At 36.7% G+C, this 288,358-nt stretch overlaps 14 protein-coding genes, 1 long non-coding RNA gene and 2 pseudogenes across 27 annotated transcripts; 11 read left to right on the plus strand and 6 right to left on the minus strand.

Moving 5' to 3' along the window:
- Positions 1–13,352: 13,352 nt before the first annotated feature.
- Positions 13,353–18,363, minus strand: LOC114285705 (uncharacterized). Its single transcript, XM_082870896.1, has 5 exons — positions 18,191–18,363; positions 17,315–17,581; positions 16,900–17,036; positions 15,124–16,294; positions 13,353–13,590 (listed from the first exon to the last, which is right to left on the minus strand). The coding sequence occupies exons 1-3, from the start codon at positions 18,218–18,220 to the stop codon at positions 16,926–16,928; spliced, it is 408 nt and encodes a 135-aa protein (XP_082727022.1). The 5' UTR covers positions 18,221–18,363; the 3' UTR covers positions 13,353–13,590; positions 15,124–16,294; positions 16,900–16,925.
- A 2,980-nt stretch (positions 18,364–21,343) lies between these two features.
- Positions 21,344–34,934, plus strand: LOC114285704 (rust resistance kinase Lr10-like). Its single transcript, XM_082872425.1, has 4 exons — positions 21,344–21,359; positions 21,517–22,321; positions 32,811–32,845; positions 33,423–34,934. Exons 1-4 carry the CDS (start codon positions 21,344–21,346, stop codon positions 34,601–34,603), a joined length of 2,037 nt encoding a protein of 678 aa, XP_082728551.1. The 3' UTR covers positions 34,604–34,934.
- A 19,477-nt stretch (positions 34,935–54,411) lies between these two features.
- LOC145788990 (chaperone protein dnaJ 15-like) lies at positions 54,412–68,748 on the plus strand. Of its 6 annotated transcripts, none has more exons than XR_014330731.1 (14): positions 54,420–54,597; positions 54,856–55,148; positions 55,772–55,895; positions 58,923–59,005; positions 59,089–59,200; positions 59,281–59,385; positions 59,502–59,552; positions 61,915–62,004; positions 62,090–62,198; positions 62,317–62,465; positions 62,556–62,609; positions 63,161–63,439; positions 66,545–66,784; positions 68,361–68,748. XR_014330731.1 is itself a non-coding variant. In XM_082870899.1 (12 exons), exons 2-12 carry the CDS (start codon positions 55,021–55,023, stop codon positions 63,401–63,403), a joined length of 1,248 nt encoding a protein of 415 aa, XP_082727025.1. In that variant the 5' UTR covers positions 54,412–54,642; positions 54,856–55,020; the 3' UTR covers positions 63,404–63,673. The 6 variants fall into 6 exon arrangements, 3 of the variants coding, with proteins under 3 accessions (XP_082727025.1, XP_082727023.1, XP_082727024.1); XR_014330730.1 differs by lacking the exon at positions 68,361–68,748 and adding an exon at positions 67,584–67,914; XR_014330732.1 differs by lacking the exon at positions 68,361–68,748 and adding an exon at positions 67,606–67,914.
- Positions 65,634–78,705, plus strand: LOC114304385 (chaperone protein dnaJ 15-like; annotated as a pseudogene). Its single transcript, XR_014331217.1, has 16 exons — positions 65,634–65,661; positions 66,545–66,784; positions 71,733–71,854; positions 71,937–71,989; positions 72,097–72,163; positions 73,048–73,130; positions 73,214–73,325; positions 73,406–73,510; positions 73,627–73,677; positions 76,032–76,121; positions 76,207–76,315; positions 76,434–76,582; positions 76,673–76,726; positions 77,278–77,557; positions 78,490–78,579; positions 78,665–78,705. The product of XR_014331217.1 is annotated as a chaperone protein dnaJ 15-like (transcript).
- LOC114284903 (chaperone protein dnaJ 15) lies at positions 78,042–79,978 on the plus strand. Its single transcript, XM_082872426.1, has 6 exons — positions 78,042–78,068; positions 78,490–78,579; positions 78,665–78,773; positions 78,892–79,040; positions 79,131–79,184; positions 79,736–79,978. Exons 1-6 carry the CDS (start codon positions 78,042–78,044, stop codon positions 79,976–79,978), a joined length of 672 nt encoding a protein of 223 aa, XP_082728552.1.
- Positions 79,979–88,172: 8,194 nt separating this feature from the next.
- On the plus strand, positions 88,173–95,286 carry LOC114285702 (chaperone protein dnaJ 15-like; annotated as a pseudogene). The gene is made up of 15 exons (XR_014331218.1): positions 88,173–88,238; positions 88,346–88,432; positions 88,515–88,567; positions 88,675–88,741; positions 89,626–89,708; positions 89,792–89,903; positions 89,984–90,088; positions 90,205–90,255; positions 92,612–92,701; positions 92,787–92,895; positions 93,014–93,162; positions 93,253–93,306; positions 93,859–94,138; positions 95,071–95,160; positions 95,246–95,286. The product of XR_014331218.1 is annotated as a chaperone protein dnaJ 15-like (transcript).
- Positions 94,623–96,559, plus strand: LOC114285701 (chaperone protein dnaJ 15). Its single transcript, XM_082872428.1, has 6 exons — positions 94,623–94,649; positions 95,071–95,160; positions 95,246–95,354; positions 95,473–95,621; positions 95,712–95,765; positions 96,317–96,559. Exons 1-6 carry the CDS (start codon positions 94,623–94,625, stop codon positions 96,557–96,559), a joined length of 672 nt encoding a protein of 223 aa, XP_082728554.1.
- Positions 96,560–103,339: 6,780 nt separating this feature from the next.
- LOC145791081 (uncharacterized) lies at positions 103,340–104,673 on the plus strand. The gene is made up of 2 exons (XR_014330733.1): positions 103,340–103,558; positions 104,380–104,673. It is a non-coding gene; the product is annotated as an uncharacterized LOC145791081 (long non-coding RNA).
- A 795-nt stretch (positions 104,674–105,468) lies between these two features.
- Positions 105,469–116,983, plus strand: LOC145791966 (chaperone protein dnaJ 15-like). Its single transcript, XM_082872429.1, has 14 exons — positions 105,469–105,495; positions 106,617–106,815; positions 108,460–108,581; positions 108,664–108,716; positions 108,824–108,890; positions 109,775–109,857; positions 109,941–110,052; positions 110,133–110,237; positions 110,354–110,404; positions 112,763–112,852; positions 112,938–113,046; positions 115,624–115,772; positions 115,863–115,916; positions 116,467–116,983. The coding sequence occupies exons 1-14, from the start codon at positions 105,469–105,471 to the stop codon at positions 116,707–116,709; spliced, it is 1,464 nt and encodes a 487-aa protein (XP_082728555.1). The 3' UTR covers positions 116,710–116,983.
- Positions 116,984–121,735: 4,752 nt separating this feature from the next.
- Positions 121,736–127,043, minus strand: LOC145791082 (uncharacterized). Of its 5 annotated transcripts, XR_014330734.1 has the most exons (9): positions 126,922–127,043; positions 126,716–126,828; positions 126,521–126,629; positions 126,346–126,410; positions 124,855–124,946; positions 124,543–124,614; positions 123,900–124,029; positions 122,670–122,807; positions 121,736–122,217 (listed from the first exon to the last, which is right to left on the minus strand). XR_014330734.1 is itself a non-coding variant. In XM_082870902.1 (8 exons), exons 1-8 carry the CDS (start codon positions 126,986–126,988, stop codon positions 122,784–122,786), a joined length of 672 nt encoding a protein of 223 aa, XP_082727028.1. In that variant the 5' UTR covers positions 126,989–127,043; the 3' UTR covers positions 122,224–122,783. The 5 variants fall into 5 exon arrangements, 3 of the variants coding, with proteins under 3 accessions (XP_082727028.1, XP_082727029.1, XP_082727027.1); XR_014330735.1 differs by lacking the exon at positions 123,900–124,029; XM_082870902.1 differs by lacking the exon at positions 121,736–122,217 and having other exon boundaries at positions 122,224–122,807.
- A 14,703-nt stretch (positions 127,044–141,746) lies between these two features.
- LOC114285692 (zinc finger protein GIS3) lies at positions 141,747–142,785 on the plus strand. Its single transcript, XM_028228771.2, has one exon. The coding sequence runs from the start codon at positions 141,934–141,936 to the stop codon at positions 142,597–142,599; it is 666 nt and encodes a 221-aa protein (XP_028084572.1). The 5' UTR covers positions 141,747–141,933; the 3' UTR covers positions 142,600–142,785.
- A 55,777-nt stretch (positions 142,786–198,562) lies between these two features.
- Positions 198,563–199,390, minus strand: LOC114285682 (cotton fiber protein). Its single transcript, XM_028228761.2, has one exon. The coding sequence runs from the start codon at positions 199,263–199,265 to the stop codon at positions 198,762–198,764; it is 504 nt and encodes a 167-aa protein (XP_028084562.2). The 5' UTR covers positions 199,266–199,390; the 3' UTR covers positions 198,563–198,761.
- An 11,055-nt stretch (positions 199,391–210,445) lies between these two features.
- LOC114313389 (uncharacterized) lies at positions 210,446–212,183 on the plus strand. 2 transcript variants are annotated; one of them, XM_082870904.1, is made up of 4 exons: positions 210,551–211,299; positions 211,333–211,578; positions 211,697–211,774; positions 211,863–212,183. In XM_082870904.1, exons 1-4 carry the CDS (start codon positions 210,739–210,741, stop codon positions 211,866–211,868), a joined length of 891 nt encoding a protein of 296 aa, XP_082727030.1. In that variant the 5' UTR covers positions 210,551–210,738; the 3' UTR covers positions 211,869–212,183. The 2 variants fall into 2 exon arrangements, with proteins under 2 accessions (XP_028115575.2, XP_082727030.1); XM_028259774.2 differs by having other exon boundaries at positions 210,446–211,578.
- A 29,118-nt stretch (positions 212,184–241,301) lies between these two features.
- Positions 241,302–242,078, minus strand: LOC114285699 (uncharacterized). The gene has a single exon (XM_028228778.2). It carries the CDS (start codon positions 242,076–242,078, stop codon positions 241,302–241,304), a length of 777 nt encoding a protein of 258 aa, XP_028084579.2.
- Positions 242,079–250,419: 8,341 nt separating this feature from the next.
- On the plus strand, positions 250,420–252,058 carry LOC145791083 (uncharacterized). Its single transcript, XM_082870906.1, has 5 exons — positions 250,420–250,551; positions 250,824–250,925; positions 251,025–251,243; positions 251,419–251,546; positions 251,632–252,058. Exons 2-5 carry the CDS (start codon positions 250,845–250,847, stop codon positions 251,792–251,794), a joined length of 591 nt encoding a protein of 196 aa, XP_082727032.1. The 5' UTR covers positions 250,420–250,551; positions 250,824–250,844; the 3' UTR covers positions 251,795–252,058.
- An 865-nt stretch (positions 252,059–252,923) lies between these two features.
- On the minus strand, positions 252,924–253,907 carry LOC114285698 (uncharacterized). The gene is made up of 2 exons (XM_028228777.2): positions 253,708–253,907; positions 252,924–253,587 (listed from the first exon to the last, which is right to left on the minus strand). The coding sequence occupies exons 1-2, from the start codon at positions 253,905–253,907 to the stop codon at positions 252,924–252,926; spliced, it is 864 nt and encodes a 287-aa protein (XP_028084578.2).
- A 5,438-nt stretch (positions 253,908–259,345) lies between these two features.
- Positions 259,346–260,023, minus strand: LOC145791967 (zinc finger BED domain-containing protein RICESLEEPER 2-like). Its single transcript, XM_082872431.1, has 3 exons — positions 259,833–260,023; positions 259,558–259,736; positions 259,346–259,509 (listed from the first exon to the last, which is right to left on the minus strand). Exons 1-3 carry the CDS (start codon positions 260,021–260,023, stop codon positions 259,346–259,348), a joined length of 534 nt encoding a protein of 177 aa, XP_082728557.1.
- Positions 260,024–288,358: the final 28,335 nt, after the last annotated feature.

Here is a 288,358-nt window from a genome sequence, read left to right on the forward strand (position 1 = left end):
CTCTAGGCTAGTTAATTTAAAACAATTAAATAATTAACTATCTAAGCTAATTAAATATTACAAATCAAGCTAATTTGCTAAATACTTAACTAATTAATTACAAAGTAACTAAGCTAATTAATTACACTATGAATTAATTAACTACTTTACTTAAATATTTACAACATTAATTAATTAGCTACAACTAATTAACTAATCAAAAGGTACCGGGAGGCGAGGGATGCTCAATGCATGCTCAGTTTCCACCCAAAGAACGCCCGTTGTTTTGCTTCCAATTGCCTCTGTTACACACCATGTGCACTGGTTTTCCTTCTCCAGATCAACTTTGCTCTGCTTGACAAGCTTTCTGCCAAATTTTCATTGGTGGCCAGCAGGCCAAAAGTGGTGGCTGGCCGTCCAACAGTGGTGGTCTACCGGCCAGTGGCAATGGCCGGCTGGCCACTGATGATGCTCATTTTCTTGTTGCAACAAAGAGAAAATAGGGCAAAGAAGAGGCAATCTCACAGGTTGTTTGTACCATGTATCAACCCTTATCATCAACACAAGCTCAAAGGAGTGACACATTTGGCCCTCAAACCATCAATCAAGCAATTTCCATGCATGATGGCTAAGGGACCAATTTGTACAAGTTTAATGAGTGCAAAACAAGACTGAAGTGCCATCACCCTATCATGTATGATCAAGGGCAATGGAGACCAAGGAAAGTAACACATTTCATCACTATTGAGTATGAAATGTCCCATTTTCCTTGTGTTCAAATTAACGTCTGATTTGAACACATGCAATGCAACACAAAGAATGCTTATCTTGTCACTTTTACTTGCCAATTTTGTTTACACATTTTAATTACCAAATCATTCTGTAATCAATTTGTCCTTTGGTGAGTGTCCTTTAAGATGAAAGATGGCTCAAACCACAAGTTGCTTTAGACATGAAAGAAGTATCACACTATTGGTAATGAACACCCTAAGGGATTAAACCATTAGGTGTAGCACCTCCATTTCACACTTAGGCAAACAAGTGGCTTGAAACCACTTTCAAAACAAAACAAAAGAGTGAAGAAATGAGGGGGATTGCAGAGATTATAAGTGCTGAAATGAAGTGAGAAAAGCACTTAAATGTGCAATCAACTCAAACAAATGGTGCCTAAAGGCCTAAAACACCAACTTGTGATGACTATTACACTACAACCATGCAAAACAAGACTTAACCGACCCAAACAACCCAAAATAGAGCTAAAGCATGCTATTTCAGAGGCAAAAACATGTTGGACTTGAGCCAAGTTAAGCTAGAAAAACATGCTAACATGTGAAGCTAACTAGGCATGCAAGCAAGATACAAAGAGGGAGGCTAACCCCTCCAAATTTGAACTTCAAAATGAGTTTTTTGCCACTGGAAAATCTCTGAAATTCAATGGTTAAAAGGCCTAAAAAAGTTGGTTTGAAAGTGATGAACAAAGGCACAAAAACTTTACAAGCAAAGAACCAAGAAGGATGAAACACCCCCTAACTAAAAATTGCCCCATACCACCACCTTTAAGCCACAAAAATAGAGTCTTTTACAGTTCAAAATCAGGCCAAAAATAGTTGAAAAAGATGGCAAAGCAAGCATGCAAAATAAGTGTAAAAGGAAAGTGCTATACCTCTTGAAGCAAGCAACAATAGGCACAAAGTCAAGTCAAAAACACCTTCTAAAGCTCCAAGAAGGCTTCTAAGGACCTCAACTCAAAGGTGGTCAAGTTTGATTAAGGATTGATAGGCAAACTTGAAGTGTATCTATACTTGTATGCACAAAAGTTCAAGAGAGAGAGAATTTTATTCCAAAATTTCTAATCCTCTTAAATGGGGGAGAAGGTCCAATATTTATAGAAAAATAAGCTTTTGGTTGAGTTATATCGGTCCATACATGTGTATGGTGATCAAGCTGATTGTACCAACAACTGGAACAGCTATCAAGAAAATATCTACAAAAAAAGTCATCAATGGCCGGCAGGCCACTAATGTGGCCAGCCGTCCACCAGTGATGGTCGGCAGGCCACTTGGGTGGCCGGCAGCCTCAACTGGTTGCCGACAGCCACCAAGGGTCGCAGTGGTCCAAAACAGGGCACAGAATGGATAGGGGTGTGAAGACTCAAAGGCAGGGTATTCCGCCGAGGACTTCGGGCACCAAAATGAGCACAAACAATCACAATCATCGTATGCACCAATGATGGCATCCAAGTCTTGAACACAGTCAAAAATGGGATGTCTACAAGGGGTATCAACACAGGATTGCCAGAGCATTCAACAAAAAGGTTAGATCCAAGAATTTGAGGGAAAGGGACTTAGTGTTGAAAGACAACCGAGCTCCTATTCACGACCCTAGGGGCAAGTTTAGACCCAATTGGACGGGTCCGTACATCATTAAATCGATCTGGTTAGGAGGAGCAATCATTCTCATGGATTTGGATGGTTTGGAGTTCTCATAACCAATCAACATGGATAAGTTGAAGAAGTACCATCCTTGAGAGGCTCGCTGGGCCGAAAACCCGAAAGGACGACCCAGGCAAAAGTTAGAGCAGAAAAACAAAAAAAAATATAGAAAATAAAAAAATAATTAAAAAAATGAAAAGCTCACAAGGTTGAAAACCCGAAGGGACGGCTTTGGCAAAAGTTAGAACACAAAATGAGAGTGTCAATACCCGAGTGAACCTTAACCAGAACTACGTATGGCCTAATTCTTATCTTTGGGATACGTAGGCAGCTTCATCTTGAAGTTCGACCTTAATCATTTTTCAACTCACTCATCTCGTCCATGTTTGATTGGTGTTGGCTATCCATATTTGATTGGCTCGTCCCTATTTGATTCAGTTGTCCTATTTCTCCTTCATGACGGTTTCAGTCGCAAGCAGAATTCAATTGTACATCTCAAGGGTTAATTTCATGTTGATCGAGTAATGGTCATTTGCGAAAATAGATTTTAAGGACTTTTAATGAAGGTGACTGATTTTCTCAAAAATTATTCCATTTTTCCAAAACTCAGATCATTCTTTGGACCAAAAAGAGAAAATTTTCAGTGCTCATAATTTGGCTGATATGATTTCAAGATAGAAAATGGAACAAGTGTGCTAATTTACCTCTCATGTTGATCAAAATCGCTTTAGCAGAAAGGAAAAACAAAAAAGGGCAAAGTGATGAACTAGGGGCACAGTTGAGTCAGGTTTTCTGTCTTTTACCCACACTATTGAGTTCTCGTCACCTTAATCAAGCAATCATCGAAAAATGTGCAGTAGTTGTCGCCGGCGATGCTTTTCCGTCAGGCGATTGACTGGTGTTGCTCTGTTTTGCATTCATTTTGCTCCGACAAGCACAAAAGGGTGTGTTTTGGGATGGTTTTTGCTTCATTTTAATTTCATTAAGTTGTGTTTTGTGTTTTGGTCAGTGATAAGCTCAATATTCAGTTCAGAATTCACTAAAATGCAGCCATTTTCAAGTTCAAAATTCAAAACAAAATGATTTTTACGTTCAGTGTTGTGCCATTCATGCCATCCAGATTTGCAGAACGAACTCGTTTTATTAAATGCCAAGGACCCCGGTCAAAGTTGTACAAAAAGGAGTTGAAGCTATAGGTGCCCACTCCAAAAAAAAAAAAAACAAACAAATAAACAAACAAACAAAAAGAAAATAAACAAAAAAACAAAAAATAAAATAAGAGAGAGAGTAGCATTTTCTCAGTTTTCTGGTAGCAGCTCGGCAGCGAAGATTACAACTGGCTTCATTTGCACACAGCTTCATTGCCTGACTTTACCATCAGCTGCCTCGCTGCATCTTTACTCTTTCGAAGCTCTTGAAGACTCTACATTGGCCTTGGCTGAGCTTCCAAAGGAGATTGTTCCTCGCTGGCCATCAAATTGGTTATGCAAAGGAACTCTGAATCGGGCTGCGGAGGTGGCCTGTCATTCTAGTTCTTTGTTTTTCTTTTTCAGTGTACTAATTTCTACTCGAGTCCTTGTACATACGTTGGAACAAAGAGAGTTGTGTAGTTAACTGATGTAGATCAAACGTCCTGTTCTGCAGTCGGTGGGACAAGTTAGAGACCGCAATCACGGTCTCCACACATGACCTCAGCATATACGAGTTTGTTTCAATGTCAGACTGTGGCACCATTATTTGCTCAACTAACATTGTTGGAAAGCTGAAAATGGGGGGAGGAGGAGGAGCCCGCAGTTAAGGTTCAGGGGAGTCGAAATCGGTCATCTCTATCGTGGACTCGTTCAGGTTTGGAAAAAGAGTGAAAGAACTATTTGAAAAGGCCATGGTAGAAGAGAGTAATGCAAAAGAAAGAGATTGCAGAGTGGTGGCAGAGAAAGTTTGCAAGATTTTGCTCTGCCTCTCTCGCAGGCCTCAACTTAAGAAGAAGAAAAAAACAAAGAAGAGAAACATTATATAAGGCTTTGAAGAATCGGGGCAGCCTGTCGGTCAGGCATCGCGATTGTTGAAATCGCGAGCCAGACACAACGCTCAAAGAAAATAAAGGAAGAGAGAGAGAGAGAGACAAAAGCAAGAGAGAAGAGAGAGATATGTATATGTATATGTATATGTATATGTATATGTACGTGTGTATACGTGTATTATATTATGTACGTATATGTTTATGTACATGTAAATATGTATATATTTTCTCCGTATATGTATATGTGTGTATCCGTATACGTATATAATTTTCCTGTGTATATATATATATACATATGTAATACGTATTTTGTATATCGTTCACGTGTATATGTAACCTTCCCCCTTTCCATATGAGATACGATTAGGTACGTTTATTAGTTACACCACTCTTGTTCCTTTCACGTAAAACGCGTTAGGATTTGATGTTTACCTAGTTAAAACCTTCCCCCTTTTTGTATGAGATATGATTAGGTACGTCTGTTGGTTACACCACCTTTGTTCCTTTCACGTGAAACGTATTAGGATTTGATATTTACCTAGTTAAAACCTTCTCCCTTTCCGCATAAGATACGGTTAGGTACATCTATTGGTTACACCACCTTTGCACTTTTTACGTAAAACAAGTTAGGATTTGATGTTCACCTGGTTAAAACCTTCTCTCTTTCCGTATGAGATACGGTTAGGTACATCTGTTGGTTACACCACCTTTGTTCCTTTCACATGAAATGTGTTAGGATTTGATATTTACCTGGTTAAAACCGTCCCCCTTTCTGTATGAGATACGGTTAGGTACGCCTATTGATTATACCACCTTTGTTCCTTTCACGTAAAACGTGTTAGGATTTGATGTTAACCTGATCAAAACCTTTCCCCTCTCCGTATGAGATACGGTTAGGTACGCTGTTGGTTTCACCACCTTTGTTCCTTTCACGTGAAACGTGTTAGGATTTTATGTTTACCTTCCTCCTCTTCGTATGAAATACGGCTAGGAACATCTGTTAGTTACACCACTATACCTTCTCCCGCATGAAATGCGTTTGGATTTCGAGTTCATTATTTTCTCTTCTTGCGTAAGACACGTTTGGATTTCGAGTTCACCTATCATTTGTGTTGTGGCACATTTGTATGTGATCTTGTGGCACATTTAATGTGATGCAGTATGAAATATGGCTAGGAACATCTATTGGTTACACCACTATACCTCCTCCCGCATGAAATGCGTTTGGATTTCGAGTTCATTATTTTCTTTTCTAGCGTAAGACACGTTTGGATTTCGAGCTCACCTATCATTTGTGTTGTGACACATTTGTATGTGATCTTGTGGCACATTTAATGCAATGCACCCCCTGTTATGTTTCATATCATTTGCACGAAGCTTGCCTCTCATGTTGCCATCTTTATGTCTTTATCATCACTCCATGACATTGCATTACATTGCATAAATCATGAATTTTCAAGCAATTGGCTTCGTGAAGCGTATAAGTCCAACTTTCAAACTACATTTTGAGCATGTCATTTGCATTCTGCCCCTGAACTATGCTGGTTTGATTCCTTGCAAAGGGATACGCAGGCAACCTTCAAGTTCAACCAATTACATTTGCATCTTGTTTGTTTGCACAAGTCTTATAGTCTTGTCAAAAGGGTCGTCTTCGGGCTTTGACATTCACTCACGTCAAGAAATGACTTTGAGCTCTGTCAAAGAGAGGCAACTATAAACACCCCATTTTGACCGGCCCTGAGACTTGGGGGCTTTTTTTTTATTACCTTATGATGACAAAACAAGAAGGTGTTTCTCACAGAATCCTCAATAAGAAAATTTAGAATTTGAGCCCTGTTTCCAACCCTAAACAACCACAAATTACCTTTCCAAGGGCATATTCTGACCTCACAGTTGCATCCAGATGGTTCTTTTAGCTAGGATCAACCTTCTCTGCGCTTCCGGGGCCCTTCCTAAAAAATTGTCCCGAAATCTAGGTTACAACATAATTATTTGAAACTTCTGGGCCAAATTGTAAACTCAGGGAATATTCTGTTATGTGAGGGAATATTCTGTTAAATTAGGGAATCTTTCGTCCATATACAGAATATTCTGTCAATACTGACTGGGACGCTAACGTGGCGATCTTGCTGACATGGCATGACTGGATTGGTCCTTGCTGATGATGTGGCGCTGACTTATCTTTACCCAAACAAAATGAATTTAAGAAATGCTGGTGAAGGGGTTTGAACCCCCAACCTAAGACTCCACACCCAACACCTTAACCACTCTGTTAAAGTTTTGCCTTATATTATATTTCCCCTCAAATAATATTTGACCATTTCAAACCAGCAAGCAAATGAGTATTTTTTTGCATTTTTTTCTTGTGTGTGGGACACTTCCCTACCCCATTGGCCGACCCATATATTACCAAATACATACCTAACCATCCCCTATTGTCAAAAAGATGTTTTGTTTGCTTCCATAAAGGAGTATCCCATGCAACCACCTTGAAAATTTGCGCTCCTATCACATTCTTGTCTCCCACCTTCTTTTTAACCGTCACTCTCCCTCATTGCCTATATAGAATGATCATATTGTAAGAGAGAGGGAGGACCACAAAATTGAAGAGAAAAGAGTGAGAAAATTGTGAAAAAATAGAGAAAAATTGAATTTTTGAGCCAAAAATACTTCTATCTTCCATATGTATCTCATACTTTCCATACAAACTGAAATTCCATCTTTCCCACACCCAACTCCTCCAAAAATTATGAAATAACTAAATTTCAGTAGTGATTAATCAAAGGAAAGAGTGAATGTTGTTGAAAGTGAGAAAAAATAAGAGAATTAGTCACTTTTCCACCATACATACTCAAAGTTCCATTCTAGTTTTAAATTGAGGATTGCGAACACATTTTCTAAACTTGAGGGTGATCAAGAGAAAGTTTGGAAATCAAGAAGTTCAATCTTTCTTTAGAAGGTGAATTTCTAATCTTTCATTTTCTTATATTTTCTATCTCATATTGATTTTTTTGCTTCTTATTTCATAGTATTTTGTTACAATCCAAGTGGTTTGTTTATCTCATATTTATTTTCATACTTTATATTTCATAGTGTGTTGTTATAATCTAAGTGGTTTGTTTAGCTCATATTTATTTATTTATTTATTTTTATTCACTTGTTTTAATTTCATATTAGTTTTGTTGTAATCTTGCATGTTCTACCTCATATTTTCTTTTCTTTTTTTATTTTAGGTTCATGTTAGTTTTGTTTTAATCTTGCATGTTCTATCTTATATTTGTTTTCTTGTTTTAGTTTCATAGTAATTATGTTGTAATCTTACATTTTCTAGCTTATATTTTTCTTGTATTAGTCTTATATTAATTTTGTTGTAATCTTGCATGTTCTACCTCATATTTGCCTTTTTTGTTTTAGGTTCATGTTAGTTTTGTTGTAATCTTGCATGTTCTATCTTATATTTGTTTTCTTGTTTTAGTTTCATAGTAATTATGTTATAATCTTGCATTTCTTAACTTATATTTTTCTTGTATTAGTCTCATATTAATTTTATTGTAATCTTGCATGTTCTACCTTATATTTGTTTTCTTGTTTTAGGTTCATGTTAGTTTTGTTGTAAGTTTGCACTTTTTTTATTTTATATTTGTTTTCTTGTTTTTAATCTAACCGGTAGTGGTTAGTTGAGTCACCTACATATTTCTTGTTTGTTCCTTTTCTTGGTTTCACAATAAGACAGGTTTTGCTAGGCCTTGTTGGCCGGCCAGTTAGCTTCTTTTGGACAAAACGGCATTGTCTTCCGATGTTAACTAACTTCTGATGGTTTCCAAGGCACATGAAACTTTTTTTTCTTTTGTTTATTTTATTTTGAGCGTATTATGAGGTTTTTATTTTGTTGTAATATTGTCCTCACCCCCCTCCTCTAATTTGGTTTGTAATAATTTATTCAAAGTGTTGTAATAATTTTCCGCTCTACTTCTTTCTATCCCGTTCTTTTACTTGCTTTCTTTATTTGTAAATATGCATCATGTTTATTTATATATTTATTTTTTGTTATATCCATACTTTGCATCTATGTTTCATGCATCTTGATTCGGCTAAGTTTGCATTTGTGGATTTAATCAATTCCTATGTGATTATGTGTGCTACTTTATGTTCTTGAGATGATTCACATGTCATATCTTAGAAGTCGAATCTTTAATTGCATCTCATGAGTGAATTGCATCTCATGAGTGAATTGCATTAAGATTTTGTATATAAGATCATGCATGTTTTACTAACTTTGTTTTGTAACTGTTCGAGGAACGTCGGTAAATATGTAAGTTTTTATGCTTTAGCATCCCGTTTGTGTGTATTTTTCTTATTCTGTTTAAGCATCCTACCATGTGGCTACTTACTTACTTGATATAACCGTATAAATGCCAGTAGATGAAGGTTGTGTTGCTTAATTTGGAATAGTGTTGATTTTTATGTTTATAAACTCAATTTATTTGGGTTGTACATATTCAAAACTCTTTCAAAACTACATGAATCAAATATTCCAAAATAAATGACATAGTCTACACCTGTGTGCTTCACATAGTAGTTTTTGGGATTTATTAAATAATCGAAATATGAACATATAAAATAAATAAAATTCATATCATGGTTTAGTAAAGGCCAATCTTTTGATCGGGTGAGTGAGGGTGCTCAATTAATGACCTTCTCCTCTCATACCTAAGGCTCCAAATCGAGACAACTTTGGTTATGACGAACAGTGGCCTTGGCATGAGTCATGGGTTTTCTAATTTCCCAAAAATATTAGGTGGCGACTCTGAGATCTGATGACACAGTCTATTTCTAGCAAAATGTTTTGCAATAAAAAGGATTTTCTAAAAGTTGTCAAATCTAAACTCTCATCTATATTTCACATTGCACTAGTGAGACTAAATCAAAAAGACTGAGAGTGTCCAAACTGTTTAACGCGCACGGGTATCCCCCGGGCATATTACAGCCATAATTTTTAATTTATTATTTTTCATTAAATTTAATTTATAATTTATAATTTATATTTTTTATTTAATATATAATTTTAAATTAACAACACTAAAAAATAATTTTATTTAATATATAAATTTAATTTTTTAACAACACTAAAAAAATTATAAAGCCATAATTTTTAATTTATTATTTTTAATTAAATTAAATTTATAATTTATAATTTATATTTTTTATTTAATATATAATTTTAAATTAAAAATACTAAAAAAATAATTTATAAATGTTCAAAAGACTATTTTACCATTTTCTAATTGTTTATTAAGTAATAATATGTGGGTAAAATGGACATTTCACACATTAGTCCCATGGGATACCAATCCCATGGAAATAATCCCACCCCTCCCCCTAGGATACAATAATCTCTCATATGATAGACTAATAATCCGGAGGGACTATTACTCCAGGGTAAAAAAATTGAACCAAACAATTGACTATTTGTCTGGATGGACTAATAGTTCAATTCCATGAAATAATCCCTCAAAACAAACACACTCTTAGGCCATGTTTGTTTTGAAGGATTAGGATGTGGGATTGGACTATTAGTCCCACCGGACTAATAGTCCATTGTTTATTTCAAAAGTTTTGCTTCGGACTAATAGTCCCCCTGGACTATTAGTCCCATATTTGTGGGACTATCCTATCCCATGGGGTGGTGGGATAGAAACCATGGGATAACTCATCCCATGGGATTAGACAATGAAATTACATTTTTGCCCTCTAGTAGTTAATTATGCATTATATTTAGTAAAATTCAAAAAAAAATTTAAATGTCTCAATTTAAAAATAAAATAATTTTATTTAATTTTTATTTTTATTTTTGTTTTATTTATTTATTTTTTAAAAATATTTTTTTTATAGATATTTTATTGATTTTTATTTTAAATTTTGTTTATATTTTATTTGATTTCATTATTTAAATTTTAATAGATGTTTTATTTTATTTCATTATTTAAAATAAATTTATTTTAAATTTTAATTAAAAAAATAACGTATATTTTTATTTATATTTAATTTATTTAATTTTTTTTAAATAAATTTATTTAATTGTGCAAAAAAATTTATTTAATCTAGCTAAAAATAATTAAAATATTAAAGCTATGTTTAATATTGCTATTAGTAATAAATAATTGAAAATGATAAAATAGTCATTTGAGCATTTATCATTTTTCATAATATCCCAAACAAACATTGGATTCACTAAAAATAGTCCAATCCAGACATTTAATCTATGACTAAACAAACATAGGATATAAATCTAATCCAACCAAATAGTCCGGGACAATGTATCCCAGGACTAATAGTCCAATGGATTACAATCTCTCCTTATCCAGTCCGTCCAAACAAACACACCCGTAGGGGTAAAAGTGTAATCAATCCCTCACTACAAAAAAATATATATATATATAAATAAATAAAATAAGGTTTTAGAAACCAAAATTTGAGGATAAAATTATTTTTTAGGGACCAAATATTTTTGTTACGAAAAGTGTCATTATATTTTTAACAACGAAAATTAGACATTAGTGATGAATTATTATTCTTTTGGACCAAATTTTTTATCTCAAAAAAGAAATCATTTTGAGACCAAATTATTGTCCCTAAAAGTCTATTTATTAGTGACATTTTCAAAATTTTGTCGTTAAAAGTTTTGTTTTTGACTTTTCGGGACGACATTTTAGCGACTATCCTCGTGAAGAAAGAAATTGGTCCTTAAATGCCTTTTACAACAAAATGTTCACTTTTAAAAATGAAAACATTTGGTCTCTAAAATTCTTATATGTTGTAGTGCATTTATTTTATTTTATTTTCTTTACGGGAGGTGGGAGATAAAATACATTCATGATCCCTCAAATATGTTTTTTATGGGGAAAAAATGCTCTGAACCCATTTTTATGGATCCTGAATTTATACTAAATGTGTTTGTGTGGTGAATATTGAATTGATGAAATGTGAAATCTACATATGAAATAAATTTGAACCATTGATTCTTTTTTTATATATAAATTCTGGGATGATAAGGGTGGATTTGTAATGTTGTTGTTTTTGTGGCTTTTCTAAGTTGTAATTTTGTCAATTTTATCAGTTGTTGTTTGGCAACAAAAATTTTTTTTTTGTCTACATAAGCACAAAAATACAAAATAAGCTAAATAAGTTAATAAGATAAAATGTCACATCCAAACCATAATCATTCATTTTTTCTCTCACAATTATCACATCCAAACCAAAAAAGGCAAAAAAAAATTTCACAAACGGAATTAATTTAGCCAAGCTAAATTAGTCAAAAAAATTAAAAAACTAGGCTAAATTAACTCTTTCCAAACAAAGTTCCAATAAATTTACTAATTTTGTATTTTGGTTCAATTTTGAACGATTATCTAGGTTATTAACGGAATTATAAAAAAATAATCATGATCCTAAAGTTTGTATGTTGTGTCAATTCGATCCCACGTCTTTACTGAAAGACTATATTTGAATGACCGAAATCTAGATAGAACTGAAAATCTCATCACCATAAATAATAAGTTTGTTATGCAATAATCTGGTTTTAATCACATAATAAATAATAACGAAAAGAATAATCAAACACAAACATAAGATATAAGTGGTTCGACAAGATGCCTACATTCATGGGGAAGAAACAATCAAAATCCACTATATGTAATAAGTTTTACAAATCACTCCATGACTTTCTCTATTTCGTTCTAACCCTAAAACGTATAAACTGATATAATTTATAAGGTAAAGACTAATTGGTTAAAACTAACATTACAGACTCATAAATACTCTTAGGCCAAGTTTGGGAAGACTAAATAAGTGTACTTTTTGATTTTTTATGAGTTGGGTTTGGATTGGGTTTGAAGTGATGTGTTAGAGAGGTGATGTGACTTAAATAAGATGATGTGATTTAAATAGGTTAGTGACTTTTTGACTTTTGAATTTTTTAAGAATTGCCAAACTTGGCCTAATTTTGGCACAATCCTGACTCGTCAGGATTGCAATGCACCTTCGGTGCATCGCGAGAGGTCCACCTCTACTTCCGACTAAGGATATCATGAATACAAGATATGAATAAGTTATTAACATTTGAATGAGATTATGCTAGACATTATTTATATATATATATATATATATACATACATATATATGCTGTAGTCATTGGACTCATTCAAATGTTTGATAAAAGAGTAATGATTGAGACCCTCACCCCTACAAGATCTTCACAAATTTGAACTACTTATGATGTGGACTTCACACACATTGCAACAAATTATACTTTTGGTGACTAAATTTTTAGTCTCCAAAGGCCATTTGTTAAGTCGCCAAAGATTTTTGCCGACTAAAATTCTTGGTCGCCAGTTTGGTCATTGACTAATTGTCAGCAAAAGAATTGGCGACTAATTTTTTTTAATCTCCGAAAATCGCCTATTGGCGACCAAAAAATTAGTCGCCCAAAAGAAAATATTTAGTCACCAAAAACAAATATTTTCCATCTTCAATTTTTTAGCTACTAATTTTTTAGTCGCTAAAAACGTAACACTTCTTTTTGACTACCAATTTTTTAGTCGCTAAAAACGTGACACTCTTGTTTGGCTACCAACCTTTTAATCGCTAAAATAATAGTGCTCCTTTTTAGCTACTAATTTTTTAATCGCCAAAAATTTTTATTTATTTTTTTGCTACTAACTGTTTAGTCGCCAATAAGTTCTCTTTTTATTTTTTGGCTACTAAATGTTTAGTCGCCAAAAGCTCTATTTATTAATTTTTTTTTAAATGCACAAATTGAATATTTTTCATTAATTTTTAAATTATATGCATTCCATTATCAATGCAACATATAACCTATACATATACAGCATAATACATCTATCAATTATAATTTAAATCCATTATCAATAATACTCATTTCATTATCAACTATCCAAAAACATTAACTTGTAACATCTTATTCTAAATATCATATAAATCCATACCAACCAAATATTAATCATCTAAATTAAATATTAGATACAAAAATACTAGATTTTCAAAACAGAGGATTGTACAAAAATAAATGTCTACTATATACAGAACAAATGCTCTTCATACACAAAAATAAATATCTACGACAACCCACGCAAAAGCAATCTGTGAAAAAAAAATTAAAAAAAATAATCATTAACACTTGTTCAATAAAAATGACATTTCAAATTATAACAATCAATGTTAAAATAGCTACGTGCTTCAATGCAATAATCATGCAGCATGTAAGAATATAATCAAGCAGCCTAATTAATACTGTTGCTTCCATTATATCAACTGGGGGTTTGATATATGTACACACAAACACATATAATAAAGCTTGACTTCCAAATGGGAGGTGCAGAGATGACTCATATTCACCTTATTTCTTAAATATTGGGAAGAAACTTCGATTGAAATACTTAAAATAAGTTGCTTCAGCTATACTTTCCACTTGCTCAATTAAAACATCAAAAAAACAAAACAAATAAACAAACAAATGCTTCACATCAGCTTTATAGCTGAAATTTGGGTGACAAGTGAAAGCATGAGAAAACACCAAGTACAGAGAGAGAGAAAATAAACCACCAAGGCAAGAGAGTAAAAGCAAGTGAATTATGAGGTGAAATTTTGCCAATTTTGAATGCATAAATTCTCCAATATGCTTAAAAACCAAATTCAAGATATAATTTGCCAACCAATATAAAATTGAAGGCACCAGTAAGAAGAATTCACCTCACATGCAAATTTCCAAAGATAGCCAATAAATTTCAACTCTTTTGAACATATGGCAAACCAATATTGTAAAGGTATCAACAAAAATAAAATATAAAATAAAAAAAGAGCACCCCAAATTCCTTTTGATGTGGACTTAACATGAACAATATCCAAAGCTTCCTGAAGAGTGAAAAAAGACACAATGACGTTCATATATAAATCAACTTCTCTGTGTTACAAAGTAACAAATTGTAAAGAATAAATTGCATCATTCCCTTTCTTTAAGCTAATTATATTCTTAAACCAATCTCCAGAACCCATTACTGATTAAATTGCAGAATTGAACATAATAAACCCCTGCAGAAAATTCTATAAGAGTTCTATAAGAGTAGCAGTAAGGTACAATTCTTTCTTCTAATTGAATTATTTGTCAAACTAGAGTTCAATTTCTTCTTTTTTTTGTCATTCAAAGGAAGAACCAACTTCATAAGTATGGATTAACCACATCAGTCATCAAAAGCATAATATTCTAGAATGATACATGTATGATGTAACATTTCAAACATATGTTGGCAGGCAATCCACCTTGCAGATTGCCATATGCCAACCTCTCTCAAGTCCAATGTTAGTCAATAACCAAAGCAAGCCTCTCAACATCGGCTCAAGCTCATCATGATAAATCAACACCTTGAGGCTCTAGTTTGTATGGTTTATCAGATCCTATTGAACAAGGAAAAGCTTTTGTACCATAATTAGTTAGTTATTGGGCATCCTTACAATATATTTTGAGTGTTGAAATGTGACTATTTAGTAGAACATCTGGGCTCAATACAACATTTGTAACAATTAGTTTAAAGTTAATTGTTCAAAAGTAAGAGAAAGCAACATGAAAAATAAAAGGAAATACATGGATTCTAATGCAGTAAGTGAAGTTACAATTACCTTGGCATTTGTTGAACCACCAAATATTCCAAGCCATCCAATTAGCCAAAGCCAAATCCAAAACAGACATTAGGAAACAGTTTAAAGGCACAAAAGACGGTTAAAGAATTCAACTTTATTGATACATGTCAAGTAGAATTGACCCAGTTCATTCTATTAGTTGAGGAGTCTTCAACTAGTGTAGAATTGGATCTAAAAGTACATCAATCAAACAATCACCAAAACCAATGATCCAAATTCAGAGTTTATCATCACTACCCATTTCAGAGTTTGTCCACACAATCCACATATCAAACACATTCAATACACAACAAAAACACACAAAGAGAGGAGTCATAACAATTTACAAAGTGAGATTTGCAATACACCCCAACAAAAGGGCACCCAAAGAAGGGGTTGTGGTGCGGTGCACATGGGAAGGGTGTGATTTGTTGGGTCAAGTAGTTATGTCTTCTAATAGATTAGGAAGTGTAATAAGACAATAACATTGGGCTCCTTTCCTTGCGGAAAGGAAGAATAAGTAAATGAATTTCTTATACTATAAACACAGGTTGGACTTCTAGCACTATAAATACAAATTGGATGAGGTGGGACATGTCATAGACCGGGTTTCAAAATTTGTCATACAAAGAAGATGGACAACTATCAGACATAAATCTATTACTAGCAAACATGATTGCTAATCAATACAAGTTGTCTCTTCCAATATGACTCATAACCAATACGACTCAGACCAATACGACTAAAAGAATAGATTTATGTCCAAAAATTGTCAAACCCGCAGAGTGCCTCTCAAACTGTCAAGCCCACTAAACTCCACACATATAAATATATAGCTAAAACCACCGCTCTAAACCATCTAACAACAACATAGGTCTAAAGTAAGCCCTACATCATACGCCAACATTTGCCAGATGATGCCAAAATAATTTGAGGCTCTGATAATTTAGAGCATCACAATGACAAGCTTCCAACTAACACATTGAGTGTTTGTGGCTGGTATTCATATAATAAATATAAGTTAACTAACCATTTTGATAGTGTGCTATAAATATAAGTAAGTTATCGACATATGTACTACTACTAAATCAAAAACTGACCATTGCCATGAGCAGACACCATGGTAGTAGTACCAGCAAACCCAGCATAAACCTTCTACATATCTCAAAACCTGCAATTATAACTTAGGATCATTAATTGCACCCCGTGATGTGACAATCATATAAAACAGGGTTTGGGGAGGGCAAGACCTCCACCCATAAAGTGAGAAAATAATTAAATTTGGAAGAGAGCATCCTTAGCCATACAATAAAATATTCGCGAAAAACATTTTAGGGGAAAAAATTGAGTAAAAAACACAAATGTAAGGGAAGAAACAATTGGCTACTTCTTCAAGATGATTTGATTCTTGAAAATACTCATAACAGCTGATTTGATTCTTTCCAAGATGCAGAGAATATGAATGAAACAGTTGAAACCGCCCTAGGTCTAGCAATGTGCAACACTGACTGGTACTATGACACCATCAACAATTTAATGAAGAACTTCCATTTACAAATATGAAACATACCATATTCAATGTCTTAAATTTCAATACATCTACCTGGTACCTGTTTATTCAATTGGCAGCTAACCATGATAGCTAAAATTCAACAAACTCGTCACTAATTGCTACTATAACAACCATAAATTCAATTTTGGTGTCCCAATTTCAACTCTACATAAATAAGAACAGAGTGTTGCAACCAAAAAAAATCAAAGCAGGAGAGGACTTACTGAAGAGAAGCTTGTCCAAGCTCTCATTAGCTACATACTGAAGCCACCTTCTCTTCTTCATCTTCAGCCCATGGAGCAGCCTCTAAATACTCCAAATATGACAAAACCCCAGCATCAAACCCAATTGCAGCTGAAACCTAAATTACAATAACATGAAACACAATTCAAATTCCTAACAACCCAGAACAAAATGCCAATTAATTTATCATATCATAAACACATGCATATCAAACCCAATTGCAGGTAAAACCTAAATTACAAGAATATCAAACAGAATTCAAATTCCTAAAACCCTACCAGAACAATATGCCAATGAACCCATCATTTCATATACACATACAAATAGGTACAAACATATAAATCTACAAATTCAACAAAAGTTCATAGTTTACAATGTGCAAATGATTATTAGTACCTTCAAGATTCCAAGTGCTCTGGTGACATCGCTCGTTCGAATTGGGGTCATTGAACTGACTTCCCGAACTCCGAGAACCCAAAATCTCCGACAATCGCTGTTGGGATCTGGGATCTGGGAATGGAATCGGGCTCTCTCGCCATCATTTCGAAAAGGGTCGGGCTCGATTGGGCCTTGTCGGAGGGAGGTGGTGGTGGAGACATGGGATTCAATACTCCAGCAGTGAGAGCCGAATTGAACTTGCTGAAAGACGAGGGGAAAGAATCCGTAGACGGTAGGGGTGCAACTCGGGCGGGCTCAACCCGAGCAATTCGAGCCCAGCCCGAGTTTTTTTAGGGCTTGGGCAACTATATCTTGTAATCTGGACGGGCTTGGGCAGATTTTTGATGCCCGAATTGCAATTCGGGCCGAGCTTGGGCAGAACCAATGGCCAACCCGAGCAACCCGAACCCGAATTCAATTTAATATATTATATAATATATAATATATATATATAATTTAATAAATTATGTAATATATATAAATTAAGTAAAAGAGTTAGTCTTAATTTTTATTTTTATTTTTATTTTTGGTTAGTCTTCTATTAAGTAAAAGAGTTAGTCTTAATTTTTATTTTTTATTTTTTTTTGGTTAGTTTTCTACCATTAGATTAGTATCTTTTATGTATACCCTTAGATCTACTTACAGGTTTCTGAACTCGGGCAATTCGGGCAATTCGGGCAACCCGAGTTCAAAATACAAAGCTTGGGCCGGGCTTGGGCAACAATGTTCGGGTTCATGGTCGGGCTTGGACGGGCTTGGGCAGTGCCAAATACAATTCGGGTCGGGCTTGGGCAGACCCCCAACCCGACCGAACCCGCCCGAGTTGCACTCCTAGTAGACGGTGGTGGTGGTTGAGTCGTCCATAACTTGAGAAGCAGTAGTGGGCGAGTAACGAATCCTGAGATTTGACGGAAAGTCAACAAGCGAAGGCGATAGTGAAATGGAAATGGGGCCAGGGTTTGAGTAGCATTGGGAGGAGGAGGGAGGTAGAGGAGAGGGCGGAGAGAGAGGGAAGGGAGAGGAGCAGCGGAGAGGGAGAGGCACAGAGAGAGAGAGACACACACACACAGGTGCTGAAGAGACACAAGCGCTGGTTTTGTGATTTGGAAACCAAGTATATATATATTACACCATTAGCGACTAAATTTTTTACTCGCCAATTCATTTATAAATCCCTCAAAATTTTGAAAAATTCCTTCAAATATTTTAATTTTTTGGCGATTAAAATTTATTTTTGTCGCTGAAAATAAATTTTTGGCGACCAAAAATAGATAAAAAATATTTTTTTTTTATTTGGTGACTAAATGATTTTAGTAGCCAAAACTCAATATATGGCGACTAAAATTTTTTTTTGTCACTGAAAATAAGTTTTTGACGATCAAAAATTTGGTCGCCAAAGACAAAAAAATATTTTTTTATTTTCCATTCGGCAACTAAATGATTTTAGTAGCCAAAACTCGATATACGGCGACTAAAATATTTTTTTGTCGATGAAAAAATATTTTTTGCAATGAAACTTTTAGTCACCAAAGATAAAAAATAATTATTTATATTCTATTCGGCGACTAAATGGTTTAGTAGCCAAAACTCAACATACAGCGATTAAAATAATTTTTTTGTGGCCAATTCTAGTATTTTTAGCTACTAAATTTTTTTTAATTTCTAATAATCAATGTATTCCGACAAAAAAAAATTAGTAGCTAAATATTATACTTTTGTCGACTAAAAAAAAATTTAGTTACCAATTCCACAACTTTTGGAGACTAAATTTTTTTAGTCGCCAATTTTAATTGCCAAATGTGTATTTTCTTATAGTAATACACAAGTAGACCATACACATAGGATTGCAATCACTTTAGGCTGCGTTTGGGAAGTTGAGTTTGGGCTAAATTAGCCACTAAATGACAAAAGTGGCTAATTTAGCCACAAACGGACAAAAGAAAGTTGGGAGCATGGCTGCAACAATTTGACAAGTTAATTTACCATACTACCCCACATGAAAGAGGGGCGGCATCAGCCCACAGAAAGTATAAAAAAAAAAAAATCAAATTAGGCTTTTTACTAGGAAAGACAAAGAAAGTTGAAAAAAAAAATAAAAACATTTTTTTTTGTTTTTTGTTAAAATATTTTATGAAAATAAATTTAAACTATATTTGATAAAAATATTTTTAAATAATTTTTTTTTTTTTGTTATGTATTTGGTTATGATTTGAGTGTAGAGCTGTGAAAGTAGTATGAAATTTCGAGTTATGTGTTTGTTTATGAGTTACCTCAATAATTTATTAATTGAGTTTCATTTTATGTGTTTGGTTACGACTTGAGTGTAGAGTTGTTTTTAAATTTAAAATATTAACATTTTAAATTATTTACATTTTTTGAATATTTAATTTATTTAAATTTTGTTGTTAAAATATTTTTTTTATTATTTAAATTGATTAAATTTTTACGATTTACATACTTTTTGAATATTTAATTTAAATTTTTGCGCATTAAATTTTTTTGATTATTTACATTATTTAAATATTAAAAATAAAATTAAAATTAAATTTATAAAAAAATTCAAACTCTATTTTATAAAAATATTTTTAAATATTTTAATTTTTTTGTTATGTATTTGGTTATGATTTGAGTATAGAGTTATGAAAGTAATATAGAGTTTCGAATTATGTGTTTAGTTATGAGTTTTCAAAATAATTTCTTAATTATTATTTAAAATTTTTTAATTTTTTTGTTAAAATAATTTTTTGAATATTTATTTTAAATTTTTTACTTATTCAATTTTTTAGATTATTTACATTATTTAAAAATTAAAATTAAAAGTAAAATTAAAAATTAAAAATTAAAATTAAAATTAAAATATGAATAAAAATAAAAATTATATTAAATATTTAAAAATAAATTAAAATTAAATAAAAATAAAATACGCAGGACAATATAATAAATATTTTATGTGTTTGGTTACGATTTCAGTGTAGAGTTGTTTTCAAATTGAAAATATTAATATTTTAAATTATTTAAATTGAACATTATTTAAATTATCCAATATTAACATTGTTTAATATTAACATTATTTAAATTATTTAAAATTTTTTAAAAAAAATTATCCAAATTTGGTTCTCCAGGGAGGCTGACATGGAGGACCACTTTCATTGCCACAAGTACAAGTTGAACATAAGGGGCAGTTTGGTAATTGAATAGTAAGACACATCACCAAAAAGTCAAAAAGTCAAAAAAACTAAAAAGTTCCTTCCAAACTAAATTTTTTAGTCCAAATTAAAATAGTCAAAAAAATCAAAAAACAAAAAAATCAACCCATTTCCCAAACGAAGGCTTAGTGGTGTGGAGATCATCCCCGTATAGGGTCCCAAACATTTTCCTTCATAAAATCATGGTTGATAAAGTCATTTTTATACATGTCTTTCCCTTCAGACCATCTCCAACGCTTCAGCAAACCTGATATCAAAATCAAAATTTGATGAAAAAGCCACTTTTTTGAGCTCCAACGGTTTCACCAAATCGATATCAAATCCAGAATTCAGCAAATCTTGTACCAAAATGAGAACAGGCGAAGCATTTTACCAAATCACTGTTCCTAACCGTTGGGAGAGACCAACCGGTCAACCAGCCGGTTGCCCGGCCGGTTGACCAACCGGTTGACCGCCTAAAGGTTCAAACGGTTCGAAGAAAAAGGTTCAAACAGTAAAAAAAAAAAAAAAAAAAAAAAAATTTGCCTAACCGGTCGACCAGCCGGTCGACCACTAAAAGGTTCAAAAAGTTCAAAAAAAAAAAAAAAAGAAAAATTTTTTCGCTTAACCGGTCGACCAACCGGTTGCCCCTGGTACAAATTTGATGAAAGTACACCGTTGGAGCGAGTGGTATCAAATTGGTAAAATGAGTCATTTTTTACTCAAATTTGGTGAAAAATCTGAGTAACCGTTGGAGATGCTCTCATAGAATAAACTTTTTTCCCAAACGGTCAACTAAGGGATGTGGAGGAAGACGAGTGTTTGACAGGAAACCCATCCACATCCACACCACCACAATACAAAATTGATGCCTTACTAGCACAGAGAGAGAGAGATTGATTTATAAAGTCATTCCCCAAATCAATCGATGGCGACCTAATCTCGATCTTCCCTAATCTTCCTGAATCCTGCCAGCTATTCTACTGTTCATAATCACATCCACCACCACTACTCAATCCCAAACCCAACAACAGAAGTCATATTTCGACCTCTGCGCACCCTTCAACTGCGGCGATATCACCTTCAGCTTCTCTTTCTCCCCCTCCTCTACCTTTGGCACAGCCCAATTCGACTGCGGCCTCCCTCGCTTCCAAATCCCCTGCGACCCTTCCTCCTCAATCCCCAGCATCGAGCTCTCCGGCCGCCTATACCAAGTCAAACAACTCTTCTCATCGGACCGTCTCGTCACCATCGTCGACAACCAACTCATCAACGAGATTAGATTGGGTTCGTGTACTTCTCTCCAAAACCTCACAATTTCAATTACGGATGGCACTGTGGGAAACGCGGTCCTCGGGCTTCCAGTGGGAGGTGTGAATCTCACAATCTTCAAGTGTCCAAATGGGAATTCTCTCCCCAGTGGATTTCTCGATCAGGTTGTGGGTAATTACAACTGTAGTGAGGGGAATCGGGTTTACATTTGGGATGGGACTCGGACCCAAGTCAGGCCCGGCCTGGGTCCGGTGGTGGAGACGCCGGTTGGGTGCGAGAACGTGAGTTTGCCCTTATCTGGTGCGAGCTTGCAGAGGCTAAGGTCGAACAGGAGTGGTGCTGATGCTGATGGCGCTCGGACGCTGCTTGCGGATGTGTTGAGTTATGGGTTTCAGCTGGAATGGCCTAATATTACGGACTGTCAGACTTGTGAGCTGACAGGTGGACGATGTGGATACGACGTGAGCAGCAAAAGCATAGTTTGCTTCTGTCAGGGCGGCTGTAGTAAGTAAGTGTTTTTTCTTTTTCTTTTTCTTTTTTTTTTAACAGATATTGGAAAATTCTTAGATACTGTATTAGATATTTATTTATATTTTACAATTATTAATTTTTTCAAAATTACTTCTTAATAATATTTTTTTTAAGAATATTAATTATTATAATTGTATTTGTGTTATTAATGAATTTAAAAAAAGACAAAATAATAAATTCATATTATTTTTTTTTAATTTTTTTAAAAAAAATTAATATTTTAAGATAATAAAAAATTGTAATAAGAGACTGATATTTTGTCCCACCAGAGAGTGCACGTTTTTTGTTTTTTTTTTTTTTTGAACAGTAGATAATTAGAAACTTGTCATAGGCATTTTCAATTGGGATTTTTATTGATAAGTCCAATTTAGAAGTGTTTTAAGCCAAGAAGTCCATGAAGGAATTTTTTAACCCATTTAGTCCCATGTATGTATAGTTTTATTCCATAAAGTCCATTTTCTTGATTTACACTATTTTCTTGTACACTTATGCCCTTATATTTAATTTTGATACCCTTATAAATATTTTTTCAACGATTAGCCATTTAATGATGTGAACACTCATATTTTAAAATTCACATTTGTAGGAATGTAAATTGGCCCGTGGGCGGCCCAAAACCCCCCCGCGAGCCAAGGCGGGCCCGGCCCGTTGACAATGTGAATATTCACATTGACATGTTAAAATTCACATTAATAGGAGTGTAAAATTGGCCCCCGTCCCGTGGCGGCGCGAAACCCACCCACGGCTCGTGGACAGGCCCGGCCCGGCCTGTTGACAATGTGAATGTTCACATTAACATGTTAACATTCACATTGATAAGAGTATAAAACTAGACAGCAGCCCAGGGCGGGCCCGACTCGACCCGGCCCGGCCCGGCCCGGCCCGACCCGTTGACAATGTGAATATTCACATTGACATGTTAATATTCACATTAATAGGAGTGTAAAATTGGCCCCCGTCCCGTGGCGGTGCGAAACCCGCCCGCGGCCCATGGGCGGCCCGGGGCGGGCCCGGTCCGGCCCGTTGACAATGTGAATATTCACATTGATATGTTAACATTCACATTGATAAGAGTATAAAATTGGCCCGCGGCCCATGGACGGCCAAAAGCCCGCCCGCTGCCCGGGGCGGGCCCGGGCCGGCCCGTTGACAATGTCAATATTTACATTGACATGTTAACATTCACATTGATAAGAGTGTAAAATTAGCCCGCAGCCCGTGGGCGGCCCGAAGCCCGACCGCAGCCCGAGGCGGGCTTGGCCCGACCCGTGACAATGTGAATATTCACATTGACATGTTAACATGCACATTGATAGGAGTATAAAATTAGCCCGCGCCCCGTGGCCGCCCAAAACTCGTCCACGACCCGTGGGCGGCCCGGTGCGGGCCCAACCCGTGGGCGGCCCGGTGCGGGCCCGACCCGGCTTGTTGACAATGTGAACATTCACATTGATAAGAGTGTACAATTGGCCCGTGACCCGTGGGCAGTCCGAAGCCCGACCTCGGGCCAGGGCGGGCCCGGCTCGTTGGCAATGTGAATATTCACATTGACATGTTAACATTCACATTGATAGGAGTGTAAAATTGGCCCGCAGCCCGTGGGCGGCCCGAAGCCCAATCGCAGCCCAAGGCGAGCTTGGCCCGACCCGTGACAATGTGAATATTCACATTGATATGTTAACATTAACATTGATAGGAGTGTAAAACTTGTCCGCTGCCCGAAGCTCGCCCGCGGCCCGGGGTAGGCTCGGATCCAAACCCGGGCCACCCAAGGCCGCCCATGGGACGCGAGTCAATTTTACACTCTTATCAATGTGAATGTTAACATGTCAATGTGAATATTCACATTGTCAACAGACCGGGCCAGGCCCGCCTCGGGCCGGCCACGGGCTGTGGGCGTGTTTCGGGCAGCCACGGGGCACGGGCTAATGTTACACTCTTATTAATGTGAATGTTAACATGTCAATGTGAATATTCACGTTATCAACGGGCCGGGCCCGCGTCGGCCCGGGGCCGGGCTTCGGGCTGCCCACGGGTCACGGGCTAATTTTACACTCTTATCAATGTTAATGTTAATATGTCAATGTGAATATTCACATTGTCAACGAGCCGGACCGGGCCCGCCCTGGGTAGCGGGCGGGCTTCGAGCCATCCACGAGTCACGAGTCAATTTTACACTCCTATCAATGTGAATGTTAATATGTCAATGTAAATATTCACATTGTCAACGGGCCGGACCGGGGTCGCTCTGGGCCGCCCATGGGACGCGAGTCAATTTTACACTCTTATCAATGTGAATGTTAATATGTCAATGTGAATATTCACATTGTCAACAGGCCGAGTCGGGCCCGGCCCTGGCCGCCCACGGGCCGTGGGCTAGTTTCGGGCAGCCACGGGGCGCGGGCTAATTTTATACTCTTATCAATGTGAATGCTAACATGTCAATGTGAATATTTGCATTATCAACGGGTCCGGCCGGGCCCGCTCAGGGCAGCCCACAAGCTGCAGGCGGGTTTCGGGCCGGCCACAGACCGCGGGCTAATTTTACACTCCTATCAATGTGAATGTTAACATGTTAATGTGAATATTCACATTGTCAGCGGGCCGGCCCGGGCCGGGCCCGCCCCGACCCGGGCCCGGGCCCGGGCTTTGGGCTGCCCACGGGTCATGGGCCAATTTTACACTCTTGTCAATGTTAATGCTAATGTTAATGTTAATATGTCAATGTGAATATTCATACTGTGAACGGGCCGGCCCGGGCCCGCCCCGGGCGACGGGCTGGTTTCGGGCCGCCCACGGGCCGCAGACCAATTTTACGCTCCTATCAATGTGAATGTTAACTTGTCAATGTGAATATTCATATTATCAACGGGCCGGGTCGGACCTATTTTTTTGGCTTGTAGGCTGGCCCGGCCTGACTCGAATTTTTCCGGGCACCCACGAAGATCGACATGAGCCGGGCCCCTACACATTGACGGTATAAACATTTATATTGACGGTGTGAACATTCACATTAAGGGTATTTTGGTAATTATGTCACAATAAGACTTATTGAAATATAAGAAAGTAATGTGAACTAAATGAAACATAAGTAGATGAAAAGGGTATTTTGGTCTTCTTATCTCAAATTGGACCTAATGGAATAGTCAAAAAGAATATAGGTTGAATGGAATAAAGCTGAAAATGAATTTATCAAAAAAGCTCCCTTTTCAATTAGAAACTTGTTTGTGCTCTTACTCTCCCACCCCGCGTCATGTAAATTAAGCTAATAATAGACCCAGTTTTCTTCTTAGTCCCCCACCCATCCCCCAACCCAGCTCTTCTTAGAACCCCCAACAAGCCCCCAAAATTCCCCAACCACCACCAAGAGTTGAACTACATTGTGGTCGGATAAGGCCATGACACCACCAACATCTGTATAATCCTCCCACATCCAACGAAAATCATATCATTAGCACCCTCCCCACAAATTTTACAATCTCTACGAGGCATAACTCTTTTTATAGTGGAATGTACTATGTGTTCTACCAAATGATTTTATTAGGATAAATTACACTAACATGATCCTTATAGTTTGGAACCCGTATTATTTTGATTCCTAATTTTTAATTGTAACACATTTAATTTGAATTTTGAATTTTGTTTCAAATAAGAACAATTGAAGATACTATTATTTAAGTTCAAGGACAAAATTGTCAATTTGATAAAATATAAACTAATTTGACAAAAATAAATGTCAAACAAATATTTTTATATTTTTAAAAATTATTTCTACCCACCAAAGGTAAAATTATGTAAAACTAATAAAATTTTTGACCATTTATTTATTTATTTATTTTATCAAATTAATTTTTAGTATGTGTTTGGATGAAGATCATGTAATGAGTGGTTGTTAGGATTTTAATGTGTAATCGATATATTTAATATATGAAATATTTTTAGTTTTTGATTTTTTAATTTAATGGATTAGTTTAATAATGATATCAAAATTGTCGTCATATTTGACTTTTGAAAAAATAGAAATTAATTTAATGAAAATAAAAGCAATAACCCACTACATGATCATCATCCAAACACATAATAAAAATTAATTTGGTAAAAAAAATAAATATATAAAAGATTTATCAATTTTATATAATTTTATCTTTAGTGGGTAGAAATAATTTTTTTTAAAAAAAATTGACATTTATTTTTATCAAATTAGTTTATAGTTGATCAAATTGACGATTTTGTTTTTAAAATTAAGTAATGACATTTTTAATTATTTTTATTTGAAATAAGATTTAAAATTTCGTATTAAATATGTCATAATTAAAAAATCAAAAATTAAAATGACACATATTCTAAATTATATGGATAGTTAGTTTGATTCGCCCTTTTTATTATTATTATTATTATGAGTATAGACTATAGCTAATAAAATGGTGGGAACTGTTCAGCACCGTCCATTGGGTGGTGGTTGATGTTGATATATAAAATATATTGAAATATGTCAAAAAGTGTATAAAAATTTAAGTGTATGAAAATATCTGCATATTGAAATCTAGTTGTATGAAAAATGTGCATTTTGAAATCTAGTTTTTTTTTTCAGCATTATTTATGAGTAGTCGTTACCAGGTTCATAAAATGATTTACACTCGACTGTTAGGTTTCGTTTGGGAAGCCAAAAGCCAAGCTTTTTTAGTTATTTTAGTTGCAAAAAACAAAATAAGTTTTTTAACGCAATAAGATAAAATATCACATCTAACTCATAATCATTACATTCTTTCTCTAAAAAAAAGTCAAAAAAATCAAAAGTCTTTCCAAATCAAGTTTTTTAGCCCAGGCTAAAATAGCCAAAAAAGTCAAAAAGCCAACTTATTTCCCAAACGAATCCTTAATGTACTCCAATCTAACAAGGAGGTGCCCCTGATATAGAATAGGGGTGCCCGCGGTTTGGATTGAGACGATTTGCGGTTCGGTTTGGACTTGTCCACATCTATGTGATTTGGAAAAAAGTTAACCCACAACCGTCCACAGTGTAATTTGCGGTTTGTGCGGATAGAGTTCACGGATGTATGGGCGATTGCAAGTGGTTTGCGGATTAGACTTTTTTCTTAAAAAATTTATTTTTGAGTCTTTTTTTTTCCCATTTTGTAAATATTTATTTTAAACCATTTTTCTGCCATTTTCTAAAATGCTCTAACATTAATAATTGATGAATTAAAACTTATAAAATAAAAAGCACAACAAAATCAATTCCTAACCCAAACAAATCATTCAAAATCTTAAATAAAATCATAAACTAAAACAAGCACATATTTCAAAATCCTAAATTAGATCAACAATCACATTCACTATCTACTATCCCAACAATACAATTAAAACAAAATCATTCAAAATCCTAAACTTACTTAAAAGTAATTATTCACTAACTTTTACATTGATCCAAAATGCAATAAATAAATAAATAAAGTAATTATTCATTGACTTACATTCATCCAAAATGCAATTTAAAAAAAAAAAAAAAAAATTGTTATCAAACTTGATTCAATTCAAACCTATGAAATAAAATAAAAACACTTGCAAGATCTCAAACTTCATCATGAATCACTTCCAATCCAACTTTCAAAAATTTTAATTCCATGCACTTGGTTGATGAACCCTACGCAAAAACAAACTGACAAATATAAACTTTAATCTTCAATCTTCATAATCCCTTTAACAAAAAAAGTGTAAAAGAATAAAGTAATGAAAAGATAAATAAATGTCTATATATTGTATCTCAATATAGTAAGAAAATGTGTTGAGTATATGAAAAATTACCAATGAGCAAATGGATATTCAAGTTCAATTATAGCATCAACATTATAGGTTGAACTTGAAAATGAGTTTGACTCCAAAGTACCTAATTAGGAGTTAACAAGAGAAGATTAATAAAACTTATATTAAAAAATAAACAATACAAATAAAAATGAAGATAAATAAATTCTCATATTACCTCAGTCATATTGCTCAAATTCCTCCACATCATCCATCGCCTTTTGAAGAGAAATTGGAAGGTTGCTTTGAAGCCAATTTTGAGTACATACAAGAATTTCAACTATACATGGCCGTTTTTAACTTATCCCTTTCATTCTTGAATATATTAAGCACTTCTTTAGATATGGTTTGATGAGAGGGAATTGGTGTGAATTTGGGTTGCATGACATTACAAAACCTTCTAAATCCAACTTCCTTCACAAATCTAAATGACAACTTATCAATGACTACCATCTCCACGAGAGACTTTTTACTAGCATCAAAATTAAAAGTTGTTGCTACAACCTCAACACCCTCTTTATTTTGTTTCGGTTTAAGATTTAATGTTTGTTAATCATCTGTATCCCTATTTAGATATTCTTTACAATTGGGTGTATGACTCCTTAAATTGCTAGTCCCATAAAGTCTAGAGTCAGCCAAATTCTGTTTCTTGCTATATTTGCATACGGTTCTACACTTCCCATCGGTCCCTACAACCTTATTAAAATGATCCCAAACTGTGGATGGTGCTCTCCCCCCTCCACCCTCATTTTTTCTCTTTGGGGGTCTAGGAGGCTTAGGTTCAGGTTTAGGTTTGGCTAAAGGGGGATTCATTTGAGAATTAGAGGATTCCGGAGATAAAAGATTGATTGTGAGAAATCCAACACTATCCTCTATTTAAACTGGATTACAAAATTACAGATTCAATTTCAATAACGCAACAGATTATAGATTCAATTTCAATAACATAATTACAGATTCAACACAATTATAGATTCAATTTTAATTACAGATTCAACACGATTACATATTCAATTTCAATAACATAACAGATTTAATAACAGATTCAATAACATATTTAATTTAATAACAGATTCAATCACCCTTCAAAAAAAAAATTAATAACAGATTCAATTTAAAATTTTAGTAACAGATTTAATTTCCACTTCTGACATAGATTCAATAACAGATTTAATTCCAATAACACAGATTCAATAACACAAATTTAATTCCAATAACACAGATTTAATTTCAACTCTTAGATTTAACACAGATTCAATAACAGATTTAATTCCAATAATAGATTCAATTAATTTCCAATACATTCAATAAACTCAAAGAATTAAAAGATTCAATTTCCACTTTGAATTCAATTTCCAAAATCTTAATCACCATTTGAAACAGAATCTTAGTCACACAAACAAAAATAAACAAATAAACTCATAGATGTGTTGCCACACATCTAATTGCATAACAAAAAAAATTTAGAGACCAAAGAGAGAGAGACAGACAAATCTGATTGCCTAAAAAAAATAAGGATCGGGGAGAGAGAGAGAGTTGCAGAGCAAAGTCGATCTTGCAAAGGTCAATCGGTCGCTTTGCCAGTCGACACAGAAAGAGAGAGATGGAAGAATGAGAGAGTGAGATTAGAAGAGAGGCTGCGCACAGTGAGAGACAAATCTGATTGCCTAAAAAAAAATCAAAGATCGGGGAGAGAGATAGAGAGAGACGCTTACCTAAGAGTTGTCAGAGAGAGAGAGGATCTTGCGAAGGTCGATCGGTCGCTCCATTCGCTGGTTCTGGTCGCCACAGAGAGAGAGAAAGATGAAAGAACGAAAGAGATGGGAAATGAAATGAGTGAGAAGAAGAGAGCTACGCAGATTTCTCAAATTAGGATTAGGGTTTGGTTTGTTTGGTCAAAACAACATATCTAGGATAGATCATAGATGAACGGTCCAGGTTTTTTTTTTAAGAAAAAATAAAAAATAAAATATTTTAAGTTCGGGCAAGTTGTAGCGGGTGCGATTCAAACCCGCAACCCAAAAACTTACTATATTTCAAACCGCACCCTATCCTATTGTATTTGTGAAACCGTCTATACGTGTGCAAGTCAGGTCGGGTAAGGCGGATTGTACGGGTCAGATAACCCTATGCCTAGCCTCTCATACAAGCACATGAATTGTATTAAGTTTAGATTCCAACAAAAAAATATATATATATCTAACTGAAGTGTCAAAAATAACAAAAGGCAACATGAAAAAATCTAAACATCAATAGCACTTTGAAATCTCTTTCAGTGAGACTTGATAGGAGTCGGGAGAAAATCATTTTACTACGAAAATATATGGCTCCCCTCGAGTTAAAATCCTAGTTCCACCCCTTCAAGCCACCAATGGTGACACCAATAATGAGGCAGGGAGAAGAGAGGGGAGATGATGAGTCAAGGACAAACGACTTGGGTGACAACTACCAAACCCCATAACCGCAAGCATTGCCACTGCCATCTTCATCTTTTCTCTTGATCCACAAGATTCGTTTTCATTGATGCCTGTTATGATGATGGGTTACAAGAAAGGCCATAACCACAACAATTTGTGATTATGTTGGCGGAGGCGAGCGGTGGTCATGGCCATTACTGGGTTAGAGTTTGACAGAGTGTTTGTTTTATAAAAAGAGGAGGAATTTGGGGCAAGAGAGAATGGTAAGGGAGAGAGGGAGAGAAGTGGAAAAAATGGTTGATCTGTTTGTTTAACCCATTTAGAAAATTAAGGGTAAATGAGGAAATTCAAAATAAAAATTGATGCTATCATACTATTCTATGCAGCTCTTTGATGTATCCCTAAAGAGTGGGGTGAAGTGTAACATGTCAGGCGAGAGCAGTGTAATTTCTCCAAACTAATGGGATCATTGAGCTATAATTTAAGCAACTATCAGAGGAGATCGGTGTAATTTTCCTTTCGTTTATTTAGTCTACATCACACATATTAATCGATGAAATATGGATACTTCAAAAAATATGGCGTATCTGTACCGGGTAGTTACCGACGTGTAATACCTCGTATGGTACTTCTGCATATGTACCGGGTACAAAAACACGTACCTAAATTTTTTCTTCTTAATTTTTGGCATATCCATACGTATCTACTATATACTTAAGCCGTACCGTACTTCAGTTGAAACAATATTTTATTCTACTATAGACATAAAACTCCTTTCATTAGATTTCTTTTTTTATTTTTAGTTTTTTAGCATGTTTTTAAAATTAAACTATGATTTGTAAAATATATTAACATTTAATTTTGATTTATACCTTTACTTTTGACATTAAATGTTAATTGTATGTTGAATTTTAACAAATTAAACCATTAAATTAATTTTTGCATTGCTGTACCAAACCGTATCCGTACTCTACTTTTCTTGGATTTTATCGTATTGACGTACCCATATTGTACCAGTACCCGTGCTTCCTAGATATTAAACCACTTAACATGAGTTATTCCAATCATATTCTCTTATCTTAAATTTTAAATTTTTATTATTGCATGCTATAGTTACGACGAAGAATCAATTTATAAACTTTCTTCGTATATTAAAAGATGTTTTTGTGGGCATGGATTCAATATATCGGAATCGCCAGTGGTATTCTTATTATTTTCACCCTAGGTGAACCCATTGTAGATAAGGTGCTTCCTTATTATGGAGTCCAAGTCTGACTGTTACAATCGTAACTTCACTTACCCATATTCTCCTTCTACCTATTGTAAAACATAATAATAATATAATAATAAGAGAAAGAAAGAAAGAAAGAGTTTGAGTTTTGCACGCAATATCATATTTCCTAGCGCACGTTATAATTCTGGTGCATAAACAATGTTGAAATTCTTGTATTAATTTGTGGACTTATTTTGTAAAGCTATTAAAGTCGTTTGAAATTGAGCAACACCGATTATCAAATTTGTTAAATTTATCCAGTATGCACCAATTAGGTATATTAACATTAATTATATAATTATGACTTTCTTATCCCTTTGGTTTATTTTTAGCACTTCCATACTTTGTTGTTTTTATCAGCCAACAGATCTGCATCTGACATTTTTCAAAGATAAAATGGCATACTGTAAGATGCGAAAAATTAAAGACTAGTAGTGTAACAATTTCACATGGATGAGAAAGAAGGAACGGGTCAATTCCACAACCTGTTTGCCTCTAAAACATGTGGGGAGAAAAATGGTACTATCAGTTTAATAAGTGTACTTGCATTGCCCACATGAGAATTAAAATTGATGACTTTTATTAAACAATGTTGCAAACGAGCAAAATGCTTAATTGAGTTGAAGAGTGATGGTGATTTCAGGCATTTTTGTGCCAATAATGATAAATAAGTCTATTCTACTCTTTGCTAGACACTTAACCTTAGTCCCAATCACTTGAAGTTGGTTTAGATGGATCCATTTCTTTAGAACTATAAATGCTCAATTTTCTTTACCTGAGGTTTATTTAGATTTTAATTGCATGGTTTGTTGACCTTGAATTCCTAAAACCTTGTCATGCAGCTTTTTTCTCTTATTTTCTTGTCCATGAATAATTTATCACTTTTGTTGAATAAGAACAGAACTTTCAAGCCTCATTTCTACCTACTCTCAAAATATTGTTTACTCATTACATTCCATCCTTCAACCTTGAAGGCAAAAAAAATCAAATAGATGGAAGCTCATCGGAGGTATATCCTCGTTCTTGAAGAAAAACCAATATTTGGCAAATATTGAAATTCAACTTAACCCAAAGCATCTCATAATGCTACAATGTTGTTTCGAGCCTATTTCTCTGGCAACAACGCAGCCAGAATTCATCATCTTGTGTTTAGCAACCAATCATTCATTTCTGCATCAATAGACCAACATTCTAATGGAAGTAGTCATTCATGCCAAACTGACCCCTGTTATAAATGATGTCTTATTATCACTTGGGCAACGGAATTTCATTGAGGCAGCATGAATCAACATTGAACTTGATTTATGAGATTGAGACATATGATGCCATAATGGATTCATAACAAGATTTAATCCTTTCATTGTGTATTTAGGAGTTGTTTGGTGCAGATTATTAGGGTTGCTTACAGTTTTTTGTCATTTTGGGAATTTGTGCCAATGTTTGCTGCCATTTCTGGAAAAAAAGTTTATTATTAAGAAGTTGGGAGAGAAATGCATTTAGCTTATACTTTTCGATTATTGGTGTTTAGTTCATAATAAACTGCACCAAACAGGCCATTAATTCATCATTATTTTAGCTTTCTGTAGGTATTGCAACTGGAAGCATTTGCGCTCTGCTTGCTGTAGTCTTACTGCTCATGTTCAAGTACAAAAGGAGAACAGCTGCAATCTTCAAGCCATCATATTTTGGAAAGAATCAAACAACAGGAGATGAAAGAAACGCAAAGGAGTTCATTAAGAGTTACCAATCAACCTTATTAACAAACTACTCATACAATGATATAAAGAAGATGACTGACAACTTCAAAGAAAAATTAGGGGAAGGTGCCTATGGCAATGTCTTCAAAGGAAAGCTGTCTTCAGATAGTCGGCTCATTGCTGTCAAAATGCTCATGAATTGTAGAGACAATAGCGAAAATTTCCTTAACGAAATCACCACCATTGGTAGGATTCACCATGTTAACGTTGTACGCTTAGTAGGCTTCTGTTGGGATGGCTCGAGACAAGCTCTTATTTATGAGTACATGCCTAACAATTCATTAGGTGATTTATTACATCAAGAAGATGTACGTGTTTCATTAGGATTGGCACGATTACTTGAAATTGCCATAGGAGTTGCACATGGAATAGAGTATTTGCACAACGGTTGTGACTCGCGAATCTTACGTCTTGATATAAAGCCTCAGAATGTGTTGCTGGACCAGAATTTCAATCCTAAAATTTCAGACTTTGGATTGGCAAAAGTATACTCTCGAAATCAAAGTGCAGTCACAATGACAGGAACAAGAGGAACCATTGGTTATATTGCTCCTGAGATCTTCTTAAGAAATCTTGGTAAACCTTCTCACAAATCCGATGTTTACAGCTTTGGAATGCTGTTACTAGAAATGGTTGGTACGAAAAAGCATGTCGAATCAGATGTGAACACTTCAAGTGACGCTTACTTTCCTGGTTGGGTTTATGACAAACTCATACTTGATGAAGAAAGGGAGCTTATGGAGCTTGAAGATTCTGTTGTTGGAGAGGATGTGTACATAGCGAGGAAGATACTCAAGGTCGGCCTATGGTGCATCCAAATAAATCCGAAAGATGGTCCCTCCATGACAAGAGTGGTGGAAATGTTGGCTGGCAATGTGGAAGCCATTGAAATGCCTCCAAAGCCTGTCTTCTTTTCTCCTCCTCGCGAGGCACATGAGCTGGACATTTTTAGCTCCAACGAAAGCGAAAGCAGTGTATTGGCTCTAGCAAGTGGCAGTCATGAAATGTAAAAATAGAACCCAAATGACGAAGAAGATGAGTTGCCCAGAGTCGTCTCATATTTATGTGGTGGTGAAGATGATTGGAAGGTGAGCAAGTCTTCTTTCAAATCATTCAGCAACTCAACTCAGTTGAACAAGCCTTGATGTTTCCCAATTTATCAGAGTAATTTTTTTTATTTCTCTCTTACTAATAAACTAAACATAGTATTAGTCTATGATAAAATATTATAGACTAACAGTACGTATCATGAAAAAAATATTATGAAAATAATCATGAAAGATTCTCCATCATTAGATTACACATATAAGAAAACACCACACACTAATCAAGGGATGAAAAATTTTCATGAAACATTTTATGATATTTTTTTCACGATCTCTAGTATTATTCGATAATTTTTTTCACTCTTTCTCTCACCGAGGAAGCCTGAGTGGTTAAAGTATAAGGGGGAATCACCTGTGGTAGTTTCACAAAATTATTACAAATTTATGAAAAAATTTAAAATTTTAATTATTAACATTTATATAAATTATTACTGATTTGTAATTAATTTTTCTAAATGTCCATTGAGATGTTGTTTTCCAAAAGTGCAATATTGCACTCGTTTGGCATAAAGAGTTGGGTGGTTGTTTGACTATTTTCGTCACAAAAAGATAAAATAGGTTAAAAAGTCAGTAAGATAAAATGTCATATCTAAACCATAATTATTATTTTTTTCCTCACAAAAGTCAAAAAAATCAAAAAGGCAATTCCAAATGAGACTTTTTAGCCTCAGGTTAAAATATTCAGAAAGTCATAAAACAAAAAAGCTAACTCACATCCTAAACGAATCTATTATCATAATTCTTCATTTTTGTAGAAATGATAGATTTAGATCTTACAATTCACTTGTAATGATGTAGTAATAGGATTGAGTAAGTTGTGACAAATAAAATTAACCCTAACATGTCGTATCATTGTGGGTCAAACTAAAAAAACAAAATATAAAAATGCTAGAAATCTCAAGAGAATGACCAAAAATTCTACCAAAAAACATAATGGTTACAAGGATTAAAACATAATAATCCTATAATTAAAAATGTATATATATTTTTTATTTTTTATATATTTATATATATAATTTATTTACAATGATTAGATTATCTCAAATTCACATGATGGACTAAACTGGTTAGTTTGGACATGTGGATGCACCTCAAGCCCTACTCAAATGGTTTATTTATAAGAAATTGGATTGTTGGACTTAATTGGTTCATGGGCTTATTATAGACCTCACTTTGATAATTTTTTTTTTTTTTTTTTTTTAGAAAGTACTTTTATAATAAAATTTATTTATCTTTAGATCTTTGTTGGTAGATTATTGAAGAAAAAAAATATTTGATATGATAAATCTTAACCATATAATTTTAACATATATATATAGATTTAAAGAAATAAAAAAATAATTTTAAATTTATATTTTTTATTTATTTTTCAAAATAAAAATATAATGATATCGTATAATTATTGACTATTGATCAATATAATTTCTTATTTGAATAATCTGTTGGGAAATTTTTTAAATTAAATTCAAAGTTTTATGAATTTTCAAAAATCTTCGTAGTTTGCCAAAAGAAAATTTGAAACAAATTTTAAAAATGGAAATTTTTTTTAAGGTCCTTGGTATTAAAATTTTATAGGATAAAAGATATGCAATATTTTCATAGTGCTTGGGGTCCCTCAACATTTTTTCAGAGAAATTTCGCTAAGTGTGTTTGTGTGTTCATGCTTGAAATTTCTCTATACACATCAAAATCCTCTTAGAATTTCTCTAAGTGTATTAGTATGTTCATGTTTAGAATTTCTCTGGACATTTTCATTGAAATTTCTCTAGACACATCACAATCCCACAGTGTTTAAGAAAATTCACACACTAACCATAGTCAGAGAAAATTCATACAGTGACCACAGCTAGAGAAAATTCACAAAATTACAAACAATGACTACAACGAGAAAAAATTGACACAGTTCTCACATCTAGGGAAAATTCACACAATCCAGAGAAAATTCAATCTAATTTGCTCAAACAACTTTCAATCTGATTTGCTCACATCACAATCCCCTCATCCAAATTTCGTTACAGTCGTAAGTTTATTGTTGTACATGATCACCCATCTTGCAATTTAAAATTTGGGTTACTTAATCAACCATTTTTTTTATAATGAAAACTCAAATAGTTTGTTGTTGTTTCTTCATCGCAAAACCAACTGGGTGCCAAAATTTCAATTTTTTTATTTTATGAATCGAGTTCCAATTGAGCTTTTTCTAATTTTCTCAAGTAACATTTCTTTTTCTTTTTAGCTTTCTAGGTAACCAAACAAGATATCACACAAACAAGAAGAATTTAGAGAGAGAGAGAGAGAATATACTAACCCAAAGAAAAGAAGATCGAGAAGAGGGGAGTCGCAGATAGACTTGGTTTCATCACGAGTCCAATCGTGTCTAGGACCTTCTCTGATTGTTCGCTCTGCTTGAATTTTAACAACAACAACAGCAGAAGAAGAAGAAGAAGAAAAAGAATATGAGGACAAATGCAAGTTCAGGATCATCAACAACAATGGGTGTCAATTTGGACAAATTAATCTAATCAACATTATTTTTCACTACAACAAAATTGGGTTTTTATGACATTACATCAACGACATACAATAAATGCAAATCGTATTTTTTTACTTTTACGACTTTCTTTTTTTGTATGTTGTAAATAATATCCTAACCATGACAAAATCAGTATAGAAAGAGAGAGAGAGAGAGAGAGAGAGAGAGAGAGAGAGAGAGAGAGATGTGAATTGCCCTAGCCACGCCGACTACGTCAAGAACATGATCACCGGTGCCGGCCAAATGTTGGACAATCATGAAGAGAGAAAAGAGAGGTTGAGGGAGAGAGATGAGAGAATATATGACTGAGGGGCTTTAAACTACAAAAAAAATATATTATAAATCGTCCATTACTAAAAATTAGAAAGGAATATTAGATTAACTTTTCCTTGAAAATTTGTCTCCCATTGAAAAAGAAAAAAAGCAGGAGCACTTAAAAGTGTTCCATTGAATTCATTTTGAATATGAAATTGTGAAAATAATATTAGTTGGCCAGTCCCGCTACAGACCCCCACTCAAATATCACCCCAAACCCCCAATGACGTAGAGATGGTTACACACTTTCAAAGAAGTTTTGCAACTACAATGTGTGTATGCACTCACTGGTTAAAAAAAAAGAAAAAAGGAAAAAAAAAAAAAAAAGAAGTAGAAGAACAAAACAAAAGGGTGTCATTATTGCCCAAAAAGAATACAGAGCTCTCCTCCTTCTCCCTCCTCCTCTGTCTTTAGTGACCTTCATCTCCTCTATCTCTGGCGTCTCTCTCTCCTGCATCTCTGGCGCCTTCCTCCATCTCTGGTTTCTCTCTCTCACGAGCACTGCGATCGAGATCGAGATCACCGCTAGGATAGAATTTTGAAGGGGTTTCAAGTGTCTCCGACGAAAGGTTAAATTTTTTTTGGCATTGGCGTCGAAATGATAGGAAAAGGAGCAATGGTAGTCTTTATGAGACTTATTTCCCATAAATTGTTGCAATTTAAACCTCAAATGCATTTTAATCCTCAGTATTTTTATTAGATTATATTGAAATTGCTATACATTGGCAAATGGGTTTGCTATAGTATACTGGTACATATTAATGGGTTTTTGATCTGGCTATTGTTGATTGAATTTGTTGAACTAGTGAAGAAAACAAAAGGAGAAAGAGAAGCATAGAAAAAAAAGAAGAAAAAATCAAAATCAAAATCAAAATCAATTCGCCAGAAGTCATGGCGTTGCCGGCATTTATGTTGACTGTGTTTGTTTGGGGACAGTTGGATCAACTGGGGAGTGTTGAAATTATGGACAAGGCTTCCATGGTGGTGGCCGTGGGTCTTGAGCTAAGTTGTACGTTGTTGTAAGTGTTCTTTTGGGAGTTACTTCTTAGTCATCCTTCGTTGGAGTCAAGGGAGGAAGAGGGAAAGAGAGAGAGAGAGCCGAGCGTCCTTTGTAGGAGTCAAGGGAAGGACGGAGTCGAGTGTCCTTCGTCGGAGTCAGGTAATGGAGGGAGAGAGAGATGAGAGACCTATAATGAAATCAGATTTTGAATGACTTTTGAATGAGGAGAGAGAAAGAGAAGGTGCGTAGGCTGAAGGTGCACGTGAATATCATGTGATTGTCCACATCAACTGGGAGTGGGTGGGGGTCGGCTTACCTGGGGGTCCAAAGCATTTTTCATTAGTAGGCATACATATATAGCACCATCTGCACACGTGGCAGGACTAGTGAAGCATACGAATCAAATGACACCTAAAATATTAATTTTCAGTGATGAAATTAGCATAATTTAGGATTAAAATAAAAAAAATAACAATTATTTAGAAGAGATATTGTTGGCTACATATTTTGTAAAAGCCAGTTACAGTTTGACACGTGGCAGAATAAGGGTAATAAAGGAAGGTTATTCAAGCCTTCAATCCTGATCGTACATGTGGCAATAAATATTGGTTCTCACATGATCTGAGTAACACTTGATCAATAACGGGATGCAAGATGACATAGCTTCAACGGTTACTCATATTCAAATTTAAATACAAGAGGGAAGCTCAACTGCCAGCAATGGCGTAGTGGAGCTACTTGTAAGGAAGCATGATCAGCGATCATGGAGGAGCAGTTCGACGGTTCGAAGTGCAGTTCGAAGGTCATCACTGACGAGTATAAATAGCAGGGCAGCCCCCAGAAAAGAGGGGACTCAGATCATACAAATCAGTCATCTACTTCATATATTTTCTTCTCCAGTCTTTTACATTTCCAGTCTTTAAATACCTGTTCTTTAAATACCTGCACTTTAAATACCCGCACTGCACTTCGATTCATAGGAGTAGTTTCAAGTAGATTCAAGTGGATTGCTGTTGTAAACCTCTCCGAGGCTGAGTTTGGACCATTGTAAGTGTTCATTTTAATGAAATACTTCAATTGTTCTTCATATTACTGTTATTCCTTTTAATTTCTCCTAAGTCAAGCCACCAGTAAAAGTCCTCTTCATTGAGGTTGAAAGAACTAAAACACAATCGTCTGGTAATTGGTTGGCAATCACAATTTCTGTAAGGACTAATTGATCCTTGCTGGCACGCTCACATTTACAAAAATAACCTTCGAAAAGCCAAAAAGCCAACATATATTTTTGGCACGCCCAGTGGGACCTAATTAAAAATGGCTAGAAGAAGACGACAAGGAGAAAATGAACGCTTGGAAGAAGGCGTGGAAGGAGAGGTAGAAATACCAAATCCAGAGGATAATGTGGTAACACATCCTGTGGAAACTCCTATATTGTCAGTACCTATGGTCGAACAGACCAGTACTTCTGGACAAGAACCATATGTTCATATTATTGGACGAAACCAAGGAATTGGACCATCCACTGTGCCATTTACTCAACCAACAAATCCATGGGATGGTTTAGTAGATGCCATGGGACAACAATTAATGAACACAATGGAAAGGTGGGCAACATCCTTTTTGGATCGAATGAATAACCACCAACCAACAAACACAAGACACACGGAGGAAGTTGTAAATGTCCCCCAACAAAGATTGGCTAGAGAAAAACAGCCTATGCAAGTTAATGGACATCCTAATGGTCAAACTAGTACCCAAAACTTTGAAAGACCATCACCTCAGTCTTGGTATGAACCCATTTCAAGGCCTATAGCAGGCCAAAATGCCTCAGTACTTAAGAATGAAGCCACACAAGTTGGTGGATCTGGCCAAGTACAAGAAACTGGCACAAGAATGGTTACAAATCTCATGTTCGAAGCCATACCTGGCACAAGGGGGTACACTAATCCCTTATTCGAATTTACACCCGGGGGGTTGGAGGGTTTTCCTACAAATGGCAGAGACACAACACCTGTTCCAGCACCTTTTGCAGGTCCTTTCGCAGGTCATGCTCAAAGGGGTTACCCATACCCTCAACAGCAACCTGCACTGCAAGGACAACCAGCGCCAAATTTACCACCTTATGGACCAAGAGGACCACAAGCACAACTTTGTCCACCAAATCCTGTGTTTGCCCCTCCAGTAGTGGTTCAGCAGGCACAAAATATGGTCCCTAGAGACCAGATTGCTGATATTGTTAGGGAGATATGTGGACCAATGGCTCGGGGGGTCCAGACTCCTATATACAGAAAACCATACCCAGAATGGGTAGATAGGGTACATGAATACCCAAGAGGATTCAGAATACCAGATTTTACTCTATTTTATGGAACTGGAAATCAGTCAACTGTAGAGCATATTGCTAGATTTGCTGCTCAATGCGGTGAATTCACTAATCATGATTATATGAAACTGAGATTATTTCCAAATTCTCTGACTGGAGGAGCATTCGTATGGTACATCAACCTTACACCTGGGTCCATTCAAAATTGGCAACAGATGGAAGAGGCATTCCATGCCCAATTCTTCCAATCAGAGCCAGAAGTTTCCATGGCAGACTTGGCTAGATTGAGTCAAAGGCCTGAGGAAAAGGCTACTCAGTTTATTGCCAGATTTAAAAGGGCTCGGAATAAATGTAGAGTCATTCTCCCAGAGCCAGAGTTTGTGAGATTGGCCCAAAACGGTTTAGAGTTCAGGCTTCGAAAGAAGTTTGATTCAACTGAGTTCAGGGATTTGGTCGAATTAACCTATAAGGTGTCTAGATATGAAGCACTATTAGAAGAAGAACAAGATCGAAATAATGCCTCGTATAAGACATATTACAGAGATCCCAATTATGAAATCGATGCAGCAGAGATTGTGGGCAAAGAACCTGTAATTTGTGAAGCATTGATTCATAAAGACACCACCATCGACCAGCAATTTAAAAAAAAAGATTTCCATAGAAAGTATTCTTTCGATCTGGCAAAAGCAGATGACATTTTTGACCATCTGCTTGCAGCCAATTTCCTTAAGTTACCAAATGGAGTAAAATTGCCATCTCCAGATGAACTTAAAGGAAAAATATATTGTAAATGGCATAACTCTTGGTCTCACTCGACTAAAAACTGCATTGTTTTTCGAGACAGGATCCAGGAGCAGATTCGGAAAGGAAGTCTGAAATTCCCAACCAAAACAGAAAAGATCATGGGGATTGATAGTAACCCGTTTCCAGAAGTTGGAGAAGGCACAGTTAATGTGGTTGTACCAAACTTCCAGAATCTATCTCTGCAGGAGTTGGAAGAGGTCAACGTGCAAATGCATACTGCCAACCAGACAACTGCTAAGAAGGAGACTAGAAACCCACCAGCTATTGGACAAGGTTTCTCACATCAGAAGGAGCAATCTGACGAAGAAGCACTAGATGACAATTCCTTGGAAGCAGCTGTAATGCAGAGGATGTGTCCCAGGTGCAGACTGAGTCATAAATGGTTGAGGGGGCTTCCAATTGATGGAAAGCAATACTACAGAGATGTTCAAAGACATTCTAAGCCAACCAATGCTTACAACAAAAAGCCGTACCCAGGTAGTGATAGGCAGCGACCATCAATGGTTGAACCTGCAGTGGACAGAATGCATGCTAAAGGCAAGAGGTCCTTGTATGAGTCTAGACCACCTAACTACTACAGAGTAGAAAGCAACCATTCTGAAAGAAGATTGGGGAAGAGTTCAGGTTACGGGATTAAAGCCAGGGATTGGCCTCCTAGACTAACCTCACGCAGAACTGAAAGTGGCCACTTTCATCAAAGGCCAGAAACAGACTCGAGACATGAAGTCAGGAACAAGCATCTACCTTCACAGCCAGTTTCGAAGGCGGTTTCGAAGGTAGAAAGAAACAGTTCCACATCTGGATCAGTAGGATCGTGGGTGCCTGGAGTCCCAGACTGGTTTGTAATGCAAAACAAACCTAGGGAAGTGCTTGCTTATGGAGATGTTGTAAACCAAGGCAGGATGATCAAGCCTCCTATGGTGGCTCCGAATAACTGGGTACTGCTTAAGCATCCAAAGACGAGGGAACCAGACATGGTCCCAGTCATCTCAAGATCACAGAGGAGAAAAATTCAGCGCAGGTACACCCAGTACCAGAAAGATCTGAAGGAAGGTGGAGAAAATTCTTCACTAGTCAAAACGGAAGGAAGGAAGAACCCAAAGTCAGACCATGCTCCAAAGCCGGTTCCATAGAGCAAAGTGGTCTGCAGCCGAGAACAGTTGGCCAAGGTTCATTCTGAACTGAAAACCAGAGAAAAGGCTAGTTTGGCAGGGTTGGAGAAAGCTCTGATGGAGACAGATAGCGAGACCGAAGAAGAGATTGGCATAAGCCAGAAGAAAGAGGTCGTGGAGGAAGAGATGTTTGAAGCCTTCATGGCTGAACAAACGTTTCTGACTGAAGAGCCAGTTGAGAAAGATCATTCGAAGGGATCAGTTAGCAATGAAATACCAGAATGCATCATGCAGGATGTTTCTGAGGAAGTCGACCAAAGTGACCAAGAGGGGAAACAGGTACAGCCAGCCATCCAGTTTGGCTCGTTTCCCCCAGTATCAGTGAACATGGTACACATACTACCACAGGAATTCCAAGCTGGAGATGAGAATCAAGAGGGGCAGGAAGCTGATCCTGTTCAGATCTCTAGTGAAGACTCACAAGCAAGTATGGTGCAAGATAATTTCGAAATGGTTACCCCGATAGAGGATGAATATGAGAGCGAGGAAGTGATAAGCATCAACCTATCGTATCCATTCGAGTATCTCTCGAATTTCATGACACAACATGTTAAGCCTTTGTACATCAAGGCTTTCTTCGATGGGATACAACTGAATCGAGTCCTAATAGACAATGGGGCAGCAGTAAACTTGTTGCCGAAATCTTCTTTGAAGAAACTAGGAAAAAAAAATCCTAGGTTGATACCAACCAGCACAACCATCGCTGGTTTTGCTGGAGATAAGCAAATGGCTCAGGGGATTCCACCCATTAATTTAGGTGTGGGAACCAGGGATTGCATGACAGCATTCTTTGTAATCGATAGTAATACTAAATATAATGCTTTACTTGGAAGGGATTGGATCCACACTAACAAATGTGTGCCTTCTTCTTTGCATCAGAAAATCATGATGGCTTTAGGCAATAGAGAGACAGAGGAAATCGATGCAGATCCTCAACCCTTCATAGCCTGTGCAGACTTTGCGGTGGCTAAATTGTATATTGAGGGAGTGACACCGCTCAGTATACTGATGGAAGATGACGGTTCAGCCGAAGTGACGGCTGATGAGGAAGTGACACACTTGAAGCACTTAGTCCAAGAAAGTGCTGATGAAGAGGTCGTTCTAAAAGATGACAATGATGCCTGGTTATAGGCAAAGAAGTGAAAAGCAAGAAGCCACATCCTTGGCTCTGATTAAGTTCTCAACATTGGATGTAGAAGCTATAGTCCAGAGAGTACAGGAGCAAGAAAGGGAGGCCATGATACTCGGCTGCAAGCAGAAACAGCAACAGGTCAGAATTTTGACCCTTGGGAAATATTGTGCATTGGACATTGAGACAAAAGTCCAAGAGATACAGGAGGAGGATGCCTTATGGACAGATTTTTTCTATGAGGAGGAGGGCAAGGATGTTGGACTAAAGAACCTAGGAGCAGAACAGAGCAAGAAGGCTACTTCGAAGGTTGAAGAAATCAAGGAAGAAGTTTTGGTAAGTCCTCAGGCACAAGACCCTTTAGAAGAAGTAAATCTATGGGAAGGTTCTGTACAACAGCCCACTTATATAAGTGCTTGTTTGAATGCACTGGACAGAAACCAGCTATTGGTTGTTCTGAAGAAATACAAAGATTGCTTCGCATGGTCTTATAATGCACTACCAGGATTGGATAGGTCATTAGTGGAACATAGGCTCCCTATGAAGCCTAATTTCAAGCCTTACAAGCAGAAACCAAGGAGGATGAGTCCAGAAGTAATTCAGAAGGTCAAGGAAGAGATCCTTAGACTCCTCAAGGCAGGTTTTATTAGAACAGCCAGGTATGTCGAGTGGCTGTCTAATATTGTGCCTGTAGTCAAGAAGAATGGCAAAATGAGGGTATGTATCGATTTCAGAAATTTAAATCTGACAACTCCCAAAGATGAGTACCCTATGCCTATAGTGGACTTGCTGGTGGACAGTTCAGCAGGTCACCAAATCTTGTCAATGATGGATGGGCATTCCGGCTATAACCAAATCTGCATTGCAGAGGAAGATATCCACAAGACAGCATTCAGATGTCCTGGGAATATTGGCACCTTTGAATGGGTTAAAATGCCATTTGGTCTAAAGAATGCTGGAGCTACATATCAAAGAGCCATGAACACTATCTTTCATGATCTTATTGGAGGATATTTGGAATGTTATATTGATGACATTGTGGTTAAATCCCAATCCATGAAAGAGCACCTGTTTCACTTAGAAGCAGCCTTTGAAAGAATGAGAAGGTTCAAATTAAAGCTCAACCCTCTTAAATGTGCTTTTGGCGTATCATCTGGAAACTTCTTGGGTTATGTGGTACACAAGAAAGGAATACAGATTGACCAGAACAAAGCCAAAGCCATCATTGCAGCCAGGCCTCCATCAAGTAAGAAAGAATTACAGAAGTTCCTTGGACAAGTTAACTTTCTTCGAAGGTTTATTTCTAACACTGCAGGAAAAACTAAAGTATTTTCTTCCTTGTTAAGGCTGAAAGCTGAAGAAGAATTCGTGTGGTCAGCAGAGCATCAAATTGCTTTCGAAGGTATCAAAGCCTACTTGGCTAACCCTCCAGTGCTGATGCCACCAAAGAGGAACAAGCCCTTGAAGTTGTACATAGCTGCAGCAGAGGATTCATTGGGAGCTTTCTTAGCCTAAGACAACGAAGAAGGCAAGGAGCAAGCTATTTATTACCTTAGTAGGTTTTTAAATTCTTGTGAATGTAAATATTCAGCTGTTGAAAAGCTGTGTCTTGCTTTGTATTTTGCTGCAATAAAATTAAGATATTATCTTTTGCCTACAACTGTTTTGGTAATTGCAACCACAGATTTGGTTAAATATATGTTATCTAGACCAATGTTGAGGGGAAGAATTGGCAAGTGGATACTTGCCTTGTCAGAATTTCATCTAGAATATGTCCCTCAAAGGGCAGTAAAAGGGCAGGTTTTAGCCAATTTTTTGGCAGATCATCCATCTCACACAGAGAGCCAGGAGATAATGGAGCTTGGTATGGCTAATGTTGAGCCATGGCAGATGTGGTTTGATGGGTCGAAAGCCAATGGTTTAATTGGAATTGGTGTTGTAATAAGATCTCCACAAGGGGTAGAAACCACACATGGTTTCAGAGTAGATGAAGCTACCTGTTCCAATAACCAGGCTGAATATGAAGCCTTAATTGCGGGACTAGAGATTCTTATTGGATTACAAGTACATGCAGTTGACATATTCGGAGATTCTCAATTGGTGGTTAACCAAGTGAAAGGAATTTTCAAGTGTCAAAGCACAAGTATCTTGCCATATTATGTTGTTGCATTACATTTGCTTTCTCAGTTTCAAATAGCAAATGTAACCCATGTTCCAAGATTCTTGAACAATAGAGCCAATGATGTGGCTCAGAAAGCTTCGAACTTCAAGAGAAGGGATAATACCCAAAGGGACATAGGCCAAACAACATATCAGAGATTAATACAACCTTTGAATAAAAGGAATGTGATCTTGGAAGTCAATCATAATGACTTACAAGAACAAGATTGGAGGCATCCAATAATGCAGTACTTGGCTGGTCCATCTTCGAAGGCCAGTAGAAAAGTCAAATTGCAATCTATGCAATATATGATATATGGTAATGCTCTCTACAAAAGGGGGGGAGATGGCTTATTGTTAGAATGTCTAGGCCCGAAAGAAGCATTAACAGCCATGGCTGAGGTTCATGAAGGCATCTGTGGTGCTCATCAACCTGGTGTAAAAATGAGGTGGTTGCTTCGAAGGCATTCCTATTATTGGCCAACCATCCTTAAAGACTGCATAGAATATGCAAAGGGGTGTCAGGCATGTCAAAAGCATGGCACAATAAGGCACGTGCCCATAACTGACCTACATGCAGTAGTGAAGCCTTGGCCATTCAGAGGGTGGGCCATGGATATGATGGGAAAAATACACCCACCTTCTTCGAAACATCATTGTTTCATTCTAGTGGCCACTGACTACTTCACTAAATGGGTCGAAGCTAAGCCATACAAGGCTGTAGACCAAACAGAGATTATTGGTTTTATTAAAGATTTGATCCATAGATTTGGCATCCCGCAAACCATAACAGTTGATAATGGAACTGTGTTTGATGGGAAGATGGTGAAGTCTTTTGTGGCAGAATTTGGAATTAGTCTTGTTAATTCCACACCCTACTATGCACAAGCTAATGGTCAAGCTGAGTCATCCAATAAGTCCTTGAAAAAAGGAATACAAAAGGTTATGGATGACAATCCCAGGGATTGGCATAACCTATTATTGGATGTTCTGTGGGCATATAGAACCCCACCGAGGTCAAGCACAGGAGTCACTCCCTATGACTTGGTGTATGGACATGATGCAGTCTTACCAGTGGAGATTAATGTTAAATCTTTGAGAGTAAGATGTCAAGATCAATTGAATCCTGAACAATACCATCAAAGTATGTGCTTAGAATTAGAAGGCATAGATGAAGCCAGAATTTTGGCATTAAATAGCATTCTTTTCCAAAAGAAGAAAGTAGCCAAGAATTATAATAAGAAAATCAAACACATTGGCTTTGATGAAGGTGATTTGGTATGGAAAACAATACTCCCAATTGGGATTAAAAGCCATAAGTTTGGCAAATGGTCACCTAACTGGGAAGGACCATATCAAATTCATAGGGTTCTGCCTTTTGGAGCATACCATTTAAGAAATTTGAATGGTTATGTACATCCCAAAAGGATTAATGGCAGATATTTAAAACCTTATTTTCCAACCATTTAGGAAACACAAGGGATAGAGTGAACACCATATGCAAAAACACAAGCTTGCTCAAATGATATACAAAATATTGTGCTTTCATAAAGAATCAAGTACATTGTGCCACAAATTGGCCCAAAAATCATTACAATGCTTTAATTGTTTTTGTACAATAGCTTTCCTATTGCTAAGGGAAGGAAATAATTGAATAGCTGCAGCCATGTCTTCTTTTCGATCAGTCAGCCCTTGATTGGTGATGTGCAGTTTCTTATCAGTTCGAACCAAGGCTTGGTTTACTGCGGCTAACTCCTCTTCAAGCTGAGTTTTCTTCTCCAGAAGTTGGACTTGAAAGTGGGAGGCAAAAGAGTGTTGTTCTTTCAGAGTTGATACTTCAGTATGCACTTGAGAAACAAAACTCTGGTCCTTAACCAGCTTCTCATCCGCAGTCTTAGCAGCATGGCAAATGTTGAGATAAAAATCAATAGTAGCTGCAGCCTGAGATAGATGACTTGAGACACTCATGGCAGACTGCTCAGCAATGTTACAGCATTGAAGGAACCCATTCCTGATGATAGGCCTTTGTAAAGCCTCGAAGGGGATCCTTGAAAAAGAAGTCAACAGTTGCAAACACGTGTCCAAATCTACTGAAGGTGCAAAAGGCTTGTTGCTGGAAGAATGAGAACTCTTGAAGATTTCCAGTAGGGAGTCAGCCAAGGCTAATGGCTCAGCTTCAGCAGTAGAGGTGGGAGAGATAGAAGGTATGTCAAAGAGACTAGCTAGTCTTCCTTCAAAAATGTCTACCTCGTCCCTTGACATGAAGGGCATAGAGAGTGTTGTGGTGGAAGACACAAAGGGCTGCATAGGGATGGGAGAAACGGATGGAGCATCTTTGGCAGCCTCTATGGTCTTGGCCACCAGCAAATCAAGTGAAGAGGGGCTGGAAGTGGGCATTGGTGATGAGCCATGAATTGAAGAGCTACTAGTGTCCTCTGTGGGAGAATCAACTGCCACTGGGAATGGAGCAGCAGTTGGAGTTTCTGTAAAGGATGGAAAAAGAGCAAGGCTCGAAGGAAAAGTAGACTGAGGTAGGTCACGAGCCAAAAAATGGAGGTATGGCTTTAATCCAAGAAGAAGAGATGCAGGAATACTGGGACTTAAGGAAGGTACGTCAAATATAGGCTTTGGAAGTGGAAGTACGATTCGAACAACCCTGACATTCTGCATTTGATCAACCTCAACCGAAATTGAGGAAGGCCTCATTGGAAAGGTGAGTGCAGTAGTTGTCGCTGCAAAAGGAAGAAATGCAGAACAATGTTAAACTTCAATACCACAAGCTGACAAAGTAAAAAACAGTAGAGGTATGAAAGAAATTACTTGTTCCAGAGGCACTGGTACTGATGGGAGAACTGCGGAGAGAATAGTGTCCAGCAGTCCGTTGTTTTCTGGCTAGTTCCCTTTGCAATGCATCAGCAGCAGCAGCTCTCTCTCTTAAAATTTGTTGCTGCCGTCTTTTCTCAGCCCTTTCAAAGACTACTATGGCTTTGGAATGTTCTCGTTCCACGGCCTTGGTGGCTGCCTCATGAAGGGGATCTTCAATCAAGGCAGTAGTTGAAGCAGTCATTTTCCTTCTCTTTCCTATTGCTTGGGCAATTGTCTCAGAATCAGAATCCTCATCAAAGTTGGAAAGGGAGATATCAAACTCAGAAGAAGAGACAGTAATCTTTCTTCTCTTTTTTCTTTGAATTGGCATTGTCTGCTCCTCAATTGTTTTCTCAGCTCCTTCAGCCTAAGGTTCGGATTCCTTAAAAATAACCTCCTCCTCTACTTCCCTAATGGTTGTCTCTTCTTGGGACAAATCAATCACCCTTTTCCTCCTCATCAAAGGTGACTCATGCTCTTGATCTTTTGCATCTTCTTTTCCTTCTTCTTGCACCTCAATTGTTTTCTTCTCAGGCTCAAGCAGTCTCTACTTCTTTTGTTTCTAATCACCTTCAACTAAATAAACTTTCATATTACTCACCCACCAACTCTGATATCTCTTCAAAAAGGTGCCTTGAGGAATGAAAGGGATGTACTCAAAAGTGGCCAGATCATCCATAAACTTGAAGGTTGCCTCTTCTAGCCTTGACTTTCGAACCTTCAAATCTCTCTTGGTCAGAGTTAGGTTGGTGTTGCTGCAGAGAGGTATTGGAACTCCTTGTGTGAGGCCAAATTGTCTAGCAAATTGAGCAGGACAATAAGGCTCAGCTATGCATTTATAGGCTCTGGGGTTGGTGGTCCCAATAAACAGTTCTCTGGGGATCAGTAGGGAAGCCCACATATCTTTGTGAATAGGCAAGGTACAGAGCCTGTCACTGAGGAAGTGACTCAACCAGGCTGGACCTATGCTAGCTTCGAAGGGACGGAAACGGTGATCAGGAAGAGCAGCTGGTAGTTGATGAAAGAAGGAGAAATAAAAGGCAAAAGTAGCTGGATAAAGTGAAGCATTGGCTAGTTTTATGCCATGAGTAAGAGAGTGTAGCCCAGAAAATTTAAGGCATTTGGATTGTAGTTCAGTAAAATAGGCAAAGAGCCAAAGCTGAAGGATCCAAAATGGTCCCCCTTGATTAGCATCTAAGGGTTTCTCACAAAAGAGGGAACAAACTCTATATACATGACCCAGAATGTATGGGGCTAAGGCTACTCTTTTCTGCAAAACCAAGGCTTTGGCAAGAGGAGCAAATTCAGGCATGATTCTTTGGGAGGAGGTGCAGAAAAGAAATTTGCAAAGCCAATATAATAAAAAGGAAAAGAATTCCCTATCAGTTACTGGACCCACTCTTTTGTTCTCGGCTCTAACAAAATCACTGTAAGATGAATTAAGAGAGGGGAGGGAGAAAGGGACTGCTAAGTCAGGAAAATCTGGTGTGATGGGGGTACCAATGGGGAATACTCCTAATAGATGGCAAATATCAAGAACAGTGGGGGCCATCATCCCACATCTAAATTGAAAGAAATTGAAGACGGGGTTCCAAAAGCACAAAGCAGTAGGAACTAGGAAAGGGTCCTCTGAGATAGTTACCCTAGATAGTCGAAGAGCATCGAGGAGACAGAGCTCTTGGAGGTCCAGTGTCTTAGCAGGAATGATCCGATCATACCATTCTTGCCATTCCGGTCTTATCGTGGGCCAGCATCGATGAGGACGATTGCTTCTCCAGTTCTTCCAGTCAAGGCCATCTTCATAAAGGAGACGTTGGTCCACCAGACGCGGATAAAAGGTTGGGAGCTCAGTAAGGACTTCCTTGAAAATTGGTCCGAGCACGTAGTTCTGCTGCTCATGATGACGAGGGACGAAGATACGCCCATCGATAGCGCTTTTCTCTCCAGCCTTGTACTTCTCACATTCTGCGTCAATAAGCCTCTTCAAAGCTAAAGATGAGCCTACGCGCTCTGGGGCTGGCACTTTTGGTGAAGAAGAAGCCATTGATGATACACTCTTCAGAAGATGAAGACCGAAGCAAAGAGGAACCAGTAGAGAGAAGGGTTTGTAAAAAGCAAGAGATTTCGAAACGAGAGGGTTTTAAAACCTTTGTGTCCGAAATTATACCCCGTAAGTCGTTAAGTACTAAAAGTACGAATGCGAGGAATCTCTTCCAATATTGATAGTTTTGGAGGGAAGAGCTTATTCCGGGATTGGGGCCAGCTTCAAAATGAAATATTTGGCTTCGAAGACAAGATGTTGGCGCCAAAAAATCAAATAACAACGGCTTCGAAATACATAAGCCGGCTTCGAAGCCTATTATATGCTTAAAGGTGCTAAATTGCTTGATTATTGGTCTATTTCGAAGGGTTTAAAGACCTGTTTAGGGATTATGAATCAAAGTAACGACCTTCGGAGCAAACCCTAGTATTCTCTGAGTATGAGAAACACTGTTCGAAGCATCAAAACCAATTGTTGGTTTTTTGTACATATTACTCTTCGAAATAAAAATGGTCAATTTGAAATTGGTTGATTATATTAACCATGACCATATGTTGAGGGGTAATGTTGTTAAAATTTAAAGCATTAATTCCAGACGATATCGACCAGAATTGTCAATTTTACTCCATAAATTGGAATAAGACATGTTGGTTCTTTTAAGTACTTCATTAAAACAATTGACTCGAAGGATGAGATTGTTCAATTCGAAGTTATGAGTTGGCTTTTATAAAAGGAAACAGAGTCAAACAGTGTTAAATACAGAAAGACTTTGTTTTTATTAAAGCCAAGACGATTACATTAAGTAACCCTATCTGGGTACAAATTCAAGTTCATAAAAATAAGGAATAGAATAAATAACAAGGTCATGAAATTTTGTCCAGCAATGGTCAATAAGTTTCTATTCTTTTTTTATTATTTCTTCTATCTCTTCTAAAGTTGGTTGCATAAGCTGATGAGCTCTCACTTCATAATAGAGTTTTTCAGCCTTTGTTTCGAAAGCCTCTTCCCTCGATTTTTGTTCCAATTCATCTATAACCAAATCATCCCAGTACGCAGAATCTTTATTCTTGAAGTCATCGAACTCTTCGATAAAATTCTCTGCTTCATACTGGGCATGAATTCGGAGAGATAAAAGTTGATCCAGAGATTGGACGGTGATCTTAGAATTCCGATGCCAGTGGAGGAGCACTGGAAGTTGGTCCAAAAACAAATGAAGCTCTGCTTGGGCAAGAGGGTTGAGGACATAACCCCTAGTCAGGACATCACAAGCCCATTGAAAGTTCTTAAGAGGAATGTCATCCTCAAGAACATTGAAGGGCAGGTGGGAGAAAGCCGCGAGCAAAAGTTGAGCTTGCTTTCGCTCGGCTGGAGAAGGGGGTGACGGGGGTTGGTAAGGTGGAAAAACTTTGTCCATTGGAAGGGCAAGTCTTAGTTTCTCTGTCCAGGAAAGAATGGAAGAAGGAGAAGGAGAAGATGGTCCTGCTTCGGAAGGTGGGAAGAGAGTAGATGGCTCTGCTTCAGAAGACAAAGGGGAGGGAGCAGATGTTTCCATCTCAGAAGATGCAGAAGAAGGTGTGGATGCCTCTATCATGGGAGATGGCACGGGAGCAGAAGGAACAAAGGCATTAATATAATCAAGCCAATCAGAAGAACAAATCTTCGCCTTCTTGGCTAAGAATGAAGGGCTGTACCCTTGTGCTTCTTCTGGGCGCTGGGCAGGGTGCACTATCTTTGTAGGCATGGAAGAAGTATACCAAGCCACAAGCAGAGTCTCTTCCAAGCTACGTCGAAGGTCAATGGGCACGTAAGGGTAGACCACTGAGCTTCGAGCGTAGTAGGGAAACTCCAAGGGGTCAGTAAACTCAACAAAATGGTGATTGATTCGCTCCCTTAAATCATAAGTCTCAGGAGTTGACTAGCTTGTCCAGCCAGAAGCCCCAGATGGTGAAGAGGTTACAGCTTCATCCCATGCAGAGGTCGGTGAAGAAGAGTTTCCTAAGTCCATATTTGCAACTTGTCGAAGCAAAGGCTTGAGAGTAGTTCGGTCAAAATACAAAGGGAGCTTAGGGGAAGAACTCCTTGTATCTGTAAGTTTGTAAACCAAGGGATTAAAGGCAATGTGTTCGTAGTCCAAAGGTTTATAATCTGCAAAAGCCTCCATTACCTGAATAGAGAAGGGCGGGTAAAGGTGGCTAATGAATGCGTGGAGGTTCTTTCGAGGGGGAACAACATCACTCAAAGGCTCTTCATATGCTTGATCAGTAGAAAGGGAAGTTGATGCAGCCATAGCCTGTTCGAATACTAAGGTATTGGGATGTTCGACGAGTTAATGCAAATGATCACCAAATGGATGACGGTTGTGTTTCCAGAATTTGGACTCCATACACGTTCTAGAGGCGCGGGAAAACTGTAATCCACTAATATCGCCAAGTATTGGGTATATTAGTGCGGGGGGTAATGTTGGCTACATATTTTGTAAAAGCCAGTTACAGTTTGACACGTGGCAGAATAAGGGTAATAAAGGAAGGTTATTCAAGCCTTCAATCCTGATCGTACACGTGGCAATAAATATTGGTTCTCACATGATCTGAGTAACACTAGATCAATAACGGGATGCAAGATGACATAGCTTCAACGGTTACTCATATTCAAATTCAAATACAAGAGGGAAGCTCAACTGCCAGTAATGGCGTAGTGGAGCTACTTGTAAGGAAGCATGATCAGCGATCATGGAGGAGCAGTTCGACGGTTTGAAGTGCAGTTCGAAGGTCATCACTGACGAGTATAAATAGCAGGGCAGCCCCCAGAAAAGAGGGGACTCAGATCATACAAATCAGTCATCTACTTCATATATTTTCTTCTCCAGTCTTTTACATTTTCAGTCTTTAAATACCTGTTCTTTAAATACCTGCACTTTAAATACCCGCACTGCACTTCGATTCATAGGAGTAGTTTCAAGTAGATTCAAGTGGATTGCTGTTGTAAACCTCTCCGAGGCTGAGTTTGGACCATTGTAAGTGTTTATTTTAATGAAATACTTCAATTGTTCTTCATATTACTGTTATTCCTTTTAATTTCTCCTAAGTCAAGCCACCAGTAAAAGTCATCTTCATTGAGGCTGAAAGAACTAAAACACAATCGTCTGGTAATTGGTTGGCAATCACAATTTCTGTAAGGACTGATTGATTCTTGCTGGCACGCTCACATTTACAAAAATAACTTTCGAAAAGTCAAAAAGCCAACAGATATTTAAAATAAACCATGTTTTTTTTAGATGGAGAAAAATAAACCCATGTTAAAAATCATTTTTGAGAAATAACTTGCTAATTAATCTCGGCCACTTTATTAATTAATTGGTTTATTAACAAACAAAATAATAATTTCAAAATAACACAACAACATATCCTAAAACGGCTCACCGATGTCTAGAGAGAGGGGAGTCCATTTTGTACAGAAGTGTACGTCATTTCTGTTTCTGTTTAGCTGCTGCTGCTGCTGAATTTACGTTCTCTCACGAAGGAGGAGAAGAAGAAGACGAAGAACAAAGAAACTTCATGTCGGTCTCTCTCTCTCTCTCTCTCTCTCTCTCTCTTCGCCTCATGTAAATTTCAAAAACCCTAGCTTTCTTAATTCTTTTTCTTTCGATTAGATCTTTGCTTGTTTTATTGTATTTTTGCATTTGTCCCAGATACAAAAAAAGCGATCCAATGCTTTGAATTTCTTGTATACTTGGGTGAACAAATCTTGATCGTTTCTTGGTCTGATTTTCTTGATCTTGATGGGTTTTTTTAATCTCAATTGCCTCTGATTGTAGATTTGCTGATTGGAAGGTTTCAACGAGCTTGCAACTTATTGGGTTGCTGGTGGCAATTGAGAAGTGGTAGTACCCTGTGCAGATTCTAGAGAGAGAATAGATAGATTTAGAGATAGAAAGAGAAGATTGGAAGAGGGCTTTAGAGGAAGAGTGAAGAGAAGGGGGATGAGTGGTTCAAAAATGGAAGGGTCCTCAGCCCCAGAGCTTCGTCGCGACCCATATGAGGTTTTGGGGGTGTCTAGAGATTCAACTGACCAAGAGATTAAAACTGCTTATAGAAAACTTGCTCTTAAGTAAGTTCATTTCATGGTCATTTCTTTTTTTTTTTTTTCTTGGTTTAATCTTGATTAACCCTTGTTTGTTCTTGCAAGTGTGTTTCTTGAAGGTTTCAACCTGGTTTTGTTAAAAATGTGTTGTCTTGATTCTTATTTTTGCTTGCTTAGTTTATTGGGTATAAATAAATGATGAGTTATGGGAGTTGCAAATTGGGTTTTAGATATTCTCTTTATGTGCAAAATACTGGTGGTGTTATGATGCATAGTTTAATGGTCCATGCTCAAGGAAGTTACTTTTATGAAGGTAGCTTCATTGGAGGAATTTGGAATTGGAATAATAACTAAATCAAAAAATGGGCTGTGAATATGTACTCCAACTTTTTGGGGCATGGTGGCTTGTCATTGGTTGTCATTTTATTTTGGTCTCAGAGATTCAATTGTAAAACATTGTTCATGATGCTGCCAACGCTGAGCCAATCACAATTGAGTTTCTCACAAACAACTTGGTCCACGTAGCTCTAGTATGCTGTCCATGGTTTGATTATATATGAGATATCAATGAACTCTTTGAGGTTGCATATAATCAAAGTAATTTCATAGAATTATGTTATTGGTAAACTATTAATCCAAGTAATGTGCAGGTACCATCCTGACAAAAATGCTAGTAATCCTGAAGCTTCAGAACTTTTCAAGGAGGTTGCATATTCTTATAGCATTTTATCTGATCCAGAGAAAAGAAGGCAATATGATACTTCTGGGTTTGAGGTGCTCTTCTACCTTCTCTATTTGCTCTGTATTTGTTGTGTCGAGGTTTCAGATTTGGTGCTATTGTTATATCTTGAACTTTATGTTACTATCTGCCATTTTGTGACAGAAGAATGTTAATTGGTGGTGGAAAGGAATGACAATTGGCATTTCTTTTCTTCTTCTTCTTCTTTTAATTTAGATTCCAGCTTTAGTTATGTAGAACAACAAATTTTGGTTTTAAGAGCCCAAAAAACTGGTCAAATATCATTTGAAAATTTGAGGGTTCCATTTGCTTTTTTTTGAAGTTACCGACAGTAACATCATACAGATTTAACTTAAAATAAATAAATAAATGATTCATTTATAATGATGGCTGGATTTATGTTGCACTGATCTGTATATGAAACTTGATGTCTTTTCATATTTCTTTCATTTTGTGAAGGAAAAAAAAAAAAAGAGTTCTTTTGACAAGATTTTGAGTTTGGGGGTCATCTAGATTTCCTTGAAAGGCTGTTTGGTGCAACAAAATGTCATCTAAGGTGGCATTGTTTGCACAGACATCAGCCTTTGAGAAGATTGTTACCAGACAACTTGGTGCACAAGGGTAAATTGTCACCTAATGGTGTCAGGCGTGCAAGGGAGCAAAAGAGAATGTGGGCCATTTGCATAGACACCCTGTGGCGATGACATATCTGTGACTTATCTTCTTGTTGGTTGGAGTGAATGTGTTATGCCTATATATGTGGGTGAAGTTATTGCTGCTTGTTTGGATTTTGTTAGCCATAGGCTAGAAAGGTGTTGTAAGCGGTTTGCATTTGTGTTTGTAGTGGTGCTGCTGTTGCAAATGGAAGGTTTGAAACTTTTGGTCTGTAGTGGTGCATTTGGAATGAATGATGGATTTTAAATTATTGCAATATAAGAATGGTAACCATCTAACCAAGGAATACATTTGAGTTATAACATGTCCAAGGACATGAAGTAGCAGAGACAACACTCTCATAAACTAAAACATGTGATTGTTGTTGTACATGATTCTAGATATCAATGTTTCTGTTTCTATATGTATCGTGAAGATTACTAGTGGCGGGCTAGTTGGGTGTGTTTTTGGTTTAAAATAATTTACAAAATGCCAATTTTTGCCAGGAATGATCCTAGATAACAGGAAGAATGATAGTAATCTGAAGAAACTTTTAGAGAGAGAGAGAGAGAGAGAGAGAGATTTTGGTTTGTTAGTTTCTGTACACTTGAGTTTGCACATTTTTAGGTTCCAACTTTGAATTGTAGTGTCTGGTTTGGATTAGGGAAGTGAAGGCATATAAAACTTAATTTGGGCCATCCAGTTAGTTGAGTTTAGGAAATAAGTTTAGTCCCCTAGGAGGTGCCCCATTGGCTTAGGTTGCATTCCCCCAATAGACTCAAGTTCTAGTCTCTTACATTGCCTATTAAAAAACGGATAAGTTTATGCCATGTTTGGTAGGAGCAAAAGAGAAGTGAAAATGATAAGAAAAACATATTCTTTTCCCTTGTTTGGTCTAGAAGAAAGTGGAGAGGAAGGAAAGAGAATAACATATTTAAGGATTGTTAAGTATTTTAGCTTGTGATTTACTTATTGTACCTTGACTTCCCTCCTAAATTTTCTCGCCAAAAATTTTCCAAATAAAAATTTCCTCTATATGTCAATTTTTTTTAATCTTCTCTCACATGGAACAACCAACCAAGAGAAAAGGAAAGTCAAAATAAATAAAAAAATTTATTCCCTTCTCTTCTTTTCTCTCTTACTATACAGAACTTTATTTTCCAATTTTTTGTATCATATGGTTTTCCATTGTATTTTACTTAAGATTTTAAAAAATGACAGCAAGTGTTACGTAACGGTTTTGGGGATTACCGCCACCTGTTATGGCCGCTATAGTGGTGTGACAAAAATTTACAACCGTAATGGTTGCCACCTAATTCCTTATGAATATGCAACGATAAAAATCTCTGTGTCATCCCTATGATCATGCAATGGTAAGAAAGAGTGATATGATCACCATATATGAAGATGTTAGGGGGAGGGGCACCTAAGTTGACATATGATATGGTAGTGAAAAATATGTGAATTTATTTAATTTAATTGAGCATATAACCCTTGATAAGTTGAATGGAAAAAAAGGATTCATGTAGCTGGCCCCACTTGATTGGAAAACAAGGCTTAGTTTGGTTTGATTTAATGGTTGCCAACTATGTAAAGGCCGTAATGGCTGATACAGCACTGTTACTTCTCTGATTTCACCAGATTTTTATCATAAAACCATTTTTGTCTCATTCTTTTTTCCGGCTATTAAAATTATAGAAAATGACATAATGCTTATACGAAAATCTTAGATCTATATGCTTTAAGTGTCTAACCTTAAAATTCTACAAGGATTGAATTGCTATGAAGGCTAGATGAGTTTAGTGTGGCCGCCGCCGCCGCCGCTTCCCCCCCCCCCCCCTTTTTTAAATTTAAGTACTATCTTTGTCTTTAGATCGGCAAATTTTCATTAGTTCACTTGTTATTTGATTTTTTTATTTTATTTGATTTTTTATTATTATCCTTCAACGTTGTGAAAGTATTTTTTGTGTGCCTGGGTGTGTAGTTCTGTTTCTCCCTGTTATTCTTACACCCAAGTAATTAGAGCTTCCTTGGGGAAAACATTGAAATGCTCCTGCATATTCATCCAATGTTCTGTCAGATGTTGGGGAATGATCTGTCTTTGCATGCATTTTTTGGGTTGATTTTCTATTTGTTAAGAAAATGCATAATGATTTTCAGGCATTAGCAACTTTTGTTGTGTGTACATGGGGTATAAATCTTCTATAGCTTTGCCAGAGTCCATTGATTTTATGTTCACTTTTCTTTTATACCTTTCATTAATCTGTCACTCATGTTTAGCATTGTTTGTTTCATAGAATGTTTAGTTTTTCCCAGTTTCATATCTTTCAAGTTTTTGAACTAATTAGTTTGAAGTTGTAATCCTTCTAATGCTTTTTTGACATTTAATTGAAAAATTAAATGAACAGGCTCTTGATATTGATGGCATGGATATGGAAATTGACCTCTCTAACCTTGGAACAGTTAATACAATGTTTGCAGCATTATTCAGGTTTTTCGTTTTCCTGAAATTTAGCAATGTTTTATTACTGTGGCTTGTATTAGTTACTTAGTTACTCTTTCATTTGTTTATAGCAAGCTAGGTGTCCCTATCAAGACTACTATTTCTGCTAATGTTCTTGAAGAAGCTTTAAGCGGGACTGTCACGGTCAGACCTCTTCCAATTGGGACATCAGTTAGTGGAAAGGTGCGTACTCGGTTTGTGTGTGGGATAATCCATAGTTGGTAAGTTATACTCTCTTTCACTACTGTTAAGTTTTTCTGCAGGTAGAAAAGCAATGTGCCCACTTCTTTGGTGTAACTATCAGTGACGAGCAAGCTGAGTCAGGAATTGTAGTTAGAGTTACTTCTGCTGCACAAAGCAAATTTAAGGTATATATAGTACCATTTGCACTGACTAACTTGTGTGCATTTTATGTTATGGTAATCTCTCCCAGAGTGTTACCTGCATTATGCAAAAATCATAATTGCCTTTATGGTATTTACAGCTTCTTTATTTCGAACAAGATGTTAATGGTGGATATGGTTTGGCTTTACAGGTATTGTACATGTCTATCTTTCAATTTTTTTCTCTCATTATGTAGCAATTCTCCATTATAAGTTGCAACTAGTTCCATTTGCTGTATTTTTCACTCAATATTCATGTTATATATTGAAAAAATAAATTGAAGAAAAATATAATATTTTTTTAATGTGATATTTTTGCTTTACTAGTATATATTTGAAGTATATGTTCCTCGCAACATGGAAGGGAGGGAAGGAGATACCACTTAAAGCTAAAAGCTGGTGGTGGTTGTTAACTGTTTTTGAGACTGACTTGATGTAAGAAGTTCACTTGCTTTTACGGTTGTTAGAAATGCTATCCAGATATATGATGAAAAGTAAGATTTTACGATCCATAAAAGCCAGATGACCCAAATCAATCCAAATTGCACAAATAATTACACAGCTGTAGTAGCTTTATGCTAGAATGTAAATCATATCAGACTGGAAACACGATCCTAATCCTAACTCTATGGATCTGTATCTTAAGTTCTCATATTTATGTACTAAACTCAGTAAACCTTTGGCCCAATTAGTTGAGGTTGGTACATAGATCCATTTCCTCCAGTTGGCTTGATTAGATGTCATATCCTTGGTTAAGATGATAGATAATGTTAGAGCCAGATTGGTGCGTAGGCCAGGTTTCAGATAGTGTGCTTCACTTTTTTGGTGTGTGCATGTGCTGGTGTACATGCCCATGTGTCATTTACATAATAAAAATAAGATATTGGTAAGATTGTTTACTTACTCTAGATGATATATTAGTACGTATATATATAGATGTGCAGAGACGTCTTTTGCAATGCTTTTCCTTTGAACTTTTGATGTCAATACTAATAATACAGAGAAAATGTTAAATCTTTTCATAATTTGTAAGTATTTATTGTATTCTTATGTAATAATTCCCTTATGAAACTAAGGGGAAAATGTTTATTCTATTATTTAAGAGTAAAATAGCCTTGTCCTGGAATCCTTGACATGAAAATTTTATGGATTTAGCTTTTACATTGAATGCTGAATGCACAGTACATGACACAAGTCATGAATTGGAGCCATGTCCTGGAGTCCTTGACATAAGAATTAGATGAATCCGAAATGTAGACATGTACCTGTACCCAATGCTCATACCTAAGTCCATTTAACACAGCCTATAATGCGTGCATGTGCTTATGCCCATGCCCATGCCTTTGTGTGCGCACTATGGTTGTGATGAACATGCTTAAAACCTTTGAGCCTTCGAATGGATAGCTCTAGCTTGATCCCACTTCCCACACTCCCATCCCACTTCCTCCTGCTTCATGCTTCTATTTATTGGATGATTTGTCCACAGTTACCCATTGTAATAGATGTATTTGGATAGTTTGAACTAGATGGGCAGTAGAAACAATTTTCTCGCCTACATCTAGCCCCTAAGAAGCACAGACATGACATGAATACGCTCAAATGACAATTTAAAAAAAATGTAGGGCACAACATGTGGGGTAGATAAATAAAATATGTAATTTTATATAAATATTATGTCATATATATGAATATATCATTCAAAGATAATATAAAAAAATGCTACATAACAATAATTCTTATAAATCTATGTTGTTTTTCTTTTATCGTGGTATCCTAATTATTTTGTTGAAACTTATAATTAGTTTCACACATTTTCAATGGACACGTGTGTTCCCCAAGTGTTTGAAGTATGTATAGATCTTAAAAAAAAGAAAAGAAAAGAAAAGAAAAGAAAAGAAAAAAAAAAACTCTAATAAGACAAGCATGTTAGGAAGTGTCTGACATGGACACAACCCAGACACGCCACCTTCTTAGAAGTGTTCGTGCTTTGTAGTCTAGCCCTTCCCACTTAAACTTGACTCTAACTCCCCTCAACGTTTGATTTCTCTAAAATGAGAATTCTTGGATGCTGAGACCCAATTTTATGATCTATTTCCTCTGCTTCGCTCAATTTAAATCTCCAATATGCATCCAACATTCTATCTATTTGTATTGAAATTAAGAACCTTTGCCGATTTCTTACATATGCCAGCAGGCTGAGTTACATTTATTAAATAGGATATAACTTCTTTCTTTTTCTGGAAAATAGTATAGATAAATGAGGCATAAGTTGTGAGCGATACAAATGGTGGTGTTCATGTTCTGGATTTTTGTTTTTAACAATTCTGCTTCTTGTTGTATTGGGAACTATTTTGAAAATCTTTACATCCATGAGCTAATGGTGACCCAACTTGTTTCATCGAAAGTATTTTGTTGTTGGTTTTTAACTATATTTTCCTTCAGCATTTAATAATCTTTCAAGCGACCTCTTGTGGCTTAATTTGTTAAGACATTAGATCTCATGTTTTCATACAGGAAGATAGTGAGAAGACTGGCAAAGTGACATCCGCAGGGATGTATTTCTTACATTTTCAAGTGTACAGAATGGATTCAACTGTGAATGCAGTATGTGTGTTCAATCATCACTTTCCATTTTTCTCTGAAAAGGTTTCACACTATCATGGCTTATTATGTCATTGTGGTGGTTTAGTTGGCAATGGCAAAGGACCCAGAAGCTGCTTTCTTCAAAAGGTTGGAAGGCCTTCAACCATGTGAAGTTTCACAATTAAAAGCTGGCACTCACATATTCGCCGTCTATGGTCTGAACAGCTTTAAAGCTGCTTATTTGTCCCTTTCTTTTTCTGGTTCCACTAGTATAATATAAATTGCTTGTGCATAAGAGGAATAGTCTTTATACTTCTACCATGATTTGCACAGGCGATAACTTCTTCAAAACTGCTTCTTATACGATTGAGGCTCTTTGTGCAAAGTCATATGAGGATACAACACATAAGCTTAAGGATATTGAGGCTCAGATTTTGAGGAAGAGAATTGAGCTACGGCAATTTGAGACAGAATACAGAAAGGTAATGGCACCTGATTATCTAGCGATGGTTTTTTTATTGGTTTTTGGCAACACGTGCATGGTTTTATCTTTCACGTGTGATGTCTTGTAGGCATTGGCACGCTTTCAAGAAGTGACCAATAGATACACCCAGGAAAAGCTGTCTGTAAGTTTTGTTCTCTCTTAACCTCATCATTCTTATAGAATTTGTTGCCTTAACAACTTAGCACTGATTTCTTCCCTATTGTCTCAGTCCTTCTGTGAACGAACATTCCCCATGACCACCTTTGTGTGCACCTGAAAGATATTGGATTTCTACGTATTTCATTTTTAATCCGTTGTTTAATGTTGTTCATTCACTTTTTTGGTGGCTCTTTGGTAATCTAAAAAACCTGATGCATTTGGGAGGTTGTTAAAAAAGTTGATTTTTTTTTTGGTGGGAAAGTTGAGTGGGTCCTTACCCTTTTTAGTTGATGACAAACAGGCTTTTGTTAGCCAAAAAAGCTAGTAAGTTGCTTTTTTAGCCAAAAAGTTATGTCCCTTCCTATAATCGTAAATGATGTAGAAAATTCTGTGATAAGTTTTGTTTTGTAAACATTGAATTTGAGTGTTTTTACCCTCACATAATTATATACAACTCTAGTTACTTTGTTTTCATCTTATAGTAGCCATCATCTTGTTTCTGGAACAATATTTTTTTTGTGATTCTGGAAACAGGTGGATGAGTTGCTGAAACAGCGAGACACTATCCAGTCTTCATTCACCGTAACCAGGTCGGTCATCAACTTTAGTGGGGGTGGCACTCATGTTAGTAATGGAAGTAGTAGTAGTAAAGTTCCCGGTGAGGATTTCACGGCTGAGAGCCCCGGAGAAGACGGAAGCTCGGACGGAAAGGATAAATCATCCAAAAAGAAATGGTTCAATCTTAACCTAAAAGGGTCTGATAAGAAGTTGGGTTAAAAGGGTGTGCTTATATAGTCTTGCATTGTTTGAAAGGTTTGACTTGCCTTTTATTTGTTCAATTCATTTCTTCCTTGTGGATCCCCCAAAGGTTGTTCTTTACAGTTTATTATGGTCCATTTCGACAAACATAGCGAATGATTTGTGTGTGTATATCTTTGTTTTTTGATTTTTTTTTTTCAATTGAAATGAATTGCTTGTTAGCCTCCTAGTTGAAGTTGAAGCTAGAACATAGTTTTGATTATGTAATAATAGATTTTATTCCTTGAAGTTTGTTGTAATTGTGAATTCATTTTCCATTGCTCTATATTTGTCTGATTAGCATGTCTTGAATTTCATTTGAGCAGAGAGTTCAAGGGTGTCAATTAATTCAAACACAAAGAAGATTGCAAATGTTGTATTGAATTTTCATCAAGTTAATTCTATGAGTTGTCAGGTCATGAATCTCATTAAGTGTAGTATAGATTACTGTATTTGACATAAGCCCCAGAGGCCTGTTTAGTGGTTGGGCTGCTGAATAGCCATGCCAATTCCAAATTCTCTTTTACGGGTTTGTTATTGTGACATGTGCATGTGATGTTCTTAATCGAAGATGTCTCAGAAAGAGGGCAAATGAGATTGATTTTATCTCTCACTCAACTGACCAAAGTGAATTGCTTTTATCAAGCTTTGAGCATCATGTCAATATGATTGTTTCTCTGTGACAAAGATCCTATTTCTTGTGTCTCAATGTTAGGATAATAGCTCCAGTGAATCTCATCTCGTTAGAGCTCCTCAACGTTGGATTTTGAATTCTAAAATTGTCTTGTTTATTGCATTTTGCAAGTGAGGTTGTTTTTGCTTCTCTCCGGCTTGGTTTGATGCTTGGTGTGTTGGAGTTTTTATGGTCGTTGTACTGTTTTGGCTTTCTTTGAGGGGCTCAGACGGCTTTTTAATTTTATTTATTATTATTTGCACAAGCTAGGCGTTTCTATTTTTTTTTTTTTTTTTTTTTTTTTTTTTTTTTTTTTTTAACTTGAGTTCTTTATGCTGAATTCTATGTATTTCCTTTTCTTTATATTGATGAAGTTTTTAAAAAGTGCCACAAAAAAAATGTTGAGATAATAGTGAAGTTTAAAGACTAAGTTATAATCATCAAAGCCATCTCTAATATTTCAACTCTCAACATAAAATAAAATATATTTTGAGATTTATTTTAAAAAATATAGAAATTCACGGTAGAATAAAAAATTAATTTTTTTTTAATCTAAAAATCATATCAAACTATCAAGAAAAAGAAAGGGAAAGCTTTGACTGAAAAGCTAGTGGAGCACATTTTTGTGGTTACTCATTGCAAATACTAAATGCAAATTGCCCTTTTTTAAATGATTAAACCTTTTTGTTTGAAAACGAACATTTAATTACACATTTTTGTGCCAAGTCACTGCAAATACTAAATGCAAATTGCCCTTTTTTGAATAATTAAACCTTTTTGTTTCAAAATGAACATTTAATTACCCATCTTTGATCATTTTTTTTTTTTTTTCTATACAAGCATTTTTGGGGGACAAAATAGACTTTATTTTTATTCGTGAAAAAATTTCTTAATGTTTGTTTCACGATTACTGCATGGTTTGTGATTGAAGGTTGCGAGTTTTGGCGTGGGCATTGGCCTATTTGGCGCTGGAATGATTGGTCTCTGGCCAGCTTTTGCAAGAGGCTATATAATGTTTTCTTAATAATACAGTGCACTAGTGCATTGTGGAGAGGGTTTTTTTTTCCCTTACAAAAATAAGCAGTTTAAAGTAATTGTGGGACTTTTTTTTTCTTTCTTTTTTTCTTTTCTGTTTTTCCACAAATTAATGGATGCCAAATTGGAGTTTATAACTGTTAAAAAAAGACTCAATGCATGATGATTCTGTTAAAATGGGGTTTTGTAAGTGTCGGGTGTATGCCAGCTTTATGTGTGTTTTTGCAAGGTTGTTTATACTTTTTTCAGATTTTGTAGTTATTATGAGAGCCTTATACACTGGGTTGTCCTCTGGACTCTTTTTGACACAAATTGATGGGTGTAAAATTGGATATTTAGGAGAACTTTTTATGAAGATGCATGGAGATGCCTGAAACTTCGTCACTCATTTTGTGTTTTGGTGTTTTTGTTATTTTATGAAATAATATTGGATGTGAAGAAAAGTTGAAAATTGTACGAAGATAAGAGGTTGCATTGCAAGTGTGAGAAATTTGTGTGAAAATGGGTAGATCACAGGTGGCGAATGCTTGTATGTGTTATTAGAGTGGAAGCGAGGTCACTGCTGTGCCTAAAATGGCACAATTTTATCCTTTTTTTTATTATTTTTTTATTTTTATTTTAGGGTTTAGAGTTTAAGGTTTAGGGTTTAATTCTTAAAATTTACTCCTTTTTTTTTTAATTTTAGGATTTAGGGATAAAATTTATTTTTTTAATTTTATTTTGGGGCTCAAGATTTAATTCTTAAAATTTATTTTTTTTTTTATTTTAAGGTTTAGGGTTTAAGTCTTAAAATCTATTTATTTTTTATTTTAGGGTTTAGGTTTAATTCTTAAAATTTATTATTTTTATTTTAAAATTTAAGGTTTAGGGTTTAATTTTTAAAATTTATTTATATTGTAAAACACGATCAAAGGCTTCTTGATATGCCAGGTATGGAAAGTGCGAAAATTCACCCCTCTAAACGCGTGCGAGCACACATTCTTTTCCGGCTACTAAGTTGTCCATTAAGAAGCACGAACACTTTAGCAGAGGATTTGACACTCGTGTTCGGCACCAACACTTTTTGGACACTCCTAAAATGTGTCTTAATTAAAAAATTAAATTCATAATATCGAACACTATAGCAACACTTCTTGAACCTTTTCTGAACACGTCCTATGTGATGAATCCCTTTATAATAACAAAGTTTTTGCATTCTTTACACCACAATTTGTGTACTCTAAATATGTTTTGAAATATTTATAAGATAAATATATCATATATACTACCATTTTCTATTGTAGTTTTGTATTCTTCAGAGAGTAATTGTCACGTGATTGACATTTTAATGTTTAATTTAAGAAATATTGAGCCTTTCAATGTAATTTGTATTATATTACATATTTTTCATCATCTTTGAATTGGTGGTGCAGTTGCAGAAGATGGAGAAAATTGGAGCATGGGACAAAGGCAGCTTGTGTGTTTTGCTCGGGTGCTACTACAGAGGCGGAAAATATTGGTCTTGGATGAGGCCACGGCATTAGTAGACACAGCAACAGACAATGTGATTCAATGGAGAATCAGAGAAGAAACAAGCTGGTGCACGGTCATAACAGTGGCCCATCGGATACCCACCATCATCGACAATGACCTTGTTCTGGTTCTCGATGAGGGTAAGACTTACAAATTTATGAAAACATATTTTCAACTGTGCAAAGAAAAACCAACTATAATGAAACATGATTGGCATTTCAAGACAAATTTGGTAATACTAAAGCCAAACTAAGACTTGTATCATAATCAGGTAAGATCGGCTACTGGAATCATTTTCACTATCATGCTTTGCCAAGGTTATATACTCTATTAAATACTTAGATGGGGTTTGGCAATTACTTTTCAATTATTTTTTTTCATTTTTTTCTTTTTTTGGGCTTTTGAATACTTTTCCCTATTGTGTTGTGGAGCCCTTTTTAGAGACACGGTGGAATTTCTGAAAGTATTGAAGGTAAAATCATCTTTTCACAAAATTGCTAAAAACAAATTGCTTTTTTATGAAAACCCATCCCAAGCATCTTTTTTTTTTTTTTTTTTTTTGGTAACAGAAAAACCTACTTATTTAGTTCTTCCAAAGCAAAGCCTAAAAAAAGTTGTTGTGTTTGCTTAAAAGTTACTTTTTAAAATCTTTTCAAACTTGTTTTTTAGTGAGAAATTATTATATTACCCTTACAATATTGTGGAGTCCTTGTAGGGACATGGTGAAATTTCTAAAAGTATTGAGGGTAAAAGTTGTCTTTTTACAACTATGCATTTAAAAAATAGTTTTTATTGTTATTATTAATGGAGAAGTCATCCCAAACAAGCTTATTTGCTTTTGGCTTTCTTAGCAAAAAAAAGCTACTTATTTAAGTTCTTCCCAAACAGGCTTTAAACTTGGTAGTACTAACACGGAAAATATCAAATTGCTTATATTAGGATCTTGATTAATGTACGCAAGGTTGTTGAGTATGATTCGCCAACTGAGTTGCTCAAAAACAATTCTTCTGCTTTCTCAACGCTAGTAATGGAATTCAAGAGGAGGTCTTCTAGCGGTAACAACCATTGGGGTCTGCCTTGAGAACCGTGGCAGAGACTACCCATGAAGCTCAATCAAGTTTCACTATGTAAAAGTCAGACACAAAAAAAGGGGTTCCAACCAGTTCAAAGTAAATAATATACCAAGATGATTGTTAATTGTAAAAATATTACCCTATATTATTTTAGTGAAAGATTCTCTATGAATTTTCTATAACAATTTTTTCACTTTTAAAATTCTGCATTCACTTAATATATCAAAAATGAGACAGTAAAAATTGACAACCCAAAATTATTAATAAAACCGAAATTGTAAGGCTAATTTCAAATTTCATGTAAAAAAAATCAATGGATCAAAAACATTTTTTTATTCTTTTGTTATTTTTACTTTGGATCAATATGCTAATCTCGTTGATTTTGTAATACAATTGATTTGGAAAAAGTCATTTTTTAAAGCCAAATTAATGTTCCTATATTTTATTGCTTTAAATAGAGCCTTCAATAGTTTGTTATTAGAGCTGCTTAATATAACAATTTTGGTGCAAAAGTGATTCTTCAATAATTTGCCGTTGGAGCTGTTAAATTTGGCAAATGCCAAATGTGTCAATTCATCCAAAACCAACTGTTTCCTTCCTTTTTTTTTTTTTCTTTCTTCCCTTCCTTTTTCATCCTTCCCAGCAAACCAACCGCGGTTGACAAGCTCTCTGTTTCTGCATAACTCAGCAAAATTTCATCGACCGGTCGACCACCCGGTCTTTCGATTGATCGACCAGCCAAGACAGTTGTCCAACCTCGGCTTCAGTTGGGATTTGTCAAAATGGCTTTGTATCATTGCAGCACTATTGCTATAATTTGACAATTTGCTATTATAGTATGTCTTTGGAGATGCTATAATAACATTTACGATTAGAGATGCTCTTAGATTTAGTATTTATGTAAAATTGTGAAAAATACAAATTTTTGCACCTTTTTTTTTTCTTTTTATTTATTTATTTATTGTACTCAGACTTAGGATGGCCAATTATTTTGAGCTTCAAATTGTATGAAATTGTGTGCATTTGCCAAAGTTCATCTCAAATTTAATACGGACTTTTAAATTTTTCTCCAATTATAAACAAAATTTGAAAATATGTTATTTAAATTTTAAAAACATTCCATTTGTGTTTGAGTTGCTCGGGTTAGATCTGCCTAGATTTAACTCCTACATGCATAGAATGATTTGCTGGTGATTATTGATATTTTTGCTACCAAAACAAGCTTATAGTATGGGCCGGAAGCTCAGGTTCAAAAGGCTGATCTATAATTGGGCCATATTTTTAGCCCAATCTCCTTCCATGTGATTTTGTGAAAAAATGTATTTATAAACTTCTCATTCAATGATCGGTTTTAGAACTCCATTTGTTTATTATTACATGTAATCGGGACGGTTTAATGCGGTTTATCTTAATTGATTATACTTTTTTTTATTCTAAAATTTTTTGACAAATTATTTGATTAAACTTTTGCTTATAATTTATTATGTAAAAATAATTTAAACTAAGAAATGAATACTTTAATTTTTATTTTTGATTATCAATTTTTAATTTATAATAAGTTGCACTGAACAAATTCGTGTTGTTTCATTTTGAGCTCATGTTTGATATATGACATGTCAAAAATATATATATGGTTTAAAAATATAAAGTATATGAATATATATATGGTTTGATATAAATTTTTTTATTTTTTTATCTTTTTATTTTAGGGTTTAGGATTTAGGGTTTAATTTTTAAAATTAATTTTTTTTATTTTAGGGTTTAGGGTTTAGAGTTTAGGTTTAATTCTTAATTTATATATATATATATATATATATATATATTTTAGAGTTTAAAAAAACATAGTCACAACATAAGAGGAAAAAAAAATAAATGGTGAAACTGTGCCGTTTTACGGCACAGCAGGAGCAGCTGGAAGGGGGTGAACTGAACTGACTAAGGAAAAGAATCAAATCGCGACGTTGCTGCCGCCAATCACGGTGAAGTCCGCGGCGTTTGAGGCTTCCTTCCATCGAGGCTTCCCGCCGTCTGGTATAGTTGAGCATATGGAGGGAGTTTTGAATTTTATTTTTATTTATTTTTTTATTTTCTGAGTATCATTTCCATCTCTGCTTGCCGCATATATAGGGGAGGGGAGGGGAGGGGAGGCAGCAATTGAATAACAGAGGGGAGGGGGAGGGAGGTTTGATAACAGAGGGAGGGGGAGGGAGCTTTCATAACGCCACCGCCAATACCTCCTCCAACACCACCACCACCACCACCTCCTCCAATAGCACCACCACTACCTACACCACCACCGATACCCCCGCCAGTACCTATACCACCACCAACGGCCTCCTCCAACACCACCACTACCACCTATGCCCCCACCAATACCACCACCGCCACCACCAATACCTCCTCCAACACCACCACCACCTATACCACCACCAACGCCTCCTCCACCACCACCACCACCACCACCAGCACCAACACCTCTTCCAACACCACCAACAGCTCCCCCTATTCCACCACCAATACCCCTGCCACCACCTATACCACCACCAACACCTCCCCCTATTCCACCACCACCACCACCACCACCACTCAGCGAGGGGAGTGGAGTGAGGGGAGGGGAGTGACGTGAGTGAGGGGAGTGACGGGAGGGGAGGGGAGTGACGGGAGTGACGTGAGGGGAGGGGAGGGGAGGAGAGTGACGGGAGTGACGTGAGGGGAGTGACGGGTGTGACGTGAGGGGAGGGGAGGGGAGGAGAGTGACGGGAGTGACGTGAGGGGAGTGACGCGTGTGAGGGAGTGACGTGAGGGGAGTGACGGGTGTGACGTGTGGGGAGGGGAGGGGAGGAGAGTGACGGGAGTGACGTGAGGGGAGTGACGGGTGTGACGTGAGGAGAGTGACGTGAGGGGAGGGGAGTGACGGGAGTGACGTGAGGGGAGTGACGTGAGTGACGTGAGGAGAGTGAGGGGAGGGGAGGGGAGTGACGGGTGTGACGTGAGGGGAGTGACGGGAGGAGAGTGGAGTGAGGGGAGTGACGTGAGGGACGTGACGCGAGTGACGTGAGGGGAGTAAGGGGAGTGACGTGAGGGGAGGGGAGTGGCGGGAGGAGAGTGGAGTGACGGGAGTGACGTGAGGGGAGTGACGGGAGTGACGTGAGTGGAGTGACGTGAGTGACGTGAGGGGAGTGACGTGAGTGACGAGAGTGACGTGAGGGGAGTGACGTGAGTGGAGTGACGTGAGGGGAGTGACGTGAGTGACGTGAGGGGAGGGGAGGGGAGTGACGGGTGTGACGTGAGGGGAGTGACGGGAGTGACGTGAGTGGAGTGACGTGAGTGACGTGAGGGGAGTGACGTGAGTGACGAGAGTGACGTGAGGGGAGTGACGTGAGTGGAGTGACGTGAGGGGAGTGACGTGAGTGACGTGAGGGGAGTGAGGGGAGGGGAGGGGAGTGACGGGTGTGACGTGAGGGGAGTGACGGGTGTGACGTGAGTGACGGGTGTGACGGGTGTGACGTGAGGGGAGTGACGGGTGTGACGTGAGTGACGGGTGTGACGGGAGTGACGGGTGTGACGGGTGTGACGTGTGTGACGGGTGTGACGTGTGTGACGGGTGTGACGTGTGTGACGGGTGTGACGGGTGTGACGTGTGTGACGGGTGTGACGTGTGTGACGGGAGTGACGGGTGTGACGGGAGTGACGTGAGTGACGGGAGGGGAGGGGAGGGGAGGGGGGTGGGGCGGGGGGGGTTGGGGGGTTGGGTTGGGGGGGGCGGGGCGGGGGGGGGTTGGGGGGGCGGGGCGGGGGGTGGGGGGGTTTGGGTTGGGGGGGGGGGCTGGGGGGTTTGGGAAGATACAATTAGCAAGGGCAATCTAGGGTGATTCAGATGTTTATTTCCTTGATGATCCTTTCAGTGCTGTTGATGCACATACCGCGGCACACTTATTCAAAGGCAAGCAACACCTCTTCATAATAATTGTTTTTAAATTATGTGTGATTTTATATTTTTTGCTTATACATTTAGATCAATTTATTAAGAACTTGAAACTTAATTTGCAGACTTGTCTACTGCATCTCTTGTCTGAGAAGACAGTTCTTTTTATAACACATCAGTTGGAATTCTTAGACGCTGCAGATCTTGTCCTGGTAAGTTACTAAGTTGTCGCAACAATTGTGGCCTGCTTCTCTTTTGTTTTTTCTTTTTCTAATCTCTTTTCTTTGCTGATAGGTAATGAAAGATGGTAGGATTGCTCAGTCAGGAAAATATGCAGACTTTGGGAGGTAAGAATAAAATAAGTTGTTTTTCCTGAAGATTAAGAATTAAGAAGCACACGACGCTTAACTTTCGCTTGATAGCATGCTAGGTTTGTCTTGTGAACCGACAGATGATATCCTGCAACTCAAATCAAGTTAGTTCAAGGTGGCATTCACGATGGTACCTCATTCTATGACACGGTGAGCAGTCAGAGTGCAGTTTTTTTTTTGGATATGCTATGGAGAAATATTATTGAACAGAGTAAGACAAGAAACACAAGAAAATATTTTTTTGGGTTTTTCTTGGAATGATATTTTCATATATATTATATTTGTTTACTTCTCTGATTTCACCAGATTTTGATCATAAAACCATTTTTGTCTCATTCTTTTTTCCGGCTATTAAAATTATAGAAAATGACATAATTCTTATACGAAAATCTTAGATCTATATGCGTTGAGTGTCTAATCTTAAAATTCTACAAGGATTGAACACCCCCCCCCCCCCCCCCCTTCTTTTAAAATTGAAGTACTATAATTGTCTTTAGATCGGCAAATTTTCATTAGTTCACTTGTTATTTAACTTTTTTATTTTTTTATTATCATTATTATTATCTTTCAACGTTGTGAAAGTATTTTTTGTGTGCCTGGGTGTGTTGTTCTGTTTCTCCCTCCTGTTTGTTATTCTTACACCCAAGTAATTAGATCTTCCTTGGGGAAAACATTGAAATGCTCCTGCGTTAATGTTCTGTCAGATGTTGGGGAATGATCTGTCTTTGCATGCATTTTTTGGGTTGATTTTCTATTTGTTAAGAAAATGCATGATGATTTTCAGGCATTAGCAACTTTTGTTGTGTGTACATGGGTTATAAATCTTCTATAGCTTTGCCAGAGTCCATTGATTTTATGTTCACATTTCTTTTATACCTTTCATTAATCTGTCACTCATGTTTAGCATTGTTTGTTTCATAGAATGTTTAGTTTTTCCCAGTTTCATATCTTTCAAGTTTTTGCACTAATTAGTTTGAAGTTGTAATCCTTCCAATGCTTTTTTTTGACATTTAATTGAAAAATTAAATGAACAGGCTCTTGATACTGATGGCATGGATATGGAAATTGACCTCTCTAATCTTGGAACGGTTAATACAATGTTTGCAGCATTATTCGGGTTTTTCTTTTTCCTGAAATTCCGCAATGTGTTATTACTGTCGCTTGTATTAGTTACTTAGTTACTCTTTCATTTGTTTATAGCAAGCTAGGTGTCCCTATCAAGACTACTATTTCTGCTAATGTTCTTGAAGAAGCTTTAAGCGGGACTGTCACGGTCAGACCTCTTCCAATTGGGACATCAGTTAGTGGAAAGGTGCGTACTCGGTTTGTGTGTGGGATAATCCATAGTTGGTAAGTTATACTCTCTGTCACTACTGTTAAGTTTTTCTGCAGGTAGAAAAGCAATGTGCCCACTTCTTTGGTGTAACTATCAGTGACGAGCAAGCTGAGTCAGGAATTGTAGTTAGAGTTACTTCCGCTGCACAAAGCAAATTTAAGGTATATATAGTACCATTTGCACTGACTAACTTGTGTGCATTTTATGTTATGGTAATCTCTCCCAGAGTGTTACCTGCATTATGCAAAAATCATAATTGCCTTTATGGTATTTACAGCTTCTTTATTTCGAACAAGATGTTAATGGTGGATATGGTTTGGCTTTACAGGTATTGTGCATGTCTATCTTTCAATTTTTTTCTTTCATTATGTAGCAATTCTCCATTATAAGTTGCAACTAGTTCCATTTGCTGTATTTTTTACTCAATATTCATGTTATATATTGAAAAAAGAAATTGAAGAAAAATATAATATTTTTTTAATGTGATATTTTGGCTTTACTAGTATATATTTGAAGTATATGTTCCTCGCAACATGGAAGGGAGGGAAGGAGATACCACTTAAAGCTAAAAGCTGGTGGTGGTTGTTAACTGTTTTTGAGTCTGACTTGATGTAAGAAGTTCATTTGCTTTTACGGTTGTTAGAAATGCTATCCGGATATATGATGAAAAGTAAGATTTTACGATCCATAAAAGCCAGATGACCCAAGTCAATCCAAATTGCACAAATAATTACACAGCTGTAGTAGCTTTATGCTAGAATGTAAATCATATCAGACTGGAAACACGATCCTAATCCTAACTCTATGGATCTGTATCTTAAGTTCTCATATTTATGTCCCAAACTCAGTAAGCCTTTGGCCCAATTAGTTGAGGTTGGTACATAGATCCATTTCCTCCAGTTGGCTTGATTAGATGTCATATCCTTGGTTAAGATGATAGATAATGTTAGAGCCAGATTGGTGCGTAGGCCAGGTTTCAGATAGTGTGCTTCACTTTTTTGGTGTGTGCATGTGCTGGTGTACATGCCTATGTGTCATTTACACAATAAAAATAAGGTATTGGTAAGAATGTTTACTTACTCTAGATGATATATTAGTACGTATATATATATATATATATATGTGCAGAGACGTCTTTTGCAATGCTTTTCCTTTGAACTTTTGATGTCAATACTAATAATACAGAAAAAATGTTAAATCTTTTCATAATTTGTAAGTATTTATTGTATTCTTATGTAATAATTCCCTTATGAAACTAGGGGGAAAATGTTTATTCTATTATTTAAGAGTAAAATAGTCTTGTCCTGGAATCCTTGACATGAAAATTTTATGGATTTAGCTTTTACATTGAATGCTGAATGCACAGTACATGACACAAGTCATGAGTTGGAGCCATGTCCTGGAGTCCTTGACATAAGAATTAGATGAATCCGAAATGTAGACATGTACCTGCACCCAATGCTCATACCTAAGTCCATTTAACACAGCCTATAATGTGTGCATGTGCTTATGCCCATGCCCATGCCTTTGTGTGCGCACTATGGTTGTGATGAACATGCTTAAAACCTTTGAGCCTTCGAATGGATAGCTCTAGCTTGATCCCACTTCCCACACTCCCATCCACTTGCTCCTGCTTCATGCTTCTATTTATTGGATGATTTGTCCACAGTTACCCATTGTAATGGATGTATTTGGATAGTTTGAACTAGATGGGCAGTAGAAACAATTTTCTCGCCTACATCTAGCCCCTAAGAAGCACGGACATGACATGAATACCCTCAAACGACAATTTAAAAAAAATGTAGGACACAACATGTGGGGTAGACAAATAAAATATGTAATTTTATATAAATATTATGTCATATATATGAATATATCATTCAAAGATAATATAAAAAAATGCTACATAACAATCATTCTTATAAATCTTGTTGTTTGTCTTTTATCGTGGTATCCTAATTATTTTGTTGAAACTTATAATTAGTTTCACACATTTTCGATGGACACGTGTGTTCCCCAAGTATTTGAAGTATGTATAGATCTTTAAAAAAAAGAAAGGGAAAAAAAAAAAAAACTCTAATAAGACAAGCATGTTAGGAAGTGTCTGACATGGACGCAATCCAGACACACCACCTTCTTAGAAGTGTTCGTGCTTTGTAGTCTAGCCCTTCCCACTTAAACTTGACTCTAACTCCCCTCAACGTTTGATTTCTCTAAAATGAGAATTCTTGGATGCTGAGACCCAATTTTATGATCTATTCCCTCTGCTTCGCTCAATTTAAATCTCCAATATGCATCCAACATTCTATCTATTTGTATTGAAATTAAGAACCTTTGCTGATTTCTTACATATGCCAGCAGGCCGAGTTACATTTATTAAATAGGATATAACTTCTTTCTTTTTCTGGAAAATAGTATCGATATATGAGGCATAAGTTGTGAGCGATACAGATGGTGGTGTTCATGTTCTGGATTTTTGTTTTTAACAGTTCTGCTTGTTGTTGTATTGGGGAACTATTTTGAAAATCTTTACATCCATGAGCTAATGGTGACCCAACTTGTTTCATCATAAGTATTTTGTTGTTGGTTTTTAACTATATTTTCCTTCAGCATTTAATAATCTTTCAATCAACCTCTTGTGGCTTAATTTGTTAAGACATTAGATCTCACGTTTTCATACAGGAGGATAGTGAGAAGACTGGCAAAGTGACATCCGCAGGGATGTATTTCCTACATTTTCAAGTGTACAGAATGGATTCAACTGTGAATGCAGTATGTGTGTTCAATCATCACTTTCCATTTTTCTCTGAAAAGGTTTCACACTATCATGGCTTATTATGTCATTGTGGTGGTTTAGTTGGCAATGGCAAAGGACCCAGAAGCTGCTTTCTTCAAAAGGTTGGAAGGCCTTCAACCATGTGAAGTTTCACAATTAAAAGCTGGCACTCACATATTCGCCGTCTATGGTCTGAACAGCTTTAAAGCTGCTTATTTGTCCCTTTCTTTTTCTGGTGCCACTAGTATAATATAAATTGCTTGTGCATAAGAGGAATAGTCTTTATACTTCTACCATGATTTGCACAGGCGATAACTTCTTCAAAACTGCTTCTTATACGATTGAGGCTCTTTGTGCAAAGTCATATGAGGATACAACAAATAAGCTTAAGGATGTTGAGGCTCAGATTTTGAGGAAGAGAATTGAGCTACGGCAATTTGAGACAGAATACAGAAAGGTAATGGCACCTGACTATCTAGCGATGGTTTTTTTATTGGTTTTTGGCAACACGTGCATGGTTTTATCTTTCACGTGTGATGTCTTGTAGGCATTGGCACGCTTTCAAGAAGTGACCAATAGATACACCCAGGAAAGGCTGTCTGTAAGTTTTGTTCTCTCTTAACCTCATCATTCTTATAGAATTTGTTGCCTTAACAACTTAGCACTGATTTCTTCCCTATTGTCTCAGTCCTTCTGTGAACGAACATTCCCCATGACCACCTTTGTGTGCACCTGAAAGATATTGGATTTCTACGTATTTCATTTTTAATCCGTTGTTTAATGTTGTTCATTCACTTTTTTGGTGGCTCTTTGGTAATCTAAAAAACCTGATGCATTTGGGAGGTTGTTAAAAAAGTTGATTTTTTTTTTAGTGGGAAAGTTGAGTGGGTCCTTACCCTTTTTAGTTGATGACAAACAGGCTTGTGTTAGCCAAAAAAGCTAGTAAGTTACTTTTTTAGCCAAAAAGTTATGTCCCTTCCTATAATCGTAAATGATGTAGAAAATTCTGTGATATGTTTTGTTTTGTAAACATTGAATTTGAGTGTTTTTACCCTCTCATAATTATATAGAACTCTAGTTACTTTGTTTTCATCTTATCGTAGCCATGATCTTGTTTCTGGAACAATATTTTTTTTGTGATTCTGGAAACAGGTTGATGAGTTGCTGAAACAGCAAGACACCTATCCAGTCTTCGTTCACCGTAACCAGGTCGGTCATCAACTTTAGTGGGGGTGGCACTCATGTTAGTAATGGAAGTAGTAGTAGTAAAGTTCCCGGTGAAGATTTCAAGGCTGAGAGCCCCGGAGAAGACGGAAGCTCGGACGGAAAGGATAAATCATCCAAAAAGAAATGGTTCAATCTTAACCTAAAAGGGTCTGATAAGAAGTTGGGTTAAAAGGGTGTGCTTATATAGTCCTGCATTGTTTGCAAGGTTTGACTTGCCTTTTATTTGTTCAATTCATTTCTTCCTTGTGGATCCCCCAAAGGTTGTTCTTTACAGTTTATTATAGTCCATTTCGACAAACATAGCGAATGATTTGTGTGTGCATATATCTTTGTTTTTTGATTTTTTTTTTTTTCAATTGAAATGAATTGCCTGTTAGCCTCCTAGTTGATGTAGAAGCTAGAACATAGTTTTGATTATGTAATAATAGATTTTATTCCTTGAAGTTCGTTGTAATTGTGAATTCATTGCTCTATATTTGTCTGATTAGCATGTCTTGAATCTCATTTGAGCAGAGAGTTGAAGGGTGTCAATTAATTCAAACACAAAGAAGATTGCAAATGTTGTATTGAATTTTCATCAAGTTAAATCTATAAGTTGTCAGGTCATGAATCTCATGAAGTGTAGTATAGATAACTGTATTCGACATTAGCCCTAGAGGTCTGTTTAGTGGTTGGGCTGCTGAATAGCCATGCCAATTCCAAATTCTCTTTTACGGGTTTGTTATTGTGACATGTGCATGTGATGTTCTTAATCGAAGATGTCTCAGAAAGAGGACAAATGAGATTGATTTTATCTCTCACTCAACTGACCAAAGTGAATTGCTTTTATCAAGCTTTGAGCATCATGTCAATATGATTGTTTCTGTGTGACTAAGATATATGAGGCATAAGTTGTGAGAGATACAAATGGTGGTGTTCATGTTCTGGATTTTTGTTTTGAACAGTTCTGCTTCTTGTTGTATTGGGGAACTATTTTGAAAATCTTTACATCCATGAGCTAATGGTGACCCAACTTGTTTCATCAAAAGTATTTTGTTGTTGGTTTTTAACTATATTTTCCTTCAGCATTTAATAATCTTTCAATCGACCTCTTGTGGCTTAATTTGTTAAGACATTAGATCTCACGTTTTCATACAGGAGGATAGTGAGAAGACTGGCAAAGTGACATCTGCAGGGATGTATTTCTTACATTTTCAAGTGTACAGAATGGATTCAACTGTGAATGCAGTATGTGTGTTCAGTCATCACTTTCCATTTTTCTCTGAAAAGGTTTCACACTATCATGGCTTATTATGTCATTGTGGTGGTTTAGTTGGCAATGGCAAAGGACCCAGAAGCTGCTTTCTTCAAAAGGTTGGAAGGCCTTCAACCATGTGAAGTTTCACAATTAAAAGCTGGCACTCACATATTCGCCGTCTATGGTCTGAACAGCTTTAAAGCTGCTTATTTGTCCCTTTCTTTTTCTGGTGCCACTAGTATAATATAAATTGCTTGTGCATAAGAGGAATAGTCTTTATACTTCTACCATGATTTGCACAGGCGATAACTTCTTCAAAACTGCTTCTTATACGATTGAGGCTCTTTGTGCAAAGTCATATGAGGATACAACACATAAGCTTAAGGATATTGAGGCTCAGATTTTGAGGAAGAGAATTGAGCTACGGCAATTTGAGACAGAATACAGAAAGGTAATGGCACCTGATTATCTAGCGATGGTTTTTTTATTGGTTTTTGGCAACACGTGCATGGTTTTATCTTTCACGTGTGATGTCTTGTAGGCATTGGCACGCTTTCAAGAAGTGACCAATAGATACACCCAGGAAAAGCTGTCTGTAAGTTTTGTTCTCTCTTAACCTCATCATTCTTATAGAATTTGTTGCCTTAACAACTTAGCACTGATTTCTTCCCTATTGTCTCAGTCCTTCTGTGAACGAACATTCCCCATGACCACCTTTGTGTGCACCTGAAAGATATTGGATTTCTACGTATTTCATTTTTAATCCGTTGTTTAATGTTGTTCATTCACTTTTTTGGTGGCTCTTTGGTAATCTAAAAAACCTGATGCATTTGGGAGGTTGTTAAAAAAGTTGATTTTTTTTTTGGTGGGAAAGTTGAGTGGGTCCTTACCCTTTTTAGTTGATGACAAACAGGCTTTTGTTAGCCAAAAAAGCTAGTAAGTTGCTTTTTTAGCCAAAAAGTTATGTCCCTTCCTATAATCGTAAATGATGTAGAAAATTCTGTGATAAGTTTTGTTTTGTAAACATTGAATTTGAGTGTTTTTACCCTCACATAATTATATACAACTCTAGTTACTTTGTTTTCATCTTATAGTAGCCATCATCTTGTTTCTGGAACAATATTTTTTTTGTGATTCTGGAAACAGGTGGATGAGTTGCTGAAACAGCGAGACACTATCCAGTCTTCATTCACCGTAACCAGGTCGGTCATCAACTTTAGTGGGGGTGGCACTCATGTTAGTAATGGAAGTAGTAGTAGTAAAGTTCCCGGTGAGGATTTCACGGCTGAGAGCCCCGGAGAAGACGGAAGCTCGGACGGAAAGGATAAATCATCCAAAAAGAAATGGTTCAATCTTAACCTAAAAGGGTCTGATAAGAAGTTGGGTTAAAAGGGTGTGCTTATATAGTCTTGCATTGTTTGAAAGGTTTGACTTGCCTTTTATTTGTTCAATTCATTTCTTCCTTGTGGATCCCCCAAAGGTTGTTCTTTACAGTTTATTATGGTCCATTTCGACAAACATAGCGAATGATTTGTGTGTGTATATCTTTGTTTTTTGATTTTTTTTTTTCAATTGAAATGAATTGCTTGTTAGCCTCCTAGTTGAAGTTGAAGCTAGAACATAGTTTTGATTATGTAATAATAGATTTTATTCCTTGAAGTTTGTTGTAATTGTGAATTCATTTTCCATTGCTCTATATTTGTCTGATTAGCATGTCTTGAATTTCATTTGAGCAGAGAGTTCAAGGGTGTCAATTAATTCAAACACAAAGAAGATTGCAAATGTTGTATTGAATTTTCATCAAGTTAATTCTATGAGTTGTCAGGTCATGAATCTCATTAAGTGTAGTATAGATTACTGTATTTGACATAAGCCCCAGAGGCCTGTTTAGTGGTTGGGCTGCTGAATAGCCATGCCAATTCCAAATTCTCTTTTACGGGTTTGTTATTGTGACATGTGCATGTGATGTTCTTAATCGAAGATGTCTCAGAAAGAGGGCAAATGAGATTGATTTTATCTCTCACTCAACTGACCAAAGTGAATTGCTTTTATCAAGCTTTGAGCATCATGTCAATATGATTGTTTCTCTGTGACAAAGATCCTATTTCTTGTGTCTCAATGTTAGGATAATAGCTCCAGTGAATCTCATCTCGTTAGAGCTCCTCAACGTTGGATTTTGAATTCTAAAATTGTCTTGTTTATTGCATTTTGCAAGTGAGGTTGTTTTTGCTTCTCTCCGGCTTGGTTTGATGCTTGGTGTGTTGGAGTTTTTATGGTCGTTGTACTGTTTTGGCTTTCTTTGAGGGGCTCAGACGGCTTTTTAATTTTATTTATTATTATTTGCACAAGCTAGGCGTTTCTATTTTTTTTTTTTTTTTTTTTTTTTTTTTTTTTTTTTTTAACTTGAGTTCTTTATGCTGAATTCTATGTATTTCCTTTTCTTTATATTGATGAAGTTTTTAAAAAGTGCCACAAAAAAAATGTTGAGATAATAGTGAAGTTTAAAGACTAAGTTATAATCATCAAAGCCATCTCTAATATTTCAACTCTCAACATAAAATAAAATATATTTTGAGATTTATTTTAAAAAATATAGAAATTCACGGTAGAATAAAAAATTAATTTTTTTTTAATCTAAAAATCATATCAAACTATCAAGAAAAAGAAAGGGAAAGCTTTGACTGAAAAGCTAGTGGAGCACATTTTTGTGGTTACTCATTGCAAATACTAAATGCAAATTGCCCTTTTTTAAATGATTAAACCTTTTTGTTTGAAAACGAACATTTAATTACACATTTTTGTGCCAAGTCACTGCAAATACTAAATGCAAATTGCCCTTTTTTGAATAATTAAACCTTTTTGTTTCAAAATGAACATTTAATTACCCATCTTTGATCATTTTTTTTTTTTTTTTCTATACAAGCATTTTTGGGGGACAAAATAGACTTTATTTTTATTCGTGAAAAAATTTCTTAATGTTTGTTTCACGATTACTGCATGGTTTGTGATTGAAGGTTGCGAGTTTTGGCGTGGGCATTGGCCTATTTGGCGCTGGAATGATTGGTCTCTGGCCAGCTTTTGCAAGAGGCTATATAATGTTTTCTTAATAATACAGTGCACTAGTGCATTGTGGAGAGGGTTTTTTTTTCCCTTACAAAAATAAGCAGTTTAAAGTAATTGTGGGACTTTTTTTTTCTTTCTTTTTTTCTTTTCTGTTTTTCCACAAATTAATGGATGCCAAATTGGAGTTTATAACTGTTAAAAAAAGACTCAATGCATGATGATTCTGTTAAAATGGGGTTTTGTAAGTGTCGGGTGTATGCCAGCTTTATGTGTGTTTTTGCAAGGTTGTTTATACTTTTTTCAGATTTTGTAGTTATTATGAGAGCCTTATACACTGGGTTGTCCTCTGGACTCTTTTTGACACAAATTGATGGGTGTAAAATTGGATATTTAGGAGAACTTTTTATGAAGATGCATGGAGATGCCTGAAACTTCGTCACTCATTTTGTGTTTTGGTGTTTTTGTTATTTTATGAAATAATATTGGATGTGAAGAAAAGTTGAAAATTGTACGAAGATAAGAGGTTGCATTGCAAGTGTGAGAAATTTGTGTGAAAATGGGTAGATCACAGGTGGCGAATGCTTGTATGTGTTATTAGAGTGGAAGCGAGGTCACTGCTGTGCCTAAAATGGCACAATTTTATCCTTTTTTTTATTATTTTTTTATTTTTATTTTAGGGTTTAGAGTTTAAGGTTTAGGGTTTAATTCTTAAAATTTACTCCTTTTTTTTTTAATTTTAGGATTTAGGGATAAAATTTATTTTTTTAATTTTATTTTGGGGCTCAAGATTTAATTCTTAAAATTTATTTTTTTTTTTATTTTAAGGTTTAGGGTTTAAGTCTTAAAATCTATTTATTTTTTATTTTAGGGTTTAGGTTTAATTCTTAAAATTTATTATTTTTATTTTAAAATTTAAGGTTTAGGGTTTAATTTTTAAAATTTATTTATATTGTAAAACACGATCAAAGGCTTCTTGATATGCCAGGTATGGAAAGTGCGAAAATTCACCCCTCTAAACGCGTGCGAGCACACATTCTTTTCCGGCTACTAAGTTGTCCATTAAGAAGCACGAACACTTTAGCAGAGGATTTGACACTCGTGTTCGGCACCAACACTTTTTGGACACTCCTAAAATGTGTCTTAATTAAAAAATTAAATTCATAATATCGAACACTATAGCAACACTTCTTGAACCTTTTCTGAACACGTCCTATGTGATGAATCCCTTTATAATAACAAAGTTTTTGCATTCTTTACACCACAATTTGTGTACTCTAAATATGTTTTGAAATATTTATAAGATAAATATATCATATATACTACCATTTTCTATTGTAGTTTTGTATTCTTCAGAGAGTAATTGTCACGTGATTGACATTTTAATGTTTAATTTAAGAAATATTGAGCCTTTCAATGTAATTTGTATTATATTACATATTTTTCATCATCTTTGAATTGGTGGTGCAGTTGCAGAAGATGGAGAAAATTGGAGCATGGGACAAAGGCAGCTTGTGTGTTTTGCTCGGGTGCTACTACAGAGGCGGAAAATATTGGTCTTGGATGAGGCCACGGCATTAGTAGACACAGCAACAGACAATGTGATTCAATGGAGAATCAGAGAAGAAACAAGCTGGTGCACGGTCATAACAGTGGCCCATCGGATACCCACCATCATCGACAATGACCTTGTTCTGGTTCTCGATGAGGGTAAGACTTACAAATTTATGAAAACATATTTTCAACTGTGCAAAGAAAAACCAACTATAATGAAACATGATTGGCATTTCAAGACAAATTTGGTAATACTAAAGCCAAACTAAGACTTGTATCATAATCAGGTAAGATCGGCTACTGGAATCATTTTCACTATCATGCTTTGCCAAGGTTATATACTCTATTAAATACTTAGATGGGGTTTGGCAATTACTTTTCAATTATTTTTTTTCATTTTTTTCTTTTTTTGGGCTTTTGAATACTTTTCCCTATTGTGTTGTGGAGCCCTTTTTAGAGACACGGTGGAATTTCTGAAAGTATTGAAGGTAAAATCATCTTTTCACAAAATTGCTAAAAACAAATTGCTTTTTTATGAAAACCCATCCCAAGCATCTTTTTTTTTTTTTTTTTTTTTGGTAACAGAAAAACCTACTTATTTAGTTCTTCCAAAGCAAAGCCTAAAAAAAGTTGTTGTGTTTGCTTAAAAGTTACTTTTTAAAATCTTTTCAAACTTGTTTTTTAGTGAGAAATTATTATATTACCCTTACAATATTGTGGAGTCCTTGTAGGGACATGGTGAAATTTCTAAAAGTATTGAGGGTAAAAGTTGTCTTTTTACAACTATGCATTTAAAAAATAGTTTTTATTGTTATTATTAATGGAGAAGTCATCCCAAACAAGCTTATTTGCTTTTGGCTTTCTTAGCAAAAAAAAGCTACTTATTTAAGTTCTTCCCAAACAGGCTTTAAACTTGGTAGTACTAACACGGAAAATATCAAATTGCTTACATTAGGATCTTGATTAATGTACGCAAGGTTGTTGAGTATGATTCGCCAACTGAGTTGCTCAAAAACAATTCTTCTGCTTTCTCAACGCTAGTAATGGAATTCAAGAGGAGGTCTTCTAGCGGTAACAACCATTGGGGTCTGCCTTGAGAACCGTGGCAGAGACTACCCATGAAGCTCAATCAAGTTTCACTATGTAAAAGTCAGACACAAAAAAAGGGGTTCCAACCAGTTCAAAGTAAATAATATACCAAGATGATTGTTAATTGTAAAAATATTACCCTATATTATTTTAGTGAAAGATTCTCTATGAATTTTCTATAACAATTTTTTCACTTTTAAAATTCTGCATTCACTTAATATATCAAAAATGAGACAGTAAAAATTGACAACCCAAAATTATTAATAAAACCGAAATTGTAAGGCTAATTTCAAATTTCATGTAAAAAAAATCAATGGATCAAAAACATTTTTTTATTCTTTTGTTATTTTTACTTTGGATCAATATGCTAATCTCGTTGATTTTGTAATACAATTGATTTGGAAAAAGTCATTTTTTAAAGCCAAATTAATGTTCCTATATTTTATTGCTTTAAATAGAGCCTTCAATAGTTTGTTATTAGAGCTGCTTAATATAACAATTTTGGTGCAAAAGTGATTCTTCAATAATTTGCCGTTGGAGCTGTTAAATTTGGCAAATGCCAAATGTGTCAATTCATCCAAAACCAACTGTTTCCTTCCTTTTTTTTTTTTCTTTCTTCCCTTCCTTTTTCATCCTTCCCAGCAAACCAACCGCGGTTGACAAGCTCTCTGTTTCTGCATAACTCAGCAAAATTTCATCGACCGGTCGACCACCCGGTCTTTCGATTGATCGACCAGCCAAGACAGTTGTCCAACCTCGGCTTCAGTTGGGATTTGTCAAAATGGCTTTGTATCATTGCAGCACTATTGCTATAATTTGACAATTTGCTATTATAGTATGTCTTTGGAGATGCTATAATAACATTTACGATTAGAGATGCTCTTAGATTTAGTATTTATGTAAAATTGTGAAAAATACAAATTTTTGCACCTTTTTTTTTTTCTTTTTATTTATTTATTTATTGTACTCAGACTTAGGATGGCCAATTATTTTGAGCTTCAAATTGTATGAAATTGTGTGCATTTGCCAAAGTTCATCTCAAATTTAATACGGACTTTTAAATTTTTCTCCAATTATAAACAAAATTTGAAAATATGTTATTTAAATTTTAAAAACATTCCATTTGTGTTTGAGTTGCTCGGGTTAGATCTGCCTAGATTTAACTCCTACATGCATAGAATGATTTGCTGGTGATTATTGATATTTTTGCTACCAAAACAAGCTTATAGTATGGGCCGGAAGCTCAGGTTCAAAAGGCTGATCTATAATTGGGCCATATTTTTAGCCCAATCTCCTTCCATGTGATTTTGTGAAAAAATGTATTTATAAACTTCTCATTCAATGATCGGTTTTAGAACTCCATTTGTTTATTATTACATGTAATCGGGACGGTTTAATGCGGTTTATCTTAATTGATTATACTTTTTTTTATTCTAAAATTTTTTGACAAATTATTTGATTAAACTTTTGCTTATAATTTATTATGTAAAAATAATTTAAACTAAGAAATGAATACTTTAATTTTTATTTTTGATTATCAATTTTTAATTTATAATAAGTTGCACTGAACAAATTCGTGTTGTTTCATTTTGAGCTCATGTTTGATATATGACATGTCAAAAATATATATATGGTTTAAAAATATAAAGTATATGAATATATATATGGTTTGATATAAATTTTTTTATTTTTTTATCTTTTTATTTTAGGGTTTAGGATTTAGGGTTTAATTTTTAAAATTAATTTTTTTTATTTTAGGGTTTAGGATTTAGAGTTTAGGTTTAATTCTTAATTTATATATATATATATATATATATATATATTTTAGAGTTTAAAAAAACATAGTCACAACATAAGAGGAAAAAAAAATAAATGGTGAAACTGTGCCGTTTTACGGCACAGCAGGAGCAGCTGGAAGGGGGTGAACTGAACTGACTAAGGAAAAGAATCAAATCGCGACGTTGCTGCCGCCAATCACGGTGAAGTCCGCGGCGTTTGAGGCTTCCTTCCATCGAGGCTTCCCGCCGTCTGGTATAGTTGAGCATATGGAGGGAGTTTTGAATTTTATTTTTATTTATTTTTTTATTTTCTGAGTATCATTTCCATCTCTGCTTGCCGCATATATAGGGGAGGGGAGGGGAGGGGAGGCAGCAATTGAATAACAGAGGGGAGGGGGAGGGAGGTTTGATAACAGAGGGAGGGGGAGGGAGCTTTCATAACGCCACCGCCAATACCTCCTCCAACACCACCACCACCACCACCTCCTCCAATAGCACCACCACTACCTACACCACCACCGATACCCCCGCCAGTACCTATACCACCACCAACGGCCTCCTCCAACACCACCACTACCACCTATGCCCCCACCAATACCACCACCGCCACCACCAATACCTCCTCCAACACCACCACCACCTATACCACCACCAACGCCTCCTCCACCACCACCACCACCACCACCAGCACCAACACCTCTTCCAACACCACCAACAGCTCCCCCTATTCCACCACCAATACCCCTGCCACCACCTATACCACCACCAACACCTCCCCCTATTCCACCACCACCACCACCACCACCACTCAGCGAGGGGAGTGGAGTGAGGGGAGGGGAGTGACGTGAGTGAGGGGAGTGACGGGAGGGGAGGGGAGTGACGGGAGTGACGTGAGGGGAGGGGAGGGGAGGAGAGTGACGGGAGTGACGTGAGGGGAGTGACGGGTGTGACGTGAGGGGAGGGGAGGGGAGGAGAGTGACGGGAGTGACGTGAGGGGAGTGACGCGTGTGAGGGAGTGACGTGAGGGGAGTGACGGGTGTGACGTGTGGGGAGGGGAGGGGAGGAGAGTGACGGGAGTGACGTGAGGGGAGTGACGGGTGTGACGTGAGGAGAGTGACGTGAGGGGAGGGGAGTGACGGGAGTGACGTGAGGGGAGTGACGTGAGTGACGTGAGGAGAGTGAGGGGAGGGGAGGGGAGTGACGGGTGTGATGTGAGGGGAGTGACGGGAGGAGAGTGGAGTGAGGGGAGTGACGTGAGGGACGTGACGCGAGTGACGTGAGGGGAGTAAGGGGAGTGACGTGAGGGGAGGGGAGTGGCGGGAGGAGAGTGGAGTGACGGGAGTGACGTGAGGGGAGTGACGGGAGTGACGTGAGTGGAGTGACGTGAGTGACGTGAGGGGAGTGACGTGAGTGACGAGAGTGACGTGAGGGGAGTGACGTGAGTGGAGTGACGTGAGGGGAGTGACGTGAGTGACGTGAGGGGAGGGGAGGGGAGTGACGGGTGTGACGTGAGGGGAGTGACGGGAGTGACGTGAGTGGAGTGACGTGAGTGACGTGAGGGGAGTGACGTGAGTGACGAGAGTGACGTGAGGGGAGTGACGTGAGTGGAGTGACGTGAGGGGAGTGACGTGAGTGACGTGAGGGGAGTGAGGGGAGGGGAGGGGAGTGACGGGTGTGACGTGAGGGGAGTGACGGGTGTGACGTGAGTGACGGGTGTGACGGGTGTGACGTGAGGGGAGTGACGGGTGTGACGTGAGTGACGGGTGTGACGGGAGTGACGGGTGTGACGGGTGTGACGTGTGTGACGGGTGTGACGTGTGTGACGGGTGTGACGTGTGTGACGGGTGTGACGGGTGTGACGTGTGTGACGGGTGTGACGTGTGTGACGGGAGTGACGGGTGTGACGGGAGTGACGTGAGTGACGGGAGGGGAGGGGAGGGGAGGGGGGTGGGGCGGGGGGGGTTGGGGGGTTGGGTTGGGGGGGGCGGGGCGGGGGGGGGGGTTGGGGGGGCGGGGCGGGGGGTGGGGGGGTTTGGGTTGGGGGGGGGGGGCTGGGGGGTTTGGGAAGATACAATTAGCAAGGGCAATCTAGGGTGATTCAGATGTTTATTTCCTTGATGATCCTTTCAGTGCTGTTGATGCACATACCGCGGCACACTTATTCAAAGGCAAGCAACACCTCTTCATAATAATTGTTTTTAAATTATGTGTGATTTTATATTTTTTGCTTATACATTTAGATCAATTTATTAAGAACTTGAAACTTAATTTGCAGACTTGTCTACTGCATCTCTTGTCTGAGAAGACAGTTCTTTTTATAACACATCAGTTGGAATTCTTAGACGCTGCAGATCTTGTCCTGGTAAGTTACTAAGTTGTCGCAACAATTGTGGCCTGCTTCTCTTTTGTTTTTTCTTTTTCTAATCTCTTTTCTTTGCTGATAGGTAATGAAAGATGGTAGGATTGCTCAGTCAGGAAAATATGCAGACTTTGGGAGGTAAGAATAAAATAAGTTGTTTTTCCTGAAGATTAAGAATTAAGAAGCACACGACGCTTAACTTTCGCTTGATAGCATGCTAGGTTTGTCTTGTGAACCGACAGATGATATCCTGCAACTCAAATCAAGTTAGTTCAAGGTGGCATTCACGATGGTACCTCATTCTATGACACGGTGAGCAGTCAGAGTGCAGTTTTTTTTTTTGGATATGCTATGGAGAAATATTATTGAACAGAGTAAGACAAGAAACACAAGAAAATATTTTTTTGGGTTTTTCTTGGAATGATATTTTCATATATATTATATTTGTTTACTTCTCTGATTTCACCAGATTTTGATCATAAAACCATTTTTGTCTCATTCTTTTTTCCGGCTATTAAAATTATAGAAAATGACATAATTCTTATACGAAAATCTTAGATCTATATGCGTTGAGTGTCTAATCTTAAAATTCTACAAGGATTGAACACCCCCCCCCCCCCCCCCTTCTTTTAAAATTGAAGTACTATAATTGTCTTTAGATCGGCAAATTTTCATTAGTTCACTTGTTATTTAACTTTTTTATTTTTTTATTATCATTATTATTATCTTTCAACGTTGTGAAAGTATTTTTTGTGTGCCTGGGTGTGTTGTTCTGTTTCTCCCTCCTGTTTGTTATTCTTACACCCAAGTAATTAGATCTTCCTTGGGGAAAACATTGAAATGCTCCTGCGTTAATGTTCTGTCAGATGTTGGGGAATGATCTGTCTTTGCATGCATTTTTTGGGTTGATTTTCTATTTGTTAAGAAAATGCATGATGATTTTCAGGCATTAGCAACTTTTGTTGTGTGTACATGGGTTATAAATCTTCTATAGCTTTGCCAGAGTCCATTGATTTTATGTTCACATTTCTTTTATACCTTTCATTAATCTGTCACTCATGTTTAGCATTGTTTGTTTCATAGAATGTTTAGTTTTTCCCAGTTTCATATCTTTCAAGTTTTTGCACTAATTAGTTTGAAGTTGTAATCCTTCCAATGCTTTTTTTTGACATTTAATTGAAAAATTAAATGAACAGGCTCTTGATACTGATGGCATGGATATGGAAATTGACCTCTCTAATCTTGGAACGGTTAATACAATGTTTGCAGCATTATTCGGGTTTTTCTTTTTCCTGAAATTCCGCAATGTGTTATTACTGTCGCTTGTATTAGTTACTTAGTTACTCTTTCATTTGTTTATAGCAAGCTAGGTGTCCCTATCAAGACTACTATTTCTGCTAATGTTCTTGAAGAAGCTTTAAGCGGGACTGTCACGGTCAGACCTCTTCCAATTGGGACATCAGTTAGTGGAAAGGTGCGTACTCGGTTTGTGTGTGGGATAATCCATAGTTGGTAAGTTATACTCTCTGTCACTACTGTTAAGTTTTTCTGCAGGTAGAAAAGCAATGTGCCCACTTCTTTGGTGTAACTATCAGTGACGAGCAAGCTGAGTCAGGAATTGTAGTTAGAGTTACTTCCGCTGCACAAAGCAAATTTAAGGTATATATAGTACCATTTGCACTGACTAACTTGTGTGCATTTTATGTTATGGTAATCTCTCCCAGAGTGTTACCTGCATTATGCAAAAATCATAATTGCCTTTATGGTATTTACAGCTTCTTTATTTCGAACAAGATGTTAATGGTGGATATGGTTTGGCTTTACAGGTATTGTGCATGTCTATCTTTCAATTTTTTTCTTTCATTATGTAGCAATTCTCCATTATAAGTTGCAACTAGTTCCATTTGCTGTATTTTTTACTCAATATTCATGTTATATATTGAAAAAAGAAATTGAAGAAAAATATAATATTTTTTTAATGTGATATTTTGGCTTTACTAGTATATATTTGAAGTATATGTTCCTCGCAACATGGAAGGGAGGGAAGGAGATACCACTTAAAGCTAAAAGCTGGTGGTGGTTGTTAACTGTTTTTGAGTCTGACTTGATGTAAGAAGTTCATTTGCTTTTACGGTTGTTAGAAATGCTATCCGGATATATGATGAAAAGTAAGATTTTACGATCCATAAAAGCCAGATGACCCAAGTCAATCCAAATTGCACAAATAATTACACAGCTGTAGTAGCTTTATGCTAGAATGTAAATCATATCAGACTGGAAACACGATCCTAATCCTAACTCTATGGATCTGTATCTTAAGTTCTCATATTTATGTCCCAAACTCAGTAAGCCTTTGGCCCAATTAGTTGAGGTTGGTACATAGATCCATTTCCTCCAGTTGGCTTGATTAGATGTCATATCCTTGGTTAAGATGATAGATAATGTTAGAGCCAGATTGGTGCGTAGGCCAGGTTTCAGATAGTGTGCTTCACTTTTTTGGTGTGTGCATGTGCTGGTGTACATGCCTATGTGTCATTTACACAATAAAAATAAGGTATTGGTAAGAATGTTTACTTACTCTAGATGATATATTAGTACGTATATATATATATATATATATATGTGCAGAGACGTCTTTTGCAATGCTTTTCCTTTGAACTTTTGATGTCAATACTAATAATACAGAAAAAATGTTAAATCTTTTCATAATTTGTAAGTATTTATTGTATTCTTATGTAATAATTCCCTTATGAAACTAGGGGGAAAATGTTTATTCTATTATTTAAGAGTAAAATAGTCTTGTCCTGGAATCCTTGACATGAAAATTTTATGGATTTAGCTTTTACATTGAATGCTGAATGCACAGTACATGACACAAGTCATGAGTTGGAGCCATGTCCTGGAGTCCTTGACATAAGAATTAGATGAATCCGAAATGTAGACATGTACCTGCACCCAATGCTCATACCTAAGTCCATTTAACACAGCCTATAATGTGTGCATGTGCTTATGCCCATGCCCATGCCTTTGTGTGCGCACTATGGTTGTGATGAACATGCTTAAAACCTTTGAGCCTTCGAATGGATAGCTCTAGCTTGATCCCACTTCCCACACTCCCATCCACTTGCTCCTGCTTCATGCTTCTATTTATTGGATGATTTGTCCACAGTTACCCATTGTAATGGATGTATTTGGATAGTTTGAACTAGATGGGCAGTAGAAACAATTTTCTCGCCTACATCTAGCCCCTAAGAAGCACGGACATGACATGAATACCCTCAAACGACAATTTAAAAAAAATGTAGGACACAACATGTGGGGTAGACAAATAAAATATGTAATTTTATATAAATATTATGTCATATATATGAATATATCATTCAAAGATAATATAAAAAAATGCTACATAACAATCATTCTTATAAATCTTGTTGTTTGTCTTTTATCGTGGTATCCTAATTATTTTGTTGAAACTTATAATTAGTTTCACACATTTTCGATGGACACGTGTGTTCCCCAAGTATTTGAAGTATGTATAGATCTTTAAAAAAAAGAAAGGGAAAAAAAAAAAAAACTCTAATAAGACAAGCATGTTAGGAAGTGTCTGACATGGACGCAATCCAGACACACCACCTTCTTAGAAGTGTTCGTGCTTTGTAGTCTAGCCCTTCCCACTTAAACTTGACTCTAACTCCCCTCAACGTTTGATTTCTCTAAAATGAGAATTCTTGGATGCTGAGACCCAATTTTATGATCTATTCCCTCTGCTTCGCTCAATTTAAATCTCCAATATGCATCCAACATTCTATCTATTTGTATTGAAATTAAGAACCTTTGCTGATTTCTTACATATGCCAGCAGGCCGAGTTACATTTATTAAATAGGATATAACTTCTTTCTTTTTCTGGAAAATAGTATCGATATATGAGGCATAAGTTGTGAGCGATACAGATGGTGGTGTTCATGTTCTGGATTTTTGTTTTTAACAGTTCTGCTTGTTGTTGTATTGGGGAACTATTTTGAAAATCTTTACATCCATGAGCTAATGGTGACCCAACTTGTTTCATCATAAGTATTTTGTTGTTGGTTTTTAACTATATTTTCCTTCAGCATTTAATAATCTTTCAATCAACCTCTTGTGGCTTAATTTGTTAAGACATTAGATCTCACGTTTTCATACAGGAGGATAGTGAGAAGACTGGCAAAGTGACATCCGCAGGGATGTATTTCCTACATTTTCAAGTGTACAGAATGGATTCAACTGTGAATGCAGTATGTGTGTTCAATCATCACTTTCCATTTTTCTCTGAAAAGGTTTCACACTATCATGGCTTATTATGTCATTGTGGTGGTTTAGTTGGCAATGGCAAAGGACCCAGAAGCTGCTTTCTTCAAAAGGTTGGAAGGCCTTCAACCATGTGAAGTTTCACAATTAAAAGCTGGCACTCACATATTCGCCGTCTATGGTCTGAACAGCTTTAAAGCTGCTTATTTGTCCCTTTCTTTTTCTGGTGCCACTAGTATAATATAAATTGCTTGTGCATAAGAGGAATAGTCTTTATACTTCTACCATGATTTGCACAGGCGATAACTTCTTCAAAACTGCTTCTTATACGATTGAGGCTCTTTGTGCAAAGTCATATGAGGATACAACAAATAAGCTTAAGGATGTTGAGGCTCAGATTTTGAGGAAGAGAATTGAGCTACGGCAATTTGAGACAGAATACAGAAAGGTAATGGCACCTGACTATCTAGCGATGGTTTTTTTATTGGTTTTTGGCAACACGTGCATGGTTTTATCTTTCACGTGTGATGTCTTGTAGGCATTGGCACGCTTTCAAGAAGTGACCAATAGATACACCCAGGAAAGGCTGTCTGTAAGTTTTGTTCTCTCTTAACCTCATCATTCTTATAGAATTTGTTGCCTTAACAACTTAGCACTGATTTCTTCCCTATTGTCTCAGTCCTTCTGTGAACGAACATTCCCCATGACCACCTTTGTGTGCACCTGAAAGATATTGGATTTCTACGTATTTCATTTTTAATCCGTTGTTTAATGTTGTTCATTCACTTTTTTGGTGGCTCTTTGGTAATCTAAAAAACCTGATGCATTTGGGAGGTTGTTAAAAAAGTTGATTTTTTTTTTTAGTGGGAAAGTTGAGTGGGTCCTTACCCTTTTTAGTTGATGACAAACAGGCTTGTGTTAGCCAAAAAAGCTAGTAAGTTACTTTTTTAGCCAAAAAGTTATGTCCCTTCCTATAATCGTAAATGATGTAGAAAATTCTGTGATATGTTTTGTTTTGTAAACATTGAATTTGAGTGTTTTTACCCTCTCATAATTATATAGAACTCTAGTTACTTTGTTTTCATCTTATCGTAGCCATGATCTTGTTTCTGGAACAATATTTTTTTTGTGATTCTGGAAACAGGTTGATGAGTTGCTGAAACAGCAAGACACCTATCCAGTCTTCGTTCACCGTAACCAGGTCGGTCATCAACTTTAGTGGGGGTGGCACTCATGTTAGTAATGGAAGTAGTAGTAGTAAAGTTCCCGGTGAAGATTTCAAGGCTGAGAGCCCCGGAGAAGACGGAAGCTCGGACGGAAAGGATAAATCATCCAAAAAGAAATGGTTCAATCTTAACCTAAAAGGGTCTGATAAGAAGTTGGGTTAAAAGGGTGTGCTTATATAGTCCTGCATTGTTTGCAAGGTTTGACTTGCCTTTTATTTGTTCAATTCATTTCTTCCTTGTGGATCCCCCAAAGGTTGTTCTTTACAGTTTATTATAGTCCATTTCGACAAACATAGCGAATGATTTGTGTGTGCATATATCTTTGTTTTTTGATTTTTTTTTTTTTCAATTGAAATGAATTGCCTGTTAGCCTCCTAGTTGATGTAGAAGCTAGAACATAGTTTTGATTATGTAATAATAGATTTTATTCCTTGAAGTTCGTTGTAATTGTGAATTCATTGCTCTATATTTGTCTGATTAGCATGTCTTGAATCTCATTTGAGCAGAGAGTTGAAGGGTGTCAATTAATTCAAACACAAAGAAGATTGCAAATGTTGTATTGAATTTTCATCAAGTTAAATCTATAAGTTGTCAGGTCATGAATCTCATGAAGTGTAGTATAGATAACTGTATTCGACATTAGCCCTAGAGGTCTGTTTAGTGGTTGGGCTGCTGAATAGCCATGCCAATTCCAAATTCTCTTTTACGGGTTTGTTATTGTGACATGTGCATGTGATGTTCTTAATCGAAGATGTCTCAGAAAGAGGACAAATGAGATTGATTTTATCTCTCACTCAACTGACCAAAGTGAATTGCTTTTATCAAGCTTTGAGCATCATGTCAATATGATTGTTTCTGTGTGACTAAGATATATGAGGCATAAGTTGTGAGAGATACAAATGGTGGTGTTCATGTTCTGGATTTTTGTTTTGAACAGTTCTGCTTCTTGTTGTATTGGGGAACTATTTTGAAAATCTTTACATCCATGAGCTAATGGTGACCCAACTTGTTTCATCAAAAGTATTTTGTTGTTGGTTTTTAACTATATTTTCCTTCAGCATTTAATAATCTTTCAATCGACCTCTTGTGGCTTAATTTGTTAAGACATTAGATCTCACGTTTTCATACAGGAGGATAGTGAGAAGACTGGCAAAGTGACATCTGCAGGGATGTATTTCTTACATTTTCAAGTGTACAGAATGGATTCAACTGTGAATGCAGTATGTGTGTTCAGTCATCACTTTCCATTTTTCTCTGAAAAGGTTTCACACTATCATGGCTTATTATGTCATTGTGGTGGTTTAGTTGGCAATGGCAAAGGACCCAGAAGCTGCTTTCTTCAAAAGGTTGGAAGGCCTTCAACCATGTGAAGTTTCACAATTAAAAGCTGGCACTCACATATTCGCCGTCTATGGTCTGAACAGCTTTAAAGCTGCTTATTTGTCCCTTTCTTTTTCTGGTGCCACTAGTATAATATAAATTGCTTGTGCATAAGAGGAATAGTCTTTATACTTCTACCATGATTTGCACAGGCGATAACTTCTTCAAAACTGCTTCTTATACGATTGAGGCTCTTTGTGCAAAGTCATATGAGGATACAACACATAAGCTTAAGGATATTGAGGCTCAGATTTTGAGGAAGAGAATTGAGCTACGGCAATTTGAGACAGAATACAGAAAGGTAATGGCACCTGATTATCTAGCGATGGTTTTTTTATTGGTTTTTGGCAACACGTGCGTGGTTTTATCTTTCACGTGTGATGTCTTGTAGGCATTGGCACGCTTTCAAGAAGTGACCAATAGATACACCCAGGAAAAGCTGTCTGTAAGTTTTGTTCTCTCTTAACCTCATCATTCTTATAGAATTTGTTGCCTTAACAACTTAGCACTGATTTCTTCCCTATTGTCTCAGTCCTTCTGTGAACGAACATTCCCCATGACCACCTTTGTGTGCACCTGAAAGATATTGGATTTCTACGTATTTCATTTTTAATCCGTTGTTTAATGTTGTTCATTCACTTTTTTGGTGGCTCTTTGGTAATCTAAAAAACCTGATGCATTTGGGAGGTTGTTAAAAAAGTTGATTTTTTTTTTGGTGGGAAAGTTGAGTGGGTCCTTACCCTTTTTAGTTGATGACAAACAGGCTTTTGTTAGCCAAAAAAGCTAGTAAGTTGCTTTTTTAGCCAAAAAGTTATGTCCCTTCCTATAATCGTAAATGATGTAGAAAATTCTGTGATAAGTTTTGTTTTGTAAACATTGAATTTGAGTGTTTTTACCCTCACATAATTATATACAACTCTAGTTACTTTGTTTTCATCTTATAGTAGCCATCATCTTGTTTCTGGAACAATATTTTTTTTGTGATTCTGGAAACAGGTGGATGAGTTGCTGAAACAGCGAGACACTATCCAGTCTTCATTCACCGTAACCAGGTCGGTCATCAACTTTAGTGGGGGTGGCACTCATGTTAGTAATGGAAGTAGTAGTAGTAAAGTTCCCGGTGAGGATTTCACGGCTGAGAGCCCCGGAGAAGACGGAAGCTCGGACGGAAAGGATAAATCATCCAAAAAGAAATGGTTCAATCTTAACCTAAAAGGGTCTGATAAGAAGTTGGGTTAAAAGGGTGTGCTTATATAGTCTTGCATTGTTTGAAAGGTTTGACTTGCCTTTTATTTGTTCAATTCATTTCTTCCTTGTGGATCCCCCAAAGGTTGTTCTTTACAGTTTATTATGGTCCATTTCGACAAACATAGCGAATGATTTGTGTGTGTATATCTTTGTTTTTTGATTTTTTTTTTTCAATTGAAATGAATTGCTTGTTAGCCTCCTAGTTGAAGTTGAAGCTAGAACATAGTTTTGATTATGTAATAATAGATTTTATTCCTTGAAGTTTGTTGTAATTGTGAATTCATTTTCCATTGCTCTATATTTGTCTGATTAGCATGTCTTGAATTTCATTTGAGCAGAGAGTTCAAGGGTGTCAATTAATTCAAACACAAAGAAGATTGCAAATGTTGTATTGAATTTTCATCAAGTTAATTCTATGAGTTGTCAGGTCATGAATCTCATTAAGTGTAGTATAGATTACTGTATTTGACATAAGCCCCAGAGGCCTGTTTAGTGGTTGGGCTGCTGAATAGCCATGCCAATTCCAAATTCTCTTTTACGGGTTTGTTATTGTGACATGTGCATGTGATGTTCTTAATCGAAGATGTCTCAGAAAGAGGGCAAATGAGATTGATTTTATCTCTCACTCAACTGACCAAAGTGAATTGCTTTTATCAAGCTTTGAGCATCATGTCAATATGATTGTTTCTCTGTGACAAAGATCCTATTTCTTGTGTCTCAATGTTAGGATAATAGCTCCAGTGAATCTCATCTCGTTAGAGCTCCTCAACGTTGGATTTTGAATTCTAAAATTGTCTTGTTTATTGCATTTTGCAAGTGAGGTTGTTTTTGCTTCTCTCCGGCTTGGTTTGATGCTTGGTGTGTTGGAGTTTTTATGGTCGTTGTACTGTTTTGGCTTTCTTTGAGGGGCTCAGACGGCTTTTTAATTTTATTTATTATTATTTGCACAAGCTAGGCGTTTCTATTTTTTTTTTTTTTACTTGAGTTCTTTATGCTGAATTCTATGTATTTCCTTTACTTTATATTGATGAAGTTTTTAAAAAGTGCCACAAAAAAAATGTTGAGATAATAGTGAAGTTTAAAGACTAAGTTATAATCATCAAAGCCATCTCTAATATTTCAACTCTCAACATAAAACAAAATATATTTTGAGATTTGTTTTAAAAAATATAGAAATTCACGGTAGAATAAAAAATTAATTTTTTTTTAATCTAAAAATCATATCAAACTATCAAGAAAAAGAAAAGGAAAGCTTTGACTGAAAAGCTAGTGGAGCACATTTTTGTGGTTACTCATTGCAAATACTAAATGCAAATTGCCCTTTTTTAAATGATTAAACCTTTTTGTTTGAAAACGAACATTTAATTACACATTTTTGTGCCAAGTCATTGCAAATACTAAATGCAAATTGCCCTTTTTTGAATAATTAAACCTTTTTGTTTCAAAATGAACATTTAATTACCCTATCTTTGATCATTTTTTTTTTTTTTTCTATACAAGCATTTTTGGGGGACAAAATAGACTTTATTTTTATTCGTGAAAAAATTTCTTAATGCTTGTTTCACGATTACTGCATGGTTTGTGATTGAAGGTTGCGAGTTTTGGTGTGGGCATTGGCCTACTTGGCACTGGAATGATTGGTCTCTGGCCAGCTTTTGCAAGAGGCTATATAATGTTTTCTTAATAATACAGTGCACTAGTGCATTGTGGAGTGGGTTTTTTTTTTTTTTTTTTCCTTACAAAAATAAGCAGTTTAAAGTAATTGTGGGACTTTTTTTTTCTTTCTTTTTTTCTTTTCTGTTTTTCCACAAATTAATGGATGCCAAATTGGAGTTTATAACTGTTAAAAAAAGACTCAATGCATGATGATTCTGTTAAAATGGGGTTTTGTAAGTGTCGGGTGTATGCCAGCTTTATGTGTGTTTTTGCAAGGTTGTTTATACTTTTTTCAAATTTTGTAGTTATTATGAGAGCCTTATACACTGGGTTGTCCTCTGGACTCTTTTTGACACAAATTGATGGGTGTATGTTAGAATTTACCATCACCTACCACCACTACCACTTCACCTACTCCACTAAACCTAACCCACTACACCACTATCACCATCCACTACACACCATCCACTACACCTACATCTATATAAGGAACCATTTGTAATAGACAAAGAACTACATTTAGATCAATACATAAATCAATAATACATTTCTCTATTTCTTTTTATACATTGCATTTTTTACATGGTATCAGAGCAGGTTTAGAATCTAATAATTTGCTTCACCGGCGGGCGGTAACCTCGTCTTGACCGCCCGCCGGACCTCTACACGTACCTTCACTCCGCTGCCAGAAAGTCATAGCTGAACTCTTCTCTGCCTCACACATATTTGTTCATCAATGGCGACATCGAGCCACCATCTTCTCCTCCTGTGGTGTCCGCTCTGCTGGTTTCAGTCTCACTCCTCTCCAGCGCATAAAATTGATTTGGGGTCTTTCTCAAATCTTCCAAATCATACCTCTTCAATTTATCTGTTTCTCTATCTGAGAAAAAGAATGGAACTGGTACTGCTGGTAGCATCCTGGTACTGCTGGTACTCAGACAAAAGATCGAATCTGTTCCTCTCTCTCCTTCGGTCCGTGAACCGCGATTCCCACAAGCACCGACCAATCAACTTGCGACTCCGGTTGCCGTCGCCTCTGACGGTGTCAGTCTTCCGGTTCACAATCTCCGCCTCTCAGAAGGACAAGCGTTTCAGTGGTTCTGTGAAGTTGCCTCATATCCCTCACCCAAATCCAGCAGAATTTGGTTCTGGTCATTCTCTGCCATTGTGGGCTTTCTATGCAGGCATACAATTTCCTTGCTTTCCATTGCATAACCTAGTTCCAACAAAGGCAAATCCATCATCCTTTAGTGGGCAAACCCAAGAGAGAGAAGTTCAAAAGGAAGGATCTTGGACTGGTTCAAACACCGGATCAGTAAATGCTGGGGGAGATGGTGATAGAAATTGGGAGGTTGAGACCCAAAGTCGCCAACTTTCTTTTGTCAAGGAGGAAAATGAGTATCAACCGAAGTTCTTGTGTAAACCTAATGAAAAAGCATTTTTCTCAGAACAAAGAGCTAGCCCTGACAAATGTCTCTCTTCCTTTTAATTAAGTGTTTTACACACCACCTCCACCCACAGGTTTGTGACCGCCCACTTAATTTTTTAATCAAACTTTATTTTTTTTTATTTTTATTTCAACAAGTCCTTTGCTTAATTATATAAAAAAATAAATAAATAAATTAAAGTAAAAGCAAGTACAGGACTTTGCCACCGCCCACTTTATTTTTTTAATCCAACTTTATTTATTATTATTATTTTTTTTTTATTCTACACCTTCATTGATGCTCATCATGTTGTTCCCCACTTTTTTTTTTTTATTATATTATACACAAAAAACAAAAAAAACAAAAAAAAAAAAAAAAAAAAAAACATCTCTCCTCCGTTTGATTTCCACCTCCATTATTTGTATTTATTTTCTCCATCTACTTTGCTTATTTCCCCCATCTTTCATTTTTGATTTCCAATATATTTTTATTATTTTTTCTTTATTTTTCTTTCACACTATTTTTAATCTTTTTCCAATTCCATTCATACCATCTAGCTTTGCACACCAAACCATATTTTATTCATCTCAGGGATCCACCCCGATCACAAGTTTACAAAAACAAAAAAAAAAAAAAAAAAAAAAAAACAGCTTTGTTTTCTTTTCTGCAGCCGGCTACCAATCGCCCTCACTTCTTCGCCTATTCCGCCGGTCTTTTCTTCTTGCCTCCGTCCTGGGCGGCCCTTGCCGGTGTTGCCTCCGTGTTTCCCCCTCCACTAGGCATGATCACTACTCCCTGCTCCTCCACTGCCGCATATGGCGGACCTCCAAATCGAAACATCACGGTGGCCTTCCGCTTCAGCTCCTTGTTTTCTGCTTTTAGCACACTTATCTCTGCTCGCGCATCCTTATACATGCGTTGGAGCAGAGCCAGCTGGGAGTTTAACTGTTGCACCTCATTTGTCCTGCTCTGCAGCCGGTGCGACAAGTTTGTGACCGCAGTCATGGTTTCCACACATGACTTCAGAGTATACTGATTGGCCTCAATATCAGTTTGCACCGCCATTTTTTGCTCCACCGACCGCATCGGAAAGTTCAACGGAGCAAAAACAGAGGTGTTTGGTTGGGGTTCACTGGCCACCGCACCAGTTATTTCTCTTGTGGACTCGTTCAGTTCTGGGAAGAGCGTGAGTAGACCACGGGAAGAGGAGGCCATGTTCTGGGTAGCTGGACGGGAAGAAGAGGCCATGTTATGGTTGCTGAGTGTTTCAGAGATGGGTTGGTTACAGAGTGTTTACAGAGTGTTACCAGTGTATCTCTCTCAGCCCACGAAGAGTTTTTCAGAGGTTTCAGACTGGTTTGATTTCCACATGTTCTCTCAGCCTCCGCATTGCTTTATATAGAACATGACGAAGAGGCCGACACGTGCACTGTCGATCACGTGCATCGCCGCGTGTCTGGCGCGCCTTTTGATGGCTCGTCTTTTGATGAATTGGGCACGCCTTTTGATGGCACGCCTTTTGACAAAATTGGGCACACCTTTTGAGGGTGCAACTTTTTCAACGGTCCGACACGACCCCATAAACTGTCCCGACATTGATTCCGGTTAGCTCCTTTATGGGTCCGACAAGACTCTGTAAACTGTCCCGACATAGATTCCGGTTAGTTTCTACAAGGGTCCGACAAGACTCTGTAAACTGTCCCGACATAGATTCCGGTTAGTTTCTACAAGGGTCCGACAAGACTCTGTAAACTGTCCCGACATTGATTCCGGTTAGCTCCTTCATGGGTCCGACAAGACTTTGTAAACTGTCCCGACATTGATTCCGGTTAGTTTCTACAAGGGTCCAGCAAGACTCCGTAAACTGTCACAACAACTGTCACAACATTGCCTGCTACGACGGTCCGACATGACCCCATAAACTGTCTTCTACAACGGTCCGACATGACCCCATAAACTGTCTTCTACATCGGTCTGACACCACCATACAGTGTCCTCTACCACGTTATGACACCCCCATACAGTGTCATCTACAACGTTATGACACCACCATACAGTGTCCTCTACAACGTTATGACACCACCATACAGTGTCTTCACCAACGGTCTGACACGACCATACAGTGTCTCCTATCATTTTTTTTTTTTATGTATTTTCTTGTTTTGTCCCTCTCTTCAAACTCAAGTTGGTTAGTTTCTATCCTCCTTGAGTTTGCGGGGGGCTGTTAGAATTTACCATCACCTACCACCACTACCACTTCACCTACTCCACTAAACCTAACCCACTACACCACTACCACCTCACCTACTCCACTAAACCTAACCCACTACACCACTATCACCATCCACTACACACCATCCACTACACCTACATCTACCCACTACACCACTACCACCTCACCTACTCCACTAAACCTAACCCACTACACCACTATCACCATCCACTACACACCATCCACTACACCTACATCTATATAAGGAACCATTTGTAATAGACAAAGAACTACATTTAGATCAATACATAAATCAATAATACATTTCTCTATTTCTTTTTATACATTGCATTTTTTACAGTGTAAAATTGGATATTTAGGAGAACTTTTTATGAAGATGCATGGAGATGCCTGAAACTTCGTCACTCATTTTGTGTTTTGGTGTTTTTGTTATTTTATGAAATAATATTGGATGTGAAGAAAAGTTGAAAATTGTACGAAGATAAGAGGTTGCATTGCAAGTGTGAGAAATTTGTGTGAAAATGGGTAGATCACAGGTGGCGAATGCTTGTATGTGTTATTAGAGTGGAAGCGGGGTCACTGCTGTGCCTAAAATGGCACAATTTTATCTTTTTTTTTTTATTATTTTTTTATTTTTATTTTAGGGTTTAGAGTTTAAGGTTTAGGGTTTAATTCTTAAAATTTACTCCTTTTTTTTTTAATTTTAGGATTTAGGGATAAAATTTATTTTTTTAATTTTATTTTGGGGCTCAAGATTTAATTCTTAAAATTTATTTTTTTTTTTATTTTAAGGTTTAGGGTTTAAGTCTTAAAATCTATTTATTTTTTATTTTAGGGTTTAGGTTTAATTCTTAAAATTTATTATTTTTATTTTAAAATTTAAGGTTTAGGGTTTAATTTTTAAAATTTATTTATATTGTAAAACACGATCAAAGGCTTCTTGATATGCCAGGTATGGAAAGTGCGAAAATTCACCCCTCTAAACGCGTGCGAGCACACATTCTTTTCCGGCTACTAAGTTGTCCATTAAGAAGCACGAACACTTTAGCAGAGGATTTGACACTCGTGTTCGGCACCAACACTTTTTGGACACTCCTAAAATGTGTCTTAATTAAAAAATTAAATTCATAATATCGAACACTATAGCAACACTTCTTGAACCTTTTCTGAACACGTCCTATGTGATGAATCCCTTTATAATAACAAAGTTTTTGCATTCTTTACACCACAATTTGTGTACTCTAAATATGTTTTGAAATATTTATAAGATAAATATATCATATATACTACCATTTTCTATTGTAGTTTTGTATTCTTCAGAGAGTAATTGTCACGTGATTGACATTTTAATGTTTAATTTAAGAAATATTGAGCCTTTCAATGTAATTTGTATTATATTACATATTTTTCATCATCTTTGAATTGGTGGTGCAGTTGCAGAAGATGGAGAAAATTGGAGCATGGGACAAAGGCAGCTTGTGTGTTTTGCTCGGGTGCTACTACAGAGGCGGAAAATATTGGTCTTGGATGAGGCCACGGCATTAGTAGACACAGCAACAGACAATGTGATTCAATGGAGAATCAGAGAAGAAACAAGCTGGTGCACGGTCATAACAGTGGCCCATCGGATACCCACCATCATCGACAATGACCTTGTTCTGGTTCTCGATGAGGGTAAGACTTACAAATTTATGAAAACATATTTTCAACTGTGCAAAGAAAAACCAACTATAATGAAACATGATTGACATTTCAAGACAAATTTGGTAATACTAAAGCCAAACTAAGACTTGTATCATAATCAGGTAAGATCGGCTACTGGAATCATTTTCACTATCATGCTTTGCCAAGGTTATATACTCTATTAAATACTTAGATGGGGTTTGGCAATTACTTTTCAATTATTTTTTTTCATTTTTTTCTTTTTTTGGGCTTTTGAATACTTTTCCCTATTGTGTTGTGGAGCCCTTTTTAGAGACACGGTGGAATTTCTGAAAGTATTGAAGGTAAAATCATCTTTTCACAAAATTGCTAAAAACAAATTGCTTTTTTATGAAAACCCATCCCAAGCATCTTTTTTTTTTTTTTTTTTTTTGGTAACAGAAAAACCTACTTATTTAGTTCTTCCAAAGCAAAGCCTAAAAAAAGTTGTTGTGTTTGCTTAAAAGTTACTTTTTAAAATCTTTTCAAACTTGTTTTTTAGTGAGAAATTATTATATTACCCTTACAATATTGTGGAGTCCTTGTAGGGACATGGTGAAATTTCTAAAAGTATTGAGGGTAAAAGTTGTCTTTTTACAACTATGCATTTAAAAAATAGTTTTTATTGTTATTATTAATGGAGAAGTCATCCCAAACAAGCTTATTTGCTTTTGGCTTTCTTAGCAAAAAAAAGCTACTTATTTAAGTTCTTCCCAAACAGGCTTTAAACTTGGTAGTACTAACACGGAAAATATCAAATTGCTTACATTAGGATCTTGATTAATGTACGCAAGGTTGTTGAGTATGATTCGCCAACTGAGTTGCTCAAAAACAATTCTTCTGCTTTCTCAACGCTAGTAATGGAATTCAAGAGGAGGTCTTCTAGCGGTAACAACCATTGGGGTCTGCCTTGAGAACCGTGGCAGAGACTACCCATGAAGCTCAATCAAGTTTCACTATGTAAAAGTCAGACACAAAAAAAGGGGTTCCAACCAGTTCAAAGTAAATAATATACCAAGATGATTGTTAATTGTAAAAATATTACCCTATATTATTTTAGTGAAAGATTCTCTATGAATTTTCTATAACAATTTTTTCACTTTTAAAATTCTGCATTCACTTAATATATCAAAAATGAGACAGTAAAAATTGACAACCCAAAATTATTAATAAAACCGAAATTGTAAGGCTAATTTCAAATTTCATGTAAAAAAAATCAATGGATCAAAAACATTTTTTTATTCTTTTGTTATTTTTACTTTGGATCAATATGCTAATCTCGTTGATTTTGTAATACAATTGATTTGGAAAAAGTCATTTTTTAAAGCCAAATTAATGTTCCTATATTTTATTGCTTTAAATAGAGCCTTCAATAGTTTGTTATTAGAGCTGCTTAATATAACAATTTTGGTGCAAAAGTGATTCTTCAATAATTTGCCGTTGGAGCTGTTAAATTTGGCAAATGCCAAATGTGTCAATTCATCCAAAACCAACTGTTTCCTTCCTTTTTTTTTTTTCTTTCTTCCCTTCCTTTTTCATCATTCCCAGCAAACCAACCGCGGTTGACAAGCTCTCTGTTTCTGCATAACTCAGCAAAATTTCATCGACCGGTCGACCACCCGGTCTTTCGATTGATTGACCAGCCAAGACAGTTGTCCAACCTCGGCTTCAGTTGGGATTTGTCAAAATGGCTTTGTATCATTGCAGCACTATTGCTATAATTTGACAATTTGCTATTATAGTATGTCTTTGGAGATGCTATAATAACATTTACGATTAGAGATGCTCTTAGATTTAGTATTTATGTAAAATTGTGAAAAATACAAATTTTTGCACCTTTTTTTTTTCTTTTTATTTATTTATTTATTGTACTCAGACTTAGGATGGCCAATTATTTTGAGCTTCAAATTGTATGAAATTGTGTGCATTTGCCAAAGTTCATCTCAAATTTAATACGGACTTTTAAATTTTTCTCCAATTATAAACAAAATTTGAAAATATGTTATTTAAATTTTAAAAACATTCCATTTGTGTTTGAGTTGCTCGGGTTAGATCTGCCTAGATTTAACTCCTACATGCATAGAATGATTTGCTGGTGATTATTGATATTTTTGCTACCAAAACAAGCTTATAGTATGGGCCGGAAGCTCAGGTTCAAAAGGCTGATCTATAATTGGGCCATATTTTTAGCCCAATCTCCTTCCATGTGATTTTGTGAAAAAATGTATTTATAAACTTCTCATTCAATGATCGGTTTTAGAACTCCATTTGTTTATTATTACATGTAATCGGGACGGTTTAATGCGGTTTATCTTAATTGATTATACTTTTTTTTATTCTAAAATTTTTTGACAAATTATTTGATTAAACTTTTGCTTATAATTTATTATGTAAAAATAATTTAAACTAAGAAATGAATACTTTAATTTTTATTTTTGATTATCAATTTTTAATTTATAATAAGTTGCACTGAACAAATTCGTGTTGTTTCATTTTGAGCTCATGTTTGATATATGACATGTCAAAAATATATATATGGTTTAAAAATATAAAGTATATGAATATATATATGGTTTGATATAAATTTTTTTATTTTTTTATCTTTTTATTTTAGGGTTTAGGATTTAGGGTTTAATTTTTAAAATTAATTTTTTTTATTTTAGGGTTTAGGATTTAGAGTTTAGGTTTAATTCTTAATTTTTATATATATATATATATATATTTTTTTTTAGAGTTTAAAAAAACATAGTCACAACATAAGAGGAAAAAAAAATAAATGGTGAAACTGTGCCGTTTTACGGCACAGCAGGAGCAGCTGGAAGGGGGTGAACTGAACTGACTAAGGAAAAGAATCAAATCGCGACGTTGCTGCCGCCAATCACGGTGAAGTCCGCGGCGTTTGAGGCTTCCTTCCATCGAGGCTTCCCGCCGTCTGGTATAGTTGAGCATATGGAGGGAGTTTTGAATTTTATTTTTATTTATTTTTTTATTTTCTGAGTATCATTTCCATCTCTGCTTGCCGCATATATAGGGGAGGGGAGGGGAGGGGAGGCAGCAATTGAATAACAGAGGGGAGGGGGAGGGAGGTTTGATAACAGAGGGAGGGGGAGGGAGCTTTCATAACGCCACCGCCAATACCTCCTCCAACACCACCACCACCACCACCACCACCACCACCACCTCCTCCAATAGCACCACCACTACCTACACCACCACCGATACCCCCGCCAGTACCTATACCACCACCAACGGCCTCCTCCAACACCACCACTACCACCTATGCCCCCACCAATACCACCACCGCCACCACCAATACCTCCTCCAACACCACCAGCACCTATACCACCACCAACGCCTCCTCCACCACCACCACCACCACCACCAGCAGCACCAACACCTCTTCCAACACCACCAACAGCTCCCCCTATTCCACCACCAATACCCCTGCCACCACCTATACCACCACCAACACCTCCCCCTATTCCACCACCACCACCACCACCACCACTCAGCGAGGGGAGTGGAGTGAGGGGAGGGGAGTGACGTGAGTGAGGGGAGTGACGGGAGGGGAGGGGAGTGACGGGAGTGACGTGAGGGGAGGGGAGGGGAGGAGAGTGACGGGAGTGACGTGAGGGGAGTGACGGGTGTGACGTGAGGGGAGGGGAGGGGAGGAGAGTGACGGGAGTGACGTGAGGGGAGTGACGGGTGTGAGGGAGTGACGTGAGGGGAGTGACGGGTGTGACGTGTGGGGAGGGGAGGGGAGGAGAGTGACGGGTGTGACGTGAGGAGAGTGACGTGAGGGGAGGGGAGTGACGGGAGGAGAGTGGAGTGACGGGAGTGACGTGAGTGACGTGAGGAGAGTGAGGGGAGGGGAGGGGAGTGACGGGTGTGACGTGAGGGGAGTGACGGGAGGAGAGTGGAGTGAGGGGAGTGACGTGAGGGACGTGACGCGAGTGACGTGAGGGGAGTAAGGGGAGTGACGTGAGGGGAGGGGAGTGGCGGGAGGAGAGTGGAGTGACGGGAGTGACGTGAGGGGAGTGACGGGAGTGACGTGAGTGGAGTGACGTGAGTGACGTGAGGGGAGTGACGTGAGTGACGTGAGGGGAGTGACGTGAGTGGAGTGACGTGAGGGGAGTGACGTGAGTGACGTGAGGGGAGGGGAGGGGAGTGACGGGTGTGACGTGAGGGGAGTGACGGGAGTGACGTGAGTGGAGTGACGTGAGTGACGTGAGGGGAGTGACGTGAGTGACGAGAGTGACGTGAGTGGAGTGACGTGAGGGGAGTGACGTGAGTGACGTGAGGGGAGTGAGGGGAGGGGAGGGGAGTGACGGGTGTGACGTGAGGGGAGTGACGGGTGTGACGTGAGTGACGGGTGTGACGGGAGTGACGGGTGTGACGGGTGTGACGTGTGTGACGTGTGTGACGGGTGTGACGTGTGTGACGGGTGTGACGGGTGTGACGTGTGTGACGGGTGTGACGGGTGTGACGTGTGTGACGGGTGTGACGGGTGTGACGTGTGTGACGGGAGTGACGGGTGTGACGGGAGTGACGTGAGTGACGGGAGGGGAGGGGAGGGGAGGGGGGTGGGGCGGGGGGGGTTGGGGGGTTGGGTTGGGGGGGGCGGGGCGGGGGGGGGTTGGGGGGGCGGGGCGGGGGGTGGGGGGGTTTGGGTTGGGGGGGGGGGGCTGGGGGGTTTGGGAAGATACAATTAGCAAGGGCAATCTAGGGTGATTCAGATGTTTATTTCCTTGATGATCCTTTCAGTGCTGTTGATGCACATACCGCGGCACACTTATTCAAAGGCAAGCAACACCTCTTCATAATAATTGTTTTTAAATTATGTGTGATTTTATATTTTTTGCTTATACATTTAGATCAATTTATTAAGAACTTGAAACTTAATTTGCAGACTTGTCTACTGCATCTCTTGTCTGAGAAGACAGTTCTTTTTATAACACATCAGTTGGAATTCTTAGACGCTGCAGATCTTGTCCTGGTAAGTTACTAAGTTGTCGCAACAATTGTGGCCTGCTTCTCTTTTGTTTTTTCTTTTTCTAATCTCTTTTCTTTGCTGATAGGTAATGAAAGATGGTAGGATTGCTCAGTCAGGAAAATATGCAGACTTTGGGAGGTAAGAATAAAATAAGTTGTTTTTCCTGAAGATTAAGAATTAAGAAGCACACGACGCTTAACTTTCGCTTGATAGCATGCTAGGTTTGTCTTGTGAACCGACAGATGATATCCTGCAACTCAAATCAAGTTAGTTCAAGGTGGCATTCACGATGGTACCTCATTCTATGACACGGTGAGCAGTCAGAGTGCAGTTTTTTTTTTTGGATATGCTATGGAGAAATATTATTGAACAGAGTAAGACAAGAAACACAAGAAAATATTTTTTTGGGTTTTTCTTGGAATGATATTTTCATATATATTATATTTGTTTACTTCTCTGATTTCACCAGATTTTGATCATAAAACCATTTTTGTCTCATTCTTTTTTCCGGCTATTAAAATTATAGAAAATGACATAATTCTTATACGAAAATCTTAGATCTATATGCGTTGAGTGTCTAATCTTAAAATTCTACAAGGATTGAACACCCCCCCCCCCCCCCCCTTCTTTTAAAATTGAAGTACTATAATTGTCTTTAGATCGGCAAATTTTCATTAGTTCACTTGTTATTTAACTTTTTTATTTTTTTATTATCATTATTATTATCTTTCAACGTTGTGAAAGTATTTTTTGTGTGCCTGGGTGTGTTGTTCTGTTTCTCCCTCCTGTTTGTTATTCTTACACCCAAGTAATTAGATCTTCCTTGGGGAAAACATTGAAATGCTCCTGCGTTAATGTTCTGTCAGATGTTGGGGAATGATCTGTCTTTGCATGCATTTTTTGGGTTGATTTTCTATTTGTTAAGAAAATGCATGATGATTTTCAGGCATTAGCAACTTTTGTTGTGTGTACATGGGTTATAAATCTTCTATAGCTTTGCCAGAGTCCATTGATTTTATGTTCACATTTCTTTTATACCTTTCATTAATCTGTCACTCATGTTTAGCATTGTTTGTTTCATAGAATGTTTAGTTTTTCCCAGTTTCATATCTTTCAAGTTTTTGCACTAATTAGTTTGAAGTTGTAATCCTTCCAATGCTTTTTTTTGACATTTAATTGAAAAATTAAATGAACAGGCTCTTGATACTGATGGCATGGATATGGAAATTGACCTCTCTAACCTTGGAACGGTTAATACAATGTTTGCAGCATTATTCGGGTTTTTCTTTTTCCTGAAATTCCGCAATGTGTTATTACTGTCGCTTGTATTAGTTACTTAGTTACTCTTTCATTTGTTTATAGCAAGCTAGGTGTCCCTATCAAGACTACTATTTCTGCTAATGTTCTTGAAGAAGCTTTAAGCGGGACTGTCACGGTCAGACCTCTTCCAATTGGGACATCAGTTAGTGGAAAGGTGCGTACTCGGTTTGTGTGTGGGATAATCCATAGTTGGTAAGTTATACTCTCTGTCACTACTGTTAAGTTTTTCTGCAGGTAGAAAAGCAATGTGCCCACTTCTTTGGTGTAACTATCAGTGACGAGCAAGCTGAGTCAGGAATTGTAGTTAGAGTTACTTCCGCTGCACAAAGCAAATTTAAGGTATATATAGTACCATTTGCACTGACTAACTTGTGTGCATTTTATGTTATGGTAATCTCTCCCAGAGTGTTACCTGCATTATGCAAAAATCATAATTGCCTTTATGGTATTTACAGCTTCTTTATTTCGAACAAGATGTTAATGGTGGATATGGTTTGGCTTTACAGGTATTGTGCATGTCTATCTTTCAATTTTTTTCTTTCATTATGTAGCAATTCTCCATTATAAGTTGCAACTAGTTCCATTTGCTGTATTTTTTACTCAATATTCATGTTATATATTGAAAAAAGAAATTGAAGAAAAATATAATATTTTTTTAATGTGATATTTTGGCTTTACTAGTATATATTTGAAGTATATGTTCCTCGCAACATGGAAGGGAGGGAAGGAGATACCACTTAAAGCTAAAAGCTGGTGGTGGTTGTTAACTGTTTTTGAGTCTGACTTGATGTAAGAAGTTCATTTGCTTTTACGGTTGTTAGAAATGCTATCCGGATATATGATGAAAAGTAAGATTTTACGATCCATAAAAGCCAGATGACCCAAGTCAATCCAAATTGCACAAATAATTACACAGCTGTAGTAGCTTTATGCTAGAATGTAAATCATATCAGACTGGAAACACGATCCTAATCCTAACTCTATGGATCTGTATCTTAAGTTCTCATATTTATGTCCCAAACTCAGTAAGCCTTTGGCCCAATTAGTTGAGGTTGGTACATAGATCCATTTCCTCCAGTTGGCTTGATTAGATGTCATATCCTTGGTTAAGATGATAGATAATGTTAGAGCCAGATTGGTGCGTAGGCCAGGTTTCAGATAGTGTGCTTCACTTTTTTGGTGTGTGCATGTGCTGGTGTACATGCCTATGTGTCATTTACACAATAAAAATAAGGTATTGGTAAGAATGTTTACTTACTCTAGATGATATATTAGTACGTATATATATATATATATATATATATGTGCAGAGACGTCTTTTGCAATGCTTTTCCTTTGAACTTTTGATGTCAATACTAATAATACAGAAAAAATGTTAAATCTTTTCATAATTTGTAAGTATTTATTGTATTCTTATGTAATAATTCCCTTATGAAACTAGGGGGAAAATGTTTATTCTATTATTTAAGAGTAAAATAGTCTTGTCCTGGAATCCTTGACATGAAAATTTTATGGATTTAGCTTTTACATTGAATGCTGAATGCACAGTACATGACACAAGTCATGAGTTGGAGCCATGTCCTGGAGTCCTTGACATAAGAATTAGATGAATCCGAAATGTAGACATGTACCTGCACCCAATGCTCATACCTAAGTCCATTTAACACAGCCTATAATGTGTGCATGTGCTTATGCCCATGCCCATGCCTTTGTGTGCGCACTATGGTTGTGATGAACATGCTTAAAACCTTTGAGCCTTCGAATGGATAGCTCTAGCTTGATCCCACTTCCCACACTCCCATCCACTTGCTCCTGCTTCATGCTTCTATTTATTGGATGATTTGTCCACAGTTACCCATTGTAATGGATGTATTTGGATAGTTTGAACTAGATGGGCAGTAGAAACAATTTTCTCGCCTACATCTAGCCCCTAAGAAGCACGGACATGACATGAATACCCTCAAACGACAATTTAAAAAAAATGTAGGACACAACATGTGGGGTAGACAAATAAAATATGTAATTTTATATAAATATTATGTCATATATATGAATATATCATTCAAAGATAATATAAAAAAATGCTACATAACAATCATTCTTATAAATCTTGTTGTTTGTCTTTTATCGTGGTATCCTAATTATTTTGTTGAAACTTATAATTAGTTTCACACATTTTCGATGGACACGTGTGTTCCCCAAGTGTTTGAAGTATGTATAGATCTTTAAAAAAAAGAAAGGGAAAAAAAAAAAAAACTCTAATAAGACAAGCATGTTAGGAAGTGTCTGACATGGACGCAATCCAGACACACCACCTTCTTAGAAGTGTTCGTGCTTTGTAGTCTAGCCCTTCCCACTTAAACTTGACTCTAACTCCCCTCAACGTTTGATTTCTCTAAAATGAGAATTCTTGGATGCTGAGACCCAATTTTATGATCTATTCCCTCTGCTTCGCTCAATTTAAATCTCCAATATGCATCCAACATTCTATCTATTTGTATTGAAATTAAGAACCTTTGCTGATTTCTTACATATGCCAGCAGGCCGAGTTACATTTATTAAATAGGATATAACTTCTTTCTTTTTCTGGAAAATAGTATCGATATATGAGGCATAAGTTGTGAGCGATACAGATGGTGGTGTTCATGTTCTGGATTTTTGTTTTTAACAGTTCTGCTTGTTGTTGTATTGGGGAACTATTTTGAAAATCTTTACATCCATGAGCTAATGGTGACCCAACTTGTTTCATCATAAGTATTTTGTTGTTGGTTTTTAACTATATTTTCCTTCAGCATTTAATAATCTTTCAATCAACCTCTTGTGGCTTAATTTGTTAAGACATTAGATCTCACGTTTTCATACAGGAGGATAGTGAGAAGACTGGCAAAGTGACATCCGCAGGGATGTATTTCCTACATTTTCAAGTGTACAGAATGGATTCAACTGTGAATGCAGTATGTGTGTTCAATCATCACTTTCCATTTTTCTCTGAAAAGGTTTCACACTATCATGGCTTATTATGTCATTGTGGTGGTTTAGTTGGCAATGGCAAAGGACCCAGAAGCTGCTTTCTTCAAAAGGTTGGAAGGCCTTCAACCATGTGAAGTTTCACAATTAAAAGCTGGCACTCACATATTCGCCGTCTATGGTCTGAACAGCTTTAAAGCTGCTTATTTGTCCCTTTCTTTTTCTGGTGCCACTAGTATAATATAAATTGCTTGTGCATAAGAGGAATAGTCTTTATACTTCTACCATGATTTGCACAGGCGATAACTTCTTCAAAACTGCTTCTTATACGATTGAGGCTCTTTGTGCAAAGTCATATGAGGATACAACAAATAAGCTTAAGGATGTTGAGGCTCAGATTTTGAGGAAGAGAATTGAGCTACGGCAATTTGAGACAGAATACAGAAAGGTAATGGCACCTGACTATCTAGCGATGGTTTTTTTATTGGTTTTTGGCAACACGTGCATGGTTTTATCTTTCACGTGTGATGTCTTGTAGGCATTGGCACGCTTTCAAGAAGTGACCAATAGATACACCCAGGAAAGGCTGTCTGTAAGTTTTGTTCTCTCTTAACCTCATCATTCTTATAGAATTTGTTGCCTTAACAACTTAGCACTGATTTCTTCCCTATTGTCTCAGTCCTTCTGTGAACGAACATTCCCCATGACCACCTTTGTGTGCACCTGAAAGATATTGGATTTCTACGTATTTCATTTTTAATCCGTTGTTTAATGTTGTTCATTCACTTTTTTGGTGGCTCTTTGGTAATCTAAAAAACCTGATGCATTTGGGAGGTTGTTAAAAAAGTTGATTTTTTTTTTTAGTGGGAAAGTTGAGTGGGTCCTTACCCTTTTTAGTTGATGACAAACAGGCTTGTGTTAGCCAAAAAAGCTAGTAAGTTACTTTTTTAGCCAAAAAGTTATGTCCCTTCCTATAATCGTAAATGATGTAGAAAATTCTGTGATATGTTTTGTTTTGTAAACATTGAATTTGAGTGTTTTTACCCTCTCATAATTATATAGAACTCTAGTTACTTTGTTTTCATCTTATCGTAGCCATGATCTTGTTTCTGGAACAATATTTTTTTTGTGATTCTGGAAACAGGTTGATGAGTTGCTGAAACAGCAAGACACCTATCCAGTCTTCGTTCACCGTAACCAGGTCGGTCATCAACTTTAGTGGGGGTGGCACTCATGTTAGTAATGGAAGTAGTAGTAGTAAAGTTCCCGGTGAAGATTTCAAGGCTGAGAGCCCCGGAGAAGACGGAAGCTCGGACGGAAAGGATAAATCATCCAAAAAGATATGGTTCAATCTTAACCTAAAAGGGTCTGATAAGAAGTTGGGTTAAAAGGGTGTGCTTATATAGTCCTGCATTGTTTGCAAGGTTTGACTTGCCTTTTATTTGTTCAATTCATTTCTTCCTTGTGGATCCCCCAAAGGTTGTTCTTTACAGTTTATTATAGTCCATTTCGACAAACATAGCGAATGATTTGTGTGTGCATATATCTTTGTTTTTTGATTTTTTTTTTTTTCAATTGAAATGAATTGCCTGTTAGCCTCCTAGTTGATGTAGAAGCTAGAACATAGTTTTGATTATGTAATAATAGATTTTATTCCTTGAAGTTCGTTGTAATTGTGAATTCATTGCTCTATATTTGTCTGATTAGCATGTCTTGAATCTCATTTGAGCAGAGAGTTGAAGGGTGTCAATTAATTCAAACACAAAGAAGATTGCAAATGTTGTATTGAATTTTCATCAAGTTAAATCTATAAGTTGTCAGGTCATGAATCTCATGAAGTGTAGTATAGATAACTGTATTCGACATTAGCCCTAGAGGTCTGTTTAGTGGTTGGGCTGCTGAATAGCCATGCCAATTCCAAATTCTCTTTTACGGGTTTGTTATTGTGACATGTGCATGTGATGTTCTTAATCGAAGATGTCTCAGAAAGAGGACAAATGAGATTGATTTTATCTCTCACTCAACTGACCAAAGTGAATTGCTTTTATCAAGCTTTGAGCATCATGTCAATATGATTGTTTCTGTGTGACTAAGATATATGAGGCATAAGTTGTGAGAGATACAAATGGTGGTGTTCATGTTCTGGATTTTTGTTTTGAACAGTTCTGCTTCTTGTTGTATTGGGGAACTATTTTGAAAATCTTTACATCCATGAGCTAATGGTGACCCAACTTGTTTCATCAAAAGTATTTTGTTGTTGGTTTTTAACTATATTTTCCTTCAGCATTTAATAATCTTTCAATCGACCTCTTGTGGCTTAATTTGTTAAGACATTAGATCTCACGTTTTCATACAGGAGGATAGTGAGAAGACTGGCAAAGTGACATCTGCAGGGATGTATTTCTTACATTTTCAAGTGTACAGAATGGATTCAACTGTGAATGCAGTATGTGTGTTCAGTCATCACTTTCCATTTTTCTCTGAAAAGGTTTCACACTATCATGGCTTATTATGTCATTGTGGTGGTTTAGTTGGCAATGGCAAAGGACCCAGAAGCTGCTTTCTTCAAAAGGTTGGAAGGCCTTCAACCATGTGAAGTTTCACAATTAAAAGCTGGCACTCACATATTCGCCGTCTATGGTCTGAACAGCTTTAAAGCTGCTTATTTGTCCCTTTCTTTTTCTGGTGCCACTAGTATAATATAAATTGCTTGTGCATAAGAGGAATAGTCTTTATACTTCTACCATGATTTGCACAGGCGATAACTTCTTCAAAACTGCTTCTTATACGATTGAGGCTCTTTGTGCAAAGTCATATGAGGATACAACACATAAGCTTAAGGATATTGAGGCTCAGATTTTGAGGAAGAGAATTGAGCTACGGCAATTTGAGACAGAATACAGAAAGGTAATGGCACCTGATTATCTAGCGATGGTTTTTTTATTGGTTTTTGGCAATACGTGCATGGTTTTATCTTTCACGTGTGATGTCTTGTAGGCATTGGCACGCTTTCAAGAAGTGACCAATAGATACACCCAGGAAAGGCTGTCTGTAAGTTTTGTTCTCTCTTACCCTCATCATTCTTATAGAATTTGTTGCCTTAACAACTTAGCACTGATTTCTTCCCTATTGTCTCAGTCCTTCTGTGAACGAACATTCCCCATGACCACCTTTGTGTGCACCTGAAAGATATTGGATTTCTACGTATTTCATTTTTAATCCGTTGTTTAATGTTGTTCATTCACTTTTTTGGTGGCTCTTTGGTAATCTAAAAAACCTGATGCATTTGGGAGGTTGTTAAAAAAGTTGATTTTTTTTTAGTGGGAAAGTGGAGCGGGTCCTTACCCTTTTTAGTTGATGACAAACAGGCTTGTGTTAGCCAAAAAAGCTAGTAAGTTACTTTTTTAGCCAAAAAGTTATGTCCCTTCCTATAATCATAAATGATGTAGAAAATTCTGTGATATGTTTTGTTTTGTAAACATTGAATTTGAGTGTTTTTACCCTCTCATAATTATATAGAACTCTAGTTACTTTGTTTTCATCTTATCGTAGCCATGATCTTGTTTCTGGAACAATATTTTTTTTGTGATTCTGGAAACAGGTTGATGAGTTGCTGAAACAGCGAGACACTATCCAGTCTTCGTTCACCGTAACCAGGTCGGTCATCAACTTTAGTGGGGGTGGCACTCATGTTAGTAATGGAAGTAGTAGTAGTAAAGTTCCCGGTGAAGATTTCAAGGCTGAGAGCCCCGGAGAAGACGGAAGCTCGGACGGAAAGGATAAATCATCCAAAAAGAAATGGTTCAATCTTAACCTAAAAGGGTCTGATAAGAAGTTGGGTTAAAAGGGTGTGCTTATATAGTCCTGCATTGTTTGCAAGGTTTGACTTGCCTTTTATTTGTTCAATTCATTTCTTCCTTGTGGATCCCCCAAAGGTTGTTCTTTACAGTTTATTATAGTCCATTTCGACAAACATAGCGAATGATTTGTGTGTGCATATATCTTTGTTTTTTGATTTTTTTTTTTATCAATTGAAATGAATTGCCTGTTAGCCTCCTAGTTGAAGTAGAAGCCAGAACATAGTTTTGATTATGTAATAATAGATTTTATTCCTTGAAGTTTGTTGTAATTGTGAATTCATTTTCCATTGCTCTCTATTTGTCTGATTTGCATGTCCTGAATTTCATTTGAGCAGAGAGTTGAATGGTGTCAATTAATTCAAACGCAAAGAAGATTGCAAATGTTGTATTGAATTTCATCAAGTTAAATCTATAAGCTGTCAGGTCATGAATCTCATGTAGTATAGATAACTGTATTTGACGTTAGCCTTAGAGGCCTGTTTAGTGGTTGGGCTGCTGAATAGCCATGCCAATTCCAAATTCTCTTTTACGGGTTTGTTATTGTGACATGTGCATGTGATGTTCTTAATTGAAGATGTCACAAAAAGAGGACGAAGGAGATTGATTTTATCTCTCACTCAACTAACCGAAGTGAATTGCTTTTATCAAGCTTTGAGCATCATGTCAACATGATTGTTGCTCTGTGACTAAGATCCTATTTTCTTGTGTCTCAATGTTAGGATATAGCTCCAGTGAATCTCATCTCGTTAGAGCTCCTCAACGTTGGATTTTGAATTCTAAAATTGTCTTGTTTATCGCATTTCTTATCTTTGTGTTTGCAAGTGAGGTTGTTTTTGCTTCTCTCAGGCTTGGTTTGATGGTTGGTGCGTTGGAGTTTTATGGTCCTTGTACTGTTTTGGCTTTCTTTGAGGGGCTGAGACAACTTTTTAATAATTTTTCCAGGCGTAAAATATCTCCTTGAATGACTCCTAGACCCTTGTAATTTTATTTATTATTATTTGTACAAGCTATGCCTTTCTATTTTTTTTTTTTACTTGAGTTCTTTATGCTGAATTCTATGTATTTCCTTTCCTTTATATTAATGAAGTTTTTAAAAAGTGCCACAAAAAAAAAAAAAATGTTGAGATAATAGTGAAGTTTAAAGACTAAGTTATAATCATCAAAGCCATCTCTAATATTTCAACTCTCAACATAAAACAAAATATATTTTGAGATTTGTTTTAAAAAATATAGAAATTCACGGTAGAATAAAAAAATAATTTTTTTTAATCTAAAAATCATATCAAACTATCAAGAAAAAGAAAGGGAAAGCTTTGACTGAAAAGCTAGTGGAGCACATTTTTGTGCTTACTCAATGCAAATACTAATGTTGTATTTGGTTGGGAGATTTGGAGAGGGATTTGGAAAGGGAAATGGAAAAGGTAGGTGAAATGTGAATAAAATATGTATATATTTCACATAGTTTCACACACTTTTTCCCTTTCCCTTTCCAAATCCCGCTCCAAATCCCCCAACCAAACACACCATAAATGCAAATTGCCCTTTTTTAAATGATTAAACCTTTTTGTTTGAAAATGAACATTTAATTACACATTTTTGTGCCAAGTCATTGCAAATACTAAATGCAAATTGCCCTTTTTTGAATAATTAAACCTTTTTGTTTGAAAATGAACATTTAATTACCCTATCTTTGATCATTTTTTTTTTTTTTTTTTTTTCTATACAAGCATTTTTGGGGGACAAAATAGACTTTATTTTTATTCTTGAAAAAATATAGTGACCACTGAGTAGATGTGCAACTACCTCAAATCATGTTAAAGGTGTAACTATAATATGCTTTCTTTCCTCATTATTATTATGTTGGTCTTAACTCTATATTATAATCTTTTTCCATTGAGATTTATTAATTTAGAAGAGGGTCCATTGGGAAGAAATTATAACTTTAAAAATGGACTGTCGTTGTTGTTTTATTTTTAATTATTATTATTTTGTTAAATCAACTTGGCCGTCTGATCTAATTTAATACTTAAGAAGACATAATATGAAATAATCTAATTTAAATTGAACATATGCACACGGTTCTTAATCAATTAGCTTAGTACATAGGAAGTTTGCTTTGTTAGAAACTTGTTTATCAAAATGGAGACCAAATTCTCACAAAATTTTAAAGAAAACTTTTAAGAAATGTTTCTTAATTTAAGATGTTTTTGAAACTCTAACACAATATCAAAAAACTTTGTAATTCTCCTGAAAAATGTTGTGGAAACTACACAAGATGTTTTTGAAACTCTAACACAATATCAAAAAACTTTGTAATTCTCCTGGAAAATCACTACAAGAAAAAACACTTTTGGCGACCACCTTTTTTTTTTTGGTCACAAATAGTCTACTTTCTGCGACCAAAATTTAACTTTTGGTGACCACAATTTTTTGGTCGCGGAAAATCACTTTTTGGCGACCAAAAAAAAAGTTGGTAGCGAAAAGTATACCCATTGGCGACCAAAGGCTTTTTTGGTCGCGGAAGAAAAAAAAGTTGGTCACAGAAAGTACACCCTTTGGCGACCAAAAAAAGAGTTGGTCACGGAAAGTATACTATTGGCAACCAAAGGCTTTTTTTGGTCGCGGAAGATTACCCTTTGGCGACCAAAAAAAAAAGTTGGTCGCGAAAAGTATACTATTGGCGACCAAAGGCTTCTTTGGTTGCAGAAGATCACCTTTTGGCGACAAAAAAAAAAAAGTTGGTCGCGGAAAGTATACTATTGGCGACCAAAGGCTTTTTTGGTCGCGGAAGATTACCCTTTGGCGACAAAAAAAAAAAGTTGGTCGCAGAAAGTTATGGCGGGATAAATTTAAAAAAAAAATGATACCACTATAATTACATGCTATTTTTCTGTTTAGGCATTAAAAATTTTATAAAATAATATATGACCGAATTTTTATGGGTTATATATATTTTTTGCGGAATATGAACAAGAAACATGGTGATGGCAGAGGGGATTGGGTGCATGGTGACTCCTTGGTCACGAGTTCAAGTCCCAGGTAGCACAAAAGAATTATTTTTTTTGGGTCAAGGCGTTGACTTTTGGCGACCAACTTATCTTTGGTCGCTAAAAGTTTACTTTTGGCTAATATGAATTGGACTTTCCGCGACCAAAAAAGTTGGTCGCGAATAGTCACTTTTAGCGACCAAAGGCTTTTTTAGTCGCAGAAAACTATCTGTGACGAGGCTTTAGCGACCAACTCGCGACCAACATATTTTGGTCGCGAAAGGATTTTAGCGACCAAATATAGTACTTTTCGCGACCAAAATGTTGGTCACGGAAAGTGTTTTTTCTTGTAGTGAATGTTGTGGAAACTCCTCACAAACTTGCTTCTCATAACTTCTAGTATTTTTTGTATTGACAAATCTTATTTTTTAACAATAATTGTCCAAACAAGTTTCTTAAATTATTTTTTTGTGGCATTAGTAGTATGATTGATTAGGAAGTATTCTAATTCTACAATATTGTTATTTTAAAGATTTTTACTAAGTTTTATAATTTTTTATCACTGTTTCAAGGCCAGTCCCAACTTTTCTTACGCCTTACGCTAACCCTAAAAATAGGATCTCCATACATATTTAAAAAAATAAAAAAATAAAATAAAATAACAGTGAATATATTCTTCATATTTTTATTTGCTAGTTCCTACAAAACAATTGTTTACATATATAATCACTAAAATTATATATTAATATTTGTTTACATAGATTAAAATATATCATTACAAGAACACAAAAAGCATAAGAGTTAATTTGTTTTGCTTATTTTAACTCTATTTATGATAAGAAAAAAATTAAAATTATAATACTTAATAAAAATTAAATCAATTGTAACAAAGTATCACTTAAATTTTACAATTATCACATTCTTAACTTCAAAATTACTAATTAAATCTGCATAATCTAACTTATCAACCATGGCATTTTTAATGGATAACGTAACTAATTTATTCAATTATTCTTGCGATATGATTGACTAAATATAAGATTTGATTAACTTCAATTTTTTTTTTTTAAAAAAAAAAAAAATCTTTCTTTATAGACAATTTAACTGGCATAGTCAACAGTATTTCATAAATAATTTATGTATTTGACAAATGACCACCACTTCAAAAAAAATTTAATTGTTTTGGTAAAACTTTAATTTCGAAATGTTGATACAATAAGGGTTAAAATTATTTGATGACTCCTTTTTTTAAACAAAATTTGGGACTCTAAGACGCACTACAAGAAATGTCACTTTTGGCTACCAAAATATTGGTCGCCAAAAGTCTAATATTTAGTCGCCGAAACCATTTAGCGACTAAAATATTTTGTCGCCAAACTCGTCGCCTATACCCTGTCGGCGATAGTATTGGCGACTAAACTTTGTTTGGTCGCCGAAAGTGACTACATTTCGCTACTAAATTATATTTAGTCGGCAAATGTTATGTTTCCGCCACTAAAACTTTAGTCGCCGAATGAGGCCTTTTGGCTACTAAGTTGTTGTGGTCGGGGAAGGTGTCACCTTTAGCTACTAAAAAATTAGTCGCTGAAAGTACACATTTGGCTACGAAACATTATTTAGTCGGCAAAAGGTACATTCTGTGACTAAAAATTTAGTGGCCAATAGTTTCTTTCTCTCATTCTCAATTATTTTAGCTACTAATTATTTGGTCGCCAAAACTTTTTAGGTTATGTTTTGCTACTAAATTATTAGTCACCAAAACATTTGATTACGTATTTGGCTACCAAAATATTTGGTAGCCAAATGCTTTAACGTGTTTTTTTTTTTTTAAAAAAAAAAAAAAATTCTAAACAACCTGTATCCATTATGAATACGACCTGTACCCTGTATAAATAATATAATCCATCAACACTAATGTTATCAAGCATTCAACAATGTGCACACATTTTAGCTCCAACCATCCAAAAAATTAATATTGAACGTCCAATTATATATTTATTACAAATTCCATAAGAACCAAGTGTAATCCAACGTCAATAATTTAATTTCATACATAATACAAAAAAAACCAACTACTCCCATTACACATTTTAGTTCCAACCATCCAAAAATAAGTTCTAATAAGTACAAGATGTCGTCCTGACATCACTATAAGCTCCCATTGTTCGAGTCCTTCCATAAAACCCTTCAATATTGTTCTCTTACTTTTATTGAGGACAATATGGAGGGAAGGTTGCTCTTCAGTCCTTCCATAAGTACAAGATGTCGTCCTGGCACCAGAGTCGTCTTGCTCTTTAGTCTTGCGACTCAAACTTCCAGGCAACGATGTTGGATCGGTAGTCTCACCAAAAGAATCATAGGCTGTCTTACGGTCATTCTGCTCCTCCAGTCTAGTTGTGGCTAGTAGCTGGGAAGGTGGTGGTGGTGGTGACCGGCTCTTTCATTTCGACTTTATAGATAGCGTCTTTAATTTGCGGTCAGTGTAGAGCAAGATCCATGGATGGACTGAAAGGAACATTGATGAGTGAAAAAGATTAGCATATTTACAAACAAATTCAAGATTAAGTCAAGAAAATGGTATGGGAAAAAAAAAAGTGAATGATAAAAATTGATGTTTCTAAACATTCAGGTATTGTTCTAGGGCACTGGCATGCTCAGGAGACAAGCCGAAATTGCGTTGGTGGAATCTAGTGTCACACTATTAAAAACCAATTCCATGCTAAATGTTAAATTTGTTTAAAGAATCATGGTCTAAGAAATGATCACTCCATTTGAGAGTTCAACATGCATCAGACCAAATAACTCCGCCATTAAGATTTTCAAATGCCTTTAAACTGATATACTTCCAAAAATATTTTGAAAAAGTCAGACACGAGGCAACCATTCAACAATAGAAGTTGATTAGGCCAGCAAAACCTGTGGGCCCCAATCATTTTCATAAAAATGTATGCTCACACCTTTTTGGCTCTTTGTACTAACATAGGAAGAATGATATGTACTGGGAGACACAGAAAGGCAATACACATATAGGACCATTATGTACTTCGTCTCATGATCTTGCTATTCTTGCTTCAGTTGGTAAGAAGGAGAAGCACCTGTGAAGAATATCCACCATTATCAATACCAAGCACCAGACATTACACAGACTGGCCATAATTAAAACATAAAACCCTTAGACCATTTACAAAGCTTTTTTGTAACAAGTTTCTATTGGTAGCTTAGTATCCACCGAATCATGTCAAATTATATCACTAAATTTCCAATTACAGGCTCCAACAAATGATAAAAAAATTTCCTAATTGGAAGAAACCACTCAAAAATAAATAAATAAATAAATTGCAAAGATCTAATAAGTAAAGAAACAAAAAGATAAAAAGGTCCATATTCATTTCAACTTCTGGTGTTCAAAAATGCAGCAGAAAGAAAAATATTTAACGGCAATAAAAGTAAGACAACAATATGGAGGGAAGGTTGCTTAGATAATGTGGTTTGCACTGGTATCAAACAAATTATTGAGGAAAGTTATTTATGGAAACAATAAAATAAGTAGTTCATGATACAGCAAAAATACTTCACATCCCAATTATTTACTGAAGGATCAAAAGGTTGGTGACAATATGCGTAAAAAAAATGCAAGAAGCCCCTATATGTTCATAATTCGAGGAACTTTCCCAAGCTCTCTTTTCTGACTCCAAAACAGTTATTTTATCATCTGCCAAAATGCCAAATGTAAGCCATACTAAAACTTAAATTGAAAGGCAAACTCATTCACACAGAATAATATGAATGAATTCTAACAGGGTACGCCTGTTAATGTGACTAGACCTAATCTCGGTCATGATGGCCGAAGATGATGGCATAGACAGCTGAATTGCGAAAAATAGTACATGAAGCCAACAAGAAGTAAATAGAATAAAAAGCTTTAATGAGTTGAGTACGCATTTAACAGGTTCAGCTTTATCATGTGTTGCCAAGACTAGCATATTACAAGCTCGTAAGACTTTGTTTTAATTTCACCTCAACGCATATATTAATGTCGTGAATCATGATGAAATCAGTCCTAATCCAAAATACAAAACCAATAAATTGTTTGTCACTCCTATGCATGTCTACAAAACTTGCCCAACCAATAAATCATTAAATTGTTTATATATAATAGAATTTAAATTTTCATGACGAATACATACACTTCCCCAACCAATAGAATTCCCAATAAAACTTTGTCTAACTTTGTAATAGTTGGTAATAGTTGGAAGCTTCAAGGCATCAATGGAGTATCGAGTTGCAGTCACAGGAACCACTGCATCAGTGTCTCCACTGAACAAAGAAATTTATCTCAATGAATTATTAAGCATGACCAATTAAACAAAAAATTGGAAACAAAAATGAAGTGTCGAACTTTGTTATTTGTTTTCAACTATAGGAGACTGAACAAATCAGCTGTAGAAGATTTGTTATTTGTTATTTGTTATTTGTTATTTGTTTTGACTGCAAAGATTGATTTGCACTTCTGCAAAAATACTATATGTTAATACTCTGCCTCTTTAAAAACCTCAAGGGTCAGGATGTGGTTGGAGATTGTTTAATTATCAATAGAGAGCCAAGTGAAGTAACCTTGTGAAGTACTGATATCAATTTTAAATGTTGCTTCTACAGTGGCATGATTGGTATTCATAAGAAACAAAAAGCAGAAAATTGGTGTTAAAATATATGATTGGTATTCACTGCATGATCCAGACTAATAGAATCCTAAGAAACAAAAGGTAACTAGATATCATATGGTTGCTGAGTGTGAAGTTCTTGAGTGTGAAGTTGGTGTTAAAATATTACCTGTCAACAAGAATATTTTGCATGATAACATCCAACATGGAATGCGCATATTCAGGATGGTCAAGAAAGTTCCTGCATAAATGACATAAAATTGTGAATTACATTAAACTAAAATCTATTGGGTTAACAATGGTGACATCAGTTCAGATGATGCAGATACAATAGAGCATTTAAGAAGTCAAAGACAATCAATGAAATATAATATAAATATTCCAATGTAAAGATAACAAAAAGAATTAATCAAAGTGACAAAAACAACCAAAAAATATCAAAGAGCAGAAAATTATTTGAAACTACTAGGCCAGCAACTACCTTGAGAAGAATTGTATATCTTTCCCATTTTTATGGATTTGAATGCGGTCACCATCAAATTTGCACTCAACAACTACTTCCTTCCCATGAAGCTAGACAAAAGGGACAAAAGTATAATGGAACAGAATTAATTAATGGAGTTAGGACACACAAACTTGTAACAGATTTAAAACAGCAGAGAAAAAAAATCCTAGGAAAGAACAAAATTCAGCCAACAAGAATATTCAATCTAAAATCCATCTTCTTATCAACCTCGTAGAATATTGTCTCCAGAACATCTTTTATTTTTTAGAAGCATTTTAAATGGAAATTTTTTCTTTAAACATATAAGAGTGTTATTAACATACCTGGTTAGAAAACACATAAAAAAAAACATTTTATAACTCATGATCTGAGTTCTGAATCATATCAGATTACATAAAAGCAATATGCTGATATGACTATTGAAATCATATTGGATCATAGACCCAATTAGAAGAAATAACAATACTTTAATAATAGAGAGTCAAGAGTCTTACTTGCCAAACTTTAATAATAGATGTGAACAAACAACAACTTGAAGAAATCTGGCCTGTCAAGATTGAAAGAAATAGATGAAGGGAGATAGAGACACAGAGACACAGCTCGAGCCTCATATATTCTATTCCTATTTATAATCATTTCGGTAAACCAGACACTGCTTTACCTGCATTTCAGTAAACCAGATAGAGACCAAACACTGCTACCAATGTGTCACATTTTAGTCTTTCCACACTCTTAGCTACTCATGCATATATTCTTATAAGTAATTTATTTACAAAGTTCAAATATATATATATATATATATTAGTGAGGCAAACCTGTGTAAACAGCATTATCATATAAATTAGGGCAAACTGTGAAAACAACATTGTCATAATTTATTCTAGTGTCGCTTCCCTGTATTGAGAAAGAACAAATAAATAAATAACTAAATCTAAATCAAACTGTACATTTTTCCTTCTCCTAAGAGAACAATCAGAACAGACTTAACATGCACATTAAAGAGGAGCAAATTCAAACCATAACTAATGTTAGAAAATTACTAAAGGAGGCCAAAAAGGAGCAAGACTATTCAACATAGGTTTTTTTTTGTATCTTCGCTATTGATTCCCACCATTTATTCATAGCATTCTAATCAACTCTGAGAAATAAATCTCATTCAGGCTATCCCAGTAAAATTTTAAAATACCAGTGACGTGGAGAATAGAATATAAGATAAGGGTATAGTGACAAACTTAGAAGCATAGCATCCAAACCAGTGCTTTGGATGGTCCTAGAAGCATCAAAAAATATATTTTGACAATAACCATGCCAATATCAGATTGAAAACTTAATGCCCAAGAAATATAAATGCATGGATCAGCACATTTAAGACTAAGATGAATATTGAACAGAGCATCCCCATTTCAAGTATTTAATGCACAATTAAAAACAGTAATCCACTCGCAAAAACTGGAAATCATGAAATACCTTGATCCAGCATACATCGAATATGGCATTTTCATGAGCAACCCATTCGTTAACCCTAGCTTTTTCTGCAAATTAGTGGTACAGATTTCAGTACGCCTTGAAAAAATATATAATAATCCCCTACAAAAAACTACAAATTAAAACCCTTCAACAAATTTCTATGAATTGATCTTGCCTGAATTTTCTTGGAAAGTAGACGAAGAAGAAAACTTCAATCGAGTGTTGAATAAGCTAATATACCCATCCTCGTCGGTCACAACAATAATATGAGAATTCTTACTTGTCTGTAGATTAATTTAGGTTACGAAACTTGAATCTGATTCTGAACATCAAAAATCATAAATGTAAATTGGAATAAATGAAATTTCACCTTGCAAAAAGAGAGAGCCATTGGAGGTCTGTGATTGCCGTTGTGTTCGACAACCACAGCTCCGGTTTGAGTGAATTTTGACAAATCATTGTCAGGATAGGGTCTCTTGCGAACTGAAAAAAGCAAAGCTAAACCAAATTAAAGTGTAAATTCGATTGATTTGTGTGTGTTTGTGTATATATGGACAGAGATAGAGAGAAAGGAACCTCTGAATCCATTAACTTCTCTTGATCTGATATCTTGAAAGAATGACAGCGATTTGGAGCTCTCCATTTGCGATGGGGAATAGAGTACAGAGATTATAGAGAGAGAAAGAGAGAAGGGAGAAGATATACTATATGTTTTTTAATTAGCGGGGTGTTGCTCGCTTGACATGGCGGGAAAGTTCATTTTGATTTTAGGTGGTTGGCGGTAAGGCTACCCAGCCTTTTTTTTTTTTTTTTTAATTACGCTTACCTCCTTTGATATTTTCAATAATTATGCCTCCGTTTGGGAACTGAGTTGGCTTTTTGATTTTTTGACTTTTTTGGCCATTTGAGCCTGGGCTCAAAAGCTTGGTTTGGAAAGGGCTTTTTGGCTTTTTTGACTTTTTTTGTTAGAGAATAGGGTAATGATTACGGGTTGTATGTGATGTTTTGTCTGTTATGGTTCAAATAGCTTATTCTGTCTTTTGTAGCTTAAAGAGCCAAAAGAGCCCAAATGAGTTCTTCCCAAACGACATCATCTCCACTTTATTTTCTTAGCAAAACATTAACCCCCTTTGGAAAATGAGAGATTTTGGGTGTTTTGGTTTGTGTTTGCAGAGTAGTTTTTGAGATAAAAAGTACGAAAATTTGTTTGGTTTGCCTTTTTTCAGAACAACTCCACTATGTAACTCGAATGCGTGAGAGCTCGAATTCTTCGAAATCCCAAAACGATGTCGTTTTGGGATTTTTTTATATTTTTTATTTTTTCCTTCTCATTTGTCTGAAGAAAAAGAAGAGTCTGAAACAAAGGAAGAAGAAGAAGAAGAATAAGAAGAAGAAGCAGAAGATCTGAAATCAAACCCACTTCCCTTCAACCACAAAATTGATTCAACCACAAAATTGAACACAAAATCAAAATCAAACCCACCCACCCAAAAATCAAACCCAATCAAACACAAAAATCAAACCCACCCATAGATCTGGATCATCATCAACAACAACAACATCTTCATCAACATCACCATTATCAACACATCATCTTCATCTTCAGAGCCAGAAAAAAAAATTTAAAACATAGTCTGAAATCGCACCCGCCCCTCCATCACTGTCGCACCACCATCGCCCCGTCCCGCCATCACTGTCGCACCACCGTCGCCTCACCCCGCCATCACCATCGCCTCTCTCTCTCCTCTTCTCTCTCTCTCTTTCCCTCTCCCCTGTGTGTTCAGATATAAACGAGGGGAAAAAAAATTCTAAAACAACGTCATTTCATCAATTCGGGCCATTCAAGGAAAAAAAATTTCAAGCTATAAAACATTTTTTTTTCAGAAATTGTTTTGGAGAGAGAGTTTTAAAAAAAATGATTGATTTGATGTGTATGAGAGAGAGAGTGATTTTGAAAAGTAGGTAACTAAACAAAATTTTGAGATTTTTTTTTGAAAAATTTATTTGATTTTATTACTCTTGAAAATTTGTCCTAATATTTGTCCTAAAATTATAAATTAAAAATATTAAAAATATTAAATTATCTTAAATATTTGTCCTAATATTTTTTTTACTGAAAAATATTATAATATATTTTAAAATTTTATATTATTATATTCTTATATTATATATATATATATATATATATATATAAAATAAGAAAGAAAAGAAAGAAAGGAAATAAAAAAAAAAAGAAGGAAAAAATTTTAAATTTTTTTTTTTGAGCCAGCTCAACCCGTGTTTTTTTAGTCGCCAATTACTTTTATAAATCCCTCAAATTTAAATTAGAAATGTCTCCCTCCAAATTTAAATTAACAATAGTGTTTGATTATTGTTAACCGTGTATAACGTAAAAATAATTTTAAAAAGTTGAAAAAATTAATTATTAAAAAATTAAGAAAAATTTTAAAATTTGAAATAATATCAATAAGTCTTACAAATCAGATTTATTTACTCATAAGTCATGAGTGAATTTTTTTTACACACTTAGCCCTCGTTTTGATAATGAAATTTTTTTAAAACTTTTTAAATATATGTTTTGTGTCTGTGAAATGATTATTTCATTAGTACTAGTAATAATATTGAAAAATTTATTAAAATGATAAATAATTGGGATATTTTGTCTTTTATTTGTGAATTTTGATTTATTCTTAATTTATTAGTGTTATTGAAATATGATGATGTAAAAAGTATAAATAGTTTAATTGTACTTTTTAAAAATAATAAATTTATTATTAAAAATTAAATTCATCAGACTAACCTGTAACTATGCCTTTAAATTTTTACAATGTAAAACTATCGACAAACAGACAATAACAAGTTGCCCATATTAGCATACCTTTCGCGTGAGGGCCCAATTATTAAAAGATGTGTTCAACCATCAAATGAAAGCCGACTACTTCTTCCATCTAAAAATAATAATCTATTTTCAGAATTTAATTTCTTTTTATAATACAATTATTACATTTTAAAAATATTAATTTTTCAAAATTACCTTTTGATAGTATATTTTTTTAGACATATCAATTGTCATAATTGTACTTTTTATATTATTAATGGATTTAAAAAAAGGACAAAATAAGAAATTCATATTATTTTAATAATTAATTTTTTTAAAAAATTAATATTTTGAGATAATAAAAAAAAATAAGATATTAATATTTTTGGATGGTGGGTGTACAACCTCTTAATAAAAATAAAAATAAAAATAATTAATTTTCTTAATTTCATTCGGCTACCAAACAATTTAGTAGCCGAAAGTAGGTATACAGTGACTAAAAGAAATTTTGTCGCCGAAACTTGACATTTGGCGACCAAAAGTTTGGTCGGGAAAGATTAAAATTAATTTTTTTATTTTCATTCGGCTACCAAACAATTTAGTAGCCGAAAGTAGGTATACCGCGACTAAAAAAAATTTTGTCGCCGAAACTTGACATTTGGCGACCAAAAGTTTGGTCGGGAAAGATTAAAAATTAATTTTTTTATTTTCATTCGGCTACCAAATAATTTAGTAGCTAAAGGTACCTCTACGGCTACTAAATTTTTATTTAGTCGCCAATTGTCATATGTTTAGCTACCAAAAATTGTTTTAGTCGCCAATTGTAATATCTTTAGCTACTAAATTTTTTTTAGTAGCCAATAATCAACATTCCCCTACTAAAAAAAATTAGTAGCTAAAAAGTTGACTTTTGCCGACTAATATTATTTTTGGTAGCGAATTCCGTGACTTTTGGCGACTAAATTAGTTTTGGTAGCTAAAAGTGGTCGGCAAAAATGCTTTTTCTTGTAGTGACGGCTGCTTTCCTCATCTGCCCTTAGGGCCGGCTTCACTATCGTTCTAATTTTCACAATATTTTTAACAACATTTTCGTCTTCTCGCTTCCATTGTTCATATTAATAACTATGTTCCATATAATAAGCATCTTCTTGACCCACAAGTCAAGATATCCTTAATCAAACCAAGAAATTGGCTTAATACATTGACAATAGAACACATAGCTAAAACAATTTTAGTATTAGCTTGCAACTATGGGTTATACTAATAGACAGGAAAACACCATCTTAGGTTATCTGTTCCAAGACTATAGTTTGGCTTAAATTAGATTTATATATAGCTTATTATAAGAATATGATAATGACCTAATTCACAAAAACAACTCACTTGAACTACATTTCTTTGATTCCAAACAACTTGTCTTGACCTCTGTTGAACCAAAGTAATTTGTAGGTTTATGTACATGACTAATTGCTTGTACTTTGATTCTTTCTTGGGACAAGGCAAATACCTCCAAAATTCAAAGGTTGTTTATAGGGTTTTCTTTAAAATAAGCACATCATGTTGGGAAAGAAATGCATAACACTTATTCTAAGCCAAGTCCCACATGCATATAATAAATATATACATCTTACTTTATGTATGGTTAGATTCCCTGTTTAGTCACAAGTGTGTGAATCTGTTGAGTCATTGGTTTTACAGTTGGGAAAAATTATATATATGAGAAATTTTTTGATTGGTTGTCTTTGGAGAGATAAGTGATGTACTTTGTCAATAACATAAGGATATATGACTATCTCAAAATAAAATGGTTATACAGTCACATAATATGCCAAATTTATTAAATCACTTTTTATACAGTAAGAATTTTCTGTTCTTAAATAATTTTGTCCTTCTGTTTTAAATCACTCATAACCATTAAATCATATCAAAATTTTAAGATGTGAAAATCTCAAGACATATCCAATGATTGTGAGTGATATGGGACAAGAGGATAAAATTATTTGAAAACAGAGAATCCTCATGCCTTTTTATGTATATTGATATCAAGTACATCAGTCTAAATTTTAAATTTATAAAAAATAATATAAAAGTACAATCCTTGTGTTTTGAACTAAGGCCAAGTTTGGGAAGACTAAATAAGTGCACTTTTTGTCTTTTTGGACTAAAAAATTGAGGTTGAAAATATGGATGTTTGGGTTAACTTTTTGACTTTTTATTGAAAAATGTGTAATAAAAAATTGTAAAAATTGATTTGTAGGAAAAAATTTGAATTGGGAGTTGTGCAGCCGTAATTGTTGACTTTTGGTGAATAGTGTTAACTTTTTAACTTTTTAAGTAACTTTTTGACTTTTTGGCTTTTTTGGGAGTACCCAAACTTAGCCTAAGTTATTTTGTTTCATAATGAAACTTAACCGTTAAATTAATATAGTAAGATTATTGCAGAGAAAAAAAAAATAGTAGAGGGTACTGATTCTTATAGAAGTGGCATGTTGGGAAAGTTTGTTCAATGGACAAGTGTCGAGGCCAAATCAATCCACGTGGCATAAAAAGCAATTAATGATCAAGTTTGGAGCATTAAAATAGAATAATTAGCAATTATTATAGTGACTTAATTGGTTTGTCATGTGCAAGTGTTTCCCAACTAATGTCATTGCATTACATGTTATATATGTATATATATATGAATGTGGTGTGGCGTTTATGTAGCCGCCTAAGTGTCTACTTTTTTATAGGCAAACCCAAACCCACAATTGGAGTTTTGTCTTATTAATTGACCAAGTCCCCCTCCAAACCCCTCTTATCTCACTTCAGGGGACTTCAATTGTGTTATTTTAATCTCAAAAGCTTAGTGGGAATTCATTGCAAATACCTTTTAAAAAAATAAAAAAATTGATCTAGACATTCTAGACTGTAATCTAGGTTTAGGCTTCAATGTTTATAGACTATATATTAATTATGGTTAGTTTATTTATAAGTCACTTCACATGCCTTAAAGCTAACTCCACCCAACCTTCCACTTTTTTATTTTTTATTTTTTTATTTTTTATTTTTTAAATTATAATAAAAGAAGAAGGTAATATTATTTGGAATATATGGACAAAAAAATGTTAGAAGTCTTAAAAATTTTACTAAAAATTTTATCAAATGTCTTATATGGATGTGAGACCCACATGGGATTTACATAGTGTAAGTCACATATTCATGTGAGACATTTGATTGAATTTTAATAATTTTTTTTAGATTTCTTATATTATTCATACATAGTGGAAGAGTCATACTCATATTGTTTGAATTATTTTAAAAATTAATTAATTAATTTAATTGATTGGAAATTATGACTTTCATATAAAAAATTATGAGCTCAAAACTTAAACGAGTAGATTAACAATAAAGTTTTATTCCTTATTATTCTTAGGCGTGATAACTACTTAATATATATACATGAGGCGGCAAAAACTATATATATTTAGAGATTAGCAGGGACAAAATACTAGACAATCTTAAAAAAAAATTGAGTTTGTTTGGTTAAATTGGAAGTATCTTTGTAATAAAAAAAAAAAAAAATCTTAAAAATAAATAGAAAAAGATTTTTAAAAAATACTTTGAACATATCCCTAAAAAGGGATTTCAACTTCAAAACTAAGTCACATTTTTGGGGCTATCTTTTATCCTTTTTGGATGCTTCCAAAGTAATGGTTACAAAAGAATACAAAGATGATTTAGAAAGTTAATGGAGATGTATTACGATAGGATCATGTCTGGAAATAATCTTATGTTAAAATTCAATATTATATTTCTTTCATTGGTCGATTTTTTCTTGATTAGCACAATTTGGTAGGCCATAATCACGATTTGGCGATCTTAAAATGATAATATCCACATCACTTCAATCAACTAAAAAAAAAAAAAGCATGATTAAGGTCCTTTTAAAAGCATTTTATATTAGATGGTGGAAACCATTACAACAAGAAAACCCATTATTTATAGACAGTAGTTGATGAATCAACAAACAAAAGGTTTAGAAAGTGTCATTTGACAACACCATAACCCTACTTAAAACTCTAAATTAAGGAGAGAGAGAGAGAGAGAGAGAGAGAGGGTTTTGTTGATGTGGGGGCCAGAAGCACAAATCTAGCACATGTGGACCCAACATGGGCAATGTGCAGTGGACCCTACCAATGTTTTTGGTTTTGAAGAGTTAGGAGAGACCAACTGGATGCACATTCACATGTGTTTTTCCCTACATCAATGGAGAAACCATGTGCTAACCTCTCCTCTCTCTTCCTAACAATTTTAATCTTTTTTTACCTTCTCCAAGTCTCTGCTGCAATCTAGTACCCACTCTTAAAAGCCCAGCATGTTCCCAATATATATAAATTGTCAAAGAATTTTGGTGGGATGTGGGTCCTGTTTCCTTTGAGGACTTCCATGGGAGCAAGAGAAGACCCCCCCACATTCTAACTATTTGAAAACAGTTTTTTCTGTTTTTGAGTGTTCTATTTTTAGATTTTTTTACTTTTAGTATATTTTTTTAATATTTTAAATTTTTTTGCATGTACTTAATTTAGATTTATTTAAAAAATTACATAATACAAAAAAAAAAATGTTGCATATTTTTATATTTTTTGTATTTATTGAATTTATTTTTATATTTTTTGTATCTAAATTAAGTGAATTTTTAAAAAATTGATTAAACTATTAAAAAGTCTTACTAATGACAAAAAAAATATGAAGAATAAAAACTTAAAATTGTATTTAAAAATTAAAAATTAAACAAAGTGATTTATTTATTTATTACGTACATGAAAATCTATAAATAAAAATTATTGTTTCGTTTGATACATATTAAACATCAGAGGTTGTAGTTTGAGGAAAAAAAAATCTTGCTTATGACAAGACTCGAATAGTTGTTTACGACAAATTTCTTTTGAATATTATGGTACCGTTTGGTAACATTTACGTTTTTAGTTTTCTTTTTATATTTATAAAAATTTAAAAAATTCAAATAAAAATTTGTTTGGTAAAATTTTTAATTTATAAATCAGTGGTCTCAGTTTATAAATTTGGCCAAAAAATAAAAACACAAAAAATGTGTTTCCATTTTGAGTTTTTAGTTTTTTTTTTTACCAACCAACACTAGCCACCACTCGCCATCATTTTCCACCACTGTTTTCCGCCACCACCACCCACCCCCACCACCACCTGCCACCACCACTCACCACCCACTTGCCACCACCACCTACCATCGGCCACCACCACTAGGGGTGTGCGCGGTATGGGTCGGTGCGGTTTGAGAGAAAAATGGAAACCGTATGGCGGGTGGCAGATTGATAAAAGTGTCACTAGAATTTGCCATTTCCCTTATCAAAAACCGGCGGTTCGGTTGGTAAATAATGGTGGATTTGCCTTGGCGGTTCGGGCGGATTGGCGGTTTATAAAAAATATAATTCAAATTACAAAACTTAAATCAAAGAGTAAAAAAAAGGCGAGAGATACCGTGATGTTAAGTATCTTGCGAAACTTTCTTCTGATGTAGCAAGTGTAGCAACAACATGATAATATCAACGACTATGCCATTAGTTCATTACAAGCATCTGTGGAAGCTACAATGATCAAATACAATACATAAAATTAATATTATTCAGGGTTTACAATATATTGAAAATGTTTACTGTTGAAAAGTATTTAGATTGAAAAGTGAGCTGATGCAAGTTTGCAACATGGCCAGAAAAAAAAAAAAGATTGAAAAGTGAATTGGAATCCAACTTTATTTTAGATTACTGACATCTTGAATTCCCTTCGAGCAATAATGTAATACTATATTCTAAGGTATAGAATAACAAGCAAACTTAAGTAAAAAAGAATTTTTAGAATATTATAAAACATGATTTAATAGCGGTGCGGGTCGATGCGGTTTGGAAGAAAAATAGAAACCGGCGGATTGATAAAAGTGTCATTAGAATTTGCCATTTTTTTTACAAAAAACCGACGGTTCGATTGGCAAATAATAACGAATTTGCCTTGGCGGTGCGGCTCGGTGCAGTTTTGGCGGTTTCGGCGGTATTATGCACACCTCTAACCACCACCTACCACCCACATGTCACCCACTCGCCACCACTACCCACCCCTCGCCACTACCACTACCACCACCACCACCACCACCACCACCACCACTCACCACCCACCACCCACCACCCATCTGCCATCCACTCACCACCCGCCACTACCATCCACCGCCCGCCACTACCACCCGCCACCTACTTGCCACCACCACTCACCACCCACTTGCCACCACCAGCCACCTACCCGCCACCACCACCTGCCACCCACCTGCCACCACTCACCACCACCACCACCACTACCCACTCACTACCACCTATCACCCGTCACCGTCACCCGCCCACCCGCTACCACCACCGCCTGCAACCGTCACCCACTCACCCACTCGCCACCACCCACCCACCTGCCGCCACTACCCACCACCCGCTACCACCACCACCACCACCACTCACTCGCTACCACCCACCACCCGCCACCCGCCACCATCACCCACCCACCCACCCACTACCACCACCACCATCACCCACTCACCCACCCACCCACCACCCACCACCGTCACCCCACCCACCCACCACCACTACTACCACCATCACCACCCACCCGCCACCACTTTCCACCAGCGTCTTCCACCGTCACTTGCCACCACTTGTCATTTTTCACTCTTTTTTATATTTTAAAATTTTTTTAAACATTTTGTCAATTACCAAACACGTTTGTAGTTTATATTTTTCTAAAAATAAACAAAAATCAGTTTATAAAATTTTTGTTAGTATAAACTGAAAACGTAAACGTTACTAAACACACCCTAATATATAAATAGATTGTTTACACAAAATTTTCAGACAATTTGATATGATATTTTATGATTTTTTTTTTAAATTTTAAAACTTACAATTTTAAAAATATAATCGTCGCATTGGAAATAAGTACATATTTACTTAACAAATACAATACTAGTTTCAACAACCCTATGTGAACAACCAAACTTTATGAATATGACTACTCACATTAATTTTGAGAAGGTCACTTCAATACATTTCCTTTTATGAGTCAGAACAAACAACTCTTCAGCTCCATAGTGGGTGATTGTGGCCCAACCCTAATTTCTAACCTTCCCAAGGGAGAGAAAGAAACAAAGGACAAAAATCATTGGATCCACATAATTAATAAAGCAAAAAAGGTAGGTGGGTTTTGGCAAAATATTTCTAAACTGATGGAGATCCTAATCAAAGTCCTAAATCTATAGCCATAATTTCAGGTCTCCTAATAGGCTAGTTGGGGACTCAAAATCTACAATAGATTGGTCCCACATATATGATGCATGAATTGGTGATCATAACTATCCCAATCTCTTTCTTTTACATCTTATCAAAATTGAGAATAATAATTTAGCACAATAGCATATAATATCTCACATATATATAATGAAGTTGAAATGATCAAAGTGAAGTGATCAACAAGGTTGACTTCTGAGTTAACCATGCTATGATATATCTACCATGCTTAAGGATGTACAATGGCCAGTGATCTTGAATTAATAATGTTAGAGGCTCAGAAAAAATAATTAAAATATATAATGTGCATCAAATTTATTTTTAATATGAATTACATCACACTAAATTTAAATTATTATTTTGACCAATTTAAACTTCTTCTTTTTTTCTAATTTCATAGCTTTTTCCAACTTAAATTCCTACCCTATAATATCCATCATTTTCCCAAATAACCAGTTTATGGAAATAATTATGTTTAATTATCAAAGAATCTAACGGTCGAAAAGAATATGAGCTTTCTTCCAGAGATGATGAAATCATGCAGGAGCAAATTTTCTTGTATGGGAAAATTTGACTTGGATGAGAGGACACTTGAATATAGAACACACATAAGAAAAGGGAGACAAGGTGGGTCATGTTTAGAGTTGTGGTGAAGACTTTGGAAGAGCTCTTGAATGATACATTTTTAGACATTCGTATTCTGGATAAAACACACACGTATTTATGTATTTGAAAAAAAATAAAATAAAAGAAGTTAATCAGCTTCCAAATATTTATTTGAAAAGTGATTAAATTCCGAAGTTTATGATACAGATTTAAATTCAGTGACATGTAAGGTATTCCTAAAAAATGTTTGGTTTAACAATCTTATTTTCTAATTATGTTTTGACCAAATATTAAATATAATAATCATATTACGTGATAATATTACTAATTAATAACTACATGATTGAGTTAGAAAGATGAGAGTCGCCTGTATAATATACTATACGTATGTGTGTATTTAATTGAGAATGACTTTTCTCTTGTTTATGTTAGGATAGAGAAGAACAATTTGATGCTTAGATGTGTACTAGGTAATAAATTAATCGTTTAAATTTTATCTATCCATTGATCGATGAAATATTAGATTAGATATTTTGTTTAAACCTATTAGATTTATAAGTAAAAAAAATCTAAACCGTTGATCTGTAAAAAAAAAATACTGACATGGCACATATTCGGAATTTGGGTTGGACATCCAATTCGATTGTTCAAATTGGCTAGAAAACTGATATGGCACATATTTATAGCTGAGGCCAAATATCAAGAGAAATTCAATAATTTATGTTGAATGATATTATATTATCATTATATTTAATTCACTATTCACATTTAAAGTTTCTTTTTTAAGATTCATGTATATATATATAATACAAAAAGGGGCCTATCTCTCTCGCTTTGTAGTTAGTAAGATTCGGAGAGATCTGTGCCTAGGAAAGAAAACAATATAAAATGAGGGGTTTCAACGTCAATCACGCAAACATCCTAAAACAATAATTCATCATCAGCACGTAATGGTGGGGTTTGGAGGTGGGGGTCCAATCTAATCTAAGTTGTAACACACACCCACACACACCTGAGACTGAGAGAGAGAGAGAGAGAGAGAGAGAGAGAGGCTGCCTCAAAACATTCATATCAATATCATACAAAGTTACTTACAGCTTCCCATTTGACTTTATTCACCAAACTGCCATTTTTATTACAACAAAAAAGATAATATATATATATTGAGGTTTGTAGTGTGAAACACGCCTGTCTGGTCCTAGATTTGCACCGCAGCTACGATGTTGACACGTGGGCCCATGACTGATGATGATTAAGTTGCTGTAGTGCTCTTGATCTAAAGCTCGTATCTAGGGTTTAGATACTGTTGTTTCGCAGATAATCATTTCTAGATCCCATTCTTTTTTATCTTTTTTATTTTTTTTCAAGTGTTTGCATGGATGGATGTTGTTGACTATTTAGAGAGAGAGAGAGAGAGAGAGAGAGAGAGAGATTGGTGGGTGATGCTGCCTGAGATTAAGCCAAGTCAGGGTTAAGAGGGAAATTTAAGGTCAGATATGAGACATGCAAGGGCTTGCTTGAGAGAGAGGGAGAGAGTCAGGAAACATACATATGTATATTTATATATATATATAGAGAGAGAGAGAGAGAATGAATGAATGAATGCATGAATGAATGCAAGATGGTTGGGGGGCATTTTCTAGCGGTTGCTGTCCAGAAGAGAGTCAGGAAACAGAGATGGGCTTCACGGTAGCTCATTGGGGCTCGTTCCACCACATCTTAAGCTTTCAAAGTGAAAATACAGAAATGCCCTTCTATTTTATTTAAAAAATAGCATTAGAAAAGTAATATAGAAATCAGTGGGAAAAAATTTCTAGATTACATCAATGATGGTATCTAAGATATTGGCGTAATAGATGTGTTTTTTTTACCAAGTGGAATGTTGAGTTCAAGTTTAATCTATAATGATTTTTTTCTTTGAATTTCTATCGGAATCATTGTTAAAAGGAAGATATCAATGATCAAAAATTGTGTGATTTAAGAAATCACAAGATGGATTCCTCTTTTCCTTTCAATGCACCCAAAAAACAAAAAATAGTAAAATTTTTCATTTTTGTACTGATGTTTTGTCCAGCAATAAAGAATACGTCAATTAATAATTTGTGTGAAACAATGCTTTAAAAAATAAGAGATTATGTTTGGAATGTTGGGTTGAGACTATTTTAATCACAAAAAGATAAAATAAGTTAAAAAGTTAATAAAACAAAATATTATATCTAAACCATAGTTATTTTATTTTTTTCTCATAAAATTCAAAAAAATCAAAAAATCTATCTCAAACGAGACTTTTTAATCCTAAGCTAAAACAATCAAAAAGTTAAAAAACTAACCCACATCCCAAACGAAGGCAAAAAAGAATAATATGGCAAGTGGTCCAAAACATGCACATTTCACAATACTCTTTCGAAATGAAAAATAATATATAAGTAAACTTTCTAAATCTATTTTTTAGATTTAATAATATGTAAGTAATATGATTGATTAATAATTAGAGAAGTATAAGAAAGAATATTAATTTTAATATTTTAAATTGATCGCCACATTATTGAGTTTGAAAATTAAGTTTAATTTTGTCTTGAATAACAATGTTGTACATTGAACTTATTAGAAAGCACCTTTGACATTTAAAAAAAACTTAAGAAACATAATTAAGAAACATTACACTAATATATATAAACCAAACCTATAGTTGAACCCCAATCTTGGGGCATCGGATCCTTCTCTCATTTCTTCCTATTTTAGGTTAATAGGCACTCTAGGAATTGAAAGATTATTATTGTTGATGCATCAACTAAAAAATGTGAGCTGAAAGATTAACATCTTTGATTGTACAATCAGGATGATGGTTTGGTTCACCATTTAGAGGGTGTTTGGGGTTTTTTTTCATTTTTTTTTAGTGAATTTTTTATTAAAAAAATTAATAAATAAACTTACACTTTTGGCTTTTACTCGACTAAATATGAATCGAAATTTTTTTAAAAAATTAAAAAATTTCAATAAAAATGCAAAAACAGTTAGGTTTTTTTTTTTTTTTTTCCCCTTCTTCTTTAGTGAATTTTTTTTGTTTGAAGTTTTTTTTTTTTTTGAAAATTACTTTTTAATTTCATCTACACAAGAGAGACTGAGGAAAAAAAATGACATAATTTTAAAAATAACATCATTAAAGATAAACAAATTCAAAAAAAAAAAGTGTTTTTTAACTGTATGCCAAACACCCACATAATTATCTCATACATGTTTTTTCATATTGATAAAATTTTAAAATTTAGTAGGTGTTTGGCATGCACTAAAAAAGTGTACTTTTTTTGCATACAAATACTTATTTTGATCATATCAATCAACATCTATCAACATTTTCTCTCTATTTTTTTTACCTATTTTCTCTATCTTTCTATATATTTTTTTTTATAAAAAATTAAAAATATACTTATTTAAAACATTTCAAATCACCCATTATTTACCATTCCGCTAGATGTTTTCTTCTTTATGTGCTAAACAAGAAAAAGAGCAAGAAAACAGTGTTAGCTCAAAACTATGTACAAACTCAATCATTTGATAGTTCAACTACCCTAGGCTATAACCCTCACATGCATTACATTCCACACTCCTAATTTAATTATAAACTTATAAAAACATAAAATGAAATAAAAACCCAAAGAGTACATTGAAATGACATTCCTACCCCCCATAATAAAAAAAATAAAAAATAAAAACTAATGGCATATAATGTGCGCTTTGGCATAAATTTCAAAATCTTAACTGTGGGCCTTTATATTGATAGTACCTCGAATTGTATGTCCATTTGTCATGTAAGGACTGTTGAGTCCCGTAAGAGATTTTAAAGGGTATAGATTAACAGTTAAAAGATTGAAGTATTGTTCATATTTGATTATGACCAATGATAATAACTGTCCTATTTGTTAAGATGTATTTAATATTATATTAATTTATTTTAAATTTTATAATTTCTTATTTATAACTTGTTAGTATATATTCAATATTTTATTAATTTATTTTGACTTTAGCATTTTTTTAATCTATTAATTAAATTAAACTTATTTAATAACTAATTTTGAGACTCTCCCCTTCTTTATAATTACGTATTATATTTTAAATTTAGAATGATTTTGAATTCGATGGTGCTACATGCACTAACTAATATACATACTAGTGTACCAACTCGTGTTATGATATTATTATTAACTACATTTATTATACAAGTTATAAATACTTAAAATCATACAAATAATGCCACATCATCTGTTAGTATACTAGTGTGTACATTAATTGATACATATAATATTATTCTTTTGAATTAATAAGAAAATTAATAGAAATATATTGATCATATCTCATATTTATTTGGAATTATTAGGCATAAATTACATGGCGTAATGACGATAATACTCAAAATACATATTAGTTCAACAAAATAAACATGGCTTTAAAGTTAAAATGTCCATGACAAGGGTATATCTGTATTTTGACGGAAATTGAGAGAAAATGCAGAGGATGATTCCCAAAGACAAGTTCAATCCATTGGGTCCCCAAGACCCCTTGGGTCGTGTTCCCAATTACACTCACTTTCTTCTCCTTGGGATGTCCGCAACCATCTCTCACTCTATCTCTCCCCATTATTCTCTCTCTCTCAATCTCTCTATCTTTACATCTCTAAAAAACTTTATCACTCTTTTAAAAGCTATATAAATACCCCCACACATGCAACAACTCTCTTAACATACCCATCTCCATCTCTCTCTCTCTCTCTCTTTCTCTCTCTCTCTCTCTAACCAACCTAACCCATCAATCTCTCACTATCTTTCTCTGTCCATGGCAGAACTTGAATATCAAACTAAACCCAACAATAATGGACGCTTAAAGCTCTTTGGATTCAATGTTTCAGAGGACGAGGAAGTAGACTCCACCAAAACACCATCCGGGTCGGCGGATTCCGGCTGTTTCCCAGCGACCGACGGCCGGAAATACGAGTGCCAGTACTGCTGCCGAGAATTCGCGAACTCACAAGCATTGGGTGGACACCAAAACGCTCACAAGAAAGAGAGACAACAATTAAAGCGAGCCCAATTACAAGCTAGCCGAAACGCCGCCGTTTCCTACATCCGCAACCCCATGGTCTCCGCCTTTGCTCCGCCGCCCCACCTCCTCGCTCCGTCCGGCCAGGTGGTGGTTCCGGCAGCCGCGGCGGGGCAATCGCCGTCGTGGGTTTATGTTTCTCACGCTGCTCCGCCATTCCACGTGTCGCACGGATGTGTGTTCCCGAATTTGGGTTCCAGAGGTGGTGGTGCAGGGAATTTACAGTATGCCGGCGGTGCAGGGGAGTCAGCATTGTCGACGAGTGGGCCTCAACAGGGCCGGGTCCATGGTAGAGTTGATGGGCCTTCGTTGAGTAGGTTCACGAAAAGTGATGGTGGGCCCAGTTTCGATGACTCGTTTGGATTGGACTTGCATCTCAGCCTCGCTCCAGCCGCGCCTTGACTTCGGCTTGGCTTCTTGGGTGGGTACCACTGGCTTCTGACTCAAAGCTATATATGGCTTGGCTCTATTAGACTCAGCTGGGAAGTCGATGTTAATTAATTACCCCCAGTCGGGTCTTTGTAAAATTTCAGATTTATTTATTTAATTTTTTCGGGAAGTAATCTAATTAGAATATGCTTCATGATCTTTTTTTTTTTTTTATCTTCCCTCACACATGCTACATAATTTTTGTTTTTTTAATAATTAAAACCGTAACTAAGGGATGAAGAGTTGTGTGTGATACATCTTAAATTCTTAATTTCTCAAAAACAAAATATAAGAACTTGGGTCAAATGAAACCCTGATCAATTTATATGACAATGTTGTTTTCACTGTTTGCCATAATTTATATGATAATGCTGTTTATACAGTTTGGCCTCAGTAATATATATATATATATATTATTGAATTTTGTAAATAATTTACCTACAAGAATATATGCATGAGTAGCTAAGAGTGTGAAAAGACTAAAATGTGACACATTGGTAGCCTGGTAGGCCAATAGAGCTCACGATTAATAAATTAGTGAAATAGAAACTGATATCTTGTAGTGATTCTTAGCATAATAAAAAGTAAAAAAAATAGATTTTAAATTTGTTTGTGGAGTGTTACCATTGCACCTCGTTTACTCATCCTTGCTTCTTTCTCATTTCTCCGAAAAGGGTCAAAAAATTTGTTTTTTTTTTTTGTTTTCTTTTTTCTTTTTCTTTTTAAAATCTCTTTTTGGTAATCTGATTTGAAGTTCTTGAATTTGTGGATATATTATGATGGATAAGGTGTAAAATTAATAGTATTGTGTATGAAAATACATGCATCACATGGAAAACATGTGTCCAACGGTGAAAACTTAGATGTACCAATTATCTAAAGCTAAGATTGGTGCAGAATATGGTGAATCAAAATGTTTTTCCTGTTTTGGATATTCAAAATTAAATGAAATAAAAGTGACATTGATTTTTAAAACCAATCTATATTCCATTTGGCCCAAACCTGTTTGCATGTTCTCTATCTATCTGCCAATCTTCTTGGATTCATTTAAAGGCTTATTAACACTTGAGCAAGCAGCTAGGTTTTTGTGTTGAGCAAGAAATCAAGATTACTATAATCAAACAAGCCATCTCTCTTTTCTGTTGGGTATGTGTGTTTGGTTTGTGTTTGTAGAATAGTTTTTGAGATAAAAAATACAAAAACTTGTTTGGTTTGTCTTTTTTCAGAAATGGTTTTAGAAAATTGTTTTGGGGAGAGAGTTTTAAAAAAGTGATTGATTTGATGTGTATGAGAGAAAGAGTGATTTTGCAAAGTAGGTAACCAAACAAAATTTTGAGATTTTTTTTGAAAAAATTTGTTTGGTTTGATTACTTTTAAAAATTTGTTTGTAGAAAAATTTTTTCAAAAATTTTTCTGAAAAACAAACCAAACAAGATCTCTTTAAAATTAGAGGTTAGGTATAGTATTGATAAGACTATATGAGGCTCAAGCCAAAATGAAGATTATAACCTAAATCAGTATTTGGTTTACTGAAATGATTATAAGTAGGAGTAGAATAGCACTGTTTTTGTAAAATAGCTAGTTGGGAATTACCTATTTGTATTGCTATAATATTTGGTATTAATTTTATGAGTTTTTGTTTCAATACCAGAATCCAGATAGAGCAAATCGTGTGCTGATACCCACCCAAAAAATTTGTGTGCTGATTTAACTGTTGAAGTATAAGTACTAATGCATAGAACCAAAGGAAAACCTGAAAAAATCGCAAGACAATGTAACACAAACATTTGAAATCACTGCTTTGTATCATCATTTACATTGATATTTATGATCAATTTTTTTTTTTTTGAAAATAATTATTACAAAAATTTGAGTAATCCCAACGGGCCACTAAAGATTATTTGATCATTAATTTTAAGGTTTCAAAATTAGTTGAGGTGTGCACAAGTTAACTCAAAACCTAATTATCAAAAAAGGATTCTGCAGTATGCAAACTAATCCAGACACTTACGTATCAAAATAATAATAATAATTATTATTAAAAAATTTGTGGCAAAAACAAATCATTCTGTTGAAGCAAGACATGTGTGCAAGAGTTAAAAAAGTCTTCACAACTCGAACTAACCCCGGGATAGCATGTCTGATCGATGGTCACCCTCTATGATACTGACTAGCTTTTGATGTATTTGTGGAAACCAATCACATGCTGACCAATTCTCTCCACTTTGGTCTTTAGGTGTTTGTTTAGATGTCCATATATCATTCTAGTAGAGTTTGAGTCAAACAAAATTGTCCCCTTCATTGTCTTCTCCCATTAACAAAGCATAGAATTCTTAATGTTACAGAGAAGTGGCTCAACCATTTAATACATTCAGGCTGTGCTTAAGGTTTAGAATTTTTTTTAAAAATTCTTATCATTGAAAGTCCTAATTTTTCAAAGACTTAGGTAGAAAGGATTTTATTTTAATATATAGCCTCAAACTTCCAAAAATCTTAAACCGTTATTGTGCGCGCACACACAAACTAGAGAAAATACTACAACAAATAAGAGTTTTAGAAACCAAATGTTTTGATCTTTAAAAGTGAAAATTTTGTTGCAAAAGATATTTAAGGACCAATTTCTATCGTCATGAGGATAGTCGCTAAAATGTCGTCCCGAAAAGTTAGCGACAAAATTTTGAAAATGTCACTAATAAATAGACTTTTAGGGACAAAATAATTTGGCCCCAAAATAATTTATTTTTTGAGACAAAAAATTTGGTCCCAAAAGGATAATAATTTATCACTAATGTCTAATTTTTGTTGCTAAAAATATAATAACGGCACTTTTTGTAATAAAAATATTTGGTTCCTAAAAAATAATTTTGTTCCTAAATTTTAATTTCTGAAACTTTAATTTTTTGTAGTGAAGAAAGAAAAAGAAGGAAAAAAATTGTTGGGAAAACAATGGGAGCAATGGCTTGTAAAAGTTGTGGTTTTTAGAAAGAGGATGAGCAACCAATGGCTTGTGTGTTGAACAAAGCTTACGTGTAATCACGAAAACAAGAAAGATAATGCATGCCATTGCAAGGCACAAAAAACTTCATTGTAAGGTTGCCCACACAATTTAAAACAACATACATAATGGTCAAAAGGGGAAGATATGGCATGGATCCCTCAAAATGGTGCCTTTTTTTTTTCGGTGCAAAGTGAAGCTCTCAAAGTGTTGCATTTATGTTTTGGGTTGGAAACTTTGCAGAACCCTTTCATGTGTTATCTATAGATAATCTAATAAAAGTATTGGTTGTCATATATGGCACACCGTCATCTCTTGTCAAAGCTACCATCTCTTGTCTCAAATGCATTCTTCTTTTCTTTTCTTTTTTCATGTACAAAATAAATTTTTTTTTTATGAAAAAAATAAAATTTATTGATAAATTATTTAGTGTAAGCAGTACAACTAATTACATCAATAAAAGAAGTTTAGAACAAAGCATAATTGTTTACTATTTAGGTCGTGGTATCACCACGGGTCTGATTTTGATAATAATATAAACAAAAGATCTTACAAAATGAATTATTCAAATTACCAAAACGGGATTCGTAATAAATTTTCCGGATCCGGATAATCCCTCTCGATCCGGATAATCCCTCCAATGTGAATCATAGACTAGAAGAGATCTAAGTCAATATATATATATATATATAGCCCCCGTCTCAAATTTTTCCAAATTTTATGTTTTAAGATTGCAATCTAGGTCGCCCCTTCATCTTCTCCATAAATATTAATATAGTAAAAACACTGATTTGTATGGCAGAAGATCTTTTTTCTCCGTAGTCTCAAATTCACTCTTAACTCAAGATTCTCGTGTTTTCATCACATTGTAGAGTTAAAAATGATTTGGAGAGAGAATTTGATGATAGACAATCTCAGGTTCCATCTATCTATATAAATATGGGAAATTATAAAATGTTTTTGGAATATTACGTATCCGTACTTCTTAACCAATCATCATTTAATATGTCTTTTCATATTTTCCTATCACCCAATATGATACTTACTGCACGAGCAAGAAATAATCTTCTCGTGTAGTCCTGTTGATCAAGTCTGCGCTTCTCCAAACGTCGTCGTTTTACTCATTGAAAACACAAACGTGAGCTAGCCTACTCATTGAAAACACAAACGTGAGCTAGCCGGATACCTTTTCGATGTCTAAGTCAGCAAAATAGACAAATAGACAAAAGTTCTGTGTATTCGAGAATCAAAGTTGTGTTACCTCTCCATATGTGATGTTATGAGCTTTTATAGGTTCCGCGTGACATAATCCTAGTAGGACTCTTATTCTTCCATGCAGAGTCCTCCTAGGAATCACACTCCTGAAGGATAATGCTTATCCTTCAATACCCATCACTGCTTAAACCAAGTAAGATGGTTTTACCCCGGTTGGATGGCAGTACGACCGAGCTAACCCAACTCAGATCTTCCCTTCAGTGCCTGTACCCTGGTTATGCATACTCCAACCGGGCTATTAACTTAGACCGAGCTAACCAAGCTTGTTGCTCCAATGCAAAACGCTAAGCTAGCTTGGCTCTCGTTCAGTTGTACCTCGGTAGCCTGTTGAAATCGGGCTAATCTACGGCCTGCTACGACCGTGCTAACCAAAGCGAGGTCCACCGTGTGAAGCCATCATGCCTTGGCTTCAAACACTATGACCGAGCTAACTCCACTCCGACCGTGGTAACTGTCATTCCACTTGGACCGCGCTATTTACTATAGTCCACTTGTCAAGCCCTTTTCTACCGTGGCCCATCGAACGGCTTATTACTTAGCTCGGCCCAATTTACTTATAAATTACCCTCTCACTTACCTACCTACATTTTTTATCAATTACAATATTATGAAACATTACGTTTTTATATTTCGAGATTACTGAATAATTACTCCATAAATATATATACATATACGAGATGGTGCCCATATCACTGATCTTGAATTATTAAGCCAAGAGAACAGTAATTAGTAAGGTGGGGACTAATGGGGTTCATATTGTATGAAAGAACAAAGAGAAAGAATAGAATATTAGAGATTAGTTTGGATTGGATGCTTTTTTTTTTGTCTTTTGAAAAATTTGATAATATGAGATGATGAAGAGAGAGAGAGAGAGAGAAAGAGAGAGAGAGAGAGAAAAGAAGAGATGGGGTCTGCAAGCATAATGATGGATTTGAAAACTTGTGCACTTAGAAAAGTTTCTTCTTCTATATAGCTTTTTGACATATAAGGCAAAATGAAACCTCCCTAAAGTGGTTGGTGAAGCAAACCGTGAGACAATCCAATCCCATTCCCACAACTTTGCCAAAAAAACAAAATACTAGCTGTTGTTTTAGGGGCCCAATGGTATGCCTTCATTAGTGCATCTAACTGATGATGTGGACAACCACTTCAATTCTTAACCCCTCAATCAACCCCAATTCACTCTCTCTCTCTCTCTCTCTCTCTCTCTCTCTCTCTCATATTGTCTCTTATAGATGGGAATTGTGAGAGTGAGAGTCACTCTCCAATGAAATTTCTATGCACATATATGGAAGTTGAAAAGATGATTCCTCTGCCGACAGTACGTAATTGTTGGAGTTGAACTTCTGATGCCCCGGAGACTCCAAAAATCTTTGAGTTAATTAACTAGGTAGTTCCCTTACAGTGTGACATCTAATTGTTGTATTTACCACCCACCCTCTTGGTCGATACGTAATGAAATTTTAAGTTTTATATATTGATATTTAATTATTTGATATTATTTTCTGATATATAATCATAACATTAATACTGATTAATATCTGAATATCTCTACTTAAATTGATTATACTTGCGGAAAGAAAATATGTAATCACATAACATTAGAAAGAAGGAATAAAAAAACTAGACCATTCAATTCATCCATAGAAATTAGATTACATCAGTCGTTTGTTTCATATCACTATCACATGTATAATAAATTCATAAAACTTAAATGATATTATCATTTATATGCAATGTTTTAAATTTGATATATATATATATATATATATAGGAATTGAATACTTTAGATATTGATATTATCCGATATCAACCGATATTTAACTTTATTGCCATATCAACATGTCTTTATAATGTTTTGTAAATCATAGTATTAAAAAAAAAATCTAGTTTCCATCAACTTAGAAAAAAGCTAGACTATTCAATCCTGTAAACTGCAAAAAACACAGATTATGCAGCGGATTAAAATGATCAGATCATACCTTCTTGATGATAGAACCTTCTTGGATAAATCACGTGCTTCCAGGAAACTTCTTGATGAACCAACCCAGCAGTGGAGTGATATCACAGATTGAATATCACCCACACTAGCCACAGTGTCAAAGACTTGATCGTTAAATTCTTGGGAGAGAGTCAGAATGTGGGTAGAAAAACAGACTACGTTGTTTCTCTTTTTTTTTTCAGATTACCCATAACCATATCAGATATTTAATATATTATAATATCTATCCATATCAGTTAAGATACAGATAATATCTAATATATATTATATCTATCTATATCAGTTCAAACTGATAACGTCTGTTTCAAGAGTGGTTATCCTAAATAGGTTTGATTTCAAAATCAAAACCTATTTGGATAAGGATTAAATGTTAAATTTAAATGGTCATGCCACATGGGCGCCCATTACTAACAAATCCATTTATGGAGATTACGTCACATTAGTCATTTATTTCATATCGCCATCACATGTATAATTAACTTATAAAAGCTTAGATGATACTATCCTTTCTATGCAATGTTTTAAGCTTGCACATATAACACAATTTGAACCGATAATTAAATAAAATTATGTTGTATCAGATCTCTTCGCATGGAATGCAGTTGAGTTTTTTTTTTTTTTTTTTTTTCAATTGAATCATAAAAATGGCTCCGTCACTCATGAGGGACAAAATGTCCAACCAGTTACATAATGCATATGGCTTGACCCATGAAAATAATGAATTCTATTTTTTTAGGTATGAATATGTATAGATAACAAGTCACATGCCTTGCTCTACTAATATTGATCAAACACACTACATACTGGTGCTGTTTGGTGTAGCTGTTCAAACAGATTATAAATTATAGCTTAACAGATTATATATTATGACTTTAATAAGAAGTTGTTAATCTGTTTGGTATAGCTGTTGGATTATAGATTTAAGTTGCTGAGTAGTGTTTGTTAAATAAGCTGTGAAGTAGCTTTTTCAATTAATTTTTATTTTTTATTATTCACTATTTGTCTATATTTTTCATAAAAAATAATAATAATATTTAATAGTCCATTTGGGTCTTTTTCTATTTTTAAAAAAATAAAAAATAAAAAAATCTAAGAGTATAACCGTGAATTAATATGTCCACAGCAGAAGCTGATAATCAGAAGTAAGGGGTGAGCAGCTTCTCAGAATCAGCTTTTTTAACTTAAAATAAGTTGTTAGAATCAGAAGCTGTTTGAAATAAGTTTAACCAAACAGTCCAAAATAACTTTTTAAAAGCCAGAAGCCATAAGTTGGCTTAAAAAAGCTCTACCAAACACCCCTACTATCCTTTCTAAGCAATGTTTTAAGCTTGCACATATAACACAATTTGAACCGTTGATTAAATAAAATTATGCTGTATCACGATCTCTTTGCATGGAATGCAGTTGATTTTTTTTTTTTTTTTAATTGAATAAAAAAAAAATGGCTCCGTCGCTCATGAGGGACAAGATGTCCAGCCAGTTACATAATGCATGTGGCTTGACCCATGAAAAGAATGAATTCTATTTTTTTAGGTATGAATGTATATATAACAAGTCACATGCCTTGTTCTACTAATATTGTCCAAACACACTACATGGATGACCTAATCAGTGTTTTTCAATCACTAATTTCTCTAGGAAAATAATAAATTACAACACCATGCCAGTGTCACAAACCAATAAAGTCCCATTTTTGCATAATTTTTGGCCACATTATTTATTAATTAATCAAATTCAACAAAGAACTCTAGCGGGTGATGCAATCCCAATTCTTGGCTACCTCCCACACAATAATTCTATGTAATCGCACCAATGATTAAGTTTCATTAGTTAGCTATTACGCTGTCCATTGTGAGACAGAAGAATCTTTGTTGATCATATTGTCAAAGATAATATTATTATAGTAGAATATAAAATAAATTGACAAAAGCCCACATGGAGATTTGTTAAGGGTTAAGAAATAATAATAATTTCATTTACTCCTTCAGTTTTGTTTACAAGTGCTGCTATTTGACCTCATTTGCTCTTAGGTCCAGCCCTCTTTATATTTTTCCATTACAATTTTATTCTGAAATAAAATACTAATTTTGTCCTTATTGTTAACCTCTAAACCCTAATCCTAATCCTAACCCTTACCCCACCCATCACCACCTGATACCACCCCCCACCTCTGAAAACCCCTTTCCTAGCCTCTCACTCATCTTGCCACCCTTTACTTCTGGCGTCACTCCTCATCCTCTCCCCAGTCCTTAGCCCAACTCTCATAGCGCCTTACACACCTCTTCACAATGCCCCGGCAATACTTTTCCATCCTTCCGTAGTATTGCCCACCACCGCCAACTCCTTCTCTGACAACAACCATCCCATGTGAAACTCTTGTTGGAAATTTGATTTTTATAGATTTATTTTGGGCCAACTTTGAGTCTAAATTTGAGTGGAGTCCACACGTCTTTTGAGGTAGGTCCAAAGAGGTGATGTGTTCCTTACCGCATGACAAGTCACATGGTGAATATGGTTCGTCAAAACCATTTATGAGTGAATGGGAATTTGACGTCATTTTCGGGTTCGTAAAATGAATAATTAAAGTATTAAATGTGGGTTTCCTTGTAAGGTTGTCCCACATTGGAAACTTAAGAGAACTTATGTGTGTATATAAGTTCTAGGTGACAACACTTGTGTTGGGCCCCAAGAGGCACCCCAAGTTTGTAGAAGGAGGAGTTATGGACAAATGGAACCTTGGCTCAAACCACTCTGCGCGCACGCCGCCGTCTATCCGTCCAATCGGCCGAGCAGTGCCGGGTGTGGGTTGTGGGTTGGGTCGATTCTAACATTAATTTTTTTGACAAAATTTATTTAAATTTTTTCAAATTCTTGCAGAAAATTATTTGAATTCAAATTTTTGTCCAAAATTTGTGCATCTTCCTAATTCCACAGCATATTCAAATTTCAGACAGATTCAAAAATGCCCGGCACTTTCTGGACAGATTCAAAATTGCTGCAGTTATCTATTCAAATTTGAAATTGCACCTGTTTAACTCAAAAACAGATCTGTTCATCTCAATTGAACCGGTTCGGACAGCCATGGTTTGTCTATAAATACAGCCATTTCCAATAGTCTTTTGGCATTGAAAAAATTCATCTTTGTTGTTCAGATTTTGCTCAGTTGCATATATATTCTTCATATAATTTTAGGAAATATTAAGAGAATATAGAATACAAGTTTGGTTCGCCGTACAAATTGTTTGGAGTGCTACTACAATTTGTGAAGATCATTGTATCTTAGGAGATAGATGCATTTTATCCGTAAGCACCGTAGCAGGGCGAATTTATCTTAAGGACAGAGTATCACACACTCAACTTGATCTAAAAATTTTATTCGGTTCGGTAAAATAAATTCTGTAAGTGTTTTTTTATTTTATTTATTTGATTTGGTTTCAAATTATTTATTTTACATAGAAAATTGTTCCAACAATCTTAAGATAGATTCGAATTATTTTGTTATATGGAATTTTTCGTTTGTTTCCTTTCTTCTTTTCTCCTTCTTACAGAAATTATTTTTTGTGCTTTTACAAAATAATATTTTGGTTGGAAAAATAAATAGTAGTAATATACTGTTTGACAAATAGTAGTAATATACTGTTTTTTTTTTTTTGACAACTAGTAGTAATATACTAGTGTCATTGACAATTCAGAATATTTATTTGTGAAATTTGTCAGAAATTAATTTTGATTTTCAGAAATAATTTATGAGTGTTCATTAATTAAAATTTTATTTTAGTATTTTAATTATTGAAATGTTACAGAAATTTAATTTTCTGTGTGTAATTAATTTGGTTAAATAAAATTTATTTTATTTTCAAATTAATTGAAAATAAAAGTTACAATTCTTGTTTCTTTTATTTTACAGAATTTAATTCTGTGGTTTTGGTTTAAATTTTTTGGGTAGTATAAAATTCTAATTCTAATTTTGTTTTATAAATTGGAATTCATAGCTACTGAAACTGGTCAAACTAATACTCAAACAAGTACTAGTATGGTGGCTGCAATTACGCATACCCCTCCTCCTATTGTGACTGTGCCGGTCAATTACGGTGAAAAGTCAGAGAAGTTCTCAGGAACTGATTTTAAAAGATGGCAGGAGAAAATGCGGTTCTATCTTTCTACTCTCAACCTGGCTCGTTTTCTCCGTAAGGATGCTCCTACTCTGAAAGAGGATGAAACTGACCGGCAAGTGATTATTGCGGTCAATGCATGGAAACATGTTGATTTTTTTTGCCGAAACTACATCCTAAATGGACTTGACAACACATTGTACAACGTCTACAGTCCTATCAAGACAGCAAAGGAACTTTGGAAGTCTTTGGAGAAAAAGTACAAAACAGAAGATGTTGGTTCAAAGAAATTTGTGGTTGAAAAATTCCTGGACTTTGTGATAGTTGATTCTAAGACTGTGATCAGCCAAGTTCAAGATCTCCAACTCATTCTATATGACATTCATGCAGAAGGCATGTCTCCCAGTGAATCCTTCTAAGTTGCTGCCTTAATTCAAAAATTACCACAAGTCTGGAAGGAATTCAAGAACTACCTCAAACACAAGTGCAAAGAAATGACTTTAGAAGAATTAATTGTGCATTTAAGGATTGAGGAGGACAATCGCAATTCTGAGAAGCAGGCTGGTAAGCATCCAATGGAGTCTAAGGCAAATGTGACGGAACATGCTCCAAAAGAAAATAAACGGAAGTATTCTGGAGAAAGTTCTGCACAAGGCTCTAAATGAGGGGAAACTAAAAAGTACACTTTTAATGGCAAATGTTACATCTGTGACAAAGAGGGACTGTAGACACCCCATTTTTGACCGACCTTAAGACTCAGACGTCACCAACTGAGCGTTCGGTGATGTTGCATATTGTGCTCGTTCTGAGGTTGCAGAGTCTCGGCTGTGAGCCTTGCCCCCGGACTTCGGAGCTCTTTTGTGCTTTGCCTCGATTTGCGAACCAGGTCCTGTTTTCTCTGTTTTCTCTTCCCAAAGGGAGGGAGAGGTCTCGTAGACCATCTCTCAGTGGCCGTAGGCTACGTTTCGTGGTCGTAGGCCATTTTTCCCGTTTGGAGCCTAGTTTTCGGTTTTCGGAGCCGTCGGCCGTGTGCCTCGGTTCGAGACCGCTTAACTACCTCCGTTTGCTCTGGTTTTTGGCACACACCTTGTTTCCTCTCTTTTGAGAGACACTGTGGGCCAAGAGACCACCTTCGTGGTCATACGCCACTTTCGGTGCCTAACAGCCTATTTTTCGGGGCCCTAGACTGCGCGTTTTGGCCCCCGAACCTTCGTTTTGCATCCGTCTTGGTCCATTTTTGGTAGGAACCCTATTTTCATTGCTAGGGAGGTGGTAGTATGGTGGGAGGCCACCTTTTTCCCTTGGAAACCAGCTTTCTCTTTTTCTCTCTCCTCTAGTCAATTTTTTTGACAGAAAGCTGGTTTTTTTCACTTTTGAGCAACAATTTCTAGTTTTTCATACCACCATTGTGTTGTGCTCACCTGGGAGGCCACCAATATGGGTAGGCCGACCAGTATTTCTTCTTGACCCTTTTGAACCTTGCTAAAAAGCTGGTTTTTCTCTCTCCTAGGTCACATTTTCTAGTTTTCCACCATACAGCTGTGTTGCACTCATCTGGGAGGCCACCTTTCTAGGGTGGCCGGCCAGCATTTTTCCTTGAACCCTTTGACACCTGGTCGGCCGACCAGAGGGAGTGGCCGGCCGACCACCTTAACTGGTCGGCCTGCTTCCTGCTTTTTGGTCTCTTTGAATGTAAGCCAGTTATGCCAGCTGGAAGCCTCAGAAGTGATCCTCCATACACGCGTATGGAGGATCTTTGAGCTTGGTTTGAAGCTTCTTAGAGAAGGTTTGGCCTCTCTTCTCTATAATGGGAGGCCTCCTCTTCCATTGCTAGGGTTGAATCCTTTGGTTAAGGCATACATACACCCTTCTCCATAACTCTCCATTCCAAGCATCAAAACCCCATTATTCTTGGCCATTTTACACTACACCTCATAGCCTACCACCTCCACCATCCATTCAAGCATCTTGGAGGTCATTTACAGAGCTTGAGGAGTCACATTCTTGGTCCAGAAGTTGCTGAGGGTCGGCTCTACAAGGGTAAGTCCCTATTTCTCCCATTTTTGCATTATTTTGCTCCATAGTTTAGCCTTATTTGAAAGAATTTTTTGGACTTCGACATAAGCTGAAAAAATTTTTATTTTGAGCTTACAAACATGTTTGCTTAAGGTCACTTTTCTGTTTGGGGTCATTCTCCCCCTTGCATGCTTCATTTCCTTATGTTTAGGGCCATGCATTAGAGCATTTTCATTGGCCTTAGGTTGGCCTCTTAGCCACTGAATCCAATGGATTTTCAGTGGCTTAGATGTGTTTTTGAGCCCTAAAATCAGAAAGGGGTGACCCTCTCACCCCTTGTCCTCTTTACTAGCATTGTTAGCCTTCCAAAGGGATTCCATCTTGCATGTTGTGAAGTCACATTTCAGGCCCTATTTTGTAAGTTTTAAGGTCTTCCTTGACTCTTTCCGGAGCCCCTTTGGCCATATTTTATGTCTATGATGCATGTGTAAAACAATCTCACTCAAGGCCTTTCAAAGGGTCTTTCATTTGCATGCCTCCTAGGTTGATTTCAGGGCCTTTTTGGTGAGTTTAAGGGCTGTCATAACCTATTTCCAGAGGTGATTTTGCCATCATTGATGTCCATCATGTATGTGTAGAGTAACCCTCTTATTGGCCTTTCAAAGGAGCCCATCATTTTTTCATGCATTGACTGAGTTTCAATGGTTATTTGGGCATATTTTGGCATGGCATACTTCTTTTTTTGGCTGGTTTGGTGATCCCTCATATTCTTCGTATAGTTGTAGAACAACTCGTGGTTCACTAGCTTTCTTTGCATGCTTTGTTGGACCTTGATTTTAGCACATTTGGCCATGTCTTAAAATGATAATGTGCTTATTTTAGACTGCCCTAGCTCTGTTTTTGGGTCTCATGTTTGAATGATGTTTGTTTTGCATGCTTGTAGTTCAATACCCATGCTTAACTTTGAGGTTTGAGGTCCATTGCATGCATGTGCTGAGGTATTTTCATGCTTTGGGGTCGTTTTGCATCACATTTCAGAGCCTATGTTAATTCCATATTGCCATATTTTGTGCTCTTTAAATGCGTTTGAGAGTCGGGCTTGTATGCTTTGTTTTCGGACCATTGAATGAGCTCCATTTCGTTGCATTCCGAGCCATCATTTTAGGCCATTTCCCCACTGCTTCAGACCTGCCTAGGGTCTGTTTGGGGTTGGTTTTGCCTTTGGTGCATTGCTTTGGGTACCTCTAGTGTAACGCACTTCACTAGTGCCGGTACCCGGGCCCCCTAACTTGTATTGTGTGACATATTTGCATGATTCGAGACCACTTTGCATGCTGTTTCAGAGCTATATCATGTACTATTCTATGCCATATTGCATCCCTTGCCATGCTTTGCTAGAGTTGCACTTTGTGCCTTAGATTCGGTCCCTTGCATTGGGCATGTTCGCACGAGTGTTCTTGTTTTCTTTTCATCATTGTATGGCCACTGATGTGAGTGTGGCTGAGATCCACTCATGTTGGTGTAAGTCCATCGTGCATTGTGTATGCCATTTCGGTCCATAGCATTGTGTATGCTGAGTTGCATGCTAGAGCATTGTGTATGCCATGTTATATCGAGCATTGTGTATGCCATTTCATAGCATTGCGTATGCTAGGTTATATGTTAGTCGTATTGTGTATGCCATCTCATTTGCATCGTGTTTGGGATAGGAGTTAGCCCAAGCACGAGAAACGAGAGACATTTCGTACTTCGAGTGACGGAACGTGTCTCAGTTCCCGATCGCTGACACTTCGGATTACCTATGATGGAGTTTAGGTCTTGTTGTTTTTATATGTGTGTAGACGTCCCCGAACGTTCCGGGAGGAATCCCGTTCTGTTCATTTTGGGCTCACTACAGTTCAGGACTCAATGTCACGGTCCTGTATCTAATCTCGCAGAGTACAATGCATGACCGATGAATCATCAAAGAGTCCAAATCTGACAAAACGTTTTTTGAAAACAGATTTTTTTGAAAGAAGTGTCAAACATGGACTGCTTTACCAGATATAGAGTCGCCACCTAAATATTTTATTTTGGGGAATTTAGGAAACCTTGACTCGTTGCCTAAGGCCACATGTTCGTCATCACCAAAGTTGCCTCGGCTAGGGAACTTGGGTACGATTGGGGAAGGTCACTTCGTGAGCACTCCCGCTCGCCCGATCAAAGATCGGCCTCTACTAACCATGATATCTAGTTTTGAAAACATTATGCGTTCTTATTCCGGTTATTAGCCTAGATTTACAATGTGATGCGCACAGCATACAAATATAGACCGGATCGCCTGAATTGGAACAACACATCTCATGTTTGTTTTGAAAATGGTTTGCTACTCACAAGTAGGCTTAAAATGCAGACTTTGCCACCCTCGGGTGGACTTAGAAAATAAGATGATTTGCCACTCTCAAGTGGGCTTAAAACTCACAATTGATGAATTGTTTCAATTCAAATAACCCAACATTCACCCACAGGCATTCAGGTAGGTATACCATGTAAGCATGTAGCCTTATGGTAAGCATGCTATCATGGCAGTCACTCACACACATGCAAGGATGCTAAAGCATAAACACTTACCGAGTACTCCAAGCCAAAACAGAAGCTGATTAAAAATCATGCATGAATCCTAACTATGCTGGAATGCCTAATGCAACACATGCAAAATGCTACTACAATAGGCTCGTTTATTCTACAATGGCATGTGAAATGCTACAACTAACACGTATTCAACTCGAAATTGAAATACAATGCAGTTAGTATAATGCGCCGAGCCCGGTGCATGCAAGACAGATGAATGATGCAAACATGCAAGCATAAGTATGCTAATTAAAACATGCCCTAATCTAACCATCATAAGCTGGTAAATAAAAGGGAGAAAGACGTGGGGTTGGAAGACATACATCACAAGCACGCACACTTATTACAATTGTGCCCTCGCTCGGAGGGTCCAAATAAATAATACAGTCCGAATAATAATTACAATCCGAATAAGTACAAAACCCTAATTAATTAACAATTTAACTAGGAAAGCAAGTAAATTAGCATGCAAATCCATGGACCGCCTCAGCTCTGTTCCGAATGATGAATGATACATGCTTGAGTTGCCTTGTGCGGAAATCCATTGCGATGCCCCGATTCGCCTCTGTTTGCAATTAATGCCGGAATGTTGTGCAAGGCTTTAGAAAGTTACTAATTTCTGATTTGCTGCAATAGAGAGCAAGAAAGGGGCACAACAAAGTATTTTCACATATGTATGCACGACTACTCTTCAGGGAGTGTAGTCATCGATCCTCGTGCCACCAATCACACATCTCAATGCATGATGGCCGAGGAGTTGAATTGCACGACTCAATGTGAAATGAATGCACATATAAACACAACAAGACCTAAACTCCATCATGGGTAATCTGGAGTGTCGGCGACCGGGAATTGAGACACATTCCGTCACTCGGAGTTCGAAACGTCCCTCGTTTCCTGTGCTTGGGCTAACTCCTATCCCAAACACAATGCAAATGAGATGGCATACACAATGCGACTAACATACAACCTAGCATACGCAATGCTATGAAATGGTATACACAATGCTCGATGTAACATGGCATACACAATGCTCTAACATGCAACTCAGCATACACAATACTATGGACCGAAATGACATACACAATGCACGATGGACTTACACCAACACGAGTGGACCTCAGCCACACTCACATCAGTGGCCATTAGATGAAAATGAGACAACCGAAATGTGTGCACACATGCACGAATACCAAGGACTGAACCTAAGGCATGGAATGCCACTTTACCAAAGCATGGCAAGGGATGAAAGATGGCATGGAATAGCATAAATTGCAGATCTAAAACAGCATGAAATATGGTCCTGAAACATGCAAATATGGTACACAATGCAAGCTAGAGGGCCCGGGGCTCGGGTACCGAAACTAGTGAAGTGCATTACACTAGAGGTACCTGAAGCAATGCACCAAAAGCAAAACCAACCCCAAACAGACCCTAGGCAGGTCTAAAATGGTGGGAAATTGACCTAAAATGATGGCTCGGAATGCGACGAAATGGAGCTCATTCAATGGTTGGTAAATGGGGCATACAAGCCAGACTCTCAAACGCATTTAAAGAGATGAAAACATAGCAACATGGCATTCAAACAAGCTCTGAAATGTGATGAATGATAGGCTCAAAACATGGAAATATCTCAGTACATGCATGCAACGAACCTCAAAACTCGAAGATAGGCAAATGCATTGAACTACAAGCATGCAAAGCTAACATCATTCAACCACAAGACCCAAAAACAGAGCTAGGGTAGTCCAAAATGAGCACACTATCAGTTCAAGGCATGGCCAAAAGGTGCCAACATGAAGGGCCAAAACAACATGCAACATAGGCTAGTGAACCATGAGTTGTTCTACAGCTATATGAAGCATATGAGGGCTCACCCAACCAGCTAAAAATAGAAGTATTTCATGCCAAATAAACCACAAATAACCACTGAAATGCATCCAATGCATGCAAAAATGATGAGCTTCTTTGGAGGGCCATGCAAGGGGTTACTCAACACATACAACAAGGACACTTAGCATGGAAAAACCAACTCTGGAAATCAAATATGACAAGCCTAAAACTCACCAAATTGGCCCTGAAATGGGTCAATGAAGCATACAATGAAAGGCCCCCTCAAAAGGCCTTGAATGGAATTGTTCTACACATGCATTATAGACATAAAATAAGACCAAAGAGGCTCTGGAAAGAGCTAAGGCAGGCCTTGAAACTCACCAAATTGAGCCCAAAAAGTGACTTCACAACATGCAAGTGAGGGTCCCTTTGGGAGGCCAACAAAGCTAGTAAAGAGAATGAGGGGTGAGAGGGTCACCCCTCTATGATTTTGAAGCTCAAGGACACATCTAAGCCATTGAAAATCTGCTGGATTTCAGTGGCTAAAAGGCCAAATCAGGGCCAATGCAAGTGCTCACATGCATAGCTCAAAACATGAGGAAATAAGGCATGAAAGGGGGTAGATGACCCCAAACAGAGAAAGTATCTTAAACAAACATGTTTATAAGCTCAAAAGGAAACTTTTTCAAGTTTATTAAAAATCTCAAAAATGCTCACAAGTAGGGCTAAGATATGATGCAAAATAAGCCTACAAAGAGGGACAAAGCATACAAGGGTGTAGGAGACCTCAAACAGAAAAGTGTCCTTAATCAATATTCAAGAGGAGCTCAAAATATGATAGTTTTTAGTTTATGACAAATTCCAAAAATACTTTCAAGTAAGGCTAATCAATGGAGCAAAAAAATACAAGTTTGAGGGAAATAAGTGTGTTACCCTTGAAGCTTAAGAAGACAGCAGCAAAAGGGGTCCAAACTCTGAGCTAAAACCAGATTTTGGAGCTCAAAATGATGCTCAAAGAACCTCAACCCAATGGTAGTTGAGTTTGATCAAGGGTGCCTAGGCAAAGGAGAGGTATATCTCCAAGTATAGCTCTTGTTATGCACACAAAGACAAGATAATGAGAGAGAGACAGAGGTTTTAGGTCTGGAAGTTGTAGAGAGAGAGAATTTTTTAGAGTGAAGCTTCTCCAAGAAGTTCTTCTTTGAAAAATGGGAGATATATCATCATATATAGCAAAAAGAAGAGTTGGCTCGAAAATATCTGATTATAGGACAGCTGGAGGTTGTGGAAGACAGCTGGAGGGAAAATATCTATCAATTCTGAGCTTTCTGGGCATAAGTGGTCGGTCGACCACCTTTTCTGGTCGGCCAGCCACTTTTTCTGGTCGGTCGACCACTTTTTCATGAGAGAGTGGTCGGCCAGCCACCTTTTCGAGTCGGCCAGCTAGTTTAGGAAAATTCTGCTTTCTAGGTCCAACTTCAAATAGCCATAGCTCCTTCATATGAACTCATTTTCAGGTCATTATTATGTCCAAATTGAATCCCCGGAAGTTATCATTCCAATGGAACCATCCTTGCATTAAAATTCCTCCTATGCAAAAAGTTATGCCTATTTTGGTGAAGCCGCGCAGATTCGGTCCAACCGGATTCATGCCGAACTTCTCCCAAACTAGTTTTCTTCTCTCCTTTCCTCTTTTCTTCAACTCTAAACCCCTAAACAAAGTGTTTTGAAAGATTTTTTAAAGATTTCGTCTCTCTTTCATTCATTTCTACTTTGTCCTTGCTCGGTTTACCGAAAAGCACAACATTTGACAAAATGCGAGCCTCGGAACATCGTAAAAACTTTATTTCAAAAACGTTTTGAAAGAGAGGGTTTTGAGGTCTAAAATCTTTTGATCAAGATTGTTTTGGTCCAAAAAGGAGTATGAAGTTGAGATTTGACTCTCTCCTTGCCGAAGAAACTGAACCTTTCCCCTGCACACATTTCTCCACCATGTAAACCATCAGTCGCGTCCAAGTCTTAAAGGCGGTCAAAAATGGGGTGTCTACAGTTGCCCCTCTTTGACTGTCACGACCCAAACCCGGCCCTATGGGTTTAGCACCGTAACTGGCCAGTAATCCGAGATTACCGAAGGCCTGCAGAACAGTAACACAGTAAAACAGAGTACAGGGCCTGGCGGAAGCCAATACAGTAAATAAATAATGTCCATTGAGCTGTGACAGTCTGTATGCCAAAAAGATTTTTCATGCATTCACATATACAAGCAGTACAGTCTATACAAAATTTACAGTCACATAGTACAGGGACCTAATCCCTTGATAATAGTACAGTAGTAGCTGACAGTCTATACAGTAAACCAAACAGTGTGGGGATAGACGGGGGAAAAACAAAACACCCCAAAGCCATAGCATGGCAACTCGGAACCTCGCAGTGAGGCACAAAGGCTGGCTTGACAAAACTGGAGTCTAACCCGCGCTCCTAGCTCCGATCTGGTGGCTGAGCACCTACATATATATATAAACAGTGAGCTAAAGCCCAGTGAATAACATAATGCGTAAAGAGGTTAAGAATGAAATTTCCTTACAGTAATGAAAACAGTTCATTAAACAATACTTCAGTCTTTCAGTCAGAACAGTTATTCAGTCATATGTGGTACATCCATTAGCATAGCAGTAAACAGTAGGTCTTAAAGACCAAACAGTAATGATGGCCATCAGTCAGTAAACAGTAGTGGTTCCGCGAGGGAACCGACAGAGATCTCTGTAACAGTAGCAGTAACAGTATACAACAGTTGCTAAGGATGCCACAATACGTTTCAGAATATAGGACATACATTCAACAATTAACAATAAGTACTTCAGAAAGTAGTTTCGTTAAACAGTCATAAAACATTCTCAGTTGAACATATCTTTACACAATCGTTACTCACAGTGTTCGGGCTACAGTGTGCTAGAGCGTGTCTCCCCAGTTGCCAACCCTACACAGTTCACAGGTTGAACACACACTAAGCTACACAGTTGGAAAATATCATAATTTAATCCCTAATGCCTCGGTGTGTTCTACATCTATCTCCTCAACAATATATGCCTTAAACTAGGCCTAAGAATGCCTAGAATGGGATGAGGATGCAAAGATGTGATCAGAAAACAGTTTCGGAATTTTCAGAAAAATAGATTCCCGCTCGAGCGCAGGTTTACCCACTCGAGCGGACATGCAACAAAGGTACACGCTCGAGCTTCAACTTTCCCGCTCGAGCGTACTGTAAAAGTACTGGATGGATGAAATCTCCGCTCGACGGACGCTCGACGCCCGCTCGAGCTTGAGACACATGACTCCGCTCGAGCTCCCAATCCTCCGCTCGAGCGGACTGTAAAACAGTGCAGAGATACTGGATGCTCAGATTCCACGCTTGAGCGGAACTTCCCTCGCTCGAACGGAAATGCAAAATCTGGGAATTCCAGATTGCACCTCCAAGCCAAAACCCAGGTTCAAAAGCATCAAAACCGATCCTCTTGGGCTGAATTTCCAGAAAACACTTGTAAACATATAGGATAACACGGTTCAAAGCTCAATTTTGAGAAATCAAAGCCCAAGGGTGTTTAATTCAAACTCAATTTCAAACCAATTTCATGAACAATATGAACATGCAAACATGCATGAATTCAAATCATTTTGAAGCTCCAATTTGATGTTCTAAAGAGCCACTTGATCCCAAACAAGTTGAAAACATGGACCATTACAAAATTATGAACATGCATGCACCATTTTACCATGAATTCAACTCGAAAACTCATTAATTCAAACATGCATGCATGAAGTGAGCTTCAATTCACCATTAATGAACCAATTCATGACTTAGCTCTACAATTAGACATGAAGCATGCAAGAACAACTCAAAGACACAATTAAGAAGATGAATGATCTACCTTAGGTGTAGAATTAGGAGTGAGGGAGCTCAAATATGCAAATACACTTCAATTTCCTTCAAGTCTCTCAAGCCAATTCACAAACACGAACTCAATTTTCTCTTAAAGCTCTCACCTCTCTCTCTACACGGTGGAACTCAAGGAAAAGGCTGATCAAATGTGTTATGTGGTCAAGTGTAAGGCTCAAATATGTTATATTGAGTGGGCCACTAAGGGTGGCAATTGTGTAATTACGGCAACCATTGCAATTTAACTCATTTTAATCTAATTTAATCATACCTAATCAGTTTTTTTGATAATTACACCGTAAAATCACATAAATCATGATGATCATGAAACATCAATCAATTCCCGGTTCGGCCGCCGATAAGGCCTTCAATTAGCAGTTTAAACATGGAACGTGAACAGATCAAATAAACAATCAAACAGATAGAATACAGATTAACACTCATACTCGGTCAATTCAGTTCCAGTTTTCAGTCAGTCAGTTCAGTACTTTAATCAGCTTAGTTTAACAGTAATCAGTGTTTATCGGTAATCTATCAGTCATTAATCGGTAAACAGTATGAGGGTTGTTACATTGACAAAACTCGGAAGTCAAGAAGTGACGAGAGTGAATGTCAAAGCCCAGATACGACCGATTTTTGACAAGGCCGAAGACTTGGTCACACAAACAAAGTACAGACAAATAAATGGTTGCGCCCGCAGGCTGTCTACATATCCCTCTGCAAGGAATCAAACCAGCGTAGTTCAAGGGCCGGATGCAAAATGATATGCAGAAAGATTTTGATAATTGGACTTATACGCTACACGAAGTCGGTTTGAAAATTGGACTTATACGCTACGCGAAGCCGGTTTGATAATTGGACTTATACGCTGCACGAAGTCGGTTTTGAAAATTGGACTTATATGCCACGCGAAGCCGGTTTGAAACTTGGACTTGCGAAGCCAGTTTGAAAATTAGGCTTATATGCTACGTGAAGCCGGTCTGATAATTGGATTTATATAATGCACTATAATGACTAAAATGCAATGTGATGGCTAGAAAAAGGGAGGTACCTTACAAGGGCAATTGGCAATGACTTACCTCGGCAATGTCCTACCTCATGCTAATGTGGGAATCTTTCTCTTCTTCTCAGTTGAACCACAGGTACTACTTTTCTCCCTGACTATGGTTGCAGCTTTCCCTATTCTCCAACAGGGTGACAGACTAGGTTGATTCGGTATCCAGAATTGACGCGCATACATATGCTATCTCAATCTATGGGGCTGCCATACAGATTTCAAACCGAGGATATACCCCTGGGTATTTAAACTAGACTTTAGTCTCAGAAATCCCGAACCTTTGCGTTCTAGGCAAGAGCCATTCAAACTCTAGTTTCCACCGTCTCAGTTGGTCTCTTAGGAACTCACTGCAAACAAAGGCAGGTGGCTATACCAGCCACCAGAAGTCGTTCGGGCACGACAAACACCAAAGGAATTGCACCTTTAGAGGATTTAAGGTCTCCTAGACCAGAGAGTGCACAAGACAGTGCGAATGAAGATGCGGGATTTAAGGTCTCCTAGACCAGACGATAAAACAGATATGATGCAATAGATAATAGATGCGATGCAACAGAGAGTACAATAGATGCAAAAGGGTGACATACTCCAACCACGCTGGACTCGTGAGTGAAGGCAGAATAAAGAAAATTAATCAGGAGCGCGTTCCACGCAACCTAAGATAAATTCCAAACACGCTGAAAATCATGTGAGAAAGGGGAGGCTTCAATCACGCTGAAATCGTGAGAAGAGGTAAACAAATTCCAAACAAGCTGAAATTGTGTGAGGAAAGGAGACACTCTAACCACGCTGAAATCGTGAGAAGAGGTGCGAAAACAACCGCTCGGGCTCGCGCTTCACGCGTCCCGAGATAAATTCCAAACACGCTGGAATTGTGTAAGGAATGGGACGCTCAAACGCTGAAATCGTGAGAGTTGGTCCAACAATCTGCCCAGCGCGTCTACAACGTAACCTGGGATAAATTCCAAACACGCTGAAATCGCGTAAGGAATGGGACACTCGAACTATGCTGAAATCGTAGGAGGAGGCCTGAAAACAACTGCCCAGGTGCGTACACAATGCAACCTAAGATAAATTCCAAACACGCTGAAATCGTGTGAGGAAACGGGCACTCAAACCACGCTGAAATCGTGAGAGGAGGCCTGAAAAGAACAGCCCAGGTGCGTACATAACGCAACCTGAGATAAATACCAAACACGCTGGAATCGTGTGAGGAAATGGGCACTCAAACCACGCTAAAATCGTGAGATAAGGTTTGAAAACAACTGCTCGGGCTCGCGCTTCACGTGTCTCGAGATAACTTCCAAACACGTTGAAATCGCGTAAAGAACGGGACACTCAAACCACGCTGAAATCGTGAGAAGAGGTAAACAAATTCCAAACACGCTGAAATCGTGTGAGGAAGGAACAAACTCTAACCACGCTGAAATCGTGAGAAGAGGTCAGGTAAACAACCGCCCAGGTGCGTACACAACGCAACCTGAGATAAATTTCAAACACGTTGGAATCGCGTAAGGAAAGGAACACTCTAACCACGCTGAAATCGTGAGAAGAGGTTAGGTAACTCAAGAGCGCGTTCCACGCATCCTAAGTTAAGTCCCGGGGGACCACGATCCTAAACGCTGCCCGGCGTAAAAGGATAAACAAAAAGAGATAATACAAGATGCAAATGAATGCAATAAGTGCGATGATACAGTACATGTTACAAGCGATGTAGAGCATGACATTTAGGGAATGCAATAAACAAACAAAGTGGCACTTTAGAAAGCGCCTCATGGAGTGAGTGGCGGTAAACCGCTTTACTCTGACAGGGAATAGTATTCAAGGAGAGTACTTTTGATCGCCATTCTGGCTTGAAATAGCGAAACAGTCAACACAGTATTCTGTTCACTTTGAACACACAACTTGTATCAGCACACTACTCATTCTGAACACGCAGCTCATAACACAGAACCTACTCTTGAGATGCACAACTTCAGATCCGAAGGAAAATTGCCCCTTGCTTGAAGAGAGCTGCATGACAACGGAAAATTGCCCCTTGTTTGAACGGCACCGCGGCACATTGAATGGCAACGGAAAGTTGCCCCTTGTTTGAATGGCACCGCAGCGCATTGTAGTCAGTCCTCAGAGTGACGAACACAACCAAATTCTCAGATACAGAGAAGGCGAAGATGATCAAAACCATTACATGGACACAATCAATTTGAAGTGTTTTACGGCTGGACTTCAAGATAAAGTTGCCTACGTATCCCAAAGATGGGAATCAAGCCTTACGTAGTTCGGGTTAAGGTACACTCAGGTATTAACCTCTCCTTTTGCGCTCTAACTTTTGCCAAGGCCGCCCTTCCGGGTTTTCAACCTTGCCAGCTTTGTTCTTCTTTTCTTTTCAATTCTTTTCATTTCATTTCTTTATTTTTTCTTTATTTTTTCTTTTTTTTGTTCTTTTTCTTCTTTATTTCTTGCTCTAACTTTTGCCTGGGTCGCCCTTCTGGGTTTTCAGCCCAACGAGCCTCTCAAGGGTAAAAGTGTAGCTTTGTCCATATCAAATGGTTTTGAGATCCTAAAATCATCTGAATCCAGGAGAATGGCTGCCGTTCGCTGACGATATAGGAGTCCATCCAATGGGGGCTGAATTTGCCCCTAGTGTTGTGGATAGGAACTCAGTTGTCCTTCAACAATATTTTCTTCTTTCCTCCCTTCTAGGATTTGGCATTCTTGTCGATCTTCATTGATTTGCGGAATGATCCATCTTCGGCTCTTCGAGCACAATCGGATATTTTTCTACCTCTAGGTCGAGGGCTGCTTCGAATCTGGCCACACAGGCCTCACATTGCGGTTGACCGTTGAACATTCTGAGTTAAGGCTCAAGGTCGAAAAGGAAAAAAAGGGGGGTCGAGTCTCAAGGCTGAGAGCGATCCTAAGCTGCACAATCTCAAGAACGATTCCACACAGGTCTTCGCAGGACTGCGCAAAATATTTTTTTTTTGAAATCTTTTAAGAACGCGACTAATCGCTTGCGCGGAAGACAATGTAGAACCAATCTGGATCAAGCCAGGATCCTTCTCAGTACTTACATTAACAAACATGATTTCATTCATTAAGGGCTTGGCATGTCTCTCTTCCTCTCAGTTGATCAAATTTTGCAAAACCCGAGAAATTCTTCCCTTTTTGTTTTCACCACAGTGTTCAAAAAGTTTTGAAAAATTAGGTTAATGCAATAATTTCAGGGCACAAGAGAGTAGGTGGAATGTACTGTCGTTTCATTTAAATCCCGGCACAACTAGCAAACGACAGAAGCAAACACAAGAGTGAAAAAATTACTGTTGTTTCATTCAGATCTGTTGGCACAACTGGCTCCTTGGCAGAAACAGACTCAAAAGAAAACGAAAAGACAAACACAAAACAAGCAAGTGATGTCCGAGGTAACACCCCCAAAATCACCAGACTTCAACAAAACAGGACTGACTCGGTACAACAAGACAGACCCAACTGACTCAGTGAGAAAAGACTGACTCTATACAAAACAACAAGACTGACTCAATACCCAAGTCAGAAAGCACAAAAACTGGTGTTTGCATATTGCTCAGAACAGTGTGGCCATTCCCACGTCTGGAGTTAATTAAGCGCCACCCGCAGCTGGTTTATCCCCCGATCACATCACATTATCCCCCAAGTTCACCGATCCAGTGCCGATAGACTTTGCTAAGCTCGGCGGGAGGATGACCCCGTTGTCAAATAGATCCTGTACTTCATGGCGAAGACGGAAGCAGTTGTCGGTAGTATGGCCAGTTTGCTGATGGTACGCGCAGTACTGGGTAGCATCATGCGTAGCCGGAAGAGGGTTCGGGAGAGGCCGAGGCTCAAGGGGTTTGAGATGGCCTTGTTCAACAAGGATTTGGAGAGCTTTGGACAAAGGCATATAGAGGGCATGGAAGACCCTCTGTCCTCGGGGTAGATACTTCGAGGTTTGTGGATTTTTGCTGGACGGACCAGTAAAAGGATTGGTGGGTGCTGACTGGGCTTGTTGATTTCTTCCGAGCACAGGATTAGAGCTAAAAGGAACATTCTTGGTACAACGGCCCTTCTCCTGGCTTGCCCCTTGATTCAAACTGCCCCAACTTGAGTGGCAAAAATGTCGTCCACAGTTTTTGCAACAACTGTGAGCACTTGCTCTTTGTTCAGTCCCTCGCCTTTCAAAGCCTCAACAGCCAACAGAAGATGTTCATGGGGATCCATGTTTGCCCCTATCTTGTTCTTTCCACTCGCCTCCACTTTGCCAAGGGATTGGCATTCCTCAAATGCAACCCATTCCAAGACTGGGGAGCCTTTTGACATGAACTCCCTGGTATGTGATGTGGTTGATGATGGAGCCAATGTCCCGGAGGCCAGATCTGTCACAGTTCTCTGAAGATCTTCGATCATTCTCTTTAGCTCAGAAGTAGTGGGCTCACGAGTTTGAGATGATTGGGGTCCAGGTGCATCCATCATGCATAAGTCCATGCTTTTTGGAACGAACACCTCAGGCTTAGGTAGATAGGCTGGGGTGATGTATATGCTGGGGTCGAAGGTGGATGGTAGTGTATGGATGAGGTTGAGGTGGGAAGGTGACGAGTCAGTACTAACCTGAGGTCCTTTGGGTGGAGCTAGGGTCTCTTCATCGATAAGATCCTGAATCTTATGACGGAGGCGGATGCAACGGTTCCTATCATGACCGTGTTATTGATGATAGGCACAGTATTTAGCTGGGTCATACCTTGGTGGAAGAGGATTTGGAAGGGGCTGGGGTTCTAGGAGTTCTAGGTGCCCTTCTTTTTGCAGCTTTTTCAAAGCTTGAGAGAGACTCATGTAAAGAGGATGGAATTTTCGGGCTTGGGGCCGATTTGAAGTGGCGGTTTTTTGGCCATTGATGGAAGTGGTGATAGAGTCTACTTCTAAGAATTTCACAGCTGTACTACCATCAGTAGTAGCATTGGAACTGCGAGCAACATTTCTCTTCAACAGCTCATTATCTTCTGCAAAGATCCCTTGTCGGATGGCATCCTCGATTTGAACCCCCATTCCATGAAGGTTTGGAAAGGTAAACAGCGGTATAGTACGATCATTTTCTGCAATAACATGCCATGTAAATTCCGAACAATCATCCTGATCTGATCTTTGTCGGAAGGCATTGTAGTCATCATTGAGGCCTTTGCTCTCCATCTCGTCACGAATTCTGAGAAACCCTCCTTTGGTTCTTGGCGGGTGACTTTGAGATCAAGAGTTATGACCTCGATCTGTGTGTTGTAGGAGTATTGAGCAATAAAGGCCTCAGCCAGCTCTTCCCAATTTCATTTCACGGAGTCCTCCAATTTCGCATACCAGATTGCGGCTATCCCAGACATGGTTCGGCCAAAGAGAGACAACTTCTGAGCTGTGGTCAAACCCATTGGCCTCAAGATATCAGAAAACAGTTAGAGGTGTACCATTGGGTCTTCAGAGCCATCGAACCGATCAATATGCGGCATTTTAAACCGCTCCGGCAAGGTCACCACTGAGTCGGTATAACCATCCTCTATATCAGGAATAGAGTAGGCCCCCTAAGACTTTTTGAACAATTTCTCAAGCTTGATCACTTTCAATACTGTGGGGTCCGTCTCGAACTCAAAGGGGGAGTCTGGTAGGTTGGTGAGTGTTTTAGATAGCTGGGGTAGAACCGGAGGGGGAGCTAGCCCGCCTGGAATGTCTGTATCATCCTGAACATGGGTTGCCTCCCCAAGTATGGGAACTTTTGGTGGGGGAGGAGCCTGATGTGAAGTAGATACGCCAGTTTGCTGCTCTAATCTGGCAATTATCTCTGCCTGTTGGGCTATGACCACGGCTTGTTGCTTGGCGAATTCCGTTTGACGGGCAGCGTCTTGCTGCATGGCTTTCATACTATCCTGGAGCTGGTGCACCATCTCTTCTAAGCCTGACATACCATCCTGATCTGATTGAACCACCAGTATATCTATCTCTGCAGTAGACTCGAAATCTCAACCTGGTTGTTCAAAGGCCACTGAGCTAGTAGCTGCTGTACTGGTGATCTATGCCTGACCGACCTTTTCACCCTGCCTCTGGTAAAGGAACACTGATTGCCCTTGAACTGAATTTCTGACCCAACAAAGTCTATTAACACAAGTTCGGTGTACCCGGGGGATATTGGAGCCTTCTGAAGCTGTAGTTCCAAGACTACCTAGCAAAAGAGAAAACAGACAACATCTCAGCCTGATTTCACCTGAACAGATATGAGCATAGTTGAATGAGTGTGCTCTCTACTGAATTCTGCCCAAAATTCTGCCGGTGAACTGATACCCTCAGGTAAAACTGATTCTTCCAAATACTGATGCCCGCAAGCCTGATGCCCAAACTCGCAAACTGATATATGCATTCTTGTAGAGACGCACTCTAAAAGCACATAGCAAGAAAATGAGAGCCAAAACACCCCTATGGTGGGGTAGGGTTTTGTAGACGTCCTCGAACGCCTCGGGAGGGATGAGTCCCATTCTGTTCATTTGGGGTTCACTACAGTTCGGACTCTCAAATTGTCACGATTCTAAGTCTGAACCAAAGAGTCCAAATCCGGCAAATCGTTTTGAGAAAACAGATTTTTGAAAGAAGTGCCAAACATGGACTGCTTTGCCAGATACAGAGTCACCACCTAAATATTTTATTTTGGGAAAATTTAGGAAACCCTGACTCGTTTGCCTAAGGCCACGTGTCCGTCATTACCAAAGTTGCCTCGGCTCGGGAACTTGGGTACGATTGGGGAAGGTCACTTCGTGAGCACCCCTGCTCGCCCGATCAAAGATCGGCCTCTACTAACCATGATATCTAGTTTTGAAAACTTTATGCGTTCTTATTCCGGTTATTAGCCTAGATTTACTATGTGATGCGCACAGCATACAAGTATAGACTGGATCGCCTGAATTGGAACAAAACATTTCATGTTTGTTTGTTTGAAAATGGTTTGATGGTGCTACTCGCAAGTAGGCTAAGACATAGATTTGCCACCCTCAGGTGGGCTTAGAAAACATGATTTTGCCACTATCTAGTGGGCTTAAAACTCACAATTAATGAATTGTTCTAATTCAAATAACCCAACCTTCACCCACAGGCATTCAGGCAGTTTATATCACATAAGCACATAGCCTCATGGTAAGCATGCTATCATGGCATTCACTCACACGCATACAAGGATGCTAAAGCGTAAAACTTACTGAGTACTCCAAGCCAAAACAGAAGCTAGGTTAGAAATCCATGCATGATCCTAATTATACGGAAATGCCTAATGCAACACATGCAAAAATACAACTATAGCAGGCTCGGCTATTCTAAACATGGCATATGAAATGCTACAGCTAGCATGTATTCAACTTGGAATTGAAAATACGATGCAGTTAGTATGATGTGCCGAGCCCGGTGCATGCAAAACAGATGAATGAATGCAAACATACTATCATATTGTATGCTAATTGAAACATGCCCTAATCTAACCATCATAAGCGGGTAAATGAAAGGGAGAAAGACGTGGGGTTGGAAGACATACATCACACACACGCACACTTGTTACAACATTGCCCTCGCGTAGAGGGTCCAAATAAATAATATACAGTCCCAAATGAATAATTACAGTCCAAATATGTACAAAATCCTAATTAATTAACAAATTAAATTAAGAAAGCAATAAATTGGCATGCAAGCCAAGGACTGCCTCAAATCTGCTCCGGATGATGAATGATGCATGCTCGGTTTGCCTTGTGCGGAGAATCCCTCGCGATGCCCCGGTTTGCCTCTGTTTGCAATTGTTCTTGGAATGCGTGCTAAGCTCCGGAAGGCTGTCGATTTCTGATTTGCTGCAACAGAGAGCAACAAAGGGACATGGCAAAGTATTTTCACATATGTATGCATGACTACTCTTCAGGGAGTGTAGTCCTCGGTCCTCGAACCAACTATACTCCCTGAAGAGTAGTCATGCATACATATGTGAAAATACTTTGCCATGCCCCTTTCTTGCTCTCTGTTGCAGCAAATCAGAAATCAACAGCCTTCTAGAGCTTTGCACAGCATTCCGGGATTAAATGTAAACAGAGGCGAATCGGGGCATCGCAATGGATTTCCGCGCAAGACAACTCGAGCATGCATGCATCTTTCATCATTCGGAACAGAACTGAGGTGGTCCATAGCTTGCATGCTAATTTATCCGCTTTCCTAGTTAAGTTGTTAATTAATTAGGATTTTGTACTTATTCGGACTGTAATTATTCATTCGGACTGTATTATTTATTCGGACCCTCCGAGCGAGGGCATAATTGTAATAAGCATCCGTGCGTGTGATGTATGTCTTCCAACCCCACGTCTTTCTCCCTTTTATTTACCAGCTTATGATAGTTAGATTAGGGCATGTTTCAATTAGCATACTTATGCTTGCATGTTTGCATCATTCATTTGTTTTGCATACACCAGGCTCGGCGCATCATACTAACTGCATTTGTATCTCAATTCCGAGTTGAATACTTGTTAGCTGTAGTATTTCACATGTCATTTTAGAATAACTGAGCCTATTGTAGTTGCATTTTTGTATGTGTTGCATTAGGCATTTCTGTATAGTTAGGATCATGCATGGATTTCTAACATAGCTTCTGTTTTGGCTTGGAGTACTCGGTAAGTACTTATGCTTTAGCATCCTTGCATGCGTATGAGTGACTGCCATGATAGCATGCTTGCCATGAGGCTAACTGCTTATGTGATATATCTGCCTGAATGCCTATGGGTGAAGGTTGGGTTATTTGGATTGGAACAATTCATCAATTGTGAGTTTTAAGCCCACCTGATGGTGGCAAATCCACATTTTAGCCTACTTGCGAGTAGCAAACCATTTTCAAAACAAACATGAGATGTTTCGTTCCAATTCAGGCGACCTAGTCTATACTGGTATGCTGTGCGCATCACGTAGTAAATCTAGGCTAATAACCAGAATAAGAATGCATAATGTTTTCAAAACTTGATATCATGGTTAGTAGAGGCCGATCTTTGATCGGGCGAGCGGGGGTGCTCACGAAGTGACCTTTCCCAATCGTACCCAAGTTCCCGAGCTAAGGCAACTTTGGTGATGACGGACACGTGGCCTTAGGCAACGAGTCAGGGTTTCCTAAATTTTTCAAAATAAAATATTTAAGTGGGGACTCTGTATCTGGCAAAGCAGTCCATGTTTGGCACTTCTTTCAAAAAATCTGTTTTCAAAAACGATTTGCTGGATTTGGACTCTTTGATGATTCATCAGTCTTGCATTGCACTCTGCGAGATTAGATACAGGACCGTGACATTGAGTCCTGAACTTTAGTGAGCCCAATGAACAAAACCGGGAGGGGGGGCATTTCCCTCCCGGGACGTTCGAGGACGTCTACAGTTTCTGGCGACTCTGCTGGGGAGTTTGGAGAATTTGACTCGAACTCACAATATCTGGTTTTGACTACTCTTACGTGTTTCTTTGCATTGCATTTGCATTGGTTCGCCTAGGACACTGTGTTTGCCGTATGCTATTCTTGAACGGTTTGCCAGAGGCTCGCTTCGAGAAGTGTGCCATAAGGCTGACCGATTGCGGGCTCTACCACGACGGGAACACAAACCCCGGTTTTACCGGGGCACCCTTTTTGACCATTCGACCTAGTGCATATTCGGAATCCATAGTGACCATTCCAATCTAGGACAAGTTGCTTACCCGATTATAGGTTGTTTGAAACCGCTGTGTGCGTAGTGAAACCCTACCTCCTGACAAAATAGGACAGGGAAACCCTACCCCAACATAAGGGTGTTTTGGCTCTCATTTGCCTGCTATGTGCTGTCAGAGTGTGTCTCTCCAGGGCTATGTATATCAGTTTGCAAGTCTGGGCATCAGGCCTGAGGGCATCAGTATGTGGAGAATCAGTTTGACCTGAGGGTATCAATTTACAGGCAGAATCTTAGATAAAATTCAGTAGAGAGCATAGTTATTCGGTTGCTCATATCTATTTTGATGAAATCAGGCTGAGATGCTGCATGTTTTCTCTTTTGGTAGGGTAGTCTTGGAACCGTAGCTTCAAAAGGCTCTGAGATCCCCCGGATTCATTGGACTTGTGTTGATAGACTTTGTTGGGTCAGAGATTCAATTCAAGGGCAATCAGTGTTCCTTTGCCAGAGGCAGGGTAAAAGGGGCCAGTTAGGCACAGATCACCGGTTCAGCAGTTACCAGATCAGTGGCCCTTATCCACCCCACCAGTGAACAGTCAGGCTGAGGCCTCAGTTTTTATCACAGAGATAGATATACCAGTCAGTCAGTCGGAACAGCAAAACATGGCAGGGATAGAGAAAATGATGCGTCAACTCCAAGAAAGTATGAAATTTATGCAGCAAGACGCTGTCCGCCAGACGGAATTTGCCAAACAGCAGGTTGCGATCATGGCCCAGCAGGCTGAGCTAATCACCAGGCAGCAACAGCAAACCGGAGTATCTGCTTCGCACCAAGCCCCTCCCTCACCAGGAGTTCCAGCACCCGAGGAGGCACTAAAGGTCCAGGGAGATACGGACATTCTGACAGGACCGGCTCCGCTCCCAATCCTACCCCAATTATCCAAAACACCCACCAACCTGCCGGATTCTCCCTTTGAGTCCGAGGTGGACCCCACAGCATTGAAGGTGAGCAAGCTTGAAAAGCTGTTCAAGAAATCTCAGGGCGTCAAGTCCATCCCGGACATTGAGGATGGGTATACCGATGCGGCCGTGACGCTGCCAGACCACTTTAAAATATCACATATCGATCGCTTTGACGGGTCCGGGGATCCCATGGTGCACTTACAGCTGTTTTCAGACATATTAAGGCCGATGGGCCTCACCAGACTACAGAAGCTTTCTTTATTCGGCCGGACCCTGTTGGGTGTGGCAGCCATCTGGTATGCAAAACTGGAAGACGATGTTAAGAAGAATTGGGATGAGATGGCCGAGGCTGTTGACGCTCAGTACCCCTATAATACACAGATCGAGGTCACAAACTGTGATCTCAAGACAACTAAGCAGGAGCCTAAGGAAAGTTTTTCTGACTTCGTAACCCGGTGGAGGGCCAAGGCCTCAATGATGACCACTAGGCCCACTGACAAAGATCAGATTCGGATGATTGTGCGCAATCTCCAGCCCAGGCTTATGCAGAAAATGATCATTCTCCCCTTCCCCACCTTTTCAGATTTACATGAGATGAGAGTACAGATCGAGGACGCTACGAAGCAGGGTCTTCTTGACCAGGAGAAAGAGCAGCCCAGGAAGGCATTTTCCCGCAGTTCAAATGCGACCACCAGTGGTGATGCAGCTGCAAGATCTTCTGAAGTCGGTATGGTCACCACCGCCGCATCAAAAATAGCTACCCCATTCACCGGCGCGTCCAGGAGTAGCTCACCAAAAACCAAATATTCACCTCGAGTCAAGAGGGTTTTTACCCCACTTTATACGCCTTTGTCAAAGGCTCTAGAGGCCTTACTCCGGAAGGGATATCTGAAACCATTGGAACAACGGCCTCTACCTGATCCTATCCCTCCAAAGCATAACCACACTAAATACTGTGCCTACCAACAACAAACCGGTCATGACACTGACAGTTGCTTTCGTCTTCGCCGCAATGTACAAGATCTATTTGACAACAAGGTCATCGCCACACCAGCTCAACAAAGTCTATCGGCACTTGATCAGTGAACTTGTGGGGGATAATGTGATGTGATCAGGGGATGAACCACCTGCGAGCGGCACTCAGTTTACTCTCGATGTGGCGTATGGCACGCACTGTTTTGAGCATTTGTGAATACTAGTTTTTGTACTTTCTGACTTGGGTATTGGGTCAGTTTTGTTGTTTTGTACATAGTCAGTCTTTTTGTACTGAGTCAGTTGGGTCTGTCTTGTTGTATCGAGTCAGTCCTGTTATGTTAGAGTCGGGTGATTTCGGGGGAGTTACCTCGGACATCACTTGCTTGTTTTGTGTTTGTCTTTTTGTTTTCTTTTGAGTTTGTTTCTACCTTAGAGCCAGTTGTGCCAACAGATTTTGATTGAAACAACAGTGATTTTCACACTCTTGTGTTTGCTTCTGCCTTGCGCCAGTTGTGCCAAAAAGTTTGAATGAAACGGCAGTACTTTTTGCCTACTTTTCTGTACCTCGAACTCATTGCATGGACCTAAATTTTTCAAAACTTTTTGAACATTGTGATGAAAACAAAGAGGAAGGAATTCCTCAGGATTTGCAAAAAAAATTTTAATCAATTGAGAGGAAGAGAGGCGTGCCAAGCCCTTAATGAATGAGATCATGCTTGTTAGTATGAGTACTGGGAAGGATCCTGGCTTGATCCAGATTGGTTCTACACTGTCTTCAGCGCGAGCGATTTGTCGCTTTCTTAAAAGATTTCAAAAAAAATGTTTTGCGCGGTCCTGCGAAGACCTTTGTGGAATCGCTTTTGAGATTGTACAGCCTAGGATCGCTCTCAACCTCGAAGCTCGACCCCTCACCTTCAAACCTTGAACTTGGATTCAGAATGTTCAATGGTCAACCACCATGTAAAGCCCGTGTGGCTGGATCAGAAGCAGCCCTCGAACTAAGGGCAAGTCAGATCAAGAAGATCAGATGTCGTCAAAAGAAGCTTGCAAAGCTAGATCAGAAGCACCCCTCGAACTAGGGGCAAAAATGTCAGATGTGCTCGAAGAGTCAAAGACGAAGATCGGCAAGAATGTCAAATCCCAGAGAGGAGGAAAGAAGAAAGTATTGCTGAAGGATAACTGAGTTACTACCCACAACACTAGGAGCAAATTCAGTCCCCCATTGGGTGGGCTTCTGCATCGTCAGCGAGCAACAGCCATTATCCTGGATTCAGATGACTTTAGGATCTCAAAATCATTTGACATGGACAAAGCTACACCTTTACCCTTGAGAGGCTCGCTGGGCCAAAAACCCGGAAGGGCAACCCAAGCAAAAGTTAGAGCAAGAAAAAAAAAAATGCAAAAAAAAAAATGAAGAAAAAGAAATAAAAAAAATCTTGAAAAGATTGAAGAAAAGAAAATGAAAAGAAATGAAAAGAAAAGAAGAACAAAACTCGCAAGGTTGAAAACCCAGAAGGGCGGCCTTGGCAAAAGTTAGAGCGCAAAAGGAGAGGTTAATACCCGAGTGTACCTTAACCCCGAACTACGTAAGGCTTGATTCCCATCTTTGGGATACGTAGGAAACTTCACTCTAAAGTCCAGCCGTAAAACACTTCAAATCTGACTGTGTCCATGTGATGGTTCTGGTCATCTTTGTCTTCTCTGTATCCGAGAATTTGGTTGTAATTGTCACTGTGAGGACTGGTTGCCATGTGCTGCGGCGCTAGTGAGGACTGGTTGCCATGTGCCGCGGTGCTATTCAGACTAGGGGCAACTTTTCGTTGCCATACAATGTGCCGCGGTGCTATTTAAACAAGGGCAACTTTCCGTTGCCATACAGTGTCCTTCAAGCAAGGGGCAATTTTCCTTCAGATCTGAGGTTGTGCATCTCGAGAGTAGGTTCCGTGCTCGTTGAGCAGTGGTCATTTGCAAAAACAGTTTTTGAGAATTTTTTACTAAGGTTGACTATTTTTCTCAAAAAGTATTCCATTTTCCAAAACTGGACCGTTTCTTGGACCCAAAAAGGAAAATTTTCAGTGTTCATAACCTAACTTGCATGATTTCAAATCAAAAAATCGAACAAGCATGTTAATCTAACTCTCATGTCGGTCAAAATTGTTTTAGTAGAAAACCAAAACAAAAAAATTAGTCAAAATGATGAACTAGGGGCACAGTTGAGTTAGGCTTCCTGTCTTTTCCCCGTTGCCAATGCATTTGCCAGAAAGGGCACCATACTTGCCAAGAAGGGCACTCTCCCTGCCAAAAAAAGGCACAGCTGAAACTGTCAACAAAGGAGCCGAAAGCTCTCTCATCCTCCAAGCAACGAGATATCAAGCCAAGTGCGAAGCACGAACTAGAATGGATCAAGATATCCCACTCCCTCATCTGGACAGATCTAACCACGTCCAAACTCCCCGACAGAGCATCGACAGCCGATGTCAGCTGCAGATTTGCTACACGCTTAGTTGCAGTGCAACCCCTCTGTGGGAGGAACTCACTAGCTGCGCGCAGAAAAAGAAGAATCTAGCAGCAAGCTAGGGGCAAGAGCCCACAACTTTTTGTTTATCCATCAACCACCCTGGGGAGGGATGAAAAATGAGAGATTAAAGAAAGAGAGATGTGCGCTGAGAGAAAAAGCGAGAAAAGGGTTTTGAGAGAAAAACCGAGCTTAAAGGCCGAGTGATGTCAGAATCACAAATGAGAAAGGGTGGGAAACAACACCCGGAAAAACAGGCTCCCTGCGCACGTCTGAGTGTCGTGTCTTTTTATTTTATCTTGATTCTTGTTTTGAGTCGTTTTGAGTGTTACTCGATGTGTTTAGGTTGTTTACCTTTTGTTTTCCGTTGTTGAGTCGTAGTGCGCTATGTTCAGTTGTAGGCTCAATACCCCGGTCAAAAACTCATCTCTCAATTTCAAAAATAAAATCGTTTTACGCTCAGAGTGCCGTGCCATTCTCCACATCTGTGCAAAACAGGATTGGTTCTTTCATAAAGCCGCAGGGTTCAACCTAGGTCATGTCAGGACAATAAAGCCAGGGCCTATCTGAAACTATATGGGTTCCAGACTGCAAAGCAAAAGAAAAGAGGAAATGTCGAGCATCTGAGTTTGTTTTAATTTCAGTAAGTTCCAAGATTGCATTCTATGTGTACCTCTTCAGGTCTTGCCAATGCTCTGAAGTATGAATGTGCCTTTACCTCAAGCTCAAAATCAAGTCTACTTCAAGCCAGAATGGCGATCAGAAGTGCTCTCCTTGAGTACCATTCCCTGCCAGATGCACCTTGGCTATGTTCGTAATGAGTTCCTAGGAGACCAACGGTAACGGTGGAAACTAGAGTTCGAATGGCTAATGCCTAGAACGTAAAGGTTCGGGATTTCTGGGACTAAAGTCTGGTTTAAATACCCAGGGGTGTATCCCCGGCTTGAAATCTGTATGGAAGCCCTATAGGTTGAGATAGCGTGTATGCACCTCAATTCTGGATACCGAACCAACCTAGTCTGTCACCCCGTTGGAGAATAGGGAAAGTGGTGAATATGATCAGGAAGAAAGACAGCATCCAAAGTGTTCTACGTGAAGAACCCTTGTCAGTATTTCAGAGCCTTTGTACTGTGAGTTGAAGGTAAGTGTTCGAAGAGCACGAAAGGAGATCCCTGTCAATGTAGAGCGATTCATCGCCACTCACCCCATGAGGTGCTTTCTAAAGCACTGCTACGCTTGTTTATTGCGTTCCTTAAACATCATGCATTGTATTGTATTGTACCTATCAAGTTTCTTTCTCATTCATGCGCGATATTATATGTACAGTTCATCCAAAGAAGTTCCATTTGAGATCCTTTATTTAGTGTATCAATCACACTTCATTCAGTTAGTGTATCAATCACACTTCATTTATTTAGTGTATCAATCATACCTCATTCACCCTTAGTGTATCTATCACACTTTCTTCGTTCGCTTAGTGTATCAATCACACTTCATTTATTTAGTGTATCAATCACACTCTTTTCACTTAGTGTATCAATCACACTTCTTTTATTTTCTGTATCTATCACACACATTCTCATTTTCTGTATCTATCACACACATCCTCATTTTGTGTATCTATCATGCACATATTCACTTCATTGACTTTAGTGTATCCATCACATTTCATTACCTTTTGTGTATCCATCACACTTGTTCACTAAGTGCATCTATCACACTTTGTGTTCACACTTTGTATATCCATCACACTTGTTCACTAAGTGCCTCTATCACACTTTGTGTTCACCTTTTGTGTATCCATCACACTTGTTTACTAAGTGTATCTATCACACTTCGTGTTCACCTTTTGTGTATCCATCACACTTGTTCACTAAGTGCATCTATCACACTTCGTGTTCACCTTTTGTATATCCATCACACTTGTTCACTGAGTGCATCTATCACACTTTGTGTTCACCTTTTGTGTATCCATCACACTTGTTCACTCAGTGCATTTATCACACTTCGTGTTCACCTTTTGTGTATCCATCACACTTGTTCACTAAGTGCATCTATCACACTTTGTGCTCACCTTTAGTGTATCTATCATACTTGTTCGCTAAGTGCATCTATCACACTTTGTGTTCACCTTTTGTGTATCCATCACACTTGTTCACTAAGTGCATCTATCACACTTCGCGTTCACCTTTAATGTATCCATCATACTTGTTCACTAAGTGCATCTATCACACTTCGTGTTCACCTTTTGTGTATCCATCGCACTTTGCTCACTAAGTGCATCTATCACACCTTGTGTTCACCCTTTGTGTATCTATCACACGTGCTTACTCACTTTGTGTATCTATCACACGTTCGCTTTGTGTATCTATCATACATGCACACTGTATTCGCAGTGAGAATTGCAGTAATTCTCTTACATCCTTTCTGCATATAATGTAGTTAGATTTGTGTATGCTTGCTTAAAACTGGTGCATCTGTTGCGTGTGCGCTTCATTACAGCTTGTTGCTTTGCATGATCATGAGTTACGTCCGGCTTTGTGCATATCATTTTGCATTTTGCCCCTGCCTGCGGGCACATCTTTGTTATCTTGCTTGTTTGTCTAAGTCTTCGACCTTGTCAAAAATGGGTCGTCTCTAGGCTTTGACATTCGCTCCCGTCAATTACGACTTTCGAGTTCTGTCAAAGAGGGGCAACTGTAGACACCCCATTTTTGACCGACCTTAAGACTCAGATGTCACCAACTGAGCGCTCAGTGATGTTGCATATTGTGCTCGTTCTGAGGTTGCGGAGTCTCGACTGCGAGCCTTGCCCCCCGGACTTCGGGGCTCTTTTGTGCTTTACCTCAGTTTGCGAACCAGGTCCTATTTTTTCTATTTTCTCTTCCCGAAGGGAGGGAGAGGTCTCGTAGACCATCTCTCAGTGGCCGTAGGCTACGTTTCGTGGTCGTAGGCCATTTTTCCCGTTTGGAGCCTAGTTTCTGGTTTTCGGAGCCGTCAACCGTGTGCCTCGGTTCGGGACCGCTTAACTACCTCCGTTTGCTCCAGTTTTGGCACACACCTTTTTTCCTCTCTTTTGAGGGACACTGTGGCTCGAGAGACCAACTTCGTAGTCATACGCCACTTCCGGTGCCTAACAGCCTGTTTTCGGGGCCCCAGACTGCGCGTTTTGGCCCCTGAACCTTCGTTTTGCATCCGTCTTGGTCCATTTTTGGTAGGGACCCTATTTTCATTGCTAGGGAGGTGGTAGTATGGTGGGGGGCCACCTTTTTCCCTTGGAAACCAGCTTTCACTTTTTCTCTCTCCTCTAGTCAATTTTTCTGACAGAAAATTGATTTTTCTCACTTTTGAGCCACAATTTCTAGTTTTTCATACCACCATTGTGTTGTGCTCACCTGGGAGGCCACCAATATGGGTAGGCCGACCAGTATTTCTTCTTGACCCTTTTAAACCTTGCTAAAAAGCTGGTTTTTCTCTCTCCTAGGTCATATTTTCTGGTTTTCCACCATACAGCTGTGTTGCACTCATCTGTGAGGCCACATTTCTGGGGTGGCCAGCCAGCATTTCTCCTTGAACCTTTTGACCCCTGGTCGGCCGACCAGGGGGAGTGGCCGGCCAACCACCTTAACTGGTCGGCCTGCTTCCTGCTTTTCGGTCTCTTTGAGTGTAAGCCAGCTGTGCCAGCTAGAAACCTCAGAAGTGATCCTCCATACACGTGTATGGAGGATCTTTGAGCTTGGTTTGAAGCTTCTTAAAGAAGCTTTGGCCTCCCTTCTCTATAAAAGGAGGCCTCCTCTTCCATTGCTAGGGTTGAATCCTTTGATTAAGGCATGCATACACCCTCCTTCATAACTCTCCATTCCAAGCATCAAAACCCCATTATTCTTGGCCATTTTACACTACACCTCATAGCCTACCACCTCCACCATCCATTCAAGCATCTTGGAGGTCATTTTCAAAGCTTAAGGAGTCACATTCTTGGTCCAGAAGTTGCTGAGGGTCGGCTCCACAAGGGTAAGTCCCTATTTTTTCCATTTTTGCATTATTTTGCTCCACAGTTTAGCCTTATTTGAAAGAATTTTTGGACTTTGACATAAGCTGAAAAAAGTTTTCTTTTGAGTTTACAAACATGTTTGCTTAAGGTCACTTTTCTGTTTGGGGTCATTCTCCCCCTTGCATGCTTCATTTCCTTATGTTTAGGGCCATGCATTAGAGCATTTGCATTGGCCTTAGTTTGGCCTCTAAGCCACTGAATGTGTTTTTGAGCCCTAAAATCAGAAAGGGGTGACCCTCTCACCCCTTGTCCTCTTTACTAGCATTGTTGGCCTTCCAAAGGGGCTCCATCTTGCATGTTGTGAAGTCACATTTCAGGCCCTATTTTGTGAGTTTTAAGATCTTCCTTGACTCTGTCTGGAGCCCCTTTAGCCATATTTTATGTCTATGATGCATGTGTAGAACAATCTCACTCAAGGTCTTTCAAAGGGTCTTTCATTTGTATGCTTCCTAGGTTGATTTCAGGGCTTTTTTAGTGAGTTTTAGGGCTGTCATAACCTATTTCCAGAGGTGGTTTTTCCATCATTGATGTCCATTATGTATGTGTAGAGTAACCCTCTTATTGGCCTTTCAAAGGAGCCCATCATTTTTGCATGCATTGACTGAGTTTCAGTGGTTATTTGAGCATATTTTGGCATGGCATACTTTTGTTTTTGGCTGGTTTGGTGAGCCCTCATATGCTTCATATAGTTGTAGAACAACTCATGGTTCACTAGCTTTCTTTGCATGCTTTGTCGGACCTTGATTTTAGCACATTTTGGCCATGTCTTAAACTGATAATGTGCTTATTTTGGACTGCCCTAGCTCTGTTTTTGGGCCTCATGTTTGAATGATGTTTGTTTTTCATGCTTGTTGTTCAATACCCATGCTTAACTTTGAGGTTTGAGGTCCATTGCATGCATGTGCTGAGGTATTTTCATGCTTTGGGGTTGTTTTGCATCACATTTTAGAGCCTATGTTAATTCTATATTGCCATATTTTGTGCTCTTTAAATGCGTTTGAGAGTCAGGCTTATATGTTTTGTTTTCGGACCATTGAATGAGCTCCATTTCGTTGCATTCCGAGCCATCATTTTAGGCCATTTCCCCACTGCTTTAGATCTGCCTAGGGTCTGTTTGGGGTTGGTTTTGCCTTTGGTACATTGCTTTGGGTACCTCTAGCGTAACGCACTTCACTAGTGCCGGTACCTAGGCCCCTTAACTTGCATTGTGTGACATATTTGCATGATTCGGGACCACTTTGCATGCTGTTTCAGAGCTGTATCATGTGCTATTCTATGCCATATTACATCCCTTGCCATGCTTTGCTAGAGTTGCACTTTGTGCCTTAGATTCGGTCCCTTGCATTGGGCATGTTCGCATGAGTGTTCTCGTTTTCTTTTCATCATTGTATGGCCACTGATGTGAGTATGGCTGAGGTCCACTCATGTTGGTGTAAGTCCATCGTGCATTGCGTATGCCATTTCAGTCCATAGCATTGTGTATGCTGAGTTGCATGTTAGAGCATTGTGTATGCCATGTTACATCGAGCATTGTGTATGCCATTTCATAGCATTGCATATGTTAGGTTGTATGTTAGTCGCATTGTGTATGCCATCTCATTTGCATCGTGTTTGGGATAGGAGTTAGCCCAAGCACGAGAAACGAGGGACGTTTCGTACTCCGAGTGACGAAACGTGTCTCAATTCCCGGTCGCCGACACTCCAGATTACCCATGATGGAGTTTAGGTCTTGTTGTGCTTATATGTGCATTCATTTCACATCGAGTCGTGCAATTCGACTCCTCGGCCATCATGCATCGAGATGCGTGATTGGTGGCACGAGGATCGAGAACTACACTCCCTGAAGAGTAGTCATGCATACATATGTGAAAATACTTTGCCATGCCCCTTTCTTGCTCTCTGTTGCAGCAAATCAGAAATCAACAGCCTTCTGGAGCTTCGCACAACATTCCGGGATTAAGTGTAAACAGAGGCGAATCGGGGCATTGCAATGGATTTCCGCGCAAGGCAACTCGAGCATGCATGCATCTTTCATCATTCGGAACAGAGCTGAGGCGGTCTATTGCTTGCATGCTAATTTATCCGCTTTCCTAGTTAAGTTGTTAATTAATTAGGATTTTGTACTTATTCGGACTGTAATTATTCATTTGGACTGTATTATTTATTCAGATCCTCCGAGCGAGGGCACAATTGTAATAAGTGTGCGTGCGTGTGATGTATGTCTTCCAACCCCACGTCTTTCTCCATTTTATTTACCAGCTTATGATGGTTAAATTAGGGCATGTTTTAATTAGCATACTTATGCTTGCATGTTTGTATCATTCATTTGTTTTGCATGCACCAGGCTCGGCGCATCATACTAACTGCATTTGTATCTCAATTCCGAGTTGAATACTTGTTAACTGTAGCATTTCACATGTCATTTTAGAATAGCCGAGCCTATTGTAGTTGTATTTTTGCATGTGTTGCATTAGGTATTTTTGTATAGTTAGGATAATGCATGGATTTCTAACATAGCTTCTGTTTTGGCTTGGAGTACTCGGTAAGTACTTATGCTTTAGCATCCTTGCATGCGTGTGAGTGACTGCCATGATAGCATGCTTGCCATGAGGCTAACTGCTTATGTGATATATCTGTCTGAATGCCCGTGGGTGGAGGTTGGGTTATTTGGATTGGAACAATTCATCAATTGTGAGTTTTAAGTCCACCTGAGGGTGGTAAATCCACATTTTAGCCTACTTGCGAGTAGCAAACCGTTTTCAAAACAAACATGAGATGTTTCGTTCCAATTCAGACGACCCAGTCTATACTTGTATGTTGTGCACATCACGTAGTAAATCTAGGCTAATAACCGGAATAAGAATGCATAATGTTTTCAAAACTTGATATCATGGTTAGTAGAGGCCGATCTTTGATCGGGCGAGCGGGGGTGCTCACGAAGTGACCTTCCCTAATCGTACCCAAGTTCCTGAGCCGAGGCAACTTTAGTGATGACGGACACATGGCCTTAGGCAATGAGTTAGGGTTTCTTAAATTTCCCAAAATAAAATATTTAGGTGGCGACTCTGTATCTGGCAAAGCAGTCCATGTTTGGCACTTCTTTCAAAAAATCTGTTTTCAAAAACGATTTGCCGGATTTGGACTCTTTGATGATTCATCAGTCTTGCATTGCACTCTGCGAGATTAGATACAGGACCGTGACATTGAGTCCTGAACTGTAGTGAGCCCAATGAACAAAACGGGAGGGATTTCCCTCCTGGGACGTTCGGGGACGTCTACAAGGACATTGGGCCAAAGATTGTCGTAACAAAGGCAAAAGCAAAAGAAGAACAAGCAAGAAGCCTGCTCTAGCCAATATGACCGAAGTGGACAAAATTTCCAATGATGTAGATGACATAAATCTTTCTACAGTTGTTTCTGAGGCAAACCTTGTCGGAAATCCTAAAGAATGGTGGGTAGACACTGGTGCTACTCGCCACATTTGTGCCAACAAAAAGATGTTCACATCTTATTCTATAGTGGACAACGATGAACATTTTTTTATGGGCAACTCCTCAACTTTCAAAGTTGAAGGACAAGGAAAGATTATTCTGAATATGACATCTGGAAAGGAACTCACTCTCAGCAATGTGCTGCATGTACCGGACATTCGCAAGAACCTTGTTTCCAGATCTTTATTGAGTAAAAATGGGCTTAGCCTAGTTTTTGAAAGTGACAAGTTTGTACTTACCAAAAACGGGATGTATGTTGGAAAATGTTACATGTCTGATGACCTTTTCAAAATGAATGTAATAACTGTTGTACACTCTGTTATTAATAAAAATATATCTTCTTCTTACTTGCTTGGGTCTACAAATTTATAGTATTGTAGACTAGGACATGTTAATTATGGATCTTTGCGTAGATTAATTAATATGGAATGTTTATCTAAATTTGACATTAATTTAAATCATAATTATGAAATTTGCGTTGAGGCAAAATTAACTAAAACTCATTTCCATTCAATTGAAAGAAGTACAGAACCACTTGAATTAATTCATAATGACATTTGTGATTTTAAATCAATTCAAACTAGAAGTAGGAAAAAGTATTTTATTACTTTTATAGATGACTATACTAGATATAGTTATGTTTATTTAATTCAAACCAAGGATGAGGCTTTGGAAACTTTCATTCAGTATAAGAATGAAATTGAAAACCAACTTGGTAAGAAAATTAAAAAAAACTTAGAAGTGATAGAGGTGGTGAATATGAATCACCATTTGGTGAATTTTGTAAAGAACATGGAATAATTTATCAAACCACTGCTCCTTACTCACCTTAGCAAAATGGAATTGTTGAAGGGAAAAATAGATTTTTAAAAGAAATGATGAATGCCATATTAATAAATTATGGATTACCTCAGAACTTGTGGAGGGAAACAATACTTTCTGCTAATAAAATACTTAATAAAGTACCCCGAAAGAAAGTGAATCAAACACCTTATAACATGTGGCATGTAAGAGTTTCATCCTACAAATACTTAAAAGTGTGGGGGTGTTTGGCTAAAATGGTTATTCCTAATCCTAAAAAGACTAAGATAGGTCGTAAAATTGTTGATTGTATTTTCATTGGTTATGCCAAGAATAGTAGTGCATATCGGTTTTTGATTCATAAATAGAACATTCTAAAATGCATGTAAATACTATTACTGAATCTCAGAATGCGTCTTTCTTTGAACATGTGTTTCCAAATAAAACTGGACAAGAGACTAGTACTAACAAAAGATCTCATGATACTATTACTAGTCAGGATCAAGAACATAATCAAGAACAAGAGCAAGAGATAGATCAAAATGAGGAAGAGGAACCTAAGCGTAGTAAACGTGCTAGAATCTCAAAATCTTTTGATTCAGATTTTCTAACATTTTCGTTAGAAATGAGCCTTTAACTTTTAAATAGGCTATGTCCAGTCCTGAAGCTCCTTTACAGAAAAAGACTGTAAACAGCGAAGTTGAATCCATCCTACAAAACCACACTTGAGAATTGGTGGATCTGCCACCAGGTTGTAAACCTCTTGGGTACAAGTGGATTTTCAAAAGAAAAATGAAAGCGGATGGATCAATTAACAAATACAAGGCAAGACTTATGATCAAAGGTTTTAGACAAAAAGAAGGTCTTGATTATTTTGACACATACTCACCAGTTACTAGAATAACGTCCATTAGAATGCTAATTGCTATTGCATCGTTGTACAATGTAGAAATTCATCAAATGGATATGAAACCGCTTTTTTAAATGGTGAGTTAGATGAAGAAATTTACATGGAACAACCAAAAGCATTTTCTATTTCAGGAAAAAAAAAGGTGTGTAAATTGGTTAAATCATTATATGGTTTAAAACAAATGCCAAAGCAATGGCATGAGAAATTTGACAAAGTAATGATGTCAAATAGATTCAAAATTAATGAATGTGACAAATGTGTTTATATTAAATATACTAGCAACGGTTATGTTATAGTATGTCTTTATGTGGATGATATGCTCATCACATGTAGTAATAATGACATGATTACAACTACCAAGAAAATGTTGAATAAACATTTTGACATGAAGGGCATGGGGATTGTTGATGTAATACTTGATATGAAAATTACCAAAACATCAAAATGTTATACTTTGTCACAATCACATTATATTGAGAAAATACTTGACAAATTCATCAAAGATTATGATCATCTTACTAGAACACCTATAGATGTTAATTTGTTTCTTTCTAAGAATGTACAGAAAAGTATTTCTCAATTACCGTATGCCTAAATTATTGGAAGCTTAATGTACTTAATGAACTGCACTCGCCTAGATTTAGCCTATGCAGTAAGTTAATTGAGTAGATATACGAGTAATCCATGAGTAAAACATTGGAAAGCAATTATAAGGGCTCTAAGATATCTTCGGTTTACTCGTAACATTGGGTTGAATTATACCAGATATCCAGTAGTACTTGAAGGATACTATAATACAAACTGGATATCGGATACTAGAGACTCAAAATCCACCAGTGGGTATGTCTTTACTCTTGGTGGTGCGGCTGTATCTTAGAAATCTTCCAAACAAACTTGCATTGCTAGGTCTACTATGGAATCAGAGTTTACAGCTTTAGATAAAGCTGGGAAGAAACAGAATGGCTTTACCACTTGGTTGAAGATATTTCAATGTGGCCAAAACCGGTGCCTGCTATATGCATATATTGTGATAGTCAATCAGCAATTAGTAGAGCATAGAGTCATATGTATAATGGTAAGTCACAACACATTCGTCATCAACATAACACCGTGAGACAACTACTCTCTAATGGAATTATTTCCATTGAATATGTAAAGTCTAAAGACAACACAGCGGATCCACTAACCAAAGGGTTAATAAGAGAGTTAGTTGAGAATTCATCGAGGGGAATGGGACTTATGCCTATTAAATAAGAGTTACTACAATGGCAACCCAACCTAGTTGACTGGAGATCCCAAGATCTAGGTTCAAAGGGACAACCGAGTTGTGTATGACTCATAAGGATCACTGGGGAGTTAAACTCTTACCCATTTCTATGATGAAAATAGTGATGTCTGCAGCGTTTTAGGTTAATACTTTTAATGATTCTTATATCTAGGTATACCTAGTGGAGTATGGCAGGATACTAATCATAAGAATCAGCTATATGAGTGTGAACTGGGCCGGTTCTATGAGATTTGTGAAGGGTTACAATTCTTTAAAGCACTCATGAAAGACCAAGTTGTTCAGGGCCAAAATGAACACAATAGTAAGAACTAAACTGTGTCTGAGGATATACTGTATGAGTTCTAGTGTCTTGGTTTACACTAATGGCTGAACAGTTGTTCACTAGTTAACTAGTAAATCTAATAGTGTCTCACAAGGGAAGGTTCAAAGTCAAAAGCTACCTATCATTTGCAGAATATTTCTAATTTCTGTATCTCTGTAATTAGATCATGTTGTTACATTTTCTCTCCGTCAAATTCCATTCATGTGGGGGATTGTTGAAAATTTGGTTTTTATAGGCCTATTTTGGGCCAACTTTGAGCCCAAATTTGAGTGGGGTCCACACGTCTTTTGAGGTGGGTCCAAAGAGGTGACGTGTTCCTTGCCAAATGGCAAGTTACACGGTGAAGACGATTCGTCAAAACCATTTATGAGTGAATGGGAACTGGACGTCGTTTTCGAATTCGTTGAATGGACAATTAAAGTATTAAATATAGGTTTGCTTGTAAGGCGTGTCCCACATTGGAAACTTAAGAGAACTTATGTGTGTATATAAGTTCTAGGTGGTAATACTTGGGTAACCCAAGGGGCACCCCAAGTTTATAGAATGAAGGAGTTATAAACAAATGGAACGTTAGCTCAACCACCACACACGCGCGCCGTCGCCGTCCGACCGGATGGCCATACCGGGCGTGGTTGTGGGTCGGGTTGATTCTAACATTAATTTTTTTTGACAAAATTTATTTGAATTTTTTCAAATTCTTGTAAGAAATTATTTGAATTCAAATTTTTGTCCAAAATTTGTGTCTCTTTCGAATTCCACAACATATTCAAATTTTGGACAGATTCAAACTACCAGACAGATTCAAAACTGCTGCAATTATTTGTTCAAATTTGAAACTGCACCTGTTTAATTCAAAAACAGATCTGTTCTTGTCAATTGAACTTGTTCGGACATCCATGGTTTGTCTACAAATATAGCCATTCCCGGCAATCTTTTGGTACTGAAAAAATTCATCTTTCATGTCCATATTTGCTCAGTTGTTTGGAGTGCTACTACAATTTGTGAAAATCATTGTATCATGGGAGATAAACAACTTTTATCCATAGGCACCATAACGGGGCGAATCTGTCTTAATGACAGAATGTCACACACTCGACTTGATCTAAAAATTTTATTCGGTTCGGTAAAATAAATTTTGTAAATTTTTATTTTATTTTATTTATTTGATTTGGTATCAAATTATTTATTTTACACAGAAAATTGTTCCAGCAACTCTAACGGTAGAAGGAGATCAAGTTTGCACAAGAGAAAAAAAAGAGAAATAACCTGTCTCCATCACCAACTAAATAGATACTATTGGGGCTTAGTAGGAATAATGATTTTTGAATATCTATCTTATTTTTTGCAGGAATAATCTACTCAATAAATTCTACAAAATGAACAAATTAAATCACTAAGACAAGGTCCCCGAATTTAACAATACCTTTCCAATTGAATCATCAAACAAATAAAGAAAAGCTAAATCCATTTTTGAAATGGTGATCCTAATTCCTACCACTAATTTATTAAGTAATACAAATTTCCTGTTTGGTAGAACTGTGAAAAAGTACTTATACCTTATACCTTAACAGTTTATAACTTATAACTATGAACATAAGTTGATTTCTGACTTATAAATTAAGCTTCTCCTGCCCCACTCAAAGAATAAGTTGATTTCTGATTTACAAAAAATTATAAGCTGTATTGTTAAGTTAAACCAAATACATCAAAATAGTTTAAATTAAACTGAAAACTAAAATAAACTGAAATTAAGCTGTACCAAACAGGGCCAAAAGAAAATTTGGTGCGGAGTCCAAAGTAGGCCAAATGGATAGCTTCATGTTCAAACAACGTTGACGGAAAAGGTCATGCACGAACTATGAGCACGAGAATCACTTAAATTGTACTCTACATATATGTATGCTCATTGTTAAGTTTCTTTCACAATGCCTCTTGATGGCTTCTTGTGTGCTCAGGATTCTTGATAAAGCGGTTCACACCATGCATAAAGAACTTTATTGGCCTGCAATTTTTCCAAGATAAAATTGATAATTATCGAACAAAAAGTATACACCACCTCTTGAGATTTGATTAAAATACGAATCGCCTCTTATAGTTTTGAAAATTACATTTCACTCGCTGAGATTTCTAATTTCATAACAAATCATTCATTTTATTAATAAATAATCAAGTCAATTAATAGTTTTTAATAATGTTATAAATATGTTTCAATTAATAATTTAGGTAATTTTATTATTGTATAGGAAAGAAATTATGAATTTTATTTTTTTAGTTAATTCTGTTAAATAAAAAAATTCTAACAATGCGGTATTTATAATTTTTCAAATCACAGGAGGCAATCTGTATTTTAAGCAAATCTCAAGGGGTGTATTTGTAATTTATCCATTATTTTTAGTTCATAAATTATTTTTTATAATTAATTTTCCAAAATTATTATTATTTAAAATTAAATAAATAAATAAATAAATAACAAAAAAATAAAAGAAAAAACATAAGCATTCTCAATAAACTACATCAATGAGAACTCTTCACTTTTTATTTCAAAAAAAAAAAAAAATTTAAAAAAAAAATGGGAAAGACAACAAACCTATGAAGTCACTGGAGGGGTGGGATACCGACTTTCACATTTCAATGATGTGTGATCATCATCACAAAATTAGTTGTTTGTGTCCATTTAGCAAGATGTGATTGATCTTGATCCACCATCACCAAATGCATTTCCTCTACAAATTCATATGTATGCACCATAGTATATATATATATATGGTTATTATCATTTAGTATAAGGAGTACAAATGATTCTAACTAGGGTCCAATAGCCTGCACTTTTGATAGGCCTGGCCTGAGGTTGTATGGCCCAATCTGACCCATACCCACAGGACCACAACGGTTCATCAAATAAAATATAAGTAACAGACAAAATATAAGTAAATTTAAAATTTTCTTTTTTTAATTTGTTTAAGTTCTATAGAATTTAAAATTTATTTTTATTTTTCATAAAATTTAATAAATTTAAATAATTTTTCATAATAAATTATAAGTTATTGATAAATTAAAAAATGCAACTGGCCTCAATGTTCCATTTAACTGTGCCTTGGAACAATAAAAATGTAAGAGGTTTACGGTTTGAGTAGATGGAAGGATTGTGACATTTTTCATTGTAACTAATTTATTAATATTCTATCATTTGCACACACCAAAAAAAAAAATTAAAAAAAAGTTAGATAAAGTTATTAGTTAATAAATTATATCTATAACATATAGAAAAAGAAGGTAAGAATGATGTAACGGTGTAACACTAGTTTCTTTCTTCTTTGTTTGCAACGGTGTAACACCTGTTTCTTCTTTGCTTGCAAAGCAGATTTGGACTGGCTACATGGCCTTCAGATTAGCCACACACACGAGAGTAAAAACATACAAATTCCATCATTCGTCTGTACACATGCTGACTTCCTTTTGGTTGCTGCTTCATTTCCAATACGATTTCTCATAGAAATTCCCCAAAACGGTGGTCTTCGGGTTGCCTATTTCCCGAAGCTCCTCCCTGCCACATGTTGCTGCGGATTTGGTGTTACTTACGTGGAATGCAGATTAGCGACGCTGACAATGAAGAAGACAACAAATTTTACCACTTCGAACATGGGGTTTAGAAGACATATATACATAACTTGTGGGTGGAGCTTCTGTCATCCTCTTCTTCCTATCACTGTCGGTGTTCTTGCTGCCGTAACGCTGTGAAAATTGGGCATCCAAAGTTGTGGTCTTGCTGTTGCAAATCCTCGTACGTACATCTGTAATTTGATTCCTACTATTTACAAATGTGTTGCACAAGATTTAACCACACTATTTTTCAACCCTACCCACATATTCAACAGATGCACACCATGTGTTTGTTAATATGTCTCAATAAATAAACAGTTCAGATTTTCTGAATCAAAAAAAGCCCCATCCAATTTTTTAAGTTGAAAATCGAAATCCAAGCAATAGAAATGTATGATATATTAGTTGAAAATATAAAGCAAATACGTAATCGGTGTAGATATTTGCCAAGGAAAGAATTCAGTAGGAAAAAATTTCAATCATACAGGAACCATCAATATGAATTCCATTGACCTCCCTAATCACCCATTTATATAGTCTAAAAGATTGAGTTAAGTGTAGATGTTTCATTTTCCGCCAAAAAAAAATATTTACTAACCTGTAAAGGAGTGTTCCTTTTGGTATTTTAATTGAAATGATTCCCAAATGGACAATCGAAAGAGCACAGGTTTAACATAAAACATAAAAATAAAAAAAATAAAAAATAAAAATAGAAAGAGCAGCCCAAAAAGCCTAATAAAAATGGTCAAAAGCTTCATCTTCTTCTCTCTATGTTATTTGACCAACCATTAACTATGCATCATAATTCTTTGGCAAATTGGAATTATTCTCCAATGCATGGTCATCCAAAGCGGTCTTGGTTCTAGTGTGGAGTTTGATATCTATATGTTTTGAATTTGGATTTGGGTTTGGGTTGTTGTCTTTGGTGTGAATTTGTCTTTGGTGTGGAGTTTGGTATCTATTTGTTCTGTTTTTTTTTTCCTTTTCCCATTGTGGGTAAAAGTGTAGTGCCTCAAACTTAAAAAAAACCCAGCTGCAAATGATGAATTATGAGCCTACTAAATATAAACTTGAAACAAAAAAGCTAGAAACCAAGAATAAGTCAATACACATTTAGGAGCCATTGCAAAATAAGCCACAAGTTTGGAATCATAAATAAGGCAACCAACCTAAAAACAGAGTAACCAAATTGGATTCCCCCCATTCATTTCCTTCTCTCTATTTTATATGACCAATCAATAGCTATATATCATAATTCTTTGGCAAATGGGGTTATTCTGAAATGAATTGTCATCTAAAGTTGTTTTAGTGTGTAGTCTTATATCTATATGTCTTGAATTTGGATTTGGATTTGGGTTGTTTTCCTTGGTGTGAATTTTTTATTTTCTATTTTTGGGGCAGAAATGTAGTGCCTCAAACTTAAAAGAAATCCAACTCCAAATCATGAATCATGACCCTACTAACTCAAAAGCAAAAAAGAGAAGAATCCCACGTAACTGATTCCTGGTTATGTGTGAAAGCAATAAAAAGAAGCCAAAATTCCAATCCACTCCATTAAACATGTGACAGCCCCAACATTTACTTTAAAAACAAAGAGAAGAGAAACTAAACATCATTGAAACAATTGAATCGTGAATGAATGTTAAAAAAAAAAAAAAAAAACAAGAGAGATGTTTTGATCATCACCCCAATTTGATTGTTAGATGGAAATGGTTCATGATAACCATAACACCTACCAGGATGATAAAGTGAAATGCTTATGGACCACAAGCTTGACATGTTCTTATTCGGAGAAAATTAAAAAAAAATCTTGGTTGACATGTTCTCAAGGCAAGATTATTTTTGTTGTACTTGTTTCTTTTGAAAGTCCTGGAGCCAATTCGTCAATGTGCTTAAGGGAAACTAAAATTTTGGTATCATTATATTCACATTTAAATCATTGACGACCCATGTTTTATTGTTGTTCTCTCTCCCTCTCTCTCTCTCTCTCTCTCTTGCTTGCTCTATCTATATATTTGTTTATGTGAGCAAGTAACTCCTTCGTATGCTCCATAATAAACATTTCATCTATCATGTATATATTTTTCTTTCGAGAACCATTGGTGGCAATTTTTTGACATCTAAATCATGAACATGTTACATTAATTAATGTACATTACACTTAAAATTTTCTGTACTAATCTTTGAACTTGTGTAATTGCACTACCTGAAGTTTATATTTAGTAGGCTCATGATTCATGATTTGAAGTTGGATTTGTTTTAAGTTTGAGGCACTACACTTTTGCCCAAAAACTAAAAAAAAATCAAAAATTCACACCAAGGAAAACAACCCAAATCCAAACCAAATTCAAGACATATAGATATAAGACTACACACCAAAGCAACTGTAGATGAAAAATTAATTTAAGAATAACTCCAATTAACCAAGAATTATTGATTGGTCATATAAAATAGAGAGAAGGAAATGAATGGGGGAATCCAATTTGATTGCTTTGTTTTTGGACTGGTTGCCTTTTTTAGAATTCCAAACTTGTGCACTTTGAATTGTCTTTGTGGGAATCATTTCAGTTTAAATACCAGAAGGAAAAAAGCTTTGACTTTGGGTTTTTTTTTTTTTGGGGGGGGGGGGGAGGGGGGCTAAAAATGATACATACACACTTGACTCAGCCTCTTAGAATATTTGAATAGGTGATTAGCAGGGTAGATCGAATTAATATTGTCATTCCTGAATGATATAAACTTGAAGATTAATGTGCACTTTATTTTTCTTTTCACGGGCTTTAAATGTGTATTGAATTAAGCATGACAATAGCTCCTAAATGTGATTTGAATTATTCCTGGTTTTTGGCTTATTTGTTTCAAGTTTATATTTGGTAGGCTCATGGTTCATCATTTGCAGCTGGGTGTCTTTTAACTTTGAGGCACTACACTTCTACCCACAATAGGAAAAGGGGGAAAAAAAAAAAACAAAAACAAATCGATACCAAACTCCACACCAAAAACAATAACCCAAACCCAAATCCAAATTCAAAATATATGGATATCAAACTCCACTCCAGAATCAGAACTGCTTTGGATGAGCACTCATTTGGGAGTAATTTCAATTTGCCAAATAATTATGATACATGGTTATTGGTTGGTCAAATAAAATAGAGAGAATGAGATGAAGCTTTTGACCATTTTTATTAGGCTTTTTGGGTTGCTCTTTCTTCTATTTTTTTATTTTTTATGTTAAACCTGTGCTCTTTGGATTCTCAATTTCAGAATCATTTCAATTAAAATACCAGAACGAACACTCCTTTACAAGTTATTATTATTATTATTATTTTTATTTTTTTTGGGCTGAAAATGAAACATATACACTTAAAGAAGACTCATAAGATATTATACTGAACTGGTCTCTTTGCATCTTGGCAAATAATATTATTTCATATTGATTGAATATAAGTTTATGATATGGAAAATTAATGGTGTACAATTGATTTTCATTGTTTCATTTCAAAGGTTCCAAACTCAAAGAATCAATGAAAATGCAAAAGTTTGAAGAACAAGAAGGTTAAAGAAGGACAGAACCAAAACAACTACTCTAACCCAGTTCCAAATTCATCGACAACAACCTGTATCTATATTTCTTTTTCGATAGAAATATGCTTATGAAATTTTTTTTTTTCTTCATACAAATGTGAAAATATATTTACATCTGATATAACACATAGTTATGTTCATATTTCTATCAATTTCAAAAAAAAATCGCATAGAGAAAAACAAAATATAAACAAATTAAATATAAGATCTAATTACATTTCATTTCTCAAATTCATAAACCAAACACAATTTGAAAAATATTTGTATTCAAACTGTAGAACGACTCCCACACACAACGCGCGTGGGGGGCCAACTAGTAATTATATAAGCTATACTAACAGTTGACTCATATGATATTATATATCATAAAAATTAACAAAATAATGTTTTATGAATATTAGTTGAATTAAATATATGTATATATTTTTATGCATACATAATCTATAAGTGAAGTATATATGTCGATAACAATTTTGGGTTCTTTAAAAATGGCCCATCCCCATCTGGCCCAATTTTGATGGAGAACAAATGGAAATTGCGTTTGAATAAAGCAAAGCGAAAGACAAATTCATTTCTCATGCTGGTAATGAATTGGGATAAAGAACAAAGGGCAAAATATAAATCTCCTTAAATTATCGGCCATCTACACTTTACTCACTTAATGTTTTAAATCCAATAATTACCTCCCTCAAACTATTTAAATTTAAACATTAAGTCCTTCTGTTAGTCATTTGTTAGATATTTAGATGAAAAATTGTCAAGTGCTGTGCACATGATGATTATATTAAATTTTATAATATTTAATAAATGATTAATAAAAGGACTTAATGTTCAAATTTAAATAGTTTGATGGAGATAATTGTTGGGTTTAAAACATTAGGTAGTAAAGTGTAAATAGCCGATAATTTAAAAGGATTTAATATAATTTTCCAAAAAATTAATAAATGAATACCCTTTTTTCTTCTCATTTTTTCATGGAAAGTATTATTAGATTTAGCGGGATGAATGATTGAATATGCAATAAGATTATACGGGATAAGTTCAGTTAGGTGAGATAAAAAAAAACTAGATAGAGTGAGGCATTATGTTTGATTAAAATTGATGTTTTTTTTAAGGACAAACTATTAATAGGTTTTAATTCTCATCAAATCCTATTGAAAGTAAGTCATATTACAGCCGTCGATAAAATTAATTTTTTGTGACAATTGTTTACATATATCGCTAAGAATTAATAATTAGTGGTTTTTTATCATGATTTTAATAAATTGTCGCTAAAACTTACAATTAGTGAAATTTTTCTTTGACGTATTTTTCAAACTATCGCTAAAAGTTAAAAATTAATGACTTTTTTTGTGATATTTTTTTAAATTGTCACTAAAACTTAAAATTACTGACATTTTTTGTGACAATATTTTCAAACTAGCGCCGAAAATTAACAATTAGTAACGTTTTTTTAATAATGTATGATGAAAAATGTCATTAATTATTATAGGACTTATTGGACAATAAGTCTATTTAATAGAACCTACACGTAGGTCTCTTTTTTTTTTGATTTTTAGATGAAGAAGGAAAATAATCCGGACAAACATAATATCACAATTTTTACACAAATTGAATTGGTGAAGTGTGGGTCTAAGTATGGAATAAATATGACCCATAAATTGATATTTTTGAATAAAATTGGAGATAAATTTATGAATTTATAGTATTGCTATAATATTTATAGCATTTCTTAGTCCTCAAAATTTTTTTTTTTTCAGTATTAAAGTTGTCCAAGTTTTGATATCATGTAAACAAACATCAAATTAAAAAACATGTAAGACCAAATTGTTTCTCATATGACTCACAACATGTGTAAGTAATTAAACTTCATTTAAATTTAAATTTTCAGAACTGTACTTCTAGCACTGGTCAAAACTTTCAAAACACCCTTTTCTTCATTTTTATAATAAAAAATGGCAGCAAATGACACAAAATATAAGAATAATCTCCACAATCTTTAAAATTCCTGTGGAGAACATATCCCCCAAAGAAATAACATTTAAAAATAAATTAACAACATTATCCCAATCACACCATGAGGTTTCCTCTGTATTCTCATCTCTTCATAATTTCTTCTAGCATTCCATGAGCCGCAACACTGATTCCTGCCTCTGCATTCTCATCTCTTCATAAAACCTCTCAATGAACCTCTCAGCCCTCTCATCAACCGAATCTTCTTCACAACCCGACTCGGATAATTCCGACAATTCTCTACTAGCTACTGCATCTTCAATGTTTGGCAAAACCTCCAATTCAAATTCCCCATGTCCTCCTCCTCCATTTTTCAACCTACCCAAACACTTGAAAAGAAAGAAATTGGAATATATGTCTCTGTGTTTGCTCCTCTGGAATGGCTTTCTGTGGTAATGAATGAGAGAAGTGCTTGAAGGAGAGAATTGGTATTCTTGCATATACCCATAGTTGTAATGCTGTAGAAGATTGAATTTCTTGAGCTTTCTTGATTTCTTGAGAAAAATGAGCTTTGGAATGATGGGTTTTTTCATTTTGGCTATGAAGATGGAGATTTTGGAGAGATTTGAGAGCTTTTGGAAAATGGGGGATGATCTTTTTCTGGGCATTTTTTTTAGGGAAAATTGAGGTGAGAAAGGGTTCTTGTTATGAGGTTTTAGAGTAAGGATTCTTGGGTTGAGTGAGAGGGGGTTTTAATGGTGTAAAAAAGTTGAATGAAAGTACATGAAAATAGGGAGATCTCAATAGTTGTGGTGGTGGGGTTGCTTAGCTGTGAAAAGGGAGGGTGGCCGGTGGCATTTTGGACTTATTTTATGGAAATTGCGCAGGTAGCCGTTGGAGCCACCCTAGTGGGCTCTCTTTCTATTGGCTCCACATTGAACTCAAATTTTGTAAGGCCACACAGCACAACATGATTTATGTAGAAAAATTCTATAAAGAATTATGTCTTGTTATTAATTCATTGGTTCAAAATTATAAAAATGTAATTATCAAATCCTTCTGTTTATAAATTTAGTATAAAAATTATGTATCATTTTCTATATTTGAAAGGCACGATTCAAATTTTCTTGTTAACCATTAAGATAATCCTAATTGTAACAATGGTCTTATTTTAAACCTTGCAATCTATCATGAATTTTTTTCTTCTATAATTGTGGATTTTTTTTTTTTTTTTAATTGGTAGTTAGGGAGGGATTGAGATATCTGGTGTGCCTAATAGGGAGAGTTGTGTGCTCTTTGGGGCCCTTTTTCGGTATTATTTTCATAATTGAAACCGTTCAATATTTAAGACTCATCGAATAAATTATCTATGTAAAAAAAAAAAAAAAAGATTAATCGGATATCAGTAATCATATAATATAATTTCATTTGTCACATAAAAAAAAGCGACTCGCTATTCTTACTCCACTTTGCTCTAAATACATTTCCTTCTTTATCCTTATTATTTATTGTTATATTAATATCCTTAGAATTTTGATTTTTTCACTCCACTTTGCTCTAAATACATTCCCTTCTTTGTCCTTATTATTTATAGTTATATTAATATCCTTAGAATTTTGATTTTTTCAATGAGTGTATTTTGTGTGAAATAGTATGGGTGCCTCTATTTACACACCATCTTTCATCTCAAGACACACTCTTAATTAGTTTATTTTTTATTACAATATTAACCCAATGTAAAATGACTACAAAGGATAAAGGGCTATGATACACATCTTATGTAAAATTACCATAAAGAACAATAATAAATGCAATACACACCACTCTTCTGAAACGTTATTTACGTATCTTCTCTCTCAAGAATCGAAAAACCCAAAAACAAAAACCAAAAATCCTTAAAGAAACAATAAAAAAATATACGTGTGTTATTGAAGATTTTGGTTGGACTGAATGATGGATGCATCTGGCAATATCGGTTTAGAACAATAGAGCAAGAAAAATGTTAGTTTTTCATTTTTTTTTTTTTTTCCGTTTTCGTGTACTTGCTAAGTAGCAAACCGTTTGTATTCGTTTGAACACCCAGATTCGAACAACGTACTCATGTTCGACTATTTACAACCGAACAAGTTCTAATTGTTCGATTTTCTAGTGTCGAACGTAGTCCACATGTTCGGTTAATAAGTTTCAAACATATAGCATTTGTTCGGTTTTCAACAGTCAAACTTTTGAACTTAGCTCGATTCTGTATTTCTAACACTTATAACAAAAAAAATAATTGGTTTTTCTAGAACTGTTCATCCATGGAGAGGGTCATGAACCAGAGAAGAATGGAGTGAAGTCGTTTTCAACACGAATGAAGATCAGTTTAGACTGGTTCCTAAACCTCTGGGATGACAATGAAACAGAAAATGGAGGGGGACGTTGACTGTGTTTTTGAAGTGGAGGTATAGAATATGGAAGATTAAAGATTATGGGTGGAGTGTGTGAGTGAGTAAGGGTAAAGATGGAAGATTGTGGATGGGGTGTGTAAATAAGGGTAAAGATAGAAGATTGTGGTGTGTATTTAGCAAATTTCTTATTTATCAAATTGCTAAAGATGTACCTTGAGTAGTGATGTGTCTTGAGATGAAAGGTGGTGTGTAAATAGAGGCACCCAAAAGTATTAATATAACTATGCATAATAAGTAGGGGAGTAAATTAGGCCCGGTCCATGTCAGGCCTCGCGAGCTCTCGCCAAAATTTGGACCGAGTCAGCCCACGGGCTAGAAAAATTAGGCCTAGGCCTAAAGAGTATTTGGGCCTTGGGTAGGGCTCGGGCTTGGACGAACCTGGACAATTTTTTTTATTTTTTTAATCAAAATTTTATTATTTTTCACTGAAAAAGACACTAGGCACTGGGCGGGCTGAACCTTAAGCGGGCGACGGGACGAGCCAGGTAGGACCAGTCCACGGGCCGAACCAGGCTTCGGGCCGAACCAGGCTTCAAAATAATGGCCTAGGCCCAAGCACAGGGTCTAAGGCTGGGCTCGAGCCCAAACGGGCCCACCTGGGCCGCCAGTGGGCTTCGGGCTACCCACAGGCCACCCATGGGTCACAGACCATTTTTACACTCCTGATAATAAGAACAAAAAAGAAAGTATATTTAAAACCAAATGAAATAGGAATAACGGCTCTAAAAAAAACAATAAATGGAATTTTGAGAATAAATTGTTTAACAAACCATGATCCAATATTATGGTTATTGATAATCGATAATATAATTTTTTTGACATGAATAATTATTAAAAAAACTTTACGTATTAAATAGTTTGAATCATTAAAATAGTTGAGAAACAAACTCCAACACACTAAGTAAAACTCAAACTCAAACATTACGTTGGAGAAGAGACTATTAGGTCAAACTATTGTGATAGTAGTTGAATATATTCCATTTTAACCCGTCTTTAGCCTATAATTACTTGTTTAATCATTTTTATATTGACCAAAGTTGCAAAAACCCTTGATCGTTATTTTCATGAAGTTGGATACACTCCATTTTAACCCAGCATTTGCGTATAATTACTTGTTTAATCATCTTTATATTGACCAAAGTTACAAAAGTAGTTCTAAAAGTTTAATCCCCTTTCTGAATGATGAAATAGATAAACTAACACCCCCTTTTTATTTTTTTTATTTGTAACCGACATCCCCGTACACACCAAACTCCTCCAATCCATCATCATTTTTGCATACAAGATTTTTATAGGGAAAAAACTATATTAGGTAGGTTATTCAAGCCAGTATTTAGGTGGGATTATTTTTTCCTTTTGTGATATAAATTGTGGATTCACACTCATTGCAAAAAATTATAATTATATATGTCACCAAGTTATGTTTGACTATAGCTTAAATATCAGTGAAAAAAGAAAGAAAAATATTGGGGTTTTTTTTTTAAGGTCCCTGGTATTATGATTTTACAGCATAAAGGACACTCAATATTTTCATAATGTCTAAGGTCCCTCAAGTTAATCCAGAGAAAATTGGTCCAGAGAAATTTCTCTGCAGAGAAATTCTGGAAATTTTTCTCCAGAGAAATTTTGAATTTCTCTGACTTCGGAATTTCTCTGAGTTCAGAATATGTTTTAACCAAATTTCTCTGATTTCGGAATTTATCAAATGTGTTTTCATAATGTGTTTTAATCTGGAGCTTCGTCTTCACCTTCTGCCATGATCAACACTTCTTGCTCAAGCTTTCTTCTTCTTTAGTTTGTTTCTCTGTGAACTATCAGTTTGATGCTTTTGCTTGTTCTTGTACTCTGCCCAAAATAAAATGTAAAGTTGTGGTTAACAACCAAGTTGACTTGTTAATTATTTTGTGCCTGAGTTGGGAGTGTACATTGAATTTGCATTTAGTTTCTTTGAATTTGCATTTAGTTTCTTTGAATATTTGACCTAAAATTCAGTTCAAATGAAAAAAAATAATCGAAATAGACGTTTTGTGAGCTAAATTACCAGAGAAATTCTCAATCCAGAGAAAATTCTCAACCCAGAGAAAATTCAGTTCCATTGCCAAATACTCTTGGAAGCTTGAACCCAGAGAAATTTGAATTTTCTCTGGGTTGAATCCAGAGAAAATTCTCAACCCAGAGAAAATTCAGTTCCATTGCCAAAAACTCTTGGAAGCTTGAATCCAGAGAAAATTCAAATTTCTCTGGGTTGAATCCAGAGAAATTTGAGAAATTCTACTACTAAGAAGGTGGAGAATTTTTAAAAACAGAAAAAGAAAAAAAACCTATTTTAACCTCCTTCACTTGTGCATGTGTTTGGTCTCCGACTTCAGAATTTATCAACCATGAACCATTGCCTCCACTCTCACTCTCATTCACTGACATACCCACTAAATTGATTATGACAATACCAGAACAAATTCCATAAAAACAAGCACACAAGTGTGTTTATAAAATTAGAGAGAGGGAGAGAGAACAGAGTAGTAGAGAAATCCAGAGAAGTTCTGAATTTATCTCCAAAGAAATTTTGAATTTCTCTGGAACTGATATTGATGTTTTATGGCAGGATGGGAAAATACAAAGGCTCAAGGCTTGTATGATGATGCTGAATTTTCTCTGCGTTGAACCCAGAGAAATTTGAATTTTCTCTAGGTTGGATGTATATATAAGAATCAGTTTGTGTGCACACTTTTAAAAAAATCAAAATAGAAAGCACACCGGGATTGAAAAACCTGAAAACACACTCAGATTTCTTCTTCCCACAGTAACGAGCAGCCATTGGATTAAACTAACCAAACTCTTTTTCTCTCTCTCTCTGAAACAGTGATAATAACTGATTCTTGGTTGCTCCAATGGGTTGATGATTGAGTACTGAAACAGAAATTCAATGTAACAACAACACCACCAGTGTCCAATATCAACGCCTCTGGATCGCCGCTCCTCAGACGGCTCGGCGACGCCATTGAAGGTCGGATCCGGTGAAGGTGGAGTTCAATCGGTTGGAGAATGAAGTCAGAGCTGAGGACACAAGAGTTGATCTGGACAGGTATGAGAATGGAGAAGTTTAGAGAGAGAAAGTGAGAGATGAGTTTTGATTTGGTAAGGTCAAATTTCTCTGTGATATGTTTAGGGACCTTAGACATCAAAAAATAATTTTGTGGATCTCTCCCATTATGAAAAGTGGGAGAGGGACCCTAGACCAATTTTCCCAAAAATATTTGGGAACACTAAAAAAGGATCACTAGAGGGAATACTAATGATGTGACAGTTGGCCCTGCCTACTTTCTATGCCTTGTTTTTATTTTTTATTTTTATTTTTTGCCATTCCCATTGTATTAGTGCTATTAGTGATATATTTTTTAGTGGTCTCAATTATTGTTGAAAAAGAAATTATCCTTCGGGCAATGACTGGATTAGTTGACGACAAAAAAATATAAATAAATAAAATAAAATAAACTCAGTTTCAACCCTAATAAAATTAGCATTTGGAATGCGTCACTTTTTTATTAACTAGTATTAGTTTTACCAAAAAAGTAAAAATGTAATGAAAAAAGTATTTGACAAACCCCACTTGGCTGGGAGAAACTCTTCCATTCAGAATTTTGATGGTAGAAGTTAGAAACATTAATTCTGTTGTAATAAGTTTTCGGAATATATGATTATTTTTAAGAGATTTAAAAATTAATTTGGTGAAAAAAAAATGTAAAATAAAAAACAATACACTTTGCTTGTTTTTGATTTTTCAAAAATACTTTTTAGAAAATTCTATTTTCTTATTTTCTGTATTTTTTTATTTTTACTGAATTTTTTAATATTTCAAGCAATTTTTTTAATTTTTAGACACACCTAACATAAATACACATAAAAAGTATAATTTTTGTGAAAAAAATCTGTTAAAAATTCACTAAATATCAAAAATAAAAAAAAAAATACGATAATTCAATATATTTTTATATTTTATGTATATATTAATTTTTTTAAATATTTTTTCACAAATTTTTTACTTTTTAGATAAATCTAAGTAAGGCACATTTAAAAAGGTAAAAAAAATACTTAAAATTTTAAAAATATTCACTAAAAACAAAAAAAAAATGAAAAATAAAAAGCTCAATTTTTAAAAAATTTAATTTATAAAACTCAAACCAAATACACACATTATTACTTTCACATGTTTTTCTCTTCAGAATGAAAATAGTTCTTCTTAAAAATTGTATAATATATTTTTGTGTTTATTTTTATCATTAATTTTTAATTTTTTTTTTTTTTTTTCAAAGACCAAGTTCGAGAAACTCATCCAAACAGAAAGGTTGGGTTTGGAAACAATTATCTCGGAGCCGTTACCAAGGTTAATTCCTTGCCGTTACCAAGATATGCTATCCACTGCCTGTAGTTTTATGCCGCATTGAGAGAGTTTCGGCAGATCTGAGTTTGCTTTATATTCAAACATTCCTTAATAAAAAATGATATAAGTCTTAAATTTTTATCAAATAAATGATCATATATCTCACATAACAAAATTAAAAATCCAATTTATATAAAATATTTAATTATTTATTTAATAAAAAATTTAATATTCCTAATATTACTCCCCTCAATTCGGCGTCGCTTTCAATTTGTTTGTGTCATTAATAAGATGCCTTTAATTAATAGCTTCGTGAAGGAATCGCTTTTGCAAGTGATATTTGAATAAAAAAACTGATGAATAATTAATCTAATACACAGCATCTTAATTTAATAAATTTAGGATAAATTATTAATACATCCTAATAGTTAGACTTAATTTCTATTAAATCTTAATAAAATCGTTGCTAAAAATAATTCTTTTGTGATGATTTTTTACATGTCTTTAAACATTAACAGTTAGTAATTTTTTTGTTACGATTTTTATAAATTATTACTAAAACTTACAATTAGTGACATTTTTTTGTGACGAATTTTTCAAACTATCGCTGAAAATTATAAATTAGTGATTTTTTTGTAACGAATTTCTTAAACTGTCGCTAAAATTTATAATTGATAGCATTTTTTATGAAAAAAATTTTAAATTGTCGCTGAAAATTAACAATTAGTAATGGTTTTCAATAGTGTTTAATGAAAAATGTCATTAATTATCATAAGATCTATTGGACAATAAGTCCACTTATTATGACTTACACGTAAGTCCTTCATAAATTTATGCTCTTATATATATATGATTGATGTGACAAATGTGATAAATTAAATGATTAATAATTATCAAATTAATTTAATTTTTATAAGCTAAAATAATTGTCATAAATCCTAAGAATATTGGGTTGGATTTGGTACATTAGGCAGTCACTAGGCAGGTGGTCACCCCTACTTATATATTTTTTAAAAGATAAATATAGGAAAATCATGTGAGTATAATTATCAAATTAATTAAATTGTGTTGTAAATAATCTATACTCTAGTGATAACCCGGTGATCATGTAACCACACTTGATATAGCATAATGTGGTCTTGGATTCAAATCGTTATAACAATATTCAGTTTTGCAATAATAATTTAACTTCTATTATTATCACTATCACTATTTTGAATTATTTTAAGAACATGATTAAAAGTTAATTATTGACTTTTAACCTATTTTTAATCTCATCATCCCTCTATTTTTTTACATATTTTTTCCAAAAAAAATCAAAAAAATAATTTTTAACTGACTTTCTAAAACAATCCTTTATTTTCATCTAACAGCTATTGCAGCCAGTACTCAAACTCCACCAAGACGTGGCCACCGGACCACCACTGCAATATAAATATCAATAAAGAAAAATTAGAAACTTGTAAATTTTAAATTTCAATAATAATTTTTACATGTCAAACAATATGATTAAATTCAACATTTAAATTTTAATAGATTATTATTAACTTTTTAAGACTATGTTTGACATGTGATTATGTGGCTATTTTAGTCACAAAAAGATAAATTAGATTAAAAAGTCAATAAAATAAAATGTCATATCAAAACTATAATTATTTTATTTTTTTCTCACAAAAATAAAAAAAGTCAAAAAACTCATCTCAAACGAGACTTTTTAACTCCAGGCTAAAAAAAGTCAAAAAGTAAAAAAGTCAATCCACATCTCAAACGAAGGCTAAATAAAAAAACCTTTTACATTTTATTTTTTAGTTATGTCTATGAGTATATTCGAGAATGAATAGAAGTAATGCCAATAGAAGACAAGTTGAAAAATAATAGATTGAAATAGTTTGGTCATATATAACGGAGACTAACAGAGACAGTAGTGAAGATATGTAATACAGTGACGGTAGATGGTAGTGTTAGGGGAATGGATAGACCTAAATTGATATAGACTAATGTAGTAAATAGAGATATGAATCTCCTTAATTTGATTAACGAAATGACCTTCAATAGAGTCGAGTGGAAATTAAGGATTTATGCAACTAACTCCATTTGATGAGACGTAAAATTTGATTTGGTTTGGTTTGGTTTGATTTGGTCTATGAGGTTAACTTACATTTGTTTCCGTGATTTTTTTTTTTTGAATTTTATAAATGTTGAATTTGATTTTAAAATAAATTATCAATTGTTTTTTGGTACCACTTATGGATGGATGGTGTGTTAGATCTATTTATGAAATTGTCATACACTTCAATGGATACTATTCATGTAAATTATAATTATAAAAATGTTACTATCATATTTTTTTTTTTAATGAAAATGTTATATGAAAAAGGAAATTACATTAAAAAAGTAACAAAAAATTTATATCTTCTAACAAATTAGACCATAATTTTTTATTTTTCAAATTTCACAATTAAGGAAGCTAACAAAAAGGATTAATTTTGTTGTCACATCGCGATTTTTAAAAAAATAATTGCACAACAATTAGTTTGAGGTATACTATATAAGTACACTTTTTGTCGTTTTATTTTTTTAGGTTATATTACCTTTTTATTTTTTTGTATATTTTTTTATAAAAAATTAAAAAGTACATTTATTTAGATTATTCCAAACAGTCTAAAAAATGTGTCCCAAGTCAATTTATTTATTTGTCAAAATAAGACTCCACAATCATTATTAATACAATTGAGTGTCAAATTGTCAAAAAGTTACATTTCGGACAAAAATAGTCCAATGGAGACTTATTTATTTTAGTCAAAAAGTCATTATAAGTTGTTGCATCACTCTCTCTACTTTTCTACACATATTATTTGTAAAAAGTCAAAAAATTACTAAAATACTCTGTCCTCAAATGAGGCCTAAACCTTCATTTGAGATGTGGATTAATTTTTTAGTTTTTTAGTTTTTTGACTATTTTAGTCTGGGATTAAAAAGTCTCATTTGAGATGAATTTTTTTATTTTTTCGACTTTTGTGAAAGAAAAAAATAAAATAATTATAATTTAAATATGATATTTTATCTTTTTAACTTTTTAATCTATTTTGTCTTTTTGTGACTTAAAAAAAAAAAAATAAATAAATAAATAAATAAATAAAAAACATGCCAAATATAACCTAAAAACAGTTTAGTCTGGTTTCAAAAAGACTCTTGAGCCAAACATATGGGATAACCCATTCGGTTGGGCCTTTCATATCATAAATCTAAAATCCAAATTATATAAGTGTACTTTTTATTTTTTTATCTTTTTTAAATCATATTATCTTTATATTTTTTTAAACATCTTTTTATAAAAAAATTAAAAAATACAATTATTTAAATTATCCAAACAATTAGTTGATGACGCAATCTCACATCACAAAATTGTATTACACCGTTACTATGAAATAGACAATAATATTATAAATATTTATATTTTATCACTTGATTTGCCACGATTATATGATTTCACAATAGTAATGAATTACATAATAAAGAAAATATAATAAAAAATAAAAAAGATAATTTTTTTAAAAATGTTATCCATTAAATTTAACAATATTATTATAAAATATATTAAATTTCAATTAATTAATTCTTAAATAATTCAACAGCCAAGATATTCCTTAAAAAAAAATTGCACTAAGACCATCTCCAACGGTGAACCAAATTCACCATCAGATTTAAATTTGGTGAAAAATTATCACTTTTGTGGCTCCAACAGTTTCACAAAATGGATATCAAATTGAGAATTCACCAAAAATTTCACCAAAATGAAAATGCGCTGGGTCTTTCACCAAAACACTATTCATTACCGTTGTATTTTCACTACCAGATGACCAACATATAAAGTTTTTAATCAAAATTTCACTCAAATTTGACCCAAAAAAAAAAAAAAGGATTGATAAAGCTCTTATACATCTATAAAAAGAGTAAAAAAACAAAACATTGTTAGAAATCCATCTTCCATTGAAATTTGATTCTGTTTAAAAAATTTGTCAAAAGTTTTAGGGTAAGTTTTGTAATACATCATCTATAAGTTTTTTTTCTAGAAATTTGAATCAAAGCGTCAAAAGTGACTATGGAAATTCATCTTCCAAGAGTAATCTCTCCTCCAATCTCTCATCGTCTTTGGTAGGCCTTAGTAGCAACCAACAACTCTCTCTCTCTCTATATATATATATATATATATAAATTAGATAGTAGATGGGGGTAGAAACATATTCGAGAGAGACATGAGTAATCAAATTTGATACTCTACACGCTATTTACCTGGTGGATGATGCTCTGGTTCAAAATATTTGAGAAACGAAATAGAAACTGAAATGGAGGAAGAAAAAAAAACATTCAGTCCATTAACTAGTCGACCGGCTGGTCGTCCCATCGGACGTCCCCAGTCTATTTGATGCCACCGTTGGAGCATCTCGTATCAAATTGAGAAAATCGCCTTATTTTTTCTCAGATTTGATAAAAAAAAGGTTCACCGTTGAAGATGCTCTAATAGTTATCATTATTTACAAATAGGAGTCATACTCCACAAAGCCCGTGTAAAATATTGTCCAATTTATTAAAATTGCATTGATTCGTATTAATCGACATTGCTCTATTTACTAACTGTTGTTTAAATTTTAAAATTTATAAATCGCTTTCGAAATCAATCTGCTTCACTATAGTTGTTACATATATATTTTTTAACCCATAATGAAATATCAAAATAAAAATGAGTATGAAAAAAATTTAATATGTAAAATTTATTACAAATTAATAGTTATATATATAAAAAAATATTATGTAAAATTAGTTTTTGTTATATGTATATATATATAATATTTTGAAAATTAGTATTATATATTATGTAAAGACTTGATAATTGATCAAAATATTCCTTAATCCGTTAATTTGTTCAAAATCACTCAAATTATAATTTTTTAATCTGTTAATCCATTAATTCACTATTTAATTTATAATTTTATTTTTAAACCATGAGAACCATACGGCTCACTGCCATTACTGGTCGAGTACACCAAGTATTCTATAGGCCACACCTAGGAGATAACTTCTCTTCAAAGGCTATAGCCACCCGAACGTTAAAACCAACCTCTCTCAACTTTTCTCTCTCTACTCTCGTATATAAACTTGTGTTTCCCGGAGAATTCACAACAACAGATACGGAGAAACCCTCTCGACCTTCTCGCTCGAAAATTTTCCCGAGAAAATCTCCGAGAAAGTTCGTATGATCAGTCGGAGCGGAGACAAGAGAGAGCTTCATTCCAAGGAATGGTTGCTTGATCAATGGTGATTTTGGGTAAAAGCGGAGAGAGAGAAGCAGATAAGTTAATGGCGATGGGATCGGAGAGATCGAAGCCTCTGCACAATTTCACGATGCCGTGTTTGAAGTGGGGGAGTCAGAGGTATCTCAGGTGCATGAAGATGAATCCAAATGGCGAAGTCTGTTCTGCCGATCGGAGGTCTTCAGCTTCCGAAGTAGATAAGCGTTTGATCGGGAGGCGGATCGGACGGACTGATCGGAAGGAGAGTTTCCAGAAGTCTCCGTCGCCGGCGGAGACGGAGGTTGGGGTTTTTGGCCGGAAATCGAAGGCTGCGAGCGACGGAGACGATGGAATCGAGGCGGTTAGGGAGAAACTGATGTTCGATCTCCAGACGGCGGCGGACAAGATGAAAGTCGCGATTTTAAGGGAAGGTTTGGAGGACGTACGGCCGCCGGCCGCCGCCGCAGCACCGGCGGAGGCCGACGGTGCGAGACCGTGGAATTTGAGGACGAGACGAGCTGCGTGTAAGGCTCCGACTGGAATCAACGGAGCTATCGGCGGCGGTGGCGGTGGCGGTGGGAATGTTAGTGGTGGCGGTGGCCGTGGCGGTGCGAAGAGTTCGAAGGTTGACGAGCGAAAACCTAATTTCTCGCCCTTGAGGACCGAAAACAAATCTCCAGGATTGGTCGGCGATGTCACCGTCCCGGCGGGGGAAAATCTCGCCGGCGAGATGAGAGATAGGGCTAAATTCTCAGTTTCGCTTTGTCGGCGAGAGATTGGGGATGATTTTATGGTGATTGCCGGACATAGACCGCCTCGGAGACCCAAGAAGCGGCCAAAGATTGTGCAAGAACAGCTTGATGTAAGTGAAATCTAATCAATTATAAATTTCAAATTCTATTTCTTCTCAACTTTCTTTGTTTCTCAATTTGTGATTTGATTGAATTGCGTAATTTACTGTTCTATTGATTTCTCTGCAGTGTCTTTTTCCGGGCTTGTGGTTGACAGAAATCACCGCGGATATATACAAAGTTCCTGAAGTTCCTGAAACTGGAAAAGTAATTACTCTGCTTTGATCCAGTTTGATTGATTTTGTGCAATTGTTGGAATTTTTGCTAAACTATGTTAATTCTTCATGTTTTACAGCAATAGAAATTGATGGAATTGATGCTGTTTCTGGAGGCTTGAAGGTTTATCTGCTTGCTGACCACACTGGTGCATTGTTGACCTCTTATTAGTGGTATACCGCACCATCTTTGTCGATTGGGAATTCGATGGAAGTGTTGAATTCCTGGGTATGATGTGGTGCAAGCTTTAGTTGACTTATAAAGCTAATCTTGTTAATTATAATTATTTTTAGTCATGTTTTTTTTTTTTTTTAATTGGAATAAAATTGTACAGAGAAAAAATGGCAGGATGTTGCTAGAAGTAAATGCTTTAATATATTGAACTTGTTTTTATGAGTAAGCTATGGCATTCTGGTCATGTGTTATCTTGTTGATAAACTCCTGATATTTGGCTAAATGCTCATTTTCAAGCTTTAGGAAGCATCTAATGGTGGAATGTGATGCTTGGCTATATGTCAAATTTATATTTGACAATTCATATGTCATCTCTTCATTTATTTTATTTTGAAGTGGGGAAAGATGAATCCATAAGTGTTGTTTCTATGGAAATTCTTGAACTTGATCTTACTATGAAGTACCTCAATTGTTTGCTCTTCGTATTAGTACAATATGTTTGAAAAAAATCAAACTTTATATATGTCTTTGTGTAACTTCTTGTTGATGGCAACATAAGCTTGGTGTCTTTTTCAGTTCTTATAAGGAACCAAATGAATAGCATATTGCAATTGATCGGTACCTATTTACAAATTATCAGTCTTGCTTGCTGCTTTAGGTGGAACATATTTATAAACATGTCGTAATTCTTCAGCCTTTCTATTTCCTAAGTGCCTTTCATCTACAATTAGTTATGTAGCTAATGCTTGTTTTGGAAATTAAGGTTCTTTCTATCTTGTCTTCAATGTCAAATTGGTTTGATATATCTGACTTTTCTGGGTAAAAGTAATTGCTAGCCTTCGTTTTTATGATTCTAATTTTGAATATTGCTGAATCCAAGTATGTAGTCTTTCAATGTTCATTTGTATTTACAGTTCTGCTACGTCAACACAAAATCCCCCCCCCCCCCCAAAAGAGCAGTGATTGGCACCCCAAGTACGGAGGCACCCCCGGCACCCCCACCTCCATGTGGGGGGCTGTGGACCAAGGGAAAGTAAAAAAAAAAAAAAAAAAAAATTTCAACCAATCACATGCTGCCACATCACTGGGGGTCACTGGGGTCCTTCAAAACTGGGGTTTCAAAGCATTTTTGCCCCAAAAATTGCTCGAATGTTTGCCATTGGAGTGTGTTTCACGCGCTAAAGAGCCCAAATCATATAAGTCTCTCTCTCTAGATAAAATCACTCTCTCTCACTCACCCCCGACAATGATGACCGCCAGCCACCACCGACGAACTGTCCACCACCGAAAACCAGATTTCACTCTCTCTCTCTCTCGCCTCTTGACTTGGATCTCTTGGTTTTGGAGGATTTCTGATTGGGTTTCTTCAAATAATGAAGAAGTAGTGAGGATTACACAATGGGAAGGAAAGAACTAGAATTGCATAAAACAGAATAACGAAAATATGAAAACAGAGAGTGGAGAATTTTTTTTTTTTTTTTTAAAAAAATGCTCCAGACATTTAATCGTTTTGCAGAATAAAAAAAATGTTCAAGGAAGAAGAAAAAATGATGACGAAACAAGGAGAATTAATGAAACAATAAAGGAGTGCAAAAAAAATTTATTGAGGAAAAAGACTGAGCCTGAAGAAGACTCTAAGGCCTCGTTTGTTTCACTAGATATAAAATAGAGGATATAATATGATGTGGGATTTAGTCTTCTCCACTACAATCCGCAAGGATCCCAGTCTTGTAGGGGCAAAAAATTGAGAGGTTAGAGAACACCCTTGCATCTTGATTTTCTCCTCCAATAAATTTTTGATCGTCTACTCTTCCACATACTTCAATTGCTTGATCCTTCATCGGTGCTGGGAGGGTAATTTATGTGAATAAATTGGGCCGAGCTAGGTCCATCTATCTTAAGCATTGGGCCGAGCTACGGGGTCGAGGTGAAAGCTTTAGATAGCTTGGTCCTGGGTCATCTGGGCACCAAGTTGAACGGAGACGACATCAGGGGTCTGACTTGGCTATCTAAAGCTAGGCCCAGTAGCAGGCCGAGGTGTTAGCAAGGAAAAAGGGCGCTATCCTACAAAGGGGCTACCACAGTGTTATCCAGAGCAACATTGTGACTTGTTAGCTCGGTTGACCATACTGTCGGCCTAAGTAAAAGAGTTGAAACCATCTCACTTGGTTGGCAATGAGTAGGGTATTATCAGGATAAGCATTATCCTTGGGAGTGTGATTCCTAAGAGGACTCTTATAAGAAGAGTTGGAGTCCTATTAGGATTGTGTCAGGTGGAATCTATAAAAGCTCATGACAGGACCTAGGTACATGGATCACAATTCTTACTCTCAAATACGCAGAGCTTTTGTTTCGATTGCCTATTTTGCTAACTTAGGCATCGGAGGGGTTTCTGGCACACACCGGCCTGCTAGCTCACGTTTGTGTTTTTAGGTAGCAAAGCGACGATGTTTGGAGGAGCACGAATATGATCAACATGATTATACGAGAAGATTATTTCGTGTTCACACAATTGACGCTGTTTGTGGAAAAGATCACAGAGAACAAACCTTTTGATTGAGTCTTCCTTCAATTAATGTCAATGGCACAAAACGAAGACTAGCCACATTCTGCTATTGATGGGCAGACCCTAGAAGGGGCGAGAGACGCGAAGGTCTGCATTTTGTTCCACCCATGGCAGAATTGGATCCCCAACGACAGAACCTACGGAGAGACACACGAAAGAGACGAGGCTTAAGTCCTCATCGCTCTCAAAGCCTTGATAGGCAGAGAAGGAGGATGGATCCTCAGGTTCTTGAAGATCACATAAGGGAGCAAGACGAATTGATAAAGAGAATGGTCGCTGAGCACACCATTACCCTTAGGTTTCCACCAGCCTAAGTTCACAACTTAAGAGGAAAATGTCAGATCCCTACGTGCACTTTCACCACTTTCGCCAAGTTATAGCCGTGTATCGATGAAACGAGGCTCTAATGTGTATCATGTTTCCTACGCAACTTGCGGAGGCATTTGTTACCAGGTTTAGAACAAACACCAAGACGCCAGTGGAGATTGACCAGCTACTCTCCATCGACATGGGCAAGAAGGAAACATTGAAGTCTTACAACAACTGGTATTGAGAGACTTTTAATCAAATCGAAGATTGCCCCATAAACCTAGCTATCGCACAGTACAAACGGGGTTTGCCAGCAGGCAATAAATTGAGAGATTCAATAACAATGATGCCACCCTTCATAATGGAGGCCCTAATGGAGAGAGTACATCAGCACATTCGGGTAGACGAGGATGACGCTCGTGCCAAAGTAAAATTGGGCACAACAGCGATGTCAGACAAAAAACCTACGGCAAAAGTTAACATGGTCGGTCGGGAAGAGCGACCGAACAAAAATGGTCAGGGTAGACGAGCAAACGGTGAGGACTCTCAGGCAAGGAAGTTGAGAGTCCACACCGCCATCACCACGGTGTTCAACAAACCCATCTACCAGATTCTTAGCGAGATACGCGACAAACCCTTTGTTCGGCGGCTAGCCGAGTTAGAAGAAGCGCGGAGGGGCTATGATGATAGGTACCGTTGCACCTTCCATGATAAAAAGGGACACCGAACTGAAAACTGTACGCCATTAAGGCAACATCTGGAGGAGTTAGTGGTCGCAGGCCACCTGGACCAATATATTGAAGGGGAAGCGTAGCCAGCCCCCCAGGATCGCAAGCAAGGGAGCTCATGTGAGATAATGTACTACAAGACCTTCAAGCAACTCAAATTAGAGGACAAAGATTTAGCACCCGCAACATCTCCCTTAGTCTGCTTCAACTTAATGCCAGAATGGTCGGTTGGCAAGATAGTTCTGCCAGTTAAAGTAGGAACAATGACAAAGCAAGTAGAATTTTGGGTATTGAAAGTCCCATCCACTTACAACATAATCTTGGGAAGAGCATGGTTATATGCCATGCGAGCGGTAGTGTCGACCTACCACTAGGTGTTACGGTTCCCCAATGAAGCCATAATGATTAAAGAAGTCTTAGGAGACCAAAGCATGTTCAAGCAATGCTTCGTGACTGTAAACGGCAGTTGAGCTGCCAAAAGGTTCGTACAAATGGTGGAAGAGCTAGAAAGTAACGAGTTATTCGCAAACATCGGCAAGGCAGCCGAACAAAAGGCAGTAGAAGATCTGGTGGAGGTTAAAATAGACGAGAAGATCCCAGAAAAGTTCTTTTTGCTCAGCTCATCTTTGTCCAGCACCGAGAGAATAGAGATCATGAAAATTTTAATTTCTAACATCGAGGTGTTTGCCTGGACGCCGTACGATATGCCTAGCATTGACCCAAACTTCATCTACTATCAACCCAATGTCCACCAAACTGCCAAACCAATTATATAGCGAACTCGCTGATCGGCACTTCACCACGCTGCGGTAGTGGTTGAGAAAGTGGGAAATCTACTAGAAGTAAGGGCAATTAGGGAGGTTTACTATCCCAGATAGATCTCTTACACCGTGGTGGTGCCAAAAAAGAATGGCAAGTGGCGCGTTTGCATAGACTACAAGGCAGTCAACAAAGCATGCCCAAAAGACAATTTTCCTCTACTATGAATAGACCAACTGGTGGACTTAATTGCAGGTCACAACCGACTTAGCTTTCTCGATGCGTATCGCGGTTATCATTAGATTGCTATGCATGAACCAGACCAGGAGGTCACATCGTTTACAACACCCAGAGGATTGTATTGCTACAAGATCATGCCCTTTGGCCTGAAAAATGTAGGGGCAACATTTTAGCGAATGATCACCAAAATGTTCGAGCCATTGTTAGGCAGAACAATGAAGGCTTACATAGATGACATAGTAGTCAAAATTAAGAATGAAGAAGACCATCTCAAGGATCTCGCCGAGATGTTCCAAATTTTGAAGACCCACAAGCTGCAACTAAACGCATCCAAGTGCGCGTTTGGTGTGAGGTCAAGAAAATTTCTTGGCTTTCAAGTAACCAACCGAGGTATAGAAGCCGATCCATCTCAGATCAAAGTCATTCAAGATCTCGAAATGCCACAGTCAAGAAGGTACAGCATCTCACCGGCCTAGCAGCCACACTGAACCAATTCATAAGTCAGTCATCAAATAGGTGTCGACCGTTCTTCCAAGCACTGAAGGCCAAGTTTGAATAGGATGATGAATGCAACCGCGCTCTCGAAAGCTTGAAAAAGTACATGAGCTCTCCAACATTGTTGGTAACCCCAATACCAGGAGATGAACTCTTCTTATACTTAGCAGTTTCCCAACATGCGGTAAGTGCAGTGTTGGTACGAGCTGAGGGTATACAACACTTGTCTATCTTTTATGTTAGCAAGACATTGTTGGGCGCTGAAACAAGATACCTGCCATTGGAAAAGTTGGCCTTAGCTTTGATGATGACTTCAAGAAAATTATCGCACTACTTTCATGCCCACACTGTGATCGTCTTAATGGCCTTCCTCTTAAAAGCCTTGTTTGAAAGGGCAGACTTTTCAAGGCGAATACTAAAGTGAGCTATGGAGCTAGGACAGTTCGACATCAAGTTCCGGCCACGAACCGCGATAAAAACCAAAGCATTGGCAAACTTTGTGGCAAAGTTTGCGCCAGGTAGTCATTATGTGTGCCCAGTAGACTTATCCGAGTTAACCGAGCAAAGTGGGGAAAGGGCCATGGGAATAAAGCCGCCCCCGTAGCAAGGCGAGCAAGTGAGCGGCGAACCACCTAGTCCTACAGCGGTTCCTAAAGATATGCCTGAGAACGAAGTGCTAAGATCGTCAAGCAATAAGGAACAATTCGCTACAACGGACAAAAAATGTGGAGAATGCACCATTAACATCCCAGATCCTAAAGCGTTATCAAATTCCTCTACATGCTGGAAGTTGTTTGTAGGGAAGATGTGAAAGCTCTTCGTGGATGGAGCATTCAACAGGCACGGTGCTGGACTGGGGATAGTCCTCATCTCACCAGCTGGTTTGACCATTAAACAAGCAATCAACCTTGAATTTTCAGCATCCAACAACGAGGCCGAATATGAAGTGCTGTTAGCCGGTTTGAAGTCACATTTCGCATGGAAGCCACCAAGCTGATGGCGTACAGTGACTCCCAATTAGTAGTCAACCAAATTTCGGGAGACTACAATATAAACAATCCTTCACATGACCATACTTGAAGTGTGTCCATCCTAGCAAGGTCGAGACATTTTTGTTTGAAAAACGCAAAGGCATTTGCAGAAGCCACTAAGGGGGAAGATCGCTGGCTTACCGAGCCATTTCACAGAGTATTGGTGGTCGTACATGCAAGCAAACGCTGAGAAGTACGTCAAAAAATGCGAAGAAATATTAGAAATTCGCGTATTAAATCCATCAGGCAGCAAGAGAGCTCCTACCCTTGACCAACCCTTGGCCTTTTGCGATGTGGGGCCTAGACATTGTAGGACCACTCCCAACCGTGCCGGGTAACAGAAAGTTCTTTATTGCAGCAATGGACTACTTCACCAAGTGGTTGGAAGTAGAGGCACTTACCTCCATTAAAGAGAAAGACGTCAAGATGTTTGTCTGGCAAAACATCATAACTTAATTCAAAATACCCAAGGCCTTAGTATCTGACAACGGCACTCAATTTGATGGACGACTCTTCAGGGGGTTTTGCGAAGAACACAAGATCGAATTCTATAACTCTACGCCAGTATACCCCCAAGCTAATAGCTAGGCTGAGGCCTCCAACAAAGTAGTCTTAGACAGTCTTAAAAAAAGGCAAAAAAAAACGAAAGGGAAATGGGCTGAAGAACTTCCTCACGTCTCGTGGGCGTACTAAACTACACCTAGACAGTCGACGGGGGAAACACACTTTTTCCTTGGCTTATGGCATGGAGGCAGTAATCCCTCTGGAAGTTGGCCTCTCCACCATTAAAAGCGAAAATTTTGATTCAAACTTGAATAGAGAGGCCATGGCTCTAGAATTAGACCTTGCAGAAGAGAGAAGAGAAAGGATATTGATACACACTGCCTCATATCAACAGGAGTTGTCCAGGAAATACAAGAATGAGGTGCACCTAAGGCAATTCAAGATTGGAGATTGGGTGTTGCGCAAAGTAATCAGAAACACTTTGGTACCTGGAGATGGCAAATTATGACCTAATTGGGAAAGACCAAACAGAATGATTGATTTGGCAAGAAAAAGGGCATATCACTTAGAAGATGTGGACGACCGAGCTATTTCAAGGCCATGGAACACGACCAATCTCAAAGTATTTTATTTTTAGCTATTTGGTAAACACTTGTAATTTTTCTTTTTCAATAAGACAAGTAGACATTTTTTTGGTAAAAATTATTTCCTCTGTTTGTAAAATTGTTCGTACTCATTGCCCACTGGGAGGCAATTAGGAAGGTTGGCAGGTTTAACTAACACTTTTTTTATTCTTTAGCCCAGATGAGGATCTGGGCTTAAGAAGATTGGCAGGTTTGACCAACACTTTTTTTCATTTTTTAGCCGAGATAAGGATCTAGGCAAAAGAAGGTTGACAGGTTTGACCAACACTTTTTTTATTCTTTAGCCGAGGTAAGGATCTAAGCTTAAGAAAGTTAGCAGATTTGACCAATACTTTTTTCATTCTTTAGCCAAGATAAGGATTTAGGTAAAAGAAGGTTGGCAAGTCTAACTAACACTTTTTTTATTCTTTAGCCGAGATAAGGATCTAGGCTTAAGAATATTGGCAGGTTTGATCAACACTTTTTTTATTCTTTAGCCGAGATAAGGATTTATGCTTAAGAAGGTTGGCAGGTTTGACCAACACTTTTTTCATTCTTTAGCCGAGATAAGGATCTACGCAAAAGAAGGTTGGTAGATTTGACCAACACTTTTTTCATTCTTTAACCGAGATAAGGATCTTAGCTAAGGAATGTTGGCAGGTTTGACCAACACTTTTTTTATTCTTTAGCTGAGATAAGAATATAGGCTTAAGATGGTTGGCAGGTTTGACCAACACTTTTTTCATTCTTTAGCCGAGATAAGGATCTAGGCAAAAGAAAGTTGGTAGGTTTGACCAACACTTTTTTCATTCTTCAACAGAGATAAGGATCTCTGTAACACCCTGCAAACTTATCCTGTTATACACACTAACAACATGATCATAAAATCCCCAAAAGGGGTCGTCTATCCCATTGAACTAAAAGTTGAGTGTCTTACACTTCATATAGAATATTCCCAATATGTTCAAAGTTTGCTCTCAATTCGGTGAACTAGATAACTTAACAAAACATAAGACCCTAGGGCGTACAACATTACAAATACAAAAGATAATTCTGTTACATACATCCCAAAATAAAAGTAAAACCGCTAAAAACCCTGGACTTCAATTAGCTCTCCAAAAGAAATAGGGTTAGTGTTCAATGAGGTAGACCTTTTTCGACTCTTGAAAAACAAGTTAGGGTTGAGCTATATGCCCAGTAGGAATACATTTATCCAAGTATCTAATCCTCTGAATCAGATTATGGCATCTATGTGATGAAACGACACAATAAAAGTTGTTTAGCAAATATATACATGTTCCACATCTCAAAAGAACCTTTACAATTTAATTCAGAAAAATTCAGATAACGTTATTTAATTAAATAATTAAACATTCATTACCAAGAAATCAATTCACATACATTCCATCACATGAACCCAACTGAGAACAACCATTTCTTTTTAAATACAACCCCTACATTCGCCGGCTACTATACGGCGGGGAGTGGGCACCCCAAGAAAATCATCCGTTTTTTCACTTTCGCCGGCTATTATACGGCGGGACTGTGTGGACACCCAAAAACGTTTTTCCACATTCGTCCAACGATAAGTCTAGACAGGGAAATTGGGCACCTTTCAAAACTCCTCGCACGAGTACAACACAACACCACCTTCACATAATACCAACTCATACATGGACTCATGCATGCTTAATAATTAAATCACATTTCAATTCCACAATCAACATCATGTATCATAATCACAGATAAACATCACATAAAATTCAAAGACTAATAGCATTCAGGCCATCATCTCTTTAGCTACATCAACACCCACATGTTATCTCCCCATTATTCACCAAAGTCATGAGTCAATTGGGTATTTCATTAGCTAGGGAATTTTCTAACCAATTTGGAACATAGGGTTTCTCTAAATTTTGGGGGTTTCTTCCCCATATCACAAATCTAGTTCTTTAACCACATCTTCACCTATATTAGAGAGAGAAATTTAGGGATTTCAAACAAAATGTTAAGTAAAAGAGTATTTGTATGAAAAGTGGGTTTTATTCAACAAAAACTTCAATTAGTTCAACTAAATCTTCAAATGGGTTTCCAATCACACACAATACCATAAAATTCCTTCAAGAATAAAGAGATACAAGCATAAAAGTATTCCTACCTCAACTATCAAGCCAAGAATCCAAGCTCCTGCATACCCACGATCTAATCGGTAGAAAACAATGATCCTTAAGTGTATTTCGCTCCTAGCAAGAGATTTCGGGCAGATTTCTATGGTATAAGAGGTGTTGGATGATAGGAATTTAGGGTTTTCAAGAGAGGGTAAGAGGAGATCAAGAATAGAAAAATGAAGGTGTCCGAATAATGTAAAATTGCTGTGTTTAAAAAGCTATCATCGCGTTCCCCGCTCGAGCGTGACTTCCTACGCTCGAGCATCCAGACACGATCAAGAAGGCCCCGCTCAAGCGACAACTTCCATGCTCGAGCGTAAAAAGAAAAGTCTCAAAAGTTTTACAGTGCTATAGTGTAATTACTGGATGCCAACATTTCATGTTCGAGCGTGACATCCTACGCTCGAGCGGACCCAAAAACAAAATGTCATAATCTCTCCCCCTTTGGAAATTTCGCCCTCGAAATTATTTTCTACTTTCCACCTGATGCAACAAATGAAACTATCAACTAAACAGATAAAAGTGCGCATATTCAGATTTTCTACACGCATGAACATATACATACATCTCTGCTCGGACACATAACTAATAGTAGAAAGATACCCACAAGAATTTGCTTACCTTCCATACATTCACCAATTAAGGTAATGCTAATACATTCATAACTCCATCACAATACCTAATTTTAAACATGATGTTAGTTCAATCCAAGGTTGAGAACAAAAGGAAATATGACAACTTATAGCCCACGCTTAACCCTACTGAATATCCAAGAAAGTAAGAAAATCAATACATCATAGGTTTGAGAATAATTCAGGGTATTTTTCACGGACTTCAGCTTCTCGTTCCCATGTCACCTCCTCCACGCCATGATGATACCACAATACTTTCACTCAAAAATGCTTTATACCCCCACTGGGGGTCGACCCCCAGTGAGGTGGAGGCCCGTGATTGGGCGAAAAAAAATTTTTTTTTTTTTTTTTTTGGTTGTCAGCCAGTGGGGGCGCACCACCTCACTGGGGGTGCGACCGCCACTGGGGGTATTTAGCAGGGCTCTACTTTCACTAGTGGAATCGTCTTACCTCTCAACACTTGTTCTCGTGTATTAAGAATTTGGAGTGGCTTCTCCTCATAAGATACATCATCGTTTACTTCAATTTTCGCCCAATCTAACACATGAGAGGAGTCGGGTTCATACTTACGGAGCATGGACACATGAAATACATTATGGACTCCTGAGAGCTGTGGAGGTAATGCAAGACGGTACGCCACTTCCCCAACTCGTTTGATGATATCAAAGGGGCCCAATAAACCTTGGCGATAATTTCCCACTTCGACCAAATCTCATCAAACCCTTTTTAGGGGAAATCTTCAGAAACACATGGTTGCCTATCTCAAAGAATAAGGGTTGCCGTCTCCTGTCTGCATAACTCTTCTGCCGGCTTTGAGCGATGGCTAACCTTTTACAAATGAGGGCTATTTTCCTAGTGGTTTCACGGACTAAATCTGGGCCTAGCAAAGGTGAATCTCCCACTTCAGTCCAACATATCGGTGATCTACACGGACGCCCATACAATGCTTCGAAGGGTGCCATTCCAATACTTGCTTGAAAGTTGTTATTATATGCAAATTCAACCAGGGGTAAATGCTTCTCCCATGACTCTTTAAAATCTAACGTGCAAGCCCTCAACATATCTTCTAAAATCTGAATAACACGTTCGGATTGCCCGTCGGTTTGGGAGTGATATGCAGTACTAAAGTTCAGTTGAGTTCCCAAGGCGCTTTGAAGACTCTGCCACAACCTGGTTATAAAGCAAGGGTCTCTATCAGATACTATACTGACTGGTACTCTGTAGAGACGGACAATTTCATGAACATAGAGTTCAGCTAAGAATTCTACGGAATCCCCCATACTTATGGTGAGGAAATGAGTTGATTTAGTAAGTCTATCAACAATCACCCACACTGCATCGTTACCTCTCTGAGTCCTAGGGAGACTAGAAACAAAATCCATGTTGACATATTCCCACTTCCATTCGGCAACAGGAAGGGGTTGTAATAATCCAGCCGGTCTTTGGTGTTCTGCCTTAACCTGTTGACATGTCAGACACTTGGCCACAAAGAGGTTACGTCCTTCTTCATGCCCCTCCACCAGAATTGGCGACTTAGGTCATGATACATTTTGGTGCCCCCCGGGTGCACTGCGAGACAAGAATGATGAAAGTCTTTTAAAATTTCATTCCTCATGGATTTAGACACCAACAATTGATCAAGGTAACAAACACTAGAGTCTTTATGAACATTTAAACCCCTATCTTCCTTTCCGAGTTGAATTCTCCCTTTAATGGTCTCCACTTCTGGATCACCCAGTTGAGCTTCAATTACTCTTGCAACAAGAGTCGGCTGTGCGATGGTGGTGAAGAGGGTTGCTTGTTCCGAAGATTCACCAAACCGCAAAGGATACTCGTTGACATCTCCCAACATCTTCCATTCATTCATTGCCAAGTTGGCCATTGTACCCCTCAACTTTCTACTCAAGGCATCTGCTACCACATTGGCCTTGCTGGGATGGTAGTGTATCTCAAAATCATAGTCTTCCAGGTACTCCATCAACCTCCGCTGCTGTAGGTTTAAGTCCTTTTGAGAAAATAAGTACTTGAGGCTTTTGTGGTCAGAAAAGACTTCAAATTTCTCACCGTAGAGGTAGTGTCTCCACAACTTCAAAGCGAAAACAACGGCGACGAGTTCTAGATCGTGAGTCGGGTAGTTTCCTTCATGAGTCTTTAGTTGGCACGAGCCATATGCTACCACCCTTCTCTTTTGCATTAAAACACATCCCAATCCCTCTCTAGAAGCATTACAATACACCGTATATCCTAACCCTCGTTCTGGAATAATAAGAATTGGGGTGGTGGTCAGTCTAAACTTTAATTCTTGGAAGGAATTCTCACATGCTTCATTCCAAACAAACTTTATTCCCTTACGGGTCAATCTTGTTAAAAACGAAGCTAAAGAAGAGAAATTCTTCACAAAACGCCCGTAATATCCCGCTAAACCCAGAAAGCTATGAATCTCCGAGGCATTCTTAGGCTGCTCCCACCCTAACACAGCTTCTATTTTTGAAGAGTCCACCATAACTCCGTCTCCTAAAACTACATGACCTAAGAACTTTACTTCCGTAAACCAAAATTCACATTTTTCATACTTAGCATAAAGCCGGTGCTCCCTAAGAAGCTGCAAGATTATACGAAGATGCCCTTCATGCTCTTTTTCGGAATGTGAATAGATAAGAATATCATCCACAAAGACAACCACAAATTTATCAAGGAACTCTCGAAAAATCCTATTCATTAAATCCATGAGCATAGCTAGGGCGTTAGTCAGTCCAAAGGGCATAACCAAGAATTCATAATGAGCATATCGGGTACGAAAAACGATTTTGGGGATGTCTTCTTCTCTAACTCGAATCTAATGATAACCCGACCTTAAATCTATTTTGGAGAAACAACGAGAGCCCTTAAGTTGATCAAAGAGGTCGTCTATTCTAGGCAAAGGGCATTTATTTTTAACCGTAGCTTGGTTTAATTTCTGATAATCTATGCACAATCTCAAGGACCCATCTTTCTTCTTTGCAAATAAAGCCGAGGCTCCCCATGGTGACGTGCTAGGACGTATGAAGCCTTTAATAAGTAGTTCTTGTAACCATTCCTTCAAAACCACTAGTTCAGCTGGGGCAAACCTATATGGTGACAATGAAATTGGTGTTGTACACAGAAGCAAATTTATAGTGAACTCTACTTCCCTACGAGATGGTAACTCTCTGAGATCTTCAGGAAAAACGTCGAGGTATTCACACACTACTCTTGGGAATTCATTTCGAACTACATCGTTTCCGTGCTCCCAGAGGGTTGCCAAAAGGAAATGAAATTGACCTCGGCCACATGAATAGTACGAGGAGGGTAAAGATTTGTCACATCTATCCCCCAGAAACGTGAAACAATCACCGTTTGCAGTACACACCATAACGTTTTCCCGATGACAATCTATTGTCGCCCGATATGTAAACAACTAATCCATTCCGAGAATAACGTCAAAACTCGACATTTCCAACACTACAAAATTAAAAAGAAGTTGTTGACCTGCTACTTTGATTGCATACCCCTGACATTCTCAGGTTAGATTGACCTTTCCCCCTACTGGTGATTCTACTGTGAGTGGAGCCTGTAGTTGTCTACTCTCTAATCCCAACAATGACGCAAATGACGTGGCAATAAAAGAATGCGAAGCCCCAGTATCTATCAACACCTTAGCCCATGTATTGAAGATGAGAAATGTACCTCGCACAACTGATGACCCCGTAGCTGGCTCAAAAACAGTAACTGCATACACCTTTCCCTACGACCTTTGCTCCCCTACCTCACCCCTTTGAACATAAGTTTGTTGTGTAGACTGAGCAGATGAGGCTCCCGGAACTGTCCCGGATGCTTGTCCTGATTGAACCGGCTGATATGCTTGTCTCTACCCCTAACTCATCAGTGAGCCTTCAGATTGCCTAGAACTCGCAATCTCCAAAACTCCTACTTTCTGTGGACAAAACTTCTTCAAATGTCCAGGTTAGCCACATTGATAACATGATTATTTTTGGTTCCTATTTTGAGGTTGACCCTGTGAATGCATCGGCTGAGACCGTGCTCCACCCATCTGCCCACACTCCGTAGCCTTGTGACCCATCTGGCCACACTTATAACATGTACCGGTAACTTGGGGCATGTTTCTCGAACTCCCACCCGACACATGGCTTGAAGAGTTAGTTTGTTGCGGGGGTGATTGCCAAGATGATGACGAACCCTTAGGCCTCTTAGAAGAACCCGTGTCACTTCTAGGGTCAGACTGTCCTGTTCTCTTTGATCGTTGTCTTGCCTCTTCGGCCTCTACCGTGATTTCTACATGAGCTGCAGCTTCGACTAAGCGGTCATAGTCACGGATCATGTTACCAACCACCTTTATCAAGATCTTCGGTCTCAGCTGTAGCTACCAATTCGGGTGCAAAACGTGATAGGCTAGTAAATTTCGCTTCGTACTCTGCCACCGTTGTATCTAATTGTAATAGTTGCTCAAACTGCTTCCTTAATCGTTCTTTAGTCGTGAGATGGAGGAATTTATCCTGAAAAGCTTGCACAAATGCTTCCCAAGTATGATCAACCCAATGCTTAACAGACTTCCACCATTGCTCGGCCTCCCCCTTCAGTTGATAAGCCGCTAACGCCACTCACAACTCATTCTCCCTGATGTCTCAGATCTCAAAGGACTTAATTATCTGTTCCAACCACTAATCGGCCTTCATCAGGTCGGGCTCGCCACTATACTCGGCAGGATTGGAACGAAAGAACTCTTTTTTCAAAAAAGAAAGCTCTCGTTTCCCCCTCAATGGTTCTAGCCCCTTGCTCGGCTCTCAACATTTCCATGGACTCCCGTAAAGCCCCTGCCATCTCCCTAGCTAATACCCACATAGCTCTTTGGGCCGGTGGAGCAGGTATGTTGTTTTGACCCACTCCCCCCTCTTGGAGAGGGATCTCAGGTTGAGCTGGGATGTTCCGACCACCCTGTTGGGGCCTACCCCGTGCTCTAGCGCGCCCAGACATCTATAAGAAATAGGGACAAGAATTAAATTTAATAACAATTTTCAGCACCTAAGTGCCCCTTACTCACTTCTTCAGAAAACATCATAATCAAATAAATACTCAACATGCACATAAAAACACACCTGAGTTATTCTTCCTAAGTGTTAGCTAATTCCATGGCAATTAAGGACCTCCAGGTGGAAAGAACAGTGATCAAGTGTCTTTCCAAGAGGATTTCGAGGAATGCAACGGACAAAGCCACATCCTAGGATTCTAACCCCATATCCATATAATCACATAGAAACACATAACACATTGGGTTAATCCATATAACCTAAGGACCCTATTGCGACTAATGTCACTTCCCACAAGCCCAAAGTATTTTAGCCTATGGCTCTGATACCAACTTGTAACACCCTACAAATTCACCTTGTTATACACACTAACAATATGATCATAAAATCCCCAAAAGGGGTCGTCTATCCCATTGAACTAAAAGTTGAGTGTCTTACACTTCATATAGAATATTCCCATATGTTCAAAGTTTGCTCTCAATATCACTTAACAAAACATAAGCCCCTAGGGCGTACAACATTACAAATACAAAAGATAATTCTATTACATACATCCCAAAATAAAAGTAAAACCGCTAAAAACCCTGGACTTCAATTAGCTCTCCAAAAGAAATAGGGTTAGTGGTTGCGCCAATCCTTCAATGAGGTAGACCTTCTTCGACTCCTGAAAAACAAGTTAGGGTTGAGCTATATGCCCAGTAGAAATACATTTATCCAAGTATCTAATCCTCTGAATCAGATTATGACATCTATGTGATGAAACACAATAAAAGCTGTTTAGCAAATATATACATGTTCCACATCTCACAAGAACCTTTACAATTTAATTCAGATAAATACAGATAACGTTATTTAATTAAATAATTAAACATTCATTACCAAGAAATCAATTCACATACATTCCATCACATGAACCCAACTGAGAACAACCATTTCTTTTTAAATACAACCCCCACATTCACCGGCTACTATACGGCGGGGAGTGGGCATCCCAAGAAAATCATCCGTTTTTCCACTTTCGCCAGCTACTATACGGCGGGACTGTGTGGACACCCAAAAACGTTTTTCCACATGAGTCCAGCGATAAGCCTAGACAGGGCAATTGGGCACCTTTCAAAACTCCTCGCGCAGGTACAACACAACACCACCTTCACACAATACCAAGTCACACATGGACTCATGCATGCTTAATAATTAAATCACATTTCAATTCCACAATCAACATCATGTATCATCATCACAGATAAACATCACATAAAATTCAAAGACTAATAGCATTCAGGCCATCATCTCTTTAACTACATCAATACCCACATGTTATTTCCCCATTATTCACCAAAGTCATGAGTCAATTAGGTATTTTATTAGCTAGGGAATTTTCTAACCAATTGGGAACATAGGGTTTCTCTAAATTTTGGGGGTTTCTTCCCCATATCACAAATCTAGTTCTTTAACCACATCTTCACCTATATTAGAGAGAGAAATTTAGGGATTTCAAACAAAATGTTATGTAAAAGAGTATTTGTATGAAAAGTGGGTTTTATTCAACAAAAACTTCAATTAGTTCAACTAAATCTTCAAATGGGTTTCCAATCACACACAATACCATAAAATTCCTTCAAGAATGAAGAGATACAAGCGTAAAAGTATCCCTACCTCAACTATCAAGCCAAGAATCCAAGCTCCTGCAAACCCACGATCTAATCAGAAAACGATGATCCTTAAGTGTATTTCGCTCTTAGCAAGAGATTTCGGGAGGATTTCTATGGTACGAGAAGTGTTGGATGATAGGAATTTAGGGTTTTTAAGAGAGGAGAAGAGGAGATTAAGAATAAAAAAAGGAAGGTGTCCGAATAATGTAAAATTGATATGTTTAAAAAGCTGTCATCGCGTTCCCCGCTCTAGCGTGACTTTCTACGCTCGAGTGTCCAGACACGATCAAGAAGGCCCCGCTCGAGCGACAACTTCCATGCTCGAGCGTAGAAAGAAAAGTCTCAGAAGTTTTACAGTGCTACAGTGTAATTACTGGATGCTAACATTTCACGCTCGAGCGTGACATCCCACGCTCGAGCGGACACGCCTGAAATACAACAAAGTGCTGGGAGCAACAAATCCACGCTCGAGCAATGGATTTCCCGCTCGAGCGGACCCAAAACCAAAATGTCACAATCTCGGCTAAAGAAGGTTGACAGGTTTGACCAATATTTTTTTCATTCTTCAGCCGAGATAAGGATCTAAGCTTAAGAAGGTTAGTAGATTTGACCAACATTTTTTTCATTCTTCAACCAAGATAAGGATCTCTGCTAAGGAAGGATTGGCAGGGTTGGCCAACACTTTTTTCATTCTTCAACTGAGACAAGGATCTAGGCTTAAGAAGGTTAGTAGGATAAGACAGAGCTGGTGAGCCCGGCCAGGTATGCAGTTAAAATAATACACTACAATGAAGGAAAAAGGGCAGTTAATGAGCGAGCAAAAAGTTCAAAAACTTTTTTCATTGATTGAAAGGTGCTTACAAAAGGCGGGGCATGTATCTCGGTTACAAAAGGACAACAGATAAAAGTAAAAAAAAAAACAAAACAAAACAGCAGCAAAAATACAAAGTACCATCCTGGTTAAGCAAAAATATCATTAAGTTCAACGTCCAGATCACTACAGACCTCACTGCTTGGCAGTCCAGCCTCGGCATCATTTTCTTGTGTTAGATCGGTCACAACTGCTTCATTAGTCAAGCTCGGCACGGCCTGGTTGGGTAGTTCCAACCGAGCGGACAATGAAGTCTGGCAGCCGAGGTCAGTGTTAACAGGAGGAGCATCATTTGGATCTAGGATCTCCTCTTCTTCCTCCTCCTTCTCCTCCTCTTCTTCCTCTTCTTATAGGAACTTCTGCTGGACGGCATTCACATAGTTCGTTATATAGCTCGGTATGAAGTAAGGCGAAGGATTCAAAAATACCTCAGAGTCCAGCGACAGACCGAGCTTCTCAGCCACAGACTTCCAGCCACATTTAAAAAAGATGTCTTTGGACATTTCGCACTACTAGACATAGATCTCTGTACCTTCCTTGAATCCGCTCTTCTCAGCATCCTCCATCTATTTCCGCAGCGCCTTTATCTCGGCGTCTTTTTTCTTCTTTAGCTTGGCCAACTCTAAAAAAATAATGGTCTTTCTTTTCGGCCAGAGCTCTTTGCTTATCAGCTTCAACAGCAGTAACTTGCTTGACCACGTTATCCCAGTCGGCTCATAGTTCATCAAATTTTTCTTGGAGCTCTTTAAGCTAGGCTTCTTTGGCCTTGCCATCTGCAACGGCCTCCTTGGCCATTCTTCTTGATTCTAGTACGCGCTAATGAGCGATCTGGTTCTTTTACACGGCCTGCAAAACATGTGTAATAAGATATAAACCAGGCAACAGGTTGACAGAAAAAACAAAAGGTGTGGAATTTAGGATTATCAAGATTAAGGACTTGTTGGCAGACCATATTGCCTTTAGCTCGGTTAAGTGTGCATGATGCTCCATATCAGCTGGCAGACTGACACTCTTTGCCAGGTTAAAAGCCAACAGATGGTCTTTTTCCGCTCAAACAGAATCCGCCGTAGTCACAGCTCAGCCTTTGAAAGACACAGATAGATTCCACATTAGAGTAGGCAACATGGTAGCTCAGCGACCACCTGGCGATTGTTCGAGAAGCACGGCCTCAGACAGTGCGGTCTCTTCTTCGTCTATTAGTCGCTGTGTCTGACTTACCGAGGTACAGGGACGCTTATTGGGCCAAGATGACGAAACTCTGGTGGATGGAAAGGCAACGATAGTGTCGTGTGCTTGACCGGCTGGGGGCAGCTCGGTCTGCACTTTGGCGGTTGAGGCAGATGCCTATTCCATGATCAAATCTCAGACTGCTCTCTTCTTAGCCATTTCTTGTTCTTCAGTTATGAAAACTAGGTTGATTTAGAGAAGGTTGGGGTTTGGCTCCGGAGAGGATTCCAAAAGGAAGTCGGTTACTTTGGTCTTTCTCCTACCACTGTATCGATAAGTCGGCTGAACATCCAGTAGTTCAGCCCAATCTCGATGGCGATAGCGGAGCGCGGCTCGTAGCGCGGCTTGATTGGCATAAACGTAATTTGATTTATGTTGGTTCAAATCTGCAAGAGAGACAAAATCACAAGGGTTAGCACGGTGGCTATTGGTATAGCAAAGAAGGTTAAACTGGACTATTCTTACCAGCCGTTCCTTTGTTCCAGTTGATACTATAGCCTGGAATCTGTGCTTCTTGGTCTTCAAAATTTCCTGACACCCAGAGAAAATCATCGTCATTTAGATCTTTATCCGGTGTGCATTTGACAATTTTTTCTCGGCCCTTCATGATTCTGAGGTAGTAAACCCAACCGTCATCATTTTGGCCAAGGAAGTACTGATTAAATAGCTCGGCCAATTCGAGGTTGAGGCCAAAGCGACGATTTAGCTCGGCTATCCCATTAATAATCCTATAGGTATTGGTAGATAATTGAGTGGGGTTTGTCTAAGGAACTCACAAATTAGTGGTTGGACAGGGAACCAAATTCCCTCCCTCTACGATGGACACCACGGTGAAAGGGACAAAACCTGGGTTACCCCATGGTGTGGTATCTAGCACAGCTAAGGTAAGGTGGACGTCATCTGGGATATGGTAATCCCTTCAGAATTCAGCCATGGCATCGGGCGAGTCCACCAGAAATCGGTATTTGCCCATTAGCTTAAAAACTTGCTATGTTAAGTGTACACGGTGGCCTAGCACGACACTATTGTGACTTTGGTTGGCTCAGTCGAGCAAAGCCGGCCAGGGGCAAAGTGCAAGGGTGTGCCTGGCTAACCTAGTCAAGTTTGCAAAGTGGAAATAGAAAGAGGTTATGCCCAAGTGATAAACCGGGCTAAATGACATGTTAAGACTAATCAAGTCTAGCTCGGTAGAAAGTGGGCACGTATTAGGCTTTGTTTAGCTAAGGAACAGTTGGAAAGAGAAACGGTTTAGTTCAAGAAACGAGTTCTAAAAATCGAGGTAAATTCAGTTCAGTTTAGGAGCAGGGATAGCATTGTTACTCGGTTTGTTGAGCAAGGGATTGCTAGAATGGTCAGAAGCGAGCCTAAAGTCGCAAACAGGTTCTTATTCCGATTGCAGTATGATTTTGGATCAAAAACATTGTTCTAGACTAGTTTTAGTCCCAGTCAATGTGTTTCCAGGTTTGCATGTGGAGTTTCAAGGGTCTTGATGTTGGTTCAGTCTTTAGTGTATATAAACACGCATATTTGGTGATTAACGTGCTATTCTTAAGGCATATATGGTGTTAAGATGCTATTATTTAGAAATAAATGGAAGTATATCAATGGAAAATAGAAAATGGCATGAGGAACTTACAGATTTAGGGCGTGGAATCAGAATTCAGCTAATAGAAGGAGCAATTGCGACTGAGACGAGCAAGATAGGCGATTTAGATGCTTGGGTTGGGACTTGAGCGTAGAAAGTGAGGATTTGGAGCTAAGAGTGCGAGAGGTTTGCGAGAGAGAAGATGAACAGTAAAGGTGACTGTTCGAAGAAATATGAGTTTTGTATAATGAAGGTAAAATAGCGAGGCTTTTCGAATTTTGCGCCTGTGTGAAACGGCTGGCATATTACGAGGGGGCAATCAACGCATACCATGTGTCCTAGTAAGGACATGATGTCAGACATATGGGACTATAGGCTGTGCGACCGGCACAATTTCCGGAAGCCGAGCAAGTCTTAGCTCGATTGGCATGATTATTTCAGCTCGGTTGGGCTTGGGTAGCTCGACTAAAAGTCAATAATCCCAATCATGCTTTGCAGATGGAATTAAGGGGCAATTGAGAGGATAATTTATGTGAATAAATTGGCCCAAGCTAGGTCCATCTATCTTAAGCATTGGGACGAGCTACGGGTCAAGGTGAAAGCTTTAGATAGCTCGATCCTAGATCATTTGGGCACCAAGTTAGACAGAGACGACGCCAGGGGTCTGACCTGGCTATCTAAAGCTAGGCCCAATAGTAAGCCGAGGTGTTAGCAAGGAAAAAGGTCAAGCTAAGTATAGCTTGACGAGGTGCTATCCTGCAAAAAAGGCTACCACAGTGTTTTCCAGAGCAACATTGTGACATGTTAGCTCGGTTGATCGTACCGCCGGTTTAAGTAAAAGAGTTGAAACCATCTCACTTGGTTGACAGTGAGTAGGGTATTATCAGGATAGGCGTTATCCTTGGAAGTGTAATTCCTAGGAGAACTCTTATAAGAAAAGTTGAAGTCCTACTAGGATTGTGCCAGGTGGAATCTATAAAAGCTCATAACAGAACCTAGGTACGTAGATCACACTTCTTACTCTCAAATACACAGAGCTTTTGTGTCTATTGTCTATTTTGCTAACTTAGACATTGGAGGGGTTTCTGGTACACACCCGCCGGCTAGCTCATATTTGTGTTTTCAAGTAGCAAAGCGACGATGTTTGGAGGAGCGCGAACTTGATTAACAGGATTATATGACAAGATTATTTCGTGATCGTACAGTTGCCACAAGACCCAATCCGTCAACATTGTGGCGATGTCATTGAAGGCCTGAATAAGGAAACAATTGATGCTGAATCTATGGTTGGAATCTTGTTTGAGAGAGATTGGGTCTAGCGTCGGTTTGAGAGAGAGAGAGAGAGAGAGAGAGAGAGAGAGAGACAAAGCTTGGAATCTTGTTTGAGAGAGCGACGAAGATCACTGCAGGCTTCTAAGAGAGAGAGGGGTTTCGTGTTTGAGAGAGAGAGAGAGAGAGAGAGAGAGAGAGAGAGAGAGAGAGAGAGAGGGGAAACGTGTGGGTGGTTTTTTAAATAAAAGGGTGCCACGTAATTCAGGAGAGTCAAGAGGAGTATTCTATGTGGATCAAACATTTTTACGGGAATAAACATCTTGATCAAGTTATCATTTTATTTTAGTCAACATTTTTTCAGGAATAAATATTTTGATTGAATGATCATTTCATTTCACTTCATTCCAAAGAATAAATTCTATCTTGATTTTAGGGTGGATACTCCATTTTTATAACAAAAATACTTGTCAAATATTGGATTTTGTTCTAGCTTTTTTTGGAAGATCTTTTTAAATTATCTCACTCCTCATATATTCTCATGCATATTAATCTATCCTAACCACATTTGTAGTTGCTGCAGTTCAAAATTTTCATGGTATACATGAGGAAAAAGAAAGATATGGAGGGCAGCTATGGAACCAACAAGATGACACCAAACAAAGGTGCCATTATTTTGCGACAAAATGAGTCAGACAGCCATTGTGTCACATATGAGGTTGGGATAAGGCATGCCAACTCCTTCGTGACTGTGCAAGGTGACAATGACTTGCACTTTGGATAGGGTGATTTTGTGATAAATGATAAAAAATTATATTTTTTCATATTTATAGGTTGGATGAGAAAAGATGAGATTCGAGAGGAAATTATGAAAAAAATACTGATTAGTAGTTTGAATATGAGTTTGTTCGAAATTTTTTGAATTTTGACTTGTCAGTCATGCGACCGGTCATTTAAGAAGAAGGTGAAAGTCGCGGTCACGAAAAGTGACAACCGCAATATACAAGTGTTTTATCGGTCGCCCGAGTGATCGTCTGAGCGGTCAACTAGTAAGAAGGTAAAAATCTCGACAAAGGTAACAATCGCGGTAGACAAATATTTTACCAGTTGTCTGAATGGTTATCCGAATAATCGTCCGGACAATCGGCTGACAAACACAAATTTAAATTTTTAGACAAACTCAAATTTGAGTTATTAATTATTTTTCTTGTAAAAAAAAGTAACATGATTGTGACTGATCACAATCTTTTTTTTTTTTACCTATAGGCTTCGTTTGGAAAGTGGGGTAGTTTTTTTATCTTTTTGGCTTTTTTTTTTGATTATTTTAATCTGAGATTAAAAAGTCTAGTTTAGAAAGGACTTTTGGTTTTTTTAATTTTTTTGTGAGATAAAGAATGTAATGATTATAAGTTTGATTTGATATTTTATCTTATTTGATTAAAAAACTATTTTATTTTTTGTAATTATTTTAACTAAAAAATCCTCAATTCTAATTTCCCAAACATAGGCATAGATAAAGATGACAATTATTTTTTTCTTTTTATTTCTCACCCTAGAATCCAAACGGAGCGTTACCTTTCCAGTTGTTTAATTTAGAGAAAATTACAATTCAATTTTTTTAAAAAAATTATTTACAAATACATGAAAAATTTTAAAATTTTAATTATTAATATTTATAAAATTTACCACTTAGTTTTTTTTTTCTTTTTCTTTTTCTAAATCTACCCTGAATTGTAGTTTCTTCTTTAATTAATATGCTTATTTTTTGGACCGGGAGTCTCTCCAGACTAGAGGGCGTTGTTCGGACTCATGAGATTTATCACGGGTTTCATTTTGATAATTTAAATCGTTTATTTTGTAAGACACTTTGTATATTTTATTTATAAAAAATATTAAATCGATCCGATAATCATAACATATTTAATTCATCGCGTTTGTCACTAAAAAAAAAAAAGACAATAATTGTACTTTTTAAAATAAATCATTCATTTTTTTGTGACAAACACGATGAATTAAATAAATTACGATTATTGAATCGATTTAATTTTACTTATAAATAAAATGATTAATGATTGAGGCCTCAAATTTTTTGGCTCAAATTTGATTTTTTTTTTGTTTTTGTGTTTTTTGCTGGGTTGATGCTTTGCTTGTTATTATTATTATTATTTTTATTTTTATTTTTTTTGCAATGTATTAGCCAAGAAAAAAAAAAAATTGCATTCGAGGCAATTTCGAGCCTCATTTTCGAGGCCCAATCACAGCCCAAATAAAATATACAAAATATCTAATAAAATTAATAATTCAAATTATCGAAACATGACACAACATCCTCCAATCCAGATTAAGGGGATCACATCCTATTTTTTCACTGTCTTTCAATTGTACCGTAAGTATATTAATATGAATAATTCTAAATATATTAAATTTTCTACTAAATAAATGATCAAATATCTTAAATAAATATAAGGTCCATACTTTTATATATCTCACATTTATGTAAGATCTTTGATAATTCATTTAGTAATATTTTATCCGTCAATCTCTCTTTAGTAATATTTTATCCGTCGATCTCTCTTCAGTTTCGGATTTGTTTGACCAGGCACCTAATAGGCTACTAATCTCCGATACACGAGACTAGAATTCCATGATGAATTATTTTATTTTATTTTACTTTTATTTTTTTGATCTGCCATGATGAATTATCTTTCTTCCACCATTCAACCAAAAAAAAATTAAGGCCTTGTTCGGTTTGTGCTTCTCAAAAAGTTTTAAAAAAAAAATTTTACAAATAAATTTTTAAAAGTAATCAAATCAAACAAATTTTCTCAAAAAAAATTTTTAAAACTTATTTGGTTTACAAATTTTCCAAACAAATATCTCTCTCATACACATCAAATCAATCACTTTTTTCAAAACTTTCTCTCAAAATAATTTTTCAAAACAAATTTTCGTACTTTTTATCTCAAAACATGTTTCTCAAATACAAACCAAACAAGGCCTAAGTTTTCTGAATTAAATTTTTTAAAAATTAATTTTTTTATTTTTCATATTTTTTTTTAATTTTTAGTGAATATTTTTAAAATTTTAAGCATTTTTTTTTACTTTTTAAATTCATCTTAATTTTTTTAATAATAAAATTCATACAAATATCTCAATTTAAAAAGAATAAAAGTGATTCATTTCTATAATTAAAAAGTCCAAATATATAGATTCATCAGAGGATAAATTAATATTGAATAATAATTAAAGATGACCTTTACGTAATTAACCTTATAAAAAAAACAAATGAAATATGTAATATTACTTACATATATATATATATATATATATATTTCTAAAGTTTAGATAAAAACACTTCCTAAAAGATCATATTTATTTTATAACTGAATTTTATTAATGTTTTAAAATCAAATAATTATACAAAGTAATCCAAATAATTTGATTACCCTCCAAGACCAAAAAATAAATAAATTAATAACTCATATTTATTGGGTTGAGTGCGTAGGATTGGGATTTAAACATTTTTTAGAATTGGGTAGGAAACACGAGTTGGTTAGGCCCGATGTTAGGCTGGGCCAGGCTTAGAATGACACATATATTATTATCATAAATTTTCAATTCGGCTCAAACCCAACCCAACCCAACCCGATATTTATCCACTCCAAATTACTTGTCCACCATCTCTATAATTATCACCCTAAAACATACATAACCTTCTTTTTTTTGTTATATATATAACTCGGTATCTGGCCCATTGAATCGATTAATTTGAAAGACCAATCCCGTCCACTGGTAAGGTCCCAATTAAAACTAGGACAAGTCCTATATGGACTGACCTAAAATATTATTTGTACTTAAGAGGTTTTGAACTTAAAACCTTAAAAAAAATACACCCTTAAATTCCAAGTTTTGACCACTATGCCAACCCTTAAAGTTAAAACATTACATAGCCTTGCCCTTGCTAAAGGTTTCCATGATTTGATGTTGTCTTGGGAAGTAGTTGTATAGAATAGAAAGATGACTTTGTATTTGTATTATCTATTTGAATTGCTATATTATGCATTACATTGGCCATTAGGATTTGCACCCTTGGTCAAATTTTTAGATATTTTAGAGTGAGATATGTTTAGAGAAAATTTTAAAAATAATTAGAGACCTAAAAATTGTTAAAAGTTTTAAACAATATTCACATCGTGTGAGCCTCGTATAGTGCAAATCTCACACTTACATAAATATTATGTATATTATTTAATATTTTTGTATAAATTCCTAACATCGCTCCAAAGCTTTTAGGTTGGAGACTGAACTATGGAGTTTGTACAGAGGCCTAACTTGCATTGTTGTAGAAAAGGAACTAACTAATGAAGTTGTGAGTAAGATTGCAAATGAACCGAATTGTTCATGAACCAGCTCGGCTAGGCTTGATTCGGTTCATTTAGTAAACAGGCCGAGATCAAACTCGCATAAGTTCAGCTCGTCAAGCTTGATTATAATTATTTATATATTAAATAATATAAATAATATTTTTTATTTAAATAATATAAATAGTATTAAAAAAAATTATCGAGCCGACCTTGAGTTTCATTATTATTAACGAGCCGAGCCAGCCGAGCTCGAGCTCAATAAACGAGCTCGATAAGTAAACGAGTCGAGCTTGAGATCAGTAAAATACGACTTAGTTCGGTTCATTTGCAGCCTTAGTTGTGAGAATAGGATAGGTCCATGTTACAGACCTAAGCTTATTACACTCAGACCCACTAATATCTGTCCTTGTACTAATTCACCCTAAGAACTATGCTCCAATTTTGTTTAATAACTATGCCAACATTGAAGTGCACTCTCAGAAGCAGTGATGGAGGTTGGAAAAAAAAAAAAAAAAAAAAAAGGAAAAGAAAAGGTAGCCGTAAAATTTGAAAAATTAAAAGAAACATAATTGCTAAGGTAACATTTGGTAACGTTTACGTTTTTTGTTTATGTTTATAAAAATTTTATAAATTGATTTTTATTTATTTTTAAAAAAACATAAATTATAAACGCGTTTGGTTTGAACAAAATGTTTAAAAAAAATTTAAAAATATAAACTAAAAAATATGTTTGTTTAGGCCTAAAATATTTATATTTATTTTTATTATTTCTGACAATGGAATCACACACATTATAATTGAAAAAACATTAATTAAAAAAATTAATTGAAAAAAATATTAATGGAAAAAAAATTATTTGAAAAAATTTATTTGAAAAGAAAATGAAAAAAAATTAATTGAAAAATAAATAATTGGGAAAAAAATATTTGAAAAAAATTTAATTGAAAAAAAAATATTAATTGAAGAAAAAAATTAATTAAAAAAATTATTTGAAAAAAATAATTGAAAAAAAATTATTTGAAAAACAATTAATCGAAAAAAATATTTGAAAAAAAAAAGAAAAATATTAATTAAAAAAATAATTGAAAAAAAATTTAATTGGGGAAAAAAGATATTTGAAAAAAAAATTAATTAAAAAAAGATTAATTGAAAAAAATTTATTTGAAAAAAAATTATTTGAAAAAAAAATTATTTGAAAATAAATATTTGGAAAAAAAAAATTTGAAAAAAAAATTGAAAATAAATTATTTGAAAAAAAGTTAATTGAAAAAATAACTGAAAACGTAAACTCATTTTTTGAGTTTACGTTTTTTTCTCAAATTTATAAACTGAGACAACCATTTATAAACTAAAAAAATTATCAAATAAGTTTTTATAATAATTTTTTAAACTTTTATAAATATAAATTGAAAACGAAATCTGGTTAAACCCTTAAAAAAAAAATTAATTGAGGATCTAAAAAGTGGGTTATGTTCTACTAGTTATGTGAGGTAGGCGAATAAAAACAACAAATTAATATTATTATATAAACAAGTGCTTGGATTACTAAACAATAAAGTTAAGATGGGGGACCATCAATTATTGGGTTTATTTCTAACACCATTCCTTAAGATCTAGCTCTTGTTATCAACTTTTCTAGATAAACACAAAAAGACCAAAATTAAAGGAATCCTAAATCAAAGTATGATTATATTTTCTTTATATCGACAAGAAGGACGGACCAAAAAGAAGCCTTCAATGTTCAAAAGAACAAAAGACATCCCACGTGTAATTATTATGCAAAACCAAAAAATCAAAAGAGCAAAAAAAAGAAAAAAAAGCAAAGCATGGGAAGGCCTTGAAATAAGGCCTCCTTGTTCCTATGTCCCCTAAGTCTTTGACATGATATTCAAGAAAATTTTGCATCCACAAATGACCAAGCCAATCAATCCCTACCTTATAGTACTTAATTAATAGGATAAATTACATTTTTTTACCCTATAATTTTTACCTGAATTTCATTTTGATCACTTATTTTTAAGTGTAATAATTAAATCCTTAAATTTTAACCCAATTACAATGTAATCCTCTTGTCACGCCTACCACATGAGCACATTACCATCACATTTTGTCCATTTTTTTTAACAATGAGTTGACGAAAGAATTATATTGCAATAACGTGTAATTTATTTGAATATAAGGGTGAACTAAGGTTTAATTATAAGGGTGAAATGTATAATTTACCCTACTTATTTGAATATAAGGGTGAACTAAGGTTTAATTATAAGGGTGAAATGTATAATTTACCCTACTTACTACTTACCCTCAAAATACTATGATGCATGGTTCATTTCACTTTGCAGTGTTACGTAGATAGAAAAATTAATTACTTTGTTTGGTTTTGAGTTATTAAAAATAATTTAAGAAATTTTAATTTGTATTTTTTATTTGGTAAACTTTTTAAATATTTTAATCATTTAAAAAAAAAACTTTTTAAATGCACTTAATTTAAATACACTTAAAAGATACAAAATTTATGAAAAATATTTTAAAAAATTCACTAAACAATACATATATAAACAAAAATGCAGTATAATTTAGTATTTTTTTTATTTATTAATTTTTTGTCGATTTTTTTTACAAATATTCTACTTTGTAAGTGTATCAAGAAAGAAAAAAAAAAACAAATTTAATTAAAATATTTACTAAATTTACTAAAAACAAAATAAGACTTGAAAATTTAAAAAATATATGTATATATATATTAACTCAAAACCAAGCAGAATAAGTTTTCGTTTGGGAAGAGCTAAAATAGCCTAACTTTTTGGCTACTTTAGCCTTGTTTGGTTTTTGTATTTGACTTTTTTGACTTTTACGAAAAAAAAGTATAATGATTATAGTTTAGATGTGACATTTTATCTTATTGACTTGTGTAGCTAATTTTGTCTTGTTTGCATTTTTAGCCAAAAGACCAAACCAAACCAAACATAGCTTGTATAATTCTAATTTATTTTAGAACATTTTAAAACATGCCAAAATAAATTTAAACCACACCCTAATCTTTGGTGTGCACCGACTGATCAAAGTCATAATTTAATATGCTTCTGATCAAAAGCCAGCTCATGAACCTGATGATATGCACCAAGTAATCCAATGACAAACTGTACTTTTGGAACTTCATTAATAAAAGGAAAATATAAACATGTATGTATATGATTAATAATTAATCCCTTAATAAATAATAATAATAATAATAATAATAATAATATACCCACAAAATCATTTCTTCTTTTTTTTATCCTTGCCATTACAGAACAATGAACCAAACCCAAACAAACTTGCAGTCCCTTTAGCTATGCAATTATGTGGAATATTCAAAACAGGGCTAATTCGGACTCCATTACCGTATGCTCTGCAATTCTTCTTCAATGGCGGCTTTTTCGACGAATTATGAGGATTATATTTTGTGTACAGAGAAGAAGATGATGATGACCTCGAATATGAAATCGTTGGTTGTTGTTGTTGCTGTTGTTGTTGTTGTTTTACAGAGTTCTGCTTCTGAATTTGCTTTGGATTTGGTGCCGAACCAGTCGAATTGCTTCTGGATAAGAATTGTAATGATCGAATCAAGCTTTTACTTCGACCACTTTCGCAATTCAGACTATTGCTTCGTCTGAACTGCCAGAAAGATCTCGAGCTTGGCTTTAATTCCTCTGCATCGTCGAAATCGCTGAATATGAACTCTTTCAGTCTCTTTTTCTTGGTTTCTTCTCCAACATTTTGATTACCAGTTTTCTCTGGAGACAGAATTGAATTGCTCTGTTGAACTTGTTTCTTGATCTGAATTGGGTTGATTTTGCCATTGGAGAAGAGCTCGTCTGCGGAGGGAAGTTCTTGAGGGAAGCTTTTGCTGATGCAGAAATGGAAATCGAAATTGGGATCTAGAAGAGAGGCGTCAGATCGGACGGTGTCTGATTGGTTGTTGAGATCGTGAGAGAATGAGATTCTTGGGCTGGCACCTAAACTGAGTATCTCTGAGCACACATCAACTGCCATTATTGATTTCAAATAATATCTCAAAACAATGACAAATTGCTGAAGGAAGAGAGAATGTGTAGAGCTCAAAAACCCAGTATTGGATTTTTAATTGGAGTCAAAAAAGAGAAAGTGAAAGAGAGATATGTAATTGGGTTGTGGGAATGAGAGTCAGCTTTTGCTTTTATGGAGAATTTGGAAGGTTCAGAGTATGTTGGTGATGCATGCTCTGTTTTTGCTCTGTTTCAGTGAAGCAGAGTATCATTTGGTACTTAACTTACCACAAAAAAAGAAAGGAAAAAGACAGAGAGAGAGAGAGAGAGAGGGAGAGGGAGAGAGTGAGAGAGAGAGAGATAAGAGAGAAAATGAGTGAAAGTAACAGAAAATTTGGGCACCGAAAGGCTATGAAAGGATGTCATATATAGGGGTTTCCAATGAAACTTTTGCTTTTGAGAGAGAGAGAGAGAGAGAGAGAGAGAGAGAGTTTGAAGCTCTTGCAATGCTGATTTGAAGAATGGCCAAGTCTAGATAAATGAATATGGAGCATCTAAGAGAACAATTATTGGAACATTGGTATATAGTAGGTGTGTATAATGAAGTTTTCACTGCTGATATAAAAGAAGATGATGCATAGGTGGACCTAATCAATGTTGGATTATTACTTAATTTCAACCCAAATTAAGTGGTCTACTGTGTTGGAGAAAATTCATAACAAAATGATTTCTAAATAAAATTTTTATACAATAATTTGCACCAGAAATATGTGACTGTAACATTTTTTAAATAATAAGTTATTAGATCTTTTGATTTGAAATGTTGCATTAGTTTGTCTTTATTTTGTCAGTATAAAAATTATTCAAAAAAAAAATTAAACTTATTTTATTATTATAATCACATAATTTAATTTTTTTTTTTACTTTAAATATCTAATCATACATTTCCGTCATTTGTTGTCATTGCTGTTTTAGCATTTTTTTAGGTTAGGTTTGTCTCAAGTCCATTTTGTAGATTAGACAGTATATTGTCAAGTCTGTGGAGTTCATCACAGGTCTAGTTTCGATAATCTGAACTATTCAATATGTAGAACTCATACTTTATCCTTGCAAAAATCATATTGATTAAATATTGATAACTACTTGATCAGATAAGATTTTTGTCAATAATTTATTTTAAAAATTATATTTACAATAGATAGAAATCTGATCCGATCAAGTAACTATCGATATCTGATCAACCTGATTTTTTATAGTAATAACGTATTCGATGAGTTCTACACATCCAACGATTCGAATATCAAAATAGAATCTATGATGAATTTTTCTGACCCAATAACACGCTCCAATCAAATCCCAAACCAAGCCTGACTTTTTTTTTTTTCCTTCTCGTTATGATGTCACTTTCTTTCTTCTTTTCTTTACCATTATTAACATAGGAAAGGAAATATATATATATAAAATGCATACATCACTTAAGATGAAGTTTTCGTTTGGAAAGAGTTCATTTGGGCTCTTTTGATTCTTTGAGCCACAAAAGACAGAATAGGTTATTTAAGTCACAACAGACAAAACATCACATCCAACCCATAATCATTACACTCTTCTTTCACAAAAAAAGTCAAAAAGCCAAAAAGTCCTTCCCAAACCAAGTTTTTGAACCCAAGCACAAATAGCTAAAAAAGTCAAAAAGTCAAAAAGCCAACCCACTCTCCAAACGGAGGCTTTGTGTAATGATTAGACTATTGCACTGAAAATTATGCAGCACACCCTTTAGAGTATGTATCATATATATTTTATAATTAAAAAAAATAGCATAATTACATACTATCTAAGTCATAACTATAAAAAAAAAATTAAAAAGTCATAACCAAACACTATGAGTCATAATTAAAATATTTTCATAATTAAACAAGAAAATTGATCATAACTAAAAAAAAAAATAACATAATTAAGAATGCATATGATACACCCCTTTTAAGGGGAGGGGGGTATGTACTAGAATTTCCCGACTATTGTATACTCTAATCCCTTACATGCATATGGGACTTTTAGGTAGTGTTTAATTTATTAAAATGAAGGTAGATTGGAATAAAATGTTCATTTATTATTTTTTTTTAGTAAATAATCATTTCATTACAATGATAAAATGAAGGCAATCAAATGTAATAATAAACATTTTAATAAAATAATCATTATATTCCACATCATTCTAATAAATCAAACAGCAACAACACTATAAATCCAGACTTATAAACCTAGAATTTATCTCCAAAAAAAAAAAAGTTCAAATTCATTTTACTCTTGAATCCCACATTTTATCAATTTAGTATTCACCAATCAATACATTAAGAATAAATTATAAATTGGTAACAGTGACTTCATATCATTTTTAATCAAACAAAGCAATAAAAGTGAAACTTATATGGAAACTTTTATAACACGCCTAAAAAAAAAGGTGTATCCATATTCCAAGTTATACATTTTATGATTTTTTTTTTTTTTTGGTTATCGTCTATTATAGTGTTGCTTACATCATACTTATTAATTATAACTTGATTATAATCTATTGTAATTATTATTTTGATTATGATCAAAAAAGTATTTAATTATGCTTCAAGTAATGTTTAATTAAGACTCATTATGTTGATTATAATTAAGTGAAATGATTTATCTATTGAATTTGTCGTAATTCGAATTGCTTGAATTTGTGCTAGTTGGATGACCGGTTTCACCTCTGTCTATTGTGGTTGTCACCCTGTCATCCGGACGATCGACATCAACAAATTTAAATAATTTGAACGAAACCAAATTCAATAAATACAACATTGCTCTATAAGGCCTCGTTTGGGAACAGGCTAATTTAGTAATTTTTTTAACTATTTGGCTAAAATATGAGCTAAAAAAATTAATATGTTTGGTATGACCTTTTGACTTTTTACAAAAAGATGTGCAAAAAGTGAAAAGAAAAGAGAATCTTTAACTTTTTAGTATGAGTTGTTGACTTTTTACTTAGGCCTCGTTTGGCAAGAGGCTATTTTAGTCAATTAGTCAAAAAGTTACTAAATTAGCCAAAAAGCCAACAACACATACCAAAAAGTCAAAGATTCTCTTTCCTCTCTACTTTTTACACATCTTTTCGTAATTAGCCAAAAAGTCATCCCAAACATACAAGTTTTTTTTACCTACCTTTTTAGCCAAATAGCCAAAAAGTTACTAAATTAGCCTGTTCCCAAACGAGACCTTAATTTAATAACTTTTTGACTTTTTAATTAAAAAAAAAGTTTCCAAACGAAGCCTAAATCATAACTTATGATTTTTACTTTTAATTATGACTTCACATAATTATGATCATAATACTCCTTCCGTCCCATAATATTAGTCCCTTATTCTATTTTTCATTGTCCCAAAATATTAGTCCCTCTTCAAAAATCAAGTACAAAAATAATATAAATTTCCCATTTTGCCCTTCTTTTAAATTCATAAATAATATAAAAAGTACAATTATGACATTGATATTCTCAAAAAAATGTACTATCAAAGGGTAATTTTGGAAAATCAACTTTTTAAAAGTACAATAATTGTACTATCAAAAAAAGTTGAATTCCCCAAAAGGGACCATTATTTTGGGACGGAGGGAGTAGCTTAATTATACACCAAGTGAAGGGATATTGCAGTTGCAAAAAATAGTACACACTATGTATATCCGTTAAACCAAATATATACATTATAACGGATTTGTTACACAAAATATTTTTTTAAATAAAAAAGTAAAAAACATATCGAGGGGTTTGAAGATGCATACCACGTGGACTGGGCAAGGGTGCGGAAAGGTTCTGTACGCGTCGTCGCTGGCATTATGATCAAAATTGAGGGGCAAAACATGTTACTTTGACCACTCAATCACATTGGGTCTGACACATTTGGCATCTCCTCAGTTTCCCCCGAAAAGAATTTTAAGCTCTGCACAAATAATAAGAAGGACCCGGTCGATAGAGTGGCGAAAAAGTGATGGTAGATTACAAGTTAACAGGTTATGAATATAAGTTATGAATTTATTTGGTGTAGTTATGAGATTATGAATTTAAATAGTAGAGTAATATTTAATTAATAAGTTGTTAAATAATTTTTTATTGTGTAATTATCTATTTTGTCCTTATATGATATAAAAATAATTATTTTATTATTTTTTCAATTTTAATTTTAAAAAAATTATTTCATTAATAAAAGTTAATATACTTAGTATTACAAAAGTTAATATAATTAGTATCAATTAATAATAAAATTAATAATAGTATCAATTACTATAATTTTTTCATTTTTTCATTACAAATTAATTAGTGTCAATTAATGGCTTAATTACTATCAATTAATACTAAAATCAATAATAGTAAAAAGGGACATGCACCAATAAATCCCAAACTCTTATCTTTTGACCCATTTGGTCCTATTTTTAATCTTATAATCTAATTAGTCCTACTCTAGTGTTAATGACAACATTACGCGTGTTTGACTCTATTTACCACCTTCGAGTACGGGTAATTGAGGAATACTCCAATGTGGATTTTACTGAAATGCCCAAAGTTCTTAATTTGTTGATGTTTGTTCTCCCTCCAAGCATATCGGAAACGAAGAGACGTGGATGGAAATTTGCACAGTACGCCGATGTTAATGGCGTAATGTTAGGCGTTGCAGTTGAAGATTCTTTATTGGCAATGTGAAATCCTTGTGGATTGGGATAATAGAATAGGAAATTGCATTTTACTCGAAACCCTAACGAATACGCAACCAAATCCCCTGTTCATACGTCGATACCAGCGAAGTGGGTGGTTGTGACACTGACGTGCTTTGGAGCAGCGTTCGGAAAACCTTCGTAATCCGGTGGAAGTGACTGTAGTTGGAAATAATGACTCCAGGTATGTTAATCGTTGCTTTCGTTAGTGTTTGTGTGGTTGGGTTTTGCGCAAAATGTGATGTGTGTGTTATCTGGCAAACTGCAGAGTATTGTGCGTTTGATATAGAGTTGTTAGTATGGAGGATTTTGTGAAATGCATGCTTGTTGTATAGAGTAGTTTGTCAATGTTGTTGGGACGTTATGGGTTCTCAGTTTGTTGTGTTCTGCTGGCTGTGTGCTCATGTTAGTTTGTTCAATGTAAATTTGATGTTAATGAAATTTTGTGATCAGGTTTGTCCTGGATTTTTGCTATTTTTTTTGGTGGGGCATATGGTCCTGCATTTGTGGGGGTATTTTGAATGGGCTTGTGGGTTTTTTACATTGATCGAGATAGTCGCATATTTCATATGGGGGGTCATGCGTTGTGGGGGTTTTCCACTGGTGTGTGATTAGTCGTCATAGGTTGATGAAGTGTGTTACACAACATTCAATTCAAAGTAAAGTAATGACACATGTCTTAGTTTTTTTAATGAATGAACATCATCTGGTTATAGTCAAAATTATTGTGCGCTGCAATTGTGGTCGGGTTTTGCATGAGTGCGTGATTATGGTTCGTTGGGTTTGCATGTAATGTAGTTCAAAGTAGTGAATTTTCTTCGTTGGCACGTGATAATACATTGGTTTTTATGGAATTGCATGTAATACGTGGAAGATGTGTGGTATGCAATGGGTTGTTTAAATAAAACGTTGGTGTGCCATGTTAATGGTATTTTCATGTTTTACGTTTCTGATATGCCCCGGTGTGTGAATGTATGAGTTATTTCGGTGACCTGTTTGATGGTGGTGTTTGTTGGCATGGTTTAATTTGGTGGGGCATGCTGTACTAATGTTCTATTACTGTTGTACTAATGTTTTTCATGATTTGATTTGGTGTGTAGATTACTAATGTTCTACTACTGCTATAGTAATGTTATTCATGATTTGATTTGGTGTGCTAATTTATACGTAACATATGTTGCAGGTGGCAGTGGAAATAGGAATGGTAAACGGAACATTGTGACGAGGTCACCGCAAACATCGACACGGCTGGCCGCAAAGAAACAATCCAGGCTGCCATTCAAAAAATAAAAAGGGCCGGCTGACAATGTTAAGAAAGCTGATGTTGATCCGTCAAAGTTGATGTACAGATCGAACATTTCAGGACTGATTAGCACAGTGCTTGAATTAGATTTATGTGATGGACACATTAGACAGCTGCAGAAAACCCTGTTTTGGGTTATGATTGATGCTATTCGTGTTCACGAGCTTGATCCGAAAGCGTTCAAGAAGTGTGATGCAACTGTCTGTCGAATTATTCAATGTTACAACTCGAAAGATGAGAAGTTCCACGTTGGTGGAGCGAAGTTACCATTGAGGAATAACGATATCAAGCTGATATTTGGGGTCCAGTGTGGGCAGGAGAAGTTGGATTTGGCTCAAGGTGGCAAAGGGCCCTCCGATTTCATGCAACGACGTTGTCCGAATGTTAGCCGGATCTCTTCAAAAGTTATAAAGGATTTGCTGGCAGAAGCAATATGTGGTTGTACAGAGCGTGACGAAGAAGACGTGGCGAAGTTGCTGTGTCTTTATGTTTGTGCGAAGTTATTTTTCGCAACCACCGGCGAGCATATTGGTTGGGCGTTTGTTCGTGTGATTGACAAGCTGGACACATTAAGACAGTATGACTGGACTACAATAATAAGGAACACGTTGATTGGCTCACTAAATGAGATGTACCACAGGCCAGAGAAAGTGACTGGTTGTGTCGTAGCGTTGCTGGTATGTACAATACGAACGTGCCAAGATCAAAGTTTGTCATAGTCACATGTATATTTGATGGTGGTTTCATGTTTTGATTTCAGTTTCTAATTTGTGAACATTCGAACATAATCATACCGGAACGGCCTAACGTCACTCCGTGGTTTTGTCGATGGAACATTAGAGCAGCTGTGGCGAAACTGAAAGTACTAAATTTGACGGAAGAAGGTTCCATTGAGGTATGGAATAAAATAATTTCCATGTTTTTAATTTGTTTGCCCAAATCATACACTGAATTTTTTTTCCTTAAATGTTTTGTATCCCCAGGTACAGTGTGCGAAACTTGTTGGGACAATTAGTGAGTGTCATATTCTGAAACTGGCTGCTGCTACGAATGAGACAAACGAATGTGGTACAAGTAGGATGGATGTGGATCGCGAGGAGAGTGGGGCTGCTGTTCGGACGGATCATGTGGGCAGCGTGGAGCCTAGTTTGAGTTGTTGGCAGGTGGATACACCAAATGCTGGTAGCATCAAAATGAAAGGTGGAGACGATTATGAGAATAAAAATACTAGTACACCAACCAGCAAGGTAAAAGTGGGTGGGAAGATAGTGGCAGGTGGGGAAGTGTGGCCAGTCTTGTTCCTGGATCTTCTAGAACTATCCAGCACTCCAGATGGTGAAGCCGTGGGTGAAGAACAAGGGGGGGTGAACGATGAGTTGAGATCTTGTAATGTTAGAATTGCTGAGTTGAAGAGCCAAATACAGAGTAAAGACGCACGGGTGCGTGAACTAGAGCAGCGTGTCGAAATGATGGAGCAACTGCTAGGGAGGCATGCTGGTAATTTGTTTGTAGACTTAAATAATGTGATTGTGGAAAAGGATTCTGAAATTGATCAACTCAGTAAGGCAGTTGATCGATTGGAGTCAAAGATAAGCAATTTGCAGGATAGTCTTGATGATTTTGAGGTGCATGAGGTGACGCAATGTGTTGTCAATGACGGATCAAATCAGCGAACACCGAGCAACAGTCTTTCAGGTAAAGTGAGTGGTTTTGGCCACATCACAAGTGTAGAAAGTGCACAGCACTCTGCGTGTCCTGTAGGCCAACCCAAATACGTTGACACCACCGAATTACAAATTGTTGAGAACGCTGCTGGGATTGAAGATTTAACGGCTGACTTTGCCCATGGGAATGTACATCCGACTGTGGCGCGGGTGGAGGGTAGTTGCAGTCCCCGAAATGAGCAGCCAGTGTCAAATGGAAATGTAAATGTTGGCACAGCTGTCGTTGGCGTGGGTACTGGTTGTGAACACACAAATGCTGAAACAATTTCTGGGTCAAAAATGACGTCGCTGGTCAAATGGGTGAAGACCAAACCAAGATAGGAATTTAGGCTGTCTGACTACGAATATCCTGCCATATTTGGGCGACAACAAGTAAATACGAACGTGAGACTAGGTAAATCGTACGAGCCCGGGGTCATTTATAGTGTTGAGGACGTCGAAGTGGAGCGGAAAACCTGGCATGGTTTTGGTATGAACAGAAGGCACACTGTGTGGAATGTGTTGAAGGATAAAGATAGGCAACTACTGGAGAGAATGTACAGTTTAGAGGGGGACGGGTAGGTTGTTTGTATGGAATGTTGTACTTTTTGACATTTAGAAGTTGTAAATGCTATTATATGGTTGTTCTTAATTTTGGTTTATGATGTGTAGGTTAATAGTGTGGGACGGTGGACACAATGGAATACAAGTGCATTTCACAGACATCAAAGATCTGGTGTAGCAGAACTCCATTCATGGCAATGTAAGCTGGTGTCATATAATCTGCCCTTTATATAAATATTTATTCCCACAGGGAAAAACCCCACATAGACATGTAAACATTGTATCATTCATATCGTGGTTGATGTGCCTGTGACGAAATGACAAATGAATTTAATAACACACAATTACGTATATGTGAATACATGCACTCAAACCTGATGGTGCAAAAATGATAGTAGTACATACTGGACATTCATTTACAAAATGTTATTAATAGTGCACTGTGATTGTAATGGGTAACATGTGGTGTAGGTAATTGATGCATACGCTACTATGTTGACTGAAATGCGTAAGACGATGTCTGGAAGAGCAGAATTTGTGGGCACGACATACGTTTACACTAGTGTGTGTTCGGTATGTAGCACAACTAGCGTTCATTTGCACGAAATCTAAAAGTAATATTTTCTGTAATGAAATCTAACACGACTTTGGTGGCTTTGGAAAATTGTGCAGGATATGATGCGGAACAGCAGCGCAATGTCGCGAACGAGGTACTTGAACGTACACATGAAGGCTGAGCGAGGGTGCAGATACACACTATTCCTGATCTACAATGCCAACCATTGGACAGTCATGGCACACAATTCAGAAAGTGGGAATTGGAAACATTACAACTCCATGAGGCCAAGACGTGGAGTGCGTGATGAGCATTGCAATGAGGCTCTAAAAGTTGTAAGTACATCAACACAGGCAGTAGTTCATATATGATTTTTTCTCGATTTGTAGTGGTGGTGCAATGGTAGATTAACAGATTGAGTTCTGAATGTGCATGGCTGATGAATTGTAATGTTTGTTGGTTTCAATGTCACACAGTATGTATCTAAACTAACATGTGAGAAATCAACAGAAACAATGGGTGGCCGACCACCACAACAAGTTTGTGAAACCAAGAGTTACAGCTGACGGCATTGGGGCAGACCTTTTTGATGGGAGTTTTGTGTCTGTTGTTGATTGTCCGCAACAAGTTCCAGAGTTGTAAGTAATTGTCATATTAGAATGAGTTCACTGTTTTGATGATGTGTTGTGTAAGTGACGCTGGTATCGGTTTTTGTGAGTGCAGGTCGGATTGCGGAATTTTCACATGCTTCATTATCAGGCAGTACATTCGTAGGGCAGAAGTCGATACTACGATGCACGGTCTCACACCAACTGGGCTACAAGCTGCGATGGTGGACATGTTCTTGAGTGACCCAGGCAGAGGACTCCATGGTAGGACATTGTAAGAGGTGTTCACGTTGCTCATTCCAGAAGGTGCAAGAACGTGGTTACGATGTTTTCTTCTTGGGTTTTATGGATGTACATATATGTTTTGTAATTCTGTAAGAACAAAACGTTAGCAAGGAAATTTTAAATTGGGTAGCTGTCCTATGTTGCTTTATTATCATGACAAATGGTGCACAAACGGTTTAAGCGTTGGTTAGAATTGGTTTTTTTGGGGGACGTAAATGTTGATATTATTTTTTAAGCAATTAAAATAGTTTCTTGGATTCCATATTAGAAGTTTTGAACCTTACGTGTAAAAAAATTATTTCTTACACGTCTACTAGTATGCCATTGTCCTTTTATTATCGTATGGTGGAGATGTGATGGTAATGTCCTTAACAATGTGAATTGTATGTTTACGTTTTCATGTGCATAGGCATGACATTGTCTCTTAATGCCAGATGGTCCTTGGTATATATATATGGTATGATCTACACAGGAGGTTACATTTTAATAGTGAGTTGGGGGGAACCTGTTTTGCCACTATGGGAGTAAACGTGGTTTGTTGGTAACCGAGTAAACGTGGTTTGATCTCTGCGTAAGTTGACATGCGTACATCAGCTACGTGGTTAATATGGCATGAGAGTAGAATAATTGGCCATTGCCATTTTAAGTATCATTGTAGGGACAACATTTCATTGTAAACGTAATATTACATTGCATTCAAATTTTTTTTAAACAGTGGGTTTGTGGTGCATATTGTGTATGACGTACAGTGAATTGCAAACATACACCCAAACATTAAAAACCATTAGCCTTCCATTATTTGAAACAGTGGGTTGTGGGTGACTGACTGGTATGATGTGCATAGATATGAAAACAAACGACACACATTACTGTTACGGTATAGCAACATGAAAGTGATGTCGTAATGTAATGTCCATGGTTGTTGGTTGTTAAGGGTGCATTATGTGATTGTTCAACAGTGGCCACCGAAATTAAACCCATAACAGAAAGAGAAGTGTATATTCTACCAATTTGAATAAACCCATAACAAAAAGTAAATGAGTGATTATAAAACAATGTCAAAAACATTTTGGAAAACAGAATAAAAGTCCAACTGAACCCCAATTTGTGAGGGAAAGAAAATTAAACCACATGGCAGGCCGTCTGTAACGGCCCTTTGCATGTCTTTCTATTGTGATTGCCAAATTTTCCGCAACGCCCGCAACGTATACGCTGCACTACCTCACCTTTGGAGGGAATTCTCTTCCGTTTGGGCCTACCAGGAGGACGCTTGACTGTTGGCGGTGCTATCAAATATTCATTTGGGTTAAACGTCGGCCTCTCCACTGTTGGAATAGGGTATATAGTTCTGCTATAAGTAGCTCGAAATGTCTCGATGTAGAATCCAGAGTCTATTGAATCATAAATGTTTCTCCCATTATTACGGAATGCAACAACAGCATGGGAACACGGGAACCCATTAATCTGCCACTGAAAACAGGAACATGTCTGCTTGACGACGTCAACCAACACCGACGGGTAGGAATGAACCTCATACACATCATCGTTAGCCTGGCTCACACACCATGCCCTGCTATCGTTATACGCTGACACCAATTTTTTCTCCATCTTCGGGCATATTACACTGGCCCATTTAGTGCATTTAACTCTGCGCTCCGACATCTGCTCCATGATTTGACCTCTTACCATATCAACCAATCTCGTAATAGGAAGATGACGGGCCTGGCCAACCCAGTTGTTGAAAGATTTGACGGCGCTTGAGCACATCTCCCCGTACCGTCGGCCACTAAAAAAATGACCAAAGTAAACGTTTACGGAGAGCATAAATTATAACAAAAACATATTATTAAAAATACATGCGGGGATTAACAATACGCCATAACCCATTAAGCGGATTGTGAAGTACCTGAAATACGCATTAGACCAATGTTTTGGGTGCAAGTCTTTAAGAAAATCTTCAATCACAGCTGGGTTGCACTTCTTCAATACCTCCAATTTCTCATTAAAGCAAGTAACAGTGGGCGCGTAGGCACATTCCCGCAACTTGCGCATCAACCCAATTTTATGCGATGCATTAACATATTTCATTCGATCCCGCAAGTTCATTTGGAGATGCAACAAACAAAATGCATGATGCGCCGAAGGGAAAATTATTGGTATAGAGTGTATTAATTCGACGTGACGGTCAGATACGAAAGTTAATGTCTGCCCGACCCTAACAACTTCTTTCAAATTACGAAGAAACCATTCTCAATTAGATGAATTCTCTGAATCAACAATAGCAAAGGCTACCAGAAACAATCCTACACCCAAACATACAACATAAACAGTTTGCCATGAGCAAAATTGTACAACTTCCACACAAAATAAGTATGACGCAATTTTTAAAATGAAAGCAAATTACCATTAACTTTGCAAATGAAAGCTAAATGAAACCATTACCTTGATTAGCGTCTTTAGCAGTAGCCGCAAGCAAATTGCCTTTGAACCTACCTTTCAAAAATGTTCCATCCAAAAACAACAAAGGTCGACAATGATTGAACCCATCTATACAAGCGCGGAATGATATAAAATACCTAACAAACCTCCCGATTTTTTGGTCAAACTCAAGGTTGATGTAACTGTTTGGGTTTTTTTGCATAACGGCATCGTTATACCACCTGAGTTGATCGAAGGACGTAGCGTGATCCCCGTACACTTCACCTCTCGCTTTCTCAACACCCAACCATGCCACCCGGTAACTAATGTCCAAACCATACTCATTTTTCAAGTCAAACACAACATCGGTAGGACGCGTCAATGGCTGATCGCGCACTCGATCCGCAACAACAGCAGACACCAAATCAGAACCCGTACGAGGGTTCCTACAAGTACGTACAGCAACCCCACAAGTATGCACACTATCGAACCTTTTAATACATAACACCCCAGTTGACGGTAACATCCTCGCATGAACTGACCACAAATAATCTGTTGACGTCGCAAACTTGCACACTACTGTAATTCGAACGGAATCATTTTTAATGTACTTGAATTGAAATCCACGTTCAACGGCGTACTTACATAGAACTTCACGAAATTCAGTTGCTCCACCATCAAAACATTGTCCCACATGGGTAATCCCATACGCCCGTTGCGCCGACAAAAACGTCTTCGATTTGTTCGGACAGTATGTTGTTAATAAGTCCATTTGGTCATCCACACAACCATTCCGACTAGCATCTCGAGAAATTACCCCATCCTCCGTGGAATCCACCACACCACAATTACCCCCCACACCAACACTACTTTCTTGAATGAGGACCTCAATGTGATTTATTCCAAACGACTTAGCAAGGCACAACATGTTTTGAATATCGTCGTTACTATCCACCTTAAACTTCTTGTACCCGGGAACATCGAACACCAAACACACCGCACCTGGTATCAATCCATCAAACTTTGCACAAATATCATCAACAATCTGTACGAATGACGAATCCTGATGCAACCGAATAAGAACATTGACTAAACCGTACGAACACACTAACAATATCCCTCCATCCATACCTGTGACACATTTGTTGAACCCATTACTATGGCAACATAACCAGGAAAAAACATAACAAAAACACCTTTTCTTTCCATTAATTTGCTGTAATTAATCGATGCCACCCCACTGAAAGATCACAGACATTGGGGGGGAACAAAATAAAATAAACCAACACACACTCGTTTTGAAAATGTTACCCACAGCAGTGTAAACACAGCAATCCAACACCCCTGCACTGTACAGTTACGTTGCCACAAAAACAACAGCCAACCGGAAAACTAACGCCCACCACCGGGAAAAATGGTGGCCACCGTTTCGGCCTCCAAAAACCAATGGTGAAAAACAATGTCAATGAAGGAGAACCATGGTAATCAATTATAAATGATGAAAACAATGGTAATCAATAACCACGCAATGTTAATCAATCAAAAAACCAGTACAAAAATTGGCCATCAATGAACATGGTACAAACCGTTTAAGGACAGATTACAGAAATGGTGAAAACCAATGTTAATAACTAAAAAAACCCACAAACCATTAACATTACGTAACCACATACAAAACAATGAAAACAATGAAAATGGCAGTCACCGTATTCTGAGCGGAAATGGCACTCACCGTGATTGGACTCTGAATAACAAAGAAAACAATGGTAATCAAACCCCAAAATTGGTTAACATTACGGAACCAATAGCATGTTAACAGAAACAAACATGGAAAGGGTATAGACGTCAAAACAAATAGAATCAAATCACACCCCCAAATCTCTGCCACTAAAATAGGACTAAATGGTATAGATAAAAACTTACAGGACTAAATGGTTTAACTTTTCTGTAGATAGGATTTATGAGTAATTTTTCCATCAATGAATTAGTATAACTTTTTTTCATTATGAATGAATTAGGTGTCAATTAATGGCTTAATTACCATCAATTAATACTAAAATTAATAATAGTATCAATTAGTATAATTTTTTTCATTTTTTCATTATGAATGAATTATGTGTCAATTAATATGGCTTAATTACCATCAATTAATACTAAAATTAATAATAGTATCAATTAGTATAATTTTTTTCATTTTTTCATTACAAATGAATTAGGTGTCAATACTAATTAATATAAAAATACTAAAATTAATACTAATAATACTAAAAATACTAATAATATTATTTAGGCCTCGTTTAGGAAACGACCGATTTAGTCATAAAATTATTAAAAAAGCCAAAAAACCAACAACCTATACAAAAAAGTCAAAAATTCTCTTTTCTCTCTACTTTTTTCACATCTTTTCGTAAAAAGTCAAAAAATTATTCCAAACATACTAGTTTTTTTTACATCATGTTTTAGCCAAAAAGTCAAAAAGTTACTAAAAAGCATGCTCCCAAACGAGGCCTTACTGTGTAATTGTCTATTTTGCCCTTATATGATATAAAAATGATTATTTTGTCATTTTTATAGTTTTAATTTTAAAAAAATTATTTCATTAATAAAAGTTAATATAATTAGTATTACAAAAATCATTATTTTTATTAATAGTATCAATTAGTATAAAAATATTTCATTTTTTCATTATAAAATTAGTGTCATTTATTTTGTCAATTATATTTTTTCATTTAATAGAAGTTATTTCATTTTTTTATTATTTTGTTTTGTTTTCATTAATATCAATTATAACAATTGTTTTTTTTTATATTATTATTACAAAACCAAAGAAAATAGCAAAGAAGTTATTTAATTGAAATAAATTTATATTTATATTAACTGAAATAAAATTGTGCAATTTATTTAATTTTGTTTAATTTATTAATTCATTACAATTAATCATTATTATTGTTTTTATTATTTAATTTTAATTTTAATTTTTGTTTTTAATTATTATTTTTATTATTTTGTTTATAATTATTAATTTTGTTTAATTTATTTAATTTTTGTTATTTTTTTTTCTTCTCTTCCATTCCTTCCTGAACCATTTGTACGCTGCCGGTGGTCTGCAACCTTAACCACCGCCGCGATCTGGAACTAGGAATGGCAATGAGGCGGGGCGGGGCCGGGGACTACACTCCCTGTCCTCGATCCTTGAAAGTTATATACGCCCCGTCCCCGCTCCCGATCCCCAACAGGGACTCATAGCCCGGCCCCATCCCCGCTCTCGATCGGGGATCGAGGATCTCCGACCTCGAAAAATCCCTGGTGTTTTTTTTTTATCTATAAAAATCTTTAAACATGGATTAAAATATATTTGTCAACATATTTTCCAATTAAAAAAATTCTAACAGTGAAATTGCATATTACATCCTGTAGAATTGAGACAGTGCCATCCTGTAGCATTGAGATAATGAAATTGCATATTACATCCTATAGCATTGTTATACACAACCTGTAGCACATCCTGTAGCATTGTCATACACAACCTGTAGCATGTGAAATTGCATATTACATCCTGTGAAATTGCATATTACATCCTGTAGCATTGCCAATTAAAAAAATTTTAACAGTGTCACACACAACCCACACACAAAACATTGAAACAGTTCCATACAAAACCCACACACAAAACATCCTGTAGCATACAAAACATTGAGACAGTGTCATCATTGAGACAGTACCATACAAAACTCATAAAATAGCATCCTGTTTCTCCAAGAAAATTTAGCAGCCCATACACAACCTACACATACAAGAAAATTCAACAAGTAGCAAAGAGAATAATTAATCCCAAGCACAACCCGCAAGCAATAGGTTACCCAAAAAATTGAAATTAAAAAAAAAAAATCCATTACAACATAAAAAATCAAATCCATTGTTTCTCCAATATCCATACAAACCACACAACAACTTCCATCATCTCCTTCAACTTGAATTCCTGTTAAATAACAAAAGGAAAAAAACAAATAATTAATATTAATAATAAAATGTAAAAAATGTTAACAATTAAAACACAAAAGATGACAACTAACACAAAAGTAGCACATGACTGATCCGACTTGATCTCATCATCATCATATATAGTTGCATAGCCCACTGATTCCAATGTTGAATTTCCTAAAAAGTAAATAATATAAATTTAGTATTGAAATTATTCCATGGTAATATAAATAATAAAAGTGAAATAATAATATATAGATTTGATGAAATAATATCTTTCATCTTTGCACCCCACAACCAACTTTGTGCACACATTAATGATTCTAATGTGTTTGGATGAAGTCTACTACGATGTGGACTCACCAACCTTCCACTAGTACTAAATGCTAACTCATAAGCAACAGTGGATACAGGAATAGTTAAAATGTCCCTAGCTATTGCCTGTAAGGTCGGATACTTTGGTCCATTAGCTTTCCACCAATTCAAAACATCAAAACCTGAAGTTCTTGGCAAAACCTCATCTTCTAGATAATGGTCCAACTCTGATCTTACATTCTTCATTTTTTTACTTCTCTTTCTACTAACAAACAAATCAAATTCCGAAAGGGTCTCCGTAACAATTTCTGGATGAGTAGAAGAGTCACCAACAACATCGATCTCCATACCAACTCGGTGCTGATACTCTTGCAACAAATCATAACAAATATGACGAACCCTATCAACTTCATCTTCAGCTTTGTCTCCATAAAGTTTTTCAAAATAAAACTCCAATACACTCATCTTATACCTAGGATCAAGTACAACTGCAACTCCAATAACACCATGTATCACTAACCAATATTTATCAAAATTTTCCACTATTTTTGATGCCATTGTTCTGATCACTTCAATTTCCCAAGAGAGCCATTGAGATAGTGTCATCCTAATCTCACATAAAGCTGGGAAACAAACATTGGCTGTGGGATACTTTGTACCAGAAAACAACTCAGTGATAGAAAAAAAATCTTAAACCTCCCACTAATCTCTCTAGCAAACTCTCATTCTTGCTCAGTTGGCACAGTCTTATATTGGGGCTCTCTAATTTTCAATCTAGAAAAGACATCCTTATACAATAAGGCTGTCTGAAGCATCAAGTAGGTTAAATTCTACCTAGTTGCACAATCAAGTCCTAATTTCTTAGTATGTGGAATACGCAATTGGTTGACTGTTTCTTCAAATTTTTCTAGTCTTTTTGGTGTTGCTGTCCAATAAGCTACACTCTCTCGAATTTTTTCCACACCAACTCGTATGACATCCAATCCATCTTTCACTATCAAATTCAAAATATGCGCACATCAACGCATATGAAACAAAGTACCACCCAACAAAAGCGATGAATTACTTAACTTATCCATCAATATAGTAATCATGGCATCATTTGTGAAGCAATTATCAACAGTAACAGTCGAGATTTTTCTATCAATATTCCAGTCCATCGTACACTCAAGCAAAGTATCACAAAGAACTTTTGTGTGTGGACATAGAACATAAATAAACCTAAAATATGATATTCATAAACAAGTATTAATAATATGCAAATTGAACTGAATAAGATATAATTTTTAAATGATTTGTAAATTTACAAAAATATACCTCAAAATGAGACTTTGCAATATCCATGAATCATCAATAAAGTGTGCAGCGACAGTCATGAATCCTTTTTTTTTATTGCTAGCAGTCCACATATCAGTTGTGATTGCCACCCTACTTTTATTATGCTCCACCAAACTCAATGTCTTCACCCTCTCATAATCATAAATCTTTAAAATATCACTCTTTATCATATTTCGAGAAGGCACTTTAAACAATGGTTGAAGTGCTGCTGAATATCGTTTAAAACCAACATGGTCTACAATAGAGAGAGGATATTCATGCAAGATTATGGCATGTGACAACTCTTTCGTAGCAAAATCTTGATAAAAAATATAAGAATTCATTTTTGGACTCTCTCTACTAAAGTTGTTAGTTAACACTTTTTGCCTCATGTTCATCACTTTTTTCCTAGTACAACTCTTATGGTGATCATGCAAATGCCTAGTTCCATTTTTTGAATCACCTCCAAGATGCTTATTACAATAATTACATATTGCCTTCCACACCCCATTGACTTGTTGTTTTTTAAAATGTTCCCACACAACACTAGGTTTTCTTTTAGTTCCTCCACAAGTAGTATTAGACTCTTTTTCTAAATCAATAACATTTTGATTAGAGAGAGGAGACGGTGAGTTCATAGGTGCGTTTGTAGCTGGCGATGAATGTTGTGACACGTCATTCTCAAATGGTACTTGAGAGTTAACGGGTACTTTAGAGTTAACTGGTGCTTCAGAGTTAACATCTGAAATTTTTAATCTTCATAAAAATAATATGGATTGAATTAATATTAACAGAGGCAACATAAAAGTAGATTACTGGAACTGAGAAACAAATTAATAATAACTAAGCTAATGGATTGAATTAATGGAACTGAGAAACAAATTAACTAAACATCAATTTTCTTTTTTCTTTCTCTGTTTTCTTTCTTTTAGATGAATGGAATTGAATTGGGACATGTACCAATAAGATCTTCAATAATATAAAAAATTAACTTCTTATCATCTTCAATAATATAAAATAAACAGAAAGAATAAAATACAGTGAAGATAAAAAATTGATGTTTAGTTACTTAGTGAAAGCATCAATTTTCAATGATACAATGAAGATAAAAAAATTGATGATTAAGAAAGAATAAAATACAGTGAAGATATAAAATAACTACTCATCATTTTCAATAATATAAAAAATTAACTACTCATCATTTTCTTTCTCTGTTTTCTTTCCATTTTCTTTCTTTCTTTTAAACAAATTAACTCATCATCTTCAATAATATAAAATAAACAGATCTATATTTTTTGTTAATATTTTTTAGTGTACAAATTAACTAAACATCTAATGGAAGCATCAATTTTCTTTCTCTGTTTCTTTTCTAAACTATGTTAAGAACAACTAATTTCTACACACAAAATAACATCATCAATTTTCTTTCTCTGTTTCAATAATCATCAAATAGACAGATGATATAAGTTATCAATAATATAAAATAGAAAGATCATCATCTTAATAGACAGATTATCAATAATATAGATAGATTATCAATAATATCAACAGATCAATAATATAAAATAGACAGATCTATATGCATAACAAATTCCCAACAGATCAATAAACAGATCAGTCGTTATTTCGAAGTCATTACTTATAAACAGATCAATAAATAGATCTATATATAAAATAGATAAATCTATAAATTTTGAAGGAAAAAAAAAAAAAAACAGAGGTTAAATCTATATATAATATACACTCAGATATATATAATATATATACATATATGTAAACCCTAGAACCAAATCCCTAGAGAGAGAAAGAGAGAGAGAGAGATACCTAAACAGAGAGAGCAGCGACGGAGGAACGACGGTGACGGAGAGAAAGCAGCAGCCTCTTTGTGTGTGTGTGTGAGAGAGAGGGACGGGGAGGCAAAACGGTAAAGTGACAGAGGTGAGGCGGTAATGGAGGATCGGTGGCGACGGAGGATCGCCGGTGAGAAGAAAGGCGCGGTTGTGAGAAAAAGAGAGAGTGGGAGACCAAACCAGTAGTGGCGAGCGAGAGAAAGAGAGGAGCGAGCGGAGCAGAGCGCTGTGTGTGTTTGAGTGTGTGTGTGTCTCAAACCCTAAACAAACACAAGCACATATATATTCAGGGAAAAAACGATAATTTTACCTCGGGGACTAAGTGGGGCGGGGCCAAGTCCGGGTCTGAAACACCTATCCCCGTCCCCGGCCCGGATATCATCGGGGTTGAACTTTTGAATACCATCCCCAGCCCGTCAGGGACATTTTTTGGTGAATAACCACTGAATTCGGGGTCGGGTCAGTTTCAGATTGCCATCCCTATCTGGAACGGCAGAGAGGGAGTGTTGTCGCTCGCCACCGTTCACCGGCCTAAACAATGCTGGAGATGGGAATTGGTTCGTGAGAAAGAGAGAGAGAGAGAGACGACAGTAGGACGACGACAATCTGGTTCAGATCGCGATGCGTATAGTTTTGCCTTGAGATCGCGATGACGACAAGCTTCCAAACCAGATCTTCTAAACCAGATCAACCCAGATCTTCATCTTTATCAACGAGCTTCCAAACCCTATCGACCCAACCACAGATCGTCATCTTCATCAACGATCTTCATCCCGTTGTGTCGATTGCATATCTTCATCTTCATCGACGACCAACCTAGATCTTCATCTTCATCGAGAGAGAGAGAGAGAGCACCACCGGAAATCACCTCCACCACCAGAAATCGCCAATCACTCTCTGAGATGAGTGAATAGTTTTTGCATTGTAGTTTATATAGTGGCCATTTGGTAATATTTGAGATTGATGAGGGGCATTTAAGTCATTTTGCCTCTCAATTTTAGCTTCCCGGTTAAGCTGTTTGAGAAAAGTATCTCCTCCCCCACTCAAAGAATAATCACTTTTTTGACTTAATTTAAGCTAGAAGTTGGTCACTTAAGCTAGACCAAACACTCAAAAACTATTTAATTTAAGTCAAAAGCTGAAATAAACTGATTTTAAGCTGTACCAAACGGGACCAATATCCACTATAAATAAATAATAATAATATCAATCCTCTGTAACGTACCTTATTTGGCAGTAAGCATAATTCACTTGATCTAGTTGAATGCTTGACCCGTTACCAAAGGGAACTCACTCTTCTCCGATTGGTTGTTAGACGAGATGGTGATGTGTAGTCATTGTGAGTCCTGATTTGAACTCATCTCGATAATTTAAATTATTTAATTTGTAGAGTTTGTTGAATACATCATTCATATAAAAAATTACGTTAATCGGATATCTATAGATATTTTATTAGATCTCATTTCCGTCAACGACATGTATAATTTTTAAAATAAATTGTGACAAAAATGTAATCTAATTAAGTTGTTATCGATATTTGATTACCATGATTTTCGTATAGGGATGATATATTTGATGAACTCTACGCATTAATTATCAATATGATTCAAGATTAAGGCTCAAAATGACCCGATAGTATCCTCCAATCCAATAAAAGAATGGAGAGGAGCCAACTTCTTACCAAAGACCAATAATGCTTACATTTTGTTGGCTTTTTTGGCTTTCGAAGGTTATTTTTGTAATTGTGAGCATGCCAGTAAGGATCAATCAGGCCTTACAGAATGTTAATTGCCAACCAATTATCAGACGATTGTGTTTTAGTTCTTTCAGCCTCAATGAAGAAGACTTTTACTGGTGGCTTAGTTTAGGAGAATTAAGCAAACAATGATTAAATGAAGAACAATTGCAGTATTTCATTAAGTAAAACGAAAGATTTACAATGATCCAATTCAGCCTCGTAGAGGTTTACAGCAACAATTTACTTGAAACTACTCCTATGAACGAAATGCAGTGCAGGAATTTTAAAGTACAGAAATACAAAGAACAGGAAATGTAAAACTGGAAAGGAAATAAAGTAGATAAAAACTGAATTTTTGGATCTGAGTTTGGGGGGTTTTTCTGGGGCCTTCTCTGCTATTTATACTTCTCAAGAACAACCATCAAACTGCACTTCTAACCGTCGAACCGCTCCTCCATGATCGTTGATCATGTTGCCTTATAGTTAGCTCCGCTATGCCAATATCTACAGTTAGGCTTCCCTCCTGATTTTGAATTTGAATGTGAGTAACCGTTGAAGCCACATCACTTTGCATCTCTTTGCTGATCCAGTGCTACGCAAATCTTGTAAGAACCAATACTAACAGCCACGTGTACGATCACGATCGAAGACTTGAATAGTCTTCCCGTATTGCCCTTATTCTACCATGCGTTGAATTGTAATTGGTTTATACAAAATATGTAGCCGGCATTACCCCCCGCACTAATATACTCAATACTTGGTGATATCAGTGGATCAAGGTCTTTATCCACGTCTTAGAACATGCATGGGCTTTGCATTCTTCCAGAAATGCAACTATCATTCATCATTTGCATTAAATTCTCTTTTAATCCTTTGAACATCCCCACCATCTTAGTATTCAAACAGACTGATACATCTTTTATGGCCAAACCAATTCTCTCTTCTATTATTCGAGTATATGAAGAGTCATCTGATGATGATGTTCTTCCTCGAAAGAACCTTCATGCATTGATTAGCCACCTTTACCCACCTCCCTATATTCAAGTCATAGAAGCTTTTGCAAACTATCAACCTTTGGATTACGCACCAGCTACTCATAATTCTCTAACCCAAAATTTTGCAAAAATGGACATTGGAAGCTCTTCTTCTAATTCACAATCTTCTGCATGGGATGAGGCTGTGGCTTCTTCTTCCTCTAGGGCTTTTGGTTGGAGAAGCTGGTAAAAACCTGAGGCATATGAGTTAAGGGAATGAGTTAATCATCACTTTGTCGAGTTCACTAATCCTCTAGAATTCCCTTCTGATGCTCGAAGTTTAGTGGTTTATCCTTACGTGCCCATCGACCGCCGACGCAGTTTAGAGGGAAATCTGCTTGTAGCATGGTACACATCCTTCATGCCTACAAAAATAGTACAAGCTACCCGACGCCCAGAAGAGGCACAAGGGTATAACCCATCGTTCTTAGCCCAGAAGGCGAGGCTTTGCTCTTCTGACTGGCTTGATTGTGTTAATGCCCCTCAGTTTCCTCCTTCTTTCGAAATGGAAGCTTCTACCTCCTCCTCCGCAAAATTCCCACTAGATGGAGAGACTGAGGCTTACCCTCTTTGCGGACAAGGTTTTTCCCCCCTATAAGCCTCCACCTCCCCTTACTCCAGCTCAACAAAAGCAAGCCCAACTTCTTCCTGCGGCCTTTGTTCACTTGTCTTTCAATGTTCTTGAAGACGATGTTCCTCTCAAGAACTTTCGATGGGCTTGTGATGTTATGACTCGGGGTCACGTCCTCAACCCATCGCCCAAGCAGAACTCCAAATGTTTTTGGACCAACTCCCGTTGCTTCCTCATTGGCACCGGACTTCTGTGGCCACCACCCAATCTTTAAACCAACTTTCATCCCTTCGAGTTCATACCCAGTACGATGCAGAGAACCTCATCGAAGAATATGATGACTTCAACAATAAAGACTCTGCGTACTGGGATGACTTGGATATGGATGAGCTGGAACAAGGGTCAAAAGAAACAGCGATTGAAATAAAGGCTGAAGAACTCTTTTATCAAGTAAGAGCACATCAACTTCAGCAGCCAAGCCTGGAGAAAATGGAAGATAGAATAAAAAAAGAACAGAAATTTATTGACCATAGCTGGACCAAATTCCATGATCTTGTTATTTATTCTATTCCTTACTTTTATGATCTTGAATTTGTACCCAACGAGGGCCTTTTGATGTAATTGCTTTTGTTTCAATACAGCTAAGACTTTTCTCTTTGTTTGGCATGGTTTGACTTTATCTCCGTTTGTCTTTACAAGCAAATTTAGGGCTTCGAACTCAACAATCTCATCCTTCAAATCTAGATTCAATCATCTCAAATGAAACACTGAAAAACCAACATGAACTTTTCCAATTCATGAAATACATTTGATAACTTTTGCTGGTTTCCATTTAGAATCAGCGCTTCGAATTTAACAATCTTGCCCCTTAAAGCTTGTTTTAATCATATCCAACATATGGTAATATGGTTAGTACGATCAATCAATTTTAAATTGACCATTTTTGCTTCAAACAACAGTCCATACTTTCGAAAATATGGAAGCCCCTCTCGAGGGCTGCACTGTTTTAATCCGAAAAAGTAATTTTTTCTGTATATTATCAAACAAACTACTAGTTTTGACACTTCGAACAACAATTTCCATCTTTAAGGGATCTCAAGTTTTGCTTCGAAGGATTTATTCTCACTAAGAAATCCTAAAACAAGCTTTCAATCATGTTGAGGTAAACAAATACTTGAGCATTCTTGCATCCTTAGGCATGGAATGTGCTTCGAAGCTGGCTTCCTAGTTTTGAAGTTGTTTGTTATTTGACTTTTGCGCCAAAATTTGGTTTCGAAGCCAAATATGTTATTTCCAAGCTGACATTAGTGTTTGAGATGTGTTTCCCTCCAAAGTTTATCAATATTGAGGGAAACTCTTCGTATCTGTACTTTTAGTACTTCTTTACGAATTCCACGATATATTTTCCAAACACGAAGGTTTTACACCCCTTTTTATTTCATGTTTTGAATTCACTCGTTTGCTCAACACACAAACCCTTCCCTTCTATTAACCCTCTCTTCCTTGCTGCTTGCAACCAATGGATTCTTCTTCAGTGAAAGTACCGTTTGGCGAATGTATAAGCCCAACCATGGCTTTGAAAAGATGTATTGAGGAAGAGATCGCCAAATTCACAACTGATGGGTCAAGTGCCATAGACGGACGCCTCTTTGTTCCTCGCCATAGCGACAAACAAGAATATGTCCTAGGTCCTATCTTTCGAGAAGCTCTCGCTCAACTTCCAGCTTTATACCCTCGTTTGGAGGACCACTTTCTTCTCTATGAAGGGGGGCTCGACTGGGGAAATTGGAGAATGAAATGACCTCACCGTTGCTGGCCGACATTAAGGGCTGAGTGGGAGGAATGGTATGACAGAGTTGTGCCTGCAAGAGAATGTGACCTGCAAGAGCTTTGTATTCTTGACGCCCTTCATCTTTCCAGGTTTATCATTCCTGAAGACCCTTTTTTGATTCCTGCCGCTCTTTGCTTTTGGAACATGGCTTTTAATTTTTTTCAGTTTCGGTGTGGCATGATGGCCCCCACCATTCTTGATATATGCCATCTCTTAGGGCTTTCACCACTTGGTACTCCTTTTACACCCAACTACCAAGACCTTTCTGTTAAGTTTTCCCTTCCACCCTTAAATTCCTCTTTCAGTGATTTTGTAAAGGCTGAAAATAAAAGGGAAGGCCTCGTGAGAGATCGAGAACTCTTTTCCTTTATTTTATACTGGTTGTGTAAATTTCTCTTTTGTACATCATCTCAGCGAATCATGCTTGAGTTCGCTCCACTTGCGAAGGCCCTTGTTTTGAAGAAACTAATAGCCTTGGCCCCTTACCTTTTAGGCCATGTCTATAGAGCCTGCTCCCAATTTTGTGAAAGACCTCTCGACATCAATCAGGGAGGCCCTCTCTGGGTGCTTTAACTCTGGCTCTTTGCATACTTTACTGACCTGCATCCTAAGTGCTTGAAGTTTTTAGTTCAAGACCCTAGCACTTACGGAGAAAAGTATGCTAGAGGTCTTCTTTATCTTGCTTCCTTTGCCTACTACCTCACCTTTTTTCATCAACTTTCTATTTCCCCAGCGGCCACCTTCTTTTGCCCCTTTGATGCCAACAAAGGACCAACTTGGCTGCAAACATTCTTGGCTGATAAAGAATGTTCCATCCCATGACACAAAGATATGTGGGCTTCCATTTTGTTGCTGAGGGAACTGTTCATTGGTACTTTAAACCCTCGGGCCTACAAGTGCATATCTGAGGTATATTGCCCTTCTCAGTTTGCCAGACAATTTGGGCTTACTCAAGGAATTCTCATTCCACTCTGCAATCTCTCGAATGTCCATCTCACAGCCAGAGATCTAAGAGTGCCCAAATCCAAACTAGAGGAGGCAACATTTAAGTTGTTGAAAGACTTGAGTGAGTTCAAATTTACACCCTTCATCCCCTCTAGTTTAGCTTTAAAGAGATTTCAAAATTGGTGGACAGCCAATATGGAAGTGCATCTAGCTATACATCCTCATGATTTACTGATAGGACTAGGTGTGCCTTCTAAGGCTAAACCAATAGCAGTCGAGAACATTTCCTCTCTTTCCACAGCTGCCAAGACTGTTCCTGCAGCCTCACCCCCTTCTGCTAGAGTTACCAGAGCTGCTTCGAAAAAAGGTATGTATTTTCAAGTTTCTTTTCTTTTAGACTCTTTTGTTTGTTTCCTTTACATTTATACCTCTTGGTGTAGGGTCTCCACAAGAAGAATCTCCTAAGAGAGCTGAAGCTCTAGCTACTCTCAAAGACAAACATCAACAGAAAAAGAAAAGGAAGTTAATACTCACTCCTGAAGAGTCTGAATCTCAGATGAGAGAGAGATTGAGAAAGAGCAGGAAATACCATTACAGAGAAAAAAGAGAAAGAAGATGACTGCCTCTCTTTCTAATTTGGTCGAAGACCCCACTCATGAGGCAGTTGTCAAAGTAGTAGAAGAGGAACTCACTCTTGAAAAGTCTGAATCTCAAATTGAAGAGAGAGAAATTGAGAAAGAGCAGGAAATACCATTACAGGGAAAAAAGAGAAAGAAGATGACTGTCTCTCCTTCTGATTTGGTCGAAGACCCCACTCATGAGGCAACTGTCAAAGTAGTAGAGGAGGAACTCACTCCTGAAAAGTCTGAATCTTAGATTAAAGAGAGAGAAATTGAGAAAGAGCAGGAAATATCATTACAGGGAAAAAAGAGAAAGAATATGACTGTCTCTCCTTCTGATTTGGTCGAAGACCCCACTCATGAGGCAGCTGCCAAAGCAGTAGAGGAGGAACATTCCAAATAAATAATTGTTTTTCAAAGAGTTGAGAAAAGGCAACAGCAACAATTACTAAGGGATGAAGCAGCTGCCACTGATGCAATCCAAAGGGAAACAATGATAAGGCAACACACTGCCGGGCATTATTCCCTTCGTAATTCTCCCATCATTGCCACCACATCTGAAACCAGTAATTTCCTTTCATGTCTCCACTTTCTTTTCCCAAATTGTTGATATTGAGACTTAACATTGTTTTGTATTTCTTCTTTTGCAGCAACAACTACTTTGCCTATTCTTCCAATAAAGACTCCATCAGTTTCAGTCGAAGTTGAACAACCTCAGGATATGGAGCCCATTCAAACAATTCTCCCACTTCTTGGCCCTATATTTTCCATACCCTTCCTGAGGCCAAGTATTTTAGCTCCTCTTTCTTCTGGCTTAACTCCATACCTCCCTCATTTGTCTTTCGATTTTACTTAATTTGATTCTCTTTCAAGATTTACTTCTCCTCCCCCTCCTAAGAAAATTTTAGCTGTTACTTCATCTTTGATGGTAGCTGATTCCTATATAGAGGGTACTGGTAGCTCTTCAATCCATCATCCATTATCTTTGCCTAGCTCCAGTCCTTCTTCTCTTGACCAACTGGTAGCAAAAACTATAGAGACTGCTAAGGATACTCCATCTTTTTCTCCGATTCCTATGCAGTCATTTCTTCCTTCTACTAGAGCTCTTTCTGCACCTGCCATGTCAATGGATGAGGTGGATATTTTTAAGGCTAGACTAGCCAGTCTTTTTGACATACCTTTCACCTCTCCACTAACTAGCAATGAGACTAAGCCATTAGTTCTAGCTGATTTTTTGCTAGAAATTTTTGAGTGCTCTTCCTCTAGTGGTAAGACTTCCTTGCCTTCGATAGACTTGGACAGCTGTCTGGAGCTGCTGGCATCTTTTTCAAAGATTCTTTTCAAAACCTTGCAAAGGCCTATAATTAAAGATGGCTTCCTCCAGTGTTGCAAGGTTGTTGAGCAATCCGGTATGGCTGTCTCAAGTTATTTATCTCAGGCAACAGCCACTATTGATTTTTACATTAACATTTACCATGCTGCCAAGGCTGCGAAGGAGAAATTAGTGAGGGATCAGAGCTTTGTTTCCAAAATACAAACTGAGGTGTCAGAATTGAAGGAACAACATTCCTCTGTCTCCCAATTTCAAGCTCAACTATTGGATAAGAAGGCTCAACTTGAGGAAGAATTATCAGCAGTTAACCAAGCTTTAGATCAAACTACTACCAAGCTGCAAATCACTAATCAAGAGTTAGCTGATCGAAAGCAAGAGATGACTACAACCATTCAATTGTTTCCATCCCTCAAGAATAGAGCATCTGTTGTAAAAGAACAATTTAAACACTGTTCTTACTTTTGAGCCAATCTATGGCTACATGTATTTGACTCTTTATGAAATAAATTCTTATTTATCATTGAAGTGTTCTCATGTTCTTTTATTTAGAACTTATTCTATTCCTTGTGTTTCCCACACAGTTGGATAATAAGGCTTCAAATATCTGCCATTAATCTTTTTGGGATGTACATATCCATTCAAATTTCTCAAATGGTATGCTCCAAATGACAGAACTCTATGAATTTGATATGGTCCTTCCCAGTTACGTGACCATTTGCCAAACTTATGGCTTTTAATCCCTATTGGGAATATTGTCTTCCATACCAAATCACCTTCATCAAAGCTAATGTGCTTGACTTTTTTATTATAGTTTTTGGCTGCTTTTTTCTTTTAGAAAAGAATGCTATTTAATGCCAGAATCCTAGCTTCATCTATACTTTATAATTCCAAGCGCATACTCTGATGGTATTGCTCAAGATCTAACTGGTCTTGGCCTCTCACCCTCAAGGACTTAACATTAATTTTCACAGGTAGCACTGCATCATGCCCATATACTAAGGCATAAGGAGTGATTCCTGTGCTTAACCTTGGAGAAGTCTTATAAGCCCACAATACATCAAACAATAAGTTATGTCAATCCCTAGAATTGCCTTCCACAACTTTCTGTATTCCTTTTTTCAAAGACTTATTGGATGATTCAGCTTGACTATTGGCTTGTGCATAATAGGGAGTGGAATTAATAAGGCTAATTCCAAACTCTGCCACAAAATTCTTTACCATTTTCCTATCAAATACAGTCCCATTATCAACAATTATAGTCTGTGGGATACCAAATCTATGGATTAATTCCTTAATGAATCCAATGACTTCAATTTGGTCTACAGCCTTGTATGGCTTAGCTTCGACCCACTAAGTGAAGTAATCAGTAGCCACTAAGACGAAACAATGATGCTTCGAAGAGGGTGGGTGTATTTTTCCCATCATATCCATGTCCCATCCTCTAAATGGCCAAGGCTTCACAACTGCATGCAGGTCAGTTATGGGCACGTGCCTTATTGTGTCATGTTTTTGGCATGCTTGGCAACCTTTTGCATATTCTATGCAGTCTTTAAGGATAGTTGGCCAATAGTAGGAATGCCTTCGAAGCAGCCATCTCATCTTCACACCAGGCTGATGAGCACCACAGATGCCTTCATGAACCTCAGCCATAGCTGTCAATGCTTCCTTTGGGCCTAAACATTCTAATAATAACCCATCTCCCCCCCTTTTGTAGAGAGCATTACCATACATTATGTATTGTATAGACTGTAATTTAATTTTTCTGCTGGCTTTCGAAGATGGGCTAGCCAGATACTGCATTATTGGATGCCTCCAATCTTGTTCTTGTAAGTCATTATGATTGTTGTGACAACCCTCACCACTGATTAGTGCTAATCCATGATTAAGCATGTTAACTGACTGATTGACTGAAATCCTGAACTGATTGATTGAACGTATTAGTTTGAATGCATTTCTATCTGTTTGCCAGTGAACTATCTGTTCGTGTTTTATGTTTAAACTGCTAATTGAAGGCCTTATCGCCGGCTGAATCCGAAATTGCTTAATGTTTTACGCTCATTAGAATTTATGTAATTTTATAGTATATTTTAATTGAAATGTGATTTGGTATGATTAAACTAGATTTAATAATGTTAAACTACATAAGTTGGCTTTATTCACCCTTTTGCCATCTAGTGGGCCATTTGAAGCTTAGTCTTGCATCATCCCTCATTTCCTCTAAGACCAAAACGTGAGAGAGCTAGAGTGTTGGAGAAATTGAGTTCATCTAAAATTCTTGCTTGAAATTAGAAGAAATTGAAGGTTTATTTGCATAATTGAGCCTCTACACTTGTGATCCAAGACCTAAGGTAGAGAATTTACCTTATTGTTCATAGTTTGAAATACTTCTTGCATGGTCCATGTTAATTTTGAAGTCTAGAGCCAAAATATGGCTTAAATTGTTGAATTGAGTAAGATTTCATGTATGCATGGTCCTATTATTGAGTTTTGAGTTGTTTTCATGGAAATTGCTACATGCATGTTCATATTTTTTGTCTTGATCTATGGATTCACCATGTTTTTGCAAGAATTGGCTCTTTGGAGCATGTTTTAGAAGCTTTGAATTCATTAGAACTCATGCATGTGTGAGTTTTGCATCAATCTTCATGTTATTGGATTTTGGGTTGGAATTGTATTTTAATTAAACTACCTTTGGGCTTTGATTCCTCAAATTGATCTTCAAAACATGTTATACTATGAGTTTATAAGTGTTTTCCAGAAAATTAGCCCAAAAGGATCGAATTTGATGCATTAGAATTGAGTTTTGAGCTTGAGGTTCAAATCTGGAAATTTCAGATTTTGGACTCACGCTCGAGCGAGGAGTTCTATGCTCGAGCGTAAGCCTTGTGTTCATGCAGTCTGCTCGAGAGAGGAAAGTGGCGCTCGAGCGTGAAATGCGTGTATCCAGTACTTTGCATGTATTTACAGTCCGCTCAAGCAAGAGAGTTCACGCTTGAGTGAGGACATGTGTCTCACGCTCGAGCATGTATCGAGCGCCCGTCGAGCGTGATTTTTGTGCATCCAGTTCTTTTACTGTAGCTTGCAGTCCGCCCAAGCAACGAAAGTTATGCTCGAGCAAAGCTCATTTGTCTGCATATCCGCTTGAGCGAGAACCCTGTTTTCTGAAAATTCTGAAAAGTGTTTTAAAGTGCATCTTTGCATCCTCATTCCATCCTAGGCATTCCTAGGCTTAGTTTAAGGCATCTTAATGAGGATATTGATGTAGAACCACACCGAGTCAAGATAGGGATTAAGTTATTATTTTCTAACTGTGTAGCTTAGTGTGTGTTCACTCTGTAATTGTGTAGGGTTGGCATCTGAGGACGCGTACTAGCTTATTTGTAGCCCAGAACTCTGTGAGTAACAATGTTGTAAAGATATGTTCAATTGAAATTATTTTCTGAACAATGACTGTATTGCTTTATGAAATGGCACTGTTTACTGAATAAATGTTTGTCCTATTTGTGAACTGTATTCGTGGCATCCATAGCAATTTACTACTACTGAACTGTTACTGCTATTGTTACAGAGATCTCTATCGGTTCCTATGTTTGGAACCATTACTGATGGCCATCATTGACTGCTCAGTCTGTTAAGACCTACTGTACTGTTTTGCTATCGGATGTACCACATATGGCTATTATATTTTCTGAATGACTGTTATGGCATGAATTATGAGTCACAAACTGAACGACTGATATACTGATAAATGACTATTTTCAATACTGAAGGGACATTCATTTTTAGCCTCTTTACGCATATGTTATTCACTGGATTTTATCTCACTGCTTATATATATATATGTAGGTGTATAGGCACCAGACCGTTGCTAGGAGCGTCAGGCTAAGCTCCCGTTTTGTCAAAGCCAACCACCGTGCCTCACTGCGAGGTTCCAAGTCCTTCAAGCTAGGGCTTTTTGGGGTGTTTTAGTTTTTCCCCTTTTTGTATCTGGTTTTGTAACATTGTATAGACTGACATGTGTACCCGTACTGTACTGTTATGGTAGGGATTTGGTCCCTAACTTGAACGCCTGTAAATGATGTATATATGTATGTATACACTGTTCTGTTTCTGAATGTGAATATATATGAAAAGTCTTTTTGCATAACAGACTGTCACAACTCATTGGACATCTTTTAATTACTGTTTTGGCTTCCGCCAGCCCCTGTACTCTGTATTACTGTCATTACTGTTAAGCAGGCCTTCGGTAATCTCGGATTATTGGCCGGTTACGGTGCTAAACCCATAAGGGCAGGTTTGGGTCATGACAATTGACTTCCAAGATCACATTCCTTTTATTCAAGGGTGGTTTTACTTTCTGATATGTTGTTTGGTTTATGTTCCCTCGAGTATTATCCCTTCTCTTGAAATTCGAAACTTTCTGAGCCATATCATTAGCTTTATTATTCAAGAATCTTGGAACATGAGTTACATTTACTTTCTGAAATTGAGAAACTAGATGTAATGCAACAACATAGTATGGCAACATGCTTATACTTTGACATTTGAAAATCCATTTCACCTGGTTAATTACCAATTGAGAATCCCCAAATATATCAACTGCATGAGCCTGTAATCCAATAAGTATTTTCAATCCCATTATTAAGGCTTCATATTCAGCTTGATTATTGGAACAAGTAATTTCATCCACATTGAAACCATGTGTGGCTTCTACCCCTTGTGGTGACTTAATTACTATACCAATTCCAGTTAAACCATTGGCTTTTGATCAATCGAACCACATTTGCCATGGTTCAATACTAGCCATACCAAGTTCCATTATCTCTTGGCTTTCTGTTTGAGATAGACGGTCTGCCAAAAAATTATCTAAAACTTGTCCTTTTACTGCCTTTTGGAGAATATATTCTAAATGAAATTCTGATCAGGCTAGTATCCATTTGTCAATTCTCCCCCTCAACATGGGTCTAGATAACATATACTTAATCAAATCTGTGGTTGCAATTACCAAGACAGTTGTAGGCAAAAGATAATATCTTAATTTCATTGTAGCAAAATACAATGCAAGGTACAGCTTTTCTACAGCTGAGTATTTACAGTCACAAGAATTTAGAAACCTACAAAGGTAATAAACAGCTTGCTCCTTACCTTCTTTATTGTCTTGGGCTAAGAAAGCTCCCAATGAATCCTCTGCTGCAGCTGTGTACAACTTCAAGGGCTTATCACCCTTTGGTGGCATCAACACTGGAGGGTTGGCCAAATCGGCTTTGATTCCTTCGATAACGGTTTGATGCTCTGCTGTCCACACAAACTCCTCTTCATCTTTTAGCCTTAACAAGGAAGAAAATACTTTAGTTTTCCCTGCAGTATTAGAAATGAATCTTCAAAGAAAATTAACCTGTCTAAGGAACTTTTGTAGTTCTTTCTTACTTGATAGAGGTCTGGCTTCAATGATGGCTGTGGCTTTATTCTGGTCAATCTGTATTCTTTTCTTGTGTACTACATAGCCCAAGAAGTTTCCAGATGATACGCCAAAAGCACACTTAAAAGGATTAAGTTTTAACTTAAACTTTCTCATTCTTTCAAAAGTCGCTTCTAAGTGAAACAAGTGTTCCTCCATGGATTAGGATTTCACTACAATGTCATCAATATAACACTCTAAATACCTTTCAATGAGGTCATGAAAAATAGTGCTCATAGCTTTCTGATATGTAGCCCCAACATTCTTCAGGCCAAATGGCATTTTAACCCATTCGAATGTGCCAATATTCCCAGGACATCTGAATGCTGTCTTATGGACATCCTGCTCTGCAATGCAGATTTGGTTATAACTAGAGTGCCCATCCATCATTGATAAAACTTGATGCCCTGCTAAACTGTCTACCAACAAATCCACTATAGGCATAGGATACTCATCTTTTGGAGTTGCTAGATTCAAGTTTCTGAAATCGATGCATACCCTCATTTTACCATTCTTTTTAACTACAGGCACAATATTCGATAGCCATTCTACGTACCTGGCTGTCCTAATAAAGTCTGCCTTGAGGAGTCTAAGAATTTCCTTCTTAACTTTCTGAATCACTTCTGGACTCATTCTTCTTGGTTTTTGCTTGTATGGCTTGAAATTAGACCTCATAGGGAGCCTATGTTCCACTAATGATCTATCCAATCTTGGTAGTTCATTATAAGACCATACAAAACAATCTTTGTATCTCTTTAAAACCACCAACAACTGGTCCCTGTCAAGAGCATTCAAACAAGCACTTATATAGGTGGGCTGCTGTATGGAATCTTCCCCTAAGTCCACTTCTTCCAAGGGGTCTTGTACCTGAGAACTCACTGATACTTTTTCTTTGATTCCTTCTGACTTCGAAGCAATCTCCTTACTTTGTTTTGCTCCTAGCTTTTTCGGTTCGACATCCTTACCCTCCTCCTCATAGACAAAGTCTGTCCATAAGGCATCCTCCTCCTATATCTCTTGGACTTTTATTTCAATATCCAAAGCACAGTATTTATCCAAGGCCAAACATTTGACCTGTTGTTGTTCCTGCTTCCAACCAATTATTATGGCTTCTTTCTCTTGTTCTTGCACTTTCTGGACTATTGACTATATGTCCAATGCTAAAAACTTAATTAAAACCAGAGATTTGGCCTCCTGGGGTCCATCTCTTTGCCTACAACCAGTTATCGTTGTCATCTTTAATGACAAACTCTTCATCAGCACTTTCCTGGACCAAGTGCTTCAGGTGTGCTAATTCCTCATCAGCCGTCACTTCGGCTGATCCATCAGGTTTTCTCAGTATACTGAGTGGTGCTACTCTTTCAGTATACAATTTGGCCTCTGCAAAATCTGCACAGGCTATAAAGGGCTGAGGATCTACATTGATCTCCTCTGTCTCTCCATTGCACAAGGCCATCATGATTTTCTGATGTAAAGAGGAAGGCACACATTTGTGGGTGAAAATCCAATCTCTTCCAAGGAAAGCATTATACTTAGCATTGCTATCGATAACGAAGAATGCTGTCATGCAGTCCTTGGTTCCCACACTCAGGTTGATGGGCAAAATACCTTGGGCCATCTGTTTGTCTCCAGTGAAACCAGCAATGGCTGTACTGGTTGGGATTAGTCTGGGGTTCTTCTTAAAGGTTGGTTTGGGGTGTCCTAAAAAAGTGCACTTTTTATCTTTTTACGAAAAGATGTGCAGAAAAGTAGAGAGGTGATGTGATGGAAAAAAGATAAAAAGATAAAAAGATGGATTATATAGTAGATGTCAAACCAAGCCTTACTGCTGCCCCGTTATCTACCAGCACCCGATTCATCTGTATTCCATCAAAGAAGGCCTTCATATACAAGGGTTTGACATGTTGTGTCATGGACGTCGTAGAATATTCAAAAGGGTATGAGAGGTTAATACTGACATCTTCCTCACTCTCGCCTTCAGTTTCCATTGGTGTGGCCACTTCGGATTCGTCTCGCACCATACTCACTTGTGAGTCTTCACTGGAAACTGGGATTGGGTCAATCTCCTGACCTTGGTTGTCATCTTCAGTTTGAAATTCCTGTGGTAATATGAGCACCATATTCACTAACACCGGAGGAAACGAGCCAAATTGGACGACTAGCTGTACCTGCTTTCCCTCTTGGTCAACTTGTTCAATTACTTCAGAAGTGTCCTCTATGCTGCATTCTGGCACTTCTGTATTAGTAACTTCCTTCGAATGGTCAGTTTCTGTTGGTTTTTTGACCAAAAATATATGTTCAGCCATGAAGGCTTCAAATATTTCTTCCTCAACCATCCCCTTCCTTTGGCCTGGGACGACTTCATCTTCTATCTCACTATCACTTTCCATCAAAGCTTTTTCCAATCCTGCCAAGATGGATCTTTCCTTGGCCTCTAGTTCGGAATGAACTTTGGCCAATTGCTCCTTGCTGTCTGGAAGAGTCGATTTTAGATTATGGTCTGACTTTGAATCTTCTTCTCTTTCTGCCTGGCTCTTTAGCTGAACCAATGAAGAGCTTTCTCCACCTTCTTTTAAATCCTTCTGGTACTGAGTGTACCTTCATTGGATCTTCTTTCTTTGGGATCTAGAAATCACTGGGACCATGTTTGGTTCTTTTGTTTTTTGGTGCTTAAGCAATACCCAATTGTTTGGAGCCATCAAAGGAGGTTTGACCATCCTACCTTGGTTTCCAACAACATATCTTTGGGTAGACATCTCCTTAGGCTTGTTCTGCATGACAAACCAATCTGGAACTCCAGGTACCCACGAACCTACTGACCCAGCTGTTGAACTGCTTCTTTCTTCCTTCGAAGCTGGCTGTGAAGACCACTGCTTGGCCCTAACTTCCTGTTTTGGGCCCAATTCAGGCCTTCGATGAAGATGGCCACCTTTTGTCCTGTGTGAGACTGGTCTAGGATGCCAATCCCTGGCTTTGATCCCGTAACTCGAACCCTTCTCCGATCTCCTTTCAGGATGACTGCTCTTCATTCTGTAATGATTAGGTGGTCTGGACTCATATAAAAGCCTCTTGCCTTTAGAATGCATTCTAGCGGCTGTTGGCTCAGCCATTGATGGTTGCTGCCTAATACTAGTTGGATATGGCCTTTTGTTATAAGCACTAGTTGGTTTAGGACGCCTCTGCACATCCTTATAATATTGCTTCCCATCAATTGGAAGCCATTTCAACCACTTGTAGCTCAGTCTGCATCTGGGACACATTCTTTGCATGACAGCTGCTTCTAAAGAATCACCATCTAGTGCTTCTTCATCAGAGTCTTCCCTCTGGTCTGAGAAACCTTGTCCAATAGCTCGTAGATTTCCAATGTCTTCTTGAAAGTTGTCTGGCTGTCAACATGCATCTGCACATTGACTTCTTCCAATTCTTTCAAGGACAAGTTCTGGAAGTCTGGCATAATAACATTGGCTGCCACCTCTCTAATTTCTGGGAATGGATTAGTATCAATCCCCATGGTCTTTTCTGCTTTAGCCGGGAATTTTAATCTCCCCTTTCGAATTTGCTCTTGGATCCTGTCTCGAAAAATAATGCAGTTTTTAGTTGAGTGAGACCAAGAATTATGCCATTTATAATACACTTTTCCTTTAAGCTCCTCTGGAGACGAAATTTTGACTCCTTTTGATAACTTCAGGAAATTTGCAGCAAACAAACGATCAAAAATGTCATCTGCCTTTGTTAAATCGAAAAAGTATTTCTTATGAAGGTCTTTCTTTTTAAACTGCTGGTCAATTGTTGTGTCTTTATGAATTAATGCTTCACAGATCACAGGTTTTTTCCCTACAATCTCTGCTGCATCAATCTCATAATTAGGATATCTATAATACGTCTTGTATGATGCATTACTTCGATCTTGTTCTTCTTCTAGTAATGCATCATACCTAGACACCTTATAGGTTAATTCTACTAAGTCTCTAAACTCAGTTGAGTCAAACTTATTTCAAAGCCTAAACTCTAGACCATTTTGAGCCAATTTCACAAATTCAGGCTCTGATAAGATGATCCTACATTTATTTCGTGCTCTTTTAAATCTGTCAATAAATTGAGTAGCCTTCTCATCAGGCCTCTGACTTAATCTTGCCAAGTTTTCCATGGAAACCTCTGGCTCTGTTTGGAAGAATTGGACATGAAATGCCTCTTCCATTTGTTGCCAAGTTTGGATAGAGCCAGGTGTAGGTTAATACATCATACAAATGTTGCCCCAGTCAGAGAGTTTGGGAACAATCTTAACTTCATATAGTCATTGTGAGTAAATTCACCACACTGAGCAGCGAACCTAGCAATATGTTCAACCGTTGACTGGTTTCCATTCCCATTAAAAAGAGCGAAGTCGGGTATCCTAAACCCCCTTGGGTATTCATGTACCCTATTTACCCATTCTGGATATGGCTTCTTGTACACAGGAGTTTGAACCCCCCGAGCCATTGGTCCATACATCTCTCTAATAATATCAACAATTTGGTCCCTAGGGACCATATTTTGTGCTTGTTGAACCACTACCAGAGGAACAAACATAGGATTCGGTAGACAACCTTGTGCCTGGGGTCCTCTTGGTCCATAGGGTGGTATGTTTGGGACTGGTTGTCCCTGTTGTGCTGGCTGCTGTTGGGGATATGGGTGACCCCTTTGAGTCTGTTATACAAAAAGACCTGCGAAAAGCGCTGGAACAGGTGTTGTGTCTCTTCCAGTGGTAGGAAAACCTTCCAATCCCCCGGGTATAAATTCGAACAAAGGATTAATGAACCCCCTCATGCCAGGTATGGCTTTGAACATGGGATTTGGGACCATCCTTACACCATTATCCTGTGTTGGGCCAGATCCACCAATTTGCATGGCTTTACTGTTAAGTAATGAAGCATTTTGATTTGCCATAAGCCTCGAAAGAGGCTCATACCAAGACTGAGGTGGTGGTCTTTCATGGTTTTGGTTACTAGTTTGACCATTAGTATGCCCATTACTCTGCATAGGCTGTTTATCTCTGACCAATCTTTGCTGAGGGACATTTGAATTTTCCTCTATATGCCTTGCACTTGTTGGTTGGTGGGTATTCATTCGATCAAAAAAGGATGTTGCCCACCTTTCCATTGTGTTCATTAACTGTTATCCCATGGCCTCTACTAGGCCACCCCATGGATTCATTGGCTGAGTATATGGAACAGTGGATGGTCCAATTCCTTGGCCTCGTCCAATATTATGAACATGCGGTACTTGTTCCGAAGTGCTGGTCTGTTCGACCATAGGTTTTGATAAAATGGGTGTTTTCACAGGATGTGTTATCACATTATCCTTTGGATTAGGCATTTCTACCTTTCCTTCCATGCCTTCTTCCAAGCGTTCATTTTCTCCTTGTCTCCTACGTCTAGCCATTTGAATTAGTCCCACTGGGCGTGCCAAAAATATATGTTGGCTTTTTTAGCTTTCGAAGGTTATTTTTGTAATTGTGAGCGTGCTAGCAAGGATCAATTAGTTCTTACAGAATGTTAATTGCCAACCAATTATCAGACGATTGTGTTTTAGTTCTTTAGCCTCAATGAAGAGGATTTTTACTGGTGGCTTTGTTTAGGAGAATTAAGCAAACAATGATTAAATGAAGAACAATTGCAGTATTTCATTAAGTAAAACGAAAGACTTACAATGATCCAATTCAGCCTCGTAGAAGTTTACAACAACAATCTACTTGAAACTACTCCTATGAACGAAATGCAGTGCATGAATTTTAAAGTACAAAAATACAAAGAACAGGAAATGTAAAACTGGAAAGGAAATAAAGTAGATAAAAACTGAATTTTTAGATCTGAGTCTGGGGGGTTTTTCTGGGGCCTTCTCTGCTATTTATACTTCTCAAGGACAACCATCGAACTGCACTTCTAACTGTCGAACCGCTCATCCATGATCACTGATCATGCTGCCTTATAGTTAACTGTACTATGTCAATACCTGCAGTTAGGCTTCCCTCCTGATTTTGAATTTGAATGTGAGTAACCATTGAAACTACATCACTTTGCATCTCTTTGCTGATCCAGTGCTACGCAAATCTTGTAAGAACCAATACTAACTGCCACGTGTACGATCATGATCGAAGACTTGAATAGTCTTCCCATATTGCCCTTATTCTGCCACGTGTTGAATTGTAATTGGTTTATACAAAATATGTAGCCAACATATTTGTAATAGGAAAAACAAAATACATAGTGACACGCTCTTGTATTGCTTCCTAAATTTATAATATGATAATAAAGTGAAGGGTTCGAGTGATCTTGTAGATAAAATCTTCACTATAAATTTATTTTTCTCCTTATATTCTTCTCATTTTTACTTTTTATCTGCAATTGAGACATACGCCTAAGCTATAGGGAATTTGTTGTGGGGCTCGTGAACCCTCACTTTGTATAATTTTTTTAATTATAAATTATTATTTCACTTATTGTACGGGGAGGAAATAATTCTCCTCGTATAATCTTGTTGACCTAGTCCACGCTCCTCCGTACGACGTCGCTTTGTCACCTGAAAACACAAACGTGAGCTAGCCGGCGGGTGTATGCCGGAAACCTCTCCGATGCCTAAGTCAGAAAACTTGACAAATAGACAAAGCTCTAAGTTCTCAGAATGATTGTGTTCAATTACCTCCTCCAAGGTGATGCTTGTGAGCTTTTATAAGTTTCCCGTGGTACAATCCTAGTAGGACTTGTACTTCTCCATGCAGAGTCCTCCTAGGATTCATTCTCCTAAGGATAATGCTTATCCTTTTACACCCTCCCCCACTGCTTAAACCAAGTGGGATGGTTTTCTTTATGGCCGAACTTCCATTTGACCGAAGTAAAATTGGCTATACCGAGCCACAGAGGGCCGAACTATCCTTAGCTCGGTCTTCTGCTCCACCTCCTTACTTCGGCTGCCCTGTTCAACCTTGATGTGCTTAGATCAAACTTTCAAGTAACAAGTTCTGACCGACCTAACCATTGTAAGTCATGACCGGACTAATTCCTAAACCGGCCTTCCCAGAACATACTGTGACCGGACTAATTCTGAGACCGGCCTAACTCCGAGTTGCCTCCGGACCGGAGTAGCTATATTCTTCCTTGGGCCGACGCAACTATCTCTTCTTGAGCCGGAGTAATCACACCTCCTTGGGCCGGAGTATCCTTTACGGCCTTTTTTACTCAGTCCTTCGCGTTTTGGGCCTCAAAGCCCAACTCGCAGCTCGGCCCAATTTTTCCCAAAAATTACCCTCTCACTTATAAATATATATATATATACCTAGATACTTTTTGGGGTGTGTTTTTCAAAATTTTAATTTCAAAAGACGTATTTTCTTGTAAGTTCATGACTAGTGGGACAATGTGATTGTGCATAGCACAAATAGGGCTATCCATAATACCATCAAAATTGTAAAATTGTTTCGAATTGCACTCAATTGTGTATTTTTTTGTTTTTGGCGGGCAGTGGAAGGGTCAATAACGATAGTTTGGAGCGGGTGGCGATTTATAACAACTAACCTGTCATATTAACTGACCCAACCCGCCAACAATTTTGTTTTGCCATTGGATTAGATCAATCAAAGTAATTGTACACACACTCTCTCTCTCTCTCTCTCTCTCTCTCCCTCCCTCTCTCTCTCTCTCACACAAACACACACACACTCACATAATCAATTCTCAATTGAAACCAATTCACACACTCACATAATCAATTCTCAATTGAAACTAATTCACATCCCAATATATCTCATTTCATTCACAGATTACTTCGTCTTCCTCATTGCTTACCTTGCCGATCGACACCATCACACACTAGCCTTGCAGAGTCACTGCCGTTAGCCTTTTCGCCGTTGCTCTTCACTCGCCGCCCATTGCTCTTTGCTAGTATGTAGCTCATTCTTTATCCCACAATGCCTCTATTCTCTTGATTCCGTGGAAATTGTTTGTACCCACAACCTTTCTCAAACTCTGTTTGTATATATTTGCATCAATTTGAATCTCTTTTCATGACTTCAAAGAGGAATCAAGATATTCTGCTATAGTGAGAGAATCAAATGGATTATTAAAAAATAAAACCAAGAAACTCCACAAAAGTTATTCAATTCATAAAGTGAAAAAACTAATAATGTTATTGTCTTTCTCTGTGTGTACAGATATATAGTTTTTTTTTGTTATTTATTTATGTTTTCTTTACTTGTGTCTACGCATTAATGAAGTTTTGGAGTTTGGTTGAAGTAATTGTGAAGGATTGGAGTTATCGTGGAGTTTGATGATTAGATTAACTTTTAAACTTTTGGATTGTTTGTGGACTTTGATGATTAGATTAACTTTTAATTTTTTTTTTTAAGAATTACGTTAAATGTTGGATGATCTTTTTTTTTAATATTTATTACCTTGTTAAATTGTTATTGTATAATTTGTTTGGATTGTTTGATTTTTAATTTACTAGTTTGTCAATTTAATGTTTGATTAGATGAATGAACATCTATTTTAATTTTGACTATTTTAGTTAATTTATAATTAGATCTTTTTACTTTTTTATTCAAATTTGAATTATGTTTTTTTATAAATCACCAATCTGTCCGAACTGTTAAGTCAAAACCACCATTATTTGTCAATCAAACCGCCGATTTTTGATAAGAAAAATAACAGTTTGTAACAACACTCTTATCAATCTGTTACCCATCTTACGGTTTCTATTTTTCTCTTAAACTGCACCTACCCACACCGCGCATATCCCTAAGCACAAGTCCAATGCCTTTCACAAACTTGTTCGATTACCAGAGATGTTGTTATTGGAATTGTTGTTGATTAAAAAAAAAAAAAAAAAATTGAGGTGATTAATAATATATTGAAATTTTAAATTTAGTTTTAAATGATTTGTTTTTGGAATCTTGTTTAGTGGCGAATATATATTATTGAGATTCGCCACCAAATCTTGAAGAACAATCATGAACAGTAATTTGCACTGAGTGGATGGAAAATCGTTTTGTAAGAATAATAAATTAATTAATGTGCCTCCACGTTTTGAGGCTCATAGATTTCAATAAATTCCGATAATTTTTTTTACTATTTTTGATATTGTTAAGTTTGCTTAATCAACCACTGTCACTCAATTATTTTTTCCAACAGCAAAATATTAGTCCAATTCAATTATACATGGTGCTGCAACATTTGCACCTAAAGTGAGGACATAACATGGAATGATCAAGGACCTAGAAGACTGCACATTTTGAGATGAAGTGATTTGTGGGAGATGCAAAAACAAAAAAACAAAAAAAAAAACCTTGGGATTTTACTCCAACATGGGTCAATCCAAACCAAAAATTCATCAGACAATTAGACAAAACCATGACCACTATAAAAAAGATAAATACCCCTTGAAAAGAGGTATATGCTTGTTTCTTTTAGTGAACCATTCCTAACTTCATACTTTGAGTGCCCTCCAACCCAATACCGCTGGTTGGATGGCACTAACAATTTTTTGTATTACATATTTGTAGAGTCAAATCCATCTATTCATTGTAACTCTCCATTAATATATGTGAGTGGATTTCATGATCTTATAAAATTATTCTATATTTTCAGAATTTTATTAAAAAATAATCTGAAAGCCAATGTCCTACAAACATTTAAAACATAACGGCCTTGTTTCTATGTTAGATTTATAGACAAAGTTATAGAAAGAAAAAGAAAAAGAGAAGAAGTGATAGAATTGTTGGAGACATTCAACTGAAATTTAGAGCTCATTTGAGGATTACTTTTTACTCAAAAGAATATCATTAGTTATTATATCATTCTATTTACTTTTTTACACGTATTTTAGGTCAAGTTTGACATATTACAAAAAAGTTAAAAAGTTAACACTATTCATCAAAAGTCAACAATTACGGCTGCACAACTCCTAATCTTAATTTTTCCCTACAAATCAATTTTTACAATTTTTTATTACACATTTTTTCATAAAAAGTTAAAAAATTAACCCAAACATCCATATTTTCTTCTTCAATTTTTTAGTCTAAAAAAACAAAAAGTACACTTATTTAGGACACTCCAAACAACCCCTTAGTAAAAAGTCAAAAAGTCATTAAAAAAATTAATTCCCAAACATCCCTTTAAATTTGCAACAGAACATGTGGTCTGGTCATATGTGGAGGTGATAAATAGATGAAAGATTAGAGAAATAGAACATGATGGATAGAGACTTGGTGAGGCAATGCGAGACGAATATCTAACCCCAAAAAAAAAAAAAATCAATAAAAATATAAATTAATTTTTATCACAAAATTCCTTTTTTTTTTTTCTCAATTTCGTCCACAGATTTATCTATAAATTTAAAATTCAAACATAATTTTTAATATGCAAAACTGGAGTGTTTCCGCAGAAGATGTCAACATATATCAATTCCACTTTTGGTCCAAAAAAAATCCAATAGTAGTTATACAAGAACCAATAACCAACCAACCAAAAAATCTTAAAAAAATTATTGAAATTTTCAATTTTGTTTGGTGGTGAGTACATATCATTGAGACACGCCATTAATGATCACCGGGAGTCATTTGCACAGAGTGGAGGCAAAATAGTTTCATTAGAATAATAAATTAATTAGGATAAGTTTGCTTATCTTAAATAAGTATACACTTTTTATTTTTTTATCTTTTTTTTATCATATCATCTCTCTACTTTTCTGTACATCTTTTCTTAAAAAGATAACAAAGTATACTTATTTAAGTCATCCCAAACAACCCCTTAATGTGCCTCCACATTTCAATCCTCATAGATTTCGGTAAATTTCCATAAATTATTTTTACAATTTTTTATATTGTTAAGTTTGGTTAATCAAATTATTTTTTCCAACAGTAAAATGTTAGTCCAATTCCTAGAACCACAATTGGACATAGTGCTGCTACATTTACAAGTGAGGTACATAACATGGCATGATCAAGGACCTAGAAGACTGCACAATTTGAGATGAAGTGATTTGTGGGAGATACAAAAAAAACAGAAGAAAAAAAAAAAAAAAAAAAAAAGAAAAATTGCATATAAGCGTAATAGAAATTGTTTAAGAGCTCTAAATACACTGTCGTTTTAATTGATTTGATGTTTTGTTCTTTGTTTTTTTTTTATTTCCTGCACTGCTAGCTCATTAGAGCTGGCTTAGACCCCGTTTGTTTTCAGAGGTAAAATGGAGGGGATTCATAGTGAGGGGATTAATAGTGAGGGGATTGTTAGTGAAGGGATTGATAGTGAGGGAATTAAGTAAAATTGTGTTTGTTTTGATGATAATTGTTAATATAGGAATTGTTAAATTATTTTTATATAAAATAATAAAACAAATAAAAAATATAAAAAATTAAATATTAATATTTTTAAAAAAATTTCCAATATATAAAAAATAAAAAAAAATAAAAAAATTTCTAATCTCCTCACTATTTTTCTAATACCATCTCTACCTCCTCCTTCTCAATCCCCCTTCTAGGGCCTTTACTAATACCAAGGGATTAGGAGTCCCCTCCCCATCTCTCAAAACAAACACCCCATATAGTAGTCTCATCTCACTATCAAACCCAATCCCCTCCCTGTAACCCCAACCAAACGGGGCCTTAGTGCTCTCTTTTTAGTGGTATGTATCACTACTGAGCGTAATAGTAGACAAATTATTACGCTAGAGATAAAAAAATTTGAGGTGCAATTTTCACACATAGTGAGAACTTGCACTATATAGATAGAAGATTTGCAATGTAACAACCCCGGCCTGTAATTAGCCACTAAACCATGATTAAATATGCCTAATAAGTAATTAAGCTGAAATTCTGAATAAATTACATGTGAATGCACTATTTTATGTTTGTCTGCTGTAGGAATATCTGTTTGTATTTCTGATTTGTTCTGCGAATTGAAGGCCTTATTGGCATCCAATCACGAAATTGACTTGGCTTCTGTGTTATTTAGAATTTTTAGAATTTTATGGTAGGTTAATTGAAAGTCGATTCGGAACGAATTAATTAGAATAAAATCGATAGAATTAACTCAGCCTACTCAAGTTTAATTAAGCTTAACTATGCCAAACTTGATGACTTAGGATCATTAGATACACTTTCTTTTCCTTATCTTTGAGTTCAAACGTAGAGAGAGAAGGAGAGAATTGGAGATCAACAGTACGAGAAGAGGATTTGAAGGGAATTGACTTGAAATCTAGCTAAAGACTTGAGAATTGAAAGAGACAACCTAGGGTTCTTGCCAAATCAAAACTTTAGGTTAATAATCAACCCCTAAATTTGGGATTAAATCATGAACTGTGAGAAAGCAAGGAAAATAGTAGTTTGAGCATGAGAATTGAACATAGTATGTAGAAATGAAATCATTCCATGTATGCATAATTCATGAATTTTGAGTTTTAATTCTAACATATTCATACATGCAAAAGCTTGTTTTTGTTATATTATGAGAGCTCACTATGGTTTTATACTTAAACACTTCATTTGTACATGTTATGGAAGTTTGAGTTCATAGCATTACATGCGTGCATTGCACCTCAATTTCAAGTTTGATTTTGAAAGAATTGACATGTTTTTGGGCTTCGATTTTGCGAAATGATCTTCAATTCATGTTATCCTACAAGTTTCTAAAAATTTTTGTACGAGCACGAAATAATCTTCTTGTATAATTCTGTTGATCAAGTTTGCACTCCTCTAAACGTCGCCGCTTTACTACCTGAAAACACAAACGTGAGCTAGCCGGCAGGGTGTGTGCCGGAAACCTCTATGATGCCTAAGTCAGCAAATAGACAATAGACACAAAAGCACTGTGTATTTGAGAGTAAAAATTGCGTTACCTGTACATAGGTCCTGTTATGAGTTTTTATAGATTCCGTCCGGCATAATCCTAGTAGGACTTCAACTCTCCTTGGCAGAGTCCTCCTAGGAATCACACTTCCAAGGATAATGCCTATCCTGGTAACACCCTGCTCACTGCTGACCTAGTGAGATGGTTTTTACCTCGGCTCGGTCGAAGCGGTCAACCGAGCTAGCTTGTCTCTGCCGTGTTCTTAATACAATAATGACGTAGATGGTGTTCTGCCAAGCTATACTTAGCTTGGCTTGTCTCCTTGCTA

This window comes from Camellia sinensis, chromosome 5 (assembly GCF_055761805.1).
Source record: "Camellia sinensis isolate YWXY chromosome 5, ASM5576180v1, whole genome shotgun sequence".
NCBI lineage: Eukaryota > Viridiplantae > Streptophyta > Magnoliopsida > Ericales > Theaceae > Camellia > Camellia sinensis.

Coding starts and splice junctions, on each gene's coding strand:
- LOC114285705 (XM_082870896.1), bottom strand. CDS start 18,220: ATGGACGACTCAACCACCACCACCGTCTAC. Junction 17,582..18,190: donor CAACCACCACCACCGTCTAC/TAGGAGTGCAAC, acceptor CCTACCGTCTAC/GGATTCTTTCCCCTCGTCTT. Junction 17,037..17,314: donor GAGCACTTGGAATCTTGAAG/GTACTAATAATC, acceptor ATTGTAATTTAG/GTTTCAGCTGCAATTGGGTT.
- LOC114285704 (XM_082872425.1), top strand. Junction 22,322..32,810: donor TGTCAGGGCGGCTGTAGTAA/GTAAGTGTTTTT, acceptor TCAACCTTGAAG/GCAAAAAAAATCAAATAGAT. Junction 32,846..33,422: donor TAGATGGAAGCTCATCGGAG/GTATATCCTCGT, acceptor AGCTTTCTGTAG/GTATTGCAACTGGAAGCATT.
- LOC145788990 (XM_082870899.1), top strand. CDS start 55,021: ATGAGTGGTTCAAAAATGGAAGGGTCCTCAGCCCCAGAGCTTCGTCGC. Junction 55,149..55,771: donor TATAGAAAACTTGCTCTTAA/GTAAGTTCATTT, acceptor AGTAATGTGCAG/GTACCATCCTGACAAAAATG. Junction 62,005..62,089: donor TGGATTCAACTGTGAATGCA/GTATGTGTGTTC, acceptor GTGGTGGTTTAG/TTGGCAATGGCAAAGGACCC.
- LOC114284903 (XM_082872426.1), top strand. CDS start 78,042: ATGCCAATTCCAAATTCTCTTTTACGG. Junction 78,774..78,891: donor TCACATATTCGCCGTCTATG/GTCTGAACAGCT, acceptor TGATTTGCACAG/GCGATAACTTCTTCAAAACT. Junction 79,041..79,130: donor TTGAGACAGAATACAGAAAG/GTAATGGCACCT, acceptor GATGTCTTGTAG/GCATTGGCACGCTTTCAAGA.
- LOC114285701 (XM_082872428.1), top strand. CDS start 94,623: ATGCCAATTCCAAATTCTCTTTTACGG. Junction 95,161..95,245: donor TGGATTCAACTGTGAATGCA/GTATGTGTGTTC, acceptor GTGGTGGTTTAG/TTGGCAATGGCAAAGGACCC. Junction 95,355..95,472: donor TCACATATTCGCCGTCTATG/GTCTGAACAGCT, acceptor TGATTTGCACAG/GCGATAACTTCTTCAAAACT.
- LOC145791966 (XM_082872429.1), top strand. CDS start 105,469: ATGGCCAATTATTTTGAGCTTCAAATT. Junction 105,496..106,616: donor ATTATTTTGAGCTTCAAATT/GTATGAAATTGT, acceptor CCGCATATATAG/GGGAGGGGAGGGGAGGGGAG. Junction 108,717..108,823: donor AAATATGCAGACTTTGGGAG/GTAAGAATAAAA, acceptor AACCGACAGATG/ATATCCTGCAACTCAAATCA.
- LOC145791082 (XM_082870901.1), bottom strand. CDS start 126,988: ATGGAGAGCTCCAAATCGCTGTCATTCTTTCAAGATATCAGATCAAGA. Junction 126,829..126,921: donor AGAAGTTAATGGATTCAGAG/GTTCCTTTCTCT, acceptor TGCTTTTTTCAG/TTCGCAAGAGACCCTATCCT. Junction 126,411..126,520: donor TACTTTCCAAGAAAATTCAG/GCAAGATCAATT, acceptor ACTAATTTGCAG/AAAAAGCTAGGGTTAACGAA.
- LOC114285692 (XM_028228771.2), top strand. CDS start 141,934: ATGGCAGAACTTGAATATCAAACTAAACCCAACAATAATGGACGCTTA.
- LOC114285682 (XM_028228761.2), bottom strand. CDS start 199,265: ATGCCCAGAAAAAGATCATCCCCCATTTTCCAAAAGCTCTCAAATCTC.
- LOC114313389 (XM_028259774.2), top strand. CDS start 210,739: ATGGTGATTTTGGGTAAAAGCGGAGAGAGAGAAGCAGATAAGTTAATG. Junction 211,579..211,696: donor TTGTGCAAGAACAGCTTGAT/GTAAGTGAAATC, acceptor ATTTCTCTGCAG/TGTCTTTTTCCGGGCTTGTG.
- LOC114285699 (XM_028228778.2), bottom strand. CDS start 242,078: ATGGCAGTTGATGTGTGCTCAGAGATACTCAGTTTAGGTGCCAGCCCA.
- LOC145791083 (XM_082870906.1), top strand. CDS start 250,845: ATGTTGACTGAAATGCGTAAGACGATGTCTGGAAGAGCAGAATTTGTG. Junction 250,926..251,024: donor TTTACACTAGTGTGTGTTCG/GTATGTAGCACA, acceptor AAAATTGTGCAG/GATATGATGCGGAACAGCAG. Junction 251,547..251,631: donor CCGCAACAAGTTCCAGAGTT/GTAAGTAATTGT, acceptor TTGTGAGTGCAG/GTCGGATTGCGGAATTTTCA.
- LOC114285698 (XM_028228777.2), bottom strand. CDS start 253,907: ATGAACTTGCGGGATCGAATGAAATATGTTAATGCATCGCATAAAATT. Junction 253,588..253,707: donor TGGTCTAATGCGTATTTCAG/GTACTTCACAAT, acceptor TCATTTTTTTAG/TGGCCGACGGTACGGGGAGA.
- LOC145791967 (XM_082872431.1), bottom strand. CDS start 260,023: ATGATAAAGAGTGATATTTTAAAGATTTATGATTATGAGAGGGTGAAG. Junction 259,737..259,832: donor TTGCAAAGTCTCATTTTGAG/GTATATTTTTGT, acceptor ATCATATTTTAG/GTTTATTTATGTTCTATGTC. Junction 259,510..259,557: donor TTCATCGCTTTTGTTGGGTG/GTACTTTGTTTC, acceptor TGAATTTGATAG/TGAAAGATGGATTGGATGTC.